General features: G+C 39.6%; 4 protein-coding genes across 5 annotated transcripts; 2 read left to right on the top strand and 2 right to left on the bottom strand.

The window, feature by feature from the left end:
- Positions 1–2,304: 2,304 nt before the first annotated feature.
- Positions 2,305–40,469, bottom strand: GTF2E1 (general transcription factor IIE subunit 1). Its single transcript, XM_010387082.2, has 5 exons — positions 40,386–40,469; positions 34,428–34,905; positions 14,792–14,993; positions 9,055–9,296; positions 2,305–4,613 (listed from the first exon to the last, which is right to left on the bottom strand). Exons 2-5 carry the CDS (start codon positions 34,873–34,875, stop codon positions 4,186–4,188), a joined length of 1,320 nt encoding a protein of 439 aa, XP_010385384.1. The 5' UTR covers positions 34,876–34,905; positions 40,386–40,469; the 3' UTR covers positions 2,305–4,185.
- Positions 40,470–40,500: 31 nt separating this feature from the next.
- RABL3 (RAB, member of RAS oncogene family like 3) lies at positions 40,501–81,989 on the top strand. The gene is made up of 8 exons (XM_010387083.2): positions 40,501–40,711; positions 46,225–46,316; positions 58,816–58,945; positions 63,024–63,138; positions 70,212–70,362; positions 74,534–74,605; positions 78,197–78,235; positions 78,802–81,989. Exons 1-8 carry the CDS (start codon positions 40,666–40,668, stop codon positions 78,865–78,867), a joined length of 711 nt encoding a protein of 236 aa, XP_010385385.1. The 5' UTR covers positions 40,501–40,665; the 3' UTR covers positions 78,868–81,989.
- Positions 81,990–82,101: 112 nt separating this feature from the next.
- Positions 82,102–137,428, top strand: HGD (homogentisate 1,2-dioxygenase). Of its 2 annotated transcripts, none has more exons than XM_010387085.2 (14): positions 82,102–83,471; positions 88,612–88,683; positions 89,491–89,579; positions 94,003–94,108; positions 111,950–112,003; positions 113,729–113,820; positions 117,205–117,239; positions 118,064–118,143; positions 118,707–118,806; positions 120,625–120,749; positions 123,352–123,456; positions 126,716–126,842; positions 131,652–131,833; positions 137,071–137,428. In XM_010387085.2, the coding sequence occupies exons 1-14, from the start codon at positions 83,457–83,459 to the stop codon at positions 137,218–137,220; spliced, it is 1,332 nt and encodes a 443-aa protein (XP_010385387.1). In that variant the 5' UTR covers positions 82,102–83,456; the 3' UTR covers positions 137,221–137,428. The 2 variants fall into 2 exon arrangements, with proteins under 2 accessions (XP_010385387.1, XP_010385386.1); XM_010387084.2 differs by having other exon boundaries at positions 111,950–112,009.
- A 25,257-nt stretch (positions 137,429–162,685) lies between these two features.
- Positions 162,686–168,532, bottom strand: NDUFB4 (NADH:ubiquinone oxidoreductase subunit B4). Its single transcript, XM_010387086.2, has 3 exons — positions 168,297–168,532; positions 163,741–163,887; positions 162,686–162,806 (listed from the first exon to the last, which is right to left on the bottom strand). The coding sequence occupies exons 1-3, from the start codon at positions 168,474–168,476 to the stop codon at positions 162,744–162,746; spliced, it is 390 nt and encodes a 129-aa protein (XP_010385388.1). The 5' UTR covers positions 168,477–168,532; the 3' UTR covers positions 162,686–162,743.
- Positions 168,533–243,793: the final 75,261 nt, after the last annotated feature.

Here is a 243,793-nt window from a genome sequence, read left to right as displayed (position 1 = left end):
CTTCTCTACTAAAAATATAAAAATTAGCTGGGCGTGGTGGTGCACACCTGTAATCCCAGCTACTCGGGAGGCTGAGGCAGGAGAATCCTTTGAACCTGGGAGCCGGAGGTTGCAGTGAGCTGAAATCGTGCCATTGCACTCCAGCCTGGGCGACAAGAACGAAATTCTGTCTCAAACAAACAAACAAACAAAAAACACAAAGAAAGTAGCCAGGTGTGGTGGCACACACTTGTAATCCCAGCTACTCAGGAGGCTGCGGCACACCAGCCGAGATCATGCCACTGCACTCCAGCCTGGGCAAGAGAGAGACTGTCTCAAAAAAAAAAAAAAAAAAAAACCCAAATAGAGCTACCATTTAACTCAGCAATCCCATTACTGGGTATATTTATACCCAAGGAAATATAAGTCATTCTACCATAAAAACACATGCCCATCACTGGTGGACTGGATAAAGAAAATGTGGTACATACACATCATGGAATACTATGCAGCCATAAAAAAGAATGAGATCCTGTCTTTTGCAGCAACATAGATGGAGCTGGAGGCCATTATCCCAGGTGAATTAATGCAAGAATCAAGACCAAACACCCCATGTTCTTACTTATAAGTGGGAACTAAACACTGAGTACACATGGACACAAAGAAGAGAACAACAGACACCAGGGCCTTCTTGAGAGTGGAGGGTGGGAGGAGGGTGATGACTGAAAAACTACTTATCAGATGCAGTGCTTATTACCTGGGTGGCAAAATAATCTGTACACCAAACTCCATGACATGCAATTTACCTATATAAGAAACCTGCATGTCATATACCCCTGAGCCTAAAAGTTGGAAGAAATAATCACTCTGCATCCCACAAATATGTACAATTATTATGTGTCAGCTAAAAATAAAAGGAACACCGAAGCAAAAATCCCTCTCTCATTGCCCCACTCCTTTTGCTCTCTACTGTAAAAGCTTCAGGGAAGATCTGCTACACAAACTTGTGTTGATGGTACTAGGGGGGGTCAAGGACAGGTGGTGTTGAGGGGAGATGGAAAAGCCAGGGAAGCAGAAAGGCAAAGCCAGAGGATACAAGCTCCCTGCCTACACTCCCATGTCCCCTACTACCTGCAAAAAAGAACTGTCATCTCCCAAAAGAAATGATACTAGAAGAAGTAGTCCAACATGTTAGGATAAAAAGTTCTATTTAAATCTTAAAGGACAGTGGGAAAGCTGGGACACTTGTTCAGCTGACACTTGAGATAACACGAATATAGTCAACCACATTCAGGGAAACCAAGTTCCTCCATCATCCGCTTATGGGCTGTTTGTGGTGATGACTCTAGCTTTCCTAGGGTCAAGAGACACAGTGACTACATGTATCTACCAACCTTGGATGTGAGCCTACCCTTACTAGAGCTTCAGAGGCTAATCCGTAGGGCTGCCATTTTTGGTCCTTCTGTCACTGACTGTCTCTCCTCACCAGATCATTTGCCACTCAAGAGACAAACCTATCTGATAAAGTAATATAAATTCTTGAGTCTTATTAGATGTCACTGAACGGGGGATAGTTACCTATTAAATTGTATCTTCCCATTGATTTTGAGTAATTTAGAGATGTTTATCCAAAAAAATGATAAACTCTGGATTTTTTCATTTTGCTTAACTGAGGGCCTACTCACCTAAAAATCCTAGCATTAACCTAAAAAGACCTTGCTTTTGACACTCTACTATTTCTTTCATTAAATGTGTTTGATTCTCTTTCAAAATAAAAATATCTTTTTCATAACAACATATTAAGATCACAGTAATTCTCATCCCTAATTCATATATATATTTATATATGTATACCTACCTCACAGATGTATTATAAAAGATTGAATGAGTTAACATATATAAAGCACTTAAAATAGTGTCTGGCACATAGTTCACTATATGTTAGCTACTTTCTCCTTCACACACACACACACACACACGCAATACTCCCCTAGAAAAACTGAATCCAATATTTAACACATTATGGATATCTTTTCCTCTCAATACATTCTTTTCGGGGGAGGGATGGGATCTCATTATGTTACCCAGGCTAGCCTTGAACTCCTGGCTCACACAATCCTCCTGCCTTGGCGTCCTGAGTACTTAGGATGAAATACAGATTTAGTGAGTGTATCTATCTTTTTATTCTATTTCAAATACTGCTGCAATGAATACCTTTATTCTTATCTCCATATTCGCTTGTGACATTTTTTCAAAACATGAATTCTACATACACACGAACACACTCACAAAAAACAGTTTAAAAAATTAACTACATTTTAAAAATTAACATCTGATTACCATTTTATTTAAATTAACTTCTAGAACTATAAAAGTTTAAAAAACAATGTTTAAAAGCTGAATAACATTGCTTCCTGGTCTTTTGGCTAAGATCAAGTGTAAAAGTTGAATACGTATACAAGGTACAAAGGTATCTTACTGCACAAAAAGTTTACATCCCATATGATGCATCTATTATTTAAAATATGACTAATAAAAAAGTCTTTAACATTTTTTAATGGGAAGAATATTCATTTTAATATGCTCCAAGATGTTACAGAGCTTAAAATGAACAAATTTCAGTCAGTATAAAATAGATTTATTGTCAACATTCAGTCATTAATACAACCCAGGTAAATGAAACATCACTCCATACAAGGCTCATATATTCTTTACACGTGTACTATAAAATGATAAATACTTAAAAATTACAATGCAAGGAAAAATATTTTAAGATATACAATTGTTATAGACCCTTGTGTGAAAGTTCTTTAAAGTTCTGCCTTAGGGAAAATACCATGCTACATATCAGAACCCAAAATAAACTGTTTCTTGGGGTTACAATGCTCAATGGTATACTGGATGCACCCTAAAATACCATGTCTGACAAGAATCAAAAGAGAGACAGCCTTCAATGATGTTTAGAAAGAGGGAGAGTGACAGAGACAGAGAAGAGTAATCAATTATTCTATGTTGATTTCTCTGGAATGGCCTCATTAAACAATTTATAGCACTGACAAGAGGTCTGTACCCAAAGGGAACAAAACCAGGACCAGTCTCAGCTTTATATAAAGGATTTGCAAATCAGACTAACTGATACAGTTCTAAGGCACTGTTCACAATGTTTGTCACTCTTCAACCCTTTACACAGACTTCTCGTCCAGTGTCCGTGTTTTTCTAGTTTCTTCCTAAGGGTTTACCAATTATACTTTCTATTTTCTATCATCCCAAACCCAAACCAAAAGACATTAAGCAACACAATTAAATCTACCAGTCTGGTCAGTTCTAAAGACACAAAATTCTGGTTTAGACATTAATCATGAGACTCAAGTATATCTATCCCCCTTCCACACACACTCCCACCTCCCATTACATATTGAACTATCTCAATTTTGAGGAAATGTTCAAATTCTAAGCAGGTTTCAGGATTTTCCCCCCCAATCAATGATTTGACTGTTGGCAAGCTGCTTTGGTGGGCAGCAGTATAAGAAATTGTTTGGAATGCCTGGCTAGAACAGATAAAATGGATGTGATCAGTGAATTATTGTAACCTATTGTAGTAAACAGATGGATGGGAAGGATTTACCTTATGAACTTCCCTCATTCATTTCAGAAGGGAGAAAATTACATCTTAATAAGGCAAGAAAAAAATTAGGTAAGAAAATACAGCACTTTGGGAGCCTGAGGCAGGCAGATCACGAGGTCAGGAGATCGAGATCATCCTGGCTAACACGGTGAAACCCTGTCTCTACTAAAAATACAAAAAAGTAGCCAGGTGTGATGGCGGGTGCCCGTCATCCCAGCTATTTGGGAGGCTGAGGCAGGAGAATCACTTGAACCCAGGAGGCAGAGGTTGCAGTGAGCCGAGATTGCACCATTGCACTCCAGCCTGGGAGACAAGAGTGAGACTTTGTCTCAAAAAAAAAAGAAAAGAAAAGAAAATACAGTAAAATATTAGTACTGTAGTGACAGCAAGGAAGGGTAGGATTCCCAGCACCCCACCTTGCTGGGAAAGTTTCTGGCATAAAAGTCAAACTCTCTACCATCATTCTTTGCGCAAGGATCACCATCAAGAGGGGCAGAAAGCCACTTAAATACTTTTCTTCAAAGATGAGACATTTCTTTTTGAACTGAGCATTAGAGAAAGGAGAAAGAAGTAGGGAAATCTCACTCAAAGAGGTCCTCAAACATGCGTTGTCCCATGGCTATATATGCTTCCTTTTCTTCTGGTGTCATCTGGGCCACTAGCTCTGGCCGTTGGCTCACTTCACTGTAGGAGAACGGACGGCCAGCCACCATGACAATGGGGTCATCTGCTACTTCTTCAAACTCGTCATCTTCCTCTTCATCCTCTTCTCGTTTATGCGCAGCCACAGCTGCCTGACGGGGTGGAGAATCATCATCTGACTCACTGGTCTCGCTTTCCGAGTCACTGCCATTGGCAGTGGTCACTGGAGCGGCTGCCCCCACTGAACCAGCCATGGCAGAGGAAGTCTTTTTCTCATGAATGAGCAGTGCTCGCATGACCTCTTCATTATCATCAGGCCCAGCACGGCCTTCCTCACGCTCCTGAAATGCATCCATATCTATGCCCCCTGGGGAGTAAAACTCAGAAAGTCAATAACCTTAAATATAAATGGCATTTCTTTATAACATATAGATAATATTTTAACATATATTTAAATGACACCATAAAATAACAGACTTCACTGGTTCTATTTTTGAGCTGCTATCCATAAAATATTCAAAATATTTCTTACAAACTGGAGCTTAAGTAGTATAATGGTCAAGTACATCGGCTTTAATAATATTATAGCATAGAGCTGAATCCTGGTTCTTCTATACACAAGTATCTTGGGCAAGTTATTTAATCTCTAAACTTCAATACCTTTTTCTGTAAAATGAGGTAAGAAAAGCATCGACTTTCTAAGATTCTGAATAAAAACATAAATGATAATGTCTATGAAGAATCGACTCGACTACGGTAGCTGGCATAATAGAAAATCAAAACATGGCTTTTTATCTCACTCAAGGTAAAAGCCAAAAGCTTTGCAATGGCCTATAGGGTCCCACATCATCTGGAATCCTTCCTGACCATCTACCTCTTATTTCTTTCCCCTCCTCATTCTAGTCTAGTCACAGTAGCCTCCATGGTATTCCTTGTACATATCAGACACACTCCTACCTCAGGGCCTTTGCACTGCCTGTTCCCTCTGCCTGGAATATTTTTCCTTTAGGTACTCACACAGTTAGCTCCCTTCCATCTTTCATGTCTTTATTCAAATGTTACCTTTTAAATGTATCCCATCCCTACATTCCCAATGCTCTCTTTTTCCCCCATAGCACTTATTTCCTAACATAATGAATAACTTACATCTATTGTCTTTGTCATCCCCTTTCCAAGGGTGTAGGTTCCACCACAACAGATATTTATCTTGTTTATTCATGGATATATCCCATTTACCTGGATAGTACCTGCCACTCTGTTAGGCACTGAATAAACATTTGACAAATGAGTAAATAAATTTGAGTTTTATTTTCATGAAGCAAACTAAGCATACTTCAAACTCTTTATAAAGAAAGAATCTAATTTTAGGAATGAAGCTTCTTTTACCACACACCTCCTATCATTTTGTGTACATATCTTACCTGATATACTGCAGATGAAATATTTAAGAAAACCACCTGCATTCTGCATTCTGATACTACTACCAAACATACTGCCATTTAAAATATATAAAAAGATTAAAAGTATTGTTTGGAACCTGACTCCCTAATTCAAATCCTAACACTATTTAGCTGTATGTTTTGGCCAAGTTATTTCATCTCTCCACTTCAATTTTCTCAAGTACAGAAAGGGCGAAAATAGTATTTACTTCACTAGATTACTGTGGGGATTAAGTGAATGCCTGTGAAGTGTCTAGAATGAGCCTGGCACTTAGAATAGTGTTGTCTATCTATCTACCTACCTATCATCATCATCATCATCATCATCATCACTATCACAAGAAGGTGCAGAAATGGTCAATTCTGACTATGGATAAAGTGAAAACATCTTTTCATTAACACATTAGAATGAATTAGCTAAAACCCTGGATATTTTAGAAAGCACAGAACTCCTAAAATGAGATACTGGGCAGGTGAGAGACAGAAAGGGAAACAGAAACAGATAAGTTAAAAGTTTAGGTCAGAGAAAAGGGGCTTTTGGTAACATGACTGTCAAAATGAGAGTTAAAATCAAATTTAACTACTTCAAAATATTGTCAAAGGCTGAACCTCCTCCCTAGAGCTTACTGCCAATGCAGCATTACAACAGAAAGAAAAGAAGGTAAGGAATGCATGCAAGCCTTTAAAACAATAATTGCTCCTAAAAGAATGTTCCAAATAGTTTAATAATATCAACACAGTATTTTGATTAATATTTAAATATAAAATTAGGGACAAAGAAAATTAGTTTTGTAAATTAAATTAAGTCACACGTAACAGATTTCTGACAAGGGTCTTGAGAGGTTTGGAGAAAAAAAGAATTATTCTGTTACAGATGAAGACAGAAAACAAAAAACAAGGATAAATGAGTGAGCAAATTTCTGTATGGTAAAGTAGAAACAATGGTTCTAGGAACAGTCTTTTTCAACAGAGTTATAAATTACAAAGAAGATGTATACTGGGAAACTATATTCACGGAATTGATGCTAAACAATTGTGGGTACTGAAAGGCCAACTTGCAGCAAAAAAATATAGGAAGAGCTGAAGGTTGTGTACGTGGGCAGAAAAGTAGCAGATCTATTTCTATTTCAGCAAGTGCAAGAAAATCTGCCTACAGAAAAATAATCTAAAATATACTGAAAGATATGATCCAAGCTATTGAATTCAAGGCAGAGAAGATCCTAAAAAGTACCTCTATGTGTTTCTAAAGTTTTTGGTCTTAACATGCTTCCAGAACCAAAGCAACAAATAAAATCTCAAATAAAAACCAGAAAGATATACTGGAAATAAAACTCAAATCAATGGTGAATCCATGCATGAACAACATGTATCATTCTGGTCACTATGTCTCAAGTAAAGTATATTACAATTAGAGATGGTCCAGAAAAAGACAAAAATAAACAAAAATGGTAGGAGGTGGTAACAGTGGAAAAGAGAACTGTTTAAGGAAAACATAATCAAAAGGAATTAGAACTTTCTTCAGTATGGTAATGAGAACATGACTGAAGTTAATACAGTTGTGAAAGATATCAACATGACTTGAAGTTTGAGGAAAATCAAGTGTAAGACCCACTTCATACATTCATTGGATAGAGTCTGCTCTACTATCAAGAAACTTAAGACAAATTTAGACATGACAATATACTATCCTATTTTATGTTGAAATAAATATTTATAAAACTTAAGTAGACCAGATAACTTATTTAAGGCCCATACGATTCATATTCTATCATTCTAGGAACTGTAAACTACAATGTCAAACTTATGAGCTTAATATATAATGTTGGTTAATAATAGTTTTATTTTATTCAGTTTTCTTCCTAAGTTCAAAGAAAAGAAGGCTGCTTTAAGAACAGGCAAGAGCCAAGTTGGAAAAAACAAATTTATTAAATAGTAGTATAGCCTAACTACTGTATAATCTAAAACAACTTGAATCTAAATAGCACAACAGGCTGGGCACACTGGCTCATGCCTGTAATCCCAGCACTTTGGGAGGCCGAGGCAGGCGGATCAGTTGAGGTCAGGAGTTTGAGACCAGCCTGGACAACATGGCGAAACCCCATCTCTACTAAAAATACAAAAATTAGCTGGCCATGGTGGCTTGCTCCTGTAATCCCAGCTACTCAGGAAACTGAGGCAAGAGACTCACTTGAACACAGAAAGCAGAGGTTTCAGCGAGCCGAGATCACACCACTGCACTCCAACCTAGGCAACAGAGTGTGACTCCATCAAAAAAACCAATGTGGCAGGCTAATCAGTGAGGAAGAAGGAAGGTAAAGTATGGTTGCCTTGGAAAATTTTTTCTTATTAAAATTAATATATCAAAGAGAATCACAGTAGAGGTATTAGCTGCTTTGCCATCACTACCAAACTCCACATTACCTGCACGGTTTCTAGTATATACATATACTAAATGCTAATACTGAAGGGAAAAGAGGCTAGGAGAAAGGTCAAAAAACAAGTGGTTTTCAGTTACTGATTATTCTTTGGCACTAACAGATCACCAAACTCAGGTGATATGTTAGTAACCTGAGTTTGGTGATATGTTAGTAATGATCTATTACTTGGGAGTAGCGGCACATAGATTGTTAACACTGATAAAATCCAGCCAGAAATAGAGACACCTTTCCTCTCTACTTTCCAGCTTGAGTCATCATCATCCATTTTCGCCTCCCATTTTCTACATACTCGTAAACTATCATCACTCAAAGTCCTGAATCCAGTAACTTAGACTAAAACTTAAAAAGTAAAATCTTGCAGTTCTCTAACTTCTGAAGATTAGTATGCAATTCTTAACCCTTTATGGCTCAGAAATTTCCAAAATCCTCTAGAACAAAGTTCTGCTAACTGTCTTGGACTGTGAGAATGCTCAATCCTTTACTCATGTGGTCTCTTTGTATATATTTCAGGTAGCACACACTCCTTGGTATTTATGAAGAGACAACATAAAGTTTGGGGGAGTGTATAGTTTTGGCTCCCAATTCAGAAAAATTAAATGCATATAAGTCAGGGTAATATAACATTAAAGGAGAGGTGAGTATGGCTACCTTGAAAAAATAGATAGCATTTTTCCAATAAATTAAGATAAAATGATGACAATTTTTCAAATCTAAAATTGAAAATTTAAAAGGCTATTTGTTATTTTCACTAAGTTGAAGGGCAATGCAAGTATACTAGTTGGTTTTTATTGCTCAATTTCTTACTTCCTAATATAATGCAATTAATTGTTCTGTAGAACAGACCCAGAATCGCCCAGGCAGCTTCCCACTAAACCAAGTTCATGTTCTACTGAACCTAAGACATATCCATTTTGCTGACTTCTACTCTTACCTTCTTTCATATCTTCAGAACTATATGCCCCTTGGACAGTGCTTTCTCTCAACCAAATGGGCCTCTCTTTGGCAGATTTCCCTTCCAGTGAGGCTCGATGAAGATCTTCTTGGTCATCCATGTTAATGACAACATTCTGAGTGTATAAGTCCTCATAGGAAGGACCTTTGGTGGCCCATGCTTCCCGGTGGTGCCCACCTGCCAGGCTAGCAGCTCCAGCAGTAGTTGCTGCATGGTCCTTGCTATATAAAAAGAATAGAGGAGAATAGGAGGAAGAAAAATTAATGTCTTGATGTTGGAAAAGAAGGGCAGCTGGGGAGGCAATTACTGAAATACTGCATGTAAATGCTATTTAGCAATCATGCACACATGCTTCAACAATGCCAAGAAAGGGCTTCTAAACCTCAGGGTAAAAGGTGCATGTGTTAGAAAAACACATCATATTTATATTTAAGTTCCTCAAACACAGGATCCTCTGGTGTATATAAATGACTGAGGTTTTATATATTTAAGATGTTTCAATAAATCTTGGAGAAGGAGAGAGTGATATGGTGACATCATCTACTTAAAGCCACTAGTCTGGCAAAAATCTCTCCCAGTATTTTGTTTAAAAAACAAAAACAAAACACACTGTATTTTTAAAAATGTTATCTCAGCTCAACCCAGAATAATTCAAAGTGATTCTATGTGCTTTTTCCTTTCTTTTATGTGCTGATCATGGAAAAAGCTAGAAAACTATTCTACAAAGTCTGACCTCAAGTAGTGTTCTTCTCTGGCCACCCATGGAATAAGGTATAATCCTCTGCAGAGACTAGCTTCTTTTCTATGGAGTTGTATCTTTCTATCTCCACATCTATGCTGATACTCTGTATCCATCCCCAACCAGATTCTACTCTGCAGTAACAATGGTCTGTTTCACTCAGTCTATTTTGTTTTGCTTTTTACTTTTACCACCCATGATCTTTTTTGTCTGTTAGCCTGTTCCAAGTCTGATCACGTCCTTATCTTCTAGGCACTTATGATCCCCCCCACCTCTGTGTTAGGCCAAGTTTTCAGTATTTCTGATGGTTCCCCATTTTATCTGCCTGTTTCACTCTCAGTCTGTTCCAAATTCTTTTGAATATCCTGATTCTCTGAGCTCATGCCTTTCTCTGCCTGCTACTGATGCTTTCCACCTCAACTTCTACGTATGCTTCTCCACCTCCCTCTCTGTCCAGACAGCTATTTTTTATCCTGTAACCATCTTCATGTTTCTTGAACTGCCTGCTCACTCCAAACCTTTTGGATGTTTCTTTCAGTGTCCATGACTGACCTGGCCTCACGTCTCTCCTCTATTTTTCGTCCATTTTTCTCACTCTTTTCCACGGATCCTGAATTATCTCCTGTGTGGAACGCCAACTCATTCTGAATCTAATAAATACTTCATTACTCTTTCCTCCTAAGCCATTCACTATTTGGCCTTCACTTTTGTCTTACTTCATCTCTGCTTACTCCCTTACTCTTCACTTCTTTCCGGGTCCATTTCTTATCTACTGGGGTTTTCTAACTCATACTTAGCTGAGGTCTGTGTCCGTGTATCTGATTAGCCCATCATATCTTTCACTAATTACACTGTTTCTGACCATCGTCTGGAGGTAAACTTGGGCTTAGCTATCCCACCTATCCTGTCCTACCTCTGGATATCTATAGGGCCACTGCTACTTGTGCAACAAAAAAATAATGTTATTTCCAGTTGTCCAATCCACACTGATCCAGTCATTTAATCCATGCCTTCCAGGTACTGCCTTTGCATTCTTTTCATTATTCCACCTCTGTTCCCAGGGCTACTTTGTAAACCACTTTCTCCCACAGCCTTTTTCTTCCCGGTGCCTGTTCTACCTGTTCCATGTCTCAATCACTTCTTTTGCCTCCTCACTGCTCCTACTTTCTACCAGTTATTTGCTCTCTAAGTCTAGGACTATCAGGCATCTCTCTGTAAACATATCCAAATCATCTTTTTTTTTTTTTTTGCTATATTCTGAAGTCTTATGCTATAATTGCAAATGCAAATAACTGGTTTCTCTCTGCTATTTCTTTCTGCATTCATTGATGTTACTTTGTGTATCATTTCTCGTTCATCTCAATTTAACCATTAACTGTCCCTAGTCATTTTCCCTCTTCTATCTGTTCTGTGTGGTCTTTTAAAGGCTGTGTTGCTGCCGTCACTGTAATATGATGCTGCTTACTTTGTATAGGTTGGCTTTTTGAACTTTTGTCTCCTTCAGCATTCACTTTTCTTTCTCTTCTCTCTTGGTCTGATCTGGTTTTTTATGTTTCTGGGCTTACTCTACATTCTGGCCTCTCCTCCTGTACCCACTTGTCTCTCTGACTCCTTTCAATGCCTCTTCTATCCTCAGCCAACACCCCCATCTTGATGTGCTGAGTCTGCTCTATATATCCACCACCCCAAAATGTATCTCCCCGAGTTAGCTAAGCCACCCGGGAGAGACAGAATAGGCGTACTTCTCTGATCTGGCCAACCACACATCCTTATCTTTCCTTGATCCAGACTTAAATGACTCACTCACTCTGAGGTTACTGTTTCTCTTTATATATAATCCTGAACACAGAGTTTTTCTCTATTCTCTATCTTTAGCATTGACTACAAAGACTATATCATGAAGGTATGAGGAGTACTTTGAGAAAAACAAGAAAGCTAGAGAGCAAGAACAGAACAATTAAAATAAATGTTAACACAAGAGTACTTTTTAAAAGTCTTTTGTTTTCAGTATTCTGTCACAGAAATTCAAGATGGGTTTTATTCCAGTGTGAGGCAGCAGACATTTGACCACAAGTCAAACAAATTTTAAAATCTGGAACAATTTTAATTGAAGATGATAAAAATGACAATTCATGTTTGAATCTTTTTATATTATTTAAGAAATTTTAAAACTTTTAAAAAAATAACTCCTATTCAGAGATGAGAGGGGAAGATTATTTCAAAACTAAATTTTTAAAGATCTTTAAGGTGTTAAGAGATGATGAAAAGGGGAAGGTTACTAGCAAAGAATTCCACTTTAGAAAGATAGGAAGATTTTTATATATCATCAATAGGTTGACTTGCTGAAAGGATAGCATTGTCCACCAACTCTTGGGTTAGGCCTACTGACAGTTCTGCAGAGATAGCCCCTGGTTTCTGATCTAGGGACAAGCTACAATTTAACTGATTACAGATCAGTAATCAAACTAACAATATTGCCACTTATTAAAAAAAAAAAAAAAAAAAAAAAAAAGCTGTCATCTCTGAGCTCCCATACCACTCTACTGATGCTTCTTCTCTTGTACTGAGGCAGGATGGACTATTACATCCTTGGGGCAGGATGGGCCATTTCAAAACTTTATACTCCTGTAGTACAGAAAGGCCAAATCAATATCACCTCCAGGATGTTATATCCAAGCAGTGGAATTTGTCAAATGCTTTGGTGGGGATATTATAACCTCGGTAACATCTTCTAACCTAATGTTTTTTTTTCCTGACCCATGGAAACAGTTTTACTTTGGTCTGGCTGGCAGCTCTAGGAACCCCATTCTGTCTTTCTTGTCTGCCTCCATTTCCTCCCTTTTTTCTTAATGGCCAGATTGTTGGGTATCCTTTTTTCCTGATCAGTTTATTTCCTCTACTTCCTGGTTCTTCTTCATCCCTGGAGTCACCATCATTCCTGATGCGAAGAAGGTGACTTGATACAGAGAGCTGCTGTTGGGCCTCTGGTGTCACTGTACCACTAAGACTCGTCTCAGGCCTGCAGTGAGTGGGGGATATCAAAATAAAGATCCTGGAAGGGGAGCTGGACTGTGGTAGGTGGAGAACATTAGAGACAGGAAGTCAGTGGTGGTGGGTGACTGAATGCTATTGTAGTGGAGAAGCATCTTGATAAACAGGACAAATAACTATAGGAAGGAGAGGAAACATCAGAATAATTCAGATAGTATATTGTGTAGGAAGCAATCAGATAGTACACTGACGCATACTTCAACATGAAATAATCCCCCCCATAAGCTCAGAAAATTTTGTATTTTTGTAAAATCAATTTCCCTCATAAGCTTGTATATTAGAGCTATAATATAACTTAAAAGGACTGAAAAAGATACAAAAAGAAATAAATTCCTTTTTCAAAAGAGGAAATCCTTTTCTTATACAAAAAGAAATAACCAGTACCAAAAGTTAAAGCTATCTGTGATACGGATGTTATTAGTTTCCTATCAACTGTGGCTCCTTTCTTTCTTTGCTTATTGGCTTTATTAAAATACCAATGGCAATTTGCTCCAAAGAGCTCTGGGACCTTCCCCAGTCCTAGAAGGTAAACCTTAACTAGTCTAAGTACCAGTCATGTGATCTCATTTCCTTTGCCAGCTGCTGGTTTAGAAATATGCATATAAAGCAACTGTAGCCAGTGAGACATCGGGGGATAAATAGAGTATCCTAGGGGGCCCTCTGGGAAACCTTTCTTCAGTTTTAAAATAGGACACAAGGAAGGGATGGTCCCTTTTTCTGCATTTGAACATTTTCATCTGCATGTGATACCTAGAAATACATGGCCATCTTAGGCTAGCTCCCCTCATGGTTCCAAGAGGACAATCATCAGGCTGAGTTCAGCAGCGTATAAAGATGGAACAAATCTAGATCCCTGAAGATATAATTGAGCTGTGAAATTAACCAGTTTTGAACTGTACTACTTCAGGACTTCCAGTCATGCAAGACAAATTTTCTTACTGTTCAATCTACTTCTAGACTGGATTCTAATTCCAACTAGAGTTAGGTATTCTGTTATCACAGGCAAAGGCATCCTAACTGACACATGGTACTGGATTAGAAAATTCATAACTCTTACAGACACAAAATTTTCTGTAGAATTGGATTGCTTTTAACCATCTAAAAGAAGCCATATTTACTCAGGACTGGCTATTCTGTAACATCAGTTCCACAGGAAATAAAATACTAAGAACGCTCCTAAAAACTATATAGATACAAACTGATTGTTGAGCTCTTTTGAAGGGAGTGGATGGAGTGAAGGATATCTAAATAAAGATATCCCTTACTTGATGCTGGGAAGACAGAGAGAAAAAAAAAGGGTAGAGTAGGAGAGCACTCCCTGACCCCCATTTTCATTTACGCTTTTCAAGAAAATATAAACCACTTTTTCTGGCATGGCAAAACTAAGCCTACCTCTGCAATTCAAACATTAGGGAACACTGATAAAAATAGGGAGCCACTATTAGGAGTATTAACCCACAGGTAACACCAGCTATACTTTAATTTCAAGGAAGTTGCAATTACAACTAAGAAAGAAAGGTGGTTAAATTGCTTCAAAAACAAAAAAGAAAATGCTGAATTCCTTAAAGGACTTCAGCCTTCAGAAGCTGGCTAGGAAAATTCAAATATACCCAAGTGGCACAACTAATTTAGGATTAGCTAACAATTGGCTGAGTTGCTGCAGGGCCAAGCAGAATGAGTACTTGAAGTCAAACCTAAATATTTAAAGATTTTTGCCTAAAGTCTACAGTGTTCTGCATTTAGAACAAACGAATTTCATTACAGGCACATGTTAATAAGACAAATGTTGCAGAACTGAGAACCTGTGTAACATTACAGTCTTGAGTCTCCTAGTAAATTACCCACTCTTGCTCTCCAAAGTATAGGTAGTTAAAACAAGAACAGGTTGAAAAGTATTCTTAGTAAGAGCACAGGGCCTACACTCACCTCTGTTTCAGGGCTGGGATTTCTGTGGGTTCTGGCTCAAGTATTTCATAGGCCAAGTTCACATCCTCTGTCTCCCGAAGCAATGCATAAATGGGCTCAATTTGTTCATTAAACCTTGCCAAAAGTGTGCGTGCATCTTTTTTGGGCATTGCTGATTCATCCTCTTCTACCTCTGTATGACAAAAAGTACAGCGGAAAGTTCCTACAGAGAAAATAAGTATTTCCGGTCAGGGAGAAGACTTTAGCAGACAGTTGATACCTCCACCCTCCCCCAATATCTTATTATTAAAACTTTCAAATATACACAAAGGTTGAAAGAATTTCACAGTGAACAGCCATGTGAACACCATTTAGATTCTACAATTAGCATTTTGCTATTTATCACATATCTATCCATCTATCATTTTTTATGTATTTCAAAGTAATTTCATCTCTAACTTCAGCATAGTTTTTAATCACAATATTTCTAACATATATTTATTTTAACTTAAAGCCAAATTCTTTACAGCTTACCATAACTTATACCCTTTCTCGGCAGTTTTTCTCTTTTCTTTTTTTTTCACATTACACATTTGGGCCTACATAATGCGGAAGGCCAAATAAATACCTAAAACCAAGAGTTTCTTGTCATCCTGAACATTGTCACAGGCTATTTTTTAAAATTTTTTAACCATTTGTATCTAATCAATCCAATCTATTATGCTAAAACTCACATTCTTAAACATTACTTAATAGTCTACACCACTAGCCACACCTGGATTTCCAGTTTGGTTATTCTCAAAGACAGGAATATGCATCCTTCCTGAGTCAACTTACTTGAAAGATTAAAAGAGAACATATAAGTACTTAGTGTCTGGCAAATAGTTAAGTACTCAAACATTTAGCTATAAAAGGCCCCATGTATGATTGATACATAAAGAATAAACAACTGAGTGATCTCTACTTCAACATAACACTAGAGCCTACTGATATATTACCAGTATAATAATTTTCTTTACTGCCCCTCACACATAGCCAATAGCATGTAAATTATTTGTTCAAATACCCTAAAATACATCTTCCTATTGTCTAAATGCCACCTAATCTACATCTATCCCAAATAACTGAGAAAGAGAGAGAGAAGCAGCCCTTCACAGCTAGGAGGTGGCTCAGCACTCACAGCTAGACTTTGGCATTTTTCTGTCAAACAGGATCTCACAGATCACCAACATCAGACTATGATGGAAGTGAGGCAAACCCAATCCACTGTGGAATTGCGTCTGAGAACAGACAAAAGCAAGGACTCCATGCAAACCACAAAGAATCCCATCTTGCACAAGTGACTGCTGCTTCTTTACCAATTAGTTTTAGCGTCACCCTGTTCTTGTCACCTCCTAGATAAGATTTATTAAGATACCCAATCATAGAATTTCCCCATTTCTTCACAGCATCCAATCCAAAGGAAACCTTCATCGCTCCCCTGAATCCTCCCCAAAATTACCCAACAAAAGCCCACATTCTTCAAGTCTGTCCAACATCATCTTACTGACATTTCATGGTTTCCCATGGTATGTGGCTTCCCTTGCTGTGGAAAGCATCAATAAACCTAACTTTGTTTACTACAGGTGTGTACCTGATAGTCTTTGACTAACGGTCACCAACATAAAGATTATAACTTAATCAAATGGACAAGAATACTATTTACCAAAGTAAAGACAGGAAGAACAAGTTTTGTTTTTGTTTTTAAGCAAAAGATATCAAATTGCTTTAAATATCAAAATGAATATGTAGAAAGCCAACTTATTACAACTGCTAACCACTCAGCTCAAGAGAGGGATTTAGACTACAAATTTAGATATGAGAATCAACAACCTATAGGTGGTAACTGAAGCCATATAGTAGATAGGAGCATCCGAAGAGATTAAAGAGAGTGAGAAGAGGCAGTTAAGGCATAAACTCAAGGAATGAGGAATCCTTGAGAAACAGAAATGGTGCAACCAGAGTGACAGGATGGTGTTTCAAGGAAATGGTATAGTTCTAATATTTCAAGGCCAACAAGAGTTGAAAACTAGCCTTTATATTTGGTAACAAAGGGTAAGAATCAATCTTGGCTAGAGAGGTTTTAGGTAGAATGTTGTATTATTCTCTAACTGTTCCAAGCTGTCTCAGCCTCTTCTCTTCAACAGAAGCAAGGAATATAATCATGTGGGGCCTTAAAAATAAACCACATAAAGTAGGGTTGAATATAGCTCTCAAATACCTGCTGAATTAAAAAACACACCAATGTGAGACTGGGACTTAAAGTGACTGTTGAAAAATAAGCACCTACAGAGACTATCAATGAGAACTAAGAATAGTTTGAAAGACAAGTTATCTAGTTCTGTAGTTTTCAAATATGTTTTTAAAGAAAGGAATCCCATTTCTCAAATGGAAAGGGGGTTAATATATAAACAGAAAAGCAAATGCTCTGGAGTAAAGTCAAGAAACACAGCTAAGACAAAGGTCAATACTCCAACCCTCTCATTATCTGTTTTCAGAGCATCACAAACTGGCCTCCTCAATGCTTCCCATCAGGCACACTCTGCTGCAGAACCTTTGCACTGCTGTGCTCCAGAAAATCACATGGCTCATCTCCAAACTTACTTCAGTTCTTTACTCAGAAGCCATGAGTAAGGCCTTCCATAGCCAACATTATCTAAAATTTCAATACTGTCTTGTCCACTCAAACAATCTTATCCTCTTTCATTTTCTTTTCCCTTAGCATTATCATTATCCAACATGTTTTACTATTTATCTAATTTATCATTAAAAAGTCATGTTATACCTGAATTTTAAAAAAATGTCCTCCCAAAAACCCCATTTCTCATTTCAAGACAATATGTACTCCAAACTTCAGCTTTAAGTAAACAAATCAACATGCTTGTCAGTGTAGCTCATCATCGTAAAACAGCAGTGCTTTTATTTGGGGAAAAGAGAGAAAGATAGAGAACACTACTAATACCATTATTTCATAGAAGGACAATCTCAGAAGGACAGTCCTTTAACTAGAGTAATTTATTTTCATGAAAAAGAACAGAGGGAAAAATAAACAAAGTATACAGCCATAAGGCACCTGAATTCTAATCTCAGCTAAATTTAACTAGAGTTACTTACAGAAGGGCTGATTTTGCAGGTATGAAAAAAGCAGCTTTAAAACTATTATTAAGAACTGTGACGGGTCTGAGATTTTACCCTACTTGTAAGCTAACAAGTTATTCTACCAGTTTCATGGGTGCTGGCAGAAGACACAAGACCCCAGGTCAGAGACAAAGAAATTTACTACTCAAGGCAATAGCAGTAGCCAGCGTCAATATTTAAGCCAGTTCCCCATGCCCCAATTTCCATGGAGTGTGACAGAAGGGCCAGGTAACAATTATACATGCAATGGGTTGTGTTACAGGAAAGAAAGCCTGAGCTTAAAAGGAACTCAAATATTTTAAATGGGCATAAGCATGCCCATTCTTTGCACTGAAGGGTGGCATTATCCTTACTGCACTAAACTCTATGTAAACATGCTCTGGAAGGAGACACTTTGTATACTGGACCATAAGCAAACCTGCTCTTTGCTCTGAAGAGAAATACTATCTGTCTTCCAAGGCAGCTCGCTACATAAACATCCTTGAAAATGATAGTCCAGGAAAAATGCAATCAGTCTGTATCTCTGCTCGCAAGACATGCATAATATGTGAGAGACCCATGGAGAATAGTCTCCCAATAATTACCACGTCTAGCAAATATTACAAAAGGAAAAGCTAGCCCGACATCTCTGAGCCCTATGTTTATCACAAAAACATTAGTTGTAAATGAGAAGCCTGTCAAAGCCAAATGTAGAATTTCTTATTTTTCTTCTCGGACCCTAAAAAATCCAAGAAAGGTAAGAAATTTGACATTTTATGGAAAATGACTTAAGACTGGTCATTTTATGGAAAGTGACTTAATACACCAGCAGCATTTTGTATACATTTCACTAAGCATTATAAAAATGCAAATCAGTTTTCCTGAAATCAGAAGGGGCAAGTGCCAAGGTGGCAGGAGGACACGGAAACCCAGCACGTACTATGTACCAAGGAAGCACCCACGTAACTGAGAGAGTGGTGGTGGCATACACAGACAGAACCGGTCATCAAGAAGCTTTAGCAGGGAAGAAAGATGTCTGGAGATAAAACAATCAGGGATCAGTGCAAAAAATAAAGTACATAAATGTTTTGGAGTTCAAAGAAGGAATGTGACTTCTAGCTGAGGGCACTAGGAAAAGCTTATCGAGAAGGTAAACCTTTTTGAGATAGAGTTTAGAAAATAAAAGATGAAGAAGATGAAAGGGTAAGGGAACAGGACATTCTAGATCCTCATAAGAGAAGTAGGGTGGTTGAAAAATGATGCTAGACTGCAATTTCAGTCTGATAGGAAAATACCAAAAAGAATGATAAAAAACAGAATTAACAAGATAAACTGGGGTGACCATAAGTGGATCTTGAATGATATGCTTCATTTTGACTTCATTCTTTAGTAGTAGGAAAGCCACAGAAGGGTGTTAGGAAAGACCATGAGGTCATGAAAACTAGTATTTACATATATTGATCTGCCTGAGTGGCTTGAGATGGCCTCCCAATAAGGCAGTTCTTAACTGAGTGACTGCATAAAAATCCCCTGTGGAATTTATACTCAGGCTCCATGCCAGAAATGCTGATCCCAGAGGTCCAGAGTTGGGCCCAGGAATGAGAATTTTTAAAGTTACACGAGGAATTCTGATGCCTACACCTGGTAGAGAGCTGCTATTAAGCAATATGATAAACATCCCAACTCTTCTTGTAACTAGACCATTCTACACTAAGTAGTGTGCATAGACTATACTACTCAAGAATGAGAGAATAAACTGGAATTGAAACTCAGAGCTCTGCACAATTTTTCCCTTTTCACATATAAGATCAAGAAGGCAAAAACCGGAAACGGTGAATCCAAGGCATGCAAGGGGGAACATGCAAGCTAGATCTAAGAATGTGGCAACAGAGAGAAAATGAAGGCTACAAAGATTTTTTAGGCAGCTTGACAAATGATGGGGTTAGGAAGAAAAAAGGAGTTCCATGAGAACACATTTGTTTGATCAACTATACTCAGAAACCACAAAAAGAACTAAAAAAGCTATTTACAAATATTCCTATATATTCATCAGAAGCAAATCTATGCAATAATTCTATCCAGATCTGACATAAAAGGAAATGAACGCTTAAGAGGCGTTAAGTTTACCAAGTCATAGCTTGAAAACAAAAATCACTAAACTTGGATTCAAATACAAATCTGTCTCAAAAGACTAAATTCACTAATCCTGAATTATACATTCCTTTTCCAACCTACTATCAGCCCTGCCAGCTACAATTTAGCAAACTTTTCCCATGTATATACATTAGCTTTATTTTAAAAAAATATTGAATGGGAGAAAAGATTTATAACAAATAATTTATTTAACAAACATAAGTGCCTGTCACATACCTCGCATTTACTTGGCTGATTCTTAACCTATCAGGTTTGCCAAACAAATAAAAATAAATCCAACTGCAGATAACCAACAGGCATTGAAAGTGGGAAGAAAAAATATCTTTTATAAATAGTATTTCAAAGCTATATTTTAGGGTTATCTACTCAGTAGTATAGGAGTGTCCCAATTTTATGACTCAGGATTCTTCTACGGAAGCTAAGTTATCACTCCAAATGAGAAAAGAAATGGATACCTAATTGTGGAGATGAGGGGACAGTGGCAGAAGAGGGGGGGAAAGGGAAAGAGTTCTACACCATTTTAATTTTAACTTTCTCCAAAATAATAAAAGTAAAAGCAAAAATGAATTGGCAGTGGGGAGGGTGGGGGGAAGGGATTGGTAACAACAATAAAAAAAAAAAACAGTAATGTTCAGCAAAATTTGAAACTTGACATTTTTCCTTTGCTAAATATAGAAGAAAATTTAAGTGGTATATTTTATACCAGCCAAGGCCTTCAACTTAACTGCTTCCAACATACTACTCATTTTAACAAACATGTTACTCACCGTAATTATATGGGTATTCAGTCAAGAGAATAAATAAATACAAAAAAAAAAAACAAAGCAAAAAAAAGAAAACCCCACTAAAAACTTGTTTCTTCTCTTAAGTTTGACATGTATGTGCTCTGGAAATGCATAATTGACAAAAAGGACATAGACCCATTATACTATGGGCAGAAGACATTATTAGTCAAACCCTCAATTAAGTCATTACTTAGCATTATATTTTTCTCTCTTCAGTCCAGTATATACAATGAATAAGCCATCAGCTAATGCCCACAATTCACTGACAAATATTTGCAAAGGCATTAGTTGCAACTGAAATATTCAGCCATTTTTCTCACAAATTTTTAAAAAATCAAAATAAGCTCAAATGCTTTGATATGGCACAGGGTGCTTCAGTGCTCAAGTGGGACTCATATTGCAGCCCATGTCCTCAAGGCTGACCAAGGAAACAGGGAGGATCAAATGTCTGCTGCTGCAGAGCCCTCACCCCAGAACAGTGGGTTTGATATCCTCAGGGCTTCTGACATTCAGCCTTCCTAAGTTCAGCCAATCATCTTCTGAGCTACTTTCATGGCCCTCACATTCTAGTTGGGGGTAGTTAAGACACAAAAAAATCACATCAGTAGTATATAAGTATTATGGGGGAAAAAAAGCAGGGAAGAAAGAAGGTGAAGGGAAAGGGGTGTTGCTCTATTATACAGGAAACTCAGAGCAGGCCTCTCTGATACAGTAACGTATGAGCAGAGACTTAAAGATGGGAGCAAATCATGCAAATGTTTGGACAAGGGAAAATAGCATGCAAAAAGGCAAATAAAGTAAAGGCATGCCTGGTCACACAAAGCACAAATAAGGTGGCTGCTGTGAACATGGGAAGAGTGATAGAAATAGTCTCCAAAAGGTGAAATTGGGGAAGAAGCAACTAGAAGACTTTATAAATTCTGTTGAGGACTTTGACTTTTCTGAGGGAAAGAAGAAGCCTCTGTAAGATTTTTAACAGAAGAGTGGCATGCCCTGATATGCTAGAAGGAGCACTAGTTGCTATGACAAACGGTCTACATGGGAAGCAAGAGTGAAAGCAAGGGAACTACCTAAGAGAGCTTTGCAAAATCTAAGCAAGAGACAATAGCATGCATAATTTTTCTGGACAATCTTATGAAAAAACTTTGAATCCAAGTTTTTTACTCCCCTTCACTCAAAAAGCTTCCCGGAAAAAGAAAACAACAAAAGACACTTCAGAGTTCCATGTTAAAACTAAGTAGCTAGAAACAGAACTCCCAGGATTTTAGTGAGATAAGGAGGAAACTATAAAATTTCAAGACATAACACTAACATATATGATTAATTTTACTGCACTGTAAACATCCAACCACCACATAGCTTAGGAAGCATATTTAGATACTGTTTCCCCCTCTCACTGAATATTTTATGAAATACATAAAACCACCCCCCAAAATTCAATTTAGTTTGTCCTTCCTTAAATGAGAATTTATCTGGATTTGGTCTAATCATGCATCATTCCTCCATTCTGGAACTCATTATGAAGGGGAAAAAAGGTACAATATTGAGGAGGAAGGGCAGAAAACAACAAACTGAAGGATAGTACATGGATAAATATTAAAGCTTGCAATAAATTATCTAAACTAGGCCCAAATCAAATTCATCTCAGCATGCAGAATCAAACTCATCTCAACTATCTGAAAGACAATAGCCAATAGAATATATATATATATATATATATATATATATATATATATATATATATGGAAGGTAGTGAATTGGGGAGCTTGGAAAAATAAGCCAGCTTAAATAATTATTCTCCATTATGCCTGTGTATTTCTCAAGATGACATAATTAAACAGAGCATATTTTCTATATGAATACTATAACTGGGGGGTTCCAATTCCTAACCAAGGCTTCTAAATTAACCCAAAGTGACTAACATAATCCTCTAAAACCAGTGATAAAACCCCCAAGCTTCTCCATACTTTTAGAATGTCAAATACGTTCCAAATCAAAGAGTAAGTATAAAATTAGAGTTGAGAGAAGCCATATATGGTATAGAATAGGATGAACTTACCATTTTACACATGCTAAAAGAAGGTCAAGAATGGTTACAGGATTTGCCCAAGGTAACAGTTACTAACATGAACAAGACTAAAAGCCAGGGCTCTGGAATCTTAATATCCTGTTGTTTTACTGTCTTACAGCCACTGCTGAAAAGAAAACCCAAAAAACTTCTGAAAATGACATGAACACTGAACACACTGATTATGCGAAAGGACCCAACATAATAAGTGTTCCTAAATAAAACCATACAATATTATGAGAAGTTGACCAAGCATTACTAACCATAAGCTGTTTTAACAAAGTATTTAAGAATCACTTTGCATCAAAAGAGACAGAGAAGGCTACTACATAAAGGTAAAGAGATCAATTCAACAAGAAGAGCTAACTATCCTAAATGTATATGCACCCAGTAAAGGACCACCTAGATTCATAAAGCAGTCCTTAGAGACCTACAAAGAGACTTAGACTCCCACACAATAATAATGGGAGACTTTAACACCCCACTGTCAATATTAGACAGATCAATGAGACAGAAGGTTAACAAGGATACCCAGGACTTGAACTCAGCTCTAGACCAAGTGGACCTAATAGACATCTACAGATCTCTCCACCCAAAATCAACAGAATATACATCCTTCTCAGCACTAAATCGCACTTATTCTAAAACTGACCACATAATTGGTAGTAAAACACTCTGCAGCAACAGAAATCGCAACAAACTAACTGTCTCTCAGACCACAGTGCACTCAAATTAAAATTCAGGAATAAGAAACTCACTCAAAACTGCACAACCACATGGAAACTGAACAACCTGCTCCTGAATGACTACTGGGTAAATAATGAAATGAAGGCAGAAATAAAGATGTTCTTTGAAACCAATGACAACAAAGATACAACATAGCAGAATCTCTGGGACACATTTAAAGCAGTGTTTAGAGGGAAATTTACAGTACTAAATGCCCACAAGAGAAAGCTGGAAAGATCTAAAATTGAGACCCTAACATCACAATTAAAAGAACTAAAGAAGCAAGAACAAACAAATTCAAAAGTTAGCAGAAGGCAAGAAATAACTAAGATCAGAGCAGAACTGAAGGAGATAGAGACGCAAAACACGCTAATGAATCCAGGAGCTGGTTCTTTGAAAAGATCAACAAAATAGATAGACCGCTAGCCAGACTAATAAAGAAGAAAAGAGAGAAGAATCAAATAGACGCAATAACAAATGATAAAGGGGATATCACCACCAGTCCTACAGAAATACAAACTACCATCAGAGAATACTATAAACACCTCTACACAAATCAACTAGAAAATCTAGAAGGAATGGATAAATTCCTGGACACATACACCCTCCCAAGACTAAACCAGGAAGAAGCTGAATCTCTGAATAGACCAACAACAGGCTCTGAAATTGAGGCAATAATTAACAGCCTACCAACCAAAAAAAAAAAAAAGAGTCCAGGACCAGACGGATTCACAGCTGAATTCTACCAGAGGTACAAAGAGGAGCTGGTACCATTCCTTTCGAAATTATTTCAATCAATAGAAAAAGAGAGAATCCTCCCTAACTCATTTTATGAGGCCAGCATCATCTTCATACCAAAGTCTGGTAGAGACACAACAAAAAAAGAGAATTGCAAGCCAACATCCCTGATGAACATCAATGTGAAAATCCTCAATATAATACTGGCAAACTGAATCCAGCAGCACATCAAAAAGCTTATCCACCATGATCAAGTCAGCTTCATCCCTGGGATGCAGGGCTCATTCAACATATGCAGATCAATACACGTAATCCATCACATAAACAGAACCAACGACAAAAACCACATGATTATATCAATAGATGCAGAAAAGGCATTCGACAAAATTCAACAGCCCTTCATGCTAAAAACTCTCAATAAACTAGGCATTGATGGAATGTATCTCAAAATAATAAGAGCTATTTATGACAAACCCACAGCCAATATCATACTGAATAGTCAAAAACCGGAAGCATTCCCTTTGAAAACTAGCACAAGACAAGGATGCCCTCTCTCACCACGCCTATTCAACATAGTGGTGGAGGTTCTGGCTAGGGCAATCAGACAAGAGAAAGAAATAAAGGGTATTCGGTTAGGAAAACAGGAAGTCAAACTGTCTCTGTTTGTAGATGACATGATTATGTATTTTAAAAACTCCATGGGTTCAGCCCAAAATCCCCTTAAGCTGATAAGCAACTTCAGCAAAGTCTCAGGACACAAAATCAATGTGCAGAAATCACAAGCATTCCTACACACCAATAATAAACAGAGAGCCAAATCATGAGTGAACTCCCATTCACAACTGCTACAAAGAGAATAAAATACATACGAATCCAACTTACAAGAGATGTGAAGGACCTCTTCAAGGAGAACTACAAACCACTGCTCAACGAAATAGAGGAGGACACAAATGGAAGAACATTCCATGCTCAAGCATAGGAAGAATCAATATCATGAAAATGGCCATACTGGCCAAGGTAATTTATAAATTCAATGCTATCCCCATCAAGCTATCACTGACTTTCTTCACAGAATTGGAAAAAACTACTTTAAATTTAGTATGGAAGCAAAAAAGAGCCCACATAGCCAAGACAATCCTAAGCAAAAATAACAAAGCTGGAGGCATCACACTACCTGACTTCAAACTATACTACAAGGCTACAGTAACCAAAACAGCATGGTACTGGTACCAAAACAAATATATAGACCAATGGAATAGAACAGAGGCCTCAGAAATAACACCACACATCTACAACCATCTGATCTTTGACAAACCTGACAAAAACAAAGAAAAGGGGAAAGGATTCCCTACTTAATAAATGGTGCTGGGAAAACTGGCTAGCCCTATGGAGAAAGCTGAAATTGGATCCCTTCCTTACACCTTATACAAAAATTAACTCAAGATGGATTAAAGACTTAAATGTAAGACCTAACACCACAAAAACCCTAGAAGAAAACCTAGGCAATACCATTCAGGACATAGGCATGGGCAAGGATTTCATGACTAAAACACCAAAAGCAATGGAAACAAAAGCCAAAATAGACAAATGGGATCTAATTATACTAAAGAGCTTCTACAGAGCAAAAGAAACTATCATCAGAGTGAACAGGCAACGTACAAAATGGGAGAAAATCTTTGCAATCCACCCATCTGACACAGGGCGAATAACCAGAATCTACAAAGAACTCAAACAAATTTACAAGAAAAAAAAACAAACGACCCCATCAAAAAGTGGGTGAAGGATATGAACAGACACTTCTCAAAAGAAGACATTTATGCAACCAACATATGCATGTACAGCATAGATGACGTATGAAAAACTGCTCATCATCCCCGGTCATCAGAGAAATGCAAATGAAAACCACAATGAGATATCATCTCACACCAGTTAGAATGACAATCATTAAAAAGTCAGGAAACAACAGATGCTGGAGAGGATGTGGAGAAACAGGAATGCTTTTACACTACTGGTGGGAGTGTAAATTAGTTCAACCATTGTGCAAGACAGTGCGGTGATTCCTCAAGGATCTAGAACTAGAAATACCATTTGACACAGGGATCCCATTACTGGGGGTATACCCAAAGGATTATAAATCATGCTACTATAAAGACACATGCACACATATGTTTATTGTGGCACTATTCACAATAGCAAACACTTGGAACCAACCCAAATGACCATCAATGATAGACTGGATTAAGAAAATGTGGCACATATATACTATGGAATAGTATGCAGCCATTAAGAAGGACGAGTTCATGTCCTTTAGAGGGACACGGATGAAGCCAGACACCATCATTCTCAGCAACCTATCACAAGGACAGAAAATCAAACACCGCATGTTCTCACTCACAGGTGGGAGTTGAATAAGAACACATGGACACAAGGCGGGGAACATCACATACCAGGGCCTGTCAGGGAGTGGGAGGCTCAGGGAGGGATTAGCAGGAGAAATACCTAATGTAAATGACAGGTTGTTGGGTGCAGCAAACCAACATGACACATGTATATCTATGTAACAAATCTGCATGTTGTGCACATGTACCCCAGAACTTAAAGTATAATAAAAAAATAAATAAAAATTTTTAAAAAGAAAATAAAAAAAGAATCACTGTGCATTGTTAGATTTCTAAAGGGCTTCTGAAGGATGGTGTTAGGAATATAAGGTAACAGAACTGGAAGGACAAGCAAAAACTTCATAGTTTCTCTGTTATGACAGAGAAAATTGGTGGGTAAGTGGAAAAGTCACAGAGAAGAAAAACTAGTTTGCCATTTTAGTTTACATAGCTCTCTACTATTTGTGTCTTTACCAAGTTTTCATTCATAATTACTTATTTTATTTTACTACATAGAGTTTCGCTCTGTTGCCCAGGCTGGCAGTGGCATGATCTCGGCTCACTGCAACCTCTGCCTCCGAGGTTCAAGCGATCCTCGTGCCTCAGCCTCCCAAGTAGCTGGAACCACAGGTGTGTGCCACCATGCCTAGCTTTTTGTATATTTAGTAGAGACGGGGTTTCACCCTGTAGGCCAGGCTGGTCTTGAACTCCTGACCTCAGGTGATGCGCCCACCTCAGCCTCCCAAAGTGCTGGGATTACACACGTTGAGCTACCACTCCCGGCCATATATTACTTATGTACTTTTAAAAGAAAGAAAACGAATGCCATATTGAACTCTCCAAAAACATTCAACTTGCTCTTAATCAATATGCAGAAACTATACAGTCATTCCTGGGCTTTTCTGAAAGCATTATCAAGTCCTTTTTTGCAATTTTTATAACTTACAATTTTCAGGGGAATATCTATTAAAACATAATTTTGAAGTCTCAAAAAGTCACCTTTTAGTCTCATTCCTAAACTTTATTTTCATAAAGCAAATTTCTTCAGTTTAACTGGGCAAGGGAAAATGTATAGAAAAAGGAGTTGCTATTAGCAAACAGTAGCATACATGACAGGAACATAGTTTTACATTACATTTAATTATTTTACCTATAATAAAAAGAAATTCGAAAAATTATCTTTTAAAAATTCACCACAGAACACATAACACTGCAAAATACTCATTCATCTGCATGCAAAAGAAAAATCAGATTTAATGTTTTTGAAATTCAGAATCAAATGTATCAATGATTTACACAACACAACCTCACCCTCCAAAATTCAATTTAATCAATAAAATTGGCTTCTCCTTCCTTCAATAGGAATTTACCTGGATTTGTTCTAATCCTGCATCATTCCTCGATTCTGGAACTTATGATAAAGGGGAAAAAAGGTACAATGTGGGGGAAGAAGGGTAGAAAACAACAAACTGAAGGATGGTACATGGATGAATATTAAAGCTTGAAATAAATTCTCTAAATTAGGCCCAAATCAAACTCATCTCAACTATCTGAACGACAATAACGAATAGAATATTGCATCAAAACCCAAAGCATCAAAACCAGAAAGCAACTCTTCACAAATAAGCAAATAAATTAGCTCTTATGTCATTGGCATTGAAATAGAAAAAAAGATAAAAGATTTTTTGTTTTGTTTTGTTTTTTGAGACGAAGTTTCACTCTGTCGCCCAGACTGGAGTGCAGTGGTGCAATCTCAGCTCACCGCAACATCTGGCTCCTGGGTTCAACGGATTCTCCTGCCTCAGCCTCCCAAGTAGCTGGGATTACAGGTGCCTGCCACCATGCCCAGCTAATTTTTGTATTTTTAGGAGAGACAGGGTTTTGCTATGTCGGCCAGGATGGTCTTGAACTCCTGACTTCAAACGATCCGCCCACCTTGGCTTCCCAAGGTGCTGGGTTTACAGGCATGAGCCACTGCAGCCAGCCAAAATGTTGTTTTTTAAAAAAAGTTCTCAAATCCTCAAAATCAAAAGCAGCAGAATTTTTAAAAATCAGACCTAAAGGTTTTGGGGGGGAAGGGTAGAAGAGCAACGATACTTGTTCCTATCTTTCCAGAACTTTTTTTTATATATATTTTAACTTATTCTAATAAACACCTCCCTTTCTTGCTCCCCCCACTCTCCAATCCATACCTTTGAGCTTTGTGGCATAATTGTCTAATTAACCCATGCTGGGTAAGATTCCAAAGACTGAGAACTCAGCAACTGAGCAAAACAACCTTGGAAAGATTTCTTCTTGTTTGTGTTTTTAGCACTTCAGGAATTGAAAACACTGCTTATAAGACACCTCCTGTCCTGGCAGTAACAAATGCTGGCAAGCCTGTGGAGGAAAGGGAACTGTCGTACACTGCTGGCGGGAATGTAAATTAGTATAACCACTATGGAGAACAGTTTGGAGGTTCCTCAAAAAACTAAAAATAAAGCTACCATATGATCCAGTAATCTCACTGCTAAGTATATACCCAAAAGAAAGGAAATCAGTATATCAAAGAAACATCTGCACTCCCATGTTTGTGGCAGCACTGTTCACAATAGCTAAGATTTGGAAGCAACCTAAGTGTTCATCAACAGATGACTAGATAAAGAAACTGTGGTACACATACACAATGGAGTACTATTCAGCCACAAAAAAGAATGAGATTCAGTCATTTGCAACATGGACGGAACTGGAAATCATCATGTTAAGTGAAATAAGCCAGGCACAGAAGGATCAACATTGTACATTCTCACTTATCTGTGGGATCTAAAAATCAAAACAATTGAATTCAGGGACATAGAGAGTGAAAGGATGGTTACCAGAAGCTGGAAAGGGTAGTAGGGATGGGGGATGGCTAACTAGTACAAAAAAAGAGTTAGAAAGAATGAGTAAGACTTACTATTTGATAGCACAACCAGGTAACTATAGTCAATAATTATACATTTAAAAATAACTAAGAGTATAATTGGATTGTTTGTAACACAAAAGATAAATGTTTGAGAGGATGGATACGCCATTCTCCATGACGTGATTATTATACATTGCATGCCTGTATCAAAACATCTCATGTACCCCATAAACATAAACACCTACTTAGCCACAAAAAAATTTCTTTTAATTAAAAAAATTTTTAAAGGTATCTCCTATCCTAAGTAGAAAGAGATGAAGACAGGAAAAAGTAGCCTGCCCTATGAAGGCAAACTCTTTAATTGAGTCTCACAAATACAGAATCCTAATAATTTTTAAATGTTAGGGTAAGGGAACAGAAAAGGAATCCCAATGAATGAGGCCATCAGGAAACCATCTGTCCAAATCAAAAAGCTTTATCTGTAGACACAAGCCAAGAAGGGACTCATATAATTTAACTCCAAACTTACATATGAACATCTTAAGTAGATACCAAGTTTACTTGACTATTCCAAGTGACTCAGAGCTCATCACTAGAAGAGAACTATTCAATTGTTGGCTGTTTTTAAGAGTTATTAGAGACTTACTTAATTATCAAAGACTTCTTTATGCTAATCCTAAAATCTGTTGCTAAGTTTTTCCATGGAGCCAAACAAAACAAGGTGAATTTCTGTGAGAAGTGTCATATTCTCCCTTAATAGTAAATCTAAAATAGTCTAGCAATGTATATACCCCTAAATTTATTCGTTATTACATTATAAGATCTTCCAAATCCAAGAGTACAACACAGGCATGTACATTGCACCCACATACACATTATTTGATGAGTTGAACTAGATAATCTCTCAATTTCTATTTCTAAGATTTTATTAAATATACATTTATAAGATTCCTTTTTAAAAAAATTTAAATTATCTCATGTCAAAATTTAAAATGTGACTCCTAGGTCTCTAGGTGAATGCAGTAAAAGGGGCTCCCAAATTATTTCCAATTCAAACATCTAACAATTCTACTCCATTCACCCACAGTAAAACTACAATGCCATATATGTTTTTAGAGAAGCTCTAAAATTGTATTTTTTTGCCCAATATTCCCACTGCCAAGAATTCATAAGGAAAAATGTGAACAGGAATAACATGCTATATATACGAAAGTATTCAAAGCATCTTATCTATACCAGCAAAAAATAGATACCACCAGAGTGCCCAAAAGGACGGGAAAGCAAAATGGGAAAAAATTACACCTATTAAAACAGATTTTGAACACTAGATAGAAACAGGAGAGTTTAGTACCTTAAGAAACCAAGAGATCATAAACTATTCTAAGCTATGATTGTAATTGTAGGTAATATGTAAAAGGCTGGTGGCTTTGTGAGTGATTTTTTTCTCTTCAAATTTGTCTCTGGCATTATGGTTGCATAATTTTTAAACTAAAAATGGAAAATATAAAGCTATTTCCAAATCATCTAACCTTAACATCTAAAAAGAGATAAGATCCCCCTCTCCCCCTCAGGAGAAGCATGCTGTTGAACTTAACTTAGAAGTGCCATTAACTCAATCACCCATGGCTGAGACTGCTAAAATAGAAATACTTAAGTCTATTTAAACTGTCAGGAAGCTTGCTAAATCTAAAACACGCATTTATGAAACACAAGATGTTATTTTGCTGATTCATTGAGAGATTTCATGTCATGTTTTTGTTTTGATTACATAATCCTCCCATATTTTAGAAACTTAAAACAGCTGGTTTTACCTTAATGATTAAGCTTCTGAGGGACTAGTGTGCAAAGAATAGGTTATTCCATTTTAATAAATAATGTATCTATACATCTGAAGAGAGTTCAACCCAGAAATACCAAAAGCAAATCTAAATGGAAAGTATAGAGAAAATCTACAATCTTTAGGAAAAGTAGAGATGGAGTAGGGAAAAGTGGTAAACTGAAGTAGGAAGATCGATGGCTTATGTGTGAATTAACAATGGTAAACAATCCTTGCTGGGCTGTTTCCTCAGTCCAGAATTTGCAGGTGGTCCTCAGGAGCTCATCTAGCTAGGAGTTACTACCCTTTGTCCTGTGGCAGAGAGTTGCCCATACACTTGAGTTAAGCACTTTCTGTCAGGGAAAACAGTAAAGTCTAGTAGGCTGCAAATCCAATTCCTGCGCATCCCCTAATTGCTCATGCACACCACAAGTCAATCTGAGAACTACTGAAAAGAAATGCAGGTAGAAGACCATTAAATACTTCCATCACTTGATGAGAAATATTATCAATCTCTTCTAGCAACCAGGAAACTGGATTTGTACAGGACTGGGCTTAGAAAGAAAACTGCAATCTACCAATTTAGACAAAGTATAATTATCACAGCAGAAAAAGTTCCCTCCTACCTTACTGCACACACCAAATTTTTATTGCCCATCTTCCTCATAATGGGGTGGGAGTAGAGAAGAGAGAGATGAATACTGATCAAAACAAGAAAGAATTATAGAGAAAAATACAAAGATTTCTAAAAGGAATGTATAGACCAAAGGAGGTTGTTGGGTATTAACAGTTTAAAAACAAAACAAAACAAAAACAAAACTCACAACATCAGAACTGGCAAGCAACTGGGGCCCAATATTGCCTAACCAGCACATTTTCCCCTTAAAAGAGCATCTAAATGAAAAGCCACATTACAATAAAAAGGCAAGTATGTTCTCAGAATGAGGGTCCCTAATGATTATAAATTTTTAATCATAATACCTCAGGCTTCACTGTAGGACATAACTGCCAATTAAGTCAAGCATTAGTGTTGGCTGATGAGGGCACCCTCCCCTGAGTGACATCAAGATTAAGTGACTTATTCTTGCTCTCAGGTACCCCTTCTTTTCATCTTCATGCTGACCATAGCCCTCACATTAAAAATAGTCTTTGTTCACACTGGTCACAACTCAATTGTTTCAGTTTTAGCTTTATTTCATAAACTACTTTCATGCCCTCTACCCTAACTCCTTGATTCAAGTCACCTTGACTGTACCAGAATGTTAGGCCATCTCTTCCACAGGCCATCTATTGAGTTCAACTAGTTTCATTCAGAATCTAGGTGAAATTCAAGAATATCATGATCAATTTCCTAAATACTGATATATAAGTAGTGGAAATCATCTCCTTTTGGTAAGTTTCATTAAATTAAATATGACTCAAATGACAAATAAATGTAGTAGAAGCATGTTATTTTAGATTGCTCTAATGGACTGGATAACACCTTCTACTGTGGTCAAGAGTGATGAAGCCTCCACTGTTAAAACCAACATCTGTAGATAATTACAAAACCAAACCCAGACCTCCTGTAAGAAATCTGTTAGAGTGAATGGCAAGAATCGTGAGACTTTTCTAGTCTATTTTGAAGAGCTCCAGATATATTCTACAACCTTTCTCTATAGAACACTCAAGCAATTCTCATACTGAGGATGGTTAAGACTTTCTTATAATCAAGATCTCTCCTTGTGGAGCCCTTTCAAGGTAAAGAGCTAGGCTCAGACAAATTAAATGTTTAATTATGAATTCTTTAAATTCATCCAAAATCATTGCCTCACAGTAAGAAAAAAAAGGTCACAGATTGTTTCTGGCTCTTTTTGTCATAACCTTAATTTATATTGGGGTTATTTCCCACTTAAAAAAATAATTTTAAAATTTTTTAAAATGTACCATATATAACATAAAAATCAGAAAATAAAACATACACAGAAATCTGTACTTTTGTACGACAAAATATTTCATGGGTCAAAGTTTAAACTTTCAGATGAAGTTTTTAAAAAGACAGATCTATGAACTAAAAAGCAGCCTATACTCCTGAATCCAATCATAACAAAATGACTTAATCTAATAGCATTGAGTCCTTCTATAGATTTTTACCTGTAGAAAATAAGACAAAATTGATCCATTGAGTATTTAGCAAAACTAGTCTCTTTTTATTGTGTAAACAGACAACAAGATAAAATAACTATATAACTGAGAACTTTAAAGTTTATCATGTTTATGCTAGAGAATTGTACTTTCAGAAAATGTATTTTCAGAAATATGCAGAAAATACATATTATATTTTCAGAAACATTTCTAAATTATGTTAAAAATCCTTAAAACTATTCAATCAAATCAGGCCAATTATATATCTTGTTGACAATTTTCTTCCAATAATAATGTGTATCTAAAGGACACTAAATGTCTTACCTTGGAAAGAATTCCCCTCTTATTTCATCTGGCTAACTCTTATTTTAGGTCTCAAACGTGAACTTCTTCCAGAGGCCTTCCCCAAATCCTGATTACATGCCCTAGTTATATACTCCTGATACCACTTTCTACTTTCACTAACAAAGCATTTAAATACACTGTATTGCAACTGTCTAGAAGTCAAAAATAAAATTAGAACAGCCTCAAAGTGGTAGAGAAATCAACCCTTCAGAGCAGACTGCAGTTGTAAATAAGGCAGGGTGGGCCGAGATAGGAGGGCCATAAGTGAGAAACTCCCTTCTGAAGGAGAAAGGCTTTGCAAAGGCTTCTCAAAGTAGTGCGACAGCCAAACAGGACAGTAAGACTGACTGTATGCTGTGACTTACACTGATCCATTCACTTTTATAATAATATATATGATGGTTTAAAAATTAGATGAGTCAATTTAAGAAAAAGGGTAGTACACACTTTATTTTAAAGATTCACAAACTGGATAAACCTCACCTGTCATAGGATCAAAGAGCTGATTAGCTTCTAAGTCTGTGAAAGTACTACAACAGACAGGACATTTGAAGGAAGCCCGGTTGGTCGAATCTCTCTCATCGGTCTCAATCCTCCTTCTCATGTGGTCCAATTTATATTTTACCACATTAACAAGAGTACGATAATTGATGAAGTAGTAGTTATGGCGAGTGGTTTTCCCGTCTGCAGCAGTCTCTACCCTCATTCTGCATTTGATAAACTTGTCTCCCTTTAAATTATTCAAAACTGATCGAAGTTGCTTCCGATCAAACTTGAGCAGCTCCAGCATATCCTCCTCTTTCACACAGGGGTTCCTGATCAAGATGTCCAAGGCCAAGGCATGCTCAATGCCATAAAATCCCCGGATCACATACTTGGCTAACCGCTTCAATGCTGCTGGAACTTCAGTGAGGACATCTGGGTCTGCCATCTTTAGCAACGAACTCCAACTTTAAATATACTGAATTCAGAAAAAAATAGAAAATTAGCCAGGTATAAAAACATGGTAATCATATCCACTATTCTTGCAGTGCCAGAGAAGTACTCAAAGAGTTTTAAAACATTTCTAATACCTAAGCATTTGGCCGGGCGCGGTGGCTCAAGCCTGTAATCCCAGCACTTTGGGAGGCCGAGACGGGCGGATCACAAGGTCAGGAGATCGAGACCATCTTGGCTAACACAGTGAAACCCCATCTCTACTAAAAAATACAAAAAACTAGCCGGGCGAGGTGGCGGGCGCCTGTAGTCCCAGCTACTCGGAGGCTGAGCCAGAAGAATGGCATAAACCCGGGAGGCAGAGTTTGCAGTGAGCTGAGAACCAGCCACTGCACTCCAGCCCAGGCGACAGAGCGAGACTCCGTCTCAAAAAAAAAAAAAACAAAAACAAAAACAACAAAAAAAAACCTAAGCATTTAACAGAGCAGAACAAGATTTTACTCTAGAGTGCACAAAAGATTACACCCAAAAAGTTTTACATATTTCTTAAATAGCTACTTTTATGATCTAGAGTATGTTTGATTAAAAAGTAACTTATTATTTATAAAACAATATATTATGTCAAGTCTACTTTACTTCAGAAGAGAAACACAAAAAAAGCTACATGAAATGCTCACTATTCTTTGGGAATGCTCGAAACCCTGAGAAAACTAGCAGTTAGCATTTCCTAAAAGTGTCTTTGTCTCCTTTCTTGAGTAAAATTTTTCTACCAAGATTCTAGGATATTTTACATACTCATGCTTTCACAATAAAATCACAACAAACCAATAAACACATAAGTAATCACCACCTGGGGTGTTTGACAAAATCATTAACTGTTGTAAAACTGAAAGAAAGTAATACTTAGATCCAGATAGTTTTACCAACCTTGAAAAATTAAATCTGATAATCAAGGAAAGACCATCCAGTCCTGAAAAAGGTAGAAAATAAGGGAGGGAGAGCAGCCCAAAATATTCTTAAATACTGAATCCCTTAACAAAGCAGAAACTAAGTGTATTTCATTTCCATACCATGACCCAGAAAGCTGTCTTCTCAAAGCCCATATTGGCATGTGGTTTAATTTAAAAACCTGGGCTTCTGGAGGTGGCGGTTGCGGTGAGCCAAGATTGCGCCACTGCACTCTAGCCTGGGCAACAAAAGCGAAATTCAGTCTCCAAAAAAAAAAAAAAAAAAAAAAAAACACCTGGGCTTTGAAATTCAGAGTACCAGCCTGTGTTTTGGTAACTATGTAATCCTGAGCAAATCCCTTAAACAATTTCAAGCCACATTTTACTCTCTAAGATATATAAGGATAGTATCAACTACCTCAATGGAGTTGTTGTGATTAATAAGAATGTAATTAAAGTGCTTAGGAAGGACAGCTTCCATATCAACTTAATATGTTCCAAACTAAAAATGGCTAGACTATCCACATAGATTAAATCAAGTTAAATTTCCCTAGCCCACCGGGAATTTTTTTTTCTTTTAATAGAGACAGGTGCCCTGTTGCCGAGACTAGAGTTCAGTGGTGTGACTTGGCTCAATGCAGTCTCAACCTCCTGGGCTCAAGCAATCCTCCCACCTCAAACTCCCCGGTAGCTGAGACTACAGGTGGACACCACCATGACTGACAAATTTTTATATTTTTTGTAGGGACAGGGTTTCACCATTTTGCCCAGGCTGGTCTCGAACTTCTGGGCTCAAGGGATCCACCCATGTTGGGGGCTTCCTAAAGTGCTGGGATTATAGATGTGAGCCACCACACCCAGCACAGGATAATGTTTTTTTGTTTGTTTGTTTGTTTTTTGAGACAGGGTCTCAGTCTGTCACCTAGGCTGGAGTGCAGTGGCGCGAGCTCAGCTCACTGCAACTTCTGCCTCGTGGGTTCAAGCGATCCTCCTGCTTCAGCCTCCAGATTTGTTGGGAGTATAGGTGTGTACCACCACACCTGTCTAATTTTTCAATTTTTAGTAGAGACAGGGTTTCACCATCTTGGCCAGGCTCCACAGGATAATTTTTAACAGACATCCCACTGAACTATTTCATGGAGAATCATGTTCTGTTATTAATACTAGTTTCAACTGACCTTTTTATTTGAAATCAATGGTTATCAACCCCAACAGATTTAATACTCTTTTTATAAGAAATATTTTGATATCCATAGTACCATACTATAAGGAAACTCTACACACCAATCTATGCACATATTTTGGGGGGAAAACATAAGGCCCTTCGTGTAATAAAGGAAAAGTCAGTCAAAAGAAAATATGTACTTTAGGTTATAAATACTCAGGTATGACTATATATTATAAGATATAACAAAGTAGCACCTAGATCCAAATCTGTGAATCTAGAGCCTTCCTGCTACCCCAGGGCTTAAGGATGCCCGGCAAGTGCCTGGGCTCCACACCAAAGTAGTACCACACCATACTACTGGACACACTTTGCTCTCCCTCTCAGTTTGGTCTATACATTTTACTTGAACCCAGTTTTGGTTTTTTGTTGTTTTACATCAACAGTTGTCAGTACACAACATATGGCTTCTGAAACATTCAACAAAGAACAGCAAAAAAATGTCAACATAACCTGTTTCCAGGATTATTTCCTACTACTGTATTCTCCTTCCCTGCTCCATACATGCCATGCCCCAGACTAATAGTTCTCAAGCCTGGTTTTAAGGCAGAATCATCTAGGGAATGTTTTAAGAATACTGACCATGGGCCCCATTCCTAAAGGTTTTGTCTCAGGTGGTTCGGGGCAGCCAGATTTGGCATCACACAAATTTTTAAAGCTCTTTAGGTGGCTCTACTATGCAGCAAAAGTACCTAATATATATCCTGCCAATGCTCATCCTGCATGGAGAGGTCCCTGTGCCACTTATCGCTCAGTCTGTTTCCTTGGCCTAAAACACCCTAGGGAGCCGTGAAGACTAAAGTCAGGGAGTGATGTGAAGACTTTACAATCCAACAGTTTTGGGGTTTAAATCCCAGTTCCAGTATTTCTTAGACCCCCCTGACCCCAGAAAATTTTCAGACTCAGTTTCTTTATATATAAAAAGTGATTAGGCCAGGTGCAGTGGCTAATACCTGTAATTGTAACACTTTGGGAGGCCGAGATGGGGGGACTGTTAGAGTCCAGAAGTTGAAGACCAGCCGAGGAAACACAGTAAGACCCCACCTCTACAAAAATTTTAAAACTTAGCCAGGTATGGTGCCCTGCACCTGTAGTACCAGCTGAGGTGGATCAACTGAGCCAGGAGGTCAAGGCTGCAATGAGCCATGATTGAGCCACTGCACTCTAGCCTAGGTGACAGGACATGACCCTCAAAAAAAAAATAATAATAAATAAAGAGTGATTAATGGTCCCCAGCTCACACAGTTAATGTATGAACTCAGTGAGATAATTAATGCAAAGTGTTCTGCTTTCAGGGCTGGCATAAGAGTTCAATTAAGTACTGGCATTCATAATAAATCCCCTATTTAGAAAAATGACTCTTATACCGATATGAAGAATGGACTCAAGTGGGTGAAGGTGGAGGCAGTGTGGAAGTATTGGGGGTATAAAATCAAACTAAGGAAGAAGGCAAAAAATTGCAAGAAGAGAACAGAATGAATGAAAGTTATTACAGAAAAAAAAAAAAAAATCACAAGGACCCAACAAAATATGAGACTAGGAAAAATCTTAAATAGCTCTGTTTTGAGCCAGTGTAGCTAGGAAAAGTACTGCCATAAGAAATAGGTGACACTTGAAGAGGAGCAGATATGGAAGAAATGAGGAAATCATTTTTAGAAGTGTCTTTGAGGAAATATCATAGGATATTCCTCTGAATATGCTCAGCAGGTAGCTGAACAAATGAAACTAGAGCTTAGGAATGAAATGAAGCTGTGCCACCTTGTTCAAAATCTCTGCATTCTAAAATCCTCCTTCCTGACCACTAACTTCTCTCCTCCACCACTTCCCACTCACACTGAATCTCCTTACTCAATCTCTAGAGGTCTTAGGTAAGAATTCTCAAACTGGCAGCCCCCCCATGCATTGTTTCACCCAAAGAAATGTTTCAAAAATTTTCTGAATTAGTTGTCAACATTTAAAAATTGTAAGAGTTCACATAAATTTCAACTTCCAGCTCCTCCTGAAAAATTGGAAATATCTGAGGAAAAAGTGAGCCCATGTTCCCACATGGAAACAATAAGCTGAAGACGAATGGCAGCTGGCATTATTAGGGAAGGGGTATGGCTGGTCTCTGGAGACTTCTGAGCGTGGTACCTCCTAGGACCTTTGTTTCTTCCTTTGATCTTCATAGTCCATGAGTCATATCCCAGCCTCACTTCCCTACCCCAGTCCAGACCCACGTGTATTTTAATCATATAAACATTTAAGGACTACTGTGCACCAGGCACGGAGCTAGAGAAACAAGAGTTGAAAAGAATGCACCCTCTGCCCTCTGTCTACCTGTCAGCCTCATATCCAGCCACACTAGCATATTCTCAATTCCATGAGCCACATGTGCTTTCCGTGCTTCCCAGAGCTTTGCACATGCTCTTCCTTCTGCCCCTACAACTAAGCCAACCCCCTTCTCCTAATCATCCTTCAAGTCTCAAATGACGTTTCCTCATAGAGGCCTTCCCAGACTCCCCATTAGGTAGCGTACAATCCTCCCTTTTCACATGTTCCATGGCTCTTTCTCCCTTCTTGTACTTTCTCCATGTCTGAGACCAGACTTCATCTTGTTCACCAATTAATTTCCAGCATCTAGCATAGCCAGACAAGTACTTCCATAAAACTTTCCATATGTCTCCTAAACACGTGTTGTTCCAACATGGCTCATCTTGCCAGCTTCCCCCCGCTTCACTTCCTCCACTCTTGCTTCCACGGTAGAACTGGACAGGCTACTAGGCACTCTCTTCTTAAATTTAAAACAGTTTTAAGCGGGAGGTGAGTGGATCAAATTCACGATGTTAAAAGTGTGTGCTGACTGCAGAGTGGAGAAAAAAGCTGGATGCAAAGAGTCCAGTTAGATTACTTCAGTATACCACTACTCCAGTTCTAGAACTTGGGATTCTACACATCTAACTGCGGTGTTCTGGTACCACATTTCATGGCACTTTCCACGCCTTCAATGACCACATAGCGGCAAACTATTGCGAAACCTCCAGACCCAGCTGCCCTCCACGAGACGCGTTCGGTGATGCGCACTCCTCCCCACTGCGAGACCCCGAGACCCCAAATTCCCTCGGACTCTACCAGTTGGGTCTAGGGCCACACTCGGCGCACCCAAGCCCGCCCTACCCGGGGTCCCACACGGGCCGCTCCGGGGTCAATGGTTCTTTGGAGAACCAAGAGGACCAAGGCAAGAGGGTAATTCAATAGGGGAGGATAGTTAAGAGGGAGCGAAGGGAAGAAGAAGTCATGAAATGCAATGCTCGGCCAGGGAACTCCGAACAAGGAACAGGGAACAAGGTTTACCAAAGCGAATCCTGGAACACTCCCACTACAGCCGCCCTCAGCTCTTCAACTACCGGCTTAAATGAGCCACGCCCCTTGCGCGACAAAGAAAACGCACTATTCCTGCGACCAGCTAGGGAAACACCCCGCTACCAGACCAACCAATCAGCTCAGTGAAGCCTTCGATTCTGACAGTCACGCTCCGAGCTGCCAATGAAATTGAAAGCTCTGCCCTCCATGCTCAACTCTGATTGGCTTACAATCCCGGAACAGGCGTTAATCCAGGGAAGGCAGTGGCAAGATGGCGTCCCTGGATCGGGTGAAGGTACTGGTGTTGGGAGACTCAGGTGAGCCTCTTACCCCACCTCTGGGGCTCCAGACACTTTTGAGTTACCCAGTAACCCTCCCCTTACCTTTCTTCCCTCAACTTCCTGGCTCTTCGGCCCGTGGCTGAAGTCCCTCCGAAGTCTTGAAGACTACACTTCCCAGGGGACTTTGCTCCGTGTGACGACGCGGCGGCGGCGGCGTCGCGCGGGTGGGGGTCGCGGAGCCCGGGTCTTTTTCCTTCGCGGATTTCCACTTCGGTTTCCCAGACGACTCCAGCCTAGAGTGTATTGTCAATTCGTTTATTTAAAAAAAAAAAAAAAAAAAAAAAAAAAACAGACGTTGAGTATTGTATGGAGTTCTATGTTAAGGGTACAGAAGTTAATAGGACTGTGCCTTCAGGAGATTTTGTTCATGAAGAAAGTCAAACGTGCACTGGCAAACGTGAACTGGCAAGCGCTTCTCATACATTAACTCATTTAATTCTGAGATTAGTCTTATTATCACATTTTACAGATGAGAGTAGTGAAGCAGAGAGATGTGAATGGCAGAATCCTTTTGAACGCAGAGTCCACAAACTTAAACGCTAAGTTATAAATATGCAGTGACATATTGGGTGGCGGTCCTGTTTTATTCTTAACTGAGCTTCTTGATTTCCTGGTTCTCGTTTGATCTTCTTTGAAAACCTATTATATCCTAGACTGTACGATAGAGAAATTAAAGTAAGAGTTTTATTCTGAAGAAGCTAGGATTTAACGCTGAGTCCAATTTAATCCTAGTGTTAAAAAAAATTTTTTTAATCTCAATGGATGCAAAAAAAAATTCTTTTGACCCCTGGGACATTTGAGAACTACAGCTGACGTCTGGATTTCCAGCTCCCACCTCACTGCCCTTATCTTTTCTTCCATAATCCCCAGTTCATCTCTCCTTAGGAACTTCAATAAATGCTGAACTTGCATTTTATGGATGTGCTCTTCTGGAGTTGGCCTAAGAGCATGTGTTGTGAGCAGAGACATTGTGCTAGATGCTTGGAGGTGGAGAGGCTTGAAAACTAGCTTAACAGAAACTAAATAAAATTGTGGCCGGCAAAGATAGGTTAAGACTGTTTTCACATTGCCCTGAGTATTATTTGCATTATGAAATATTTTACAGAGAGCATTATTTAATATTCCCCTAAGAAAGTTGCCTTTTGAAACTCAATGAACATAATCACAATTTATGTCGACTTCATTTCTATCAGGTAGCTTGAAGTGGTGCCAAAGTTAATTTAATAAAATCACTCAGTTTTACAGATAAAGAAAGTAGTGGTGGCCTAAAGGGACTTCGCAAGAGTATCAGTGAGTAGAATTTAGAATCCAGAACTAACAGACTTCTTCACGATATGTTAAGTGGGTGTTTTCTGTCCTCTATAATTCCATTTTCTGTTGTATGTAACAATGCCTTCATATTACAAACTGCTGCAACTAGTCAATTTATTTTCTTTCCGTCAGGCAGTGTATTAGGTTCTGGGGTTATAACTGTGGAATTAATGCATCATATAACAGGGTAGAATTAGCTGCTACATTAAATGTGGAAAAGTAATCAGGCAATTGATAAGCTTACCTACCCCCCCCCTCCAACTTATGGTTTACTTGTGAAGCGGAAGACACAGCTGTGATGGCCAGGGAAGTGACTGATGTTGTCACACATTCACTAATGTTAACCTTTATGTGCAAAGTTAGTTATTGCCTTTTTATCTTTTTAAAAGGTAATTTTGTCAGTCTCCTTTTAACTGTCATTTAAAAGTACACAGTCTGACAGGTTAGAATACACTTTTTACACTTCCTCTGCCTTTGTTTCAAACCTGAGAGTTTATTTTTAAACAAAGACCATTTCCCTCATAAAATTTTGAGGGTTTCACAAATATATAAAGAAATGACTTAGCCAGACAAGGTGGCTCTTGCCTATAATCCCAGCACTTTGGGAGTTTGAGTTGGGTAGATTGCTTGAGCTCAGTTCAAGACCAGCCTGGGCAACATGGCAAGACCTCTCTTGACCAAAAACAATACAGAAAGTTAGCCGGGCATGGTGGTGCACGCCTGTAGTCCCAGCTACTCAGGAGGCTGAGGTGAGAAAATCACTTGAGCCGGGGAATTTGAGGCTGCAGTGAGCTAGGATCGTGCCACTACACTCTAGTCTGGGTGATAGAGTGAGACCCTATCTCAAAGATAAAAATGAAAAGAAAGAAATGAGTTGATATTTGGAGATTTGTTTTCTATCCTATTGAGATATTTGGTAATTTGGTAAGGAACCCTGGAAGTCTCACTACCATATGGTTTTCTCTTTCTTTCAGAGATTAGGGACTAGTTTAACATGTTACCAAACAGCTGTATTTGGAGCTGACATTTATCTATATTGGGCCTTTTTTCCCCCCAAGTACGTCAAGTGCATTCTTTTGATCAAATTTAGTTCTAAAGATGAAAGCATAGAATCAGAATCTCCCAAAATTCTTAAAGAAATGAAATTAGCCATTATTCCCTAGTACTTCAACTGTTCTTACTGTTTAGGGTTTCATCCCGTGTTAGCTAATACTTAATCACCCAAAGCAGTTAATTCATGGAGAGCTATACGATTTTACTGCCTAGAAATGTTTACCCTAACACAATTAAGCTAAACTAGGCCTCAAGTGTTGCATCAAGCAATTAAGTGGCTACATTCCTTGAACATAAACAAACCTATTTACAAATACAGAATCAACGATATATCCTAAAAGTTACAGATATCAGATACAATGCAGTAAACTCAATGACAAATGTAATTTTGAGTATTTAAAAATCTTGAATGTTTCTATGTAAAAAAATTAAAAGAATAAAGGGAAACCTGGTAAAATGTTTGATTCAATTACACATACATAAAATGATTAATATATTTAATAGATAAAGAGCTCATATAAATTAATAACACTAAAACCTGGTAGATAAACGTACAGAACAGATCAACAGAGAATTTATGAGAGGAAAAACAACTGATTTGCCAGGATAATCATAATGATAATCTTTGATCTTTATCAGAAAGTAAAGAAATGCAGACTAAAGCAAGATGTCACTCCCCGCCCCACCGAGACGGAGTGTTATTCTGTCACCCAGGCTGGAGTGCAGTGGCGCAGTCTCAGCTCACTACAGCCTCTGCCTCCTGGGTTAAAGCAGTTCTCCTGCCTCAGCCTCCCAAGTTGCTGGGCTTACAGGTGCCCATCACCACGCCCAGCTAATTTTTGTATTTTTAGTAGAGACGGGCTTCACCATGTTGGCCAGGCTGATCTCGAGCTCCTGACCTCATGATCTGCCTGCCTCGGCCTCCCAAAGTGCTGGGATTACAGGCGTGAGCCAAAGCGCCTGGCCAAAATGTCTCTTTTATTCCTTTATCAGGTTAACAAAGATGAAAAACCAACTACATGATACTGTTGAGGTGCAACAAGACCTGCAGGCTCAAGTGTGTGGCTGGTGGCAGTATAACCCCATGAAGTTATTTGTCAATACATATCTAGAACTTCAAATGTTTCCTTTTAAGTACTGAGTTTACTTCTGGGAAGGTATACTAAGGACGTAATTTTAATTTTAAACAGAGGTTTAAATAGAAATAACCTTTCGCTAGCATATCAAAAATTTCAAAACACCCTAAATATCTAATAATGGAAGAATGGTTAAGTAAATTTTTATGCCTACTCTGTGAAGTACTATGGAGATACTTTAAATGTTTATGAAGATTTTGGAATAATATGGAAACTTTTAGTCAATAAATTCTAATTAAGGTTCTGATGTAAGTACTGAAGATAAAAAAGATGCATGAGAACCCTCAAGGAACTTAAAATTAAATAGAGTTGATAAAACCTATAAACAAACACATGTGATAATGTATTTTAAGTGCTCTGTAGGAAAATGCACAGGGTACAGTGGAGGCCCAGAGGATAGTGGATGTTATGCTTAGTTCTCCCTGTATGGGGTCAGAAAATACTTTATAACTAGAATGATGCTGAGTCTCCAAAGGTAAATTCACCAGGCCAATGTGGGAGGGGAGGGAAAGGAGAGGATGGGTAGGATATTCCAGACAGAACAAGCTCTGGAAGCAGAGGCTTATGTTGTTTTATTGTTTTTAAGTATACTGTGTATATAATCACAATAACCACCTGCTCATAGAAAAACTTTTCATGTGGAATTAAATAAACCTTCATGTTGACAGTAGTCTTAAGGTGATTTATTATTTTTTTTTTTTAGAGACAGGGTCTCACTCTGTCACCCAGGCTGGAGTACATCAGTGTGATCATAGCTCACTGCAACCTCCAACTCCTGAGCTCAAAGGGATCATCTGCCTCAGCCTGCTGAGTAGCTAGGACTACAGACGCAGGCCACCATCCCTGGCTAATTTCTTTAAAATTTATTTTTTGTAGAGATGCAGTCTTGCTATGTTGCCCAGGCTGGTCGCAAACTCCTGGGCTCAAGTGATCCTTCTGCCTCAGCTCCCAAAGCACTGGGAGTACAGATGTGAGCTACCGTGCCTGGCCTTCATTTGTGCATACTTTCTAGATTGTAAATGTAACTTTTAATAATAAAAATTAACATAAACAATAGGTTCATACACAGTATGATCAAAGAGATTATCTAAATTTTTGATAAAACTAGTGATTTGTAAAAATACCAACCATGTTTGTCATAATGGAACCCCAAAAATGGTGTTAAATGAATGTGTGAGTGACTCTACACATGGATGTAGAGGAAGAGCTCCTTCCCTTTCCTCTTGATACAAATCTCTGAATGCTACCCTTAGCATTAATAACTAGATTTCCCTAAGCCCAAGAAATCGAAAAGAAGATCAAATGGTGACTTAAAGGGACATGATGTAGAAGAGGGAGTAGATCTTTTTTCCAAAAGGTAAGTCTGGGCTAAGTGGTTGGCTGCTTTTTTTAAATCACCATGTGGGAGAACTGGAGTGTCTAAATTTAGAATTGTGAAATGGTGAATCCCTCTCACTGACAGTATTCAAGCTCAGTCTGGAAGACCGAAGACCCTCTAACAGGATGCCATGGAGGGCACCTCAGCGTTGGTGTGAAGGAGAGAGGGATTACTTCTAAGATCAGTTGAGATTCTACAATTCTAAAATAGGCTAAATTGATTAAATCATTCAAAAGGAAAGGGATTCATTAATATGAAATTGCCCTAGACCAGTGGTTCTCAAAGTGAGACCCCTGGACCAGTATCAGTATCACTTGGAAACTTGTTAGAAATCTTGGACCCCAAGATAGACCCTCTAAATCAGAAAGTATGGGGGTGGAGCCCAGCATTCCATGTTTTAACCCACCCTCTGGGTGATTCTGATACTAAATTTGAGAGAACCACTGCCCTCTACCATCTTCACTTTATTCAGTGAAGCTTATATTGTTGGTATGGCATTCTAACAACTATGCTTTACTTAACATTATTCCTGTGTAGTATTACTCTTACTCTTTCCAAAACAGATTTTAGCATTGTCTCTTGCATGACTAGAGTTCTTGTATCTCTTACAGGTGTTGGGAAATCTTCATTAGTCCATCTTCTATGCCAAAATCAAGTACTGGGAAATCCATCATGGACTGTGGGCTGCTCAGTGGATGTCAGAGTATGTGTCTTTTGTATTTTAGCTTTTCAATAATTGTACTAAAGATAACTGCTTCAGGTTACATGATCAAGTTACAGTACTATGGTCAAGATTAATAGTAATAGCTAGAATTTGTTACATTCATACTATGTGCCAGGTACTATGCCAGTTGCTTTACATGTCTCTTCTTATTTCACCTTTTTAAAACTGAGATGTGTAGGTGCAGAAACTAAGGCAAAGTCAGGATTTGAACAGTTTGATGCCACAGACTTCAGTTTTAATCACTATGCCATATATCTAGAGTTCATATAGCATCCTCTGTAAATAATTCTGCCTAAGCTTGTGCTATTAAGACTGCCAGCTTTCAGCTAGAAATATAATGCAAAGGCAAAAGCTCCTGGAGCTTCATGTCTGGGTCATTTGTTCCATCTTGTGTTTAGGAATTAGGTATAGTTTTAATTAAATTAAATATCTTCCCAGATATCATTGGTCTTTGCTAATGCCAGCTAGTTCTGACAAGTCTCTCATCTGCTGGCACACCTCTCTCCTTTATGTTAAGAAACATATAGGGAACGCAACGTAGTTGGCTAGATTGATAGTTATTTTCCTTCTGTTCTTTGAAACTATTGTTCCCTAGCTCTGATTTACATTGCTGCTGATTAGAAATCTTCCATCAGACTAATTATTATTCCTTTTTAAGGTGATTTCTTCTTTGGTTGCTTTTAAAATATTTTTTGTGTTTTTTTAATCTTTGATATTTTGTTGTTTTGCTAACCTGTATCTAGGTGTAGGTTCGTTTTTATTCATCCTATTCAGATGTAGTCATGGTTCTCATGTCTTTATTTTTCAGAATTTTAAGTCATTATCTGTCTTTCCTCATTTCTTCTATCCCTTCCTCTTGGCTTTCTATGAGATTTTTGTTCTTCATAACTGTTAATATTTCTCCTTGCTGCCTTCTGGATGGTGTACTCATATCTGCCTTCCAGTTAACTAAGAATCTCTTCAATTATATCTAATCTGCTTTTTAATATATCTACACTGTTTTTCATCCCAAGTACCTATACTTTTTAATTTCTAGATGTTCCTTTTAGTTCTTTTTAAAATGTAAAAATTTTCCAAAATGTCCTGATCCTTCATTATGGTGTCTGTTTTTTATTTTAATCATTTCTAACATAGTTATTTTTTTCTGGAGGAGAGGTAGCTATGCTTCTTGCTATATATGCTACTCTGCTTCATGGAAATGTATCTCCTTGTATGGCTTGTAATTCTTTAAGATGATCACATCTTCAACAGGATTTTTTTCCTCTCCCTTTGGAAGTGCTGTATGCTATATTGTGAAAGTATCCCTATACAGTGCCTTTTCATTTCTGTCATTGCCAAGACCCTAAGGATTTCAATTTCTCAGCTCAGATAATGTAAATCTAGGTAATGGAAATTCCCCCAGCATCTGATTGCAGCACAGACCTGTAGTTTCCATTTCTTGTGGACCATTTATCTTATCTCTACCTTCTGTCTGAGGCCCCTGACTGAAAGTTTTTGCCGTTTCCCTGAGCCTGTGGACAATGTTTTTCCACCTCTCTTTTCACTGACTGGGCAGCTCATCAAAGGTCCAGATTTCAAAAAGGCAACTACAGTCTAGTCTTCATCACTCATCCACATATACTTTTGCCTTGAATGCTGCAAAACAGGTCTGCTATTCCTGGATGGGCATTAAGACTCCAGGCACCAGCCCTGAAGCTATATCTGAATCTATGTCAGTTCCCACTTCTCACTCTGATTTTAAGTTTTTTCTTCATTTCTAGCATTTGGGGATATTCCTTTCTTTCTCCTACCTTTCTCTTGAGCTAGTCTTCTCTGTCTCTCCTCTCTCTAGTCTTTCTGTCTCAAAATATTTTTATAGCATTTCTCTAAGTTTGAAGTAGGAGCTGACCTATTTTGTGTCATTTTGGCCAACCATATTCCTAAATTCAGTGGCAACTTTATTTAGGTTTGGGAGACCCAATAGCAAGTTCTGGACAAATTTTCCCTTTGGATTTTTCTAGCTCCCATTCTGTGAAAGAGCATGACATATTGAAAAGAAACTTAGATTTAAACCCTCACCTCCTGAGTCAATTGCCATTCACTTCTGTAAGAGTGACTTTAGACTAATCAGTTTACCTCTTTGAGGCATAGTTATATCATCTGGAAAATAGAGGTCAAAAATATGTGCTTTATTGAGTCTACAGGTTTGTAGGAAAGATCAGAGAAGCTTAATAAGAGGGAAGTTACGGTCTAGTGCTTTACAATGTGAAGTTGTAATTGAACTTTAGTCCAATTTTCTGCCCCTTCCCTGCCTTCTGCCCTACTCCTTTTTCCTATCCCCACCCAGCACGCATTCTATTCATGTTGTTCACTTTTTGTCTTGGTTTTTTTCCCCCTTGTCTTATTGAATTAGCTAAAACTCCAGTACCATGTTGAATAGAAGTGGCACCAACAAGCATCTTTGTTTCATTTCCATCTCATGGGAAATTTTCAGTATAATACTATTTAGTAAAGTATTTGCTGGAGGGTTTTTTATAGGTATATTTGATTAAAGAAATGTCCTTCCTAGTCCTATTACAATGAGAGTTTGTATCATGAATGGGTATTGAATTTACCAGTCGCCTCTTCATGATGATCATGATTTTCCTGATTTATTCCATTACTGTGGTAAATTATGTTGATTAACTTTTTTGAGTGTTAAACCAACCTTGCGATCCTGTAATAACTCTAACTTTGTCTTGTTGTGCTGCTCTTTTCATATATCACTAGATTTAGTTTGCTAATATTTTTCTTAGACATTTGCATCTAAATTCATTAGAAAGATTGGCCCATCATTTTCTTTTCTTGTAATCTCCTTGTGGGTTTTCTATCAGGCTTATGCTGGCCTCATAAAATAAGTTGGGAAGTATTAATCTCTGTATCTATTCTCTGAAAGATTTTGTTTAATGTTGGTATTGTTTTTTTCTTAGATATTTGAAAGAATTCACAGGTGAAACCATCTGGACCTAAGTTTTTCTTTGTGGGAAGTTTTTAAGTAACATTAAAGAAAATAATAAAATAACTATATTCCTTCTTGTGTTGATTTTGGTAGTTTATGTTTTTGAAAGAATTTTATGTAAATTGACACAAAAAATTTGTTTCCGTCTTACTGTTTTTCAATAAGATAATTGAGCAATATTCCCTTTTTCATTTCTGGTAGAATAATTTGTGGCTTTTCTCTTGCTTTCTTGATCAGTCTTACCAAAGGTCTATCAAAGACCAGTTTCTGCCTTGTTGATTTTCTCTATCGTATGTTTGTTTTGTGCTTTGTTGGTTTCTGCTCTTATCTTTATGAACATACTTTCTTTGGGTTTGATTTACGTCTTCTTTCTAACTTGTTGAAATGAGTAATTGCTTAATTTTTTTCAGACTTTTTTTTAGAGCTCTCAGGCTCTAAAATTTATGTCTAAGCACAGCGTTAACTGCATTCCTAAAATTTTGTTCATTATTATTCAGTTCAAACTATTGTCTAGTTTTCATTGTGATTTTTTCTTTGATTCATGGGTTATTTAGAATATGCTTCTTAATTTCCAAACATTTGACAGTGTTTATTATCTTTTAATAATTGATTTCAGTTACCTTTCATTGTGCTTAGAGAACATACGCTGTATGCTTTCATCCTTTGAAGTTTGTTGAGATTTGCTCCATGTCCAGTTTTATGGTCAATTTTGATAAAAAATTTCATATTCTCTTGAAAACAAAGTATATTATGTAATCGTTGGGTGCAGTGTTCTAAATATGTGTTAATCATTTTTTAAATCTTCTCCATCTCTATTGGGTGGGGGGTTTTTTTGTCTGTTTTTTCCATCAATTGCTAAGGAATGAGTAATATAATCTCCACCTATAAGTGTGAATTTGTCTATTCCTCATTTTAATTCTGTCCATTTTTCATTTATATACTTTGAGATTATATTACTAGATGAGAACTAATTTATGATTGTTTAAACTTCCTCAAGGATTTAACATTTTATTATTTTAATATGCCCCTCCCTATATCTGGTAATACATTGTACCTTGAAGACTATTTTGTCTGATATTAAAATAGTTAAAGCCAACTTATTTTTAGTTAGTGTTTGTGTGGTTTACCTTATTTACATATTTCAACTTTCATACTTTCTGTGTCCTAATATTTATGGGATATCTCTTATAAGTAAGATCCAGCTAAATTTTGTTTTGATGACCAGTCTGACAGTCTTAGTATTTTTATTTGGTTCTTGGGCCTTGCCCCCAGATATTCTGACTCAGAGTTATGATTGGTGCCCAAGCATCTGCGTTTTAAGAAGCATCTTGATGATTCTGTTGTAGGTGAATAATGCCTTGAGAAATACTGGGTAAGGTGTGGAATCAGATCACCAAGTGGATATAGAAGTGTTTAATGACAGGACTTATAGAGCAGAGGGACAAGACTAAGAATAAGATGCTAATAGGAAGCTAGTACATATTAACGATAAGACAAGGAGGGAGGGGAATATAACTGATGGTCCAGAGCATCTAAAGAAGACAGATTTTTAATATAAGAGTAGAGGAATAACACACTAGAAGTAGCTTTGGAGAGTAAGCAAGGCATTTCCTATTTTCTGAACTCCAAGGTAATTAGAATATTGAAAAGTGAACAGCATCTATCTGAAAGGACATAAGAAGTTGTGTTTTCAAGGCAGAAGCAGAGATTTGTTAATAGAATGAGACTGAGGATAGGATATAATGGAATTTTGTAACCGTGGAGTAAGATTCCAGGAGAAAAGTGGAAATATTCGGAGAAGAAAACAATTAGGAGTTTAATGATGGGTAGAGGAAGCAAAAGCAGTCTGGGAATAAGAATATGAGAGACCAATTAAGGACCCAATATGTATAGTAACAGAGGATAACTGGGATATAAATATCTTGAGTATAGCTGGTGGCAAAGTTTCCAAAAGAAACTTTATCTCAGCAGTCCCCTGTATGTGATGAGAGTGGAGACTTGATTTTGTCTGCAAGGAATACTTTTGTGCAAAGTCCCAGAGAGCAGGCCAACATGAGATTACTAGTTAGTTCTCAAGATGCTGACCAAGTTTTAGAAGTAACAGCAGTAATTCCCTTTAGAAACTTCTGCTTTGGGGCCAGGTGCGGTGGGTCACACCTGTAATCCCAGCACATTGGGAGGCCAAAGGTCATTGGATCACTTGAGGTCAGGAGTTCGAGACCAGCCTGGTCAACATGGTGAAATCTCGTCTCTACTAAAAATACAAAAATTAGCTGGGCATGGTGGCACACACCTGTAATCCTAGCTACTTGGGAGGCTGAGGCAGAAGAATCGCTTGAATCCAGGAGGTGGAGGTTGCAGTGAGCCAAGATCAGGCCACTGCACTCCAGCCTGGGCAACAGAGCAAGACTCTGTCTCAAAAACAAAACAAAAAGTCAGATGTCATATAATTATGTGACTGGGTTTACTGGAATGAGTGTGGCACTAATTGATTCCTTTAAAGACAGTCTTACCTGAATTATATTATTGTGGAAGAATGGGACACGGGCTGAAAATGACTTGCTTTACTGTTCATTGTATCTTAAGCCAGTTGACTTCTGTCTTTTTTTTTTTTTTTGAGATGGAGTTTTGTTCTTGTTGCCCAGGCTGGAGTGCAGTGGTGTGATCTCGGCTCACTACAACCTCCACCTCCCAGGTTCAAGCGATTCTCCTGCCTCAGCCTCCCAAGTAACTGGGATTACAGGCATGCGCCACCACGCCTGGCTAACTTTTTTGTATTTTGAGTAGAGACAGTGTTTTACAATGTTAGCCAGGCTGATCTCAAACTCCTGACCCCAGGTGATGCACCCGCCTCGGCCTCCCAGCGTGCTGGGATTACAGGAGTGAGCCACCATGCCTGGCCACGTCTTCCATTTTTTAGAAGAATGCATTGCTTGAGTGACAACATAAGTAAAAGGCATTTTTAAATGATAACCTTAAGGAAAGTTGTCATAGACATGTAAATCACTTTGACTGTTGTTATAATAAAGTGAACAGTTCTTTTCTATAGAAAGAATAACTGAAGCTTATAAAGGCTTTACCTAAATAACTTGGGAGAACATTGTTACCTGTAGCAGCTTTTATATTGCAGTTATAGTGTTTGTTTTAGTGAAACCTGTGAGAAGGGATCTCCAGAATTAGTGTAGATTCATGAATACACACTTTTCAAAACTCTTAGAAACAGTTGCCTCTTTTACTTCAAATCTATTAAAAGCCAACTAAAAATAGAGATGATAGCGGTGATGACGTAATTGTTTAATCTTAAGTACCAGGTGAAGCTAATGAGTTTAAGGTATGTGCTCAGTAATTATGAAAATTTTGGATTTAGTATTTAGTACAGAGGTGTTCACAACTGAACTGAAGAGAAAAGGAGGAAAAGTTTTATTTTGTGGTATTCTTCATTCATTCCTGTCTTTAACTTCGCTGCCCCAAGTCTAATGGGAGTAATATAAATGCATGGCTACTCTTAATTATGAAAACAAGACTTAATGAATTTAATCTTTTCACAAATTATAAATAAGCAAATTGATTTGTCATTTCTAGTTCACTTTAATGGTAATTTAACTCTCTACACATTTCATACAATTGATATTTATTGAATTCCTCTTTGGACAGCATATCAATATACAGGCACTGGGGAGAAGTTAAAGGAATAGTCTCTATCTTCACTAAGCATATGAGGTGGGACACTTTTTATTGCTTACTTTGGCTAGGCATCCATTTTCATACTAATTCATTTAATTCTCATAACCCTCTGAGGCAGATACTATTAGTGCCCCTATTCATTTGACATAGAAGCAGTTGAAGCACAGAGGCACTACATGACTTGTCCTGGATCATATAGTTAGTAAGTTGTGGAATTGGGATTCAAACCCAGGCAACCTGCTTCAAGAACCTGTGTTCCTGATCACTACTCTGTACTGCCTCTTGTTCCAGAACAGTATTAAGAAAAAAAAAAAATTCTCATACTGTTCAATATAGTAGCCAATAGCCTCATGTGGCAATTTAAATTGACTAAAATTAAAAATTTAGCTCCTCAGTTAAACAAGCCACATTTCAATTGCTAAGTCGTCACATGTTGCTAATGGTTACTGTATTGGACATTTCATTCACTCTTTTATTTTATTTTATTTATTTATTTATTTATTTATTTATTTATTTATTTGAAACAGGGTCTCGTTCTGTTGCCCAGGCTAGGGTGCAGTGGCACCATCTCAATTCACTACTTCTGCCTCCCAGGCTCAAGAGATTCTTGTGCCTCAGCCTCCCGAGTAGCTGAGATTATAGGCACGTGCCACCATGCCCAGCTAATTTTTGTATTTTTAGTAAAGGCAGGGTTTCACCATGTTGACCAGGCTGGTCTCAAACTCTTGGCCTCAAGTGATCTGCCTGCCTCAGCCTCCCAATGTGCTGGGATTATAGGCGTGAGCCACCACACCCAGCCTGTATTGGACATTTCTATGGCTGTAGAAAATTCCGTGGGGACAGCACTGATATAGAAAATAAGTGTTATAATAGTTCAAGAAAGTAAGTGTAAAATTATCCTAGACACTAATGATTGAATGGGTGGCTTGAGTAAGTGGCTAGATGGACTGTGCCCAAGAAGAGGGCCATATTATAGGTGAAAAAGAAGGAAACAATAATAAGTTCAGTTCCAAACATGGTGAAAGGAGGTGTCTGTGAGCTAGCCAACTGGAGCTGTCCTGGAAATGAAATGCTGAAGCTCAAAAGACAATTCTGAGTTGGGATCATATTTATAGAAATAATCCTGAACCACTAGAACTGATGCAATTTCTAAAAGAGACAATTTAGAAAAAGGTGGGGAGAACTTGGGGTATATTTAGAGAGTTGATGGGAAAAGAGGGGTCAGAGAAAGACTGATCAAAGAAATAAGAGGATAGCCAAAATGAACTACAAGAGCAAAGAGAGGAGAATTTCATAGAGGAATTGATTTTTAGTCTGAAACAGTAGCAATATGAGGACTGAGAGAGAAAAAAAATACCGGATATGGTGATGATAAAGTCTCTGCCGACCTTTGAAAGTGCAATGGAATATTTGTGGCAGAAACCAAATGATATGACTGGCAGAGAGGAAACAGAGACAGGTTTAAATCAATTTTTCACAAAGTTTAGACATTAAATAAGGGAGCAAATGATTACAGAATGGAAGGGAAAGTGAAGGGCTTTTTTAAAAATAGAAAACATTAAGCCTGACTGAAGGCAAAAGAGCAGTAACCAGAAGGGAAGAGACAGTTAGCAGTAACCTTGACACTATTCGTTTGTTCATTCGTTCCTTCAGTACATATGTTGCATACCTCCTTGGTATCAGACACTGTGCAAGGAACTGGAAGTATAGCAGTGAATGAGAGAAATTAATTTCTGCTCCTGTGGTATATTCTCCTAGTATCTCTTTTTCACCCTTCTCTCTTTGTTACCAGCTCCCTCCTAAGACCTCCTACCTCCCTTCCTCTCTTTAATAATGATTCTGCAGGTACAAATACTAAACCAAACTTATTAGCATCTACAATATCCACTGTTCTTTCTTAATGTGTGTCATTTTCTTTGTAAATGTGTTTCTGCGTTTTAAAAGTTACAATGAATGAACTCTTCAAATGAAACAAAACCTTATGTACATAGGTCTTGATTTTGTTTTCAAGAAAAAGTCAAAAGCTGAATAAATGAGAAAGTCCAAAGTGGCAGCATTGTTGAGGAGTATTCTGTTTTCCATTTGGTGATCAGCTGTACTGTTGCTTCCTGTTAAGAAAATCCTTTATCGTATAGCTGTAAGGTCTGCAATGACTCTAAGTATCAGATCCTCGATGACCTGCTTTAAATATAAAACATACTTCTTATGGTTTGGCGTTACCTCCCATCATGTTGGGCTCTCAGTATAGCACCAAAGTACTACTTACTGTGTCGAGAGCAATACTTGTTATAATGTCAGGCTTTCCCTTGGAGATTACTCACACATATGAAAGATTTAATGTCATAACTACAAGCTGTAAGCTACTGATTTAAAGTCGTTGGGATTCATTCCATGTGAATTGGGTTAAACTTAGCCAGTATTAATTAAGTTGGAAAGGAAGGAGGACACCTTATCTTCTGATTTCAAAAGGAAACAGGAAAGGATTTGACTAGAAAAGGTAATTTGTGGTAGAGAAGAGTATAGATGAGTGAGTCAGTCTGGCTTGGGAGTATGCATAGCCTGAAAGGTGCTGGCTAACAGGTTTGGTACAATGCAAGGCTAGGAGGGTATGCTGCCTAGAAATTTATATTGGATGGTGGCTATTCTCAGTCTTTTAGAGGATGCAACATTAAATACTTGAAATAATTTAGAGAAAAAAATGGTGTGCTGCAGTGGTTGCCAAACTTAATCATGTATCAGAATCACCTAGGGAACTTAAAAAAAATATACAGACTTTTGAGCCCCATCCCAGAAGCTTCAAGGACAGTCCAGGAATCTGTATTTTTAAACAAACTTCCTATTGGTTTTGATTTAGTTTGCTTTCGGAACTGTACTGGAGAAACACTGGAATTTGGTAAATAATAAACTGAATATAATAAAAACCTGGAGGATGAGTTATCCAAAATGTATTCATGTATTTAACAAACCTGTCTAAGCATCTAATATATGCTAGATATTATGCTATTTTCTAGGGCTAAAGGATGAATAATACATGGTCCCTGCCCTTGCACTCAGAGTCCAGAAGAAGAGATATCAGTAGATAAATAACACTGTGTGCTTAGTGAAATGATAGAGGTGTGTAGGATGCTATAGAAGCAAATAGGAGGAGTGCAAAACCTGCTCTGGTTGATTTGGGCCCAGAAGGAAGGTAGAATCGGAAAGACTTAACTGAAGTGGCTGAGCTTTTTCATGACAGATAACTTACTCCTTATAAGACCTCATACTACTTTTTCTCATTGTTTTGCTTAGAAATCTTGCTAAAACGTGTGTTTTTTCTGCTTGGTTTAACTTTTTTATTGCTGACTTGGCATGATCACATATTATAAGTTATTTTTGCCATATAACAAAATAGTGATGCCTTCTATTGTAGTATACAAAATTAATTTCCATTATCCCAAATGGTCCTCAGCTGCTGTGACTGTGCTGTTTTCATTTTTCTGTCATACTGTCTTTGATGTCAATCTGATAATTGTCTTCTTAATGTTGATGTGGCTGTTTATAGAGTAGCATATTTATTTAAATTTTTCCTTGGCCAAAAGGATTTGGACGAAAAACATGTAAGTAAAAGTGCAAAGCATTAAGTTGAATGTAGTATGTGAGTTTTAGTGCATTTTATGACATCTGTTTTAACTACTGATTTTGTTTTTTTAATTATGATGTCAAAGCCAGTAGATACTTTAGAAATCACATAATACAACTCTTTCATTTTACAGGCAAAGGAACTGAGGCTCCAAGATACCAGGGATAATCAGTGGCAATCAAGGAGTAGAATCTAGGCCTCCTGATACCAGAATAGTCCCATTCTGTAAAAGCAGCAGTTCTTAATGAGGGGGTTACAGCAGAATCATTTGGAGAATTGTTCAAAATACACATGCCTAGTAGTTAATCCCAAAGGTCCTGATTCAGTAAGACTGGCATGTATATTTCTTAAAAAAAAAAAAAAAAATTAATTCTTGGAAGATGCCGATGTGTACTCAGGAACCAGCATACTTTAATCTTGCCACATATCATAGTTTGTTTCTGAATAGTTATACAGTACAGGCAATAAATGCCTGTAGAGCCTAGACATAAGGAAAAGAGAGTCTTTGGGAGATAACTGTGAGTGAGAAAGTCATTGGAGGATTTTGAGTAAAAGGGCATATGATATAACTTGCATTTTAAAAGGATCACTCTAGCTACTGTATGGAAAACAAACAGGGAGGTTGGGGGATGCCTCTAGTAGGGAGATCAGTTAGAGACCATTACATCAATTCAAGCAAGGAGATACAGACTTTGACCTGGGTGGTAATAGTGGAGATAGGGAGAAATGAACAGATTTTTGCCGTATTTTTTTAAAGTCAAAGCAGCAGAACTTGTTGATAAATGCAATAATGCAATATGAAAGGAGTCAAGGATTAGTCTTAAGTTTTTGGCCCAAGTAACTGGAAGAATAAAACTGCCTTTTAGATGAAATTGCCACAAGAACAAGTATTGATAGAAAAGAAAAGAGACTGAAGAACTAAACCTTGAGACACATTAGCAATTAGAAATCAGAGAGATAAGAAGAACCCAAATGGAAGCTGAAAAGCACTAGCCAATGAGATAGGAAGAAAACTAGAAGAGTGTGATATCCCAGAAGCCAGGTGAAAAAATATTGCAAGACACAAGAAGTGACTAGGTGGATCAAATGGTGGAGTAAAATGAAAACTCTTAATTGACCATTGGAGTTAGCAATGTGGAGGTCATTGGTGACCTTGACAAGGAGTAATTCATTGGGGTCATTAGGGCATAAGTTTGAATGAGTTGAAAAGAGAATGTGAAGAAAAGAATTACCACTAAGAATAGACAACTGTTTGGAGGACTTTTGCTGTGAAAAGGAAAAGGAAAGTGGCATGGTAGCTGGAAGAGGACTTGAGGTCAAGAGAAGGATTTTTTTTAGATGAGGAAAATTATGCCATGTTTGTATGCTGAGAATTGAATTGTGTGGTGAGGATTATCCAGCTGAGAAGGAAAATTTAATGATATAAGGGAGAGAGGGGAGAACTGGTAGAAACACATCTTTGAGCAAGAAACTGGGCATGGGATCTCATGCATAGAGAGAGGATTTAGCCTTAGGGACACAGGCAGCCTAAGAAAACAGCAAGAAGGAAAGCAGATTGTGTGGGCACAGATGGAGGAACGTGGATAAATGCAGGAAGAACAGGTTGTAGAAGTTCTTTTCTAATTGCTTCTGCAGTAGGAAGCAAAGTTAGTTGTGATTGAGGATGGGGAAGAGATACTGGAATTTTAAAAAGAATAATAAGTATGAAATAGTTATCTGGAAGAGAAAAAATGGTAAATTAACTGTGGAATTGATTAAAAGACAGCTCCAAAGGTACACTTAAATTTAGAAAGAATCCATTCATCTTGAATGCGTGTTTTTCTGAGCTCCACATTCGGTTGCTGGGTTGTAGACATGAAGAGGGCAAAAGGTGGATATAACCCAGAGTGGAATTTTGTCAGATGAATGCAATATGAGAGAGGAGCAAAGGAGTGACTGTAATGATGGATCATGGAATTTATGCTTAGTTAAGAGGATGGTGAGGCTTCGGAAGTGGAACAAAGAGCTGTGAAAGATGTTAAGATCAATTAATCAAAAGGTCCTCTGGAGTAAAAATTATTAAAGTATTAAAGAGAGTAAGCTTAAAAGATAAGAAGTGGCGATCAGAAAGTCAGAGTAAGATGCTGAAATGCTTTAAACTGGAATAAGAGTACTTACTAGTTTGTTTAGTGGCTATATTATTTTAATTGATTTGTTAGGTTCATGATTACAAAGAAGGAACCCCAGAAGAGAAGACCTACTACATAGAATTATGGGATGTTGGAGGCTCTGTGGGCAGTGCCAGCAGCGTGAAAAGCACAAGAGCAGTATTCTACAACTCTGTGAATGGTAAAGCATTTTTTAATTTCTATCTTTTATTAATGGTCTAAGAGTATAGATCATCTGATGTGGAGATGCCACATGTAGCATGCCAGACTCATCTTAATTTGAGAAAAATGTAATGTACTCACAACCCTTGATTTAAATCTGCATAGTACATTCCAGTTTGTGTTTCTACATTGTAGCCATCTAATTCAGAACATTGAACCTGTGCTTTGTCTTAAGTGTTTCTATTTATATTATTGTAATAAACTAAATATTGAGAAATAAAATCATATTTTTGATACTTGACATAAAACATGGAACTTAAAATGTTGTCCTTTGGGGGTGCTATCTCTCCAGTGAGTTGACTAAGTATAGTAGGACCATAGGAGTCTCATAGTCTTAAGCCAGATATCACAGAGACAGAGGGATTTCGTTCATCTGCCCCTTAGAGCCCTAAGGCTCTTTCTTAACTACTTATGAAGAGCTGCTTAAGGGAGTCTTTATGGGTGCAGAAATTTTATCCAGTTATAGATATTCAAATACCTGGAGCAGACTTCCAGATGGAGGTGTGTAATATAGGACACAATTTCCTTTCGTAGAGTACCTACTCTATATCAAGAGACTAAACTGCTTATACCTATGATTTGCCAATAGAGTTTCTTTCTTAGTCTTCTTAAAAGTTCATTTTTAAAACCTGTTTTTACTGTGAAACATAATTCCAACTTCTGTTTGATTAATATACCAAAGGAGTTGGCATTTCCCTCCTGGTAAATGCATAGCCATTAATAGACCTCATTTATGCTGTGCTTAGATCTCACTCAGTATTAGGTAAGCATTACATTTATTCAGTGTATTAATTCCTTATATTCCTCTTTTGATGTCTTCCCATATCATGAGGTGTTGTAGATTCTACAAAAAGACGTAGAGAAGGTTCTTTTCACTGGATACATATTATAGAATATAGAATGAGATGTGTCAGTTCAGACCCATATCCTATTTAGCTCAGAACTCTATCTGAAAATGTCACAGTCTTTTTTTTTTTTTTTTTTTTTTTTTTTTTTTTTTTTTTTTTGAACTCTGAACTTTTTATTGGCCTCCTGCTCCCCAAAGGGTACCCTGCTTTTGCTGGCTTAATGCCTCAGAACTTTGGTGTCGTTGGTCTCAGACACCACTTTGCCATCCACTATCCGGCGGGTGGTGGTCTTTTGGATGGTTTGCATGGAGTTGCTGCTGTCCAAGGCATCACCAAGATTGAATTCCTCGCCATCTTCCAGCAGGCGGCGGAAAATGTCACAGTCTTAATAAAGAAACAAAGCATTCATAAATGAGACAAAATACAGTTACAAGATGACCTTAATATATGACATCATCATGCAGAAAAGTATATATAATGGTATATATTAATAGAATGCATATAAATAAGAAAAACAATAATAAGACTAGTATAGTGTGAGGTGACCTCTCAGAGAAAGAGAGGGAAGTGAAACTTAGTTTAGACTTATACTTGTATCAGTAAAATTACTTGTCAAAGTAAGATATCTATCTGATCTGGCACAGAGAAGTCTGAATATATAACACCTTCAATGTTTAGGTATTTTTGAGACAGAGGTACAATAAAAATTATAAATAAATAATAGAGATAAATACCACTCAAATCCTGGAAGCTGTGGAATTCTGAGTTGTAAACTTGTAAGTGCTGAAGAAGAAATCCATCCAATCCATATTTGTTTATCTCTTCTATACCTACTATTCATTAGTGATTTGTCTCCTTCCATATTATTGAAAGAATTGCATATATCCTATGTTGATATTGCAGATAAGACTGAGATATATTTCCATTTCTTAAAAGTAAAAAAAAAAAAATCACATTTATTGAAAAACCTATTTCTGTGTACTTTCACCTTAGCTCTGGAACATTCCTCCGGGTAGAAGCACTCAAAGTTCTTTATTCCATCTACCATCCTTAGTTTCCTAAGAAACTGAATGCAAGGATCACTCTATCCAAATACACAGTCCATATTCTTAGCAATAACTTTCATCCCTTAATACCCTACATTCTTCCCTCTCTGATAACCTAGGCTAGTAATCTCGGAAGGAAATAATGAAGTGTCTTTACTTCTCTCCCTTAAGATTAAGATATATTATCATTTGCCATCACCCTTACTCCTTTCATCTCAGCCCCGCCTTGATTCTTCTAGCACATGTTCTGCAAAGCAAGACCTCTCAGCCCAAATGAAAGAGAAAGAATAGGGGAAAAGGGTACTCAAATGCCCTTAAAAGCTAAAAAGTCTTACCTAAAGATCCTCAATAAAGTTTTCCCTGTCCATCTAATAGCCAACTTAGGCCTTTGTAATCCTTTCACTCCCCTGTCCAAAATTCTCACCTGTAGTTTTGCCATATTTATAACCTGGGGAAAAGGAAAGGCAGAAAATATATGCCAGTTTTTTGCCCTAAAATGAGATTTTATTCTGCTTACCAGTAGTCTTTATGTCTTTACTGTCAGATTACCTGTGTGCAAATTCTGACTTACCATGTGCCCAAGGGCAAGTTACTCAACTTCTCTGAACTTCAGTTTTCTCTTGTGTATAAAGATAATAATAATTCTCCCTTCATAGGACTGTTCTGAAAATTAAATTAGGTAACACATGTAAAGCACAATATTTGGTACATAAGTACTGAATAAATATTAGCTGTGGTCTTTAATGGTAGTTCTTTATTCCTTTTTTTAAATCTATGCCTTTTTTTTAATCTAAATTAATCTTAATCTAATCTAAATTAATCTTAAATTAAATTTAATCTAAAGGAATCTAATCTTATTCCTTTTTTTAAATATAAAACTATGAAAGCAATAGTTTCAATTTTGATGCTGATTAAAACCCCTCATTGAGGAAGGAAGAGTGGATACAATTGGATATTAGGGCAAGTGTTGGATCTCTATTAGTTTCAGACACCAGAAGAGATGCAGGTTTATCTAAGCTGCCTGGAACAAGTCAACTGTAGCTTGTACAAGCCCGTTAGTTACACAGATGGCTATAAAAACTGTAGAAGCCAGCTAATTCTACCTTTTCTGCTTTTCTTTTTCAAATTGACACATACCACCTCTTGAAGATGGAGGAATCATCGGTTTCATGTCCTATTCACAATCTGGGTAATATAGAAAAGGGTTGGGAGTTTGAAACCTATAGTGTTTTGACCATAAGATGATATCCTAAATTCTAGTGGGTATCAAAGATTTTCCTCTTTTGTCTGTATCTTGTTGTAATAATTAATTCCCCGATTTACCTTTCTATCTAGGATATTGATTGATTCTCTTCAGTTGTATTTGATTATATTTCTGGGCCTCATTACATTTTGTTATTTTTCTCAGTCTATTGAAATCCGTGCATGTGCTTTCTACTATTCATACTTCTTTACTATTTAATGTCTCCACCCACTCTCTTGTAGTGGCATATTTCTTTTGCTCTCATAACTAAATCTCTTACAGGTAGGAAGCTTACATGACTAAACATTATTCAAAGAACTAGAAAATTAGACATTTGAGTAGATTAGCCTCAGGTGATCTACAGGACACTATTTTGTCAGCTAAAGAATAGCAGTTGTATCAAATCAGTACTATTTTAGTAGATTTTCATTACTTAGTATTATTTTTAGTGAGTATAAGTAATACATGTATGTACTGGTATCTATGGCAGTACTATGTACAGTGAAGAAACAACATAGCTTTTTGGATGAATAGTTTCATATGTACTTGAAGTAGTTTTGATTCTCTTGATTAATGAAGTGGTTCTACAAGTAGGCACAGCCATGGAGTAGGCACTCAAGAAGTGTTGAATGAAGTAAAGATCTGCTAAAAGTTTAATGGCATTTCGTCAGCCCTTGTAAAATAAAGAGTTACAAAACTGACAGAGAAAAGTTTATGGCTAATTATTTATAAATATTTGTAGAGGAAATTTTAAAATAGTTGTGTCTGAGTTGTTAGTCATACTAGAATGCTAGATTCATTAAGCAACCTAATGTTTCTGTTTACTAAGCTTCATTTGGCCAATTGTGAAATGAAGAGGAATTGTTAAGGGACTGACATTTTTTTCTCTGATTATTTTAGGTATTATTTTCGTACACGACTTAACAAATAAGAAGTCCTCCCAAAACTTGCGTCGTTGGTCGTTGGAAGCTCTCAACAGGGATTTGGTGCCCACTGGAGTCTTGGTAACAAATGGGTAAGCCCAGAATTATTTCACAATTGGTTTGAAAGGTTGCAGCAATCACAGGAATGTACTCCCCTGCGTAACACTTTGTAAGATATTTTGTTTGATTTGCAAAGATTTTTCTTTCAATGTATAGACTATCTTTTCCTTTTGACAGTATCTTTCACAAAGCAATAGTTTCAATTTTGATGAAGTCTGATTACTCTTTTTTTCTTCTGTGGATTGTGCTTTTGATATCATGTCTAAGAACTCTTTGCCTAATCCTAGATGATGCAGGTTTTCTCTTATGTTTTCCTCTACAGATTGTATGGTTTTACATTTTTATAGTAAACCATTTATATAAAACATTTTAAGTTTTATAGGTTTACATTTAGATTCATGATCTGTTTTAAGTTAGTTTTGTACAGGATGTGAGGTTTTGGTTGAGGTTAATGTTTGCATATGAATGTCTAATTATTCCAGCACCATTTATTGGAAAGATATCCTTTCTCCATTGAATTGCTATTGCTCCTTTGCCAAAAATCAGTTGACCATATTAGTATGAGTCTATTTCTGTACTCTAGTTCTGTTCCATTGATCTATGTGTCTGTCCCTTCACCAGTACTACACTGTCTCGATTATAGTCTTAAAATTGAGCAGTATGATTCCTTCTACTTTATTCTTTTTCATAATTGTTTAGCTATTATAGTTTGGTTTTCCACATAAATTTTGAGAATCAGCTTGTCTATATTGACAAAAATTTTGGTTAGATTTTTATTAGAAGTGCATTAAACCTATTGATCACATTGGAGAGAATTAATATCTTTATTCTGTTGCATCTTCCAGTTCATGAACACAATGTATCTCTAAATTTATTTAGATCTTCTTTTATTTCTCTTATCAGCATTTTGTAGCTTTCATCATACAAATCCTGTGCATGTTTTATTAGATTTATACCAAATTATTTAATATTTTTGAAGCTATTATAAATTGTTTTTTGTTTTGTTTTGTTTTGAGACTGAGCCTTGCTCTGTTGCCCAGGCTGGAGTGCAGTAGCACAATCTCAGTTCACTGCAACCTTTGTCTCCCAGGTTCAAGCAGTTGTGCCTCAGCCTCCCAAGTAGCTGAGATTACAGGCATGTGCCACTACACCTGGCTGATTTTTGTATTTTTGGCAGAGACAGGGTTTCACCATCTTGGCCAGGCTGATCTCGAACTCCTGACCTCAGGTGATCCACCCGAAAGTACTGGGTTACAGGCATGAGCCACCGTACTTGGCCATAAATTTTAAACTTCAGTTTCAAATTGTCCGTTGCTAGTATAAAAAAGCAGAATTGATTTTAAGTGCTGACCTGTATCCTGTGACCGGAGGTTTTAGTAAAATCCTTAGGATGCTCTACATAGGCAGGTTTATTTTTTCCTTTTCAATCTGTGTGCTTGTTGTCTTATTTCTTGCCTTATCACACTGGCAACAACTTCCAAAAGGGTACTAACTAGGAGTGATAAGAGTGAATATCTATGTCTTACTCCCAATCTTAGGGGGAAAACAGTCATTTCACTATTAAGTATAATGTAAGCTTTAGGTTTTTTTGTTGACACCATTTATCAGGTTGAGAAAATTTCCTTCTATCCCTAATTTGCTGATAGTTTTATTAATATCGTGAACAGATACTGAATTCTGTCAAAAGCCTTTTCTGCATCAATTGATATGGACATGTGGCTGCTTCTTTCGGCTGTTAGTATGGTGGATTACGTTCACTGATTTTCAATATTGGTGGATTACATTCACTGATTTTCAAATATTGAACCAGCCTTCCATTCTTTGGTCATGGTATATTATATGTTTTATTTTATATGTTGCTGGATTTGATTTGCTAATATTTTCTTCAGGATTTTTATCCATGACAGGCATTAGTGTGCAATTTTCTATTCTCATAATGTCTTTGACTGGTTTTAGTGTGAGGATAATATTGACCCCATAGAATGAATTGAAAGTATTCCTTCCTCTTCTATTTTTTAGGAGAGATTGTGTATATTTGGTGTTATTTCTTCTTTGAAAGTTTGGTAGAATTTACTAAGAGACCATCTGGGCCTGGAGGTTTCTTATTTGAAAGGTTTTTAACCACAAAATCAACTTCTTTAGTAATTAGGATTGTTCAAGTTATCTGTTTCATCTTGGATGAGTTTTGGTAGTTTGTGATTTTCAAGGAATTCATCTATTTCATTAAATTTTTGAATTTATATCAATAGAGTTGTTTATAGTATTTGTTTATTGGCCTTTTGATAGTTGCACAGTTTGTAGTGATATGACCTTTTTCATTCTGATTTTGGTATTTTATGTTTCTCTTTTTCTTGTCAGACTTGTAGAGGTTTATCAATGTATTGGGGTTTTTTTCCAAAGAAGCAACTTTTGGTTTCATTGATTTTTCTCTATTGTTTTTCCGTATAGAGTTTAATTGATTTCTGCTCTTATTTCTTTCCCACTGCTTGCTTTCGCTTTATTTTGTTCTCTCTTTATAGCTTCTTAGATTACTGATTGGATACCTTGCATTTTTGCTAATACAAGCATTTTAATGCTATAAATTTCCCTCTAAACACTGCTTTAGCTGCATCCTGCAAATATTTGAATGTTTTACTTTTATTTTCATTTAGCTCACAATATTTTCTAATACTCCTTGAGATTTTCCCATGGGCTGTTTAGAAATGTGTTATTTAGTTTCCATGTATTTAGAGGCTTTCAAGTTACTCTTTACTATTGACTTCTAGCTTAATTTTATTATGATCTAGGAGCATACTTTATATAGTTTCACTTATTTTATATTTGTGCAACACCCAGTATGTGACTTGGGTGTTATCTCTGTTGTTTCAGTTTTCAGTGTCTTTGGTATGCTAAGGAAGATCAAATCCATGCATGCACAGCTTTGACAATGAGCTCAGGCATTCATGAACTACTTCATGGGGTTGTTTTCTCACACTTCACCCTCTCTACAGTCTCTGCCATGCTTTGTGATTTGCTGGGGCTCCCTTTTTTGGTCCCCAAGCCAAATTCTCTCATGCACTTGCACAACTGCACCTATGTCCAGGGCCAAATGGTAGAAGGACAAAGAATAAAAGCAATGGGAGTTTGCCCCACCATCTTGAGATACAGTTCTATCAATCAGAAACATTTCCCTTCCTCTGTACTCATAAGCAGGGGTTCCCAACCCCTGGTCCATGGCCTGTTAGGAACCAGGCCACACAGTGGGAGGTGAGTGGCAGGTTAGTGAGCATTATCACCTCCTGTCAGATCAGCAGAGGCATTAGATTCTCATAGGAGCATGAATCCTATTGTGAACTGTGCGTGTGAGGGATCTCGGTTGCAGGCTCCTTATGAGAATCTAATACCTGGTGATCTGAGGTGGAACAGCTTCATCCTGACACACCTGTCCATGGAAAAATTGTCTTCCATGAAACCAGTCCCTGGTACCAACAAGGTTGGGGACTGTTGCTTTTGAGCATTCTGCTTGTGTTACCGCCTTTGCCACAACTATCATGAAATTGCTCAGAGGCTGGCTTACAACAGAAGGAAAAATACTGTATTTCTATGCTATCTCCAAGTATTCGGGAGCCCCCTTTCTTGTTTCATGAGTCAGAACTGCAGGCCTTCTTCTGGAGTTTTCTGTTCGCACTTCTGAGTTTTAAGCTGAGTTGCATTCAGACAAGGGGATATGGAAGGGAACTGCTAATTCAATGGTTCTTCATATTGTGGTCTTCCTCAAGATGCTCACTATGAATTTTTCAGAGTCTTCAAATAGCCACTTCATGCATCCTGTCCAGGTTTTATAGCTGCATTCACTGGGAAAGACAAAATAGAGTTTGCTTATTCTGTCTTACATAGAACAGAACCCCATTTTCTATTTTTTGATTGAAGCAAGTCTTTCAAAGACTTTGTTTTCTGTGTGGAAGTCTAATTGTTATGTGAAACCTAAATGTAGTGTAAGTTTGAGTATATATATGTAGATTCCTGCAATACCTAATAAAGAATAAGCACAACTAATTTAAAACCTGTATTTCAAAGCCTAGTTGATATTTCTTGTTTCCTATCTCAATTCCTTTCATCACTGATGTCTTCATTAACCTAGCTTGTTCTCTATTTTCTACTAAAATTTCTACTTAAGAAACTCATCTTTAAATTTAGGATTAGGAGACAGCATATTCATATCAGAAAGAAATCTGCATTTGTGTCAGGGAATTCAGTAAAAATTCTGTATTCATTTGCATTTTGACAGTACAGCTTCATTTTGATCCTATAGATAAACCTGCGAATGTATAAAACAACCTTAATACGTTGGTGTGCTTTGTTGGTGCATTATTTTATAGCATCAAAAGATTTGGAAACAACCCTAGTGTCCGAGCAACAAAAGATTCATAGACTAAATAATGACATATCCACATACTGGAGTAGTATTAAACATTTGAAAAAGAATCAGAAAGATCTCTATGAACTAAATTAGAAAGATCTACAAAAGGGTACAGTATTAGGTTTAACAAATCAAAATGCAGAGAATATATATCATATACCTTCTATTGTGTAAGAAAGGAAAGAAATAAGGATATGTGTTTATATTTAGATAAAGAATCAGTGAAAAGATAAATAAGAAACTAACAAAAATGGTAACCTATAGGGGGCCAGGGGAAATGGGTGGATGGGTGCAGTGGTAGGAGCAAAACTGCTTAGCATATATATCTTTTATATCAGATTGAGTTTTTAGCCATATTTAAACAATTTAGGTAAATGTTATATTATGTGATTTTTACCACAATAAATTTTAATTTTTTATTATAGAAAATTTTAAACATATGTAAATACAAAGAATGGAAAATGAACTCCCATATATTTGTTGCCTAGTTTCAATAATTATCAGCATATGGCCAGTCTTGTTTCATCCATATCTCTACCTACTTTCTGTCTTCTCCCACTCTCAACTGGATTATTTTGAACCAAATGTTAAAACATCATATCATTTCATCCATATGTACTTTAAAACATAAGGGCTTTTTTTTTTAACATGACACTATATAATTATCACAGCCAAAACTTTAATAATAATTCTTTAGTAACCAAATATTATTTTAATTTCCCCAATTGTCTCATAAATGTTATAGTTGATTTTTTTGAAACAGTATCTAAATAAGGTCCTCTGATTGTATTTGGTTTCTTAAGAGTCAAATCTTAGGTTCTCCCTTCTTAGTTGTTTTTTTTCCAACCTCCTAGCAGTTTATTTGTAGAAGAAGGTGGCTGTTTGTCTTGTACAGTTTCCTGTATTCTGGATTTGCTGATTATCTCCCTGCATTGTCTTTTAAACTTGTTTCTCTGAATTCTAAATCTTCTCTAAAGTGATTATTAAATATAGTGATCTGAAAGATGCAAGTTTTTTGTCTTTATTTTTCCGCTCAGTATTACGCATATAATATGATACCTGGCTGTGTGTCTCTTTGTGATGTTAAGGAGTTATCAGCCTTATCCATCCATGATAAAGTTCTTCAGAAGTTTACCAGAAAAGATTTCAAGATTAAATTTTAAATTGGATACTGCAAGATTTTATGAAAAAGATAAAAGGAAACCTAAAAAGAGAAATAAGAGAGCAAACTATATATGTATGCTTTATATGTGTCAGTGTGCAAGGAGTTGTGCAAGACTATGTGAGAGATGTATGTACATCAAAGATGATATTTGATAGAAGATATGCAAAAATTTGTATGTGAGACAGAAGGAAACAGTCCTAAACAAAAGACACTCTCAAAACTTTATTCCCTGAGAAAGCGAATTGAAGCTTTGAACCATGTCTCTTTAATTAGGGTTGCTTTGGTATGAATAATCAAAGGTCTTGATCATGCTATTATGACTTTGATGCAATAAAAAGAATGGTAATATTTTTGTGAGATGGGAGGTTATATATTTAAAACAGTTGTGTTCTGAGGCTGAACAGTTTGTTGAGGCTTTGTAAGATTATTGTGAAGGGCATAAATATTTAGTAACTTTGCCCCCTACCCCAATTTAGAATTTCTCTATGAGAAAGAAAAGTAATGTTAAAGGAAGAAAAAAGCTTTGCTCGTTGTAGTGATTGGATTATGCAATATTGATTTACTGTCATAAATTGTGCACAACCAGATTTTGCTCACTGTTGTAAATTGAGCTTATGACGTGTCAGAAATCCAAATCTGCTTTATTTCTAATATGTGAGTAGAATTTAAATTAATTCAACAGCAATGGCCTCTGTGTTCTTTTTAGTAACGAGAAGTTTAATTTACATCACCACTCTGTTCTTTGGATAAATAATTTTTTTAAAAAATAAGGATTGTAATAGCCAGTGATCCAAGGCCACTAACCCTAAGTGATTCTTATTGCCTGTCCTCTATCTCCCATGGCTTTCATTTCAGGAAACAACTACTTGGTACTAAGTTCTTTCCTTTTACTATTCATTTTGCATTTCAGCTGTTTCCTTCCATTTCCATGTGTTTAACCCACCTTTCCCAGGCTATAGTATCACCTATATTTGATTTATTCTAGGTTTCAGCTTCCTTATTTCTATTTTCTTATTCTTATTTCTTTACTATTCAGACAGAAATGTGTATTGTAGATACAGAGTTAATGCATACCCCAAAATGTACCCAAGAAGCTTGCCATTTTGTCTTCTAGCACATCATGCTAGGCTTTTGGGTTTTTGCTACACAGAGACTTAAATCCACTCTCTGCTTCTACTCTGAAACATTCCTGAATTGTTAGCCTTAGAAGACAGAGCTACATTGGAAGTCAAGTCCACTGACTATAATATACTTGATGGACACTTAGTTGTTCAATTATTCAGTATTATTCAACATTCAATAAAAACATGGGACCAAATTTTGAGAAGTTAGATGAATAGCTGGAATTTGATAGATGATGAGGATGGACTGATAAAAGAACAAGTAGATGGAAGAAATTGGAAGGAAAGTGGATTTATAGGTGAAGGCAGCAAAAATCAGTTAATTTTCAGTAAAATAGTTTAAGTTAGTTGCATTTAAATATTACACATCTGCATCAGAAAGGTAAATTCTGTTCACCTCTTCATTATTATTTATCACAGGGATTATGATCGAGAACAGTTTGCTGATAACCAAATACCGCTGTTGGTAATAGGGACTAAACTGGACCAGATTCATGAAACAAAGCGCCATGAAGTTTTAACTAGGACTGCTTTCCTGGCTGAGGATTTCAATCCAGAAGAAATTAATTTGGTGTGTATTTTCACTAATGCATGCTTGTATTATTATCACGTAAAGACAAAACTAAAGACATGTTCAAATTATATATTCTAGTGAAAGAAACTTTATACTTGAAATCAGGCTTTTTGGATTCTGGTACAAAATGTAGTCAAGATTGAAATCAACATATCTAGACTGAGAGATGTGCACAGTCACTTCAGCCTTTTATGTTGATCTGTTGAAATATTCCAACTTTATTCTATGAATAATTTAAATCATGGGCTTCTTTTTTTGAGACAGTCTCGCTCTGTCACCGAGACTGGAGTGCAGTGGCGTGATCTCAGCTCACTGCAAACTCTACCTCCTGAGTTCAAGCAATTATCATGCCTAGGCCACCCAAGTAGCTGGGATTACAGGCATATACCACCATGTCCAGCTAATTTTTAAAATATTTTTAATAGTGATGGGGTTTTGCCATGTTGCCCAGGCTAGTCTTGAACTCCTGACTGTGAGGGATTTGCCCGCCTTGACTTCCCAAAGTGCTGGGATTACAGGCGTGAGCCACTGCACCTGGCCCATGGACTTTTTCTTGAGAAAGTTTTTAAAAATGACACCAAAATTAAAATAAATTTATTAAAGTGGCATTATAAGTTTATTATTATTGCTTGTAAAAAGCCTCTTAGCTTCTTAAACTACAAATTTTACCTTAAAGGGCAACCTAACAGATACATGAAAAAATTACAAACTTTAAACTAGGAGTGCTTCATAAGGACTAATTTATGTACACTTATGCATGTATAGAGGATTGAGTCCCTTGGTGAGATGACTAGCTCAATTAGAACTGAGTGCTTAAAAAAGCTGAGAAATGGTTGTCATGTAAGCCTGTTAGGATCCCAGAAAAAGATCCTGGCCAGCAACTTCAGTCATGGTCATGTTGTTGTTCACAAATAGGATTTCTGCAACTGTGCACTGGCATTCCAGAAATGCAGTGGTGGTGCTATAATAGTACTAGTGACCAACATTTATTGAGCACTTAGGGGTTGAAAACTGGTTTAGTTATTTACATATATGATCTCACATGCATCATCTTCACAATCAACTCTATAAGACAGGTACTATTACTGTCCTCTTCTTAATGATGAAGACAAGAAGGAGAGAGGTAACAAGACCAGGGAAGGTTACCCAGGTCAAATGGGGTATTCAGATTCAGAGCCTGTACTCTTACAGTTAAGCCTCTTTTCCACCTAATTAATCCTTCAACTCACCTTGAGAATTTGGCGGCTGAAAAATCTCGTAGAAATCATCTAGACCAACAGTTACCCAAATCGGATTGTATATTTATATTACCAATAGTACCTATGGAAAATTTTGAATAACTGCCCCACAGCTGGAGCTTTTTATTCATAAAGCCTGGCAGGAGGACCAGGAATCTGTAGTTTTAACAAATAACTCAGGTGATTCTGATGCCCTTATTCTGTGAATCAACGTTTGTGAACACTGCTTGGTTCAGCCCCACCTCTACCCCCAGCTCCTGCCTGCCATTCCATTGTTTTTTACATTCTGCTTTGCAGTGGAGAGCCGCTTATTTTTCTCAGCTGCCACAATGGAATATTGATGTGCATACCCCAGGTAGTCAGCACTGAACCATGATATTCCAAAGGATTCTTGCTATGTAAATATACAATATTCTTGTTGAAGAAGTGCTGAGATTGCTTTGAACATTATTTCCAAAGGGAAATTTACCATTGAAAACAATTTGTTCCAGCGCTTACTTTTAATATATTTTAGAATGTATCTGTTTCTAGTGCCTGTGGGTTTCTGTGATAATTGCCTGTGTGTCTGTGTGTGTGTGTTATTCCTACTTGCCTTACAAAGCCAAGGCCATCTTTTAACTGTAAGTCATGTAAAGGTACTCAGTTAGTGAGACTTGAGCACACACAGTCCCCAAAGAGTTCAAATATAACATGTTTTTGGTCTTTATCAGTGTACAGCTTCAAGAACACAGCACAAATAACACTAGGAGAGGTTCGGAGAATGAAGGGAAGAAAAAATGAGGAGGAAGATTGAATACGAGAGTTTCAAAAAGAAATAGCAATCAAAAAGATTCAGCAATTAAATATAAAGCCTCAAATAAAAACTAATGTAACAGTATTAGTGCTAACATCAGTTACTGTATCAATTTACTTGAAACTGTAGAAAAGTAAGAATTAACAAATGTATACATCAAAGGTGGAATCAAAGTTAATAAATAACTGCCTGAATAAATGCAAATTGTTTAAATTATAAATAGGTGAACAATTACTTATTTTCTAAAATCCTGTTAGGCTTATTGTACCCCATAAAAATTTTTCTCTGTTATGTATTTACTTTGAAGTGATCGTATTGAAGTATCTTCCCTGGTTAATAGTCCTTTCTCAAGCTCAGACAAGCTATTTGGAGCTATTAATTTTCAGACTTTTCCCTCAGCCATGATAAATGGCAGATGACTCTTTCAGCTCTAAATTTCTCATCCCAAAAATCATAGTGTTTCTCTAGGCTGCTCAACCTGAAATTATGGTACCATAGAATTAAGGTTTTGGGGGTGTGTTTTTGTTTGCTTTAGTTTTTGTATTTAGTACTTCAGCTCTATTTAGAATTGTCTCAAACTTTTGACATTCTGATGACTAGCTAATCAATATCTATTTTATAAAACATTTCTACCACAGGTCTAAGGTTTGTCTCTTATATGCCCCAATTGCTGTAGAAATGTGTTCGAACACTATTTCAAATACCATAGTTTGTGCAATGATGTTTCAGTCTATGTAATCCATATGTGGAATTATCTTTATTATAGTAAGTGCTTGTGCTTGAAAATTCACTCTGCTAGCATTTTCTTAGATTGAAGAGAGAAGGACTAATGTTTTACTACCCACTGTGTCCAGGTATGGATTATTTAATTTTTCACAAAAATCCCATGAGATAAAATATTGTTATCCCCATTCCACAAATCAGTAAGCCCAAATTTAAAGGTTTAGTTACCTAACCAATGTTACACAGAGTAGAAATGTTGGAATGGGTATTCCGATTTAGAACTTGCTGGCTTTGAAGACCCCTGATTTCTAGTACTCTGTGATCTTTGACAACTTTGTTGTAGCCTCTCTTTTTTGTAGTTTTGGAGAATATTATAATTTCTGGCCAAAATTTAAAATGTGAGCCTTGGAATGTTGCATATGAATAAAATAGGAGGCTTCATTAGAAAGGAATCCTGTGGGCCTGGAGATTACAAAAACAGAATAAATGTGACAACAGTAATTTTAGTAATTTCTAGGGGCATAGAGGGTGTATAGCTAAAAGATAAAATTTCATGCTTGCAGAGGAGCTTACATAGTAGCCCTTATAGTTTGGTCTTAGGTACATTTCAGGTAAAAATCAAAGTACTGTATCTCACAAGGTGACGAGTCAATGGTGACAAGCAAAAAAACAAAACAGCTACACTGGGATTCCATCGAATAGTAGGCCTTTTAAGGTTTTAAAGTTATTGTAATGATTAATGTTCCAGATCGTTTTGTCCCTTCTGGGCCCATTTTTTTTTTCCTATAAAAAACTTCCATCCAAGAGTAGTAATATATCTTTATTATCAAACAATAGTAGTAGATGTTTATTACCAAAAATAATATATCTTTGTGGCCTACCAAAAGATATAGTACCTTGCATCCAAAGAGAAATCCTTGGCAATTGTTCTGTTTGTTCTTTGTGCCTCTAAATCCTTATTTTCATGCTTTCTCCAATTCATATGAACTGCATGGTACTAAATTAGTTGAGCACTGGTGAATAACGAGTACAAAAGTGAAACGCTTACTGTTTTTCATGGCTGTCTCTCTGGTTTTCAGGGTAAATGTAGGTAGGTCACTCCATTAGTACCTTGGTTTTGTTATTAGTAAAATATTAGTAATCTTGTCTTCCTCTGTGAATTATTTGATGATGAATACATTGATTTGGTATACTCTAAAATTGTTTAAATGACAAAGATTAAGTGACCGTATTTTCCTTTAGTACTTTCCTCCTTGCTTTGTGCACCATAATTTGAAAATTATTTGAATATTTTATGAGAGTATTATACCTAACAGTATTATGCCTATAGAAATGTGCAACAGGACGAGTTATGAATAGCAAAGAGCTTGGGTTTCCTAACTTTCACTTGTGGATCTTATGTTTTATCTTCTAGGACTGCACAAATCCACGGTACTTAGCTGCAGGTTCTTCCAATGCTGTCAAACTCAGTAGGTTTTTTGATAAGGTAATGGCTTCAATTAAGTTATTTTTAAACTTAATTTGTATATTATGAGAGTTTAAAATTTTTTTGTAGAATCCTGTGACCCTTTATTTTTTTTATCCAAAATTTCACAGCCTGAATAATACTTGTTTTGATCTCTCTTATCTGTTAGTATAATTGCCCAAGGCCTGCTGACATATTTATTCCATCACCAGTGTTCTCTAAGTAAAGGGTAAAAGCTACTGGATTTAAATGGGGGTTTTAAAAAGATATCTAATTCCTCTCCTTAAAATAATTTCTATTTACCCATTTTCTAGCTCTCTTTTTCACTTATTCACCCTCCCGCCCACATAAAGGCACTGAACTGAGGAGATTCTGCTTAAAGCCCTCAGTTCTTTTTGCTCTCCCAGCTGTTAATATTCTCCACATAAATGTTACTGTTACCTTTTAAGGTAATGTCGTCTTCTAGATTTCCTAGTGTTTCCCTCTCAGAAATATTTGCATTCCAATTTTTGACTCTCTGCTAACATCATTTTATTGTCCTCAACTGGAAGGAAAATGTAGAATGACTCAGCATACTGGTAAATTAGAGCACTGTTTGTCTTTCCTTCACAAGGCCATACAACTGCATTGCACATAGTATTGACCAAGTTTAAGTTGTTTGCCCAATGCTGACATTGCATAGTAAGGTAAAATAGGATCTTTCTGCCTGTATTATTGAAAAAGGTTAACTCCTGTGTTATATTTCTTTTTAAGTGACATCTCCTAAGAAAATCATCTTCCCCATAGTTCTTTAGCAATCATTTTTTTCTTTTAACTGTTTAGGGATTTAATATTTGGCCCTTTTGTTCAGCATTAGATAAGCCCCAGGTTTAGATAATTTGAGATTTAATATTCGGCCTTTTTGTCAGCATTAAATAAGCTCCAGCACCCTCCTCGATTAATATTAGGCCACTAGGAAAATTTTGCCTCACTGCAAAACTTCTTAACTGGTATGTGGCAAATAGGGTACAAATGTGCCTAGATACGAATTTCCCTCAATTCTCAGAGCAGCCAGAGCCCTCAGGGTGGGGGGTTGGATGATTGGCAGCCTCTTCCATTTTCCCCAGTGTGCTGTGCAAATATTAGCATTTTCTACATGTGCCATGACATGAAAAATGTTGTGCAGCACTGCAAGGAGCCAGATTTTCTCTCCACTTTGCTTTCAAACTTAAAATGTAAGAATTTCCATTTGGTTTAGATCCGTGGCCACATCAATACAAAATTTTGTCCCCCATGAGCAACATCTTACAGATCTGCCCTGACCTGGAAAGATCCCACAGTATGTTGTTTAAATTTAAATTTTTATTAGTTCTAAAATTAAAAAATAAGATATCCTAAATTACATCCTGGAGAAACTGGATTATTGACTGGTATAATCCAAGTTGTCAGGCAAGGCTTTATTTTTTAAAAAATCAGGAGTACACGCTGCAAGTCAGGAGTAAAGAATTATGACCAAAACCAAAAAGGTAACTTCTCTTTTTATTGCCTGAATCACAACAAAATGTATGTGGGTTAGGAGGTTGGCCAGACCTCCAGACTGAGGTGGTTGCCTGAAATCAAAGGAGCTGACAACCAAATTTCACCCAGTTTCTATACATCAGTTCTTCCAGAATTTAGCATAAAGATTTCTTCTCCTTCTAGGCACAGTGCCTCACACCTGTAATTCCAACACTTTGGGAGGCCGAGGCGGGTGGATCACAAGGTCAGGAGATCGAGACCATCCTGGCTAGCACAGTGAAACCCCATCTCTACTAAAAACACAAAAAATTAGGCGGGCGCGGTGGTGGGCACCTGTAGTACCAGCTACTCAGGAGGCTGAGGCAGGAGAATGGCATGAACCCGGGAGGCAGAGCTTGCAGTGAGCCAAGTTCGTGCTACTGCCCTCCAGCAGCCTAGGTGACAGAGCAAGACTCCATCTCAAAAAAAAAAAAAAAAAGATTTCTTCTCCAAAAGGAAGTCTAACTCCTTCTAGTAGTAACTCCTCACACTCCAGAATAATCAGATTTTCCTGTCCTGCCATAGACAGAAAAGGGAATCACTCTCCTCCTTGGTTTTTGTGGGATTGTTTTAAGATGTATACTAATGATAAACCAACTTTTCTACCTCTGGGGTAAGTGAATGCAACTTTGCCCTGGTGTCTTGTGGCTAAAAATAATCCAGCTATAGTCTTTAAGACAGCAAGAATCTGAATGAATTGCTGTCATACCAGAGAGAGCAAGCTGGCCTTGGCCTTAGAAGAACATGCTCTGTTCTAATTCAGAGGAACTCTTAGCTGCATAATTTCAGATTTGAATGTCTTAGAGTTCATCTCCAGCTGATCTGTATCATTAGCCGATTAACTTTTCTTATCACAGCAGGTCTATGTAAAGGAAATACAGATACTCCTCAACTTGTGATAGGGTTATATTTCAGTAAACCCCATGTAAATTGGAAACATTGTTAGTCAAAAATGCATTGATTACACCTAACTTACCAAGCATCAGAGCTTAGCCTAGCCTTCCTTAAACATGCTCAGAACACTTATGTTAGCCTACAGTTGGGGCAGAATCATCTAACACAAGCCTATTTTATTAAAAAGTTGTGAATGGCTCATGTAATTTATTGAATACTATACTGACAGTGAAAAAAGTGCCTATTGTATGGGCACTCAAAGTACAGTTTCTACTGAGTGCATGTTGCTTTCACACCACCATAAAGTCAAAAAATCGTAGTCAAGCCATCCTAAATCAGAGACATTTATAATACTTCCTCTGTAACCACTGCAGTTTCTGAAGTGTCAGAACAGAATTTATTATTCTTGAAAATGTTTTTCATCATCTGAAAACGTGGTGCTCTTTAGTGTTTACAGCAGTTTGGGGGAAAAAATGAAAACACGGTGCTCTTAAACTCATTACATTTGAACATATATTTTGAGGGTTTCTTTTCAATAATGGTGATGGATTTGTGCAGGTACATCTACTGCTTGAACTTGTTTTTTCTACTTATCAAATGCAGATAATTCTGAAACTACTGAAGTAGGGGTGCAGTTAGTTTTTTAAGAAAGACAATACAACAGTCATTAGACTGCTTTTGGTGTTGTGTCATCTGTCTATATTGAGGACATATAGAATTTGTCACCACTTACTATAGGGATGTGGTGGTTTGCTATGTTAAACAGTCCCCTCTTTAAGAAATAGACAAGACTATTGTAGCAGGCAAGTGCTTTTTTTATCTTATGGATTCTGGTTAGCACCTTTTGGGACTGACTGCTAGGAAACTTAGAGTCAGATTTGCTGCCATCCTCTAAGAATTGCATGGGTTCTTATGTCATTCTGTCATTATTTAGTTTTTGTTATTCATTTATTTTTTGATCTATCATTAATGCGTTTTGGAATGAGGCAGGCTTTTATGGAAATACTCCCACAATTCTGATGTAATTAACACCAGATTTTTAGCTCACTCTACTACATGTCTACTGCTATGGAAAAGATTCTTAGTTTGGATATATTCCTTTTAGTACCATTAGTGGTCGTTTCAGTTAGCCACTTTTTGCAGGTATGTGTGCTAAGCTTTTAAAATCTTTGTTTTTCACAGGTCATAGAGAAGAGATACTTTTTAAGAGAAGGTAATCAGGTTGGTATCTATCTTTTCTTGATAAAATAGATTCTTAAATTTAGATAGGTGATTTCCAAATTTAAGTTCAGAAGTAGTTTTAAAAAGTTGGGAAAAGCCCTTTGTAGGCACAAGCGACTGATTTCCTTCTATCCTATTAAATACAAAAGGGGAAAATCAGAACAAAGGGAAAATAAGGATCTAGAAAACAAGAATAATCTAGAAATAAGATTATGTTATAAAATAGAAGAAGAAAATAATTTGCTTGGGACTCCAAGAGTATACATTCAGGGTCCGTCACAATACAAATAATTTATATAAAAGTCTAGTAGGTATTATGAGATTTACCTTCATTCTTTCTGATTTAGATGACACTGTCACCAATTTGTTGGCAAATGTTTTCCATTTTGGTAAAATTTATTTTTATTATTTAATCTGTGGCTTTCTGAGTAAAACCTCAGAAAGCTGTTTTTTTTTTTAAGGAACAACACACTGACATACAGAAGTGGAAAAGAAGAGAAAAATTACTATTAGTATTTGAACTTTTATTGCTTGAGACTTAATATAATTATCTTTCTTGCCTACAGATTCCAGGCTTTCCTGATCGGAAAAGATTTGGGGCAGGAACATTAAAGAGCCTTCATTATGACTGAGTTACGCTCATCCTTTGGAAGAGTGAGCAAGCAGTGGCATTTTTTCACAGCTTTCCTCTTGCTGTGTTCAATTATTACCATCACAGCCTTTTAACGAAATCATCTTAAATGCTACCCTTCAGCCTCACCCTTTAATGGAAAAATGAAAGGAAGTGACAACACAGGAGGTCCAAACTTTGTCCCTGTTCTCTGTGTTCCTTACCTTTCTGTCCCTGTGTATAGATTATGTAAAAGCCTTGTGGAAATATGAGATGATGTCAAAATGATGCAGTAAATGAGCAATGACAGTGTACTGCAGAGAAAATTTACTCTTGCCTACAACGGGAGGGTTTTTACGGGTCTGTAATTTTTCCCCACACATTGCTGAAGGCTTAATTAAGTACTTCAAAAATGGATCTCCATTGTTTTACCTTCTTGAGGGAAAAGGTCTTGTTAACCAGCCCTGAGTTGTCCACCCCAAACAATCTTTGTCATTTTCAAAGATGCAAGATCGTGTTATTTAATTGTCTCCACCCTCGTCACACACAGGAGTGCCTAATAATAGCAATCCTTGTCTCCCTCTTCTCTCCTTTGCAAATGGCTCAGTGACTGGAAGAGGCGGACTGATAGCCAGAGTTAAATATAAATACAAATTAATAATACATAGAGAACAGCAATACCAGAAAAAAAGAATTCTGGTAAAATGATGTGAAAAATTGGCAACTCCCTCACTCTTAAGGTTGTTACTGTATGCAGTCTAGGCTTTCTGTTTGGAAATAGGTAGGGCAAAATCTAATACCTGCACAAGGGCAATGAGAGAGATGTACAGCCTCCTCTCCATTTTTTTTAAGGAAAAGTCAGCTCCTGAGATGTCCCTTAGCTATAGTCAGAAAACTAAGAATATTATTCTTGTGTCAACAATGTATTTATGGAGAGAAGTAAAAATAAGTTCCACAGCAACACATTTACATGAATTATGAACTAGGATTCTTGGATTTCATAATCACTCCAAAGCTTTTTGGGGGTGGGGTGTGTGTGTGTGTGTGTGTGTGTGTGTGTGTCCATAATTGTTCATCATTTTTTTAACCTATCTTTTTGCTTGCTTAATCTTCTCTGCCCCAATTCTTCCTTAGTATGTGAATTTGATTTCTAAAAACAATTTATTCAACACTTTATCACCCATATTCTCTCTCTGGCTCTGCTGCAGGTCTCTGCACTGCTGATTTTGCTCCATACTTTTAAATAATAAATATACAGTTTTCATTTCTCATTTAAAACCTAGGTGGAAAACACCAAATTCACTTTCTATTCCATTTTAATTAGGTTTCAGAAGTACCTTGGAAATCAAAGTATGCTGCAAGAGGATATTAAAATAAGAATGTTAGAGAGTCCTTTTAGAAAGGCAGTCTTGGGAATTTGGAAAAGGATTTTTAAAGCAGCTTTCATCAGCTAGACTGTTCTCCAGCCTTTCTTTACTTCCTCTTTGAAAGGACATAGCCCTGGTTTCTTTTTGACACAAAGGAAAGCTATGCAAATCATGATCTATATGTAGAATTGGTCACAAGTGTGTTGTGGCATAGGCTATAGAGTTGGAAAGTGGAAACCAAATGCTACACAGAGACCTAACCCAACTAAAGCTCTTTGTATTTCTCATGTAAGAAATAAATCAAATGCCTTCCTTCCCTCTGCTTTCTTCCTCTTTCTTTTAATTTAAAAAAAAAAAATTCATCCTGATTTTTTTATTTTCTATCTTATTTGAAAAATAAAAATAGGCCAGGTGCGGTTTCTCACACCTGTAATCCCAACACTTTGGGAGGCCGAGGCAGATGGATCACTTGAGATCAGGAGTTTGAGACCAGCCTGGCCAACATGGCAAAACACTGTCTCTACTAAAAATACAAAAATTAGCCAGGCCTAGTGGCACACACCTGTAATCCCAGCTACTCGGGAGGCTGAGGCAGGAGAATCACTTGAAGCCAGGAGGTGGAGGTTGCAGTGAGTCAAGATCATGCTACTGCACTCCAGTCTGGGTAACACAGTGAGACTCCATCTTAAATAAATAAATAAATAAAGTAAACCATTGCTGATGACTCCAGGGTCAATCTGGAAAAATTAACAGTATTCCTTAACTCCATTTCTTTCTGCAGCCAAGCTTGATTCCTTGAATTACAGTTTTCTAAGAAAAAATAGTTTTTAATAATCTAAGGTAAATTTGTTTCAATTATTAGCAGCAGCATAATAAGGCTTTTGCACAAATGAATGTTATTAGCTAGAGTTCTTCAAAAAAGCATGAAGCATAATTTTTGCTAGGACTTCTTGAGAACTATTGGTAAAAAATGCTTTTAGATAATAAACAAATATAAATGTCAAAATATTTTTTAAAAAGTATAATTGGACGGGTGCTGGCTCACGCCTATAATCCCAGCACTCTAGGAGACCGAGGCCGAAGGATCACTTGAGCCAAGGAATTTGAGGCTGCAGTGATTCATGACTGCACCACTGCTTTCCAGCAGCCTGATGATAGAGTAGGACTCCATCTCTTTACATATGTATATCTTACTCTCTTGATGGGACAAGTTAGTAGCAATAATTTTTTTTTTTTTTTCTGTTGTGATTTCAGTGTCTAACCAATGAAGGTGACCAGATGTGAAGGCATATCTATGACTACTCCTCTGTCCCTTGGGTGGATAAGACTTAGTTGGAATCCAACTAAAGATTTGGGCTGGTCTCTCCATCTTAATGTTGATGGGATTCAGGACACATAACCCCAAAATATTGCACCCTGATATTTGAGAAAACTGCAGAAGCAAGATTTCTCATACCTTCTTCTTACCCCTTCTCCCCTGAAGCAGGCCATAAAACCTAAGTGACTGTCCCCTGAAGTAGATCATAAAACCTTCATTCCATAGGTACCCTGTATCCTCACAGATACAGAGACACCAAGAAGAATCTGGACAAATAGGACTTGCTAAGTTCTCCAGTTTATTACCATTAGATTATGTCCTTTTGTCCTCTGATTATACTTCTGCATGAGACTATACATAAAAATACACAAGTTTTCCTGTTTCTTTTGTGTCTTCATTTCTGAAGATTCCTGTCATGTAAAACTTACGGTAAATAAATTTGTGTGCTTTTCTCAATAATCTGTCTTTTCTTATAGGTGCCTCATTTGTGAACCTAGTGATGTATGAAGAAAGAAAGCTCTTCTTCCCTACAGTGCTCTAAGAAAAGCTATTCCCAAAAGAATTGATCCATATTAGCTTTAGCTCGGGTTCTTAGAATTCCTCAAACTTGAGGCATTGATGATATAATCCAGGTGCCCTGACACTGTTGTTTTTCTGTTCATTCTGAAAATGGACTTCATGGAACTGATGTGCAGGGACATCAGACTGAGGCGAAGAGCTCCTAATTGCTCCCGTAATCAGAGTTTCTGAGTCCTCATTTCGATAGTGTACAGTCCTCATTTCAATAGTGTACAGGAGGAATTTGGGCATTTTTGCCATCAACCACAGGGTGTTTTTTTTCTCTCTCTCTCTCTCTCTCTCTCTCTCTCTCTCTCTTATTCTGATTGCCAATGTTTAAAAATTGGAGCTTCATCTTATCTTGAAAAATCAGCTAGCCTACTTTATTCATTTACACTTCCTCGTCTGTTGGCATTTGAGTTGTGATAATGCCTAATTTACAAGATTGTTCTTGTGGAATTCGATATGGAAAAATCTGACAAAAGCAGGCACTCAGTATATGTTTTCCCCTTTCTGAACACCACTAGTAATGAAGCTGCTACCTGCCAATGACCAAGGAGAGTGGCCAAGATGAAGAGCAAGGGAGTCATAGAAGAGGTGGCTGGAAAGTAATCCCTTGGTCTGTTTTAGAAGTATAAAGGCATTAGGAAACAAAACTCTTAAAGAATTTATAAGAAAACTAAATGCACTTTAAGAAATTAAAAGGAGCAGTAGGAAACATCTCAGTTTGCTCTAAGTGAAATGTTTCAGGCTCTGAATGGTTCAACCAAGAACCTGAGCCCATTCCTGGGAAGCACCTGCCAAAAACTGACTGATTCTGGTCCCGGTCCCTGTCTTCAGGTGGCTGTGTAAACATCTTACCCCAATGTAAACATCTGCAGCTGGTAAATGTCTGGCGGTTTTCTCACTGCTCTCCAGGAGACTCAGCACTGCCCTGTTCCTTCCTAACCTGAGTCAGGACTAAGCAGAGAATCCTCCATCACAGCAGGCACTATCTGCCACAGTTCCTTTCCCTGATAGCTTCAAATTCTCTGCCTTTTGAAATAAGCCTATTTTTAACTGGAACAAATAATTGGCCAATCTCTACCTCAGGTGAAGAGGAGTGAAGCCTCTGCAAACACTTAGGAACAAACTGTAAAAACTGAAAGCAATTGTGTAACCTATTAAATAAGCTTGCTGGACTTTGTCCGTATGTATGAGTTAGGCAATTCTTTCAGCTAGTTTGAGTGACACGCTGACCAGTGAAGCGCAGTGAAGCAGTGGGAACCAGAATATCCAAAGAGTGGTTTGAAAGAGAAAGAAGCATTGTGGCTTTATATCCTGGGGGCCTGGGTTTCCTGAAGTCATCACACATAGAAGACAGAGAAAATGGCTGAGTTAAAGGTAAGAAACCAGCCGGCAAGTTTACTGTGCCTTCTTCAGCCAAAATTTATGGAAGCTTCTGAGAACTCCAGGGTATCAGAGTTGGAAAAGACTGGGAGAGGCCCTGGTTCAAACCCCTGTGTTCAGAGGCTTCACTGTGGTGTCTGGGCACGGCTGGGGCTGAAGAACAAGGGAAAGGTAACAAAGGAAAGAAATGAAGCTCTTAGTGGTCATCCCTTGCCTTTGTTTGTTTCAATTATTGTCTTGGAAATCTGTAGACATCCTAAGAGCTCCCCTCCACTACGGACACACACGTTTATCACTATGTCTCTTTCCCACCACCTGCTCTGACACCTTCCCATTGCTGCAGCTTCATGGACCACTTCCGGTGACCAATTAGATATGCTTAATCTATTTAGTTAATTGAGGCTCTGAATCAGCCATCAGCCCTTGGCCAGTAGAGAAGCCCTAGCACCTCCTGTAGGAAATCATTCCTTCTTTTTAGTAATGCACAATTGAAAAGCATGTGTGGGTTACATGCTGTTAGACGCTAGGCATTTTAACTATGAATTAACTCATAATCCTCAAAATTAATCTGGGGTGTAGAGAGAGGTTCTTGTTTCAATTAGAAAAGTAATGCTTGGAGAGACTATGATTTGCCCAAGGTCACTGCCAGTAGATGACTGGATTAGAACCAGGGTATGTTTGAATGCAAAGTCCAGGCTCAAAAAGGGGCCTCTGTGGCTCCTACTAGACTGGTTATCTTAAGGCAAGGAAAACAGAATATGTACCTAATATCTGAAGCCATGCCTAGTGCCCAGCCCAGGCTTACATCAATGCTCAACACATGCATGTGTAACTGAACAGAACTGCCCAGAACCTTGGCTCAGGCCTAGTGGGCCAGACCACTCCACAACAGACATCTTCCCAGAATGCAGGGTTTGAGAAGTGCCCTAATGCCCTCTAACTGTTGCTGAGTTTGAATAATCCATCAGTTAAAGGGAGATGTTTCTGAGTTTGAAGAATCAAACACCTTCCTATTTGGTAGGAATCCTGAAAACACTCAACACCAGAGTAAGAGACTTTGGTTTTTTATCTTTATGCCTGACTAAAAGTTAACTCTCATTCTTTCATTCAGCAAATATTTTGTGCTAGTGCATGATACTGCAGATTAATATAGTAGAGGAACTGAGTCCGGGCTAGGAAGAGTGAAAAGAAACTTCCTAAAGGAGCCTGTACCTAAACTGAATCTTAAGAGAGAAGTAGGAACTGGCCAAGTGAAGAAGGATGGGGTCTGGAGGGAAGAGTGAGTGCAAAGGCATAGCACATACAGAATGCCTGCATGCTCTAGAATCCAAAACTGTGTCAGCCAAATTTGAGTTGATGGAAGGACAGCCAAATTGAGATACCTAGGTGGTGGTTGGATTTCAGGGGAGTGGGCAGGGCAAGGGGAATAGAACTGAGGGTCATGATGTCAATGGTAGGAGTTGAAGTCTTGGAAGAAAGAGTAGATAGAAACTTTGTTTTCTGATGAACATTCTATGAGGAAGTTCAGCAGGGGTAGGAAACATCTTTACCTTTATAAATAAATTATATATAAAATCCTATCCTGCTGTCATGTTTAAGCAACTTATTATGCACAGCACCAGGACATCAATGTAAATTGCATGCCAGTCTTTGCTCTCAGTTTCAATGGCATTCTTCCCTGCCTGCTGTCTAATCTTTACAAGGAAAGGTTAACTCCAGAGGTCAGGAATCCGAGCACAGAAAACCAGATTGCATCATATTCATTCTACTCAGTAAACATTACATAATTTTTAAACTGTTTCTCATCTTTTATTTCTTCATTTTAATGAATATGTCAACACAAAGCCATAAATGAAATCACATTTACACAAAAGTACAACTAGGGGAAGAAAATTCAAAAGATACAATAATAAAATTAAATTTAAAATGAAATACCCTGTGTATCTGAGTAAGTTGCTTAGCTTCTCCCAACCTTGGTTTCCTCATTTCTGAAACGAAGAGCTTGCTTAACATTCAGGTTCTGGGCCCCACCACCAAATCCTTGATTCGCTGGCTCTGGGTTTGTATGTAACAAGCTTCTGGAGTGATTCTAATGATCAGCCAGAGACGGGGCCTGCTGTTCTACACAACTGATTTCCTGTTGCTGCTATAAAAAATTACCACAAATTTATTGGCTTAAAACAGCACAAATTTATTATCTTGAAGTTGTGGAGGTCACAAGTCTGAAATCAGTTTCACTGGGGTAAAGTCGAGGTGTCAATGTGGCTGGTTTCTTCTGGAGACTCTATGAGAGATTGTGTTTCCTTGCCTTTTCCGTGGATTCTGTTTCCTCTTCTAGAGTCTACCCACATTCCTTGGTTTGTAGCCTCTTCCTCTGTCTTCAAAAAAATGTATCTCTCTGCTTTTGTAATCACGTCACCTTTTCTCCTCTTATAAGTCAAATCTCCCTTTGCCTCCCTCTTATAATGACACTCGTGATGACATTTAGGATACACCCAAATAATTAGGATATCTCCCCATCCAAACTCCTTAATCTTACATGCAAAAGTCTGTTTGGCTAGAAAAGGTAATATTCACAGGTTTCAGGGGTTAAGCCATACATATCTGTCAGAGCGAGCCATTATTCAGCCTACTGCAATAATCTGCAAGTTTTCTTTGCAATCTATGTTCTATGTTCCCATCAAGGTTAACTAGAAATATTAGACTCTTTTTCCACAGAAAAAAAAAATGTAGCAGTAGTTTCATCTCTCCCCTGACTTCTCTCTCTTTCCTTCATGCCCAGTAAGAGGAAGTGAGGTACACCATCTGTTCATCTCATCAGGTGTTACCTAGAATCAGAGTCAGGAGAAAGCACCTCATAAAACTGCTCTGACAAGTAAACCATATCCTGGGGACCAGGTGAGAATTAAAAAGCTGTATACTGGTAAGCTGCCAAAGAACTGATGGTACTAAAGTCACATGGAGCTCAGAAATTTATTCTTGCATTTAGAAAGTATGCATATAATTCTCTTGAAAAGAAATGAAATCATATTTTTCTGTCGGATCAAATTATTCAGAAATCTGAACTATAGAAAACATACAAACACACTTGCTTAATGTTAGCTTTTTAGTCTTATTTTTGTACACAATACACTTTGACATAGGCACTGAACCAGCTGGAAATGAATGCTCGGATTTTCGCAACTGATAAAAGAGTTCAGATTCTGTCCTTGAGCTCAATGTCTGGAGAAAGCAGCTGCGAATACTGCTTCCTTAATTCAGATGACTTTGGCAGTGAGGGACATGGCATTTTAAAGCTGTAATAAACTCATCTGTAATTTTTCTCTCAGGGGATCAGAAAAACCAATCGATTTGATAGTGACTCAGCAGTTTTCACCTTCCTCTTTAGCCAATGCACTGCAGCTAAGATTGAGAAACGGATTCAGAACTCACACCTCTTGGTGCTTGGTGGCTCCCTTCCAAACCACCAGCTGTTCTTTCTACTTTCTTTTCTATTTTTTAAAGCACAGTCTGAATCAAGGGCTTCAGAAACATATATACTAGCTCTTGTTGCAAACACATAACCCTGAACTCTCTTCTGAGGCAAGCAGTTACAAAGAATGGGAAAGGTTAATGAGTAAATCCACCGGTGCCTGCCAGAAAGCTCAGCTGTACTCCAGCCTTCCTTCCTCTCTTGCAGAGAGAAACAATGCAGCAGTTGAACAAAGCGAAGGCACTGTAATGCCCAGTGGCTTTAGTCATAGGCTAGTCTAAAATTCCATTTCACAGAATTGAAGATAATTTGGGGTTATTACCAATTCTCAGCAGCTCAAATTCAATCCCATTGATGGTGAGCATGGGGTTCATTTTGAGAGAAGAAAATTGGATGCAGCGGAGAATCAGAATGCTGGATGGCCTCTGCCATTTCCCCAAAGATGTCATCCTAACTGCATGCTGCTGCTTTTAACAAATCAGTATATAGCTTAGTATTTTTTGTGATGACAAATTTTCAAATATGCAAAATATTGAGTCTGAAGGCAAAAAGAATCCTTTCACTTCCATTGCTTCCCAGGTCATAACATTCACATCTGATATTTCTTCCAAATATAGACTGTTGTTGGCCTGATCATCACTCACACATCCAGGCTTGTTACATCTCCATGCCGCTGAGAACTCTGGAGGGCCTACCCTTCACCTGCTTCCAACCTTCTTGTATCTCTTAAGGAGATATGTTCAGATGGTGGCATTTCACTCGCTGAGCAAGACTGCACTTTCATTATCCTGGGCTAAAATTAATTGATATTTAAGTTAGAGCAAAGAGGCTTCTAACCCTATTTACAGCAGCACACATACACTTACATTAAAATTGGCTTTAAGTGAAAAACTCAATCAATCAATAGATTTCCACTGATTACCTTCTATGAGCCAAGACTGCCATAGTCCCACCTTCATCCAGCTTCTAGGCTAGCAAAAGAGCCAGACAGTGCACAAGAACTCTCAAGTGTGTTGAGTGTTATAAGAGTAAGTTTCAGGGGCTCCCCGTGACTTACCTTGCTGAGAAACCTTTTAACTTTTGTTTCCTCTGGGTGTAAAGTGAACAGATGGCAATCAGAGTAGGTTTCATTGTGTCATTGTGAAAAGATTCTGGGCTGGCATGTCTCCTGAAGGCCACCCATATCTTTAAACTTTATTTTCATGCATTCACACAAATATAGATGTGTTCCATAGATGAGGCAGATAGCAGAGGTTTCTGCCTGCAGCAAGGCTAGTTTGGAGAGGGTTTTGCTGTCAGGGATTGGACCCACACATCTCTTCCTAGATGGTTTTTCTTTTTTTTCCAGAGTTTGAAAGGGAAATGGAGTCTTAAGTTCAGGGAGGTTACAGTGTAGACCCATAAATCAGCTAAGTACAGCTAAAGGAGAAGTCTATGCAATATCCAGCACTCTTCTGATTAATTGGAAGTCTTTAAAATTCACAGAAAGCATATTGACTTCCCTAAATAATTCATATGTCAAGACACAGTGAAGTTATTATACATGGAACGTCATATACAAACGTATGTCTATATAGAAATTCTTACTTTGTGGACTGCCAACTTTGTGAAATGCTCTTTAAATCCTACTAATGGTGGCATTTATGTCTTTGTCACATACAGTACATTTCTGGATTTGGGAATGAGTGTGCTTCAGAGGATCCTCGCTGCCCAGGTTCCCTGCCAGAAGGACAGGTACAAGCAAATAACGTGCTTAGAAGAGCTCTGAATCCTATTCCTGGATCACTAGCTTTCAGGCCAAAGTGCCTCCACCTACTGTGGCTCTTCCAATCTAGCCTGTGCACTGTCTAGGGGTTTCCCAAGTCATAGGGGCAATGAAGATACAGAGCAATGACCATACAAAGATTAAAATTGGATTGGTGGCACAGCAGCCAATCCAAACTAGTAAAATTAACTGTAGGGTTTCCAGTAGGATTCCCAAAATCCAGGGTTAAGGGGAATTCCTCGTATTCCCCTTGAACACCATGGATGTGACAATTATGAGAAAATAACAAGATGCTTTAACATGTGTGCACAAAGATGTTCATACTAGTGCTGGTTAGAAAAGCAACAACACAGTAAACAAAGTATTTTCAAAACTTTTTGAAGGTTGTATCATGGCATAAAAAATCCTCATGGTATAATGTTTTCTTAAAAAGAAAAACAAATGCGTGATTATTACAGGATTATAGGTATCATAGGGTCACAATTTTGGAAGATAAGAATGCAAGGAAAAATACCAACATGTTAACACTCGGTTATTTCTGATTGTGAGATAATGGGTGATATCATATAGTTTATACATTTTCTACAATAAGTATATATTACTTTTATAATCGGAGGGGCAAGTCACATCAAAAGTTGTTACAAGAAACATATTGGGTTGGACATGGTCTTGTGCAGTGGCTCAGAGCATCCCCATCCCCATACTGAGTTGGTTGGTGGGAAGGTGGGATGCTTTTCAGATGGGAGTAATATTGTTTATTGCATCCTTTATTTCAGAATAATCCTCAGGTCTGCCCCTACAATCTCTATGCTGAGCAGCTCTCAGGATCGGCTTTCACTTGTCCGCGGAGCACCAATAAGAGAAGGTACAAGGATTAGATGAATTCTGACCTGTAGACTGTGGGAACTATGACAGGGACTTTGTGCTGCCTCCTTCCCCTGGGCCACAGCCTCCCAGAGCTGCCCAAGATCCTGCTTCTTATAGGCTATGGTCTGGGTCATAGTCAGAAGAGAATGGACTTCCTGCCAGCTAGCACCAAGTGACTGGTGGAAGAAGGTGAAGGAAAACTGCACAGAGCCAGGAAAATACACATGTCCAGTTCCATTTACAAATTATCTCCTATACTCAGAAGAAAATATTCCTAGCATTTTGGCCTTCTTCTAAAGACTGTCCTGTTGAGTTTTGGCTTGGGGTTTACCTGTTTTGTTTTGTTTTTGTTTTGTTTCATAATGACAAAGTCACAATTATGAAAGATTCAGAGCAATATCTCTCTTAGCTGACTAGAGGTATGGTGTTTGCAAGAAAATGTTGGGTAATCCAAGCTTGGATAGTTAAAAAGTCATGTATTATGGCCCACTGTGGTTTGAATTAATAAGGTTTTTACTCTGGAATTTGCCTTTGCTAGAAACCAGCATATTCATTAACATAGTATGCCATGTTCCATGTTTGCTCTAATGCTATATCCAGGTCAATGAACATATCCCTTGATTAACTCATATAGGGCAGGTTGGATGCAGTATGTGTTATAGTTTTGGGAGGCAGTGAGTGTTGTGATTTAAACAAATGGTGTCTAATTATAGAAATTTTAGGCTAAGGCATTTGTGAAGAGGAATGCTGCTGATACCAGAGACTTGGGGAGAAGGGCTTGTGGTCTTGTACTGCTTAGCAGGGCAGCCTGGGTTTATCTCCACAGGTCCTTCTGAGAAGCAAATGAGATAGTAAGTACAAAACTATAATGGACCACACAAATGATAAAGATTGCACAGTTTAATCATGGCCACTCTGGAGGCAGGCCCCCTGAGTATAAATCCTGGCTCCTTTTCCAGCTGTGTGGCCTTAGGTAAATCATCTGCCCCCTTGGATCCTCTAGTTCTTCATTTGTAAAACAAAGATAATTATAGTACCTATTTCATAGCTGTGGTGAGGATTAAAAGAAAGGATGTGTGTAAAGCACATTATCTTAGCTTAGCACATTGCCAGGTACATGGTTAGTGTTCAGTTAATGCTGGTTATTGTCATAATAACTATCATTAAGTATTGCCATCATAGCAGAATTTCTGCCTCATTTCCCGGGTATCTCTAGGAGGCTGTCAAGAGAACTGGGCATGATATATGGCAGGTGCTATGTTACAATGTCAGTATCAACAGTGCTTTTCTCTCAGTAGATATGTGAGTGGAAAGAGGAAGAGATAGAGAAAGTTTTCTATACATGTCAAAAATCAGGGGACAATTCCATCACTATTTAATTCTCTCTCTCTCTCTCTCTCTCTCTCTCTCTCTCTCTCTCTCTCTCTCTCTCTCTCTCTCTCTCTGTAAGCCCAAATAGACAGGGTAAGGTAAGCACACAGATAATTCTGTCCATTCTAATTTATGACAACCTGGCCTCTATGACTATGTTCTTGACTTTGTGGCCCATTCCCTAACAGGCCACCTGGTCTCCAGATTCTGCTGCCTGTCCCCATTATTCAGCAATATCTTCAGCCAGCAGGAGCTGAGCTTTGTTCCAGGAGGCTGAAAAGGAGCTATTGGCGTTTCATTAAGAAGCTGGCACTGTTCCCTGAATCAGAATTAAATCTCTGTTCAGGGCAATGTAGTGCTGCCTGGGGAGTTTTATAAACTCAGCTAAAAAATAAGGGACACTAGGTATGGCTCACCCATCTATTTAGAAGAACTCTTCAAAGATATCCACTAGAATTGTGTAGAAATGCTTTCCACTCAAAATCTCCAGTGGGAAGATGGGACCAGTCCCATCCAAAAGTAGGCCAGCCTGAAATTCTTAGTTACTACTCATCTGAACCACAGCATGCAGATCCACCACTAAACTATTAAAGAGTCTGTCTACCTACCTACCTACCTACCTACCTACCTACCTACCTATCAAGGATTAATTTTTATCAGATTAGCTAGCTGATTGATCCCTGGGTCTCGAAAAGGCAAGAGTAAGGAGAGAGGATTTGGAAAATGTGGACCGTGATAAAAATTCAGAAGATTAAGAGAAGAAAGGCAATTTAACAAATGTCTAGTAAGCCAGCACCTACTGTTTACCAGGCATTTTTAGTACACAAACTCTTTGAGTTCTCACAACAATCTTAGGAGACAAGGATGAAGAACATAAGGTTCAGGAAGTTTAGTAACTCTCCCAGGATCACACAGATGGCTCCAAGACATACACACATGCTCTGAACTTCATATACTGGGATCTAGAGAGGCTTAGTATGACCGAGGTCTGAGGTCACATCATGAAGAGATGGAGGAATCAAATGGAAACTAAACAGATGTAGCCCATTTTCCCCCAGATGGCTCAATGTTGGGCCAGGCCAACTCAACCCACTGAGATAGACTATCCTTGGGTTTAAAAGGGCCAGAGCCTGTTGATTCAGGTCTGGTCTTCCATTGTCCTTCTGTATCTTGTCAGTGTAGTAGCCTCTGAAAGGACTTGGGTCCCTCTTAGTGAGTTTCAATGTCCCTTCCAACTTCTGGAAGGTTCTCATCCTGGTGTCCTTTAGGATTCCTTTACAGAGTCTTCTTCCCTTCCTGAAGCCTGAGATCTGGTCCTGGTAGAGAGGACACACTTTAAAAAGAAAAGAAAGAAAAACAAATAAAGGCATAAATGTACTACAATAAAACATGGACATACAGTCTTATAATTTTGGAGTACAGAGGCGTTAATTTATTTTTATTTTATTATAAGTTCTGGGATATAGGTGCAGGATGCACAGGTTGGTTACATAGGTAAGTATGTGCCACGGTGGTTTGCTGCACCTATCAACCCATCACCTAAGTATTAAGCCCAGCATACATTAGCCATTTTTTTATGCTCTCCCTCCCCCAACTCCTGCCCCAGTGTGTGTTATTTCCCTCCCTGTGTCCATGTGTTCTCATTGTTCAGCTCCCAATTATGAGTGAGAGCATATGGCATTTGGTTTTCTGTTCCTGCTTTAGTTCGCTGAGAATATTGGCTTCCAGTTCCATCCATGTCCCTGCAAAGGACATGATCTCATTCCTTTTTATGGCTGCATAGTATTCCATGGTGTATATGTACCACATTTTCTTTATCCAGTCTATCATTGATGGGCATTTGGGTTGATTCTATGTCTTTGCCATTGTGAATAGTGCTGCAATAAACATATGTGTGCATGTATCTTCATAACAGCATGTTTTATATTCCTTTGGGTATATACCCAATAATGGGATTGCTGGGTCAAATGGTATTTCTCATTGTAGGTCTTTGAGGAATCACCACACTGCCTTCCACAATGGTTGAACTAATTTACATTCCCACCAACAGTGTAAAAGCATTCTTATCTCTCCACAGCCTCTCCAGCATGTTTCTCTTATAAATTAGTATCAAAAAGACAAACCCAATAGAAAATGATAAAGGACTTTTACAAGTAATTCATAGAAAATCTATAGAGAGCCAATAACAAATGAATAGACTTGTTTTTTGGATATATTTTGTATTTTCTAACTCCTAATAAAGGAAATACAAAATAAAATAAGATACTGTTTTTCACCTAAAACACTAAAATTTTTAGCAATACTCCAGATTTGTGAAGATGTGGGTGACCAGGCACTCACACATTGTTAGTATGATAATAAAGTGTTAAAATGATCTGACAATTTTGCTTAGAAATGCATTGGATGTATCTGAAAGAATATGTAAGAAATGTATAAGAAAATCATTAAACTCTGATGCCTCTGAGGAATAGCCCTGAAGAAATTGAAGGAGGAAGGAGCCATTTACCTTTCAGGACTTTTTAAATTACTTGAATTATTTTTACCATTGGCATGTATTACTTTTATTATTTTAAAGGAGAAAATTGATTTATTATTTCAAAAATAACAACGATACCACCCATATTCTCTCAAGCTACATAGAACTCATTGTTCTTGCCTTCCAGAGCAAGGACTAGCATCCTATGAGACACATAAGCTAATGTTTCTCTATGGATTTTCCTACACAGATACCCGTCAAGGTACTTCCCCGCTTCCTTACGTTTTTAGAAAAGACAATTCTTCATTTTTTGGCAGCATGGAAATAAGCATGAGTCAAAGTCAATTTGAAACATGATGGGTGGAGTGAAAAGGTGAGAAGAGGCCAGGGCTGTGGGCAGCAGATGGCCATTAAAAAGTAATGCCATTAAAAAATTGCTTCACTGCTTCACACATTAGAGTCCACAGGTCGTTGTTGACTTGCGTGTCTTCCTGATGGTACTGCCTGAATCATTCTGTGTATCACTTAAAACATTACTCTAAGGCTTGTATATCTTCTATGTTTTTCCCTCTAGCTGGCTGTATAGGATTCTACCTTCAGTTTCTCACAAGCCCTTTGAATCCATTGACGAAGGCCATGTCACTCACAACTGGGATGAAGTTGATCCTGATCCTAACCAGGTAACCTGGTCCTGTGAATTGAAGCATATCATGTACCCAAAGCCTTGACTAGAAATACCTAAATAGAATACCATGATCATTGAAAAAAATAGGTAGCTTTTTAAAGCATTATTTTAATAAATGCTAAAGTGTGTCTGTTTTCTGCTTAAACTTGGATGGTGTATTAGTCCATTCTCACGCTGCTATGGAGAAGTAACCAAGACTGGGTAATTTATAAAGGAAATATTTTTAATTGACTCACAGTTCTGCATGGCTGGGGAGGCCTCAAGAAACTTACAATCACGGCAGAAGGAGAAGCAGACACATTCTTCTTCACATGGCAGCAGGAGAGCGACGTGTTAAGCGAAAGGGGAAAAATCCCTTATAAAACCATCATATCTTGTGAGAACTCACTAGCGTGAGAACAGCATGAGGGTAACCATCCCCATGATTCAACTACCTCCCACCACGAAGTTCCCTCCCACAAAACGTGAGGATTATGGGAACTATAATTCAAGATGAGATTTGGGTAGGGACACAGCCAAACCATATGAGGTGGGAATTTTGGAACTGATTGATTGATTATGTATATACATATTGTTAAAAGAAAAACCTTAGACAAATCTAATTTAACAGAATTTAATTGGGTAAAGGCCAATTCACAAATTGTTCTACCTGAGCCAGGATAGGTTCTGAGAGACTCCAGCACAGATACTAGTAGAAGACGATTTATGAACAGAAAAAGGAAAGTGATATACGGAAAACAGAAATGAGGTACAGAAATAGCCAGATTGGCTGCAGCTCAGCATATGACTTTCTTGAACACAGCTTTAACAGTGTGTCACAATGATTGGCATAAGAGTAGGTTACACATCCAATTAGGTTATGGTTCACTACGCATGGAGAATCCTTTAGGCAGAACTTAAAATATGTAAGGAGGCAGATTTAGGATAAATTTGATTAACAGTCTGCGCGTGTGTGTGTGTGTGTGTGCATGTGCATGTGTGCACGTACACACATAAGCTTGTAACTTTCTATCCTAATGGCATATAGATGGGCACAGGAGTAACTCGGACTTAGTAGAACTGCTCAGGTGAATTGGATGAGTGGAAATTATATAGGTTGGTCAAAATACCTACATGCTCATAGGTTTTTTTTTGTTAATCTAAACTTACCACGAAATACAGAAAACACATTCAATACTGATATCTTTGAAGAGAGGCCTTTGAAATCTGGCATAGGGGTGAGAATCTTGCTGTCTGGGCTGAAATATGTAAGTCTATTGTGGTCACAGATCACTATCACAGTCTCTTCAGACCTAGGACTTCCATTCTTTTTCTAGGTGTTTCCTCTTTTTGGTCTAGTAATAGTGGGCTTTTTCTCTGCTTGCAGTGTATATAAGATAGAATGAGACAGAACCAGTACTATAGCAATGAGATAGACCCAGTGCTATAATGGACTGAGCTCTCTTTTTTTTTAACCTTCTGAGAACCCCAGCGTATTGCCTTTGTCCCTGAGTTTAGGTACATGTCGCTGATAATAGGTATGTAGGGCAGGAAAAAAAACAGATGTGGGTTTGCATCCCTGCCCCTCTACTTACTAGCTGTGTCTTAAGCTATGATGTTTCAACTGTAAAATGGGATGATAACATCTACCTTGCAGTGCTGTTGTGAAGATTATGAGAGAATAGGTGTGAACCTGCTTTGTACAATGCCTGGCATGTGACAGGCAAGAACCATGATTCTGATACAGCTGTTTATATTTACCTGAATTTACATTATTCAGGTAAATTTATTTCTTCATTTTATATTATGTTTTACTCTGAAGACTTCTTCTGCCCTCTTTCCCTCCCTCCTACTCTCTCTCTCTCTCTCTCTCCCTCCCTCTCTCCCTACCCCCACTTTCCACAGCCCAAGGAAATCTCCTGCTTCTCCTTTGTTTACCAAGACATTTTGTCTATACCTGCAAATATCCCTCCCCTAAGTGCTTAGACTTTTTATAAGACAAAAGTCAAAATAATTTATAGACACCTTTGGTTTCCTGCCCAGTTCTCTCTCGTCTTAATTATGGAAATCTCAGCAAAGTAAGCATCTGCTTGAATGCTACCACCCCTCTCTACCAGGGACAGGAAGGGAGGGAGGCATTTAGGGTGGAAAAATGTGAATTGGTATTTAAAATATTGTCTACCTCATAGCCACTTTGAAACTAAGGTATTTAGTCTAAATAATTGACCCTTAAACTTGCATGAAGTTTAATGCATAAAGCAGACATCCTCCCTGGTCCCTAGCTGGCCTATATATTGCCTACAAGCACATTGCAAAATGCAGCCCCTATTCTAACCCCCAATCCCTCAGACTCAGTTCCCCACACAAAGGGACACAGGCTAGGCATTCAGCTCCTCCCTTTCCCCTTCAGTCGGACAAGGCCCTTGTGCAGGGCACAGCTTGCACCGCCAACCTGGGGACCCTGACTTCACCTCATTCTTGAGTCTCATGTGGGTTCAAGTAATATGGGTATAGTAATTATGTATATGAAGTTAACTGAATGAGGGATTATAAGAAAAGTCCATGGGCAGATTTGGAGAATTTAAATTATTGTTTATTTATAATAATAAATAAGTATTTATTATTATTTTGCTTCAAGATAGCAATCAAATCACTAGTAGTTAACAGGGTAGGCTAGGGAGTTCCAGGGCTCCTGCCTGCTCACGTCGATCACAACAATTGTCTAAGCCTCTCAACCTTAATAAATCTTCATAGACTTGTTTGTAGTTGTGTGGACAACAGTGGAGCCACACTTCTTTTATATAGTTTCATTTGGGTGGGGGATTAGGTTTTAAACCTAACCTTTAAGGAAAATGTGTAATGTGACTCTGCTTTGAATGTGATGTGTAATATGCTCAGTTATATACCTTTATTATATATTATTATTTCCTTGACTATCATTGCCACATTTTATTTAACATGAATATACCCTTTCATAGGAATTATTTTGGAGTTTGGGTGACATATCCAGGGAAGATAACCTTGTTCTAAGAGAATTTTTCTAGCTTTGTCTTTTTTTTTTTTTTTTTTTTTTTTTTTTGAGACAAGAGTCTCACTCTGTTGCTCAGGCTGGAGTATAATGGTGTGATCACAGCTCACTACAGCCTTGACTTCCCAGGCTCAGATGATCCTCCTACCTCAGCCTCCCAAGTAGCTGGGAGTACAGGTGTGCACCACAATGGCCGGCTAATTTTTTGTATTTTTGGTAGAGACAGGGTTTCACCATGTTGCTCAGGCTGGTCTCGAACTCCTGGACTCAAGCGATCTGCCTGCCTGAGCCTCCCAACGTGCTGGAATTACAGGTATGAACAACTGCTCCCAGCTTAGCTTTGTCTGGTTATATCAGTAACATATACTTACAAAAACTCAAAAATATTGGAGAAATTAATGAAATATTACTGGAAGTCTCCCATGATAAGTGAGAGTCACGTATATAAGTTGTACATGTCAATTCATTATTTCATAAATAGTTGACACACGTTTTGACAAGAAGTCTGAAGCAACTGGATTAAAAAGCTTGAATTAACACAGAGGCATCAAAATAGCTGTATCAGGGCAGGCATGGTGGCTCATGCCTGTAATCCCAGCACTTTGGGAGGCCGAGGCAGGTGGATCATCTGAGATTGGGAGTTTGAGACCAGTCTCACCTGAGATCAGGAGTTCGAGACCAGCCTGACCAACTTGGAGAAACCCCACCTCTACTAAAAATACAAAATTAGCCAGGCGTGGTGGCACATGCCAGAAATCCCAACTGCTCAGGAGGCTGAGGCAGGAGAATCACTTGAACCCAGGAGGCGGAGGTTGTGGGGAGCCCAGATTGCGCCATTGGACTCCAGCCTGGGCAATAAGAGCAAAACTCCGTCTCAAAATAATAATAACAATAATAATAATAGCTGTATTAGAAGTTTCTGCTTGTTTTCTAGTAGACCCTCAGCCCATATTTTTTCCCCTTCTCCCCGCTTCCCATGTTTCTCATCCTAACCTATGGTTAGAATGGCTTTGCTTTTGTCCTTGAGCTTGTTGCCTTTCTCCTGTTTTGAATTCCCTGAACGCTTTCTGTATGGTAGCCACCAAATGAATTTCTTCTCCAATATCTTCCCTGTTGCTTTGAGATCTTGTCTTCACACACACTGGGAGAGATGTGCCTCAGAATTCAATAGTGTCTCGGTGTCTCTGTGAACACTGGCTCCATCCAGGTAGCCGTTTATGATCTTTCCGACTTGTACCTCTGTCACCTGCCAACTACTTCTCTTTCCCTGATAAACCCTGGCTGTTCTTGCAAAATCTCCCCTTTTGTCTTTTCATTTATCTTCTTTACACATTAATATCTCTTTTCGATTTTATACTTCATTATTTAACCACAGCATTTTGCATTCATCACTTTCTCCCTCATAACCTCCTCCAAATATGTACTCCAGAGTTTCAGCAAGAAAGGCTGAGAAAATTATATTTAGGTACCCCTCTGACAGTCCTTCCCAGCTGAAGCCTGTGTGATAGGCATGTCTTCAGCTGTCATAGACCAAATCCAATATTGCATCAGCTTCACCAAATATCCACATTAGTCATCTCTGGGAATTTGAAGACCTGAGAATTGCCTGATGTTTCCTCGTGTGTAACGTTTAGTCCCAAAGACAGCATCATGCGATATGCTGTCATCACTGTCATCCTTGATAACCTCTCAGGAAGACTGGGGGCTGCTCCCCCTAAAGCCTTCATTTTCTTTAGCGTATATTTAATCAGTTATCCCAGAATTTATGTAGCCTCTTTTTGAGTGTATTTAAATTCAGCCTGAGGACATAAATTCAATTCATTACTGTCTCACATAGGAAGTATACCTAAGTTTATGTGTCTGCCTCTAATTTCTGACGTCTCAGAATTTAATGAACTAATCTATATCCATTTTAACCATGATTTTACAGATTTCAGATGGAATTCCTGAATTAGCATTTCTCTTTAAGGGTCCTTTAAAATTTACTTTTCTTTATTTGATCTCTAACCTCTTGACTGTTGAAAAATCAAGATTATTGACTCAGTTGAGACTCAGCTGAGAAAATTACCTCTTGGTTCTTAACCAGTATAATTTGGACTAAGTAGAAATACCTCAAAGCTAACTAAAGAACATATCATAAAATGCCTTCCGTCTCCATTACATGCAAATTATAAAAAAATGTTTCAAAACAATACACCCTTACAGGGTATTTGCTGTCTAATTTGTCAAACTTTCCAGGTTTTGCCATCCTGAAATCCCCTTACCTCCATGAATGTCTTGGATTTTCCTGCCTCTCTTGCCCAAGTCTCTCCTATTCCCAGCCTGACTCCTTGAGAAATAATCTAAACCCACGTATCACTTCCATTCACTCTTTAACCCTATGCAATTCAGCCTGCCCAGATGACTGTATTGAAAATATTTATACCCTCTTTACACAATAGTGCATCACTCTCTAATTAATACATATTTTTATTTAAAACTTACATAAAAGTGTCAATGCCCAGTAATTCCACTAACACAGAGTTAACAACTTCTAATGTTTTGGGTTCTTTCAAGCCTTTTCTTTTTGTACATATATGTAAATAAATAAGTCCTAGGGTCCCTTGTAGCCAGTAACCAAAAGTAATTTAAAATAATATCTGGCCAGGCACAGTGACTCATGCCGGTAATCCCAACACTTTGGGAGGCCAAGATGAGAGATTCTCCTGAGTCCAGGAGTTTGAGACCAGCCCTGGCAACATAGCAAGACCCTGGCTCTACAAAAAAGTGAAAAAAAGTAGATGAGCATGGTGGCAAGCACCGGTAGTCCCAGACACTCAGGAGGCTGAGGTGGGAGGACTGCTGGAGCCTGGGAGGTCAGGGCTGTGGTGAGCCCTGTTCATGCCAATGCACTCCAGCCTGGGCAACAGTATGAAACTGTATGAGAAAGAAAGAAGAAAGGAAGGGAAGGGGAGGGGAGGGGAGGGGAGGGGAGGGGAGGGGAAGGGAGGGGGGAGGGGAGGGGAGGGGAGGGGGGAGGGGAGGGGACGGGAGGGGAGGGGAGGGGAGGGGAGGGAAATCTTTACTTGCTTTTCCTGAAAACATTAAAGAGTATCCAATATATGACCCACAGCAACACTTTTTAAAATCCCCTTTTTCCAGTTTTTCCCAGACCCCAACCCTCTCACATCTGTCTTCTCTCACCTCACCTCTCACCTTCCCCAAACTCTTCATGCCTTGTTAGCATTGATTGTTGACTTCTGTCTTCCTCCCTGTACATTCTGCCTCAAGAAAATGATACCTGCACTATAGATCTCCTATCCCCTTTGGCTGGGAGACACACACACACATAACACTGACCTCCATGGCAATATTAGAGTTCAAGGGACTCCAGTGAGAATAGGCAAATCTGAATTTCCTGTAGAGATCAGGGAAGGGAAGAGGAAGAGGCTGTGAATACACTTATAATAGTGCTTTTTAAAAACAATATCAGTATATATATATTTACTGTAATTAAGCTCATGGTGTAAAGCAGTTTTAAATTGTTTTTATTTAAATATCATATTTTGCACCTTCTTCCATGTCTTTTTAAACTTCTTGAGTGTAGATAATTTTTGATATTATATTAAAATCCAATAAATGTTTATAAAACAATTCCTATATTGTGAGATATTTGAATTTTTTCCATTTTTGCAATTATGTAGTAAATCCACGCTAAATATAATCCTTTTCTCCTCAACATCCCAGCCTGGAACAACTGACCTCCTTCTTTTCTTCCTGAATCTCTTTTTTTCCCTGGGTTCCATGACATTGCATGATTCCTAAACCTGCAAAATAAGTGGCCTTCAAGGTCTTGAACTAGACTCTTGGTATAGTTTGACTGTGTTCCCACCCAAATCTCATCTTGAATTCTCACGTGTTATGGTAGGGACCTGGTGGGAGGTAGTCTATCTGCACAAGCTCTCTCTTTGCCTGCTGCCATCCATGTGAGACATGACTTTCTCCTCCTTGCCTTCTGCCATGATTGTGAGGCTTCCCCAGCCACTTAATTGGAACTGTAAGTCCAATTAAACCTCTTTCCTTTATAAATTACTCCGTCTCGGGAATGTCTTTATCAGCAGGGTGAAAATGGACTAATACAACTCTCACCTCCCCCTTGTCATCATCTCCCCTCTGAGAGAAGCGGAAGTACTTACTCTCTCGCTTCTCCTCCTCTTCCTTACTGTCTTTCTTATCCTCCGCTTTTCTTCTCTTTCTCATCAGCCCAACCTTTCCCTTCCCCTCTGTATTTGTCTACTAGAGCTATCATAACAAAAAGATACTGAGTGGCTTAAGCAAAAGAGATTTATTTTCTAACCGTTCTGGATTCCAAGATTGAGGTATCAGCAGGGTTGCTTTCTTCCGAGGCCTCTCTCATTGGCTTGTATCTTCTCCTTTGCTCCTCCCATCATCTTCCTTCTGTGTCTATAGCCAAATTTCCTCTTCTTACAAGGACAGCAATCATATCAGATTAGGGTCCACTCTAGTGACCTCATTTTGATTTAATTATTCCTGTAAAGACTCCATCTCCAAATAAAGTCACATTCTGAAATACAGGGGGTTAGGACTTCAACATATGAATTTGGAGGAGGAGCACAATCTAGCCCATAATTCTCTCCTTCTGCTTCTTTTTCCCTCCAAATATCAACTAAGGATTCCCATTCTTTTGGATTCTCTTTGCCTTAGAGATGAAGGGATAGTTGTTGTTGATAAGAAATAACCAAGTGGGACGTACTAACAGGAGGAACTCCTTTAGCAATAGAGGATTTTGCTAGCTCACTACACTGAATCAGGTGCCAAGTCCACAGAATGGTGATGCCTGAGTATACATAAGAGTTACCAGGGGACTTGTTGAAAATGTAGATTCCTCAGTCTTGCTCCTCAGAGATCCTAGTTCAGTAGGTCTGAAGTGGTACTCAGGAGTCTCCCCAGATGATTCCCATGCAGGTTGGTGCTGGACCACACTTTATGAAATTCTGCTGTAGAGTGTGCTTTCAGGATCTCTCTGGTTCCTTTTTTCTTTTCCTACCTCCACCTGGTTCAGACCTCATTTCTTCTTATCTAGACTATTATAATGACCTTCTACCCGATTCATATGTGTTCCCCTGCCTATCCCACACTGTGCTGCCAGAATCAGCATGCTGAAGTATCATCTCAAAAATCTTTAAATCTAACTATCACCCACCCCCTCCACTGCCCAGCCAATCCAGTGCAGGCTTCCAAGATAAGAGATCAAGAGCTCTGATTCACTGTCACAGACTTTCAGACTCTCCACTCCCTTCCATGTCCCCTACCTATCAGTCACACTAAACCATCGTCATTCCAGGACAACTCCCTAAGTTCTCCTGCCTTCATGCTGGATGCTCTTTTATCTACCTGGGATTTCCTGTTCTTTCTTCACAAATATTCACCCATCTAAATCCCACTCATGATTTATGATTCATTTTAAATAATACTTTCTTCATTACGCCCTTTCAATTTCTCAGAGTATTTAAGGTTCTATGGCTCTATCATCTTCATCTGATCTGCAGTATCCAGTACATGGCTTCTTCCAAATAGAATCACAAGTATTTGTTGAATTTACTCCCTAACAGTTCAGATCCTATCATTCTGTAAATAAACTAGATTGCATTTCTCTAAATGCAATCAGTGGTGTGTTCCAGCATTGCAGTGCACATTCCCCTGCTCAACCCTTTTGGACAGCTTGCTAGCTCTTTCTACAGTTCATCTCCATCAACTTACATTTCACTTCTTGCAAAGATATTGGAGCTGTCTGCAAATCAGATGATTTCATTGCTTATATCTCTTATTTTCCATATATAAGAATGTTAAATAGGCCCTGTGCCAGGACTTATTCCTGAGAGAACATTTCTATTTACGTTTCTCTTCCAAAGTTATTTGCACTGATCCACTTCCTTGTTTTTCTATCATGAGGTTTTCACATTTCCAGGATCTTCTGTAATGGATTCCCTGAGGGAAGAGACAATGTCATGTTCACCTCCAGCATCGAGCATAAAATGCAGCACACAGAGAGGTTCAATAAATATTGTTTGAAAGAATTAATATAAGGGGATTAGACAAGAATGTTGACCCTGAAGGACCTAACCAGGGTTGGTGTCCCAGGAATCAGACTGGCCAGGGTGATTCAGCACTGGAGGAACAGTAAACAAAGGTCAGTTTGGAAGACCAGGTACAAGACCATTAAAAGGAGGGAAAGCTTGGGTTTAGGAGCCAAGGAGATCAGGAATAATTTGGGAAACAGGTCAAGACAGGCTAAGATCAAAGTGCTCAGGGTGTAGGTTAGTAAGAGGGGCTGAGAAAGTGTTGGCATCAGTTCTTAGTAGAGAAAATTTAACTGTTCTAAACCATCAGTTTTTTCACTTCTAAAATAGTGATAATAATCATAGGTAGCCTCAGAGAATTGTTGTGAGAATTAAATGTCATCCAACAAATATTTATTGAGTGACTATTATGTTCTATACACTGTGCTAGGTGCTAGGTAATGGATTTAAAGCTCTTAGGTTTATATTCAAGGGCAAAGTCAAATGAGAATCCAAGTTTTTATCCTTGATGGTTCATCTTCATTTGTAGCCTCATGAAAGACTTTTGTTTTGTTTGGTTTGGTTTGGTTTGGTTTTTTGAGACAGAGCCTTGCTCTGTCACCCAGGCTGGAGTGCAGTGGTGTGATCTCAGCTCACTGCAACCTCCTCCTCTTGGGTTCAAGCGATTCTCCTGCCTCAGCCTCCCAAGTAGCTGAGATTACAGGTGCCCACCACCATGCCCGGCTAATTTTTGTATTTTTAGTAGAGACATGGTTTTACCATGTTGGCCAGGCTGGTCTTGAACTCCTTACCTCAGGTGATCTGCCCGCCTTGGTCTCCCAAAGTGCTGGGATTACAGGCGTGAACCACCTCACTTGGCCTGAAAGACTTTTAGAAATCTAAATTACAGTGACTTGGATCCTCCTTACCTATACTCTTGCCTATCGCCTCAAAGAACTCCAGTGGATCAACCAAAACCTGATTTCTCGCCACATAATTCATGCTACTTTTGTTTCCTCAAATTTCCAAAGTTTCTGAAGAATTCAAGTGAGCCACTGTTTTATTTTAATCATTCCTATCTTTCTTAGTCTGGACTGAAACTCACCACCACAAATTACCCTGGATCTCTCTGCTAACAACTATTTATACATTGTATTAGTCCATTCTGTTATAAAGAAATTCCTGAGACTGGGTAACTTACAAAGAAAGGAGGCGCATAGTTTTATAGGGTGTACAGGAAGCATAGTGGCTTCTGCTTCTGAGAGGGGCCTCAGGATGCTTCTGATCATAGTGGCAAAGCATCTCAGATGGCAGGAGCAGGAGCAAGACAGAGAGGAGGGAGGTGCTACACACTTTTAAATGACCATATCTCATGAGAACTCACTGTCAGGAGAACAGCACCAAAAGGATGGTGCTAAGCCATTTGTGAGAAATCCACCCCCATTATGCAACCACCTCCCCCACTCTCTCTTGGTCCTGCTTTCATCATACGAGATGCTTCATTCCCTCTTTGCCTTCTGCCATGATTGAAAGCTTCCTGGGCCTCTCCAGAAGCAGAAGCTGCTATGTTTCATGTACAGCCTGCAGAACTATGAGCGAAGCAAACCTCTTTTCTTTACAAATTACTCAGTTTCAGGTCTTTCTTTATAGCAGTGCAAGAACGAACTAACAAAGAAAATTGGTACCAAGGAGTGGGACATTGCTATCAAGATACCTGAAAATGTGGACTTGACTTTGGAACTGGGTAACTGGCAGAGGTTGGAGGAGTGTGGAGGGCTCAGAAGACAGGAAGATGAAGGATAGTTTGGAACTTCCTAGAGACTTGTTAAATTGTTGAAACAAAAATGCCAATAGTGATATGAACAATAAAGTCCAGGCCAAGGAAATCTCAGATGAAAATGAGGAACTTACTAGGAACTAGAGCAAAGGTCACTTTTGTTTTGCCTTAGCAAAGAACTTGACTGCATTGTGCTCCTGCCCTAGGGATCTGTGGAACTCTGAACTTGAGAATGATGATTTAAGGTGTCTGGTAGAAGAAATTTCTAAGCAGAAAAGCATTCAAGATGTGACCAGGCTGCTTCTAACAGCCTATGCCCACATGCATAAGCAAATAAGTGGCCTGAAGTTGGAACTTACATTTAAAAATAAATTTAGATTTGAACTTATATTTAAATTTTAACATGTATTTAAAGGGAAGTGAGTGTAAAAGTTTGGAAATTTTGCAGCCTGGCCATTCGGGAGAAGATTTCAAACAGGCTGCAGAAATTTACATAAATAAAATGAGCTAAATGCTGATAGCCAAGACAATGTGGGAAAGGCCTCAAAGGCATTTCACAGACCTTTGGGGCAGTTCCTCCCATTACAGACCCAGAGACCTAGGAGGGAAGAATGATTTTGTGGGCCAGGCCCAGGGCTTTGCTACCCTGCATAACCTCAGGACACTGTTTCCTGCATCCCAGCTGCTCCAGCTCTCCTGTGGCTCAAAGGGACCCAAGTACTGCTTCAAAGGGTGCAAGCCATAAACCTTGGTAGCTTCCATGTGGTGTTAAGACTGCAGGTGCACAGGATACAAGAGTTAAGGCTTGAGAGCCCCCAACTAGATTTTAGAGGATGTACAGAAAAACTTAAATGTTCAGGCAGAAGCCTCCTACAGGGGCGGAGTGCTCACAGAGAACCTCTACTAGGGCAGTGTGGAGGGGAAATGTGGGGTTGGAGCTTCCACACAGAGTTCCCACTGGGGCACTGCCTAGTGGAGCTATGAGAAGAGGGCTACCATCCTCTAGACTCCAGAAAGGTAGATCCATCCACAGATTGCACCATGCACCTAGAAAAGCCATAGGCACTCAGTGGCAGCCCATGAGAGCAGCTGCGGGTGCTGAACCCTGCAAAGCCACCTGAGTGGAGCTGCCCAAGGCCTTGGGAGCCCACCCCTCATGCCAGTGTACCCTGGTTGTGGACATGAGATCAAAGGAGATTTTTTTGGAGCTTTAAAATTTAATGACTTCCCTGCTGTGTTTCAGACATGCATGGAGCCTGTAGACTCTTTGTTTTGGCCAATTTCTCCCTTTGGGAATGGGAGTATTTACCTAATGTCTATACCCCCATTGTATTTTGGAAGTAACTAACTTATTTTATATTTTACAGGCTCATAGGTGGAAGGGACTTAACTTGTCTCGGATGAGACTTTGGACATTTGAGTTAATGCTAGAATGAGTTAAGACTTTTGGGCACGGCTGGGAAGGCATGGTTATATTTTGACATGTAAGAAGGACAGAAGATTTGGGAGGAGCCAAGGGCAGAATAATATGGTTTGGATCTGTGTCCCCACCCAAATTTCATATCAAATTGTAATCCCTAATGCTGGAGGTGCGGCCTGGCAGGAGGTGATCACATCTTGGGGGCAGTTTCTCAAGAATGGTTTAGCGCCATCCGTGTTGGTACTGTCCTCATGCTAGTGAGTGAGTTCTCATGAGGTCTACTCATTTAAAAGTGTGCGGCACCTCCCACCTCTCTCTCTCTCTCTCTTTCTCTCTCTCTCTCTCTCTCCCCCCTCTCTTTCTCACTCCTGTTCCCGCAATGTAAGCCATGCCTGCTCCTGCTTCACGTTCTGTCATGATTGTACATTTCCTGAGGCCTCCTCAGAAGCTGAGCAGATGCCAGCATCATGCTTCCTATACAGTCTGAAGAACCGTGAGCCAATTAAACCTCTTTTCTTTATAAATTACCCAGTATCAGGTATTTCTTTATAGCAATGTGAGAACAGACTAATATGTACATTATGATGACTATTTCACCTAGAAGTTACTTCAAAATTCTCAGATAGGTGGTACTGACTTCTAATGATATGTCTGTCTATCCTCAGCCAGTGTTGTTGAGAGTACTCAGGTCATCCAATCTAGTTGAGTCCATGGGAAATTTGGAGGGAATCTCAGTAAATTAAAGAATCACAGTTTTGAAAGGGATACTTGGATCATCTAGTTCAACTCCCAGTATTCTAACTGGAAATACTTACGTTAATTATCTAATATTTCCTTTTCATTTCTGAGCATGAATTTTGAATCTTGATCATCAAATGTTGACACCAATTCTGTCTTCCTCTTTGGTAATCTTAAATAATTTTTAATTCTAACTTTGGACACCCTTAAAGATGCTTTCAAATTATTTTTGACCACCTCATTTCTAGCAAGTAAAAGTTTATCTTCCAATAGAACTCATAGAATACAGTTGTAAAATATGTGAAGCAATAATATAACTAAAAGGATAAATAGACATATCCACAATTTTAGTTGGAGACTTCAACACCCCTCTCTCAACTGTTGATAGAACAATTGAACAGAAAGTCAGAAAAGATATAGAAGTGATCTACAGAAGTAGCAGGATTGGAAAAAAGTTTTTTTAAAAAAGAAAAGATATGGAAGTGATGATTTCACACATGTATGAAGAACTGACATTTTAGAAATCACCTTTGGACTTTTAGAAATATTTGGTTTTCTAGCTATTGCCTGAATGTTATTTTGACTTCCAAAAGATCTCACAGGTCAGGCACAGTGACTCATGCCTGTAATCCCAGCACTTTGGAAGGGCAAAGCAGGTGGATCACCTGAGGTCAGAAGTTCGAGACCAGCCTGGCCAACATGGTGAAACCTCGTCTCTACTAAAAGTACAAAAACTAGCCGGGCGTGGTGGCATACACCTGTAGTCCCAGCTACTTAGGAGCCTGAGGCAGAAGAATCACTTGAACCCAGGAGATGAAGGTTACAGTGAGCCGATATCGCGCCACTGCACTCCAGTCTGGGTGACAGAGCGAGACTCCATCCCAGAAAAAAAAAAGATCTCAAAAATTTGCTTTAGTCTTGTTCTTAGCAATGTTCTTAGTGCCTTAGATTTATTCATCTATTCAGTCATTCAACAAATATTAACGCCTACTATAATTAAGCCTTTTGCTTGGGTGTTACAATTAATTTTATTGTTTTTGAAATGTTTAATAAGTAAATTCTATATAGAAGAAACTATTTAACAAGAGTATATAGTATAAATAAAATAAACTATTTTGAAAAGTTGTAGGACTATATTAGTCTGATCAAGCTGCCATAACAAAATACCACAGACTGGGTAGTGTAAACAACAGAAATGTATCTTCTTACCGTTCTGAAAACTGAGAATCCAAGTCCAAGGTTTTAGCAGGTTGATGTCTTGTGAGGGCTCCTTTTTGGTTTAAAGACAGTCCTTCTTACTGTATCCTCACATGGCCTATCCTCTGAGTGCATGCAGAGAGAGAGAGATCTCTTCTTCTTACAAGGCCATCAATCCTATCAGATTAGGGCCCCACATTTATGATATCTTTTAACCTTAAAACCCATCTCTAAACATAGTCACACTGGAGGTTAGGGCTTCAACACACAAATTTGGAAGAGGACACAATTTAGCCCGTAACAAGGACTAAATCAGTCAGCAAGCATCCTTTACTTCTTTCAGAGGTTCTTCTCTGGAGAGAATTATGGAACTATAGTTCTCACCCAGCACCCTGTTGTTATATGTAAGAAGAAAACAAAATTTGGAGAGAGAAAATAGCTTTCCTAAAGATCACAGAGTAAATGGGAAGAGAGACAGTAGCAAAAACCAAGTCTTCAGTGCACTGTCCTTTTGGTTTGACCTAGGATCAGAGAGTTACTGCTCCACAGCATACAATGAAGCTGCAGCTGGCTTTAATAGATGTTTCTATCATGCACTCCATGGACTCTTCCTATTAATCCTCTGCTCAAATCTCCCTCCTCACACTTACCAAAATATAACATCAGAGCTCCAACCAAAATCTCTGCTTTCTCTTGTGAGTACTGAGTTTATTAGAACCACCTTGGGAATTTTATCATCCTTCATGATACAGGCCCAGTACGATCTGAATATAGACTCTGCATAATCTTCTGCCATCAGGGCCAACAGATAAATGACTACTCTCCGTATACCATCTCTGTCATTTGGTGGGGATCATTTTTTGCATTAGAGAAGGTTCATCAAGCTTGTTGCTTCTTCCAGATTGTGGGCCTATTGAAGGTATGCTCTCCTCAATATGAAATGTAGTTGCATTTTCATCCACCACTCCAGGTTCTCTCTTCTCATGACTTGAGAGCTAATGTGCTACAGAAGACCTTGAAAAATGACCAGCTGAACTGGTCAACCCACCATTCTCTCTGACTCAGTCTTTTCCACTCAAAGAAAACAAACCCCTTCTCTGAGGGCCAGGACTTTGTTTCTATTCACAACAGGTTTGTTTGTTTGTTTGTTTGTTTGTTTGTTTGTTTGTTTTCTCTGAGAGTCTCACTCTGTTGCGCAAGCTGGAGTGCAATGGTGAGGTCTTGGGTCACTGCAACCTCCACCTCCTGGGTTCAGATGATTCTCTTGCCTCAGCCTCCCAAGTAGCTGGGATTATAGGTGCACACCACCAAACCCAGCTAATTTTTGTATTTTTAGTAGAGATGGGGTTTCACTCTGTTGGCCAGGTTTGTCTCAAACTCCTGACCTCGTGATCCACCCGCCTTGGCCTCCCAAAATGCTGTGATTACAGATATGAGCCACCACCCCTGGCCTTACCACAGGTATTTTAACATCAGGCAGATGTACAAAGGTATCGTCCCAGTACAACAAACCAGGCAGGAAATCCCCAGATACTGGGATTTCTCTTTCTCTCTCTCTCTCTCTCTCTCTCTCTCTCTCTCTCTCTCTCCCTCTCCCTCTCCTTTCTTTCCCCTTGCTCTTTCTTCTTTTTTCTTGGTCACGTTTTTCCTTAGATTTATAAATCCTTAGACTTGTACTAATTAATCATTCTTGCTATTTAGTAACTGGCATTGTCACTGCCACATATGGCCCAAGATGCTAGAATTTAGTTGATTGATCAGTTGGTTGGTTGGTTGACTGGGTGGACTTTTCTGAGTGTGATTCTTGGTTCATCAATACAAGAATCACAGAACCTCTGAATTGGGTGTGCTGATTCTTAAATCCTAGCTGCACATTAGAAGAACTTTTATAAAATATCTATGTCTGGGCCCTACCTTTACAGATTCTGATTTAATTTGGTCTTGGTCTCGAAGGCTCTCCATGTGATTCTCATGGGTGGCCAGGATTGAGAATCTCTGGATAGAGCTAAAAGGTTACCCAGGCAACCATTGATCTGATACTTAAATCCCTTCTACTGAGAAATCCAGAAAGATGACTCTTTCTGGATTTTCTTTCTGAAACTAGGATTCTAGGTATTATAGTCTTCCTAACAATGTTCCTGAGTATAAATACTCTGTTACTATAGAAGGAAGCAGCAGGTAATGGTTAGTGGTAGACCAGAACTTCCCCTAAAAAATCCAGCAATGCTTAGCTGTGGCACTCCCTGATGTCAGAGAAATATCCTCCTAGGTCAGTGGTTCTCAACTGGGAGAAAATTTCCCCCCAAATGATGTTTGGCAATGTCTGGAGACATTTTTGGTTGACACAACCTGGTGGAATGCCACTGGAACCTGGTGGAGACAGGCCATGGATGATGCTAAACATCCCACAATGCACAGAAAACCTCCCCACAACAAAGAATTATTTGGTGCAAACTGTCAGTAGTGCCAAGGTTGAGAAACCATTTCCTAGATCCTTGCCCTCAGGTCCCCCTATTACACCCCTAAGAGATACCATCCTTAATGAAATTAGTCCTAAAGCATTTCCTTCTTTCTGAAGCATGATTTCAGCACTGTTTCCCAAATCAACATTTTACATCCTTTTTAAGTATCTTAGAATGTAACCATCCTGCTTTGCTTTTAAGAAATGAAGGCTGCTGCCTGACTGTTTATATCAGAGAGGTAGAGTAATCCCAGGGCTGCCTTTTCCACTTGCTGTTTCCTTTCCCATCTGGCTGCCTCCATGAAATACAGAATGAACTGAGCCCTATGACCTGATGGAGGTCCTGCCATGCCCACCTTGACCAGATGCTGCAGCCATTGGAGCTAGTCCTCAGGGTGCAGGTCACTCCATGAAATGTGGCAGCTGGACTTATCAGCTGCCAGCCTGGCTAAGTCAGGCCTGCCGCCAGGTTGATTAATAAGCGCTGGGCTGACACTTCAAGAAGGGCCTAAACCTGCTGGTTTTCCTCCCCTCTTCCTTAGATCATTTCATTGTTAAATTAAAGATTGTTGTGATTTAAACTGAACTGTCAGGCAGCCTAGGGACAAACGTGGGGTTTGGTAAAGCAGCTGAACCTGGTACTGCATTTACCAAATCAGATCTCAGCTGGGTGCTCTTTCGTTCTCTTAAAAAAGTAATTTAGAACTCTAAGGGCTTGAAGTAGAAGTAGAACCTTCCCCTGCAGTGTCAGGAGCCCACACAGAGAGGCTGGCATGACAGGAAAGGGACCTGATTATAAATAGCATGAAAAGCAGCATCAGTCAAAACTCACTGATGTGCCTGAGCAAAATGTTAAAAGAAACAAATAGCTTCTAAAAGAGGAAGCAATGGTTTTCTTTTGTTTTTATAATTTAAAGTGCTAAGGAACAAAAGCAGTTTATATTCATTTAGTTTTAAACACACACAAGCGCATGTGCACGTGCACAAATAACATACACACTAACAGATTCCCTTTAAGGAAATGATGGATAATCATTTTAAAATAACAAAATCACAAGTAGAGCCTCACAGAGGGGGTAGCTGTCCTTTCTTTTCTATGTAATTGATGCTATTTATTTAGAAGGTCTATGGTTTACCCTTATGAAGTAATTTTTCTGTATGTGTATTTTTTTTCCAGCTTAGATGGAAACCATTTGAGATTCCAAAAGCATCTCAGAAGAAAGTAGACTTTGTGAGTGTAAGTCAGTCCCATCCACAGCCTTCCTACTGCTCTCCTCTCTTCTGTGGTGAGAGAGCCAACCATTTGCAGGCTGAATGCCAGGCAGAAGCAGCCCTATCAGGAGGCAGCAGAGACAAAACCACCTGCGTATGCTTTGGGGGCTGGCAGAGGGATGTCTTACTTACAGAAACCATATGGCCCCTGACACCAAAGGGTATTCATGAACTATTTATATCTCAGAAAGGTCAATGGCAATTGAACATTTTCCTACTTAAGCTCCTTTCTTTTGGCTAGAACGGGGGCTTTTAATCATTTTGCTCGCTTTGATAGTCTGATGATGTCTTTGTTTATGAATGTATAAAATAAATTATATAAAATTACAAAGAAGCTCATGATATTGAAATATAATGATAAAAATACTATTAAAAGCAAATTTGATTTGGTTTATAGTCATTCATATGCTTTCTTGGTAATGTGCTAAATCATAATATCTATGGAAAACATCTAATAATTATGGTATGAGCATAAATATATTTTGAGGAATCTATAACGACTATAATGTGATATCCATGACTTTTATCATTGATAAAGTTACAAGCGCCTCTAATACCACTGTGATTTGTTGCCTACATTCATGTTAGTTGGAGGAAATGATAAATTTCACTCAGAGATTAGCAGAAGTAAATATAAAATATTTCCCATCCAAGTTCATGATCTCCCTGAAGTAGGTGCTTGGGCTAGAATGGCGTCAATTCAGCATGGCAACTCTAGTTAGTACAATGCTGATTGGAAGCTCTGTTTGGTAGTTATAGGTCCCGGGAGTATTGGAATAACTGCCCAGAGCAAAGAGTGTCTGGGGGAGAGGAGAAAGGAGCTCTAAAGAAGTGGGACTCAAAGAGACCAGTGGAGGGTTCTGCAGACCAGCCTCAGCCCATGGCTTACTTAGGGACAGTCCAAGTGCCCAGCCACAGGACAAATTGCTGGAAACATCTTGAAGTTCTCATCTTTAGTAAATGCTCCAAACCCTGCGTAGACTCACTTAAATACACCCTAAACTTACAAATTGAGTTAAAATACAAAATGATACCCCCATCTCCTTTCTTGTGTGAATTGTAGCTATCTGGAGGAACAGAGCTCCCTCCTTTTGGCTTTCTATCTGCAGGTTTGAGGCTGAGGGCTCTTTTGAGAAAACCCATGTGTTAAGGTTTCTTGCACTGTGGATCATCTGGTCACACAGCAGAGAGAATTACAGTCTGTCAGAATGCAGTCCTCTGCCCTGTTCCAGAGAGATTAGGCTGACCCTATTCATAAGCAGAGGGCTGCCCATAGTGGAGTGTACTTGAGGGGCATTAACTGGTCCCTGATGCTGCAGCCTTCCTCCCCAAGCCTCCTAGATGCCTGATGGTACCTCCAACAGAATCTCTTCTTCCAGTTGATGTCAAGCATCAAATTGATAAAATACCAAGTAATGAACTGATGCTCTGTAAATTCTTCTGATATAGCCACTGAGACAATCCAGATTTAGGCCATGGCTGGAGACTAGGGTAAACCACAAACTACCAAACATGAGTCAGTAATTCAGGCTCCTCAGAGGCTGCCTGGATTCCAAATGTCCCACTGGTCCCAAAGGGAAGACCCTAGTAGAAATGTACCTCATGACCCTCAGGGACCAGCGGAAGGGCTGCCTCTTGGGCATCATTCACATTAACCTTTCCCTCTTCTGTGGCTCTCTCCCAGGGCCTGCACACCTTGTGTGGAGCTGGAGACATAAAGTCTAACAATGGGCTTGCTATCCACATTTTCCTCTGCAATACCTCCATGGAGAACAGGTAAGTGGCTCAGTTCTAGGGCAGGACATGCCCATCTTCTAAGGGCTGTTGGCCAGAAGGCAAACTCCAGGTTTCACTCTTCTGAAGTCACATATGCACATACGTAGTTATTTTTGTTATTGGTTTTTTCTCAAGGCAATATTGATATATATTTATTGACAATGATAATGAATGAGACAAAAGGCATTTATCTTGACTGATATCCGTGATATAAACAAGAACATCACATAACAATGTAAACAGAAAAGGGAAGATGGAGCCCTGGAATGCAGGAGTAGATCGAAAGGCGTTTTGACTTTGAGTCCAAATATCCTTTTGTTGTTGTTGTTGTTTAATATTTCAAGGATTTTTCTGAGCCAAATATGAGTGACCAATGGACACAGCCGTGAGGAGATCCTGAGAACATGTGCCCAAGATGATTGGGCTACAGCTTGGTTTTATACATTTTAGGGAGGCATAAGACATCAATCAACACATATAAGGTGTACATCAGATCCAAACTGTGGTATTTTGTTTTGTTTTGTTTTGGTTTGTTTTGTTTTGTTTTGTTTTGAGACGGGGTCTTTCTCTGTCACCCAGGCTGGAGTGCAGTGGCGCGATCTCGGCTCATGGCAAGCTCCACCTACCGGGTTCACCCCATTCTCCTGCCTCAGTCTCCCGAGTAGTTGGGACTACAGGCGCCCGCCACTACGCCCGGCTAATGTTTTTGTATTTTTAGTAGAGAGGGGGTTTCACTGTGTTAGCCAGGATGGTCTCTATCTTCTGACCTCGTGATCCACCTGCCTCGGCCTCCCAAAGTGCTGGGATTACAGGAGTGAGCCACCTGCGCCTGGCCCAAACTGTGGTTTTTATCTCAGTAGAAAAGTAATAGCAGATTTAAAGCAGGCAGAAAAGAAAACAGAAAATAGAGAACTTAGAAACTCTGTAGTTGCAGGTTGACCTTTGGGCTCTGAATGATACAATTTTCCCATCGGTTTAAAATGTGCACAACAGACTGTAACTGGTAACCAGCTGGAGTACTAGAAACCCTGGCATGCTCTTGAACTTTTCCATTTTATGCAAACACTTGCAAGTAGAGGCACCTTTCTCCTTGTCTTTTCTCATTCTTAGATTATTTGTGTACCCGGTTTTTTTTTTTTTTGGAACTGAGCTGTGGCCTAGGGGTTTTTTGGGTGGTGGATTGGTGTACTGTTTGTAGGCAGGACTCCACAGTGTTTCACTGCTGAGTCGTCTCCACCCTCTTACCTGTCTTAGTTTCTCTCTCCAGAGATCTAGCACCTCTGACAGGCCTCAAAATGCCAACTGGTCAGCTCTTATACACATTTCCGGGACAAATCTTTTAAAACTATTTTGGGGGGGGTCCCTGTAGGGCCACTGCACATCACAAGGGATGAATCCCCCAGACACTGCAACTCAGCTCCTAGTCACCCAGGGTGCCTTTCAGCTGGGAGGAACAAAATGCCCTTTCTCTTCAGAGCTGAGGAGCTCAGTCTCTCATTTATGTACAAAAATGACAGTCACGCGAATGTGCAGGCAAGCCAGTTGTGCTAAATTTTGGGAGAAAAAACAATGGAGAAGACCGTTTAGAATGCACCTCCAAACTGGAAACCAAACATGGTACCCAAAAGGGGGTCATTCTTGTTGTCTTTAGAAAAAGACAATGGAGTCCGGCCACAGTGACTCACGCCTGTAATCCCAGCACTTTGAGAGGCCGAGGTGGGCAGATCACGAGGTCAAGAACTTGAGACCAGCTTGGCCAATATAGTGAAACCCCATCTCTACTAAAAAATACAAAAAATGAGCCAGGCGTGGTGGCGGGCACCTGTAATCCCAGCTACTCAGGAGGCTGAGGAAGGAGAATTGCTTGAACCTGGGAGCCAGAGGTTGCAGTGAGCTGAGATCATGCCATTACACTCCAGGCCGGACAGTGTGAGACTCCATCTAAGAAGAAGAAGGAGAGGGAGAGGGAGAGGGAGAGGGAGAGGAGGAAGAGGAGGAAGAGGAGGAGGAGGAGGGGGAGGGGGAAGGGTAAGGGGAAGGGGAAGGAGAAGAAGAAAGAAGAAGAAGAAGAAGAGGAAGGGGAAGAAGGGGAAGGGGAAGGGGAGGAAGAGGAGGAGGAGGAGCAGGAGGGGGAGGAGGAGGAGGAGGAGGAGGAGGAGGAGGAAAGAAGAAAGAAGAGGAAGAAGAAAACAATGGAGAAAATCATTTAGAACGCACCTGTGAACTAGAATCAGGAACCTAAATGAGAACTTCCTAGGAGGAAAAAATCAAGAACTGTCAACGAAACAGGGCTCAGGAGAACTTAGTTCCATCAGAGGAGAAGCCCAAAGTTGAAGGTGCTTTCAATGTGTCCCTGCTGGTACCTTATCTCTGAGTTCAGGCAACTCCTTAAGGGTTCTGAGTCTTCTCTGAGGCCCAATTTGTCCAGGTGCCAAATTATTGTCGACAAAAGTAGTCGAACTTTTAATATGTAAAATATTTGAATTGATGTATTCTGAGCCAAATATGAGTGACCAGTGACCCATGACCCAGCCCTCAGGAGATCCTGAGAACATGTGCCTTTGAACATCCTTAATTTCTAAGATTCCCCAGGGCTGTTCTTGAGTCCCAGGTCACACTGTGTGAGTTTCCTTTAGGACCACCTGTTGGTAGCAGGCTACCCGACTTTGGCTTCAGCTAATAGTTCTGTGTAAGCTTAAAATTCCTAAGTAGAGGAACTTATATACTGGCTTTGCAAAACAAAGTATGCAAATGGCATTCTTGCCTTATTATACACTACCTCTGGAACTGGACCATTTGTGTCCAAAGCCCAATGGCGATTTGTGAGCCATGAATCAGGGACAAGATCACAGCCCTATGACAAGGCTCTGGAGGCCTCTCTTTGGGTCAAATTTCATATCAGCCCACCTCCACTCTCTCCACTTGAGCCATACTGGGCTTCATTCACTTCTTTCAACCTGCCACGTGCCCTCCTCCTTCTAAGCATTTGCACTTGCTGTTCCTTCTGCCTGGAGCATTCTTTCCTTTCTCCAAACCCTCACCTAGATAACACCTTCAGATCTCAGGTCAAATGTGTCCCTTCTTTGAAGAAGCCTTTGCTGATTCTTCAAACTAACCAAGTCCCTATTCTTTCATTCCCTTGAAATTGATTTTCACAGGATCACTACTGTCTGCAGCGATATTGTTCTGTAATTACTTGATTGCTCTCTGACTCCCCACTAGACTCTAAGTTCCACAAGGGCAGAGCCTGGGTCATTTTGCTCCCCATTTTATACCCAGCTCTGAGCTTGGTACATAGGCAGTAAACAATGATTTGTGTTATGAAGTAATTTGTCTAGATAATGTTAGAAATGAAAATCACAAGAATTACTCTATATATTTCAGATGCTTTTACAATTCAGATGGGGACTTCTTGATTGGTGAGTTCTGAAGACTTCAGACCTCCTCACTGTTAATTGACCCCTAACTACAAGCTGCTTTCTAATTTTATGCACATTATTTTCCTTCATTCTCCAATCTGTCTTATTTCATTTAGTGCAATCCAGAGACTGAGGTCTAGAGGCCACAGGTGGTCTGGAAAAGATTTCTAGTGTACCTCAAAGCTCCTACTCTATTTCCTTGTCTCTCTGTCTTTGCCCTTCCCTTCTGGACCTTTCTGATGTGGGAGACCTGGGCAGCTGAAAAGAAATGAAGACTAATACTAACAGGATTAACTTATTAAGGTAACTGTATTTGCCTTCAAACTCACTCAGTAAAAGCCCATTTATCATTAGTAACTGCAATTTAAATTCAAATTTTCATGAGACCATCTAAAATGTAAAGTCTATCAGAGATTGTTCTGGTCTGCCTATTATATTTGATGGTTTTTTTAGTATCAATATTTTGGAATCAATTTTGGTGTATATGTTACACAAGCAAACGTCAGCCTTTCACTGGAACTATCAGAAATGGGTGATTTTCCATACTATTTCTGCTACCCCTTTTTGGCCATGTCACAAAATTGTGCATATACAAGTTTCTTGCCTGGTGACCAAAAAAGCAGAGTCATTGTTTTATTCACATTCTTCTAGATAGGAAAATAGCTAATCTAAGTTGTCAGAATTTATCTTTTTCCCCAAGAGACTCAAGAAAGCTCTTTTCATTTGGAATGAAAAAGCAAATGCAGCCTTAAGCCTTTCCTGTTCATGAAATGGTTATCACACCAAAAGAATTGCTCACCACTGCCCTGTCTTTTTTTGTTCAGTTCCCCAGAAAGGGAACCTTCTCATTTACACTGAGTTTGGCAAGATGCTTGTACAGCCCAATGAGATCTGCGTCATTCAGGTTGGTGATGTGTCCCCTTCTCTTCCCTGCCTCTCACTAATTTGGGAGCAGTCAGATGTTTCAGCTGCTGCTATTTCCAACTCTAAAATTACTCTGTCATGTCTGGGCAACGAGAAGGGAATTTGAGTTATGCAGAAGGTTCCATGTGCTGAAGAGTAAGCAAGCTCAGGTGCCTGCTTTGTTTTAATATAGCACATAATTCTAAAACAAAGACCACTTGTCACTGCACTTTCCTAAATATTTACATACACTCTGGATAAGGCCCTGTTCCCACTAATGGCAGTAGAGGCAGTGAAGGTGGACATTTTTTTTTAAATGTGGCTAAATCAGGCTTCCGTTATCTCTGGACCCAATGAGAGGGTAGACTAGAATTGGCTTGGGTCAATATGTGATTAGGATTTAAGTTTTTCTTTTTAACTCATGTTTGCTCTGGTAACCTCCCAAGCAGCTCAAAAAACCAGAGCTTTACTTTTGCATGTGGGACAGGCTATGGCTCTGGGCAGCTTCTTTATAACTACAGCTGTGATTTCAGAAGGCTCACCAGTGTCTGCTTTCCATTCCAGAGAGGAATGCGGTTCAGCATAGATGTCTTTGAGGAGACCAGGGGCTACCTCTTGGAGGTCTACGGTGTCCACTTTGAGTTACCTGACCTTGGACCAATTGGTAAATCTTCATTGCAAGCCTCTAAGCCTCGCTTGAGATGTAGGACACAGATAATTGCATGAAAGTTAAACATCCTTCTCCCTTCACTGTCTCACTCAAACTTCCACTTTTCTCTCCAAATTCTTCTCTAGACCAAGGGTCTGCCAGAAAATATGTGCAGAACAGAAAGCAACCCAAACCAATCCATTATAAATCTCTCTAGAATAGTATATAGGCATTGGAGATAAAGGCAGCATGTAATAGATTTCTGGTTGCATAGTGTGTACAGGAATGAATATAGAAGTTTGGGTTACTGTGGGCTAGGGTTGCCAAAAACAGCTCCACAGAAGAGATGAGAATTTGACTAATTCTTTATGAAAAGTTGAGGAGAGTAAAGAGGAAAGGGAACAGCTTTGCAAAAGCATACAAGTGAGAATGAGCTTTGTGATTACGAGGAAGATCTTTTTGTCAAGTCAGTGAGATTTTTAATGGATTGGTTTGGGTTGCTTTTTGTTTTGTATATTGTAAGACTATAAAGTAGGAAGGCCATAAAAACTCCCTGGGCTGTATTCCTATGGAAAGGAGGGATGGACTGGGTGACACAGAGTCTACGAACCTCTGTGTACACCCCACCAAATCCGCACACTTAGCAGTCAAAAAAGTACATAACTCAGTGCTATGAAGGATCTAGAAACCACACTCCAGGAGGCAGATCAAAACATTCAAAAGTGAACCAAGGTCCCCCCAGCCCCCATTCTTCTGGCAAGCTGGAGGAAGTGAAAATGTTAGGAGGGGTTCTCAAACTGTCTCTTGGAGTGAAAGGAGTGACTGGGAAAATTGGCCCTTGGTTTCCTCTTTGGTCACATCTCCCAGTTCTTCCCTTCCTTGTCAACAGCTTTTTAGAGCAAACAGGGACAGGCCAGTGTGTGCCTTCTGGTCAACTCCCCTGAGGAATCCAAATATGCAGAGGAAGGTGGGAGGCAGCAAGAGGCAGCTGGAGCCGTGGTGGGCCGTCTGTCATCCTGTTCACCGCCCACTCTTCCCACTCTGCTCTGGCTTCCTGCTGCTCTATAGTCAGCATAGCCTCCAGGTTGCATGGAACATGTACCCTCTGGAAAATATCTATAATTTGCTAACCAGCCGGGGGCTTATTTTTTTTAACCCCAAGAGCTGGAAATGGTAAAACACTCCTCAGCTGGCTCCTGTCAGAGTTACATTGTTTTTGCATGTACGTTTTTCATGTTTGCTCTTTTGATTTATTTTCTTTCTCTGGAGGAAACACTCACTCCCAACCAAAGGTAAGCAGGCAGGTCCTAAATACTTCTTCCTGAGTGGCAGACAGGGTTTTTCAGGCTGGAGAGCAGTTTTCAGACTTGGAATCTGAATTCTAAGGAGCAGAGGCATGCCTTAGGCAACAGCGTGTAACCCTTCCTATCTGAGATCAAGGACTGTCATGAGTTCTAGAGTATTCAAGCGTTCCTTCAAAAGAAAAAGTTCTGGAGTTCTATCAGATATTCCCTTTTCCTCTTTTCAGGTCTCTTTCTCTTTTCCCTTCCCCTCACCTGTAGTGATAAGGTAATGCATATAAGGTGGTTTTGTCAACCAGAGTCACTCCACAACCTTAGAAGGTAATGCTGGTTTTTGTGAATTTTTTTCTGACCAGATTCCTTGGGTCTTCCTAAAAGGTACCAGACTGGAAATCCAGTGAATCTTTGAGCAATGAAAACAATTTGTGGAGTGGCTCTTGACATGAAAGAAAGCCTTTCTCTTCATGCAACCATGGGCATCTTTCCTATGTTTTGGAAGTTTCTAAAAGACTTTTGGGTTACTGTGTTCTAGGGGCCAATGGCTTGGCCAATCCTCGTGATTTCTTGATACCCGTTGCCTGGTATGAGGATCGCCAAGTACCAGGTGGTTACACTGTCATTAATAAATACCAGGGCAAGCTGTTTGCTGCCAAACAGGTAAAGTAAGAGGGTTGGCAGGCAGGGGAGGAAATGAAGAGTGATTGAGCACTTACTGATTGCCAAGGCAAGTATTAGAAACTTTACATATATCCTTTCATTGTTATCATACCACTATGGCACTACAGATAAAGCAAATAGTTCTAGTAGTCAATGGTACCTTCATAGTCATGAAAAAGGCCAGTGATGATAAATAATTTACCAACTTCACAGTAAGTGGCAGAGCCAGCATTTGAACCCATATCTGTCTGACTCCAAAGGCTGTGCCCTTTCTACTCACCAAGCAATGAAAATCTTAGCAATATGTAGGTCTCTATAAATGGTATGGAAAACATAATATATGGGCAGCATAATATGTTCTGAAAAGGAAATGAGTTAACAGATCAACCAAGATTTATACTGTCCAATACCACCCTATTTCAAATACAAGCAATTCTACAAAACAAGTAGAATTCAGTTAATTAGCTTGGCTTGGTTTGTACCACCAGGCTGGCAAATTCAGGACACAAGCAAAGGCACAGATATTAATGAATAATAATAACAAAAATGTAATATGGACTCTATAACATATTATGAAATATACTGAATATATATTAGAATAAAATAATCATATAATAAGAAGAACCCAAAGATCTCTTCTGTTTAGCATTATTTCCTTATATTGTCCAAGTTATGTTATTCTTCTCAGGCAACATCTAGAGATAATGCCAACCAGCTGAGGCCAACCAGTGTGGCACTTAAAACTAACCCTTGAAGCAGACACATTGTTATTTTCATTTTCTCTGGGTCAGGGTCTCTCAAAATTCCGGGGCTATTTGCATCAGAAACCCTCAAGGAGACTTGTTTAAAATGCAGATCCTAGGCCGGGAGCAGTGGCTCACCCCTGTAATCCCAGCACTTTGGGAGGCCGAAGCAGATGGATCATCTGAGGTCGGGAGTTCAACACCAGCCTGGCCAACATGGCAAAACCCTGTCTCTACTAAAATACAAAAATTAGCCAGATGTGGTGGTGCACACCTGTAATCCCAGCTACTTGGGAGGCTGAGGCAGGAGAATCGCTTGAACCCAGGAGGCAGAGGTTGCAGTGAGCCAAGATCACGCCATTGCACTCCAGCCTGGGCAACAGAGCAAGACTCCCTCTCAAAAAAAAAAAAAAAAAAAAAAAGCAGATCCTCAGATACTACTCTAGCCTTGCAAAAAATGATAAGCTCTGGAGACGGGACATGGAAACCTACATTCATTTTAAGCATGTTCCCCAGATCATTGTTTACATACAATTGTTAAAGAACCACAATTCTAGAACCAGCCAGTATCTCCTCCAGAAAGGTTTGCACTTTCCAGGTAGACCCTGTGCTGGTTATTCTCTGTGTGAGTCCCCACTGATCCATTCTCCCTCTTGCCATGATCTGTGTCCTGGAAGGTTAACTGTATCACCCGGGCTCCCTAGCCAGCTGGCTTCTGTTGGGTTCAACCCACAGGAAACTTCAAGGCAGGAGAAAAGACAAATTGGGAGATTTCTTCCCCTGCTTCCTCTCTGTTTAGGACTGTGTTTCTGGCAGTAGCTGCATCCCCCATATGACCTCAGTTCCTGTTGGACAGCCCTAGTGGTATGCTGGAGCTGATTCATAGTGACTTGCAAAAGCTGATATGCACACTTCTGTCCAACTCTGTATTCAGTGATGTCATATTGCTAGCTGGAAAATCATCATGGTGAGACTATATCCACCTTAGAAATCAGTAAACACTATATGTCAATGCTTTATATATTTTTTCAGAGTGCTAGTTGTTAAATATTTACCAGCACACCACTGGGTAGCACCCTTCTTTATAGTCCTAGCTCTTGCTGAAGTACTATAACAGTATTTCCCTCCTTATTCCACATGCCCAGGAATGGCAGTGTCTTCCCACTATTGCTAGGCTCAGATACCTCAACACTTCTAGTCATTCCGGTTAACCCTAACCATGCCTCTATGAGTAGTGCCTTCATTAAAATCTTTAGAGCTTTCAGACCCATAGATACAGAAGGGACCACCTTCCTATAGCAGAACACTGATCCTCTTCTACACCAGGACAGGACCAAGAAGTATTATGTTAGGATTGCTCTGAAATCTCAAGTCCTTGGAGTGGGAACTTTTAGAGGCCTTCTCCCCTCTCCTGGACTCACCAACCCAGGCACTGTGTCTATTGCAAGTTCCTCTAGGCTGAAATTACCTGGAGAAGTATCACAGCAGGTACTCTCTGCTCCAGGAAACAGAAGGTAGCCCAGATTGTTTGAGAATTGCTGACATCTACAGATCCTCACAGTTAGGTTAAAAATTGTTGAAAAGGCACTACTTGGAGAATGTGCTGTGCTTCTGCTGCATTTGTGATCAGAAGGCAGCTGCAGCTTATGAACCAGAAAAATAGGGTTAGCGGCTAAGTAGAGGGTGTGTGGAGCAACCAGAAATGATTCAGGGTTGTACTTCTCCCAAAGGACAGTAAAATTAAATCAAGAACAAAATCAAATCAAAAGAAGAGAGAGGTATGCCCAGTACATATTGTGGGATCACAGCTACAAAAGCATTAGATGGTAAAATCATCCTTTCCTGCTTTTTGTGATTAGGATGTCTCCCCATTCAATGTTGTGGCCTGGCACGGGAATTATACACCCTACAAGTACAACCTGAAGAATTTCATGGTTATCAACTCAGTGGCCTTTGACCATGCAGTAAGTCTGAACCCTGTAGGGGCACTGGGGTGAGGCAACACTTTGGTGGGAGGGGTCCACAGTAGACTCCTGACACTTACAGATCTAACATTTCCAGTGTCATCGTTGGAAGCCCTAGATACAGTCATTTGTCTTATGGTGAAGGAGTAAATAATATAGCTAGTAGGGGAGCCAAGCCAGATAGTCAACATTCCCCTGTGAACACAGCTTCATTCTCTACAGGACATTCGTGATACTCTGACTTGTGTTTGCCAAACTAAGTGGATAAACAGTTTCTTTCTGGAAAATTTATCCCCCAAAACAACCACGTGGTAATGTCGGTGGTAGAATGAGGAGAAAGGAACTTTGTGAATTTGAAGAAGTCTCTGACCTCACAACTCTCAAGAGTCTCCTCTATGATCTCTGACTTCTCACCCCAGTGCCTTCACTCCTGGCTGTATTTGGCAGTGACAGAACGAACAGCCCACTTGTAAAGTTACTCATAACATTCAGTGCTTGAGTTTCAACCAAAGAAATTCTAGAGCATGAACTTGGTCGTATTTTCCACTCAGTTAGGGGGCCACAAATAGGTGTCTGGTCTACAGTGCAGGCTCCCAAGACCCTACATTCTTAATAAAGTGATGGTTCTGAGATCCGGGGGTGGGGGGCAGTTCATTCTGCAGCCCACTTCATAAGAGATGAACTTAATCCACAGGCTGGAAGGATGATTAGAGCAGAAGTCAGAGACTCAGAGGCAAAAGGATCATCCTGAGCTAGTTCAGTTTATCTCTGGGGGGACAAAACTACCTCTCCGAACAGCAGCAACTCTTAATAAAAGCAAAGGGGAAAAGAAAAGTGAGATATCAGACCCCAAACAAACAGCACGAGAAAGGATCCTGAGACACTGATAAAGTTTGATTTGCTGCTTCACTACCTTTGCTGCTTCACCACCTTTGCTGCTTCACTACCTTTGCTACTTCACCACCTTTGCTGCTTCACCACCTTTGCTGCTTCACTACCTTTGCTACTTCACCACCTTTGCTGCTTCACCACCTTTGCTGCTTCACTACCTTTGCTTGAATAGTTTAGACCATTTCCCACAACAGATGCAGAAATGTCAGTGCTCACAGCAATAAGCGTTGGGTTTATTTTTATTTGAATTTACACAGGTGCAATCTTCTCTGTATTGCTGCTATAATTATTTTTCCAAAATTCAGTTCTGATCATGCTACCACTGTACTCATTAGAAAGCCTTTGCAAGTTTCCCATGGCTTAGGATTAAGTCTGAGCTCTGAAGCGTGGTGTTTGATGCTCTTCACCATCTGTCCCTGGACTCATTTTCCAGTATCACCTCTTGTTCCTCTCCCTTCTGTCAATGCACTGGGGTTTTAGCCTTATCTCCTCTTAACAAAATCTCTGTGCACTTTCATGTGTTTTCTGTGATTAAAATGTCATTTCTCTTCCTTCCCACTTCCTCAGTCCTTCCTCCCTCCCTCCCTCCCTTTTTCTCCCATCCCCCCTACCTTCCTTCCTTCCTTTCTTTCTTTTTTTTTTTTTTTTTTAACTTTTATTTTAGATTCAAGGGTACATGTGTAGGTTTCTCCGCTCTCTCTCTCTCTCTTTTAAACTTTTATTTTAGGTTCAAGGGTACATGTGCTCCTTCCTTCTTTCCCTCCTTCCTTCCCTTCTCTCTCTCTTTCTCTCTCTCTCTCTTTTTCTCTCTCTTTTTCTTTCTTTCTGTTCATTCTTGAATACTTACCTCAAATGTCACCTCCTCTTTGAAGCCCTCTTTGACCCTTTCAGGTAGAATTAACTGCCCAGCCGCCACCGCCCAGTTAATGCTAAAGAAGCAGGAAATCGATCCCCATGATCTTTGAATCTCCAGACTCTTGCATCGCATCTGAAAGGGAACATGATTGTTGATTTCAATTAAATTGAATCTCAAACTTTTCACTAAGTAATTCTGAAGATTTTTCAAAAGTATAATCTCGTCCCTCAACCTATTCCATCCTACGCTACCACTATGAAGACTAGTGACGTAAATGATGTGTTTTAGACCTGAAAGTCAAACAAAGGTAGGAAAGCAATGAACCACTTCTCAGACTTTTCTGCCAATGGATACAATCTGGAATCTCTGTGTTCTCCCAAAGAGGAGCACACCTACACCAAAACTTGGATTTTACTTTATTTCTATCTCCACTTCGCTCTGAGCATCTCTTCTGCCGCACATCTCAGCTCCAGTCAACTTGACCTGAGATTGAGAAGCAGGCACTATTGGTTCTCAGACCCACAGGGTAATAGGTTGCATGTAATGTGGGCTCAGCAGGGTGAAAAAGCAGTTCAGAATCCTTTCAGCTGGTGTTAATTCATTTTGCCTCAAGCACAGCAAGAGGAAAAAGTCATATGAGTGATTACTGCACCTTGATGACAAGCCCAGACTTCTGTTGTTTGATCAGAAATTAGGCAGTCCCTTTGCAGCAACATGGATGCAGCTGGAAGCCATAATCCTAAGCAAATTAATGCAGCAATAGAAGACCAAATGCTGCATGTTCTCACTTATAAGTCGGAGCTAAATACTGAGCACCCCTGGACATAAATATAAGAAAAATAGACACTGGAGACTACTAGAAGGGGGAGGGTAGAAAAACTACCTGTTGGATATTATGCCCACTACCTGGGTGATGGGATCCTGTATTAGTCCATTTTCATACTGCTATGAAGAAATACCTGAGACTGGGTACTTTATAAAGAAAAAGGGGTTTAATGTATCCACAATTCCACACGGCTGGGGAGGCCTCACAATCATAGCAGAAGGCGAAGGAGGAGCAAAGCCATGTCTTATGTGGCAGTAATCAAGAGAGCATGTGTAGGGGAACTGCCCTTTATAAAACCATCAGATCTTGTGAAACTTATTCACTATCACGAGAACAGCACAGGAAAACCCACTCCCATGATTCAATTACCTCCCACTGGGTCCTTCTCACAACATGTGAGGATTATGGAAACTATAATTCAGGATGAGATTTGGGTGGGGACACAGCCAAACCATATCAGATCCCTACCCCAAACCTCAACATCACACAATATACCCGTGTAACAAACCTGTACATGTACTCCTGTATCTAAAATAAAAGTTGAAATTAAAAGTTGAATAAAAATAAATAAATAAAAAGAAGTTAGCATGTCACTTGCAAACACCTTCATGTATGCATGAAATATGTGTCATTGTCCTGTCACCTCCCTTGCGTCGTGCATTCAGTCTCTCTTTGTGTGTTCACAGGACCCATCCATTTTCACAGTGTTGACTGCCAAGTCTGTCCGCCCTGGAGTGGCCATCGCTGATTTTGTCATCTTTCCACCTCGATGGGGGGTTGCTGATAAGACCTTCAGGCCTCCTTATTACCATAGTAAGTCTCTCTTTTACCAAGCCACATTTGCAAGCCAAAGAGACAACAAAGCAGTGAGCACTACCCATTGGGAATAATGCCTGGGTTGTTTCTGGACACCTACCCTGGCTTGAATTCAGGATCCTGCCTCACAAGGCCTAGTGCTGATCCCCAAGCTTTAATCTCTTTAAGGGATGGTAGTTGTGTTAGTCCATTCTTCGTTGTTATAAAGAATACCTGAGGCTACTTAATTTATAACGAAAAGAGGTTCATTTGGCTCATGGTTATGCAGGCTGTACAAACAGCATGGTGCTGGCATCTGCTTCCAATGAGGCCTCAGGAAACACAATCATAGTGGCAGGCAAGGGGGGAGCTGGCGTATCACATGAGGAGAGCAAGCAAGAGAGAAAAGAGGAAGTCCCAGCCTCTTCTGAGCAGCCAAGCCTCATGTGAACTCATAGAGTGAGAACTCACTCATAACCGTCATGACGGCATCAAGTCATTTATGAGGTATCTGCCTCCATTACCCAAACACCTCCTACCAGGCCCCACCTGCAACACCGGAGATCACATTTCAACATGAGAGTTGGAGGGAACGTACATCCAAATTATATCAATAGTGATGCATTGACTCTGAGCCTGGTTCCCGGTTTCTCTGTCCCTGTAAGAGGCAGAAAGGCTGGTAAAGTTTAGAAGCCTTGTTAGAAAGGCTTCTAAACAAGTTTCCTCACATTTTAGATGTTTTGTTTTGGGGAATGCTGGGGAAATTATTAGTTAGTCTGTTGTTTTGGGAAAGTTCATCACCTAAGTCTAGTTCAGAGAACCAGAGAAAGAAAAAGAGAGAGAGAGAAAGACAGAAATGTGCATTCTCCAATTATTTTGGCAGGGCAAAGCAGACTGCAGCCTACATTAGGAAATGGACTCTATTCTGGAAAGAGTTTCTGCAGAATATTTGTTGTCTAGTACAAGACCTAACAAATCTACTATTTTTATTTTATTAATATTATTATTCTTAGCACCTAATAGTTATTGGCCAATTTCTATGGCCCTGTTACAAGTTTTTTAAAAAACTAACTCATGAAGTGTTTATAATAATTGTAAGAGATAAGTAGTAGTATTGTCCCCCCTGCCCCTTTTTTCAGAAAATTAAACTGACACAAGAGGGATTAAGTAACTCTCTCAAGGACTCACAGCAAGTTAAGTGTAGAGTCAGGATTTAATTACAGGCTGTCTGACACCAGAGCAAACACTCATGACTACTAACTGGTATGGCTAGCATAGTGCCTAATATATAGCATGCTTCTAATAAAATATTTATTTAATAAGTGAATGTGTCAACAAGAATAAATAAAGTACTTCGTGGCTGTACCTAATGAGGTTGACATTTTTAATTGTGCAATAGCTAGCTGAAAATCCAGTCAAAGGTCAATGTGCAATTCTGCTTCCTGGAGTGTGCATTTTTTTGTACATAGACTTCTGGGAAGACTCTAAGAGGCGTTCCACCTGGGACATTCTAGAAAACAAATTCCTTTCTTTAGTAAACTCCAGGGCCTTCTGTTTATATTAGGTCCCTCTCTATATATACCAGTTCCCAGGTGTCAGGGCTCAACAGAAAACAACAGTGCACTGAATGGCCAATTTAGCTATCTTATAGCATCAGGAATGAAGGCCCTCAGGACAGACGAAGGCCACTCCATGGTCAAATGCCAGCATCCCCCTTTTCAGGTGACACCATCATGGTAGAGAAAAGAAAACAATCAGTTACCACTGCAAAGACACCAGCTATTTTGTGAATAGCATCATAAGTCCTTTCTAAAAAATGTCAAGCCTACTAAGGACTCTAACTTTTCTCCTCCTGGAAGTTAGTGACCTACAGCCTGTTGTCAAGGAGAGAAAATTGCCCTGGCTTATAGTCTGTACTTCACATGCTACTCCTTAATAATTCACTGTTTCACTCTTGTTCTTTTATTGAGGTTACTCTGTGTGCCTGTAGTGGTTCTTACATTTTACCATGTGTCAGAGTCAGCTGGAAGGTTTATTAAAACACAGATTACTGGGCTCCATCCTCAGAATTTCTGCTTCAGTAGGTCTGGGATAGGACCTAAGAATCTGCATTTTTAACAAATTCCCAAGTGATGCTGAATCTGCCTTTTTTTTTTTTTTTTTTTTTTTTTTTTTTTTTGAGACAGGGTCTCGCTCTGTCACCCAGGCTGGAGTGCAAGTTGCACAATCTCAGCTCACTGCAACCTCCACCCACTAGGCTCAAGTGATCCTCCCTGCTCAGTCTCCTGAGTAGCTTGGACCACAGGTGTGCACCATCACAGCTGGCTTTTTTTTTTAATTTTTTAATTTTTTTGCATTTTTAGCACAGATGGGATCTCGCCATGTTGCCCAGGCTGGTCTCGAACTCCTAAACTCAAGCAATCCACCTGCCTTGACTTCCCAAAGTGCTGGGATTACAGGTGTGAAGCCACCATGGCTGGCCAGAATCTGCATTTTTTCACTGGCAAGTCGGGATTCTGATGAAGGAGGTTTACAGACTGCTTGTTGAGAAATACTGGCCTAGGGCATGTCCCCGGCCCTAGGTGGAGGAATAATAGAGTCATCTGATTTAGACAAGTTTGCTACTGTGCTATAGGGTCTCAACCCACTCCTTAATTTTTATTTGTAGTTCAGACTTCCTGACACAAATAACCTTGAGAAATGCCTCCTGTAGTTTTTTAATGACTCTCAAAGTAAATTTGGCCCCAGGGTAGATCTTATAAAGGTATGGGTGCTCTGAGTTAGTTGGAAAAAACCCCAGAACCCCAGGTTAGAAAAGAGTTTTCCAGAGATGTTAAAAATATTGCCTTGGCAATACTCAAAATCTTTGCTACTTTGATGTGACTTTATTATAAGAGAAAATGGAGAATTATTTCTATAGAAATATTGCCTCCGGTCATCTTCATGTGCCTTAGTCAACTAGATTCAGCTTTAATCAGAAAGGCAAGGTCTATCCTCCCACTGTCCTTTGAAATATAGAAAATGATATAGAAATGTCATCACCAAGCTCATTGCTATCTAAATGCATATTCAGATCAAAGCTGAATTCTATTTTGCTCTCTTCTTAAAATTAAGCCATGAAGGTGACCCTGAGGACACATACTAGAGCAAGGAGCGTGACACCAAATTTAAGTCATGAGCTGAACTGTTTTTAAAACATAGACACTTTATGCTTACATTTGCTGCTTTTTCTGTATTTCCACTTCATAGAGAAACAAGTAGAGCTATGGTCTCTGGGTCTCCCTCTTCAGCAGGAGCTCACAAACTCTCACTCACTTTGTAGGGGCCTGCAGTAGCTTTCTGTTTCTGAGCAGGGTGAGTGTGGTTGCTTAGTAAATTATAAAAGCATTTGGCACTTGGTTATACTGCACATGTAAGCAAGAGGGCAGGCATGCATCCTGTCCAGTGTAATTTTGTAAGGGTTGCCACTGCCACATCTCTCTACTCCGTCCTTAGTTTGCACTCTCAGTACTCTCACAGGACAGACTATGAGTAGCTTTAAAGGCTGTGTTGTTGTTGTTGTCGTTGTTGTTAATTAATTCTTTTTTAAGTAGCTTTAAAAGCTATTTCTTATTCATCTCTGTCTCACGGTACCCAGCACAGTATCTAATTATATATGCTGGCTGGCTGGATGGGCAGATGGGTGAAGTGGGAAAAGGACAGATGAATGAATGGGTGAGTAGATGTGTGGTTTGAGATGCAAAGACACTTAAATTTGCTCAGGTGTTATATTTCTTTAATTCCTGCTCTATTGTATTGCTACTCTAATAAAGAACTTTATTTCAACAGCAGCATAAGATTGGAAGAGTGGAAGCATGGTGATTTTTGTTAAATTTTGTGTAACTCTAGAAAGCACAACTAGGACCAATGAATTTAACTCATATAAAAGCAAATTTCCATTTAATATAAGAGCTTTCTTACACACAGAGCTCTTCAATAATATAATATGCTTTGTAGAGTGGAAAGCTTCCGTTCACATCCAGGCAGAGCCCAGGAGGTTATCAGTCAGGAAAGATAGAGAAATTTCTTCTACATTGAGTAGAAGTAAGGATCCCTTCCAATTTTAAGATTTAGGACTCTATGAATAGGGTATCAATGGAAATAGAAAAAATAAAAACAAATCCAGAAGACATTTTGAAGAACAGAAAAACAAGAGGATAACAGATTCATCTATAGAAGATAATATTTGTTATAATAAATAGCATTTATAGTCTGTTTTATACACATACCAAGATTCTTTCACACAGATTATCATCTGATAATGGACTTTTAAGTCTGGAGTTCTTTTCATTACATCATCATCCATCAAAACACACACACACCCAATCGAAGCCTTCTAGATTGGGAATTAGAAATATGGTGTTGCTGTGTCCTACAGTGGAGCTGCTTGGGAAAGGGTTATGATCTGGGAGATAAGATAACTTTGATAGAGGGCTTATAAGCTTACATGATAGAGTACATTCACTCTTTATTATGACTAGCATTTTAATTATTATTGTCTTCTCTGGGCCCTGATTTTCTTTAGATCTAGCCTGATTCCTGTCAGATAGTGGAACTCAAGACCTCTGATAATCCACATGGCCATGGAGTAGAGCCATGCCTGCCAAGAATGCCAGTATGAATGTTTTGTGATTGTTCTTCTGTCAATCCACATTCTTTATTAATCCTATACAATTTATTAGTTTCTCCTATGTTCTTGGAATTCTGCACAAATAATGCTTAAGGGATCTTTGTGTTTTACTGGTCTTGCCTTGGATAATAAAAATAATCCTGCTTCAACCTTCCCAGGGAACTGCATGAGTGAGTTCATGGGACTCATCCGAGGTCACTATGAGGCAAAGCAAGGTGGGTTCCTGCCAGGTGGAGGCAGTCTGCACAGCACAATGACCCCCCATGGACCTGATGCTGACTGCTTTGAGAAGGCCAGCAAGGCCAAGCTGGCACCTGAGAGGATTGCCGATGGCACCATGGTAAGTATGTTAACTGCCAGATTCCGGCGGCCTCTGAACTCCCCACCCTTGCTGAGAGAGGTGGCCATTTTTCATTTCTCCAAAGTCACAGAGGAGGAGTCAAAAAGGGGAGAGTTACATGACTGCATAAGTACATTTCCATGTATATATACACACATCCTTGTGTATATGCTAGACTTCTGTTGTGGTGGTGTAGAAAGATCTTCGGACTTGGAGTCAGACATGGGTTCTGAGTTCAGATCCCATTTCTTCATTCCTGTGTGATCGTGAACAACTCACTTAGCTTCTCTGTGTTTCATTTTCCCCATCTATAAAATGGATATAGTATCCAACCCAGCAGATGGCTATAAGTTAACCTAACAGACTGTCCAACACTATTCAAATGTAAGGCAATATTATTAATACTATGTGAAGCCTCTTCCTGTATCCATATGCAGCCCTAGGAATATGCTATGTCTCAGAGTCTTCTGCTTTTTGAAGTAATCCTCCAGGGCCACAATAGTAGCGGAGGCAGGATGTCACTTCAGCACATGTTTCAAGCCAAGGAGGGTCAAAAAGCCCTTGCCTCACTATAGTCAGGGCTTGTAAGAAGCAATTCTCAGCTGTTTTTTTTCATTTTTCTTTGCTCTGCTTTGGCATGGATGCAACTGATGGGATTTAAAACCTGTTTTGTATTCCTCCTGTGTCAGTCTGTAAACATTGAGGCTGAACACAATTGCAGTTGGCTGCGGTGCTTGATTTTATTTTTGCATTCTTCGAGGTAGAGTTTATGGTCCACGGGGAGTAATTTTATGCTAAATCACATGCAAATTTGCTTTACTTTTTAAAATAAATGCCTTGAAATGCTACCTGGTTTAAAATCCATAGCACAGACTTGCCTGCTTCATGCTTGCAAACTACCCTAAGCAGTGAGCATTATCTGTCCATCTGTCCAGTGCAGTTTGCTTTCAGTCCCAACCCTGGAGCCAGAGTTGGTGGAGTTCCTCTGCAAAAGGAGGGTGTAGAGAGTCCCATTTGCTTGCTTTGGCCCTATTTCCCCTTTCAAGGGCCTCTATGGAGTTTCTGTAGAACCCCTACATCTCAATGAGATGCAGTTTGGCAGTCTCAGTTAAGCTATTACCTCTAAAGTCTCCTGGAGGTGCATTCCTGGAAGCTCTTCCAGAGTTGCCACTCAGTAACCTTTGGTGCCCCAGTTTGGCTTTGGGTGGTCAATGTTATGAGGGAGCTGTGTTTTACAACAGTGAGGCATAGGACAGGGCTGTTTCTATGAGGAGCAATGCTTTGAATTACTAGTGAGAAAGAGCTCTCCTATTAGGATGGGAGACCCTGGGTATCAAGGAGCCAGAATACCTGAGGACGAAGGGTCCAACATCTTACCGAGACCTAACTTTTGGTTGTCCTCACCATTTCCCATTGTATAATTCAGACCCAGGTCTATCTATATGCCTTATCCTTATTCTTGTTTGGAGAGATTAACTTGATACAATACCATCTTCAAAGTCAGCTGGATGGGGCTTTTGTTAATCCAGCCAAATGGAGAGGCTGTTAAGAAGCAGCCAGCAAAGAGACAATAGGAATAGCCATAATGATTCTTATGTCTGAATAGTGCTTTTTAAAATTTTTATTACTTATTATTATTTTTATGGATACATAATAAGTATGTATATTTATGGAGTACATGAGATATTATGATACAGGCATATGATATGTAATAATCACATCATTGGATAAATGGGGTATCCATTACCTCAAGCATTTATCCTTTGTGTTACAAACAATCCAACTATACTCTTTCAGTTATTTTAAAAGGTGCAATTAAATTTTTATTGACTATAATCACCCTGTTATGCTATCAAATGCTAGGTCTTATTCATTTTTTTCTTTTACATATTTTTTTTTTAATTTTAACTTTTATTTGAGATTCAGGGGTACATGTGCAGATTTGTTACATAGGTAAACTAATGTCACAGGGGTTTATTGTATAGATTATTTCATCACTCGGGTACTAAATAGTACCCAATAGTTATTTTTTCTGATTTTCTCCCTCCTCCCACCCTCTGCTCTCAAGTAGGCACCAGTGTCTGTTGTTCCCCTCTTTGTGTCCATGAGTTCTCATCGTTTAGCTCCCATTTAGAAGTGAGAACATACAATATTTGGTTTTCTGTTCCTCTAAGTTTGCTAAGGATAATGGCCTCCAGCTCCATCAGTGTTCCTGAGAAACACATGATCTTGTTCTTTTTTATGGCTGCATAGTATTCCATTATATATATACATACATATATATGTATGTCTAATGTCTAATATCCAACATCTATAAGGAACTTGAACAAATTTACAAGAAAAAATAAACAACCCCATTAAAAAGTGGGCAAAGGACATGAACAGATGCTTTTCAAAGGAAGACATACATGCAGCCAACAAGCAAATGAAAAAAAGCTCAATATCACTTATCATTAGAGAAATGCAAATCAAAACCACATGAAATACCATCTCACACCAGTCTGAATGGATATTAGTAAAAAGCCAAAAAATAACAGATGCTGCTAAGGTTGCAGAGAAAAGGGAACACTTATACACTGTTGGTGAGAGTGTAAATTAGTTCAACTACTGTGGAAGGCAGTGTGGTGATTCCTCAAAGAGCTAAAAAAAGAACTGCCATTCTACCCAGCAATCCCATTTCTGGGTATTTACCCAAAGGAATGTAAATCATTCTACCATAAAGACACATACATGCAAATATTCATTGCAGTACTATTCTCAATAGCAAAGACATAAAATCAACTTAATACCCATCAAGGGCAGCCTGAATAAAGAAAATGTGGCATATATACATAGACATACATATAGACATTTGTCAGATGCGTCATTTGCAAACATTTTCTCCCATTCTGTAGGTTGTCTATTTACTCTGTTGGTAGTTTCTTTTGCTGTGCAAAAGCTCTTAAGTTTAATTAGATCCCATTTGTCAATTTTTGCTTTTGTTGCCAATTGCTTTTGTTGCCAATTGCTTTTGATGTTTTTGTCATGAAATCTTTGCCCATGGCTATGTCCTGAATGGTTTTGCCTAGGTCTTCTTCCATAGTTTTTATAGTTTTGGGGTTTTACATTTAAGTCTTTAATCCATGATGAGTTGATTTTTGTATATGGTGTATGGAAGGGGTTCAGTTTAAATCTTCTGCATATGCCTAGCCAGTTGTCCCAGCACTATTTCTTGAATATGGAGTCCTTTCCCCATTGCTTGTTTTTGTCAGCTTCATTGAAAATCAGATGGTTATAGGTGTGCGGCCTTGTTTCTGGGCTCTCTATTCTGTTTCGTTGGTCTATGTGCCTGTTTCTGTATCATTACCATGCTGTTTTGATTACTGTAGCCCTGTAGTATACTTTGACATTGGGTAGCATGATGCCTCCTGCTTTGTTCTTTTTGCTTAGGATTGCCTTGGGTATTTGGGCTCTTTCTTCGTTCCATATGAGTTTTAAAATAGTCTTTCCTAGTTCTGTGAAGAATGTCTCTGGTATTTTGATATGAACAGCATTGAATCTTTACATTGCTTTGGATAGTATGGTCATCTTAATGATATTGATTTTTCCTATCCATGAACATGGAAAGTTTTTCCATTTGTTTGTGTCATCTCTGATTTCTTTGAGTAGTGTTTTATAATTCTCATTGTAGAGAGCTTTCACCTCTCTGGTTAGGGGTATTCCTAGGTATTTTATTCTTTTTGTTGCAGTTGTGAATGGAATTGCATTCCTGATTTAGCTTTCAGTTTGACTGTTGTTGGTGTATAGGAATGCTAGTGATTTTTGTATATTGATTTTGTATCATGAAACTTTGCTGAAAGTTGTTTATCTGTTGAAGTAGCTTTTGGGCCAAGACTATGGTGTTTTCTAAATATAGAATCAGGTCATCTGCAAACAGGGATAGGTTGACTTCTTCTCTTCTTATTTGGATGCACTTTATTTCTTTCTCTTGCCTGATTGCTCTTTGCCAGGACTTCTAAGACTATGTTGAATAGGAGTGGTGAGAGAGAGCATCCTTGTCTTATGCTGGTTTGCAAAGGGAATGCATCCAGCTTTTCCCCATTCAGTATGATGCTGGCTGTGGGTTTGTCATGGGTGGCTCTTATTATTCTGAGATATGTTCCTTCAATGCCTAGTTTATTGAGAGTTTTTAACATGAAGATATACTGAATTTTATTGAAAGCCTTTTCTGCATCTTGAATAGTGCTGTATAACTTGCATAGCACTTCCATATGATCTCATCCAGTCTTTCCATCAAGTCTGTCACAGGAATTCAGGCAGGGATACTCATATCCATTGTTTTAGGCAAAAAGAAGTTAATGTATATTAGAGCCCAAACATTAATGTGGGTGCTTTGGGTTGTGGCACAAGATAATTCTATTATTTTCTTTTTGCCTGCCTATATTTTACAAATTTCCAAATGTAAGCATATAAGAATTGTAGGGTTTTGTTTTGGGGTTTTGTTTTGTTTTGTTTTTAAAGCCATGTTGGGTAAGAAAAATCAGCAATTGATGAAGCTGTAATGTCTAAGATGCACAGAGTATTTGCATATTCTTTCTGTTGTGGACAAAAACCTCCTGACAGTGAAACATCCACCTTTCAGACACTTCTGAGATATGACTTTTAAAATTGTTACAGCCATTCCTGCCATTTTCTTCACCTCCCTCTCCCCCTGGACTCCCTCTTTTTTTCTTTTTCCCAGCCCATCTTTTGGTCAGTGTCTTGAAAAGACAGGCTCAAATCCCAGCTCTGCCATGACTTGTCGCCTTAAGCAAGTTGTTTCCCAGCTCTCAGCCTTAATTCCTCCTCTGTAAAATGGGAAGTATGCCTTTCCTCACAAGGACATAGCCACAGGAAATGAAGTCCCTGAGAAGATGGATATTCCCAGGATTCTCCCACGTCTGCCCTTGGATCTAGCAGACTTAGTTCCCTAATACCATGAAGACAATGTGAAGCTTAAGGGCTGAATTTTATTTTACAGAATGAAAATTGAGGCCCTGAGAAGTTAAGGGTCTTGTACCAGGTCTCATCAGCTTACAAATGGTAGGGCCAGAGCCACAACTCAGGGCTTGAGTCTGCTCTCCTCACCATGCTAGCACACAAATCTTTGATTTGTTATTGAAGATTTTACCTACCCATACCTTCTGTTGACATCTAATCAAACGTGTTTATTATCTATCTCATCTCTTTTTTCTCATTTCCATCCTCACTTCCTCTAGGCATTTATGTTTGAATCATCTCTAAGTCTAGCGGTCACCAAGTGGGGACTCAAGGCCTCCAGGTGTTTGGATGAGAACTACTACAAGTGCTGGGAGCCACTCAAGAGCCACTTCACTCCCAGTTCCAGGAATCCAACAGAACCTAATTGAGACTGGAACATTGCTACCATAATAGTAGATTTGTGAAGGTTTCTTCAGAATCTTATGCTTTCTGGTAGTATTGGGGACAGGGGTTGGTTAAAATGAAAACTGACTTTTCATAGTCAAGTAACTCAGAACTTTTGCGGAAACGCATTTGCAAAGTTCTATGGCTGTCACCTTAATTACTCAATAAACTTGCTGGGGTTCTGTGGAAGTAGTGATTGTCATAATCAGGTCTTGATGAAACAAACAGCAGGTCAGGTAAGTCTTGCTAAGATTGAACCAAGCCCCAGGGTCCTTCCCCATGTGGTTGGCCTGAAGGCCTTCATTCTAGGAGCACAAGTCCAGGCATGTGCTAGATATCACAAGACCAGGCCATAAGGCCAAGCATTAAGACCATGAGCTGAGACTGGAGGTAAGGCAAAGCTCTTAGGAGCCAATCCAGACATGGGGAAATTTAGGGGATCATGAGCGCTTCAGACATTCAGCTTTCAATGGATAAGGAACCAGGCTAATAGGTTGTCTAATCTTGGTAGTCATGTAGCAGCCAATATGATGATACTGGAGAAGAACACCAGCCACCAAGAAGTGAGAACCACTCATCTTCTTAGGGTGATCAACTGTCCCATTTTGTACAGGACTACATCAATTTTTTCACTGAAAGACCCGCATCCCAGGAAACCCCTCAGTCCTGGTCAAACCAGGAGAGTTAGTTATCCTACTCTTCACTCATTTATCAGTCCATTCGGTAACCACACATTGAGTCCTTACTACCAGCTACAGACAAAGATGCTGGGGATGGAGGGTTGAATAAAAAGAAGCAGCCTCTCCCCTTAAGGAGCTCACAGTCTGGAGAGATAAGGGCCAAAGAAAATCAAGGTCCAAGTACAAGGCCATGACAAAAATTTCCACTGTGTGAAAAGCTGTACCTACCAGTTCCCTTCCTATGGTCAGCATCCCTCCCAGAGTACTGTGCTGCCTAAGACTTTGGATGTGGGTTGATTTGAGTCTCCTGGTGTGAAAAGACAGGCAAATATGAACAGAAATATGATGGAAAATGATGTTTTTCACAACTTCAGTTCTGTACTTTTAGCACATTTCCCCAGCTTTGTTGCCATAGTAGCAGTTTTGATATGCTGCTACCAAATTTTCATTCAGTAAGATGTAGTGAGAGTCAGCTATGTGTCAGGGCCTAAGGATTAGGATTGCCAGATGAAATATAAGCGGCCCAGTTAAATTTAAATTTGAGACAAACCACAAATAGTTTTTAGTGTAAGTATGTCCTGCACAATACTTGGACATTCTTATGCTAAAAAATTATTAACGGATTACCTGAAATTCTAATTTAAGTGGGTATCCTGTATTTTTATTTGCTAAATTTGGCAATCCTACTAGGGATAAGTGGATAGGGTCAAGGAGATAGGCATGGTCCTGCCCTTACCAAGGTTACATTATAGAGAGGGAGATGACATGACTTCCCCCTGGAGAGAAAGCAAATTAAATAAATAAATAAATACATAAATAAATACATAAATAAATACATAAATAGAAGGAGTTCAAATGCAGTAGCTCACACCTATAACTCAGCACTTTGAGAGGCCAAGGCGGGCAAACTGCCTGAGGCCAAGAATTCAAGACCAACCTGCCCAACATGGCGAAACCCCATTTCTACTAAAAATACAAAAATTAGCTGGACATGGTGGCACATGTCTGTAATCCCAGCTACTTGGGGGCTGAGGCATGAAAAATGCTTGAACCCTAGTGGCAGAAGTTGCAGTGAGCCAAGATCACACCACTGGACTCCAGCCTAGGTGACAGAGCAAAACTCTGTCTCAAAAAAAGATAATAATAAAGAGAAGGAGACAACACAGTAAACAAAATTATTACAAACTGTGGAACGTGCTGAGAAGAAATCAAACGGATTGATATGGAATAACAAGTGGTATGACCTGAGAGAGATCTTTCTTCAGAGGAAGGAAGGTCTTCAGTGAAGATGTGACTTTAACCAGACCTAATAGGAAGGAGCAAGTCATTGGAAGAGTGGGGATGGGGAGAGGTGGGAGGGGGAGAAGCATTTTAAGAAAAAGCCTCATGGGTTCAAGTGCCTGAAAGAGGAGTGAATGTGGTGTGCCCAAGAGGAAGCTATTGCCATAGTCCAAGCAAAAATAAACCTTGTCCTGAACTAATGAGGTAGCAGCAGAGACAGAAGTGGATAAATTCCAGAATGTTTGAGAGTAGACCTGAAATGACTTGGTGGATTGGATGTAATGGGTGAGGCAAAGAAGAGTTAAGGACAGGGCTGGGAGGACTGCTAGGTTTCTGGCAATGGTATTTCATGGTCTCAAAAACTAAGGTGAAGATATCTTTAAGGCTGACAGAGGTGGATACCTTTTTTTTTTTTTTTTTTTTTTTTTTTTTTTTGAGGCAGGGTCTCACTGTGTCACCTAGGCTGGAGTGCAGTGGCACAATTGCAGCTCACTGCAGCCTCAACCTCTCGGGCTCAAGTGATCCTCCCACCTCAGCTTCGCAAAGTGCTGGGATTACAGATATGAGCCACCATGCTTGGTCCCAATATTCTTTCATATAAAAAAGTCTATTAAAAATTAAACATTAACTAACAAAGAAGTCAGTACTTTAAAATAAGTTTTAAAATTGACCACTGTAGCAGAGGCTGCCAGTGGCTTACCTACATCCCATCAGCAATCACCATTCAGTGCCAGTTGGCAATTGCCAGCACTGGCAACTCTGCCTGAAGCCAAAGCCAGAACTCAACCAAAGTGCTGAGGAATTAATGGCCTTGGATGTAGACTTTAACCCATGACAAATAAGAATTAATGGATTAATATAGCAGCTCTGTCACCTCGTACCTCTGAGGTTTGTGTTCTGCCCTGACTTTCTGCAGCTCCCAGAGGGATTCTACTCCAAGTGCCCACATGGCAACTTCTTGATAATGCACCCATTATTCACATCCTTCCCTTCCCTCTCACTTCCCCACTCTCCTAGGGTGCTTCCTGGACTCTTCTCTCAACCAGTAACTAAGACAACCACTAAAATATTTCATTCACAAACCCCAGCCTTCCCCTTATGACTTCATTCTAACACTATTCTTATACACATATATCAACTCTCACCCATTTCAGCTCACTCTACTCTCAATTTGGTGGCAAAGCCTTCCTAGGGCTAATGCAACATTTCTGGTTGACATCCACTTAGCACCCAAGCCCTTTTACTTTGTCACCCCACTGCTGGCTGCAACTTCTTAGTTGGAGGCAAGATTTCATCCAAGCCAGGACTGTTCATACTAATTATAAAAATACTTCATTTCCTTTTGTTGTGCCTCAGATCAGCTAGAAAGTTTCCTGTATCATTTTCTTAATTCCCTGTTTTCTAAGATGCCTTCCTCTACCATGCTCCCCAAGAAATATGCCATCTCTTTGCTTAGAAATAGAAAACCTTAAAGAACAGAAAGCACCCTGATTAGGTTTCTTCCAATGACAGGAGAATTTTCTGCCAGATCCCCTTGGCATCTTTATACATATTTTTTTTTCTTAGAGAAGGGTGCAATAACAGCCACCTTCTCTCTTTCTTTCTGAAGGATGTCTTTCACAGCCCAGACTACTAGCAGTGGCTCAGGACCAACAGTGCTCAACAGAGGCAATTTTGTCCCTCTTACCCCAAGACATCTGGCAAAGTCTAGAGACATTTTTTGTTGTCACAACTGGGGAGGGTGCGCCTAGCATCTAGTCAGTAAAGTCTAGAGATGCTGATAAACATTCTACAATGCACAAGACAATCTCCCACAACAAGGAACTACATGGTGCTGAATGCCCATAGTGCTGAGGTTCAGAAACCCTGCTCTAGAAACAGTGGTTCTCAAGTTTGTCTGTGCATGGATCTTTTGACAGCTCTATAACTCACAGGGCCCAGAGCATGCCTCAGATCAACTAAATAGAAACACTAGTGATAAGACCCAAATATGAGAATGTTTTTGAAACTCCTCAGGTGATTCCAATGCACAGACAAGGCTGAGAACCACTCTTTTAGGAATTTCAAATCACTATCCAAAGCACCCTCTGTTTCCAACCTCAGATCCTGGTCCAAATCAGGGACTGGTTTTGTTTTATTTATTTTTCAGGGACAGGGGTCTCACTATGTTGCCCAGGCTAGCCTCAAATTTATGGGCTCAAATGATCCTCCTGCCTCAGCCTCCCAAGCAGCTGGGACTATAGGCATGTGCCACCAGGCCCATCCATGTAAGGGTTTCTTAAGGTGTACAGAAAGGAGGTGAAAAATCCCTAAGTCTCCCAACACTTGCGTAATGTAATGGGATGAGCTGAGGTCCAGAGTGAGGGATTGCTCTTCAGGGCAGTGTTAGATATGAGTTCTAAATTTCTTTTCAAGGAATCAATATGTCAGTATGTTCAATTCTTTGCCTTCTACTTTTAAACTTAACTTCCTCGTAAAGCAAACTTTTTTGGTTACCTGCTCCACCCTGATTCATTCCGATTACCTTCTCCACCCTGATTCATTCCGATTACCTGCTCTGTCATAACCATTTTTCCCGCCAAACCACTCACCCCTTCACTCTCTTTAAATTAGCCAATTGGAATTAGTTTAGCCTGTGTGGTCTAACCTTAGCAAATAGGGGAACGACACAGCAGCAGGGGCCATGTGCGTCAGGGATAAGAACCCCTTCCCCTCCCTTGTCCAAGTGTGCACCCACCATTGCTCCATCTGTAAGGGCCCACCCTTCTATAGAAGTAACTTGCCTTGGTGAGAATTGAAAAGAAAATGTCATATTCAAGTGCTATTTCTTTTGCAGCACTGAAACTTTATTTATAACAATTTGGGGGCTCGTCCGGGATTACATTCCCCTCTGGGGGCAGTCTCTCGTTCTCACTCATGAGGAGGCATGCCCTGCCCCCTTGTGGCAGCCTCAGGGGTGAGAAATCAAGACCCACCCAGTGCCAGCAGTAATCTGAGCTCTCAGCAATGCAGAAAAATAAATAAATAACTGGCCAGCAACATAGCTTAAAGGATCCTCGCATACTGTGACAACAACTCTGTGCACAGATCAAGGAAGGAGAAGCCGCAGGAGCAGGTAAAGTATTCCCTTCGTGGTCAGGACTAAGGAAAAAGCCATGAGGTGGTAAATCATTCCTTGGTTAGGATATACCAAGGAGATAGAAACCACAGGGGCAGTAGAGCATTCCTTAGTTGGGACTAGGGAAAGAAAGCCACAGGGGGCACTGAAGTATTCCTTAGCTGGGATGTCTTGGAGGTTAATAAGAGGTGAGAAATCCCCATGATGAGGGGTTGAACCTCAAAAAGAGGTGAGAAATCCCCATGAGGGGGGTTGAACCTCAAAAAGAGGTGAAAAATACCCATGGAGGTTGAACCTCAAAAAGAGGTGAGAAATCCACATGGGGGGGTTGAACCTCAAAAAGAGGTGAGAAATCCACATGGGGGGTTGAGCCTCAGAAAGAGGTGAGAAATCCCCATGAGAGGGGGTTGAACCTCAGAAAGAGGTAAGAAATCCCCCATGGTGGGGGTTGAATCTCAAAAAGAGGTAAGAAATCCCCATGGGGGAGGTTGAACCTCAAAAAGAGGTGAGAAATCCCAGTGTAGGGGATTGAACCTCACACAAACCTCCAGTAGTAAGAAAAATATTCAGAATTCCCCTTTCCTTTCTTCTTGGGGGAAGAAAGAGTAGCTCCTCTCCCGCCAGTCCCTCCTCTAGGGGAAGGGGAAGGAGAGCGGAGAACAACAGCATAAGCGGCTGGCAGAGGCCGGGAAAGAACAGCAGAGAGGTAAAGGGGGGGCGGCAATAGAGACAGAGGGGAAAGAGCGACTAAGAGAGAGTAAAGAGAGATGGGGGAAAGAGAGAGAGGGGAAAGAAAGAGAGGCAGAGAGAGAGGAAGAGAGAGACAAAGAGGGAGTCAAAGAGAGAGACAGAAACTCAAAGAGAAAAAGAGAGAAAGAGAGAGACAGAAGTAGTAAAGAGAAAACAGTGTACCCTATTCCTTTAAAAGTCAGGGTAAATTTAAAACCTATAACTGATAATTGAAGGTCTTCTCCATGACACTCTAGCACTCCAGTACCACCTTGTTGTCAGTGTAAACAAGGGCGTAGCCTGAAAGCACTGAGGCCACTGACAACCCATAGCCTTCCTATCAGAAATCCTAGGCCAGGTGTGGTGGCTCATGCCTGTAATCCCAGCACTTTGGAAGCCTGAGGTGGGAGGATCAGGAGGTCAGGAGATTGAGACCATCCTGGCTAACATGGTGAAACCCCATCTCTACTAAAACTACAAAAAAATTAGCCAGGCATGGTAGCGGGCACCTGTAGTCCCAGCTACTTGGGAGGTTGAGGCAGGAGAGTGGCATGAACCCAGGAGGCAGAGCTTACAGTGAGCCAAGATTGTGCCACTGCACTCCAGCCTGGACAACAGAGCTAGACTTCGTCTCAAAAATAATAATAATAATAATAATAATAATAATAATAATAATAATAATAAATAAACACAAATCCTTAACCCAGTAACCCGTGGATGGCCCAAAAGCATTCAATCTGTAACGGCAACAGCTTTGCTACCAGAAATAGAAAAATAACTTTTAGAGGAAACCTCATGTGAGCACACCTCACCAGTTCAGAACTATTCTAAGTCAAAAAAAAAAAAGAAAAAGGTAGCTTACTAACTCAAAAATCTTAAAGTATGGGGCTATTCTGTTAGAAAAAGATGATTTAACGTTAACCACTGATAATTCCCTTAACCCAGCAGGTTTTCTAACAGGGGATCTAAATCTCAATTAATTACCATACAATGGTCCGACCAGACCTAGGAGGAACTCCCTTCAGGACAGGACAATACGTGGTTCCTCCCAGGTGATTGAGGGTAAAAGACACAATTGGTATTCAGTAATTGATAGAGAAACTCTTGCAGAAGCAGAGTTAGGGAAACTGCTTAATAATTGGTCTGCTCAAACATGCAATCTGTTTGCACTCAGCTAAACCTTAAAGTACTTACAGAACCAGGAAGGAACCATCTATATGAATTCTAAGTTGATTTGGACTAAACAAGGTCTTATTAATAGCAAAGGATAGTTGAAATCCCAAACTTACAAGGTTTTCAACAAAAGTAAAGTTTGCTAAAAGTTAACAGTGTAACATGTATCATGCTAACTTCTGATCTTGTGGCCTTAGACAATCTAGTCCACAGACATGAAGGAAGTTTACTTTGGAAAAGAATGATTATCATCTTTGTGTAAAAATGAATGTTATATGGTAAAATCTTGTCCTAAAATAAATTAACTGGTTGTTTAAAGAAAGGGATATTTGCAACAAGTCCGAAAGTTGAGGCATGTCTAAGAATTGTCTGTGAAAGTTGTGAGGAAAAAAATGTTATAAAAGGGAATTTATGAAAGATGTATTGTGTAGTTTAAAAGTAATTAGGCTTCCTGAATGTAAAACTATTGAAGAAACAGTTTATGTGCAAGGTGTATAAGGAAAGTAAAATATGCCTTTGGTAAATGGATTATAAGGAGGTATAAGAATGTGGATTTTTACCTATTAAAAGGTTAAAAAATATTTTGTTTTAAAGGTTTAAGCAAGTTTTGAAATGTTAATTGTAAAGGAAATTCTGTGTGTAAACATATTGGCCAAAGTTAAAGGGGTATCATCCAGTTTTTCTGTGAACTGGACATCAAAATAAAAGCACAACAGGTTTTTCTTAAAGCACTAACCTGCTCTTTAACAAAAATTATAAAAGGTTAAAAAGAGTCTATAAAAATCTTACTTTATGGTCAGACATTAAAAATTGGATTAAAATGTCTACAAGGCTTTATTAAAATTAAGTTTAACCTTAATAATACACTAATATAAAGGTGAAGTTTAGCTTATCTGGTATAAAAATCATACAGGAAGCATTGTCAAATATAAAATGGTGTTTGACTTTCTTTGGTCTAAAAACTAATAAAAATGTGTGCTAAAGGAAATTTCTCAGTAAGAAGGCACCAAGAACTATAAAGTCCACTGTTGATGTCCCCACATTTAAAACAAAAGATTTATTTCTTAGAAATTATATACTTGGTCTATCTTCCACTTTCCTTTCCCTCAAAACTAAAAGTCTTTTAGCACAGGTACCACCCCTAGAATTTCCAGTAAACCAGCACCAGCCTGAGGATCACGTTCTCATCAAAGGGTGGAAAGAAAGAAAACTCGAGCCAGCCTAAGAAGGACCCTACCTTGTGCTACTAACCACTGAGACTGCTGTTTGTATAGTGAAAAGGGGATGGACTCATCACACCCAAGTCAAGAAAGTGCCATCCCCTCTCCAGAGCCATGGGCCATAGTCCCGGGGGAAAACCCTACCAACCTAAAGCTAAGAAAAATTTAACTCTCTTTCATCTATTCTATTACTCCTTCTTCTTTCCTTGCTCTATTGCTGACCATCTAGTTATTAACATAACCAAGTCAATTTTGCCTCAACTATTGCATTTAATGCTTGCCTTGTTACACCCTGTGGGAACTTGCCAAGTCAAAGACAGCTCTCTACTTCAGAAAAGTACCTTTGTCCCTCCTGACTCTCCTCAGACTGGGCATTAGTGAATTGGGAGCATTTAATCTGAGGAGATTTCGATAAAGACCCCAGTGTCAACCAGGAGTGTTGCTCCCTGATGTAGAGCTTTCATGCCATAGTTGGTCCAATGTTCTGTGGGCCACTAAAGAGCAAGAATGGACTGCCACAACTGGTTTTTGAATTTCCTAAAACCATACATTCATTTTACTAGAGGGACAGCCTCCCCTACCAACTGTCAGCTAAACCAGTGCAATCCTATACAGGTTATTGTCTGGAACCCTCAAAGTTCTTCCCCTTTTCTAAGCTGGTTCACTTCTTTAAGCCGGTTTTATGGTATGGGGGTTAAGGTTTCAGGGACGGACCCTTTGGATTCTTTGAAATGCATTTATTTGATCCCCCGCCACCTGCATCTTCCTCTAAGCCTTCTTCCAAAACCTCTCACAATGGAACAACTGCTCCTCCACTATCTAACAACAAGACCAAGATAGCTATCATAGAAGTTAAAGACTTAAAACAAACTTTGGCAATTAAGACAGGATACCAAGATGCAAATGCCTGGTTGGAATGGATCAAATATTCTGTCCACACGTTAAACAAAAGCAACTGTTATGCTTGTGTGCACTGCAGGCCAGAGGCCCAGATTGTCCCCTTTCCACTAGGGTGGTCCTCCAGTCAACTGGGCATGGGCTGCATGGTAGCTCTTTCCCAGGATTCTTCAGCCTGGAGTAACAAGTCATGCCATGCACTCTCTCTGCTGTATCCTGAAGTCCAGCACCCTGTGGGTCAGCCCCCAAGAGCCATCAAGCTTCCAACTCCCAACATTAAGTTCACTTCATGTCTCTCATGACAGGGAGGAAACTTAACGTTCCTTGGAGACCTGAAGAGATGCAATGAGCTTTAGAATTTTCAATTCAATTTTACTTAATCAGTCAGGCCTTGTTCATCCTCAAGCAGATGTGTGGTGGACCTTTACTGGACACTCTGCCAAATAACTGGAGTGGCACTTGTGCTTTAGTCCAATTGGCTATCCCTTTCACCCTGGAATTTCATCAACCAGAGGAAGGAAAAATAAGACATCATAAAGCAAGAGAAGCCTTTTATGGGTCTTTCGACTCTCATGTCTATTTAAATGCAATCGGAGTCCCACGGGGAATACCAAATCAATTTAAAGCCCAAAATCAAATAGCTGCAGGATTTGAGTCAATATTTTGGTGGGTGACAATTAATAAAAATGTAGATTGGGCTGGGCGTGGTGGCTCATGCCTGTAATCCCTGCACTTTAGGAGGCTCAGGTGGCGGATCATGAGGTCAGGAGATTGAGACCATCCTGCCTAACACAATGAAACCCTGTCTCTACTAAAAATACAAAAACCAAATTAGCCGGGCGTGGTGGCAGGTGCCTGTAGTACCAGCTACTCGGGAGGCTGAGGCAGGAGAATGGCATGAACCCAGGAAGTGGAGCTTGCAGTGAGCCAAGATCATGCCACTGCACTCCAGCCTGGGCAACAGCATGAGACTCCGTCTCAAAAAAAAAAAAAAAAAAAAAAAAATGTAGATTGGATAAATTACATCTATTACAACCAACAGCGATTTATTAACCACACTAGAGATGCTGTTAAAGAAATAGCTGAGCAGTTAGGGGCTACTAGCCAGATAGCTTGGGAAAATAGGATAGCATTAGATATGATATTAGCAGAAAGAGGAGGAGTTTGCATCATGATTAAAACTCAATGTTGCGCCTTCATCCTAAACAACTTATATGGAAGTATAACAAAGGCATTGCAAGGTCTGACTGCTCTACCCAGTGAGTTAGCCAGCAACTCAGGGGTAAATGACCCCTTTATAGAATGGCTAGAAAAGTGGTTTGGTAAATGGAAAAAAAAATAGCCTCAATTCTTACTTCCCTCACAGCCGTAATGGGTGTACTTATTCTTGTCAGGTGCTGTGCCACACCATGCATCTGTGGGTTGCTGCAGAGGCTCATAAAAATGGCACTTACTAAAACCTCCCTTAACTAACCTCCACGTTATCCAGAGAAGCTTCTTCTTTTGGAAAATCCAGCAGAACAACTAAGCCAAGACATGTTAAAAAGTTTGAAAAGAAATTGCTGTAAGAAATGCAAGAGGAGGGGTTATTAGATATGAGTTCTAAATTTCTTTTCAAAGAATCAATATGTCAGTATGTTCAATTCTTTGCCTTCTACTTTTAAACTTAACTTCCTCATAAACTTTTTCGATTACCTGCTCCACCCTGACTCATTCCGATTACCTTCTCCACCCTGACTCATTCTGATTACCTTCTCCACCCTGACAGATTACCTGCTCTGTCATAACCATTTTTCCCGCCAAACCACTCACCCTGTCACTCTTTTTAAATTAGTCAATTGGAATTAGTTTAGCCTGTGCAGTCTAACCCTAGCCAATAGGGGAAGGACACAGCAGCAGGGGCCACGTGCATCAGGGATAAGAACCCCTTCCCCTCCCTTGTCCAAGTGTGTGCTCAACATTGCTCCATTTGTAAGGGTGCACCCTTCTATAGAAGTACCTTGCCCTGCTGAGAATTAAAAAGATAATTTTATATTTGATTGCTATTTCTTTTGCAGCACTGAAACTTTATTTATAACAGCAGTGTGGGGAGGGGCACTACCTCCCATAATAAGCTCGAATTCTGCAAGGGTGCTCAGGTGGGGCACAAGGAGAGTCAAGGTGTTGTAGGAGTTATTAAGAAATTATTTTGGGCAGATACAGAGGAAAAGGGGTCCTTCGGAAGTTTTCATTTGTTAACGCATCTTCAGAAACCTTTCTTGTAAAGCCCAGGCACCCAGAGCCAGTCAGGCAACCTTTGATATGCAAATGCAGGCCATTAGAAACTGGGTCTACCCAACATGGTGATTCCCAGCCTTGTCCTCTTGCCCTTGCCCCCGCATGTGCCTGGCTATATGGCCACCCCCACATATCCCCTGTGTAGAACATCATGGCGATCTGTACTTGCATATTAAAAGGCAAGGGTGGGAGGGCCAGCTTTTTCGTGGGCTACATGAAGGACATGCCTGGTCAAACCAATCCCCTGAGCCCTGTGCAAATCAGACACCACCTCCTCCAGCCTACTCATAAAACTGGCTGATATCCATGGCACTTGGGGGAGCCCCCCTCCCTCTGTCTCTCTGTACAGGGGAGTGAAAGATTCTCCCCAGGGCCTGAAAGCTTAAGGGAATGAGTAACTCCTCCCTCCTCAGGCCCAGTCCCAAGGCTCCAGGCCACTTGTGCTAGCAGCATGTGTCAGCAAGACAGCAGAAGCAGGAAGAGAGCTGGCTGGAAGACACATACCCCCTGAAGACTGAGAAAGAGGCCATCTGGCTACCTTGTAGCTGTTACATCAGACTGAGACACTTCCTGTTTACAGGAGACTATAAAACCCCTGCCCTGTCCTCATGTGGTGCTGATGTCATTTTAGGCCTCAGCCTGCCTGCACCCAGGAGCTCATTAAAACAGCCTGTTGGGAGAAATGCAAATCAAAACCACAATGAGATACCATCTCAAGCCAGTTAGAATAGCGATCAATAAAAAGTCAGGAAACAACAGATGCTGGAGAGGATGTGGAGAAATAGGAACGCTTTTACACTGCTGTTGGGAATGTAAATTAGTTCAACCATTGTGGAAGACAGTGTGGCAATTCCTCAAGGATCTAAAACTGGAAATACCATTTGACCCAGCAATCCCATTACTCGGTGTATATCCAAAGGATTATAAATCATGCTACTATAAAGACATGCACACATATGTTTATTGTGTGACACTATTCACAATAGCAAAGATGTGGAACCAACCCAAATGTCCATCAATAATAAACTGGATAAAGAAAATGTGTCACATATACACCACGGAATACTATGTAGCCATAAAAAAAGATGAATTCATGTCCTTCACAGGGACATGGATGAAGCTGGAAACCATCATTTTCAGCAAAATATCACAAGGACAGAAAACCAAACACCGCATGTTCTCACTCATAAGTGGGAGTTGAACAATGAGAACACATGGACAACAGGGTGGGGAACATCACACACCGGGGCCTGCTGGTGGGTGGGGGACTGGGGTTGGATAGCATTAGGAGAAATACCTAATGTAAATGATGAGGTGTTGGGTGCAACAAACCAACATGGCGCATGTATCCCTATGTAACAAACCTGCACATTGTGCACATGTACCCTAGAATTTAATGTATAATAATAATTTTTAAAAAGTAAAAATAAGTAAATAATCCACTGATGTGAATGGAAAAAAAAAAAACCAGTGTGTTGCTCCATACCGCTTCATGTTGTTTGCTGGCGGGCTCTCTGGGTTCCAACCGATACAAGAGGCTTGCAGGGAGTTTCTTCTTTCTGGCTTCTCAGTTCCTTCTTGCCTATTAAACGCTCAGCTCCTTAAAATCACTCCACATGTGTCTGTGTAGTTTTTTTCCAATTTGATGCGAGACAAGAGCCCTGGTGTTCCTCCACTCATCGAAGCTGTATCAAAGGAAGGAGGAGAGGGAAGTTTAAAAACACCTAAGGCTTAGATATAAACTTTCTGTAAGTTACAAATTAATGTGCTGTTTCTGTATTGTGACTTTCCAGAGTGACGAAAGAGTTATCACTTCCACGTGTGAAGGAAATTGTGTCCTTCTAGAAAGATATTTAACTATTAAAATGAAAAAATAGGCTTGAGTGCTGGCATTTAAACTTCTTTATTATATTTAGTAATCGGCTAGCCTTCAATTTGATATAATTAACTTTATATAACTACATCACCAAACCTCAGTTATGTCCAAAATGTATCCTTTTGTGAGGCAGAGTAGTGTATAGATAAGAGAATAGATGCTAAAGCCAGACTGCCTGGGTTTAAATTCAGATTCTACAACGTGTTAGCTGTGTGATCCTGAACAAGTTACTTAACCTCTCTTTCTTTTTCCTCAGCTCGAAAATAATAATGATAGTACCTACCTCATAGTGTTAGTGTATTAAATGAGTTAAGACAGGAAAATTGCTTAGACTAGAACCTCTTACATAATAAGCACTATATAACAAGTAGCTATTATTTCAGGGTGTTTTTAAAATTTGGATCTTGATATATTAGTTTTTAATATAATTGTCAAATTATCAATATAATAACCATTATCAATTAGTTTAATTTTTTCAAAAGAATAGTCATTAAGAATACAGGCCCTGGAATCCAGACTGCAGTTTCATAGCTGAATGAGCTTGGGCAAGTGATTCAACTTCTCTAAGTCTTACCTTCCTCGTTTGAAAGAAGTAAATGATTTATTTCACAGGGGTTTTCTAAGAGTTAAATGAGATAATGCACTAGAGGCACCCACACAGTTGTCGGGACATGGCGAGCATACATGAATATTAGCCATTATAAGATAATGGCTCTTTAGCTATTGTCTTTATATAATTACATCACAAAATCTGAGGTATATTCAAAATTTATACTTTTGTGAGGCAGTGTAGTATGTAAGAGCACAGATGCGACATCATCTAGATTATGGGGGCCCCTAGGACTCCAATTAGCCTAAACTAGGTTTTTAAAAGCTGAAGTTATGTTAGAAGCTTCGACTCAACCCACCATGGCACTATTGACTGTGAAACGCTGTAAACCCTGTAACCAAGTGTATGCAACTCTATACAGTCCCTGGAAGAGAAATTTAACAAATGGGGCAGTTTCGCTCATTCATGAGCATTTACTACCTTTATCTTGGATTCTATGAATAAAATTAAAATCTGAAGCGCAGGCATATTTTTTGATATCACTTCTCTTTATATGTATTAAGAGTGCATTCAATTGTAAGTATCTGAAAATCTAACATTAGCTTAACATCTAAGGCTTTATCTCCCAAAAGAAAAAGTCTGAGGTTTGGCAGTTCAGGATAGGGAAAATGATAAACTTATCCCAGACCCACGTGCTTTCTGATTTTCTGTTCCTGGCATTTTGCCTTATTGTCTTCATTTTTAGGCCTCATATGCATGTTCCAGGTCAAAGGAAGGGGGAGAAACCAAAAGGATGAATGAACAGAAAGCTCTTTCCTGAGGAGGGAAAGGAAGCCCTCCCTGCAGATTTCTCCTTAGGCCCCATAGGCAGAACCGGGTCACATGACCACCCTTACACCAATCCCTGTGAATCCCTGATTCACTCTCTGGGGCTGGGGTCATGCTCACCCTCCCTGAGATAAAGGGATCCCCACCAGCCTCTTGAACAAATCAGGATTCTATTGGAAAGAAATAAAAGGTAGGCGCTATTGGTGGGCAATAGCTAGTGCCCGCCATGGATTCTTGTATTGTGGTACTCCAGCAAGAACAATATGGGAGACATTGGGTTTGAATCTAATATCTTCATTTTCACAGCCCTAAGAAGAGACAAATCTGCTAATACTTTACACACACACAAAATTGCTTCAAACATCTGCCTGATTTCTTCCTAAATCTTTCCCCATTAAAATGGCTTTTCAAGTCTTCTGTTTGTATGAGGTAAGAAAGTCAACTGGTCATCGTCTTTAGTGCCTGACAGTTTCACTTCTAATCACAAGCAGGTGACATGGGCAATCGGAACAGTAGTTCCTAATCAAAACCTAGAATCCTAGTCTTTGAATTTGTAGGGTTTCTCGAAGAACTGGACAAGTCATTTCTCCTGTCCAAACTTTTCCTACAGAGTTAGACTGTGAGACTAGCAGATCTTTAAAGATCCTTCCAGCTCTAACATTCTATAAGTCTGTGAATGTGCTAGGAAACCTAAAAGTACAAGTGTTACTGGAAGGGGATCCCAATCTGGACCACAAGAGAGGGTTCTTGGATCTTGCCCAAGAAAGAATTCAGAGTGAGTCCATAAAGTGAAAGAAAGTTCATTAAGAAAGCAAACAAATAAAATAATGGCTACTCTATAGGCAGAGCAGCAGCTTGGGCTGCTGGACTAAGGATACTTATAGTTATTTCTTGATTATATGCTGAACGAGGGGTGGATTATTCATGAGTTTTCTAGGAAAGGGGTGGGCAATTCCCAGAACTGAGGGTTCCTCCCCTTTTTTGACTATATAGGGCATATGTAAACTGTCATGGATCTGGTGGATCTTGTCATAGATCTTGTCTTTTAGCAGACAAATGCATTATAATTACCGTTTAATGAGCAGCAAGGATGACCAGAGGTCACTTTCGTCGCCATCTTGGTTTTCGTGGGATTTGGCTGGCTTCTTTACTGCAAACTGTTTTATCAGCAAGGTCTTTATGACCTGTATCTTGTGCCGACCTCCTATCTCATCCTGTGACTTAGAATGCCTAACCTCCTGAGAATGCAGCCCAGTAGGGTCTCAGCCTTATTTTACTCAATCCCTATTTAAGATGGAGTCACTCTGGTTTGATCACCTCTGACACAAGCAGGAATCCTTGCTCTCTAAGGCACCATCTCTTAAACCCTCCAGGCTGGATCAGGTGTCCTTTCTCAGTACCTGGATCCCCAATGCATCAGTCTTTATCCCTTTCAAAACATGGTTGAAGATACGTTCTCTGGAGTCAGACTGCTCAGATTTAAGTCCCATCTTATTAGCTGCGTGGACTCAGGCAAAGTATTTAATCCTTCTAAATCTCTTTGGCATAAAGGGGCTATTAGGACCTACCTGAAAGGGTTGTTTTGAGGTATTTCGAGAGGTGTGTAAAGCCCTTAGTTTAGCATAGTGCCTGGAACACAAGTCAGAGTTAGTAGTGTTGGCTGCTGTAATTGTCTTTGTCCACTATAAGTTCCTCTAAGAAGGAGCTGTATCTTCTTCATATTAGTATCCTCAATGCTCAGCAAATAATAGGGGCTCAATAAGTGTTTGATCAATGCAGAGGAGGCCTGCACACCTACAAGAATTCAATAGGACATAGGCTCCTCCACCCCAGCATCTCCAGAAATCCAACCGTCCCCAGTATCTGCAGACTGACAGCAGCTCTTCCTCCTTGCGGCCTGAAAAACTGTTCTGAAAGGACCAAATCACTTCTGGGCCACCCTTTCTGCACCACATGATTTTGGAGGGTAAGCTGCCTGCTCAGCTTATAATAGATGGCTTCAGGGAAGTTGGTCAGTTCCATCTCCATCTACCCTCCTCCCAAGTCATCCCATACAACATAATAATACTCTCTGATGTTTTCTCCATTTTCTATAAAATATGAGTAAAACCCTCTTTAGAAAACTCACGTTTTTAATGGATATGAAACATATAACGTAAGTTGTTTTTGTTGTTGTTGTTTGAGATGGAGTCTTTCTTTGTCACCCAGGCTGGAATCCAATGGCATGATCTTGGCTCACTGCAACCTCTGCTCCTGGGTTCAAGTGATTCTCCTGCCTCAGCCTCTCAAGTAGCTGGGATTACAGGTGTGCACCACCATGCTCAGCTAATTTTTGCATTTTTAGTAGAGACAGGGTTTTGCCATATTGGCCAGGCTGGTCTTGAACTCCTGACCTCAAGTGATCCACCTACCTTGGCCTCCCAAAGTGCTGGGATTACAGGCGTGAGCCACCATGCCCCGTCTAACATGAGTTTGTTTTTTTTTTTTAAGTGCTTAAATCTGCAAAGTTTCAGGAGTCTCCTACCACCTTCTCCTCCTACCCTCAATAATTTCATACCAGAATTCAGCCCCTGAGTACCTCCTATACTGATTTATGGAGCAACCTCAGACAAATTTCTCCTTCCCCCAGTGCCAAGATTCCTCAAAGCGTAGTTATAAAATAATAGGTGAATTACTTAAATACAGTTGGTGATAGAAGTGAATAATAACTCAAAACTGATAACATGATACTCCTTGTGATTAAGGGGACAAGTGAACTCTAGTGCCAGGTTTGCTCCAGAAATCTCAGATGCTCCACCAGCCATCCAGCTCCAGGAAATTCAGAGGTCAGATGTCAGGAATTGAGCTTCCTTTAATACTTTGAATCCTGAAGCTTGGCAATGAGATTGATGTGCTCTGTTCTTTCTTGGTGACTCAAAATGAAGGTTCTCCAAATAGGTGATGTGGCGCCGTGTCTCTCCAGGCCACAGTGAGTATCAGCAGAATGAAGAGTCGCTATCTTACCATAGAAATGGCTGTAAACAATGCAGCCATAGGGGAAACTATTGGAAGTATTAGTCATATTTATAGGTATAAGTGGGTTCTCTAAATGAGGAATAGAAACACGATAAAATTCTATTTGTTCACACAAAGGTAGAAAGTGGCAGTGTGTCAAAAAATTACAGATGCTGATGAGGATGCAGAGAAAAGGGAATGCTTATATACTGGTAGAAGGAATGTAAATTAGTTCAACCATTGTGGAAAGCAGTCTAGAGATTTCTCAAATGACTTAAAACAGAACTACCATTTGACCCAGCAATCCCATTATAGGTATAGATCCAAAGGAATATAAATCGTTCTACCAAAAAGACACTTGCACTTGTGTGTTCCTTGCAGTGCCATTTACAATAGTAAAGACACAGAATCATCAAAGTGGATCAAGTCAATGGTGGATTGGATAAAGAAATCTGGTACATATACACCTTGGAATATTACACAGCCATAAAAAAGAATGAAATCATGTCCTTTGCAACAACATGGATGGAGGTGGAGGCCATTATCCTAAGCAAACAAATATAGGAACAGAAAACCAAATACTGCATGTTCTCACTCATAAGTGGAAGCTAAATCTTGGGTACACACGGACACAAAGAAAGAAACAATAGACCACTGGTGGAGGGTGGGAGGAGGGTGGAGGGTGAGGATCAAAAAACTACCTATCAGGTACTATGCTTAGTATCTGGATGATGAAATAATCTGTACACCAAACCCCTGCAACACACAATTTACCTATATAACAAAACTGCACGTGTACCCCTGAACCCAAAATAAAAGGTTTTTTAAAAAAAGACAGTGGCAGTGAAAGCTTTGAAAATCCAAAATCTTTGAATATATGTATAGAATTACATTTTTAGTAATTTTAAAGTGCTATCCATATTTTGTAACCATACAAATTTGATCGAGAGAGCTTCTTGTGCAGATCTCTGATTTTTTCAAATACCCCATTAATTATCCTGAGGAATATAGAGATAGATAATAAGCTATGAGAAGACTGCCAGGTGCCACTAGGAATGAGAAAACGTAAAAAGGAAAATAAATCAGAGAGTGGACCCACTGGGATTTCAATCAGAGCATGGATGTTATCTTTTCCTCCAGGATCCACAATAAAGGGTAAAAAGACATAATACTTGAACCAGCCTGTTAGGGAAGCAATATTGTTACAGGGATGGGGAGAGGTTGTTATAAAAGTGTAAGGAATTATAAGACTGACTCCTCATGCATGTGCATAAAGGAGAACTCATAGAGATAATGTATTTAGACTTTCATAAAGCTTTCAACAAGTTCACATCCAAATGAGTCATCTTGGTATTGGCAGGGGTTGCTTTGTTCTACATTGAGGGCTGTCTCAAAAATTGAAAATTATGTCTGATTGAAAATGAACATGATTATGGTCCTCCTGCAGCCTCTCTTGTCCTGCAATCATCCTCCATCCAGGAACCAGATGATTTTCCAGAAATGAAAATCCAATCAGGTTTGTCCTGCTTAATCCCTTCAGTGACTCTCACTGCCATCAGGCTAAAGCCTAAACTCTTTATGTGATAAGGGCTTTATGATCTGGTTCTTGGTTACCTTTCTCATTGCACACATCATTTTTTTGGATGCTCAATAGTACCAGAGTGAGCTCCTGTGCCCAGTGCCCAGAGCTAGTGCATTGGTCAGACAGATGGTAGCATGTGGTTCTCAGATGAGGTGGCAATTGTTGCCTGCACCAGACCACTTCCTGGTGTGATTTCAGACATTTCGTTGTTCCTGACTGATAAAAAAATCTATTGAAACTGATTAAACCCACAAGAACACACTGTTCAATAATTCCTAACGTTAAAACATGTTTTTAAAAAATCCTGCTACTTAAAAATTCCTTCAGGTACTGCCTTCTTTCAACATTTAGGTACCAAGAATATACTGTAAATATTTTTCCTGTTACTGAGGGGTACAAAAATAACTCCTGATGAAAGAAGACTAGTATGATCAAGAATTAATGTCTTTAATATATATTGTTTAAGCCTTAAAATCATTAAGAAAAAAGATCTCTCAGAAAAACAGAGCCAGGTCAGGTGGCTCACACCTGTTATCCTAGCACTTTGGGTGGCCAAGGTGGGCAGACCAGTTAAACTCAGGAGTTCAAGACCAGCCTGGGAAATATAGTAAGACCTCCTCTCTATTTTCAATTAAAGAAAAAGAGAGAGAGAGAGAAAGAAATACAGGCTGGGCACAGCAGCTCATGCATGTAATCCCAGCACTTTGAGAGGCTGAGGTGGGCGGATCACCTGAGCCCAAGACTTCGAGATCAGCCTGGGCAACATGGCAACACCCTGTCTCTCCGAAAAAAATACAAAAACCAGCAGGGCATGGTAGCACTTGCCTGTAGTCCCAGCTACTTGGGAGGCTGAGGTGGGAGGATCTTGCGCCCAGGAAGTCAAGGCTGCAGTGAGCCATGATGGCGCCACTACATTCCAGTCAGGGCAATAAAGTGAGACCCTGCATTTATTAGTAATAAATCATTAAACAATACTATGTGTTATTAGTACATCTATTATAAAGATAAGGAAACTGAGGCACAAAGAATGTAAACACTTTCCAGGTCACTTCACCAGTAAGTGACAGAGCAAGGATACAAGGGCAAAGAGTTTGGCTTCTGTGACTGTGTTCGGGGTACAGGAACAGACACTGCATTCATTGCCCAGGAATATAAAATTATAAAACCTTTCATATTTACACCCAAAACAAAACATTTGAATACTTATTGACCCAGAAATTTCACTCCCAGAAATTTATCCTATGAGAAAAGTTAAGACACACACACAAATTCGTGGCATGAGCGTTCATTACATTAATTAAACAGCAAAAAAATTGGAAAATGAGTCAGGAGCAGTGGCTCACGCCCTTAATCTCACCACTTTGGGAGGCCGAGGTGGGCAGATCACCTGAGGCCAGGAATTCGAGACCAGCCTGGCCAACATGGTGAAACCCTGTCTCTACTAAAAATACAAAAATTAGCCAGGCATGGTGGTGCATGCCTGTAATCCCAGCTACTCGGGAGGCTGAGGCAGGAGAATTACTTGAACTCAGGAGGCAGAGGTTGCAGTGAGCTGAGATCGTGCCACTGCACTCCAGCCTGGACGACAGAGCGAGACTCTTGTCTCAGAAAAAAGAAAAACTTAGAAAATGAAATGTTCAACTATGAGATTGGTTAAATAAATTGTGGTAGACACATGGAATACTAGCAGTTATTTGAAATGTTGCAGAAAAGTCATTGCATGGAAAGATGTCTGTGACAAATCATTGAGCCAAAAATTTATAAATTATTATGCACAGTGTATCTCATTTTGTTAAAAAAAAAAAAAAGATATATAAGCACAGAGAAAAAAAGTTTTAGAAGGATATGCAGTTGGCCCTCGATATCCAATGGTTCCACATCTGTGAATCCAACCAACCATAGATTGAAATTAAACAAATAAAGTCAATATAACAATAAAAAATTATAGAAATAAACATGACAGTATAACAACTATTTGCATAGCATTTACATTGTATTAGGTATTATAAGTAATCTAGAGATGATTTCAAGGAAGATGTGCATAAGTTATATGCAAATACTAAGCCATTTTACATAAGGGACTTTAGCATCTGAGGAATTAGGTAACCACAGGGGGTCCCAATCAATCCCTTGCAGATACTGAAGGACAACTGTACACCAAAACATCATCCCTGTGTGATGGAATTGGGAGCAGCTTTTATCTTATTCTTTTACTTAACTAATTTGTTATTTTCTTTTTTGGAAATTTGTAATTGTCTTATAATAGACTTGTATACTTGTATTCTTATTAGAATAGCATGTTCCCTTTTATCAACAGAAAAGACATTCCAAGACCCCCAGTGGATGCCTGAAACCATACAGATAGTACCAAACCCTATGTATACTGTTTTTTCCTACAAATACATACCGATAATAAAATTTAATTTAGAAATTAGCCGCCAAAAGAGAATAAAACAATAACTAATAGTAAAATAGAACTATCATTATATACTGTAATAATAATAGTAAACACTGTTATGTTATGGGAATGTGGTCTCTCTCAGAATGTCTTATGGTACTGTCTCACCTATTTTAGAACTGTGGTTGACTTCAGATAACTGAGTAAGTGGGGACTACAGAGTAAACTAAAGTCATCTAGAAAAAAAGACTGAAGGTCACAGTAGGATTCCTTCTGTTTTTGCCCTCTAGCAAAATGAGAATAAAGTAATACAATTCTTTAAGATCTGGAGAACAATGTAACAATAACGGTCATTAAGATGGGTGGAAGAGGCAGGGTCTTACCGTTATTGTAATGATACAGGCAGAGACAAATTAGCAAACAGGAACCACGTGGAAATTATAAGATTTGGTCAAGTCTCATGGGCACAGGATGGTAGCTGTAGATCCAAAATAGTTTTAAGATCCACTTTGCAGGAATTCGTGGATCTTTACTCCACCATTACACAGAGCTACGCCCACGTGTCTATCACCCTGGCCCAAGAGTTCAAGGTTGCAGGGAGCTATGATCATGCCACCCACTCCACTCCAGCCTGGGTGACAAACTGTGACCCTGTCTCTGGAAAAGCAAAACTAGCAGCTTTACAAATCACTGCATAAATGGGTCAGAGTACTGAAACCTTTGAATTGCTGTTTCTCACACCTTCTAGTATTTCTGCCTTAAAGCTTCTGTTTACTCATAGATTAGGTTCCTCATTACTTCAGTGTCCTAGTATGAGATCCAGAAAGTGGGATATAATCTCTATAAAGGTTTAGGAGCCTCCTGTATCAGTGATGTTTGTGGGTATCCAGTGATCTTTGGCATACCAGGATAGCCCCTCCAAAGTAAAGCACAAGTTGAACCACTGCACACCTTCCACTACAAAGAAAAAGGCACAGCACTTTGTGGGCCTCTGGATTCTGGACACAACATGTACCCTACTTGGGAACAGTACTCTGACCCATTTATGCAGTGATTTGTAAAGCTGCTAGTTTTGCTTTTCCAGAGACAGGGTCACAGTTTGTCACCCAGGCTGGAGTGGAGTGGGTGGCATGATCATAGCTCCCTGCAACCTTGAACTCTTGGGCTCAAGAAATCCTCCCATCTCAGCCTTCCAATTAGCTAGGCACATACTAGGCATGCCTGGCTATAAGCTGCCAGTTTCGAATGGAGACCAGAAAGGACTCTGCAGCAGATCCAGGCTGCAGTGTAAGCAGCAACCACTTGGGTCATATAACATGATAGAGCCAATACTCCAGGTGTCTGTGGTAGCTAAGGATGCGGCTTGGAGTCTCCTGCAAGACCTTGGCACTAGAATAGTTGCAGTGCTGACTTCTTAGGTTGTGGAGCAAGGCCATGCCTTCTGCAGCAAAGAAAGATTCACCATTCCAAAAGCAGCTGGGCACCCAGTATGAGACGAGGTGACCGTTCAACCAGAACTACCCATCAAGATTTGGTCAGAACTGCCATGTGGTTGGATGGACACAACAGCTCTAGGGCACAAATGAATTTAGCTAAGCCTACTAAAGGCTTAAAGTACCAGCTTAAGGACATCTAGCAGGATTGAGGCTCAGGGTTGACCATGTGGTATATGCAATGAACCAATGGTCATAGATACAGTGCTATGCCCCAACAGCTAGAATTTATGACTCTAGAACCAAGAAGTAGGATTGGCCCCTTTTGCCATCCCAGTGACTCATGGTGGAACGTGTGTGCTTCCCCTCCCTCCAAATTTAGGTTCTACTGGATAAGAAGTCCTGATTCCCATGCTGAGGCATAAGAACACTTTCACCAGGGAAACAAAATAACCTGGTACTTCTTGTATTTGGGAAACAGTAGACCAAAAAAGAAATTTCCATACTGGCAGCAGTAAGTGACCCATGGAGCTAGGGTTGCTGCTACACAATGGGGCAAAAGGGGTAATGTCTGGAGTCCAGGGGATTCACTGGAGCATCTCAGTGCTTCCACTTCCAGCCCAACTGTAAACATGCAATTGCTACAACAAAGGGTTGATGATGATAGAGTAACTAAGATTCTGGTCCTTAGAAATGAAGGCTATGGTGACTCCATCTGGCTAGCAATCTAGACCTGCTAAAATGATGGCCAAGGAAGGGAAATCTAGTAAGTACATTGAGGGGAGATGAATGGGCCAGTTGCAACAGTATGTACTGTAGCTTGTTCCCTTAATGGTCCATACTGAGTGTTCTGTAGATTGTACACAGCCATCACCTTGAAGGACATGTTATAGATTGGACTGTGTATGTACAAACAGATCCAAGCAGTGCATGAAGTGGAGAAAGAAATCCTATACCTCTTGTGCCTGCCTCACAACCTCTTGGTCCACCTTTTAACTCTACTGCTGCCACTGTCAGCTGCATGCAGGTGTGACCTGACAATACTTTACTTCAGCTGCACATCACTTGCTTTCTGCTCTAAGCTTCCTTTCTCCTGCATGTGTGATGCCTGTAAAAACAGCCATTCCAAGGTATGTCCATACCCTGATGTACAAGAGAATTGCATGGGATACGCCTTGATCAATGGAGACAAGACAAATATTTGCTTTTCCCACATCTGGTTGGAAAATTCAATGTATATTCCACAGGGCTTCTCAGAAGGTCCCAAGTGGGAGCCCGTTACTCTCAGAGGTAACAGGTTCATGGCACATGTTTGCTGGCTTTCCCTCCTTCCATGTTTCACTCTTCCCAATCTTCTATTCCTTTGGATCACTTCCTAACATAAACTACCTGCATAGAAGCCTTTCCCTCAGTTTCTGCCTTCTGGGGCAACTCAGGCTAATGCAAGCATCAAATCAAAGTGTAGTCGTATAGTCGTGAATGGCCTTTGAAAGTTAAGACCAATATACCATCTAAACCAGCCCTACAGAGCATGCTGACTATCTATAGCACTTTACTCTGCCTTTGTGGTGAAATTATCACCCTACTGTTTCCAGACTTAACTACAAAGCACAATACTGTTACTTCATTGTCATCTTCATGACCCTGAGGTCGTAGGCTATCTCCATGCTATAGATGAGCATATGGAGGCCCAGTATCCCAACTATTTAACTTGAGCTAGGATTCTAGCCCAGATTTGACCTCCAAAGCTCACGCCCCTAACCATTATATTTCTGTTCCTCAGCAAGACCTCCTCTCTCCATCTCCTCACCCCACAGTAGCCCACAATCCAGCCATACCTAACACACCTTGCCCTTTCATGCTTGTTTTGTCCTGTCAGTCTTGTGAACTTCAGAGCCTAGATCAAATGCCACCTCCCTAAATTCCTCAGGTGGAACTGCTTCTCATCAGCTTGCCTACATCATTTTCCTGAATCTCGATTGTATTTTTTACATTGGTGTTAGTCTGGCTGCATTTACCACTGCAGCTGGGGCCAGACAAGGGCTTAGGTATTAAATAGTACCAGACAGGTAGTAAGCACTGAAATAACTGTTCAATAAACAGCTGTTAGAGAATGTACTCCTTAAGAACAGGCTCTGTCTTATTGACTGTTGTATTCTCTGCACATAACATAATGCCTGGCTCATAGCTAACACTTGCTTGTTGAACAACTGATTGTAGAATCTGTACTCTAAGAGCTCACAGTTTAATGAGGAAAGAGATTTATGTTCATTCATTCAACGTCCAGCAAATGTTTGCTGTCACTTTGACAGCAGTGATTCCCAACACAGGCCGCTTCTGCTTCTGTGTTGTTAGGGTGTTAATAAGTTTTTAACATTGAATCAAGGTAATACTAAGAAAGAGAAACTACTACTTAATGATTAATAGACGATTTATTTAGGCAGGAATACATATAGTCATCATTGCCAGACTTAACGTGAGAGCTGAAATGTTCGATCCAATTTTCCTTCCCGGATAAGTTTTTCTTTCCTATCCTGTATAGACAGAAAAAAAGTATATTAAAAACAATATATTCTGCCAGTTGGCAATATTAGATAAAAATAAATAATAAAAAAGACAAAAAAACTGCATTTTGGCACAACCCATGTACAAATGACAAAGAGAATGAAACACTCCAAACCTAATTGCAATCCCACTGTCTAAAGCCCAGGGAGCGTGCGAAGAAATAGTAATCTAAGGAACTAAAGAGACAGTAAGAAAATGCTCCTATTCAAAAACATCTTACTCACATCTTAGTCATTAGAAATATATTACCCCACTTAAAAGCATACACTGAAAGCAAAATGCAAACACTTTCTGGGAAAGTGTGGACTACCTTTCTGCTAAGTAGATCATTTACCAGATAATCAAAATACACGAGCTCTAATGGGAAAGCAGATGGGCCAGTTAAAGACAAAGCTAGACGAGTGGGCTCCAGTAGCAACACAAGCCTGGGGGCTGCAGCTCAGGCTTTAGTACCAGATGTGGAACAGTTTGGTGCCAAAGATCAGCTTGACTTTCTCTACAATCATATACCCAGGCTGCTGACGGCAGCTATTCCCCACAGGCAGCTTGTGCTTCTCTGTTCCTAGAGTATTAATAGGTTTTAACATTAATTGGCAAAATGTGACCAACGTAAACAGAATTCACACAAACAGGAAACGCACTAAATGATTTATGTATTCTGCTAATACTTCACCCAATAAACATCATCTTTTTTAAAAACAAATGAACTAAGAAAAATAGACAAAGGTAACTGAAAACTTTGTTTTAACTCCTGCTGGAAAGGAATAAAGATGAAAGAAGAGAGGAAGGGAAGGCAGCGTACAGCCCCAAGGTGGGAGGGGCACTGGTGGAGAAGGAGCTGCAGCTGGGCCCTAGCGAGGGACCCTGTCACTCAAATACTAAACATCTGGTCTGAATACTTACCCTGTCAGTTTTGATAATACAATATAGGAAGATGAGGGGCCCGATTCCAAACAGAGCTCCCATGAGTGAGTTTTTAGGAGTGGGTCTGAAATTAGGATAGACATTTGTTGTTCTTGCATAGGTCCAACGAAGCAAGGCAGGATTTTCCTAAAATTAATGAAAACAAAAAGCTATAGATCACATTGAGAAACAAATTCATAGGGACTTCTGTGAAGGAGCACAGACACATTTTGTTCTCTAGAACAGTTAAGGGTATATCATGAATACTCCTAAACAGTTTCAGGAAAGATCTTCCATTTCTGGTGTTTTTTGAATTCTGATGGTCGTGTTCAAATCCTCCAGTATGTAGAAGGCTCATATCACCAATTAGCTTTCTGTTTACTTAAGAATCCTAATCTTTAAACTGTCATAGAAGCCACTTTTTCTCCCTTGTCATTTTTATCTATTCTTCTCTGGACTGTTTTTAGCTTCATTGTCAAGTGTGACCATCAGAACTACGCAGTATTCCCAATGAAGAGAAACAGATTTCATATGCTCTACCATGCTTTGTATTTTGTTTCCAGGATCCTTTCTAATGCTATTACCAAAATAGTCTTTCCAGGCTACAAATAAGCTGTAGGAAAATGAAGGAGGGGGTAGGCTAGCTGAACTGTAAGTTTTTTAAGCTGACTTGACTGATATTTTAAAAGCATTAATTCAGACATTTCACACTATTAAAAGTTTTGTAGAAAGGTCAAAGTTGTTAAAGAAAAATAATCAGACTGTCTTGGTTAAGAAAATAATTGTCCATTTTCATATATTTATACTAGAATAACTATCCATGAACAGCAAATCTACCCGCAAAAACATAATTAAATTTAATTAGCTAAATGCCCAAGTGATTTTACAAAATTAGTCTCCCCAATTAACTGACAGATAAAAATAAGCAAATAAAATCAGCTTTAAGACTTTAGTATATAACATGCATATTCAAGGTCCTAACCAACATCAAGAAGTCATGATTTGTAGAACTAAAATAATTTCACAGTCATATTTCAAACTAAATTACAACAATTTTACTCTGAGATAATCAGCTGCAGCTCAGAAGTTTCAAAAACAAAAAACCTTATAATGGAAATGCTCCTGGTTCCTTTCAGTCAGACTGAAATTCTTCAAGGGTGTAAGCACTCACTACTAGATACAAAGTCCCAACATATCTTCTGCTCTTCTAGAAACTATTGATGTTATCATACCACATTAAAATGAAAGCACATGCAGGTTTTCTGCAGCATTGTTTATTATTATGCCTATACTGCCAACAAGAAGAAAGAGGGTAAAGACACAGATGTAGGTCCAAGAGGATGTTAAAGCTCAATAGCTGAAAGGATTAATGCATCTATTTTTACATCCTTTCTGCTATAAATGTATTTGAATGACTATCAAATGGCAGACTTCTCAATCTGCTAGTCACTTCTCTGTGCTTTAATATCTGCCAGATCTGTCTTCCAGAAACAGACATTTCATTTCATAAAAATACCAATTGCCCCATGACCATAGTTCATTAAGCCCAGTAATGTTATTAAGAGAGGTTCCAAAAGACACACTAGGAAGAGTTTTCCTCCTCTGACATCACTAAAAGTCCAGTGGACTCTCAGTAGCATCTGACATGGTGAAAACTCCTGGAAATCATTTCTTCACTTGACTTCCAGGCCCACACCTGTTTGGATTTCCTGCCAACTCTATGGCCATTTTCTCTTCATCTCTTTGCTCTTTTCCTCCACATCTCCCCAATCTCTTAATATTGGACCTCAGACCTTGCTGGTCTTTCCTATCTACATTTACTCCCTTGACGATGTCAAGGGAGTAAATAATCTTTAAATAATCTATCTAAAGGCTGATGATTCCCAACGTGTTACCTCCAGCCCTGTAACTCTACCCTGAACTCCAGACTCAATATCCAACCAACTGCTCAACTCTGACATACAGTCTATCAGGCGTCTAAAATGTCACATATCCCAAACTGATTTCCCAATAGTCTACTCCACCTCCATACCTTCTCCTCTCACATTCCTGTGTTTCTTAGTAAAAGGCAACTTCATTCTTAAAATCACTTAGGTCAAAAACCTCAGAGTCATCCTTGACTCCTCTTTCATACACCACATCCAGTCTATCAGCAAACTTGGTTGGCTCTACTTTTAAAATACACCCAGAATCTACCATTTCTCACTGCCTTCTGCCACCACCCTGGTAGCCACTATCAACAGATTGTATTACTACAAAAGCCTCCTAGTCTCCCTGATCCTGTCCTTTCCCCCATAGTCAATTCTCAACTAAGCAGCCAGAGAACTTGTTAAGTCCAGATCACGAAATTCTCTATTCAGTAAAAGTCCTTACAATGACCTATGAGGCCTGGTGTGATCTTGTCCCACTCTGCCCTCACCTTTCTCCACTTGAATCACAATGGTCTCTCCAGTGTTTTTCAATTAACCTGACACTCTCCTGCCTAAGGCCCCTTGCACTTGCTGTTCCCTGATGCTGCTTTCCTAGAGAGCTAGGTCCCTCACCCCACTTCTTTCAGATCTTTATTCAGATGTCACCTTCAAACGGAGGCCTTCCCTGAGCCTAAGATTGTAGCTACCTCCCTCCCCTACTACTCACTCACACTCCAAATCTCCCCTGCTTTATTTTTTTTTTTAATCATTTACCACTACCTAATATGTTAAATGATTTTAACTGTTTAACTTGTTTCTTGTCTCCCCTACTAGAAAGTTCGTTCTACAAGGACAGGAATTTTTGCCTGTTTTGATCTCCATTGTTATCTTGGCATGTAAAATAGGGCCATAATAGACTCTGAGCAATTATTTACTGATTCAATCAATCATTCTTAAAGATTAGGCAAGATGGCCGGGCGCAGTGGCTCAAGTCTGTAATCCCAGCACTCTGAGAGGTAGAGGCAGGAGGATCGCTTGAGCTCAGGAGTTCAAGACCAGCCTGGGCAACATGATGAAACTCCATCTCTATAAAAAATACAAAAAATTAACCGGACATGGTGGCGCATATCTGTGGTCCCAGCTACTTGGAAGGCTGAGGTGGGAGGACAGATTGAGCCCAGGAGGCAGAGGTTGCAGTGAGCCGAGATCGCACGACTGCACTCCAGCCTGGGTGACAGTAAGATCCTCTCTCAAGAAAAAAAAAAAAATTAGGCAAGACAATTTACATGTATTGATTAATAAATGATAGTGTCACACACTCATTTAATCAACAAAACCAAAGAGACTGGTAGTATTACCTCTATTTACACATGAGAAAATTGAAACTACCCTGAGGCATATAGCTAGAAGATAGAAGATCTTGGTTTCAATTTCAGGTCTGAGGCCTTATTCTCTTTTAATGCATCACACTAACACATCAAACCCAATCATGTGAGTTTGTAATAAATGTGTCTTTCTGCACCCTCTTCCCAAGTTAACAAGGTTCTGGCTGGAGACAGTACAGCCAACTAGTTAAAAGCAGACGCTGTGGGTTACACAAACCAGGGTTAGAATTTTGCTCTATCACCTGCTAAAGGGGCACCTCTATATGACCTACTTGTCCTTCCCATGTTGTCTTCTCATCTGTAAAATGGGGACAGTAGTAGAGCTTAATTATCCAAATAGTTGTGATATGTAAAGTTTACCACAGTGCCTGGCACACTTGTAACTTTCATTCAATCCTCATAACTTCCCAAAATTCCAAAACACCAATGCAACGTGTGGGAAATGTCCTGTTCTGTTAACATCGTATTTGACCTACTTAGCTCCCGTATAGAAAACTATCTGATAGAAGCATACCTGTTAATTACCAGTTTACTGGGCATATATTATGTGCTGGGAATGTTACACAGACTATCTTATTTAACCTCATAATTCTATAAAGAATGCACATCATTTATATATGAAATCAGGAAACTATAATTCAGAGGAGTTAAAGTTGCCCAAAGTAACAGACTTAGCCAATGAGTAGTGCTTTGGGTTCTGACTCCAAAGCCTAGAACTTCAACAAGCTGCAGGGTCTTTAAAAGATGCAGGCTGAAGGAATCACTGTATTCCCATCAGGAGAGAGCAGTATCCCTATGAGGTGTGAACTGAAAAGTAAACACCAGCTCTTTAAAATTTTTTATATATATATGCATATACATATATATATAGAAACATTTTCTGAACACGCCTTACGAACTAGGCACTGTGCTAGGCCAGTCACATGCTCGATCTCATTTAATCCTAACAGCCTGAAAAAGAGTAAGCACTATATTACGCCCATTTTGCAGACAGAAAATCGAGGATAAGCAGAGTGAGGATAAGTAAGGTCACGCAGGCAGGAAGTGGTCAAGGATTCAAACCGAGCCAGGTCTGACTCCAGAGCCGGTCCTCTCGAGGGCCAAGCTCTGGCAAAGGTAAAAGGGTAGTGAGTTGGCTAGGCCTCGAAGAAGACCTGCGTCTGCGATACTGATCGGGAGCGGTGGCCGACCCATTGCGTGGTCTCTCTCGGTCTCTCCCAGGACTCGGACCCTATTCCCGCCCTGCAGGCCCCGCACTCACGATGAGCCCTCGGCGGTTGGGATCGTTGTACTGAAGCAGGTACTCTCGTTTCAGCCGGGCTCTTATGGCCAACCGCTCGGCTTGCGCCCGCCGGGTTTCCGGAGATGTGTCATATTCAGCTGGGTCGAGGGTCGAGGGCAGAGCGGCCAGGCGCGACGACTTATACTTTGTGAACGACATCTTGGCGCCCCAGGGCACAACTGCGCCTGCGCGATTCTCAGGCCCTTTGTCTATGTTCACCTTCAGCTTCGGGAAGTGCGCCTGCGCGTTAGCAGGGGTTGGCGGTGGCGTTAACAAGGAGCTCCGCCTCTTTCTCCTACCTTCCTGAACACGGCCGCGTTCGCTCAGTGATATGCGCATGCGCGAAGTGCTCTTCTCACAGTGCGCCCTGCCCCACCGCCGCTCCCTACCTATTCAACTGTCACACGGCTGCTTCTTCCTAGCAGCCTTGTCTCTATTGACATAACCAGGGCCTATTATGTAAAGTTGAGCTGTGTGGGACTAGCTGTGGAGTCAGAAGTCCGGGTTTTCAGTGTGGGTCTAACAGTGCTGTGTCACTTGGATAAGTCACTTAACGTCTCTGAGTTTCCTTTACATTATCCTGGAGATAATGACTCCTGTCCACCTAGCAAAGTTGTGAGGATTAAATAAGCTAACAAATAGATTAAGCAAAACAGAATTCCCTACCCAAGAAGAAGAGAATAAGCTTTTCTGTACGTTACCATGCTAGATTCATACAACATTAAGTGTAAACTTATTTTTCACGGGTAAGAAATAATGATTAATAGGAAAAATGATGTTATAAGAGAAATGTTGCCTGACTGACTATAGAAGGTCAGGAAGAAAATGAGGTATTGAATAAAACTCATGAGGAAATATCTTAGTTAAAATACTAAAACCTCTTGCCTAAAATCCTTAGCACTCTTCAGATGCAAAGAATTAAAAACATCTTTACAGGTATGAAAATACTCATAGGGGCATTGTATCTTATTGTAAAAGACAATCTGGGGCGAAAACTGAAGTAATCAGAAATAAAACCTTCTCTATCCTCGCTGTCCTTCCCTCTCCCCCAATTACCAAACAGAAAAAAAGCAACTTCAAGTTTCACAGCAGGGTCTTTGGGTTTCCCTCCTCAGGGGAAAAAATGTAAACAATGTTTCCATAACTCGGGCAAAGAAAGATGAATCAAAGAGAGCCCAGCTTGGCTGAAATGTCTGGGGGCATGTAGTTATGTTGGGAAATAGTTGCTAGAAAAGGGACCTAGAAAGTGTTGGCGTTTGAAATGATGAGAAGCAGCACTGCTGTCAAATTTATTCAACATTTTAATACTGTGTTAAAATGTTTATTAAGCACCCACCGCGTGAAGCACACAGCACACTAGTCAGTGTTAAGTCAGTCTTCTAGGCTCAGTGGGGGAAATCCAGACAAAATGGAAGATGAGGTGTTTGTCTTCCAGGTGCTGACAATCAAGCAGTACAGAAAGAACGGGCAGAAATGGTAATATTTGCAAAGTAGTCTAATGTCCAGATGAATATAGAGCAAAATGGACTCATGAGAATGCAGGCTGAGGGAATGTAGAATAAATGAACACAAGACGAGTTACTCAGACTCAATTTTAAAGGAGAAAAAATAGGAAATTCTGACTTGTTCAAAGGTGTTTTGAAATATTAAGAAAATAATACGATGTGAAAAGCAGGAGCAGGTTATAAAATTCTAAAGACTACATAAAGTTTCAGAAAGCTGTGTAGATTAGACACTGATCTAGGAAGGAGAGCATGTAAAAACAACAAAAGGATAAAGGAATGAGTCCAGCGAGTACGAACTGAGGCGGTGCAGGCGAGCTCCAAAGTGGGGCTTAGGCAGCCAGGGTACTTGGCTTTGCCCAGGAAAGAATTCAAGGGCAACCCGGAGGTAGAAGAAAACCATTTTATTGAAGAGGCGGTGTTCCAGCTTTGGTGGTGTCACAGCCGTGACTGCTCCTGTAGAGCAGAGCCACCTCATAGCCAGAAAGCACCAGCTCAGACCAGCTTTCAGTAACATCTATACCCACATTTATTACCACTTTTAATAACATGCAGATTAAGAGGCAGTTTCGCGGGGCACGGTGGCTCACGCCTGTAATCCCAGCACTTTGGGAGGCCAAGGCGGGCGGATCACGAGGTCAGGAGATGGAGACCATCCTGTCTAACACGGTGAAACCCTGTCTCTACTAAAAATACAAAAAATTAGCCGGGCGTGGTAGCCTGTAGTCCCAGCTACTCGGGAGGCTGAGGCGGGGGAATGGTGTGAACCCGGGAGGCGGAGCTTGCAGTGAGCCGAGATAGCACCACTGCACTCCAGCCTGGGCTACAGAGCGAGACTCCGTCTCAAAAAAAAAAAAAAAAAAAAAAAAAAGAGACAGTTGATGCAGACATTTCTAGGCAAGGGGTAGTAACTTTTGGGTCATCAGGTCATTGCCCTGGAAAGGGGTGGTAACTCCCGGGTGTTGCCATGGCAATGATGAACTGACACACTGCTGTGCCTATCTGATGGAAAGCGGCTTCCACCTCCGACCTGTTTAGGCTAGTGCTCAATTTGGTTCGGTGTCCGAGTTCTACCTCCTACCTCAAAACCAGCTGACTAGGTTAAAGAAGATTTCTTAAGGTTACTATAAAGAGAGAAAGCTTTGGATGAGTTAAAGTAGCTATTACCACACTTGCCTGATTATCACGAGGATTGCTTATAATGAGTGTTAAAAATAGGGAGTTTAGCCAGGTGTGGTAGCATGTACCTGCAGTCCCAGCTACTGGAAGCCAGAAGATCCCTTGATCCCGGGAGTTTAAGTCCAGCCTAGGCAACATAGTGAGACTGCACCTCTAAAATAATAATAATAATAATGAAGTCAAAATAATTAGTAAATTAAAATAATGGAATTTTTTTTTAACTCCTAATTCGTGTCCTCCACCTGGAGATTCAAAACTGGTATGGCATAGGAACCCAAGAGTCTGTATTTTTTACAATTTCCAGTGGGGGAGTGGTGGTATTAAAATATATTGCAGGCTTGTAAAACAGAGATGAGTACAAAAGGTCTTTCTTTTCCAAAGATAATTGGTACCAGAAAAGACCCTCTTAGAGTGAATCCATTAAAAATAGAGACGTAGATTCCATAGTGAAAGAGTGAAAGAAAAAGACTTGATTTGAACTTTATATTGAAAAAAATTCAACCAAAACTTATAAAAATGAATTTATCTTATATTTAACACTCTAGGTTACAGTTGCAAGTATGTGCTAATTCTGGGAACTCAAATGTTTTGGAGGAGGGACATAATTTTTTATATGGCTCATTGTCCTTCACTGTGCATTTGATTTTAGCAGCAGGGTCTTATTTGCAGAAGTTTTGGAGACGTTTATCTAGTTTTCCTGAAGTCCTCTCTTAATCCTTTGAAATCAGATTATTTCCTTTTGATGTATTGATGTCAACATCGTTCTCATTGATTTTCTCTTTTTCATTTGTTATCTGGTCCAACTCTGTGAAGTCCTCCTTTATTAATGACTTTGCATGTGGATCCAGCACTTTACTAACATCAATTTCAAGGTCATGAAATTCCACATCTTTTGCAAATTTGCGATTTTAATTTGCAATAGATTTCAGTTGCATTTGAGGGCTGACTATTTCCGAATGAATGACCAGGATTTTGATAGAAGTGAGTATAGGCCCTAAGGTTAAAAGACTGGACAATTTAAGTGGGGAAAAATTTCACAAGTTGTCATTTCATCAATGAATATTTTCTGTTTTGAAGCCTTTTACTTCCTAAGAAACCTCCTAACAGAATTTATCAGGTCATGGGTTACAAGGACAAAGTATATGTACCTGTGTTTGGCTGGAAGAAGGAGGATGATGTGGTGAAGTGAAGAAGGAATGCAGATGGGAAGGGGTGGTTGAGTTATGTTGATAGGGCAGCGTTTTGGGGAACAGGTGGATATAGAAACTGTAAGAAAGGTGAATCCAGAAGGCACTGTATTATCTTGCTTTTTCCTCTATAGAATACAGTATTACAACAAGCTTGCCATCTGAAGAGGTAAACAAAGTGTATGCAGTCAAAATACATAGGAAAAAACATAGAGGTATATCAGAAAATTAATATAAATATTTTATTATTTCTTTTATATATTTCATTTTGTGATGTTTATGTTTTAAATTTGTAATTTATTGTGATTTTTCTCATTTATATCTAATGGTGTTTGTAATTTTGTGTAATTCTTCTTAAAGAAGCTTCCTCCAAAACCTGGATCTTCCTCAAACCTGGATCTTCCTGTTAGTCTTATTAAGGCTGCAAGGAAGATACACAGAGTGCTGTGTGAATTAATTTAATTGGCAAGAAGATCCAGGAACATGGGGTAGCAAGGACAGTCATCTATTTGGTTGTATAGCCAACCTGGGACCTTGCCTCCCAATATTGGAATGAACAGCAGCCCTAAGGGAGAATAAGAACAATATTTTAGGGTTTTCAGGGTCCTATTTGAGCTTGATAACCCACTTTGTATTTGTTTACCTAGCACTTACTCTTCCTCCAAAAGAAGACATTACTGGGTCAGTTTGACACTTCAATCTAGATTGCCCCCAAAGCACCACATGGGAGACTGGCTTTCATTGTATCCAACTCCTCTGTAGTTCTGTTGACTTGGGCACTGTCCTGATCCAATTCATGAATAAGCATACAACTGTTTTCACCCAATAGGTATACCTAAGTCACAGAAGTTTATGATATTTAGAAAAGACCCATCTAGGACTACTTCCTACGTGGTAATGTATCCAGCAGGCACTTTGAGACTACAAGGTCTATCCATGACAAACATGTGTTACTTTCTATATGTTTTTACTATGGCTTTGTAATGTCTTGTTATTTCATGGGGCAAATCCCTCTGTTTTATTATAGTTCAAAATTGTCTAAGTTACATTTGTTCCTCTTCTCTTTCAGATGAATTTTAGAATTAAGTTATCAAGTCCTATGAAAAAATCCATTGAGATTTTTATTGGAATTGCACTAAATTTATAGCTTGACTTGGAGAGAATAGACATCTTTGTAAATATTATATCTTCCCATCGTGATCATTAGTCAGATCTCCTTTCACATCCTTCAATCATGTTTTGTAACTTTCTCCATAAATAACTCTTGCCTCTTTAATACAGTAATAGATTTTTATTGCTGCTATTGTTTACTTTTCCAATTACATCTTCCAGTTGGTTATTGCTGGGATATAGGAATATTATTGATTTTTATATGCTTATCTTGAAATCAGTAACCTTGTTAAAATTTTTATTAGTCCTATTAGCTTTTCTCTACATTCGTTAGGATTCATCTATGTAGTCAGTCATATCTCGTGCAAATAGCAGTCTTGCCTTTTCTTTTCCAAGTCTTAAACTTATTTTCTGTCTCTCTCCTATTGCATTCTCTAGGACGACCTGTAGTCCAATGTTGCATAATAGTGGAAATAGGTGGTCTCCTATCTTGTTCCCAACTCTAATAGAATATCATCTGATATTTCACCATCATATATGATGCTTACTATAAATTTTGACAGAAACCCTTTATTGGGTTAAGAAAATTCCCTTATATTCCTTGGCAAAAGGTTTTTTTTTTTTTTTTTTTTTTTTTTTTTTTTTTTTAATCATGTATGGGTGTTTAATTGATCAAATGCTATTTCAACATTTTTAAGATCTATTATCTGTTTTCTTCTCTATTAGTCTATTAAAAAGGCAGATAACCTTGGTAAATTGTTCTGATGTGGAGTTGTTTTGCATTCTGGAATTAACCCTATGTCATGGCCATGATGTATGTTTCTTAATATGCTGATGAATTACATTTGTTGGTATTTTACTTTGAATTTTGTCATTTATGTTTATAGGTGAATTGGCTCTAAAGGTTTTTTTAAGCTTATTTTGTTCTTGTCTAGTTTTGTTGTATTTACATGAATACATGGGATATACTTCCTTTCTTTTTAATGGGGGTAGCATATTTACATGAAATGAGTTAGATAGATTTCTCTCTCTTTTTTTTTTTTTTTTTTTTTTTTTCTTTTTTTAACTCTCCAAAACAGTTTGTGTAAGATAGGGACTATCTATTTGATGAAAGCTTGGTGAATTAACTTGTATAACTATCTGGGCCTTCAATGTTTTTTGCAGGGGAGATTTTTGGCTATCATTTTAATTTCTGTAATGGTTGTTGGTTTGTTCAGTTTTTCTCTTTCTTCTTGAATTGATTTTGATAATTTATATTTTCTCAAATATCTTGTTTTAAATGTACTGCCATAGAGTTTCTGATCTCATCCTATGAATTTTTTCAATCTCCACTGTCTTTATAATTATGTTCCTCCCTTTACTTCTAATATTATTGCTTTTTCCTTCATCCATTCTGCTAGAGGATTGTCTACCTTGTCTTTTAATAGAACTCATTTTTAAGATTTTATTTTTTAGAGCAGTTTTAGTTTCACAGCAAAATTAAGAGGAAGATACAGGTCCGTATACCACCTGCGCCCTCACATAGATAGCCTCCCCCATTATCAACATCCTCCACCAGAGTAGTATATTTGTTACAGTTGATGAACGAACATTGACATCATTATTACCCAAAGTCCATAGTTTACGTTGTGGTTCACTCTTAGTGTTGCACATTCTATGTATTGGACAAACCTATAGTGACACATATCCAATGTTATAGTATCATACAGCTTATTTTCCCTGCCCTAAAAATTACCCATGCTCTGCATATTTAACCTTCCTCTCACCTTCTCACCAACCTCTGGCAACCACTGATCTTTTTCTCTTTCCATAATCTTGCCTTTTCTAGAATGTCAATAGTTGGAATCCTACGGTATCTGGCCTTTTCAGATTGTCTTCTTTCACTTAGAAATATGCATTTAAGGCTCCTTCATATCTTTTCATGGCTTGATAGCTCATTTCTTTTTAGGGCTGGGTAACATTCTATTGTCTTCAGGTACCAGAATTTATTCATCCATTCACCTACTGAAGGACATCTTGGTGGCTTCTAAGTTTGGGTAATTATGAATAAAGCTACTATAAACATCCACATTCAGGTTTTAGTGTAGATATAAGCTTTCAACTCCTTTAGGTAAATACCAAGTAGAATAATTGCTGAATTGTATGGTAAGAATATGTTTAGTTTTCGCCGGGCACAGTGGCTCACGCCTGTAATCCCAGTACTTTGGGAGGCCAAGGCAGGTGGATCACCTGAGGTCAGGAGTTTGAGACCAGCCTGGCCAACATGGTGAAACCCCTTCTCTACTAAAAATACAAAAATCAGCCAGGCATAGTGGTGGGTGCCTATAATCCTAGCTACTCGGGAGACTGAGGCACAAGGTTGGTTTGAACCCGGGAGGCAGAGGTTGCAGTGAGCTGAGATCGCACCACTGCACTCCAGTCTGGGTGACAGAGTTAGAATTTATCTCACAAAAAAAAAAAAAAAAAAAAAAAAGAGTATATTTAGTTTTATAAGAAAGCATCAAACTGTCTTCCAAAGTGGCTGTACCATTTTGCATTCCCAAAAGCAATGAATGAGCATTCCTGTTGCTCCACATTCTCTCCAGCATTTGATGTTGTCAGTGTTCTGATTTTGACAATTCTAATAGGTGTATAGGGGTGGCTCATTGTTGTTTCAATTTGCATTTTCCTGATGGCACATGACATGATGCATCTTTTCATGTGTTTGTCATCTGTGTGTCTTCTTTGATGAGGTGTCTGTTAAAGTCTTTGGCCCAGCATTTATTTATTTATATAGTGTTGGCTATTCTGTGTCTTTTGCTGCTGCATATAAACCTTAGAGTCAGATCGTTGATATCCACAAAGTAAATTGCTAGAACTTTGATTGGGATTCCATTTTTATTTAGTTAATCATTTCTAATCAATAATTTTTCCTCTCCTTTTCTTGCACTTACTCTAATGTCTTTCTTCCAGATTTTTAAACTGAATGCTTATCTTGTTCATTTTTGTTTTTATGTTTTATAATACATGCATATTATTCTGTACATTTCATTTAATTACATCTCCACAAGTTATTATCATTTTCATTGGTATACAGTTCTGAGTATTTGATAGTTTCCTGTATGATTTTTTTCTTAAGTCACAAATTCTTTAGAAATGCATTTTTTCCTTTCCGAAATTGCTTTTCTTTATAATTATGTTCCTCCCTTTACTTCTAATATTATTACTTTTTCCTTCATCCATTCTGCTAGAGGATTGTCTACTTTGTTTTTTAACAGAACCCATTTTATTGTTAAATTTTAATTTAATTGTATTATTGTCAGAGAAACTGGTGTGATATTCCTTTGAAATTTGCTGAGTCTCTCTTTGAGACTTTATCTTTGTTTGCTCTGGTTTCGTTTGGCTTTTTTAAAAAACAAGTCATTTTGTGGAAATTTAACATACATGTAGAAAAATACAAAAATTATGTATATTCTGTTATTAGAAAATGAACTTACCTTGTAACCATACATAGTCAATGTATATAATAGTTCCACGTGAACTTAAAAAGAATATATGTATTCCGCATTTATTGAGTGCAGGGTTAGATCAAGCTTGTTAATTGTGTGGTTTGAATCTCTCATACCTTTATTCATTTTGTCTATTTGATCTATAGAGATGTATTATAATCTCCCAATGCCATTGTGATTTGTTAATTTCTCCTTGAACAAAAGTAGAGTATACAAGATGAATTGAAGGTGAAATGGAAGCATTTTAGTGGGAATGCCTCTGTGAATTGTTTGTATATAAAGACAAAGTAACTCATATATAATGCTTTGCTTCCTCTATCCATTCAGTGTGCTGTATACAAACCAGCCAAGAAAAAAAAATTCTGCTCAAAATATACCATACACTTAGAAACACATCTGTCATGTAGACATCCAAAAGCTTATGAATATTACATTTTGCATTCCACTTCTTCAGAGACAGTCTTTTCATCCTAGTGTTAGCACATATCTGTTCTTATTGCTAAAGTCACTTACATAAGCACATATTTGTACTTGAAAGGAACAATAAGTTTCCTACAAAGGGTAAGGTGACATTTTCTTGCACATTTTCAATTTAATATGAAAGAGAGTTAGTCCTCTCAGCTGAGGCTATGTCATGCTTTCTTATTTGTGATAAAGTATAGTCCTATCATCATCTTTTCCCTGGGGAGAGAAGCAGCTTCTTCGTTGATTTTCTTGCATACATCTACTCTTGTCATACTCTCATTCCTTTTCCATACAGCAGCCAGAGTGGCCTTCTTAAATATAAATGATCCTGTCACCCCCAATTAAACCCTTACCTGACTTATAACACCCAGTGGTGGTCTGCTTCCTGTCTCTTCAGCAGTGCTTGACTCCATGTTCCTCATCACTGTCTATGCTTCAGACGTGCTGGCCTGTCTTGAGTTCCTTCTTTCCACGGGCCTTTGCACTTACTCTCTGCTCTACCTTAAACACTACACTCTACATTCCTATTCGTCCTTCAGAACTCAATTCTATAGCCCCTTAACTAACCAACAAGGTCAAATCCCTCTACGAACTTTCATAGCAATATAGGCTTCTCCTTCATAGCACTAACTGCAATCCTAATTATGCATTTTTAAAATTATTTAGTTCATCTCTGCCCCCACCCCAACAAGAATGCAGGCTCTTTGAAGACCAGGACCACATCAGACTTGGATCCACTGCATCTCGACACTAGCACAGTGTTTGGTACAACATAGTAGTGGCGAATGAATGAATGACTAGTTGCCTTTCTTCACTTCCAGGTAGGTCTATTCACCAAATGTGCCTACACCCCTCTTGCTGCCTCTGCTTTCATCCCTTTCTCACCTCCAGGATGTACTTTATACCCACCACCCCTCAACCCATACACACATACACCCCCCACCACCACACACACACACACACACACACACACACACACACTCAAAATTCAAGTCTAACACGTCTAGTAATGTCGATTGTGATCAAAGATTTATGTGGATACAGAGGAGGGGAGTCATAAAGCAAAATGCCCCAATGATGTCTTTTTAGTATCTCTTATTTGCTTCCTACCAAGTTCTTATCTCTGTAGCAGTAACAGCTCTCATTCCTCTTCTCTCTCACTCCATAAGTCTGTTCTGGGAGCCCCACCAGCCAAGCAGCCTCCTCCTCCACCTGACTCTCAAAGTTCACAGAGCTCTAAGTTCATACCCAGCAAAACAAAGCCCAGCCATACGCCAGACTATGACTCCCCGGTACTCAGTTCATAGGGCCATTTGCATTTTTAGAAATTTGGATTGGAACATGTCATCTTTTTTTTTCATATCTTCTTTTGCTTGATAATATTCTTCCCTCCATCAGTGTTATCTTGTACCTTCCCTGCTGCCTGTGGCTGACTGAAATCTTATGTCTGTCAAGGTCTGCTTCAATTCCTCATTCTCTGGAAATCTTCCCTTATGGCCCCCAAGTAGAGGTGATTTTTCTCTTCCCTAAATTTGCATCCTACTTCTTTTATTCTATTTGGTATTATGGGCAATTTTGTACTTGTTTTTTTCTCCCTCTCCTTAAGAACAATTTCTGTTTCTTACTCCACATGTCTCCTGAAGAAACTGGCCCAGGACTCGGGGTGCATGGCAGGCCATAATGCTGGTTAGGTTATAAGGAAACTTTTTATATTTTTCTTCCATGTTGGTTTAAGTTTCTTTAAGAAAGCAGCTGAATTTCATGTTCCTAAATGACAGATATTCAATATTTCAATTTCAGAATCAGCTAGAAGAAACCACTAGCCCCTGCCAAGGAATTCTGTAGCTATTGTGGGTGAGTGTAGTATAGCTTTTGATTTAACAGTCTTAGAGAGATGTTCTCTCTCCAGGTAAAATATATCATTGAAATTTTTGCCTGGGCTGACTCTGAATTTCTAAAAATGCAGCACAGGCCTGGCCTCTGAAAGACTATTATTTACAAAATCTAACTCTTGTGACTTGTTAAATATACCAAGGATGGCTAATTAAAAATATTGGCTTGTGAATTTAACCTCCTGAGGTCTCCTATCTTTTGGTTCAAGCTTGGCTTCAGCAGCAGCAGGCTGATTCCCAGAAAATCAATTCAGTGGAAGCCAGTTTGTGAATGACCACTTCTTGGAATGGCAAGGTGACCCAGGGCCAACCACAGCAAGTTAAACTGAAGGTTGTGGAATATACCAGACTTTGCTAGACCTATTGCTAGAGTCTGTATTCTGCCATCATTGGTATGATCTTTACGTGAACAGAGTTCTTTTTTCTCTCTTTTTTTTTTTTTTTTTTTGATATGGAGTCTCAAAAAAAGCCTGTCACCCAGGCTAGAGTGCAATGGCACGATCTCAGCTCACTGCAACCTCTACCTCCGGGTTCAAGTGATTCTCCTGCCTCAGCCTTCCGAGTAGCTGGGATTACAGGTGCCTGCCACTGCACCTGGCTAATTTTTTGTATTTTTAGTAGGGGGTTCCACCATGTTGGCCAGACTGGTCTTGAACTCCTGACCTCATGATCCACCCACCTCGGCCTCCCAAAATGCTGGGATTACAGGTGTGAGCCACTGCGCCCAGCCAGGTGAACAGACTTCTTAGTGTTTCATAGTCACCTTGACCAAGGAAAGGGGATGGAGACCCAGTGATGAGGTTTGCTTAATGTGTATATGGCTAACTTAGGGCAGCCAAGACGTAACTTAGTATCACTTGCTCAGAGTTCTTACCAAATTTTACTTAAATTCTCAACATGAAGTATCTTTAACTTCTTTTATTCTTATAAGCATTACTCTGGATTAAACAAGGATAAAAAGTAAAATGAAGTTCTTTGGGGGTTTTAAAGCATTTTTTCCATTCCAAAAGTAATACATTTCATTATAGGAAAATTTTAAAATAGAATGAAAAATTAAAATATTTGAAACCCAACTTTTGTCAGCCCTAAGGACAATCACATAATATTTTTGACATTTTTTTCTTCCAATCTTTTTTCCACAGACAGGATGTTTTAGAAAATTGTAATTATCCTATATGTATTCTATATTCTGCTTTTTCACTTAAATTTTTTAAATAAATAGTTTTCCATAATCTTTATTATGGATAATAACATCCATAAACTATGCTATGGACATATAATACTCCAACAATAGGAAATAATTATAATTTACTTAATTATCTCCTTTACTTGACTTTAAGGTTGGTTTGCTTTTTTTTGAGACAGAGTCTCCCTCTGTCACCCAGGCTGGAGTCCAGTGGTTCTATCTTGGGTTACTGCAACCTCCATCTCCTGGGTTCAAGTGACTCTCCTGCCTCAGCCTCCCAAGTAGTTGAGATTACAGGCGCCCACCACCACACCCAGCTAATTTTTATATTTTTAGTAGAGATGGAGTTTTGTCATGTTGGTCAGGCTCATCTTGAACTCCTGACCTCAGAGGATCCACCCGCCTTGGCCTCCCAAAGCACTGGGATTACATGTGTGAGCCACTGTGCCCAGCCCTAAGGTTGGTTTTCTAAAAAGCATCAGTAAGTACTTAGATGAGGAAACACTACTTTTTAAAGGATTTTATGTTTGCTTATGGAATTATATGCTTTTTTACAGTTGCATTTATCTTTGCTTTCTACCCAGTTGGCTCTTCTAGGTGTTGTGCCCACCTCCACCCTTCCTGTCAACTCCTGTCAATGCCTCAAGGCTTTGGAATAAACAGACACGATGCTTTCCTGACAGTTCTCACTTGATCTATGAACTCTGTCACTCTATCGTCCCTGCCCAAGGAGGCATGCTGTTAATTTTTCTTGGTTTAAGCTCGTCCTCAGCAGAAGCAGGCTGATTCCCAGAAAATCAATTCTGCTGAAGCCAGTTTGTGAATGACCACTTCTTGGAATGGCAAGGTGACCTAAGGCCAACCACAGCAAACTAGACTGAAGGCTGTAGAACATACCAGACTTTGGAGTCAGATACATGGAACGTCACACCTGGGCCCTTCTCCCAATGCCCCTGGAATTGATCACTCTATGGTCTATAGGCAGAAAACCTGACCTCTGCAACCTGAGTTCCTTCATCTTTGAAATGGATGCCTAGAGAGCATTTTGGAGATAAAGTAACAGCAGGCACACAAAGGCCTTGACCATCGTGGTAAGGCATGATGGAGGGTCATGAGATGCCTTCTTATGCTCTGGAAAATGGTGGAAGGAATCACATGGCTGGCAAAAAGCATATGAAATTCTACATCTGAATCTTGGTTTCTTCTCTCTATTAAAATCCAGCCCTTACAAGTCTATTTTTTAAAAGAACCAGCCTCCTTTTTGTCCAAATATTCTAAATATATGAAACCCAACCAAAGTTTCAAAACACACTTTTGTGGTTGTTCTTTCACAGGTGTTAAAGACAATTGGATAAGATATCCTGCCAAGAGCATTTTAAAAATACCAGGGTAACTTCTATTTTTTTGTTATGGAAACTTCCCCCACACAAAAGTAGAGGAAATGGTATAATGGACCCTCTGTACTCATTCCCAAGCTTTATCATTTTAAATATTTTGTCCATGTTGTTTTATCCATCCCCCTATATATACCCTTCATTTTTCTTCCTGCTGGATTATTTGAAAGCAGTCCCTCACAGTGTTGTATATTATCCATTAAATACTTTGGCATGTATTTTTAACAGTTAAGGAGGTTTTTTTCTACATAACCACAATGCTATTATCACACGTAACAAAAGTATCAATAATCTCAGGAGCATTTTAAAAATAGTCTTCTGGAAAAAGCAAGCCAAATAAGTGAGTAATAGAGAATTTCAAGCACTATGGTAAGAGGTTTGGGAAGATGCTTTCGGCAAAGGGGGCACTTTCATTTTTGCAAATGACATCACAGAGCCAGATGTCACTTTCTCCTACATATCCGAAATTGGATTTACTTTCTTACCCCTGAAATGTATTCTGTAGTTCAGTGTAAGGCATCAGTATCCACCCAGGAGCTTAAGCAACAGACCCAGAATTCTTGTAGAGTCTTTTCTCTCCCTCCTTTCTCTCTTACCCCTCCATTTAACCAGTTTTTTAAAATCGTGATAACATTTAACACGAGATCTACCTTCTTAACAAAATTTGAAGTATACAATACATTATTGTTGACTATAGGTACAAGGTTGTACAACAGCTCCCCAGAGCTGATTTATTTTGCTTGACTGAGACACAATGCTCATTGTTAGTGATTCCCCATTTCCTCTTCCTCCCAGCCCTGGCTGCCACCATTTTATGATTCTATTCATTTGAATCATAGATACTTCATCTTAGATATTTCATGTAAGTGGAGTCATGCAATATTTGCCTTTCAGTGACTGACTTATTTCACTTAGTATAATGTCCTCAAGGTTCATCTATACTGTTACACATTGCCAAATTTCCTTTTTAAGGCTGAATAATATTCCATTGTATGTATGTACCACATTTTCTTTTTATCCATTCATCTGTTGATGGACATTTAAGTTGTTTTCACATCTTGGCTATTGTGAATAGCGCTGCAATGAACATGGGTATACTAATATCATTTTGGGATTCTAATTTCAATTCTTTTGGATAAATATCCAGAAGTGGGATTGCTGGATCATATGGTAGTTCTATTTTTAATTTTCTTAGGAACTTTCACACTGTTTTCCATAGTGGCTGCACCATTTTGCATTCCTACCAAGAGTATATGAGGGTTCCAGTTTCCTCCACATCCTTACCAGCACTTGTTATCTTTATATATATAACAGCCATCCTAGCAGGTGTGAGGTGGTATCTCATTATAGTTTGATTTGCATTTCTCTGATGATTAGTGATGTTGAACATTTTCATATGCCTGTTGGCTATTTGTATGTCTTCTTTGGAGAAATGTCTATTCCAGTCCTTAGCCTATTTTTAAAATTAGGGGTTAGTTTTTTGTTTTTTGTTTTTTTTAATTATTACTATTGAATGTAGGAGTTTCTTATAATGAAGTTCTAAATCTCAGAGTGAATATTTCTCATAGCAACCCCCTCTTCTCCATTCCCACTTCTGTTCCCTTTGTCTAGTGCACATTATCCATCTCGACACTGAAGTACTGAATGGTTTTTTTTTTTTTTTCTTTTTTAGATGAGGCTTTTGTCATGTTGGCTGGGCTGGTTTTCAACTCGTGGCCTCAAGTGGTCCACCCACCTCAGCCTTCTAAAGTGCTAGGATTATAGGCATGAACTACCACACTGGCTTCTGAATGGTCTTTATCTGACTTCCTCTGGAAACAAAACCTGAAACATGGATTCTACTATAAATAGTTCATTTGAGAGGTGATCTCAGGAAACCCTGGGAGCTGATTCAGGGAGCAGGACAGGGAAATGAAAGAAGTCAATAAAGGACATGTTCCTAAGCACTGCAGAGCTCCATGCCACTGAGAAACTCCATGGGAGCTCCACCTCACTGAGAAACTCTAAGATACAGAGTAGAATCCAACTTAGAGTTATCCCAACCAACAGGCAAGGAAGCTGGGGTGTTTTCCCATCAACGCTCCCATTCGTCATTGTTTGAGGGCTGATCTCAGGGACATCAACTACCCAGCACATCTGGCCTGCACTCCTGCACTGTGTATGGGCTGTGCATGCTGCCAAGCCAGAGCACAGAGGGTCACAGGCCTCGGGAGTGTGGGGTGCATACTAATTGGATGTGGGTGGGGCACTGACAGCACCACTGCATTGCCTCCCTTCTCCCTTTCCCAACAGAGGCCTGGGATAACTTTCCGAAGTGCAAATCTGATTATGACACTCCCCTAGTCAATTAAAAAATATGTGGATGATGCTAAAGACCTACCTTGCTTATTTCGCCTGATGCAGGTGACTGGAGTGGTGCCAAGCCATCTGACCCTGGGCACCTTTGGCATACCTTCTGCAGGTGGTCAAAGCTTGGACTGGATTTTCAGTAACTGTGAATTAAATGAATAGATAGCTTTATTCATATATTTATAATTAAAACCTGTTTATTTACAGAACAGGTTGGGAAGGGAAGAGATAAACGATCGCCTGTGGTTTGGGGCCCAATGGTGCAGCCCCTCTCCTCTCAACAGCTTTGCTGACCCCTTCTCGACAGTGCAGAGCCTCTCCCCTGTGCTTCTGTCACTGCACCAAAGCCACTCGTGGCAGCACTTTGTTCTTCTTTATGCAGTCACATTATCTGGGAATCTCAATGTGATTTACAAGCTTACATAACTTCCCAAATGAGTCAGCATGCTCATCAAGAAGGCAGCATGGTGTCGTGGAAAGAACAGGGTATTTGGTGCCAGATAGAACAAGTTCAATTCCTGCATCTGCCACTTCCTAACTGTGTCTAGACAAGTTATTCTACCTCCCCCAGCCTGTTTCTTCCTCTAACAAATGGAGATGAGAATATCTACCTAGGAGTGTTATTATAAGCATGAAGGGAGGTAAGAAACACTGAGTGCGATCAGCATTTGCTTCTCTCTTCCTATATCCTGATTTACACATCTAGCAGCAAATTCTTGAACCTTACTGACATGTAGTGAGTAGAAAATGCTGATTTATCTTTGTCTGCTTTTAGCACCAGTGAATTTTCGATGAAAGTTTAAATCACTTATTTGTAAAGGAAAAATTGGTCTTGCTCTATTCTGGGCAAAGCAGGCACAGTGCGTGTTAAATAAATCAGCACCAGAAAGGGATGTGGTGCTCTAAGGTAGGGCAGTGCAGGCACAGCCTGGCTCAGGCCTGGCTGAGCCAAAGATCACTGGCTTTCAGAGGAAACTTTGGGAGCATGCAGTAAGACAGACAGCCTGAAAAACAAAATGTCCAGGAGAGGATGTGGGATCCAATCCAAATAGCTGCTTACCACAGTGGGGAGCGATTAGGAATGGTGTTGCAGAATGCCTTTCACCAGACATAGCAGTAGCATATGAATGAGGATGCTGCTGTGCTGGTCAGGGCTGGGGATAGTTCTGGAACTGTTTTTCCCAAGCGGTTAAAACAAATACAAGCTTAAAAAAAATAAATAAAATCCCTGGTTAGCAAATAAGTACTGCTACAAATGTTCTTCCCTGCCCGTCACAACATTATTAGGGCAGGAGTAGCAGACAAGCTCATTTCCAGGATCTTTACTGCCAGCATAATACATAGCTTGCAGTCAGCTGGGGGCAGCAGAGAGAATATTTATAATTTAGAGGTGATCGGTTGGCATGTCCACGGAGCAGAGAGGTAGCTAAAAAAAAAAAGCAAGAGCCGATCTTTAAACTCAGACACTCCAGAACGTTAGAGCTGGAAAGGATCTTTCAGATCATCTAGCTGTTCTGGTGATTTTTATATACTAACAACAGCAGAACATTTCTTTTAAATAAAATCTTATGCAGACTCTACCCTTTAAAACAAGTGAAAGGAGAGCTGCTCTGAGTAGGGGAGGTAGGGAGACAAGGGGGCAGTGTGGTTCTGGGACGGCAGCCTCTGAGCCTTCACTGTAGGTCTCCAGTGGTAGCCCAGAAATATGTCCTGGAAATCCTGAGGCCCACTGACCACAGCTTAGAAACCCTCATCCAGTCTTAGGCTCACAGAGGGCACGTGACTGGTCAAGGGTCACTCCGCAGAACTGGAACTAGAGCGCAAACCTCTTGATTTTAAGTTCCTTGTTCTCCACTAAAAACCATCTCTCCTTCAAAAAAAAAAAAAAAGTATCTGTAAAGGTAAAGTTACCTCATGACATAGCTTATTAAGGTAAACAAGAAAGCCAGAGGCATGTGAGTGTAAACACTGGCTTTGAAAAGGATCCAATTCTATCTTCTCTGCTGGACCCCAGGGCAGCTTCTTATTACATTTATTTTTAAGACTTTTAGCATAGAAGTCACAAAATCCAAGGAGATTTACTAAATTAACAGTCACTTAAGCCAGGACGAGTCTAACCAGTTTGTACCTGTTAGAAAACAAAAACTTAAAATAACAGCTTAGTATCAGAAAAAAATTCTTTTGACTACATTGGCACAATAATAAAGGAATGTGAAATGCACAGCAGATGAAGGGGCCAAACCAGGGCTCTCAGGCGGTGGAACACATGGCATTTCAGACTCTTGCCTCCGTTTACCGTTTGTGAGAACTCAGGCAAGTCACAACCTCTCTGGACCTCAATGTTTTCAATCTATAAAATGATTAAATCATTAAGGCTATTAAAGGACAGTATGCAACAGAACTCTGACATAGAACTTCCCAGTGAGCAGGGTCAGATGGTGCTGTGCCTAATTAACATGCAGCAGAAGTCTCTGTGCCCAAGGCCGAGGGCCTGGTAGTGCAATTAATACAGAAGAGAAAGAAGGAGAGGGAGGAGGGAAGCAGGCAGAGAGGAAAACAGAGCCTCTCCTTTCATGCTTCAGAGGACAGGACTTTGGTCAGCAGCATCCTGCACATTTATGTGAAGACTATTACCTGGAAGTCCTCTAAATGGCAAGATAAATGACATGTGCATACAATGAAAAGTCAGTAAGGACATACACCAAAATGCCAACAGTGTTTTTACTGGGTTAAATGTTTATGAATGTCCTTTGCTTTCTTCCTTTCTTCCCTTCCTTCTTTCTTTCTTTCTTTCTTTCTTTTTCTTTCTTTCCTTCTTTCTCTTTCTTATTTCTTTCTTTCTCTCTTTCTTTTTCTTTCTTTCTTCCTTCCTTCCTTCCTTCCTTCCTTCCTTCCTTCCTTCCTTCCTTCCTTCCTTCCTCCCTCCCTCCCTTTTTCCTTCCTTCCTTCTTCCTTTTTCCTTCCTTCCTTCCTTCTTCCTTCCTTCCTCTCATCCTTCCTTCTTGCCTTTCTCCTGTGTTTCCTACCTTTTGTACCTTACCTATGTATTGTTTGTGTTTCTCCCACCAGAAGGTAAGCTCCATGAGTGCAGGAATTTTTGTTTCTCTTGTTTACGGCTGTATTCCCAGTGCCTAAAACAGTGCCTGGCATTTGGTAGACACTCAATAAACATTTGTTAAGTAATGAATAATGTGCAATTTAAAAGTGAGAATTGTTTTAAATTGCAGGCAACACAAATTATGTCTTAAAGCAGTAGTTTTCAATCTTTTTGGACTACAGCCCACGGTAAAAAATATTTTTAAAATTGTGACATCACAGTACATAAATTCACACACAAATATGACATATATAACAAAGATTTCACAAATACTGATTATTATAACTTGTGGCATACTTTGATATTTTAAAATCACTTCTATTTCCATTTTTGAAATACTAAATTTATTTCAAGACTCACTAATAAGTTATGATCTGCAGTTTAAAAATCACTTCCATTGAAAGAGCAGCCACCTGGAAGGCCAGGCATGGTTGCCTTGTAGGGGAGGACATGGGCTACAATCTTCCATCTGTTTGCACCTAATCTTTGGAAGATCAAGAGCTTGAACCTAGCAAGGGCAGGTGAAGTGAAGTTGTCCATGATTAACTGTGTTTCCTAGCTATTCTTCAAAAAGACATTGTGTCTCAGAACCTTGAGTAGAATCATTTAGACAACTCCATCACTGTACAAGAAGAAACTGAGGATTGGGAAAGGAAAAAGGCTTCCTACCACATCCTACATGTGTGAACTTAACGTCCCTTAAAACCAATATTCTAGTCAAATCCACCCCTGAACATGAAGTAGAGGCAAAGAAAACTGGGGCAGGAATCAGAGATTCCAATTCTGACACCAACTAACTGTATGATTTGGCCAACCTGCTTTGAACCTCAGTTTCCTTATCTGTAAAATGAGAAATTGGCCATAATGCTATTCAAGACAAGTGCCAGCCCTAAAAATTGGTATTCTAAAAGTAAGACAAACAAGAGTAACAATTGTTGCCAAGCACCTATGATGTACCAGACAATGAGCTAAGTGTTTTACATATAGCATCTCGCTAAACCTCCTAACAATTCTGGGAGAATAGGGTTATTAGCCCTCACAGAGGAGGAAACTGAGGGTCAGGGAGGTTAAATAAATCAGCAGGTAACAGGGTTAGTTTCTAATTGGGGTCTCTCTGATGTCAACCCCCATGTTCTCAACTACAGCACATACTGTTCCCTAATGGAGTTGCTTTGGGGTTTCCATTTCAAACCCCTGACACATTTGGTCTCCCTTTAAGCTAGGAATGTTCAATTAAAGATAGTAGTAAGTGGTAGCAAATGATAAAACGATACCAAGGGGGTATATATAAGGAGAAAGGAAGCAATACTATTTTAATGCAATATTCGAAGCATTTTGTTTATGGTATTCAATTTAATCCTTACAACAACCTTCAAGTTTGTTTTTGTTTTTGTTTTCATTTTACAGATGTAAACACAGAAAGGTTTAGTAACCTTTTTTTTTCTTTTTTGAGACAGAGTCTCACTCTGTTGCCCAAACTGGAGTACAGTGGCGCGATCTTGGCTCACTACAATCTTCGCCTCCTGGGCTCAAGCATTCTCCAGCATCAGCCTCCCGAGTAGTTGGGATTATAGGTGCCCACCACCATGCCCAGCTAATTTTTGTATTTTTAGTAGAGACGGAGTTTCACCATGTTGGCCAGCTGGTCTCAAACTCCTGACCTCAGGTGATCCGCTCACTTTAGGCTCCCAAAGTACTGGGATTATAGGCATGAGCCACGGCACCCAGCAGGTTTAGTAACCTTTTAAAGATAACAGGTATTTAGTGTAGCTGTGGGACTGTAAGCTCTCTGAGGATACAGACTGTCTTTCTCATTTGTGCTTTTATTGTCAATGCCTAAAAGAGTGCCTTGTACATTGTAGGTGATCAATACAGACTTACTAAAGGCATAACTGAAGGAAGTAACCAGGTCTTATTTTTTTATTTTTATTTATTTATTATTTATTTATTTATTTATTTATTTATTTATTTATTTTTTTGAGGCGGAGTCTCGCTCTGTCGCCCGGACTGGAGTGCAGTGGCCGGATCTCAGCTCACTGCAAGCTCCGCCTCCCGGGTTTACGCCATTCTCCTGCCTCAGCCTCCCAAGTAGCTGGGACTACAGGCGCCCGCCACCTCGCCCGGCTAGTTTTTGTATTTTTAGTAGAGACAGGGTTTCACCGTGTTAGCCAGGATGGTCTCGATCTTCTGACCTCGTGATCCCCCCGTCTCGGCCTCCCAAAGTGCTGGGATTACAGGCTTGAGCCACCACGCCCGGCCGGAAGTAACCAGGTTTTAAGCCCAGATCTGCCCAACTCCCAAATCCAATTCTTTTCTCTACTGAACTCATATAATTTATTTAAAACAATTGGTATTTAGCCGTTGTTTTTAACCTCTCATTTACTACATAAAGAGTGCTGTGGAGCTTTGGCTCCAATGCCCAGATGAAGCTCTAGATACATAATTAGTTACTGAGTTCCCATGCCTTGGCTGAATCTATAATTAAGCTAATTTTGTAAAGTATAGTTAGATCTATTCCCTGGCTCCCTGAAATGCATAACATTCACCCAGAGGACCAGACTTGGAGAAAAACATAGGACTGGAAAACATTTGATCACACCCTAGTATCATTGCTCTCCCTGATCACCAAGAGCAATCACAGAACAGAGAGGTTTGTTTTGTTTTGTGTTCAAATCAGTAAACACAAATTTTAAAAGGCCTACTCTTATGCAGAATATCTTCATAGTGACAAGGACATAGTGACAAGTGCATCTTCTAGTGCATCTTCTAGGATGTTTTGTTTCTAAACAAAACAAAGTTTGGCTCTATCTCGCACAATGATATCAACACATTACAGTTTCTGCCCAGGAATTGGAGGAAGGCGAGAAATAAGGCATACCAAGCATGCCATAGCAGACGGATGTGTGCAGATGTGCCTGAGACATGGCCCTGCTTAAACTCCACCAGGCAAGTCCCGTGATGGATGAGTGGATGGCTCTGATAAAGAGCAGGCATCTCTTTATCTTTCTCATTCAAGGGTAGTTCCTCTCCAATGCACTGAACAAGGCTGCACCTGGCCCTGGCTTCTGTCATTCAGGGTACTTCCCTTGCCCTTTGGAGTTGTGTGCTCACCTATTTCTTAATTTATCCACCTTTTCCAAGTATTTACTGAGGGCTCTCATAGGCCCAACCTCTGCAAGGTGCTGTGGTGGCTACTACAGAAGGAACAGAGCACAAGCTTCTTCTGGCCTCTTGGGTGTCACTGGTAATATACTTGGAACTCAAGTGTAACCATGAAGTTCCCTGGCAGCTGAGCTGGTGACTTAACTATTATCACCTTCCTTCCTTGCCACCTCCTGAGAGCTTGGGAAGCCTTTCTTGTTACTGTGGTTTGAAGAGTGTGATTCTCCCTTATTTCCCTCTGCACCTTCTGTCACCATGACATCAGCTCAAATGTGGTCCTCTTGCCTTGAGTGAACCAGCACCCATATTACCAAAGCCAGCATGATCAGAGATGTGTAAACTCTTTACAGGTGGGTCAGCTGGAGAAGATGCAAGGTCAGTTCAGCTTGTGGATAATTCTCTTTGCTTCCTACACTGAATTTGGCTGCCTCTGTCTTTAACCTGAACTAAACCTACTCTGTTCTCATCCAAAGTACTTTTTTGGATGGGGGTAGGGCTGGCTGTCCCAGAAGTCAAATGTTCTCTTTATATTCACCTTGTTTCCTGCTCTGAGTTTCCTTCTATAGTGTCTGTTAATGTCTGTTTTGGTCCGAATCTTTTTTTTTTTTTTTTTTTTTTCAGTAGAGATGGTGTCTTACTATGTTCTTGAACTCCTGGGCTCAAGTGATCCTCCCACCTCAACCTCCCAAAGTGCTGGGATGACAGGAATGATCCACTGTGCCCAGCCCCAAATCTTTTTTTATAACAGCTTTATTGAGATAAAATTTACCTTTTAAAAGTGTAGAATTCAGTGGCTTTCCTTATAGTCACGGAGATATGCAACCATCACCACTATCTAATTTCAGAACATTTTCATCATCCCCCAAAGAAATAACCTGCTCATTAGGAGTTAGTCCTATGTCTCCCTTCCCCAACCCCAATCAATCACCAATCTGTTTTTTTATTTGCCTATTTCATTTTTTATTTGCCTTTTATGAATTTGCCCATTCTAGACATTTCATGTAATTAGAATAATACAAGATGGGTCTTTTTTATTTTTTTTTTTTTTTTTTTTTTTTTTTTTTTGTTTTTGAGCGGAGTCTTGCCTCTGCTGCCCAGGCTGGAGTGCAGTTGGCCGGCCTCTCAGCTCACTGCAAGCTCCGCCTCCCGGGTTCACGCCATCTCCTGGTCTCAGCCTCCCGAGTAGCTGGGACTACAGGCGCCAGCCTCGTCGCCCGGCTAGTTTTTTGTATTTTTAGTAGAGACGGGTTTCACCGTAATTAGCCAGGATGGTCTCGATCTCCTGACCTCATGATCCGCCCGTCTCGGCCTCCAAAGTGCTGGGATTACAGGCTTGAGCCACCGCGCCCGGCCAAGATGGGTCTTTAGTGACTGGCTTCTTTCAATTAGCATGAGGTTTTCAAGGTTTATGTTGTAATGTATCAATACTTCATTTTTATGACTGAATAAGATTCCATTATATGGATAAACCACATGTTGTTTAGTCATTCGTCAGTTAATGGACACTTGGATTGTTTCCACTTTTTGGCTCTGATTAATGATGCTAGGAATATCTGTGTACAGGTTTTTGGGTGGACATGTGTTTCCAGTTATCTTGGATATATACCTAGGAGTCAAGTTGCTACGCTGACCCAAATCTTAAGAAAACATTTCCAATACTCTTCATTCCTATTTATCTGTTTCCTCGGGAGCAGACTTCTCTATATTCATTAAACAAAGGGGAATGACCAACAGTAGGGACTTTTTCACCAAGTCCATGACACAGCACCTGCTTTTCCAAGTCGGATACAAAGCCTGAACACTTCCACTCCAAACTATATGCGGCTGTGAGTGGCTGTGTCAGGGCCAGGACAGGGACAAGTCACTTCAGTGACTGCACATTAAATAGCAGTTTGTGGCACCCAGAGGGAGGTTTGTGCAAAACCAGCCCTTTCTGCCCAGATTTTAACCTTACGAACAAAAAAATATGTGTTACAAGGAGCTGGTTCCTTGAAATCTAGTCTCTTGTAACCTATCAAGAATCTTGGACTATGATCTCTGGGGGTATGCATAGGCCCAAAGTGAGTATTTACAGCATGGAATAAGCAGTTTACAACCTTGAACCATCAATTACCATTTCCCCACTATCTGCTCGGCAGTCTTCCGTTTATAACTGAAGTCTGCCCTCTGCTGGTCACGGGCAGCCCAGACCCACAACTCGGGGCCGCTGAGCAGGTCTCTTCTAAAATCGTTTATTCTCCAGGAGCATTTGAGCAATTGCTATAATTTATTCAGCTATAGAACACAAAGTAATGCCATCTTCTGCAGAGCGCTCCCCTTTTGTTTTTTATCCTTTGATGTTTTTGGGTTTTTCCTTTTATTCAACAGAAGCAGAACTGGGCCAGTTTCAGTTATTTATGAGCCACCTTCATTCGTGATAAATAACCATAATATGTATTTATGCAGTGCCTGCCAAGGCCCTTCTGCTCCTATTGACTCATGAGTCACTAAAATACTTTTCTATGCTAGAAGTGGACAAGGGCTATTCAAGATAGGAGATAATACAACTTCTGGGCTGGCAGCTGTCTAGTAATTTTTCAGCGGTGCTTTGCAGATTGATGTTGAGTCAAGAAAGACCTAGATCCTGACTCTCCTCAAGCTCTATGGGATACCTCTTAGTCCTGTTAGAAATCTGCAAGGCGGCCGGGCGCGGTGGCTCAAGCCTGTAATCCCAGCACTTTGGGAGGCCGAGACGGGCGGATCACGAGGTCAGGAGATCGAGACCATCCTGGCGAACATGGTGAAACCCCGTCTCTACTAAAAAATACAAAAAACTAGCCGGGCGAGGTGGTGGGCGCCTGTAGTCCCAGCTACTCGGGAGGCTGAGGCAGGAGAATGGCGTAAACCCGGGAGGCGGAGCTTGCAGTGAGCTGAGATCCGGCCACTGCACTCCAGCCTGGGCGACAGAGCGAGACTCCGTCTCAAAAAAAAAAAAAAAAAAAAAAAAGAAGAAATCTGCAAGGCATCAGACATTTGGGTCCCCAAGCGGATATGCCAACACCCTCTTCCCCTTCCTTCCACAACAGCATTCTGACCAGAAAAGAAGATCCAGCAGCCACAGGAAAGGGGAGTGGGGGAGGAAGCCAGAGCCAGGGAACATCACTGACGGTGTGGGCAAAAAGCTGCACTCGTGAAAAGAGGAAAGAGGGCAAGCTGGGAGGGAAGATAGACAAAAGAAAGAAACAATGGGCAGGGGCCCAGCAGGTAATGAAGAAACCAAAGCATAAGTGACCCCATTTCCCTGAGGGTCACTCCTGCAAGGCAGTTAACTGTAACATCTGTTTAGTTCTTCATTACAAAGGAAAGAGAATCCTTTCTGCTGTTCTCACCATGTGCCTCTGACCTTTAAGGTCTCACTCTGTTGACCAGGCTGGAGTGCAGTGGCATGATCTCAGCTCACTGCAACCTCCGCCTCCCAGGCTCAAGCAATCCTCCCACCTCAGCCTTCTGAGTAGCTGGGACCACAGACACAAGTTGCCAAGCCTGTCTAATTTTTGCATTTCTTTGTGGAGACGGGGTTTGTGCATGTTGCCCAGGCTGGTCTCAAACTCCTGAATTTAAGCCATATGCCCGCCTCGGCCTCCCACAGTGCTGGGATTACAGGCGTGAGCCACCACTCCCAGCCTGAAAGAACCTGATTTTGAGAGATATAATTTGGGTTTCTAATCTCTGAGGAGATGAGTTGCTTACTGTGAGCCCATATACTAGCCAGAGGTCTGGAAACCTGTCCCCATCCCTCAAGGTGATGGCTATGTCCTGCCAGAACGGGGGAGTGGGGTCGTGCCTAAAGCCCCAGTTGCCCCCACTGCTGACCCCAGGGACGCTACTTGAGGGTCCCACCACCCCTGTCAATCAGCTGACTGCAGGCTCCCCTGTCCTGTTCTTCCTGTTCCCCCCATGCTGCTCTTGCCTTCTCCATTCCCTCCCACCCTGGTCCTCTGGACTCTTATTCTCTCCTCCCACATCCCCTCTCTAACCTTTGTGACTCAAGTCTCAGTCACTTTAGGAAAGACAGGCTCACTGCCCTCTTTATAATCAACCTTCATCGGGTGTGAGGGGGAGGGAGAAGAGAGGGAGAAAGGAGGGAGAGGAGAGGGAGAAGGAAACAGGAACCAGGTCTCCTGCGCTTCCTCCCAGAGATAAAGGCTATTCTTAGCAGTAACATAGGCTTGGCATTTGCGGAGACTTGTATTTCTCTCCCTCTCGCCCCAGGGGCTTTGCACATTGCAATTTCTCCTCCCCAAGCAGAGAAGAAAGAAAAGATGAACAGGGAGAGAGATAAGGAAAGGAAAGAGGGAGGCGCGCCATCGCTGATGCTCTGAGAGGCTCTTCCAGGGATTTACTTTGGAAGGCTGCTCCAAAGGTCAGAACTGGGCGGGGAAGGGCTCTCGCCCCAGCCCCAGAAGGGCAGTTTAATTCTAGCCTCCCTTTTGAGGTAAGAACACGAAAAACCAAGTGAAATCCCTTTGGGCCTTTCCGCAGCAGTTTGTATATGGCACGTGTTTCATAAATGTGCAGCCAAGCCTCTACGTGCCCTCTCATTAGGCTGGGTCTCTCAGGACTGCCCTCACTGGACCTTAGGACCTTGGCAGTCAGAGCATTCAAGCGCTGGCATTAGACAGTAGGCTTCAGAGAAGCCAGGAACTTGGAAAAATACAAAAATAAATAAAAAATAAATAAAAATGTAAAGATGGGGTGGGCAAAGCTCGAGAAATTACGTAATTCGATTTCACCTTGGGCCCAGACGGTGAAGTTCTGCAGAGTGGTCAGCAGGGGGCGCTCAAGCAGTGTGTCAGAACACCAGCGCGCAGGTTGCCTGGAGCCCAACCAAGGGACAAACAAAACAATGAAGCTTTGCGGTTTCTCTTGGTTTCTCAGTTCGGGGAGCCTTAATCCAGGACCGCCAGATCTCTATCCTGGGATACGCAACTAGAGTCTCGCAGAACACCGTCTTAATAGCCTTTCCTGAATCTCTTGACCAAATTGCTTCCTAGAACTCTGTGTTCCTCTGAACCTAGAAAATGGCTTTTCTCAAGATCACCCAGTATCTCTCCCTATGTATCTTTTTGTCAGCCTGGTTTTCTCTGTATCTGTGTTTCTGGCGTGGTTCTTTCTTGTCTCTGCACTATCCTAGGCCTACTAGTAGACGTTAATGAAAAATATATGGAGCTGAACCCACCCACATACTGAGCTCTGAAAGATTTCAAGATCTGGCAGAAGATAACACTTTGAATAAAATTTAAAATTTGTTATACTGCAAAAGTGGCTAACTCTGCCACATTTGGCTGTGCAGTCATGTCTTTCCTTTTCCCGTCTGTCCTCCGAGTGGGCTGCCGTGCCGCGCTACAGCTGCCTCCTCCCCCTTGGCTGCCGCAGCCTTGCCCACCTCCTCGAAACCCCTGACCTCCAATAGTCAGCTCCTCCCTGGCCAGCAGGACAGGTCTTCCCGGTCTTTTAGAGAAGATGCCAACTCCAGAATGATTGTACCTTTGTTTACATGTTTTTGTTTCCTTTTGATTTTTGTTTTCTAATTAAGACCACGCCCCTCATTTCCAGAACATACTGGAACTCTTAGGATTCGGGGTTGAGGGACTTTTGGTGAGAACTACAGAGATAGTCTCATGCTCTGCCTGGAACCTCTTGTCCTCCACGATTCAGGTTCTCTGGTTGAGTCTGGTCCACTCTGACAGAGTATCTTTACTCACAGTGATTTTCTCTTGGGGACTTCATTGTCTTCCTCTCAAATTGACTTTTGCTTATAACACAGTCAGACGAGAGAGAGAGACTCGTGTGTGTGTAGGTACCCTTGGAAAACAGAGTTTAAATTTTCTTTCTGGGGAACTGGGAATGTCACCGATCATGGTATTAAGGCACCAGAGTATGCCCTGACAGTCAAAAGGCACCCCCGCAAATGATTGAAGGCTGCTTCACTTGGAGCCCGCAGAGGGCTCTGGGGCAGTGCTACTTATCAAGAGCCTATCTCAGTTCCAGCCCCAAATACTGCTACTATAGTGGTGGTGATGTACCCTCCTAATTTCTGCATTTCATGGTCCCTGTTCTGTTGGTTCAGATTCCTATTCCAATTCCTATTATGTTTCAGCTCCTAGTCATGTGTGTCTCTGAGAGGAAGAGACTAACATTAGATCTGGTAGGACATGATACTCTTCAATCTTGTCGCCTTAACTTTCTCCTGGAGCCATGCAAGGTAGCAGCGGTATAATCCGATCCCTCCTGTCCCCATCCTGCCCAATACCTGGTAGCTGTTATTTCCTAGTTCCAGAACCTGATTGGACCAAGTTTAAGACCAAGGTAGGGAGTGGGGGGCAGACAGGCAATGCAATGCAATTCAACATTTAAGAATATTTCCCACTTACTTGTTCTTGTCAGGTCCTGGCCATACAGACAGGCTGTATAAGACATAGGCCCTGACCTCAGGGAGTAAATATTTCTATTGAACTGACCCACTGTGTCTCTGAATGAGAATAAAAATGAAACTGCTACAGAAAAACCCAGTGCTGCAAAGTGCTAGCATCATCAGGCAGGCTGCCTCTGCAGAGCAATCCATAATCTCTGTGACTTCCAGAACCAAAAAAAAAAAAAAGTAAATTACTTTCTAAAATTAAGCTTTGCATTACTTTGGAAACTAACAAAGCATTCCTTCCCACAGACACTGTTCCCAAATTAAATATTTTGTGCTTATATAGCTCTTCAAATGTTGGTGCATTGAAGATGGAAAAATTTCTTGGGTAGGGAAGAGATGGGGTGCCTAGAAAGGAGAGGGGAGCTCTGTCGGGGGAGGACAGCTGTAGTCAATAGCAGAGATCATAGAATAGTTGGAAAAGATTGTGATCAAGTAAATAAGTGTGTAAAATGTGTCTAAAATTATTAGGTCTAAATAAGTGTAGGTTAAGGGGGCCTATTATGGTCAAGTATTTAAAAGCATCCTTTAAAGTGGAAACCTTAGTCAGTGGCTATTCCCCACCTGTAATCAATAGGAAATAGAGGGAATAAAAGTAAACTACCAAGGGGGCATCTTAAGGTCAATGTGAGGCCTGTTGTTCAAGATTTCACAGCAATTAAACACTAGAATGGGTCACAGAGAATGGATGGGCACTTCCTCTAGAGGCATTTATTGAAAGAACAGAACTTTCTTGTTGTCACATGCTGCAGGTAACATCCAGCATAGAAACAGAGGCATGACCTGGATGAGCTAACTTCCCAGGTTCTCTTCTATTAAATAGATTGGAAAGTCATAGAACTCATACAGCATTAGAGGACACCCACAGCAGCTCGAGAGAAATGGACAGGTGAAAGGCCCATGGTCCTCACTTGTCCACCTCCCACCAACATGCCAGGGCCTGCCATTGAGCTGCCTGTTTCATTTTGTAAGCTTGTGCTTAGATGTTTGCCTTGCAAACATGTGAGCTGTCTTGGCAAATGGTTTTGTAGAAAGCCCTCACTCACAAGAATTCCATCTGCAATATTTGGACTGGCTTCTAGGACTCTCCCTTTTCCACACAAGCTGTTCCCACCTTATCTCTGGGTCTCTTCTAGAAGGTCATCAGTGTTCTGCTGTACAGGGTCATCTGCTTGCCACACTATTTCCCAGCTCCTGGAACACAGCACCGTTTTCCATGGTGGCAGCAGCAGCAGCAGGAATATCTTCCTACTCAGCATGATTTTCCAGGCCCGAGATAAGCTCACAGGCACTAAGAGACACAAGGCCATGGCTTCATGGATCTCACACCCAGTAGCCTGATCTGAGTTAAAAAAGGCAGACCTACTGTCTTACCTGGGGGAGTAGAGGAGAGTTAGTGGGAGGGGCTACTATGGATTTAACTTGACGGGGAGAGGTGGTGCAGGACCTGAGAGCAGCCAGGAGCACCTGAGGAAGGCTGCCAAGGACATCTGGGGTGGGGGGTGCTGGGGGAGGAGCACCTTCTGGCAGTGGGAGGTGGGGGTGGGCCTGGAGAACGTACCCATAAGGCCAAGTCCAAGGCCTGGGTGGGGTCTCTGACCACTTGTACATACTTGGCACCAAGTCTCAGTGCTTCATCTCCCTTACTTCATCTCCCTGGACTTCTACCATCATTAATGACTGTGACTTCAGTCAGGGACTACAAAAAGGGAACACTCAGTGACAATCTAGAGGCAAGGACAATTGACCAAATAATCAGATATGGCTCCAGTTTAATCCTTTGCCCCATTATTACCCTGCCCCCTCTTCATTATCCTATATCCCAAGTCCTGACTTTCCCAGATGTGGTGGAGAAGGAAAAGGATTCCAAGTTGTTGTGAGCAGGGTCACTCCCCATAAAATGAGATCATCTCGCACCCTAGGGACTGACTCAATTGAGCTCCACTGGCCTGAGTTCTGATTGCATCTCACCAACCAGAAAAATATTAATTCCAGGCAAAGGAGGTCTCTGTCTCCGGCATAGTAGATACTAATAACTCCACTATGGGAAAAATCATAGAGTGATAGACTATGAGAGCCAGCAGGGACTGCAGAGATTACATATTGATCCAAAACCTTCATGATAGATGAGGGAACTGAAGATTAAGGAGATGACATAAGGTCCAAGGCCACCCAGGAAGTTGTTGAAAAAATCTGGACTAGAACTCAGAAGTCTTTGGCCCCGTAACACAGTAGCTCTTCTTCCTGTCTTACCTGTCCCTGGCCCTCTAGGAAGCCAAAGGTTTCCACCCAGGGGAAAATCAAGCAGCAAGGAAGGAAGGTCTGAATTTGCAAAACTTCTTTGTGGAAGCAACTGCGCTTCAGGAGACCCCTTTGTGTTATAGCCAGCCCTGGGGACTCTGCCTCTGCCATTCTGCATCTGGTTAAATTGCTCTTCTAAGAGCCCATCTGGCTGCCAAATCTCTCCCTCTGGCCAAAAACAGCATCTGATCTCATCCTAGTGGATTTCCACCAATCAGACAGTTCTAGTGCTTCCAAGATGGAAATGGAACATCTTACACAGAAACATAAATATTTTACAAGCAAATAACAAGGGTTCTAACTCCTCTACTCTCCCTTTAGCTCACCACTTCCAAAGGCATCTGGCAAACTTGCATTCAACCTGTGAATCGAATAAGTCAAATAAACAGATATTTATTGAGCCACTATTGGAAAGACAATGTACTAGGTATACAAAGACAGGTCTGAGTCCTTGCTTCCAAGAATTCACAGGCTAGTTGGTGGGGGACAAGGCAAAATTACATTCAAAGTTAACATACAAGGTGGCAATACAAAAAGTTCCATGATGCAACAAATGATTATTTGCAAAATTTGTGGAATAGATCATAAGAATAATAAACAGAAAAGAACACTGTACATTGAACAGTTCAGGAAACTTTTTGCAAGAAAAATTTGATCAGGACTTTAAAGGATGGGAAGAATTTAGGGGGTGGAGAGAAGGGAAGAGCATTTCAAAAACTGGTAACTGAAAAAATGTTCAAAGATAGAAAAGTGCAAGTGTGTTGAGAGTAGTACATTGGTGCATTATGATCAGGCCCTGTTCTCAGCCCACAACATTGATCAATTCTCTTGTTTCGCGCACAACTCAAATTGCTACTATTATTATTCCATCTTCACAGTTGAGGAAACTGAGGCATAGACAGGTTTAAGCAACTCACCTGAGGACACAGCTCACAAGTGGCTGTGCTGGGATTGGACTACAGAGGCTACACGTTCAGCACTGAATTATACAGCCTCTCACTCTGGCTAGAGGAGTTGATTTGTTGGAAATGCATGTGAGGGGGCAAATCACAGAGGATCTTGAATGCTCTGCTGACAAACTTGGACTTGATTTTTTGGGGCAATAGGTAACTATTAAGGGTTTCTGGGCAAGGAAGTATATCTTGATTAAAATGAGAGACACACAGGAAGAAAATCCAAAGGACACAGAAGAAAAGCAGAGATAAATATATTAGCACATATATGTAGATCCCCTTCCTTTTCATAGAATGCTTTGTTCAGAGGAACTTCTAGTGGTGTCTCAGATCTTAAACTACTAGGGGATCAAATTGTTGCTCTGTGGCACTGAGGGAAAAACCCAAAAGGCAAGTAGCCCTCAAATCTACCCAGGCATATACTCAAGGGGTAGGGGCAGAGCCAGGCTTGGAGAAAGCTGTCCATAAGGAGATAGGAGACCCCCAGGAGAGAATGGGAAAGAGTGGAGGGATGGAAGATGTCAGAGAAGCCAGAACACTGACTCAGGACTTCAGGAGTGTAATTCTGCAATATCTTAAGCATGACTAAATCAAAGCTTATGGGAATGGGAGGGAAGACAAGTCAGCTATCTCACTGATTGTTCTGTAATTGCAGATAATTTCTTCTTTAGTTCCTTCCCTCTTTTTATATGCTAAAATGGAAAATCTTTCTCATGTACAGAATACTTCTCTATCTCTTTTTTTAAAACTCAATTTTGCTAATACATTTCATTAAGGACTATAAAGCTGAACTTGTTCTTCTCATGACCATCTACTATAATGAATGTGAGACAGATGAAGTAACAGGACCTCATAATTGAGATAAGAGCTTTTTTTATTATTGTTTTGCAGGATCTGTATCCACCAAGGAGCCTGCTCAATGGAATAAAAACATTAACTAGTTTGAATCCTGAGCAGAGATTAGATAGTTATCTTGGATATGGCTTTGGGATCAGAAGCACAGGAGATGAGGCATCATCCTGTTCAGAAGGTCTTCAGGGAATATCGGGTTTATGGAAGTGTTTTTCGGCTTCTGAGTTACAAAGCATGGATTGTGGTGCCTGGACTCAGCCTGGGCTCTCAGCATAATTATCTACTTACCCTTGTAAATTGTGGTATTCAGCATAAGCATTGCCTCAATTCCTGGCCACACCTTCATGACCCTACTTGTGGAAATGAACTCCAAATCTGAGTTCCAAGCAGCTGTTTTGTGTCCATCCAGAGGAAACCAACAGAGTTGGTATAGGAGTGGAGTGAGACATGGCTGCTAACACCATTCAACTCTTGTTCTCTTGAACACATGTTTTTGTTTGAATAATGAGTTGATTCATTTCTTTTAAAATGAGAACAAAGAATACTCTGATGTAAGAAAATCAAATGGTGTGGTATAGGCATCCCCTTTTCAGTCACATGCTTGGCACTGATAAACGGAGGCTGTTGTCTCTCCTGCCTCTGCTTTCTTCTCTGCTGCTATTACTTGAGAAGACTTAAGTTCATGCAAGATATTGAGGCATTTCTGAGTGGGGCTGTGCATAAGGAATCTGGAAATATGTCATATCCCCAGACTCAAATTTTAGGAACAAAGCCAATGCTTCCAAGCTCCTGCACTGACCCCTAATCCTTCCTTTTCAGGCCGATCTGGGATCTCAGGCACCGAGGACAAACCTGGGCATCCATGTGGCCCAGAGCCACAGTTCTTTCTGTGTTGGCCCCACTCGTATGCTGGCCAAAGTCCCAGAGGTGAACTGTTATCCTGGTTTCCCCTCCTAAGTTCTGACATATTGTCATGCCTGGAACGTTGCTTCCCCGCTAGACCTAACACTTGGCCCCATTCTCATGCAGTCTTTGCCTTCTTTCTGCTACCCAGGGTTTTCCGTCATCCAGGCCATGGAATGATTGTGCTGTGGGAAGCAGCACACTTTGCATTATTGGACCCTTATATCGATTCCTGCTCACTTAATTCAGTGTCTCAACAGCAGTGGTACCACCGCCTAGGGGATGTATCAGACACTTTAAGGAATATTTTTGGCTGTCATAATTATTGGAGTAGTACTGGTGGCATTTGCTGAGAAGGAACCAAGGATGCTAGCTATCCTAGTCATGTGCAGCACAGGCACAACAACCATGAAATGTTGGTTTGGAACTCTACCAATAGTAGTCACAATTTCAGAAACACACTTCACTGACAGCAACATCACTCTTGGTATTTGAGTTGCCAGCACACCTGTCTCTGTCTACACGTACCTCTGCCACCTTCACTCTGATCTCAAAGCAACTACTTCATTAGGCCTTCCAATTAGTCATCCCCAACATTAGAATTCGCTAATATATACGATTTTATTGCAAAGTATTTCTCTTTACCAGTTTTAAATTTTAATAATGACTTTTAAAAATATATATGAGTAGGAGGTGGTATTACTTGTGAATTTCTTTTTCTTAAAGATAGGGTCTCACTCTGTCACCCAGGCTGGATCCTGCAGTGGCAAGATCATAGCTTACTGCAGCCTCAAACTCTTAGACTCAAGTGATTCTCCTACCTTGGCCTACTTGTGAATTTCTTTTCAGAATAGTAAAGAGAACATAATAAAACATTCATTTAAAAATAGGCTTTTGAGTCTGATATGGTTGACAGTCATTGACCTAAGTAGACAGTGCCTGTTGAAGGCACAAAGGTACTGACGATGAGATCAGCATGTTCTAAGAACTTAGTTCTTCTCAGTTTGGTAAAGCAGGTTCCTGCCTCACTCCAGTTCCCAACTAGCCCCCACCCACCCATCCTGGGAGGCAATGTCCCAGTATAGATCAAGTTGGAGACCATGCAAATTATAACAATACCTCATATGGTCTGGAGGAGATAATGCAGGCTTCAGGGTATTTGTGTTGTTGTTTATTTTTCCTCCAGGCTGTAATGCAGTGGCACCATCACAGCTCACTGCAGCTTCCACCTCCCAGGCTCCAGTGATGCTCCCACCTCAGCTTCCTGAGTATCTGAGACCACAGGTGCATGCCACCATACCTGGAAAATTTTCCTTTTAAATTTTTTGTAGAAATGGAGGTCTCCCTATGTTGACCAGGTTAGTCTCAAACTCCTGTGCTCAAGCGATCCTCCCACCTCGGCTTCCCAAAATGCTAGGATTACGGGAGTGAGCCACTGCACCTGGCCTGGGTTTTTTGTTTGTTTTTCAATGTACAGTGACTTCCACTTTTATAGACTGGTTAGAGATGCAGTGATAAGCTGGTTAATTTAATACGTTTATTAAGAATTACCTTCAGGCCGGACCTGGTGGCTCAAGCCTATAATCCCAGCACTTTGGGAGGCTGAGGCTGGTGGATCACCTGAGGTGTGGAGTTCGAGACCAGCCTGACCAACATGGTAAAATCCTGTTTCTACTAAAAATACAAAAACTAGCTGGGAGTGGTGGCAGACGCCTGTAATCCTAGCTACTCAGGAGGCTGAGGCATGAGAATTTCTTGAACCAGGGAGGCAGAAGTTGCAGTGAGCTGAGATGGCACCATTGCACTCCAGCCTGGGTGACAGAGCAAGACTCCATCTCAAAAAAATAAAAAAAAAAAAAGAATTACCTTCAAACTATACTAGAAGGCTGCAGTAACCAGAGCAGCATAGTACTTGTATAAAAACAGACACAGACAAATGGAACAGAAGAGAGAACCCAGAAATAAAGCTGCACAACTACAACCATCTGACCTTTGACAAAGTCAACAAAAACAAACAATGGGGAAAGGATACCCTTGTTCAATAAATGGTGTTAGGATAACTGGCTGAGCGTATGCAAAAGAATAAAACTGGAGCCCTACCTTTAACTATGTATGATAATTAACTCAAGAGGGACTAAAGATTTGAATGTAAGACCTCAAACTATAAAACTCCTAGAAGAAAACCTAGGAAACAGTCTTTTTGACATCAGCTTTGGCTATATATATATATATATATATATATATATAGAGAGAGAGAGAGAGAGAGAGAGAGAGAGAGAGAGAAAGAGAGAGCTAAGTTCCCAAAAGCAATTGCAATCATAACAATTGACAATTGGAATAGAATTAAACTAAAGAGCTTCTGCACAGCAAAAGAAATTATAAGAGTAAGCAGACAATCTATAGAATGGGAGAAAATATTTACAAATTATGCACCTGACAAAGGTCTGATATCCAAAATCTACAAGGCACTTACACAAATCAACAAACAAAAACCAAATAATCCAATTTAAAATGGGCAAATGAATGAACAGCCACGTCTCAAAAGAAGATGTACATGCAGCCAACAAACATCAAAAAATGCTCATCATCACTAATCATCAGAGAAATGCAAATTAAAACCACAGTGAGACACCATATCACACCATTCAGAATGCCCATTATTAAAAGGTCAAAAAAGAACAGATGCTAATGAAGCTGTGGAGAAAAGGAAACACTTATATACATTGTTGGTGGGAATGAAACTTAGTTCAGTTACTATGGAAAGCAGTTTGGAGATTTCTCAAACAACTTAGAACTACCATTTGACCCAGCAATCCCATTACTTGGTATATACCCAAAGGAAAATAAATCATTCTACCAAAAAGACACTTGAATTCGTATGTTCATTGCAGCACTATTCACAATAGCAAAGACAAGGAATTAGCCTAGGTGCCAATCAACAGTGGATTGGGTAAGTAAAATGTAGTACATATAGACTATGGCATACTGCACTGCCATAAAAAAGAACTAACTCATATCCTTTGCAGAAACATGGATGCAACTGGAGGCCATTATCCTAAGAAAACTGACACAGGAACAGAAAACCAAATAACACATGTTCTCACTTATAAGTGTGAGGTAAACATTGAGTACACATGGACATAAAAGATGGAAACAACAAACACTGGGGACTCCCACAGTGGGGAGGGAAGGATGGGTGTGGACTGAAAAACTACCCATTGGGTACCATGCTACCACCTGGGTGACGGGATCCATACCCTCAAACCTAAGCATCAAGTAATATGCCCATATAATAAACTTGCACTCATACCCCTTGAATCTAGAATAAAAGTTGGGGACAAAGAGAATTACTATATATAACAAAGATGGATAGTGATTTTCAAAGAATTATTAACAAAATACAGTTAATTCATATTTATTTATATTAAATATAGTTTAGTTGTGTTTTGATGTTTCCAGAGGGAAGAGTCCAGGGATGCATGGTTACCTTCTTTACCTTTCATTATAATTTACTTCCTGAAATAATATTTCCTCAAGCTTTTTGTCTCAATCACCAAACTTCTCTGTCTTTATCATTGTTCTCTGTACACTTTGACTTCCAAGAATCTGTGTCCCTTTAACCTCCTTGTAAGCTTCAGCTTACTCTTTTTTTTTTTTGGAGACAGAGTCTCGCTCTGTCGCCCAGGCTGGACTGCAGTGGCCGGATCTCAGCTCACTGCAAGCTCTGCCTCCCGAGTTCTCGCCATTCTCCTGTCTCAGCCTCCCGAGTAGCTAGGACTACAGGCGCCCACCACCTTGCCCGGCTAGTTTTTCGTATTTTTTAGTAGAGACGGGGTTTCAACGTGTTAGCCAGGATGGTCTTGATCTCCTGACCTCGTGATCCGCCTGTCTCGGCCTCCCAAAGTGCTGGGATTACAGGCTTGAGCCACCGCGCCCAGCCTCAGCTTACTCTTGTATCACTTTCATTAAGTTGGTTGATTGTGAAGAAGCTCCTTCACCAAATCAAGAATTTATGTTAGTGCATTTCTGTAAGGCTTTAATTTAATGCCTTCCATTCTTCTCATTAGAAGACACAGCAAATATAGAGCAGCTCATACTTTTGTCTAAGAATCTTAAAATGTTGAATAAATATTAAACTGAAATTTAAGTATAAGAAATATTTTAAATTGTACATCATTTATTTATTCATTCATTTAATTATTCTTTCATTACATAAACATTTATTAAGCATCCATCATGTGGCAGACACTATATTAGGCATTGGAGATACCAAGATAGCAAGTCATGGTCCCAGTTCTCAAGGAGCTCATGAGAGAAATAGACAGATAGATGAAAATACAATTGCAACTCAGCGTAAGGGTCCTACCATAGAGGTGTGCCAAAACCTCAGTGGTGACAGAGGAACTAAATGATCAATAATACTTAAGGAGTAGGCCACAGAAAAAAGCTGCTTATACTGGCTTTTGAAACAGAGTACAAGTTTGCCCACTAGACACAGCAAAGAGGACATTTTAGAAAAATGAATGACCGTGTGTTAATGTATTACACAAAGCTAAGTATGTAGCTTCTGGGAACTGGAAGCAGTTGGTGGGACAAGTGCCTAAGACAAGACCCTACAGAAGATGGGGCTGGAAGGGCTAAATCCAAAATGGTCTTGAATGCCTTGATAAAGGTTTTGGACTTCCTTCAGTGGGCAGGGGGAAGTCACTAATGAGTACTAAATGGAGAACTGACACAATCATATCTGTGTTAGGAAAGATCGCTATGGATTCCATATGGATGGATATGTGTGGTAAGTCCAGAGGTAAAAAGTATAGCTGAAATAGCTAGCCGACCACTGAAGATTTGGGCTTCCTACTACAATGTAGATTCAATGTTGGGAATCATTTGCTCAACACAGGATGACATTGCTCAGCTCTCTCCAGGTAGAGCCATGTGATAGTTCTGGCTGAGGAAATGTGAGTTAAAGTGTGTAGGTCACTCGGAGCCAAGGTGATTAAGTATCCAAGGAACCTACCTCATGCTGTCTTCCCTTCCACCACAACCCTAGAGTCCTTGTGTTAAAGATGGTTGAGTGACAAGATGGAAGGGACCTGGATCCCTGAATCAGACATGAGGTGCCCAGAAGAGCCACCCAACTAAGAACACATTTATTGAACTTTTCATGAGTACAAAATAAATTTTTATTCTGGTAAGTCTAAGGGATCTAGATATTATTTGATATGGTTTGACTCTGTGTCCCCACCCGAATCTCATGTTGAGTTGTAATCCCCAGTGTTGGAGGTGGGGCCTGGTGGGAGGTGATTGGATCATGGGGGTGGCTTCTAATGGTTTAGCACCATCCCCCAGTGCTGTCTCATGATAAAATTCTCATGAGATCTGGTTGTTTAAAAGTGTGTGGCACCTTCTGCTTTGCACTTTCTCCTGTACTACCCCGTGAAGATATGCCTTCTTCCCGTTCACCTTCCACCATGATTGTAAGTTTCCTGAGGCCTCCCAGTCATGCTTCCTGTGCAAACTACAGAACTGTGAGTTGATTAAACCTCTTTTCTTCATAAATTACCCATTTTCAGGTAGTTCTTTATAGTAGTACAAGAACGGACTAATACATTATTATACCTGCTAGATTACCCTGACTAATACCAGAGGAATATTAGAAAAGTTTGGTAATACTTGAAATAAGATATAGACTTATATCTTATTTATATATCTACAACCAAGCATATCTACAGCCAAGGATTCTCACATAGTCTACTTCACTCCCTTGCCATCTCCACTAGAACAAGTGTTGGTATTCATGGCTCATCACAGGGCTCTGCAGAAAATCCCAGGCACCAGCCCAGAGCCTGATGGCCCCACTGGGTGGCTAAAACCAAAAGAGCAATAACAATCACTTCAGTCCAGTTTCCAGGAAGCCCCTTCCCTAGAGGAAAGGAGAGAGCACCACATCAAGGGACTACCCCATGGGACAAAAGAATCAGCAGGCCTTGAGTTTTAGTTCTTTCCATTGGTGGGAAGTTTCTCACAGCAGAGACACAAATGCAGTGCTGGGTACAGTAGGGAAAGTCTTAACCTATACCCCAACAGGCAAGTGGCCTCTGTGATCATGAAGGGCCTTGGAGAAGAGGTCCGTGTTCCCCTCTGGCACTCCACTGCAGACACAGCTGGGGCTTCCCCGACAGAAACACAACATGGAGGCACCTATAGACAGTGTTTCTGGAACAATCCAGAGTGAGTGCAGCCCCACAGGAGGACCACACTCCAGATTCAGGCCTGCAAGAGAGGCAGAATCACAATTCCTCCCTACCTATAGAGAAAAGAGGTACCTCTAATCCAAATAGCTGAAACACCAGGACAAGAGTGAGGCTTTGAGGTGAACAGTTTTCTTGATGACCTGGCAGGGGAACTGAAGTAACTCCCACTCTTCATCCTGATAAAACCCCAGTACATCTAATTCAGAGCTCCCTCAGCCACTGTCATCAAGGCTGGGACCTTGGCCCTTCACTGGAAATTACATCTACCTACCCGCCTTAGTCATAACTGGTGCATACCCAGGGTTACCTCCTGATGGCCTGAAGCCTGAATCATCAACTCAGTAAATAAAACACCAGGAAAAATTTTTTTAAATTAAATAAATAAATAAAGTGTACAACACAAGAGAACAAGGTAAGTTTCAAGAGATCCCTGCCATTTCAACTCCATAGGAGACAGTGAAGTGAACTTGCCCACACACCAAGAATATAATTACTACAACCAGCGTTGGGGAAATTAAGCACACAAAAATTCTCTCTAACTGAAGATCTCATACAGAATCTTCACCCCTACAAGCACCAAGAATCAAATTAGGCTAAAATAAACATTAAAGTCCTATCCTTAAGAGGTCAACAACAACAACCACAAAACAAAAAATGAAAAACCACAATCCATTCAAAAATAAATCCAAGAACAATTTTAAGAAATAGTGTAACCAAATGAGAAGGAACCAGGAAAGTAATTCTGGTAGTATGACAAATCATGGTTTTATAACACCCTAAAAGATCACACTAGCTCCCCAGCAAGGGATCAAAACCAAGAAGAAATCTCTGAATTGCCAAATAAAGAATTCAGCAGGTTGATTATTAAGCTACTCAAGGAGATCCCAGAGAAAGGTGAAAAACAACTTAGAGAAAATTTTTTAAAAATACAGGACATGGATTAAAAAATTCTCCAGAGAAACAGATATCATAAAGTAAAAACCAATCACAACTTCTGGAAATCAAAGATACACTTAGAGAAATACAAAATGTACTGGAAAGTTGCAACAATAGACTAGAACAAGCAGAAGAAAGAACTTCACAACTTGACAACAAGGCTTTCAAATTTACCCAACAGACAAAGAAAAAAGAATTTTAAAAAATGAACAAAGCCTCCAAGAAATTTGGGATCATGTTAAATAGCCAGACCTAAGAATAATTGGTGTTCCTGAGGAAGAAGAGAAATCTGAAAGTTTGGAAAACTTATTTGAAGGAATAATTCAGGAAAACTTCCTGGCCTTGCTAGAGATCTAGACATCCAAATACAAGAACCTCAAAGAACTCCTGGAAAATTTATCACAAAAAGATTTATCATGTAGGCACAGAGTCATCAGGTTATCTAAAGTCAAGACAAAGGAAAGAATCTTAAGAACTGTGAAACAAAAGCATCAGGTAACCTAGAAAGGAAAACCTTTCAGATTTACGGGTGATTTCTCAGCAGAAGTCTTACAAGCCAGAAGGGACTGGGGTTCTATCTTTACCCTCCTTAAACAAAATAATTGTCAGCCAAGAATTTTGTATCCAGCAAAACTAAGCTTCATAAATGAAGGAGAGATAAAGTCTTTTTCAGACAAATAAGTGCTGAGAGAATTTGCCACTACCAAGCCTGTACTGCAAGAACTGCTAAAAGGAGTTATAAATCTTGCAACATAAACTCAAAGTATACCAAAACAGAATGACCTTAAAGCATGAGTCTCACAGAGCCTATGAAACAATAACACAATGAAAAAAACTAAAGTATTTAGGCAGTAACTAGCATGATGAATAGAACAGTACCTCACATCTCAATACTAACATTGAATGTAAATGGCCTAAATGTTCTATTTAAAAGATACAGAATAGCAAAATGAATAAAAATCCACCAACCAAGTATCTGCTGTCTCCAAGAGACTCACCTAACACATAAGCATTCACATAAACTTAAGGTAAAGGGGGGAAATGAAATTCTATGCAAATGGAAACCAAAAATGGTCAGGAGAAGCTATTCTTATATCAGAAAAAAACTGACTTTAAAGCAACAATAGTAAAAAAAAAAAAAAAAGACAAAGAGGGGCATTGTATAATGATAAAAGGATTAGTCCAGCAGGAAAATATCACAATCCTAAATATATATGCACCTAACACTGAAGGTCCCAAATTCATAAAACAATTACTAGTAGACCTAATAAATGAGATAGATGGGAACAATAACAGAGGTAGGGTGGGGAGGACTTCAATACTACACTGACAGCAGTAGACAGGACATCAAGACAGAAACTCAACAAAGAAACAGTGGACTTAAACTATACTCTAGAACAAATCGACTTAACAGATATTTACAGAACATTCTACCCAACAACTACAGAATATACATTCTTTTCATCAGCACATACAACATTCTCCAAGATAGACCATATGATAGACCATTAAATTTATTGAGGCCACAAAACAAGGCTCAATAAATTTAAGAAAATCACAATCATATCAAGTATCCTCTCAGACCACAGTAGAATAAAACTGGAAATTAATTCCAAAAGGAAACCTCAAAACTATACAAATACATGGAAATTCAATAATCTGCTCTTGAACAATCTTTGGGTCAAAAATGAAATCAAGACAGAATTTAAAAATTCTTTGAACTGAACGATAATAGTGACACAACTAACTTATCAAAACCTCTGGGATACAGCAAAAGTGATGCTAAGAGGAAAGTTCATTAGCATTAAATGTCTACATCAAAAAGTCTGAAGGAGCACAAATATACAATCTAATGTTACACCTCAAGGAACTAGAGAAACAAGAACAAAACAAACCCAAGCCCAACAGAAGAAAAGAAATAACAAAGAACAGAGCAGAACTAAATGAAACTGAAACAAACAAACAAAATACAATCGATAAATAAAATAAAAAGATGATTCTCTGAAAAGATAAACTGAATTGATAGACCATTAGTGAGATTAACCAAGAAAAGAAGAGAGAAGATCCAAATAAGCTTAATTAGAAACAAAACAGGAGATATTACTATCAATACCACAGAAATACAAAAGATCATTCAAGGCTACTGTGAACACCTTTATGCACACAAACTAGAAAATCTAAGGAGGATTAATAAATTTCTGGAAATATACAACCCTCCTAGACTAAATGAGGAAGAAATAGAAACCCCGAACAGACCAATAACAAGTAGCAAGATCAAAACAGTAATTTTAAAAATGCCAACAAAAGAAGTCCAGGACCAGATGGATTCATAGCTGAATTCTATCAGACGTTCAAAGAAGAATTGGAACCAATCTTACTGAAAGTATTCCAAAAGATAAAGAAAGAGGGAATCCTCCCTAAATTATTCTATGAAGCCAGTACCACCTAATACTAAAACCAGGAAAGGACATAACAAAAAAAGAAAACAGATCAATATCCCTGATGAACATAGATGCAAAAATCCTCAACAAAATACTAGCTAGCTGAATCCAACAACATACCAAAAAGATAATCATGATTAAGTGGGTTTTCTACCAGGGATGCAAGGATGGTTTAACATCTGCAAGTTGATAAATGTGATACACCACATAAACAGAATTAAAAACAAAAATTATATGATCATCTCAATAAGTGCAGAAAAAACATTTGACAAAATCTAGCATTGCTTTATGATAAAAACTTTCAGCAAAATTGACACAGAAGGGGCATACCTCAATGTAATAACAGCCATCTATGACAAACCCACAGCCAATATAATACTGAATGGGGAAAAGTTGAAAGCATTCCCTTTGAGAACTGGAACAAGACAAGGATACCCACTCTCACCACTCCTCTCCAACATAGTACTGGAAGTCCTAGCCAAAGTAGACAAGAGAAAGAAATAAAGGGCATCCAAATCAGTAAAGAGGAAGTCAAACTGTCACTGTTTGCTGACAATATGATCGTTTACCTTGAAAACCCTAAAGACTCATCCAAAAAGCTCCTACATCTGATAAATTAATTCAGTAAAGTTTCAGGATGCAAAAATCAATGTACACAAATCAGTAGTATTGCCATGCACCAGCAACGACCAAGCTGAGAATCAAATAAAGAACTCACTCTCCTTTGCAACAGCTTCAATAAAATAAAATGCTTAGGAATATATCTAACCAAGGAGGTGAAAGATTTCTACAAGGAAAACTACAAAACACTGTTAAAAGAAATTATTGATGACACAAACAAATGGAAACACATTTCATGTTCATAAATGGGTAGTTCACTATTGTGAAAATGACTATACACCAAAAGCAATCTAGAGATTCAGTGTAATTCCCATCAAAATACCATCATCATTCTTCACAGAACTAGAAAAAACAATCCTTAAATCCATATAGAACAAAAAAGAGCCCACATAGCCAAAGCAAGACTAAATAAAAATAACAAATCTGAAGGTATCACGTTGCCTGACTTCAAATTATACTACAATGCTATACTTACTAAAACAGCATGGTACTGGTATAAAAATAGGCACATAGATCAATAGGACAGAGTAGAGAACCCAGAAAAAAAGCCAAATACTTAACAGCCAACTGATCTTTGGCAAAGCAAACAAAAACATAAAGTGTGGAGAGGACACCCTATTCAACAAATGGTGCTGGGATAATTGGCAAGCCACATGTAGAAGAGTGAAACCAGATTCTCATTTCTCACATTATGCAAAAATCAACTCAAGATGGATCAAAGACTTAAATCTAAGTTCTGAAACCATAAAAACTCTGGAATATAACATCAGAAAAACTCTTCCAGACATTGGCTTAGGCAAAGAGTTTGTGACCAAGAACCCAAAAGCAAATGCAACAAAAACAAAAATAGACAGGACCTAATTAAACTAAGAAGCTCTGCACAGTACAGGACATAATCAGCTGAGTAAACCCACAGAGTAGAAGAAAATATCTGCAAACTATGCATCTGACAAAGAACTAATATCCAGAATCTACAAGGAACTCAAACAAATCAGCAAGAAAAAAACAAATAGTTCTATCAATAAGTTGGCAAAGGACATGAATAGACAATTCTCAAAAGAAGGTGTACAAATGACCAGGAAACTTATGAAAAAATGCTCAATATCACTAATGCAGGGAACTGTATCACAAATGCAGGGAAATGCAACTTAAAACCACAATGAGATGCCACCTTACTCCTGCAAGAACGGCCATAATTTAAAAGTCAAAAATAATAGATGTTGGCATGGCATGTTGGCACGATCTCGGCTCACTGCAACCTCCGCCTCCCAGGTTCAAGTGATTCTCCTGCCTTAGCCTCCTGAGTAGCTGAGACTACAGGCACCCGCCACCATGATTGGCTAATTTTTGTATTTTCAGTAGAGACAGGGTTTCCCCAGGTTGGCCAGGCTGGTCTAGAACTCCTGACCTCAGGTGATCTGCCCGCCGTGGCCCAAAGTGCTGAGATTACAGGCGTGAGCTACGTGCCCGGCCAAAGCAACACAAAATCTAAATGTGGGCATTTGCATGGGCAGAGGGACCTCCAGGACAAGCCAAGGGTCTCCTAAGGCTCAGAACATGTGAGAAAAACATATTTTTCTTTTTTTCTTTTCTCCACTCTCTCATACTCAACCCCTAGGAAATTCCATGGTGGCATGGCGATGTCAGCAATGGTGGTGACAGCCAGGCCTACAAGAGTCTAAAATGCTAAGAGAGGGAAACTTTCCTCTGATAGAAGAGCTGTGATCTTCAGAGGGTGAGACAAACCTCCATTGCTTTTTTCTTCTTTCTTTCTGTGCTTGGCTCTGGATATCAGTGTAGTTGCAAAAGTGCATGTACCATTGAGTGAATAAAAATAATCCCAACTTTCTGGTTGGAGAACCAAAAAGGGAGCCCCAGATAATCAGAAAGTACTAGGGAGATTTCTATAAGGAGATCAGGAAGCAGCTCTACAAAATTGCTCCTGGGCTCACTTTGAAGTGGCACATGCACAGATCTGACCCTAAAGAGTATACCATTGATTTTAAGAACTGAAGTACAGATATAGCATAGAACACTGCCAAGGTCCCAGACTAGCCACTGTGTGATAAGCATGCAAGACAGATTTGAATAGCACTGAATAGGCTCTGAAATAAGAAATTACATTGAAACCACAGAAAGCCGGTTGGAACTTGTACCTTAACCCATTGGTTGATTGTCTGTTAAAACAAAACAAATACCCAGAATTCTACATCATAATATTCAAAATGTCCAGGATACAATTCAAAAGCAATCAGCATATGAAGAACCAGGGAAATCTCCATCTTGCATGGGAAAAGATAATCATCAGATACCAATGCCAAGATGACATACATGTAGGATTTATCTGATAAAGTTTTTTGTTGTTGTTTTGTTTTTAGATTTAGGGAGTACAAGTGCAGGTTTGTTACATGGGTATATTGCATGATGCTGATGCTGAGGTTTGGGGTTCTAATGATCCCATTATCCAAGTACTGAGCACAATAACCAATAGGTGGTTTTTAAACTTTTATCCCTCCCTACTCCATTTTTGGAATATCCGGTGTTTATTATGCCCATCTTTGTGTCTATATGTACCCAAGGTTTAGCTTCCACTTATAAGGTATTTGGTTTCCTTTTCTTTTTTTAATGGAGTCTCACTCTGCCACCCAGGCTGGAGTGCAGTGGTACAATCTCGGCTCACTGCAGCCTCTACTACCTCCTGGGTCCAGGTGATTCTCCTGCCTCAGGCTCCAGAGTAGCTGGGACTTCAGGTGCACACCACCACACCTGGCTAATTTTTGGATTTTTAGTAGAGACGGGGTTTTGCAGTATTGGCCAGGCTGGTCTTGAACTGCTGACCTCAAGTAATCTGCCTGCCTCTGCCTCCCAAAGTGCTGGGATTAAAGGCATGAGCCAGCACACCCAGCCTGGTTTTCTATTTCTGCATTAGTTCACTTAGGATAATGGCTTCCAGCTGCAACCATGTTGCTGCAAAGGACATGAGTTGATTGTTTGTTATGGTGTGCGTTATTGCATGGTGTATATGTACCACATTTTCTTTATCCAGTCCACCACTGTTGGACACTTAAATTGATTAAGTGTCTTTGCCATTGTAAGTAGCACTGCAATGAGCATACAAGTGCAAATGCCTTTTTGGTAGAACGATTTATATTCCTTTGAGTATATACCCAGTAATGGGATTGCTGAGTTGAATGGTAGTTTTGTTTTAAGTTCTTTGAGAAATCTCCAAACTCCTTTCAACAATGACTGAACTAATTTGCATTCCTATCAACAGTATATAAGTGTTCCATTTTCTCTGCAACCTGGCCAACATCTGTTATTTTTTCACTTTTTAATCATAGCCATTCTGACTGGTTTAAGACAGCATCTCATTGTGGTTTTGATTTGCTTCTCACTGATGCTTAGTGATTTGAGCATTTTTTTCATGTTTGTTGGCCACTTGTATGTCTTCTTTCAAGAAGTACCCATTCATGTCCTCTGCCCACTTTTTAATGGGATTATTTTTTCCCTGCTGATTTATTTAAGTTCCTTATAGATTCTGATATTAGTCCTTTGTTAGATGCATAGTTTGCAAGTATTTTCTCCCATTCTGTACGTTGTTTACTCTGTTGATAATTTATTTTGCTGTGCAGAAGTTCTCTAGTTTAATTAGGCCCCAATTTTTCCCTTTTTTTTTTTTTTTTTTGTTGCATTTGCTTTTGAAGATTTAGTGATAAATTCTTTGCCTAAGCCAATGTCTAGATGAGTATCTCCTAGGTTTTCTTCTAGGATTTTTATAGTTTGAGGTCTTATGTTTAAGTCTTTAATCCATCTTGAGTTAATTTTTATATGCTGAGAGGTAATGATCCAATTTCATTCTTCTGCATATGGTTAGCCAATTTTCCCAGCACCATTTATTGAATAGGGTATCCTTTGCCCACTATTTTTGTCAAGTATGTTGAAGATAAGTTGGTTGTAGGTGTGTGGCTTTGTTTCAGGGGTCTCTACTTCTGTACCATTGGTCTATATGTTTGTTTTGTTTTGTTTTTTTATAAGTACCATGGTGTTTTGGTTACTGTAGCCTTGAAGTATAGTTGGAAGTCAGGTAATGTAATGTCTCTGGCTTTATTTTTTAAATTAGGTTTGCCTTGGCTCTTCAGGCTCTGTTTGGGTTCCACATGAATTTCAGAATAGTTTTTTCTAAATCTGTAAAATATGACATTGGTAATTTGATAAGAACACATTGAATCTGTAGATTGCTTTGGGGAGTATAAACATTTTAACAATATTGATATCCAATTCATGAGCATAGAATGCTTTTCATTTGTTTGTGTCATCTGTGATTTATTCCAGCAGTGTTTTGTAGCTCTCCTTGTAGAGATCTGTCACCTCCATGGTTAGATGTATTCCTAAATATTTTATTTATGTGTGTGTATGGCCATTGTAAATCAAACTGCATTCTTAGAAGAAGAGGAAGAAGAAGAAGAAGAAGAAGGAGAAGAAGAAAAAGTAGTAGTAGGAGGAGGAGGAGGGGGGGGAGAAGGAGGGAGGAGGAGGAGGAAGAGGAGGAGGAAGAGGAAGAGGAAATGGGGTCTTGTTATGTTGCCCAGGCTAATTTCAAACTCCTAGGCTCAAGTGATCCTCCCATTGTGGCTTCCCCAAATACTGGGATTACAGGTGTGTGCCACTGTGCCAGGCCTTGGATCGTGTTCTTGATTTGGTTCTCAGCTTGAACATTACTGGTGTATAGAAATGTTAGTGATTTTTGTATGTTGACATTATATCATGAGACTTTGCACACCAAAGGGTTAATTCACCAAGATCAAGTGAATTTATTCCTGGGATGTAAGGAAATATGCACAAACCCATAAATGTGATTCACTACATAAATAAAATTAAAACAAAAATGATATGATCGTCTTAATAGATGTAGAAAAATGTTCAATAAAATCCAACATCCCTTCATGATACTTAAAAAAAAAACCCTCAACAAATTCAGCATCAAAAGAACATAATTCAAAATTGTAAGAGCTGCCTATGACAGACCCACAGTCAACATCATACTGAATGGGCAAAAGCTGAAAATATTCCTCCTAAGAACTGGAACAAGACAAGGACATACACTCTCACCACTTCTTTTCAACGTAGTGCTAGAAGTCCTAGCCAGAACAATCAGGCAAGGGAAAGACATAAAAGGCATCCAAATAGGAAAAGAGGACATCAAGTTATCTCTCTTTGCTGATGCTATGATGTTATACTTGGAAAACGCTAAAGAGTGCACCAAAAGACTACTAGACCTGATAAAGATTTTTGAAGTAGCAATTATGAAAATGCTCCAAGAAATAAGAGCAGATACTCTCAAAATGTAAAACAATCATAAAGTCTCAGCAAAGAAATTGAAGATATAAAGAAGAAATAAATGAAAATTTTAGAACTAAAACACACGAAACTGAAAAACAAAAGTGATCAGTGGGCTCAACAGATAAAACTTACACTTTTTTCTAACTTAGATGATAGAAAAAAGTGTAAGTGAACCTGAAGACACATCAATAAAATTTACCCAAAGTGAACAACAGAGAGAAGAATTGTTTTAAAAAATGAATAGAGCTTCAGGGATCTGTGGGATGATACCAAAAGATCTAGCATTTATGTTTTCAGAGTTCCGGAGAGGGAAGATAAAGAGAGCAGCACAAAAAAGTATTTAAAGAAATAACAACTTAGAAATCTCCAAATTTAGTGAAAGACATAAATCTACAGACTCAAGAAGCTCAACAAACCACAACTGGATAAACTCAAAGAAATCCATGCCCAGACACATTGTAAGCAAACCTATAAATCAACAACCACAACAAAACTCATCTGAAGTTGACTAGAAGAAAATAACACATTATTTATAGAAAAGTAACAATTCAAATGGCTGTGGAATTCTCATTAGTCACTACAGAAGACAAAGGGAAGTGAAACAACATTTTACTGCAACAAGGAAAAACACTGTGAAACCACAATTTTATATCTAGTAAAAATATCCTTCAAGAAGGAAGGCAAAATAAATTTAAAAAATTCTGATGAAGGAAAACTAAGAGCCAGCAGACCTGCTTTAAAATCATTGTTAAAGAAAATCCTTCAGACAGAAGGAAAATGCTACCAGAGGGAAACAAGACATTAGTAATGAAGAGAGAGCAACAAAAATGGTAAATATATAGGTAAATATGAGACTATTCTTCTCCTTTTGAGTTCTTTAAAATGTTTTTGACTATTGAAAGTAAAAAATGAGAAAATATCTAGAACTGAACAAGAATGAAAAATACAACATATCAAAATGTTTAGAAACACTGAAAGCATTGCTTAGAGAGATTTATAGCATTAAATGCTTATATTAGCTAAGAAGAAAGTTCTCAAATCAATAATCTAAATTTTCACCTTGAGAAACCCAAAAAGAATGAGCCAAATAATCCAAAAACTAGCACAAAGAAGAAGAAAATAAAGAGCAAAAGTCAATGAAATTGAAAACTGAAAACCAATAGAAAAAAAAATCAACAAAATCAAAAGTTCAATAAAATGTATAAACCTTTATTTAGTCAGACTGGCAGTGCAAGAGAGAGAGAAAATAAGGGAGAGAGAAATTACCAATATCATAAATGAATATAAAGGATGGAATATGATTATAGATCTTGTAGATATGAAAATTATAATAAAGGAATGCTACAAACAATAAAACGCTACACACAAAAATTCAACAACTTAGATGAAATGGACTAATTTCTCAAAATTTACAAACTACAAAACTCATCCAAAATGAAATAGATAACTGAATTGTACTATAGCTATGAAAGAGATTGAATTTACAGTTTAAAGTCTTGCAAAAAAGGAAGCCCCAAGCCCAGATGGTTCCACTGGCTAATCTGCAAAATGTTTAAAGGAGAAATAACAGCATTTTAATGCAATTTCTTTCAGAAAATAGAAGATGAGGGAATACTTTCCAGCTTACTTTATGAGAACAGCATCATCCCGACACAAAAAGCAGACAAAGATAGTACTAGACAAGAAAACTTGAGACCAATATAGCCCATAAATAGAAACACAAAAACCCCAGCAAAATGTTAGCAAATTGAATCCAGCAACATATTTTTAAAAACAGGCACTACAATCAAAGGAGTTTATCCTGGTAATTGCAGTGTTGGTTCAATATTTGAAAATGGTTCAATACAATCCTTCATGTTAATACCAAAAGATAGCATTAAGAAAATGAAAAGACCTTGAAAATGATTTATGTTTTTAAAAGAAAAGAAAATGAAAGGGCAAACAAACCACAGACAGAAAGAAAACATGTGCAAAACAAAACATATATCTGACAAAAAAATGCATTCAGAATATATAAAGAACTCTCAAGACTTTACAAAGATATATTGGACAAAAGATTTGAGCAGATATTTTACCAAAGAAGATACATTGATGGCCCACAAGCAGATGAAAAGATGCCCTAAATTCTTAGTCATTAGGGAAATGCAAATTATAACTACAATTTACCCACTAGGTGGGCTGAAATTAAAAAGGCTGACAATACTAAGCCTTGGTAAATGTGGAGCAACTAGAATTGTCACACATTGTTAGCAGCGATACAAAATGATATAGCCACTTTGAGAATCAGTTTGGCAGTTCTTTAAAAAGTTAAACATACACTTAGCATATGGGCTGGCAATTTCACTCCCAGATATTTACCCAAGAAAAATAAAACATGTCCACACAAAACTTGTATGCCATGAATATTCATGGCATAAACATTCATAATAGCTCAAAATGTTAACAATGCAAATGTCCATCATCTAATGAACAGATCATCAAAATATAGTACATCCATGTAATGGAATATGACTCAGCAATTAAAATGAATGGACTAATGATACATGTAATAATGTGGATGAATCTCAAGTATATCATGCAAAATGAAAGGAACTAGTCACAGAAGACAACATACTGTGTAATTCCATATATGAGAAATTCTAGAAAAGGCAAGACTATGGTAATCTGAAGCAGCTCAGTGGTTCCCTGGGGGAAAGGATGGACTGCAAAAGGGCAGAAGGGAACTTTTTGAGGGTGACAGAAGTGTTTTAAAACTGGAGGCCGGGTGCGGTGGCTGACACCTGTAATCCCAAAACTTTAGGAGGCCGAGGCAGGCGGATCACTTAAGGTCAGGAGTTCGAGACCACCCTGGTCAACATCGTGGAACCCTGTTTCTATTAAAAATACAAAAAAATTAGCTGGGCATGGTGGTGCATGCCTGTAGTCCCATATACTCAGGAGGCTGAAGCAGGAGAATCGCTTGCACTTGGGAGGTGGAGGTTGCAGTGAGCCGAGATCGCACCAGTGCACTCCAGCCTGGGTGACAGAGTGAGACTCAGTCTCAAAAAAAAAAAAAAAAAAAAAGGTGTTTTAAAACTGGATTGTGGGATGTGGTTGCACAAATGTATACATTTACCACAACTCATTCACTTATAAACTTCAAATGGGCCAGGCGCAGTGGCTCAGACCTGTAATTCTAGAATTTTGGGAGGTCAAGGTGGGTGGATCATCTGAGGTCAGGAGTTTGAGACCAGTCTGTCCAATACAGTGAAACCCCATCTCTACTAAAAATACAAAAACAAATTAGCCAGGTGTGGTGGCACACGCCTGTAGTCCTAGCTACTCGGGAGGCTAAGGCAGGAGAATCGCTTGAACTCAGGAGGAGGAGGTTGCAGTGAGCCGAGATCCCACTACTGCACTCCAGCCTGGGCAACAGAGTGAGACTGTCTCAAAAAAACAAAAAACAAAAACTTAAAATGGGTGCATTTATTACATGTAAATCATGCCACAATACAGATGTAAACATCAAAATGAAGATTAACTGAAGATATTTTCAGAGAGAATGCAATGCCAGCTGCTATGAACTGAGAAAAACTCTGGGGAGTTCTTGAGGCTGAGGGAGGGGAATCTCAGATGAAGCACAGGCGTGCAGGAAAGAATGGACAGCACTGGAATGGGTAAATATGGGGTTCAGTATAAAAGAATATTGACTGTTTAAAACAATACCAATGCATACGTAGGAGTAAAATACATGGTAACAATAGCACAAACTGTGGGAGGGAGGTAAATGCAGTTAAACTGCTGGAAAGGTACTTGCCTTATTTAGGAAGTGCTAAACCCAAAAGTACTCATTTAAAGTAGACCTAATACATCAAAGATGCATATTGTTATCTCTAGCATAACCACTATAAGAATTATGGAAGAATGTATAACTGAAAATCGAATGAAAGAGAAAAATGGAATATTAAATAGTGTTTTCATAATCCAGAAGAAGGCAAGAAATGAGAAATAAAGGAACCAAGTACAAGAGGACAAATAGAAAACAAATAGCAGATGTTATACCATTAAAATTAATTATTTCAAATGTAAATGATCTACGATTCAATTAAAAGACGAAGTTGAACCGACTGAATAAAAAAAGAAAACCCAGCTGTGTGCAATTTACATCATCACACATTAAATAGAGAAATGTGCAATTTAAGCATCACACATTAAATAGAGAAATGTTGAAAATAAAAGGTTATATGCCATATAAACACTAATCAAAGTAAATCTGGTGTAGTTACATTAATATTAAAGTAGATACTGAGGCAAGAAGTATTGCCAGAGATTTAAAGGGACCTTTCATAAAGGGACATTTTATAATTTCATAATGATAGAAAGATATTAAAATATTACTCGTTTCTATCTTCCTTTCTTGTGTTACATACTATAATTATCTAACAATAGAATAACTACCTTCAGGTAAGATTCCAAAGTGCCTTGTCATTCAAATGCAAAGACATGATGAAACTGATTTTTTTAAATTAGATTCTTTTTTTTTTTAATTGTTACATATCCATGTCTCCCATTAGACCTTTAAGAAGGACACCTTTGAAAATGTTAGTACTATACCAAAAATGTTAGAACCTTTGCTGATCACCAAAGGTTTTAATTGTGCCTATAGAATTAACATATGTAAAAATACTCATTGTATCTGTTCTGCTTAATATTCGGTTTCTCTTTCTTCTTCATCCTCCTGAAATCATGGGTAGTGAATTCACTCAGAAAACAGGAGTTAGGTAGCACTGCCAAAACAGACCAGTATCATTAGCTTAATGAAATAGTTCAGGGGTGAGACTTTTATCAGCTATTAAATGTCTTCATAGGAGTTCAGTCATTACCAATCTTTAAAAAAATAACTTTGCTGTACCTTCATGTTCAGCTACTTTTTTTTCTGTAGGCACAGCTAAATCCTAACATATATTTAAATAGAAAGTAATGAATGTAAAGCTCTATAGAACATCATACAAATGTCAGGTTCTGTTACTATTCACTGAACTCTGAATGTCATCATTCAGAAACCACATATGGCTCAGTGAGGTGCTTTTGCTCATAAAAACCCTTTTATTTTTCTCAGGGAGCAGAAACCAGAGGAAGAGACACTCTCTAAGCATTGAACCAAAAGCTATCCAGATAGAACACTGTGAAGGACAAGCAGAAAGTGTCTGTCATTCAATGACTTCATTTCAATCAGAACTAACAATCACCACAACAAAGTAGAGGGGCAGTCATTTCTAAGCCTTGATGTCTTATAAGCGGGGCAAACTGACGTGTTCCATAACCATATGTCACATTGAAACTGGGTGATTTGAGATGTGGCAGGATGCAGGGCTCTCAGAGGAGGGGGTGGTCAGCAAAACCCAGAGGAAGGCTTCTGTGTGGAGAGGATAGGCTGAAGGGAGCTAAGACTTTTGGTCACGTGGAGCAAGAGAAAGCTGGGAAAGCTGGAAAAGAGAGCATAAATACCCTGGCCTCACTTTTTTTTTGTTTTTTGAATTTTTTTTTTTTTTTTTTTTTTTTTTGAGATGGAGTCTTGCTCTGTGGTTCAGGCTGGAGTGCAGTGGCACGTTCTCTGCTCACTGCAACCTCCACCTCCCGGGTTCAAGCAATTCTCCCACCTCAGCCTCCCGAGTAGCTGGGACTACAGGTGCCTACCACCACACCTGGCTAATTTTTGTATTTTTAGTAGAGATGGGGGTTTCACCATGTTGACCAGGCTGGTCTCGAACTCCTGACCTCAGGTGATCCACCCACCTCGGCCTCCTAAAGTGCTGGGATTACAGACAGGAGCCACCAGGCCCAGCCAGGAAACAGATTTTCAATTAGGTCGGCCTAGCTCTTTTCCCTCCTTCTTCTTCCGTCTGCCAGGAGTCCCCATTGGGTGAATGCAACTGGAAACCGGAAGTCAGGTTGGGTCAGCCTCCATATGCACAAAGTAAGATGGAAAAGACTACTTTCTGCCAGAGGGGACCTGGAGGAGCATAGGGAAGCTATCTAGCACAGGATGTCGCTCCAACTTTTAGGAAAGACACCACCATCTGAGCTTAAATCACAGCTTGTCATAAATTGTGTGCTGTATGACTTTGTGGAAGGCACTTGGCTGCTCTAAGCCATGACAATGCCCTATTCTGTTAAAATGAGGGAAATAATATCTTTGTGAGATTCACAGAATTATTGTGAGGATAGGGTCAGTATGTGTAACATTTAGCCCAGTGCCTAGCACACAGTAAGTGCTAGATACCTGATAAATTACTTTCCCTCCTCCGTAAAATCTGTTCCCTGCTTGGCTCTTTTAAACCAAGCCTAGATATCAACTTTCTTTTTCAATGTTAGCATGCGTTAGAGAAATCCTCTTATTTCTACAAGCCCTGGGCAAGTTTCAGGATCATTCCTGTATCAGATATATCACAGTAATAATTGCCTTAAGTCAGGATATTACTTAAGCAGAAAGCATTTATTTTTTAATTCTTCAGAAATGCTGTACATACTGTAGGGACTAATTTGACTCTTTGCAAATAATTCAGCATAAATTGCCACCTCTTCACCAGAAGCCGCATTTTATTTCCTAGGACCTCTAGACATTAGACATCAGCTGTGCCCTACATGTTTGTTTCAGGTAATGAGATGCCCAGTGTGCAGAAAATTTTCACTGCTTTGCCATTTGGGGAAGCTCAAAAGATTTACTATAAGCTAGTTGCTCATTCCAAGGATTAGAGCATTTTTAATTGTAAAACTGCACAGCAATTTGCAATGTCATTTCCAAGTTCTGATGGAAAGTCTCTAATGCATTTCTCTACTCATTTAATGTTTTTATCCATTATCCTCTAGGCTGGAATGTTTTCTGTTATCCTCTTCACCCAGAGTAATTCCAAAACAATGGAGGCAAGGCCACTAGAGGCATCTGGACCGTGTCCAGGATGCAGGCTTTCTCTGTGGCGCTCTGATGACAAGGGGAAGAAATCAAGGACGTTGAGCTCAGTTTTGAAAAAGTCTCACAAAATGATCATAATGCTTAAATGTGTATCCACTTTCTACTTTACTAAGTAACTTCATAGCCATTATGTCAACTAAGGTGGGACAGGAAAAATTACCTGCTTGCTCTTGACAGATGAGTAAACCAATTGTATGAGATGTTAAGTAGTTTGCCCAGGGCCTTCCAACAATTTGGGTTGGCAAAGGATGAGGATATAGGTTTTGCAATTATTCTAAAGTGCTTATCCAGGAATGAAAAAGTAAACTTACTAAATTGACATCCTAGAGTCACTTGCTGACTGCCTGCTGTCTGTAAAAGAATAAAATAAAGACTACCAGAGCTTTAACATCAAAAAAGAAAGCAGAGCACCTGTAGGCCCAGCTACTTGAGAAGGAACACATGAGCCCAGGAGTTGGAGGCTGCAGTGAGCAGTGAGTGCAACACAGCATTTCAGCCTGGGTGACAGAGCAAGACCTTGTCGTCAGTTAAAAAAAAAAAAAAAAAAAGATCACTGACTAGTTTGCTGAGGGGGAAAGTCAGAATTTTGTAAATGTTGTAGAAGTGGAGGGGATTCAAGGTGGTTGTGCTAATTAAGCCCTGAATACTAATGCTCTGAAGAGGACAGACCCAGGCCATAAGTCTTACATGACTGGTGAAAACAAGACCCATTGCTCATCGGTTGGAGAAATCTTCAGTTAGGCCCAGTGAGGGTCTCTGTGAGGGCAGGTGGGTCACTAAAAGTTGACATTCCTTTATTGGCTTCAGCAGGTTGCAATAGTTAAGCATAGGAATCACTTTTGACATCTTCACAAACTCTCAAACTTCTCCAACATTCATCAGAATCCCCTGGAGGGTTTCCTGGGCCAACCCCAGAACTTCTAATTCAGCAGGTCTGGAGTAAAACCTCAGAATCTGCACCTAAATAGTGCTTTGCAGCTGGTTCAGGGTCCATGCTTTGAGAACCATTATCCTAGACACATGATGCTTTAAGTGAGTTTTAATTTGATACCAACCTCCTCTTTAGGATCTAACTACTAAATGATTCCCTCATACCCAGGAAGGACAGTGATTTCTCCTCATAATAGCCTTCATGTCCACTTGGCTTTTCTTGCAACAGTAGCTCTCGGAGCACAGACCTATTGTATGGGGAGTAGGGAAGGCATAAAGAAATTGCTAATAGGATCTAAAGTCAACACAACTTCATACCCTTTATCGGTTCATTTCCCTTACTTGGGAGGAATCAGTACTGAATGACTTGATTTGCCTTTTTAAAAAATAGCATCATATCCATTGATTCAATCTCATTACATTTAGACTTTGCTTCTATTGCCTTACCCTCCCAGATCAATAACCATATTTTTACGTGCTCATAACTTTCTCCTATTTTTGTCGGTTTACAATCTGCTCTATTTTTCACTATGATTCAACCTTACATTTCTCCAAACTGAGAATTATCCTAGTAAAACTCCAGCGTTCTTCACTTAGACCCTCTTTGCTCCTTTTCTGAGCTCATATCCCTCACTGCCTCATAGTAGTTATTTGCGTGCCTGTTTGTGTCTTCCAGTGGATTGGTGTCTATGGGGAGAAGGAGCTTACTGTGAGGTGTTGTTTTCCTCCCAACACCAGTCCAGGCCCTACTCATAATTGGACAATAAATATTGGTTTTGCTCTTTTGGCAGTTTTGAATCAGATATGCCTCAGCTGATTATTTTTAAAATTTTTATTTAGAATCTCATAAGTAAAATCCATATTTTTTGACATGTAGTTCTGAGTCATGACAAACACCTAGTGATGTAATCAAACCACAATTAAGACTTGAAACAGCTCCATTATTCCCTGCATACATGCTGCCCTTTTGGGGTAAAAGAAAAAAAGAAAAAAAAAAAAAACTCCCCTTTGCCTGAGTTCCTGGAAATCACTGATCAGTTCTCTGTCGCTGGAGTTTATCCTTTCCTTAATGTCATATGATAAGAATCCTGTAGTATGTATCCACTGGCTTGTTTCACTTAGAAAAATGCGTTTGAGAGTCATTTATTTTGGTGCATATAAAATAGTTCATTCTTTATTGCTGAATAGTGTTCTAGTGAATGGATACACAGTCTGTTTATATATTCACCAGTTGTAAGATGTTCGAGTTGTTGCCAGTTTGGGGCATTTATGAGTAAAACTTTTATAAATATTCACGTAGATTTTTGTGTGAACATAATTTTCAGTTGTATTGGATAAACACCTACGGGTGGGATTGCTGAGTGATACTGTGTGTATTTAACTAAGAAACTGCCAGCGTTTTCTAAGAATAGAATATGACTGTACCATTTGATCTTTTTATTAGCAACATGAGTTCTAGTTACTCCACATCATCCCCATAAGCTCTTGGAATTATCAGTTTGTTTCATTCTGTTTTGTTTTGCTTTGTTTTGTTTTAGTCATCCTAATAGGTGTACAGTGTTATCTCATTATGGTCTTAATTTGCATTTTCCTAATAAATAATGATGTTGAGCATCTTTCCATGTATTTATTTGCCATCATGTACTACCTTCTTGTTTTTTGGGGTTTTTTGTTCGTTTGTTTGTTTTTGTTTATTTGTTTGTTTTTGAGATAGAGTTTCACTCTGTCACCCAGGCTGGAGTGCACTGGCGTGATCTCGGCTCACAGCAACTTCTGCCTCCTGGGTTCAAGCAATTCTCCTGCCTCAACCTCCCAAGTAGCTGGAATTACAGGCGCCTGGCACCACATCTGGCTAATTTTTGTATTTTTTGTAGAGACGGGGTTTCACCGTGTTGGCCAGGCTCGTCTCGAACTCCTGACCTCAAGTGATCTGCCCACATTGGTCTCCCAAAGTGTTGGGATAACAGGCATTAGCCACCACGCCCGGCTGTATTACCTTCTTTGACAAAGTATCTGTTCAAACCTTTTCCTCATTTTTTCATTGAGTTGTTTTGTTACTGTTGAGTTTTTAAAAATTCTTTATTTTTTTTGAATAAAAGGCCTTTGTCATACATGTGATGTGCAAATAGTTTCTCCCAATCTGTAACTTTTCATTCATTCTCTTAGTGATGCCCACGCAATGTAAAACTAAGTTTTTTTTTTTTTTTTTTTTTTTTTTTTGAGGCGGAGTCTTGCTCTGTCGCCCAGGCTGGAGTGCAGTCGCGCGATCTCCGCTCACTGCAAGCTCCGCCTCCTGGGTTCACGCCATTCTCCTGCCTCAGCCTCCCAAGTAGCTGGGACTACAGGCGCCCGCCACCTCGCCCGGCTAATTTTTTGTATTTTTAGTAGAGACGGGGTTTCACTGTGTTCGCCAGGATGGTCTCGATCTCCTGACCTTGTGATCCGCCCGTCTCGGCCTCCCAAAGTGCTGGGATTACAGGCTTGAGCCACCGCGCCCGGCCAAAACTAAGTTTTAATCAAGTCCTCATTTATCCATTTTTTTTTTCTTTTAGGGATTATACTTTTGCTGTTCTAAGAACTCTTTGTCTAGCTCAAGTTCACAAAGATTTTCTCCTATTTTCTTCTAAAAGTTTTATAGTTTTACATTTCTATTCAGTTACACGACCCCTTTTGAGTTAATGTTTATATAAAGCTTAGGATATAGTTTGTAGTTCACTTTTATGCATATGGACATCGAATTGTTCCTGCACCATTTGTTACAAAGACTGTCCCTTGTCCTTTGAATTGAATTTGCACTTTGTCAAAACTCAATTGACCATATTTATGAGTCTATTTCTGGATTCTCTATTCTGTTCCCCTGATCTCTCTGCCTATCTTTTGCCAATACCACACAGTCTTGATTGCTATAGCTTTTTAATAAGTCTTGAAACCAGGTGATATGAATCCTTCAACTTTGTTATTCTTTTTCAAAATTCTTTTGACTATTCTAATTCCTTTGTCTTTCTGTATAAATTTTAGAACCAGCTTGTGAATATCTACAAAAAAAACAGTACCTTCAGCTGATTCTTTTTTTTTTTTTTTTTTTTTTTTTTTTTTTTTTTTTTTTTTGAGACAGAGTCTCACTGTCACCCAGGCTGGAGTGCAGTGGTGCTATCTTGGCTCACTGCAACCTCCACCTCCCAGGTTCAAGCGATTCTCCTATCTCAGCCTCCTGAGTAACTAAGATCACAGGCGCCCACCACCATGCCCAGCTAATTTCTATATTTTTAGTAGAGACAAGGTTTCACCATGTTGGCCAGGCTGATCTTGAACACCTGACCTCAGGTGATCCACCCATCTTGACCTCACAGAGTGCTGGGATAACAGGCGTGAGCCACCATGCCCATCCACCTTCAGCTGATTTTTAACTTGCACTACTTACTTTGGCTAGCTTATGGGCCTCAAACTTCAATGTGCTTAAGAATTTTAAGAAACACCCATGCCTGGGCCTGATCTGAATATTCTCATGCAGTGGAGAATGAGAATGCTGCCAGGGGCTGAGGCATTTCCATTTTAACACTGTCCCTAAGGTGATCTGATGTTGTTGGCCATGGACCATGATTTGAGAAACATGGCCCTTGCTTCACTGGAACCTAGAAAATGCTTCACAGGCTTTGATGAGTCTTATATATATGACATCCACAAACCTGGTGAAAGGACATGATCCTGGGTTCAGTTAATTCTAAAAGCTGGCAAGTAATACACATCACACAATCTTATGGCGAATCACTAGTGTCCAGCTGGTGCTGCAACACAAACCAGAGCCTCACAGATGTCCAGCTGCTCTGCTTTAGGTGATAAGAAAAATGATGTGGAGTCCCAGGTCCCATGAATAGCTCTGTGATATTTATCCCATTGACCAATTCCATAAACATTTTCTTATAGTAAGGGCAGAATTCTCAAACTATTCTCAGCCAAGGAAATATTAGATTGGAAAGATTCACAAGGTAAGTGAGAGAGTTACAAGGAAAAAAATATTAATCAAATGAATAGGTTCTCTAGAGAAAAATCAAATTAATGGCCAAAAATATTAACTTTGCTTTACATTGAAATATTGATTAACCAACTTGCCCAGGGAACTGGACATTCTTTTTAATTTAATTTCCTTGGTAATGGGAGATAGAAGGTTAACTGGAAAAAGATCTCCCAGTAGGAAAATCTTTCTAAAATGGATTATGTTCCGCCTTAATTTATTACTAAGCACTCATTGCTTTGCTTGTTTCCTAAGGGTAAAAAATAACAACTTAGAAAAGACCAAAGTGCATTTAAAAGGCTTCTCACAGGTTCCTAAACTAAGAAGCTAACTGGATCGTCTTGGCAAACAGGTGGGAAGAGATCAACTAATTATTGTAGAATGCTGCTGGGGAGGTGATCTTTCCAGGTGTTAATTGCTTTGCTAATAGGCCATGGCTGCTTAGAAAGAGGGAGAGGAGAGTGAGACCAACCTACAGACTTAAAAGAGCCTTAGAAGCCCCAGGGTCAGCAGTGAAATGAATCAGACCATTAGTACAGAGGCCTGGCATAAGGCGACAATGTTGGTTCCCAAGGGGAGAAATCACTGGGACATCCCACCTAAAAAAGGACTCTTTTTTCACTTAAATTTTTTCAAATAACTACCTATTTTCAAATCTTTCTGTAACATTTCTTAAGGCACCATAAGAGGCTTGATGAATATTTTAAAGGGCAATGTAGTCTAGGGGTTCCTACGTGTACATGTGTACATATGCCATTTTACTGCCTGCTGCTTTTTGTGATCTTGGAAAAGTCAGTCCACCTCTCTATTCCTCAGCTTCACCATCTGCAAAATGGGGGAAATAACACCACCTGCCTCATGGAGTTTATTGTTGTGAAAATCAAATGGTTAGGCCGGGAGCGGTGGCTCACACCTGTAGTCCCAGCCCTTTGGGAGACTGAGGCGGGCGGATCACCTGAGGTCAGGAGTTCGAAACCAGTGTGGCCAACATGGGGAAACCTTGCCTCTACTAAAAATACAAGACAAAATTATCTGGGCATGGTGGCACATGCCTGTAATCCCAGCTATTCAGGAGGCTGAGGCAGGAGAATTGCTTGAACCCGGGAGGCAGAGGTTTCAGTGAGCCAAGATCGTACCACTGCACTCCAGCCTGGGCAACTGAGCAAGACTCTGTCTCAAAAAAAAAAAAAAAGAAAAAATAAAATCAAATGGATTAATATGTAATTATAACATGCTCAGAACGGTCCCTGAATAGCCATCACTACTTACGTGTCAGACATTACTATAAAGTTATTTCTTTATGAGGGAGGAATTAAAACCTAGAAAGCATACTGTCTGAGGAATATGTTATAGGACTTGAGCATGGGTGCTGTTTCTCTTTTTGCTTGCGTTTCCAACCTAATATTTATTGTGTTTATGCAAGGTGGTCACCCTCTTAGAAGACAGAACGCTAAGGTTTGATGAGCACCCCTGTAGAAAACGTACCATCCTCAAGGTTGACCAAAGAGAACATGCTGGTGAGAGTCACTTGTCTTTATGGTTTGCCCCTTTAATACTGAGCACCTCCTTCCTCAAGGCTCTGATTAAAATATAGATGAATGGTCCTTCCCTTGAAAAGTATAGCACAACCTCTATGAGGCTAGATTGTTCCGAAAAGGCAGAGTTCCAAACTGGGGTCATAACCAATGGGAAAATAAACACAGAGAATACCACTGATCGAGACAATCTAAATCACAAGCATGGCTTATTCTCCAGACATTTAAATCTGTCCCATTCCCGTGGACCTTGGAGTTCATGAGGTCTTGCCCAGGCCCCTCTACTCAGAGAATGAAATATTTAACCACATCCAACCTACTGTCTACTCAGAGACAATGAGGCCCCTGCATGTGTAACTGAGGATGAGCTGAGCTCCTTTCTGGCCTACCTAAGGCCCACCCTCTCATTGAAGCCTTCCATGCTGAATGTCCTGCCACATTTGAAATGGATAACTGTTTTCAGCTGTCTCAGAAACCAATACAGTATCACTCAACATTCATGTTAGCCGCAGAACTAACATTTCCTTGCTGTCTCTCTGGTGCTACAATTTACCATGAGAAAGGGAGAGGATTTTCAGAGAGTCTTAAAGAAATTATACTGAAAAATAAATAAATAAAAAAGATCCCGAAGAGGCAGAGATAATTCAAAATAATTCTCACGAGGTCCAAAAGTAGAAAGAGTGCCTAGAGGAACCAGAGTATCCATGGGGTTTTTGGGATGGAGGTAGATCCAGGAATACGGAAGCAGCAGCAGCACATCCTGCTCCACCAGGTGCTGAGAAACATGTGTTCTCCTACATCCTAGAGAGAGAGATAGCATCCCCATAGGATGAAATGCTTTATTTTACAGACATAGGCTTCCTTCCTCCACCTCAAACTAGACTTCTAGGGCCCCTGATGATAGGTCACCTTGTAAGCCGTGGTCAGGCCAGGATATGAGACTGTGTCATGAAAGGGAATAAAACCTGGTTCCCTAATGCCATCAAACCTGAGTGGGCATGCTCAAGCAAGATGTGGCAGCATAGAGGTCTCCCTTCAAGACAGAGCTTGCTGCTCAGCTGCAAAGGTCCAGTTAGCTAACAGCCTGCAGCTGCAATGCCAAGCCCATGCTCCTCCCAGGCAGCCCCCAATCAGGAGCTCAGCATGGTGGGGACCTGGGCCTGGTCATTTCTACCCAATGTAGGACTCTTCTAACAGACCATCTTTAATCCAGAATTCTCCACTGGGTTGACCAAGACTGTCAGATCTGCATTGCAGTTTGATGGTCTTCCTTCACAATTCTACTTTCTTCCCCCGTTTCTTTTCACAGATGTCATATCTGCATCATGATCTAAAGCATTCCCCACTCTGTCCTTCTTCCTACCCTTGTCTTCCTACCCATACATCCCCACCCCCTATAAATCTCTCACCCTCTCTACTGTGTCTCAGCATCTGCTTCCTGGAGGACCCAACTGACACAGTTGCTATAGACCATGATTCAAGAAAGCAGGTGATAAGATGAGCTGCTGGGCCTTATCCCTCCTGCCCTACTAGCAATGAGAAATCTCATTCTGGATGGTTTTGTGAGTGATGGGGGATATAGTTCATCCCACTAACCTTCCTCTTCTAAGATTTTCCTCAGGGAGGTAGGCCCAGTAGAATCCTAGAGGAGCTGCTCCCTGAAAGTGTACAGGGAAGGAGAAGCACAAGGCACACAGGAGGACTGTGGCAGCCATGGAGGTGCCCCACTTGACCCTTCAAGAAAGAACTAAATATTCAGCTGCCAGGGTCTGCCTCAACTTTCAAGCCTAAGCCATGCTTTTTCCAGACAGCCCCTAGTCAATGGCCAAATACAGCAGGGATGGTAGACCTGACCATTTCTGATCATTGCTAGACACCTCTAATAGGTAGTCTTTGCTCTAGATCTTCCCTTTGGCTTGGCCGAGACTCTGTTAGATCTGCAGCGTGGTCTGAAGTTCTCCCTGCCCAGTTCTGCTTCCTTCTCACTTTCCTTTCGTCACTGTCAGATTCACATCACGGTCTGAAATCTTTCCCTGCCCTAGCCTGCTTTCTCCCCCTTTATTTTAACTCTTAAACTCTTGACCCTGTCCCACCACACTCTCAGAGGAGCCAAACTAACATACAGGGCTCATTGGCCCTTGAGAACTCCTCCAAGAAAGTGAGCCCACTGTGCCCTCCCTTGGGAGGCAGTGCCTCCCACTGAATCCCCACCACAAAAGGCTCTCAGGGTCACAGGCAGAGGCTTCATGTACCAGCGCTACCTGGGCTCTTCTAGTCAAAAATTGTGCCTTTGGAGGATTAAGACTGCTGGAAGTGAAAAGGGTCTCAGAAGATGTTGTCAATATTTTTTCTTCTCAACTCTGATTTACAATACCAAAATAACAGATTCCTGATAAACAAGGCAAGAGATGCCTGTTGGGAAGATTAGAAAAAATGTTTCGGAAACAAAGCTCACTAGTCAAAGGGATTTGCTTGCATGAAGTTTGGAGGAAAAGGAGAGAAAGGGTGAGAAGAAACTTAAGTTAACATGGATGGCATGGAAAGAAGATTCATAGAGGGAGGAAGAGAAGCTCAGTAACTCTAAGAAAATAGCAGAGGACCAGATTGGGAATAATACTGAAGGCTCAATTATTGATATTGCAATGCATAAGATAATATATCTGAAACTTTAAAACAAGCAAATTGTCCCTAATTGGGCTTCCCAGGAAGCAGATCCTGAGATGGAGATGGCATGTAGGGAGTTTATTAGGTAGTGGTCTTGGAACTGATGCCTGTGGAAGAGAAGAAGCAACATTGAGCAGAGGGAGAAGTATAGCTCCAATGCAGTCTCAGTGGACTGTGTCAGCCAACACTGCTGAGGAATTCGGAAGATGTGACCACCCTCAGAGCTGTTCTGAATTGAGCATGAGAGACAGTCAGTGGGTGCAGGCTACCCTGGAAGGGGTATAGCTGTGAGGGATGAGGCCACTTTCTTCCACTGAGGCTGTCCCCAAAGGGACTGACAGTTGAAGACCAGCTTCAGTGGCACTCCCAGTCACTGGAGTAATAATTCCTTTATTCCTGAAGGGGAATGAGGGGTACATCATAGCATCTAACACTCACATAAATGTGACGTCCTAAATGTTACTGGAAACTTGAGGAAATGGAACTGGTACATGTTTTCCATGTACTGGTCCATGGAACTGGTCCATTCCATTCAGTAATGGAATGATACATGTTTTTCAATATAAACAAGTCTGATAAGCATGGATATACAATACCCCCATGCATCAAAATTGCAAATATATGGAATCCACACATACAGCATACAGTACATGGAGAGGATTAAATGAGGGAAAGAGAGTAGTGTTATTTTTGAGAGCAAGAACATGCTAAGAATGTCAGGCTAAATGGAAGAGTTGGAGGATGGATGCTTTCCTAAATCAAATGATAAAACTGTCACAGAGACAAGGTGTAATATTGATGAGGTACTTGAACTACTTAGACATCTGTTCTAAATCTCTACAACAAGCTTAGACTTTAATGCATTCTTGACTTGCTTTCCTGATAATTTCATCTTCCAAAAGGTACAAGAAGGAATGACAGGAACTGCTATTCTACACTCAATTCTGATCAGCAAGGAAGGACTTGGTGGTGATATTTATATGATAGAAATCTTCACTTCAACAAATATACAAAATAAAATGCAGCCTTTGCCTTCCTGAAGATGAAAGAAAGGAATCATGTCTCCCCAGATTCTGTAATACAGAAAAAAAAAAAAAAAAAAAAAAGAAAGAGCCTCCGGTTATAGCAGACATGTAATTGAGGCTTTAGGAAAGCAAACTTCAAAAAGTTCACAGAAATATAATTATAACCCCAAGGTCACAGGCAATAGAAAGGAATATATTTTTAAAATTATGAACTCTGAAAAATAAACCTTTATACTGCAGAAACCAATATGATTCAACGTGGCATTCTCTGATGAGTCTGTTTTGAAATGGCATGTACCGAAAAATGAGAGAAAGGGCATAAACCAAGGAGAGTAAGACATATGAACCCTGGAAGAAAGTGATAGAAGGAAAACTCCAGAAGAAGCTGAGCAGTGCTAAGTGAGGAAGACCACGGAAAACGCTTTAAAAACACACAGTTTGAAGCTAGCAGATATGGGAAAGGATAAGCTGACTGCCAAGAGAAGAACCTGTTAAGTGATAACAGAGAAAAGGCAGAGGCACTCAATTGCTCCTTTCTTCTCCAGCAAGGATCATAATCTTCAAACTGAACCAGTATCACAGAGAGGGAATTGAAGCACAACCCAAATAAGGAGAGAGTCAGAGATGACCTGGAATATAGGCTTTGCAGACCAAATGAAAGATTATAGGTCTCAGAACCACTGCCTCTTATCTCTGGGAAATAGAAAATGGGCCAGGTGCCAGAAATCTAAGCGAGGCAAAGCTAGTTTTTTTAAAAGGAGGAAAAAATAGATTATGGAATTTATAGTGTGAGCTTAGCATTACTTTCAGCAATATTCTAGAATGCATATTAAGAAACATTTGTAAGCTAATAATTAAGACAAGCTAAACAGCCTTCATATTATTTTCTAGAAGAGCTAAAAGATGGACTATGGGAATACCAGGCATGATTAATCTTTTCTTCAGCACAGTGCTTTGCAAAGATGCTCATAATATTCATTTGAACATGATGGAGGGATGTTACTTGGTTTGTAAGCTAGTTGGGGGAATCCACTGCTGATCAAACAACTGCATTCAAATGTTTACTAGTAGATTTGTGTCCCTCATAGAGGAAGGTCCCTAAGGCAGTTTGTAGCTTTCTACGTGTTTCTGTCCTATTCAACATTCCTTTTGGGGATCCGTGTGAAGACAATATAAGTCATAGTAGAGAGGCTATTATAAGAATAAGCAATTAATAGAAAAGGAAATATGAGATATTCAAACTCACTAGTAATTGGAGAAATTCAGATTAATAAAAACTATAACAATTAGTACTACTCATTATTACTGAAAGTGTGAGAAAATACCACCCTCATATGTCTCGATGGGAATATACTTTGATATAACCTTTCTGGAAGACAATGTTGGCATTTGTTACCAAGATTTCAAATATACATACTTTTCAAGTGGCAATTCCACTTCCAGGTATCCATCCTAGAGAAATCTTCACCCATGTGCCCAGTGCGCCATGTCCCTTTTTTTAGTAATAAAACTGAAAACATTCTTAATGTCTATTAACAGGGAAAAGTTAAATTATATACATCCCTGTAATAGAACACTATGCATCAGACAAAAAGATAAATAATATATGTAAATGAGGACATGGAAAGAGCTCTAAGATATATTATGAAATGAAAAAGGCAAGTTTAGACTAACAAATACAATATCCCACAGAATGAACTATTTCCGGGAATGAAGAAGCATATAGGGAAAGGTCTTGAAGAAAATACTCCAAACTGAGTTGGGTGAGTACCTTTGGAGAGGCATGTGGGGTTGGAAGAAGAGCCAAAGGGGATGTTCACTATCTATAGTATCTGAGTGTGTGCAATGTTAACATATTTAACACGTGATCTTTAAAATTAAAAATAAATGAAAATATTCCTTTGAAAAAATGTAATATTTTGGCCGGGCATAGTGGTTCATGCCTGTAATCCCAGCACTTTGGGAGGACAAGGCAGGAGGATAACTTTGGTCCAGGAGTTTGAGACCAGCCTGGGCAACATAGGGAGACCCTATTCTACAAAAAGATTTAAAAATTAGCCAGGCATGGCAGTGCACCCCTGTGGTCTCAGCTACTCAGGAGGCTAAGATGGCAGGATCTCTTGAGCCCAGAAGGTCAAGGTTGCAGTGAGCTGTGATTGTGCCACTGCACTTTAGCCTAGACACAGAGCAAGACTGTCAAGAAGGAGAAGGAGAGGGAGAGGGAGAGGATATGTAGTATTTTAAGTATATATATATATAGTATTTTAAATATTATATATATATATAATTTTAAATAAAGAAAGGGTACCAAGGCACTAGTCTGAAGACATGAATCCTTGTCCTAGCTCTGCACTTGCTAGTAAGTCACCTCACTGCCCTGAGCTTCAGCGGCCCCACCTGCAAGAAAAGGAATAATCACTGCCCAGAGACTTAGATCATAAAATGAGATAATATATAGAACAATTTTTCAAAAACTTCACACTGCACTAAAATTCCTTATAATTAAGATATATCCAAGTTGAACCGGGTGACCAAAGTTGGGAGGAAAAGCTAATAAATTGAATGATACAACCAGGGTCCAAATTATTTTAATGAATTTTAAATTTATTTAAATTATTTTAATGAGCATCAACCAACCAGAATAATTGAATAGGGGTAAATATAAGCTTTATTTATAGGTTCAAAAAATGAACTGCACAAGGGTAGGATATTTAAAAAACAGTGTTAGAATTATTTTAATAAATTTTAAAATATTTAAATTATTTTAATGAGCATCAACCAACCAGAATAATTGAATAGGCATAAATATAAGCTTTATTTATAGGTTCAAAAAATGAACTGCACAAGGGTAGGATATTTAAAAAACAGTGTTAGAAGCATTATTGTGAAACAGTTTTAGAAGTAGTTTATAATGTGGATGCTAAAACTAAAACAAAATTTCAAGCCACATTAAGAGAAAGCTTGGAAGAGAGAGGTGCTCACAGTCACCCACTGGGTCATCCACCAAGATTCACTCATCCAAGCTGGTTGACCAGTTAGAAACACTGAAATATGCATCATACAGTCTTACCTGAACTTCTCTCCATTGAATGCCATACAACTTGGCATTTAATATGATTTAAATAATTGTCCCTGTTGTTTCCATTATACTGTAAGCTGCTTGAGGACAGATGCCAGGTATCATGTTTCTTTATTCCCTTGAAATTTAGAGGCGATCTGGGCTCAAAAAAAGAAATTTAGTAAATTTTAAACTTAATAAAACAATTTTTAAGACTGATAATAATGCAGTTCCCATGCATCATTCTGAAGATCAGTAATTACGCACATGCTTCCAAGAGTAGATATGGAAGAGTTGAACCTGTACTGACAGTTGATTTTAATTTTGATTTTTTTAGAGACAGGGTTGCACTCTGTTGCCCAGACTGCAGTGCAGTGGCATGACCATAGCTCACTGCAGCCTTGACCTCCCAGGCTCAAGCAATCCTCCCACCTAGGCCTCCTGAGTATTTGTGGGCCACCATGCCCAGGTAATTTTCTTTCTAGAGATGGGATCTCCCTATGTTTCCCAGACTGGTCTCAAACTCCTGGGCTCAAGTGATCCTCCTACCTCAGCCTCCCAAGTGCTGAGATTACAGGCATGAGCCACCATGCTTGGCCCCCAGTTGTTTTTTGTTTTGTTTTGTTTTCACTCAGTTACCTCATTTTGACCTTGTCTTGTTGTTGCCTTTTGATTTTTTTATAACCAAAAAAGCTTCTTTTTTTTTTTTTTTGAGATGGAGTCTCGCTATGTCGCCCAGGCTGGAGTGCAGTGGCGCAATCTCGGCTCACTACATGTGGGCCAAATGTGCCTGTGACAAGTTGAAAGGTGCTTTCCTTATTGAGAAGGAGAAAATTGTTTAAAAATTTGGCACACATGGGACCACCTTAGGCCCTGCTGACATGTTTTTTCATTTTAGCCAATCTTATAAGAACTTCAGGTCTCATAGCAGAAACCCCTCAAAGTCGGCCTGGGCACACACCACATGCAGATTTTGGTACTTTTCCATCCTTCTTGGTGTAAAGGTAAACAATTCTATTACTAGGGGTTCAGGACAGCAGAGTTCTGTTAGAGGCTGTTGTAGGAAGCCTAAGACAATATGTCAAACACTGACATTCTGAGCGCTTCAGACAGCATCCCCGGAAGAGCTGACCTTGTTTTCTTGAGATGTCTTTTCTTTAAAGCAGAGTGCAGTAAAATTTCTATTGATTCATTACCGTATTATATTAGTAAAAGTGTTATGTGCAGAAGATTTTCTGCTGCAGGTGGCAGAAGTGGCTGAGACATCTGTTAGAATGTGAGAAAATTATCCATCAATCAAAACCTGCTAGAGGAAATAGCTATTTAAGCATGGAAACCCTTTATAGAGTTTTATAAGAATTCAGGCACATACAATCTTCTGCGTTAAAAAAAAAATCCACTCAGGTAATTAATTTTCGCCCTCTCAGAGGTGTGATATTAAGGAGGCAATATGTCAACTGGAATACGTGCAAAGGTGGGACCAGTATCTATCATTTGATATTTCATTTCTATGAATCATTTCTATGATACCATTTCTATGAATTTCTATTAATCCTTTTGTTACCAGTGGCAGGTATCCGAGTTATTGGCAGTGAATCTGTATGGGTCTGCAGCCACCTCAATACTTTCCTCCTGAGAAGAAAAAATTCAACTGAGGGGCATAAGGCAGAAGGAGAGACTGAGGCAATTCTTAGAGCAGGAGTAAAAGTTTATTGAAAAGCTTTACGGCCAGGCGAGGTGGCTCACACCTGTAATCCCAGCCCTTTGGGAGGCCAAGGCAGGTGGATCACCTGAGGTCAGGAGTTCGAGACCAGCCTGGCCAACATCGTGGAAACCCTTGTCTTCTAAAAATACAAAAATTAACCAGGTATGGTGGCACACGCCTGTAATTCCAGCTACTCGGGAGTTGGAGACAGGAGAATTGCTTGAACCCGGGAGGCAGAGGTTGTAGTGAGCTGAGATCATGCCACTGCACTCCAGCTTGGGTGACAGAGTGAGACTCTGTCTCAAAAAAAAAAAAAAAAAAAAAAAAAAAAAAAAAAAAAAAAAAAAAAAGCTTTACAACAGAAATGAAAGGAAAAACGTACACTTGGAAGAGGGCCAAGAGGGCAACTTGCAATATAAGTGCTCACTTGTTTTGCATGGTGCATGGTTTGACCTTTGAATTGGGGTTTTACATGTTGGCATACTTCAAGGGTTTTGTGTTCCTTCTCCCTTAACTCTTCTCTTGGGGAGAGCTGTCCACACGCGCAATGGCCTGCTAGCACTTGGGAAAGGAACATGCACAATGTGTTTACTGGAGTTGTATGCATGCTCACTTGAGGCATTCTTCCCTTACCAATCTAGCATTCCTAGAGGAAGCTTATATACCAGTTAAACTCCATCATGGCATGCTTGAACTCACTCACCCAACTCCTGAGATCTTATTGGGAAGCTGCTGATCACCAGTTTCAGGTTTTTTCTATCTATAGAGAGACTGCCTTTCCCTGATACTGGCTGCAACCAATTATTATTTTAGAGAGACAGTTAACAACCACCTGACCCTCATCTGATGGTCGCCTGAGGTTCCTAGTTGGTTTTGTGGGGGGAGCCCTTTCCTGCTCTACTTATGTCTGACTAGCTACCTACTGTAACATTTCCCCCCTCAAGCGTCCAAGACCCCAAATCTTTGGAGAAAATGGATGAAGGTGAGTCTTCTGTAACTGCTTCCTGCTGACAGAGGTAGGGCAGTTGTGGTGGTTCTGTGAGTCTTGGCCTCTTGCTAGTTGTCAGGGTAGGAAGCTGTTTCCATGGATTGGGGAAAGTGGTATCCAGCCAGGTCCAAGAGAGACAGGGGCAGGATTTTGCCTCTGTTTTGTCTCACTGATGGGCAGTCTAGGGGTCCCCTGTAGAAGGGTGACTCTTGAATACTGAGAGGACATTATCCCTCACTGAGGTTCATCAGGATCTTGATGGCCTAAAGGCTAGAGGAGACAAATCAGGTTATTAGAATTAGAGGAAAGCTAAAACAAAATAATGGGGTGAGGACAGCTCCCAAAAAAAAATTCCTGAGGCTGCCTACACACCCAGGTAACTGGTGGCTATAGTCATGCCTACTAAGATGTGGGTACATGGGGTTGATAGCAGATTCCAATATGTGCCCAGAATTAGAACATTGATCTAGATTTTTACATTAGCCATCCCTTTTGTTTCTTCTGAGCTGCAGCCAGAGATCACTGGTTGGTTCACAGGAATAAGCAGGATTAGTCTAAAATGCAGGCAAAAACTTAAAAATAACTGATGAGACTAGCATCTATTAATAGAAAAATAACAGGTATATTAAAATTTTTGAAACACACTTTTTCTCCAGTCCTCATTTTTATAAAAAACAAATCATGATAAAACTGATTTGTTTGCAAAAATAAACTTTAGCCTTATTATACTTGGCCTGATTGTTTGCATAAAGCACAGCAAGAATAATTATTTGCCATATAGGCTCCTGGTTAAATTGGCTTTGATGGAACTTCATTCCATAAGGAATCTCAGGTAAGACTTTTTTTAAGGCTTAATCCCAGCCACAGGTTTGTACCATCAAATCCTTGTATGAGTTGGTGAATTCCTCTCTTCTTGAGGTCCCAAGATAGGCGCTCCTGTGCCTGTTAGAAAGTGACATTCTTTACAGATCACAGGTTGGGAACACTGTACAGGGACTGTATAGACAAGGTATCAAGCCAGTTTCCCCAAGAGGCTTTTATTGGCTCTGTAAGTCAAATTTGATTCCTTAAAGGAATGCCTATCATTCCAGTCAAAGACTTTGTAAAATAACCAGCTTCTCCAGTTGTGTTCTGTTGCAAAAGGAAACAGATTCTTGCTGTACTTATGCAAGTAACTATACTGCTATAAGTTAAGAATATCTCACTGGTAGTTTCCAAATTTTGAAGAAAGGTAGAGAGAAATAAACATGCTTCAAATTTTGTTTACAGGAGTACTCAATTATTAAAAGCTTTAAATAGCTCAAAAGAAAAGTTTTCTTGGTTTTGAAAAAGGATTAGCAACATTTTAAGCAAAAGGTCATAAAAGGATTATTTGAATCTTCTATTAATTTAGTCCATTCAGTTAACTTTTGTTCTGCTTGATATTCGTGAACATTTTAGCTCTCCAATGAAGAGTCCTGAAAGCTTTTTCTCTATTCTAATGTCAATCTTCAACGTTATCAGAAGCCTATATATAGGAGCACCTGTTAGAGTTCTATAGCTGATTATAAAACCACCTTTTAAAGAGGGTTAAAACAAGTCAATAATTGTCTGTTAATGACAAAAAGTCTTAGGATAGCCACAGTCAAAGACAATTGACAAAGACATTTGTTACCCCTGAGACACACAACAATTTAACATAACAATTATAATTATTACTAATAATGTATACTATGTTATATTAGAATTATAGGAGTTTCACATAATTTTGGAACATGTACCAATAACATTTTAATAGAAAGTAGATTAATGCTTTAATAAAACTCTGTTGTGTTTTAATTCCAGTGTTTAATATATGAATAAACTTAATACAATTCCTTTAATTTTGGCTAATGTTCATACACAGAATTCCTTTTATAGGATTAATTTTTTCACAAACCTTCCACAACTTGGTCATACCTTCAGCTTTATCCTATATAATATAAAAACAATCCTTTAACCCTCCAAACTAGGCAAAATTTACATTCCCATGCCTTCCTATAATCTTCTAACAAAAGCACATTCTACTTTCCTTGCATACCCTACATGTAAGACAGCTTTTCCAGTAGTCTCAGGAACATGTTACACTGCTAACTCTTCACAACTTTTACTTTTTGTGAAAAACCTGGTAAGTAAGCAGTTCACTAGACTGAAGTGCAGATAAGGTCTGTCTCTTTCCAGCATAGCTGGGGGAATGGCTAACTCTTTAAGTCCCCAGGCCATACCTAGCTTTAAAATAGGCAAGTTATACAGTGAAGAGTCAAAGTGGCAGTTTATGAAGCATTTATTTTGTGAGTCTAATAACCTTTAAAATTGCAGAACATTTCTTTCATAAATTCCCTTTCATGAATCTTTTCACAATTTACACAGATCATCTATGACATGCTTGGACTTTCTGACTTGTCCTAAACATCCCTCTTTTTAAAGAACTAGTCATTTTACTTTAGGACAATAATTTACCATGCAAGATCCTTTCTCATATAAAATCTCTTTTGTTTATCGTCTTCCTTACGAAAAATACTTCTTTACCTTTATAACCTTTGAATTAGACAAAAGTCACATTCCTTTTGTTAGAAAGTTGAGATTTGTACTGAAAGTTGCTGTGCAAGTTCTGTGAAGGGGAAGAAAATGAGGTTATTTACATACTATAAAAGTTATCTCCCTGTCAAGAAATTGCTCAGTTACATTTTTGCAAGGACTTGCCCAAAAAATCGTGGGCTATTTCTAAATCCCTGAGGTAAGACCATCCAGGTTGAAGTTGCTCGTTAAAGATTCAGGTAGCTTTCCCAGGAGAAATTCAGCTATTAGAGAGAAAGATGAATTCAGAGTTCAGGTAAATATTAAGCAGGCACCCATTTGGAAAGTATATTTTTTCCCAAAGGGATGTGAATCTCTTGGAGGGGGTGCCATTGGCCCCATTAGCCAATAGGATTTGGAGGGGAGTTGCTTAGAGAAGGAGATTAGCACAGAGTAGACAGCTCTTAAAAGGAAAAGGGAAATTTATAATTTTACTTGTCACCTTTAGAGGTGACCTTGGCTTTTTCCTGTACGAGTGTTCTTAGGGCAACCCAGCGGGGGTTGGAGAACTCATAAAGCAGCCAATAGTTGAGCCTGCCTCTTGTCCCTACATTTTTCCTTTTTCTTAGCCCTGTCCTCCTTATTCTACTCTCAGTTATAAAAGACTGAGGACCTCCTGCACAGGGGAACTGGGTTCCAAGGCTGACTTTTGTAATTTCCTCCCAGTTTATTTTTAAGCCAAACAGTATTACAAAGGAAAACTAGTTTTTTTGTTTTAACATTTAGGAAAATCAAACTTTTCCTAGTTTTCGGGGATGCATCCCAGGGGCATGTCCTGTGCTATGGGGATGTGATTACCCATTTGCAAAGAGAGAACAGAAGAGAAAAAAAGGAAAAAGAAAAAAGAAGGCATTCCCTCTACATTCCTATTATCCTGAATGGGACATCCACCGTTGTCCTTTGGGTTCCGGAATTAACCGGTCTTACTGTGTACTCTTGGTCC

This window comes from Rhinopithecus roxellana, chromosome 1 (assembly GCF_007565055.1).
Source record: "Rhinopithecus roxellana isolate Shanxi Qingling chromosome 1, ASM756505v1, whole genome shotgun sequence".
NCBI classification, from domain to species: domain Eukaryota; kingdom Metazoa; phylum Chordata; class Mammalia; order Primates; family Cercopithecidae; genus Rhinopithecus; species Rhinopithecus roxellana.
The sequence above is the reverse complement of the archived record's forward strand: the minus strand, read 5'-3'. Positions and strand labels throughout refer to the sequence as shown.

Excerpts from the sequence above, each read along its gene's own strand:
- GTF2E1 (XM_010387082.2), bottom strand. The coding sequence starts at position 34,875 with ATGGCAGACCCAGATGTCCTCACTGAAGTTCCAGCAGCATTGAAGCGG. Across the intron at positions 14,994-34,427 it reads GCTCTTTGATCCTATGACAG|GAACTTTCCGCTGTACTTTT; the intron begins GTGAGGTTTATC and ends TTTTCTCTGTAG. Across the intron at positions 4,614-9,054 it reads TTCTGAAGATATGAAAGAAG|GGGGCATAGATATGGATGCA; the intron begins GTAAGAGTAGAA and ends TTTACTCCCCAG.
- RABL3 (XM_010387083.2), top strand. The coding sequence starts at position 40,666 with ATGGCGTCCCTGGATCGGGTGAAGGTACTGGTGTTGGGAGACTCAG. Across the intron at positions 40,712-46,224 it reads ACTGGTGTTGGGAGACTCAG|GTGTTGGGAAATCTTCATTA; the intron begins GTGAGCCTCTTA and ends TATCTCTTACAG. Across the intron at positions 46,317-58,815 it reads GCTGCTCAGTGGATGTCAGA|GTTCATGATTACAAAGAAGG; the intron begins GTATGTGTCTTT and ends TTGATTTGTTAG.
- HGD (XM_010387084.2), top strand. Across the intron at positions 89,580-94,002 it reads CGGAGCACCAATAAGAGAAG|CTGGCTGTATAGGATTCTAC; the intron begins GTACAAGGATTA and ends TTTTCCCTCTAG. Across the intron at positions 118,144-118,706 it reads ATGAGATCTGCGTCATTCAG|AGAGGAATGCGGTTCAGCAT; the intron begins GTTGGTGATGTG and ends TTTCCATTCCAG.
- NDUFB4 (XM_010387086.2), bottom strand. The coding sequence starts at position 168,476 with ATGTCGTTCACAAAGTATAAGTCGTCGCGCCTGGCCGCTCTGCCCTCG. Across the intron at positions 163,888-168,296 it reads CCAACCGCCGAGGGCTCATC|GAAAATCCTGCCTTGCTTCG; the intron begins GTGAGTGCGGGG and ends CATTAATTTTAG. Across the intron at positions 162,807-163,740 it reads GTATTATCAAAACTGACAGG|GATAGGAAAGAAAAACTTAT; the intron begins GTAAGTATTCAG and ends CTGTCTATACAG.